The sequence below is a fragment of the Ranitomeya variabilis genome, chromosome 5, assembly GCF_051348905.1.
Source record: "Ranitomeya variabilis isolate aRanVar5 chromosome 5, aRanVar5.hap1, whole genome shotgun sequence".
Classification (NCBI taxonomy): Eukaryota; Metazoa; Chordata; class Amphibia; order Anura; family Dendrobatidae; genus Ranitomeya; species Ranitomeya variabilis.
Window position 1 is genome coordinate 175,578,416 of NC_135236.1, and position 288,358 is coordinate 175,866,773.

Genomic DNA, 288,358 nt, shown 5'->3' on the forward strand with positions numbered 1-288,358 from the left:
CTTTCACATTCTTCGAACCCGGCAGGTACGAGACCATGAAATCAAAACGAGAGAAAAACAACGACCAACGAGCCTGTCTGGGATTCAGCCGCTTGGCCGACTCGAGATAAATCAAATTCTTGTGGTCAGTCAAGACCACCACACGATGTTTAGCTCCCTCGAGCCAATGTCGCCACTCCTCAAATGCCCACTTCATAGCCAACAGCTCCCGATTACCGACATCATAATTCCGCTCGGCAGGCGAAAACTTTCTTGAAAAGAAAGCACATGGCTTCATCACAGAGCCATCGGGGCTTCTCTGCGACAAAACAGCCCCCGCTCCAATCTCGGAAGCATCAACCTCCACCTGGAAGGGAAGTGAGACATCTGGCTGACATAAGACCAGAGCCGAAGAAAACCGACGCTTCAGCTCCCGAAAGGCCTCCACAGCCGCAGAAGACCAATTAGTCACATCAGAACCCTTCTTGGTCAAATCCGTCAAAGGCTTAACAACGCCAGAAAAATTAGCTATGAAGCGACGGTAAAAATTAGCAAAACCCAAGAACTTCTGAAGACTCTTAACAGATGTAGGCTGCGTCCAGTCATGAATAGCCTGAACCTTGACTGGGTCCATCTCAATAGTAGAAGGAGAAAAAATGAAACCCAAAAAAGAAATCTTCTGGACTCCAAAAAGACATTTTGAGCCCTTCACAAATAAAGCATTGTCACGTAGGACCTGAAAGACCATCCTGACCTGCTTAACATGAGACTCCCAATCATCCGAAAAAACCAGAATATCATCCAGATACACAATCATAAACTGATCCAGATATTCACGGAAGATGTCATGCATAAAGGACTGAAAGACTGAAGGAGCATTAGAAAGTCCAAAAGGCATCACCAAGTACTCAAAATGGCCTTCAGGCGTATTAAATGCAGTTTTCCATTCATCACCCTGTTTTATACGCACAAGGTTATACGCACCACGAAGATCTATCTTGGTGAACCAGCTAGACCCCCTAATGCGAGCAAACAAATCAGTTAACAATGGCAAAGGATACTGAAATTTGACCGTGATTTTATTCAAAAGGCGATAATCAATACAGGGTCTCAGGGAACCATCCTTTTTAGCCACAAAAAAGAATCCTGCACCAAGAGGGGATGAGGACGGGCGAATATGTCCCTTCTCTAAAGACTCCTTTATATAACTCCGCATGGCAGCATGCTCCGGCACAGATAAATTGAAAAGTCGTCCCTTAGGAAACTTACTACCAGGAATCAAATTTATAGCACAATCACAGTCCCTATGAGGAGGTAGAGAATTGAGTTTGGGCTCCTCAAATACATCCTGGTAGTCTGACAAAAACGTAGGGACTTCAGAAGGAGTGGACGAAGCAATTGACACCACAGGAGCGTCACCATGAATTCCCTGACAACCCCAACTTGACACCGACATAGCTTTCCAATCCAGGACTGGATTATGAGTCTGCAACCATGGTAGACCCAACACGACGACATCATGCAAATTATGCAGTACAAGAAAGCGAATCACCTCCCGATGAACAGGAGTCATGCACATGGTCACTTGTGTCCAGTACTGAGGTCTATTCGTAGCCAATGGTGTAGAATCAATTCCCCTTAGTGGAATAGGGAATTTTAAAGGCTCCAAATCAAAACCACAGCGCCTGGCAAATGACCAATCCATCAGACTCAGGGCAGCACCTGAATCTACAAAGGCATTAACCGGGTAAGATGACAGGGAACAAATCAGGGTAACAGACAAAATGAACTTAGGCTGTAAAGTACCAATGGTGACAGATTTATCAACCTTTTTTTTGCGCTTAGAGCATGCTGAGATAACATGAGCTAAGTCACCACAGTAAAAGCACAACCCATTTTGCCGTCTATAACTTTGCCGTTCACTTCTGGTCAGAATTCTGTCACATTGCATAGATTCAGGTGTCTGTTCAGAAGACACCGCCAAATGATGCACAGGTTTGCGCTCCCGCAAACGCCGATCAATCTGAATGGCCAGAGTCATTGACTCATTCAGACCTGCAGGCGTAGGGAACCCCACCATGACATTCTTAATGGCTTCAGAAAGACCTTCTCTGAAATTTGCAGCCAGGGCACACTCATTCCACTGAGTAAGCACCGACCATTTCCGAAATTTCTGGCAGTACACCTCTGCTTCATCTTGCCCCTGCGAGAGGGCCAATAACGTTTTTTCAGCCTGGTTCTCAAGATTAGGTTCCTCATAGAGCAATCCAAGGGCTAGAAAAAACGCATCTACACTAAGCAATGCAGGATCCCCTGGCGCCAATGCGAAGGCCCAATCTTGGGGGTCACCACGCAAAAAGGAAATGATAATCTTAAGTTGCTGAACGGCATCACCAGAGGAACGAGGTTTCAAAGAAAGAAACAACTTAAATTTGTTCCTAAAATTCAGGAACCTAGATCTATCTCCAGAAAACAACTCCGGAATAGGTATTCTAGGCTCTGACATAGGACTGTGAACAACAAAATCCTGAATACTTTGAACCCTAGCAGCAAGATGATCCAGACTGGAAGCCAAGCTCTGGACATCCATGTCAGCAGCTGAACTCAGAGCCACACCAAGATTAAGAGGAGGAGAGAAGCTAGCCACAGCAACTAGACACACAGCAAAAAAAAAAAAAAAAAATTCTCAAGGCTTCTTTTCTCCTGCTTCTGCCATGCAATTAACACTTTATCGTCCGGCTGTACTGTTATGATCCCTAGTGGCGGAGGATCACAAATAGATCAGCAAGTGATTAAATTAAGGACAAGCTCTAGGGAGATGGTAACTGGACTGATCGCAAATCTGAACCTATCCAAAACAACTAGAGGTAGCCGGTGAACGTGCCTAAAAAATTCTTAGACGTCTCGAGCCAGCCTGAGGAACTAGCTACCCCTAAAGAGAAAGAAAGACCTCGCTTGCCTCCAGAGAAATAATCCCCAAAGATATAAAAGCCCCCAACAAATATTAGCGGTGAAGTAAGAAGAAGGCACATACATAGGGATGAAATCAGATTCAGCAAAAGAGGCCCACTAGTACTAGAAAGCAGAAAATAGAGCAGGGGTCTATGCGATCAATAAAAAACCCTTACAAAATATCCATCCTGAGATTTCAAGAACCCACACACCAACTAACGGTGTGTGGGGAGAAACTCAGCCCACTAGAGCAACCAGCAAGCGAGGGAATTACATTTTAGCAAGCTGGAACAGAAAACATGATAAACACTGCTGATCAAAAAATGAGCAAACAAAATTTAGCTTATCCTGGATGGACTGGGAGCAAGGTAGTCAGAAGGAATCTGAGTAGCACTGATTACATCGACAGCTGGCCACAAGTGGAAGTAAAACAGAGCTATATAGGAACCTCCCAGAGGATAACGAACCAGCTGATAGCCAGAGACCAGCAGGATAACAAACAAAGCCACCAGGGGGAGCCCAAAGCAAAAGTCACACAATACCACCAGTGACCACAAGAGGGAGCCCGAAAACAGAGTTCACAACACAGGATGTGCCCACACTTGTAATCATTCCTCATTGGCTGAATTCGTGCAGTTTGAATTCTGGGAACTTCCGATTCCGGTATCCGATATGCGGTAAATATCGGAACTCGGTATCGGAATTCCGATACCGCAAATATCGGCCGATACCCGATACTTGCGGTATCGGAATGCTCAACACTACTCCTGACCCCACACAAGGCAGCTACTTACCTCATCTAGCAGCACCATGGCAAGTTGGCAACCAGCACAGCCGAGTCCTGCAATCCACGAAGGTCCCGATCATGTGACCCCTGACTCCTCCCCCTGTGACCTCATCACAGGTCCTGTGTGTATGGAGCAGCCAATATGTGGTGTGCTGTGCTCAGGCTGCTCTGCAGGTGCAGGGATGAGGCTGACCACCTGATATTGCAGCACACCTCCCAGCCACTGCGGGACAACTAATGTCCCGCCCGGGATCGCGGGGCCGACTGTCAAAATAGGGACAGTCCCGCTGGATGTACATGTGTACATGTCTGAGTATTGTGTGTGTGTGCATGTCTGCATATTTTGTGTGTGCAGATCTGCCTATGTGAAGGATGAGGGGGAAGGCTAGGCCCTGTGTAGTATATCTATATTTCTCATCCGTATCTGTGTATCATGAATCGTGGTATGTGGGCCCACTGAGACTCTTTTGCCCGGGGCCCACAAAAACCTTGAGCCGGCTCTGCTCTAGAAGCCCGAAAGAGATTGAATGGAACTGCGGTCAGATATCCCACCTGCCGCTCCATTTTAAAATGGGGATAAGTGTCCTATTCAATGATAAAACTTCTTCATTCTTCTGCTCAGTGTAGTTTTTAATGGTCGGACCTAGGCGATCACGTATCCTGTGAAACCCATGGATCGGTGATAACATGTTTTAACAAAAGAACCCTGTTAATGTAAACTACTGTAATTATACATCCCAGTTAAGGGGGCGCACAGTAGATGTGAAGGAGCTGCCTGTGTTTTACAGCTGATGCTCCACTATAATGGGGATAACGACAGACAGATATTTGCATATAGCTGTAGGGTAAGCCCCTAGGGTCCATTCCTCTGGTGGCCCACAGACACCCCAGTCTGACCCTGAATGTAGGGGAAGGTGTTTCCCCAGCAACAGACACAGGGGGAGAGCTTAGTGCTAGGACAAGAGACCTGCTTCCTGAAGCTAGTGAGAGCAGTGTGAGAATCTGAACTGCGCAAGAGCTGCCATGTGGGTGAACTATAGCAAAGGAGACGACGGAATTATGAGGTAGCATGACTAGGAATTGACAGAAGAGGCAGAGTGGCCTTCTGCCTTAAAGGGTTCCTTGGATAGGATGACATGTCACGAGGAACCCTGAGCTTGGGAAACGCTGAAGGTACAGATCTAATGAGGACTGAGACGGTGGGGCTAATGAGGGTCCTGAGCAATAGCTCCAGGGAGTCCATAGCAATAGGACACAGAGCCGCCGAGCAGGTATAGAGGAACTCGCTGAACTGTACTGTGGTGACAAGCTAGGCTGTGACAAAGTAGAGCGAAACAGTGTGCTACACAGGCCCTGGAGTAGACTACAGTGGAAAGATGGTGTCAGTGAGAAGTTTTCTTAATGTGAATGAAAACTGTTTAAGACTGTGTACTCGCTATCCCCTGTATATAACCCTCAAGTTCAGTAAAGTTCCCATGTTTGAACAGAAGTCTCCTTTGCTAATCTGTGGAACTCCTGGTCCTGGCAAGCCAATACCATCGACTACCGACAGCCTGCATGGACACAAGGCCTTCACAACACTAACATCCAGCCAGAACCCACAATTGCCTGTAGGATGCCAAAGTGAGTGGGGATGGAATCTTACTCATGACTACCTCGCTTTGGCATCTTACAGTATCATGCTGAATCCTAACAGTGTGTAGTAAAGGCTCGTTTATCACGTAATTGCTCATATACGATTTGCATACTCGTGCTCACGTGCCAAATAAGCTATCTCCCTGCTTCTCTCAATCCTTTAAAATTATCATTCAGACAAGCAGGAAAATTACTGTATTTTTCAGACATTAAGATGCACTTTTTCCCCAAAAATTTTTTTGGGAAAAAGGGGGTGCCTCTTATAGTCAGAATGTACTTACAGTTAGCGTGGTGGCAGCAGGAGTTGGGTGATTCTTCCAGTGGTTTGACGCAGCAGGGCAATGGTCTCGCTCCCATCCCAGCCTGGTGCGGCTGGTTTGGCGGTGTGCGGTGGTGCGGGGGGCTCCAGCGACATTTTGTGAAAGCCTGGAGCCCCCGAACTTCTATTGCCTTGATGCTGTGGTCTCCGGGAAAATGGCAGCTGGAGGCGGCGCATGCACAGTTTGAGATCTCGGCTCCGAGATCTCCTTGCCGAGATCTCAATCTGTGCAGGCACCGCCTCCGGTGGCCATTTTCCCGGAGGACACAGCATTGAGGCAGTAGAAGTGTGGGGGCTTCAGGCTTTCACAAAATGTCGCCGTAGCCCCCGCAGCACCATGCACCGCCGAACCGGCACCACCAGACTGGGATGGGATTTCCGTGCGACCACCGCATCGCAGCAATGGATGTGCGGGGGCTCCAGGCATTCACAAAATGTCGCCGTAGCCCCCCGCCCCCCGCATCCCAAACCTGCGCACCAGCCTTGGTCATATAATCACCAGACCACCAAACACCCCCTCTGACTCCGCTCCACCAGCACTGCTGATCCCCCCCGGGTAAGCTGAATTCAAGACTGCAAGACGGACCCCCATTTGACGCATTAATCTTTTTTCCCCATTTTCCTTCTGAAAATTTGGGGTGCGTATTATGGTCCGGTGTGTCTTATAGTCCGAAAAATACGGTAGCTAGTCTGCATGTGGCCACAAATATGAACATCACATATGAGCGATCATATAATTACCTATCAAAGCGGCAATCAAAGTCACATCCTAATATTTTTTATTTTATCGCAATACCATAAGATACATTGCCTGATGAAAATTAGCCCTGATCCCCAAAAAATTGCTATGCATTGGTTTTGTATAGATAAAAATTGAGCCCTCAGAATCAAGTCCTCCGGTGGGTCCAATGTTTTCAGTTCAAAACTGCCCGTCAGAATGAATTACAACCCTAAAATGCTACTTCAACCTTATACTGCGAGGAATACGTTTAAGAAATATAACTTTGAGCACCCAAAACGCTGCATGTGACCCTTGGGATGCTGACTAGGCCAGGAGGGATGTCTGTAGGGACCTGGCCAGCGTCATCCCCATGTTTATACTGGTAATTGGATGAAGAAAGTTGTGTTTAAATGTCTTTTTCAGATAATGGAGCAACTAATAATAGAGACATGTTTCTAAAACTTATTTTTGAAAGTATGAAGCTGTGGTGGTGCTTTAAGGGTACAATTTATTATGAGAACATCCCTTTAACATCAGTCTGACTGGATTGCCCAGGCCACTCTCGATTACAGCAGTCTCAATGTGTAGTCTAGATCACTATCTATACTTGTCCTAATATACCATTAGTGTACCACTTCAAAATACATATAACGCCACAACCTGTGAATTGGACCACACAGGTAAGAACAGACATATGCTAAGACTATCCTAAAATATTTAATTTTATTCAGAAAATATATTAAAATATGTACCATAAAAAATGGAAAACCTGAATCATTAATATTTTAAATGTACAAAAAGGGTCACATAGACTTACAGTTAATCATAGGACCTGTCAAGGGCGGATGCGGTTTAGCTTACGCTCCCACGTCACCAGGCCGTGATGACGTGGGGCGTGCGTCCCAGTTGGTAATAGAATGTGGACCCACTGGACCATAGAGAGGGACTAGGGAAGGGCAGCGACCGGGGTCTGTGGCAGCTGAGCATGTCACCACATGCAGGACTAGATCACATCACGCAACTTAAAGTAAGAAGAAACAAAGCTTACTACATAAAGTCATCATACAGAACACAAGACATAACAATGCTAGACTCCTGATTCCGCACCTCAAGGAAAGGTGAACATCACAGGTCTGCAGATTTCAGACAATGGCAGGAGGTCACCATGATTTGATGCAGTCCAGGGTCATCTGGCACGGGCATATCAGGAGAACCTCTCTCTCAGGCCTAGCGCAGGCACAGCAGGAGAACATCGGACACCGACCTCGGACAGACGTCATCACAGGAGGACCCCAGGGCACATGCTGGACATCGGGACACAGGCAAAACACGGACAGCACGGATCCAGGAACACTGATATGGAAGCTCAAGACATCGGCTGGTCAGATCCAGGACACACAGGCAGAGCCGTCACCGAGAAAAAAGACTGGAGAATCCCCAGAATCACAGAGGAGCCCATAAAGGAACATGAGCGGGACTGACACTGAAACACGGGCAGGACCACGGACTTGATATTTGGACACAGGCTGGACATCTAGGACAAAGGCAGGACATCTGGACTCCGGACAAAAGACACAGCTCCAGGCAGTCACCAGCCTCCGGACATTGGACATGACCTAGAAAGGAACTCAAGCGGTATGGTGCAAGCACCGCAGGATCAGACCGGAGCTGGACAGAACTAGCATCGCATAATAAGCTGAGCACAGCGTGGTAGATACTCAGCAGGAACACCAGACTCCATCTTCAAAAGACGAACACAGGTTAATCTTCAAGATACAGGTCTCTAGAAACTCAGTCACTGGGTACATGGTACAAGACACAGAAAGACTTCAAGAATATCACACAGCAGGAATCCACATTCAAGGGCAAGGACTTTGGTACCAACACATAGACAGAACGGGTCGAGGGACAAAGACATCAGCTTTCCTAGAACTGATAGCAGGCAGAACAGGAGCTGAAGACCAGGCAGATCAGGAGCAACATGGAGGACCAAACACACATGGCTAGGTTCTGCAACCTAATGAGAAGCTCTGGCCATGCCCAACAGGGAAGAGGAACTTTAAATAGGAGCTGCCCCGCAGTAATAGGCTGGGGACAGCAACTCAAGCGCACACACAGGCCCTAATAAAAGCGGGAAAGGTATGGCTGCGCGCACGATAAGCACAGACAGAAACCTGTACAGCATAGCCAGCACAGGAACTGAGGCTTAAAGCACCTGGCAGTGGCTGCAAACCTGGACACATGTGGAAAGCCATGCACCAGCTGCAGAGGACCTCGCAACCCGCGGACATCTTCCACAGCAGCAGCCAGGGACTGAACACGTGGATGGTCGTGCAGAGGAGCAAAGACATTACAACACATGTATGGCTACACAGCAGAGCAGTGAACTGAGCAGCATCCATACAGGTAACAGACAACAATATCCCAGCTGATTAGGGGAAAAGGAGCAAAGGATAAGAGGACAGATATGCAGAGTAACGCCGGGGAAACGAGGCACAAACACACTGGCGTTACAGGACCGTATCCACATGTTGTGTGCAGCAACCCCGATGCCGCCGTTCCGCCAGTGCTTCTTCTAAAGGGCATACCTTGGAAGATGCACTAGCGAAACAGCATTGTCGGGGTTGCTAAAAACAACATGTGGATACGGTCCCATGATTAACTGTAAGTCTATGTTACCCTTTTGCTACATTTAAAATGTTAATGACTCAAATGTAAAATCTATGATTGCACTAGGCACTTTGTATTACTCTGGCCAGCACTTGCACCTTATTTAAACATCTCATAGATTTTACTTCTCATATTTGATTGCAGTACTGATGTTCAGATAGCGAGAATTATGTACTATACTGATATGCACTGCACTTAATCTGATATACTGGGTTGCCATCTGCATTTGATTCTCTGTATCTCATTGTAGCATTAGCTATTAGGAGAGCATTCTTTGTCATGCATATTGTTTCATATGGGATTTGTTCCATATTTGTGTGTGATAGGTTTTCCCTGTTTTTTTATGGTACATATTTTAATATATTTTCTAAATAAAATGAGATATTTTAATGTATTCTTAGCATACGTCTCTTCTTACCTATAAGGTCCGATTCGCAGGTTGCGGCGTCATACACAATCTATAACAGCATTTACAAGGAAACATTCATTTAATTTCCAGTCTTTTTGGAGCGTAGTATAGCTGGTATGTTCATACTTTAGAACAGAGGTCCTGAACCTTTCTGACCATGAGAGCCACATTCAGCTCTGGCAGATGGTCACGAGCCTCGTCCAGCTCCTGCCCCACTCACAGTAGTGACACCCAGAGCCCTCTTTACCGTTATTATGACTAGTGGGGATCTAATTTCTGTTCACCGAGACACCGATAGGCCCTGCTCATAAAGTATCTGCAACACCAAGCAAAGCTATACAGCCTTAGGGTTCTTGTCCAATTAATACACAAATGAACATTGCACCTGATAACTGTTTCGCGTGTAAGCTGATATGTAATAAAAGCATGCAGGCTTCCTGCCACAAGAGACACATGGCTGGCTTATGATTAATTAATGCATACTATCTGCAGGTCTCACACCATCACTCAGCATTGTCTCATCAACGGATGGCGGACAGAAGCTTGAATAGAATTATGAAGAAAGTAATTGAAGCTTACCTTTCCATCAAAAAGCATAAAAAGACCATAGATACATACTGCAAAATGCTGTAATAACACTTACAGCAACGATGCTGTTTATGGAGCATTTAATTATATCACTATGTACAGATGTGAAAAATAAAGTGTAACATGTTAGTTTGGAATATTTTTTATGCCAGTGTAGTGATGTAAGGAGATGGACATGCTTTTCACATTCCCCTTAAATAAATACGTTTATTGTTGTAAAATTTTATGTGATGCAATGTGACCTGTGATGTATTCTGTGACTTGTGATGGGCGTTAAAGGTATTAGTAATACTGATAGCATGTGTAGTTTGACAATAGAGATAGTGAGAGTTAATGTTTGGGACTAGCCCAGAGTGGGAGGGATAGAGTTGAAGGGAAAGTAAAAATTTCCTGTTAAGACAGTCATATGGGGATTGGACTGCATAGAAAGAGGACCTAAGGTGAAGGAAGATCTGGAGCAGAAGTGACTAAGAAATAGTAATCGATTGGAGACAGTTCCTGGGAGAAGACGCCTAGAAGAAAGGTCCAGAGTTTATAATTCTTGAAAGTAACAGGCCTAGACAGGACTGAGCACATGAGACGAGTAGAAAGACCCACTTGTGGGTTCCACAGCTTCAGAGAGCTTAAAGCCAAATTTGGCCATACTGGCATTCTAAGGGGAGAGAAGAGTAAAGCACTCTAGCTAAGCTTGCTAAGCTAAGCTTCAAAGTTGAGCTGGGTTGTGGCCAAGTAGTAAGAACCAGTGGACTGTTGTGAACTCTATTTCTGGGCTCCCTCTAGTGGTCACAAGCGGTACTGTGTAGTGTTGTCCTTCTGCAGGTTGGCTTCATCAGCTGGTTCGTTATCCTTGGTTGGTTTTCTATTTAGCCCACCTGGATACTCAGTTCCTTGCCTGCTATCAATGTATTCAGTGCTCTTCAGATTCCGTGTGTCTACCTTGCTCCCAGTCTCTCCAAGACAAGCTAAGTTTTTGTTTGATCATTTTTTGATTATCAGTGTTCATTATGTTTTTAGTCCAGCTCGCTAAAATGTGATTTCTTCGCTTGCTGGTTGCTCTAGGGGACTGAGTTTCTCCCCCCACACCGTTAGTTGGTGTGGGGGTTCTTGAAATCTCAGAGTGGATATTTTGTAAGGGTTTTTTACTGACCGCATAGATTCCCTTTTCTATTTTCTGCTATCTAGTATTAGTGGGCCTTATTTGCTGAATCTTTCACCCCTGTGTATGTGCCTTCCTCTTACCTCACCGTTATTATTTGTTGGGGGCTTCTATATCTTTGGGGATTATTTCTCTGGAGGCAAGAGAGGTCTTTCTTTCTCTCTAGGGGTAGTTAGTTCCTTAGGCTGGCTCGAGACGTCTAGGAATTCAGGCACGTTCACCGGCTACTTCTAGTGTGTTTGGTTAGGTTCAGATTTGCGGTCAGTCCAGCTTGCCACCTCCCTAGAGCTTGTCCTATGTTTGTTACTTAGCTGGAGTAATTTGTGATCCTCAACCACTAAGGATCATAACAGTATAGCAGGCCAAAAAGTGTTTAATGCATCGCAGAAGTGGGATAAAAAGAAGACCTGAATACATTTTTTTTTTTTCCTCCTCCCGCTTTTCCTTTGCTGCAGTCTGTTTAGCTTCTTTCATCCCCTTGAACTCTGGGTGGTTTTGAGCTCAGCTGCAGACATGGATGTTCAGACTCTGACTTCTAGTGTGGATCATCTTGCTGCACGGGTGCAAAGTATTCAGGATTTTGTTATTCATAGCCCTATGTCAGAACCAAAGATACCCATTCCTGAGTTGTTTTCTGGAGATAGATCTAGGTTTCAGAATTTTAAGAATAATTGTAAGTTATTTCTATCTCTGAGACCTCGTTCCTCTGGTGATCCCGCTCGGCAAGTAAAGATTGTTATCTCCTTGTTACGTGGCGACCCTCAGGATTGGGCCTTCTCTCTGGCGCCAGGAGATCCTGCATTGCTTAATGTGGATGCGTTTTTTCTGGCTCTTGGACTGCTTTATGAGGAGCCTAATCTTGAGAATCAGGCAGAAAAAGCGTTGCTGGCCCTTTCTCAAGGGCAGGATGAAGCAGAGGTGTATTGTCAAAAATTTCGGAAATGGTCAGTGCTTACTCAATGGAATGAGTGTGCCCTGGCTGCAAATTTCAGAGGTCTTTCTGAAGCCATTAAGGATGTTATGGTGGGGTTCCCCACCCCTACAAGTCTGAGTGATTCTATGGCTTTAGCCATTCAGGTTGATCGGCGTTTGCGGGAGCGCAGATCTGCTCATCCTTTGGCGGTATTTTCTGAACAGAGACCTGAGTCTATGCAATATGATCGAACTCTGACCAGAATTGAGCGACAAAGTCATAGACGTCAAAATGGGTTGTGCTTTTACTGTGGTGATTCTGCTCATGTTATCTCAGCATGCTCTAAACGCTTAAAAAAGGTCGCTAAACCTGTCACCATTGGTACTATACAGCCTAAGTTTATTTTGTCTGTTACTTTGATTTGTTCTTTGTCATCCTACTCGGTTATGGCCTTTGTGGATTCGGGTGCTGCCCTGAATCTGATGGATTTGTCATTTGCCAGGCGCTGTGGTTTTGTCCTGGAGCCTTTGGAATTTCCTATTCCTCTGAGGGGAATTGATGCTACGCCATTGGCTGAGAATAAACCTCAGTATTGGACGCAAATGACCATGTGCATGACTCCCGTTCATCAGGAGGTGATTCGCTTTCTTGTTCTGCATAATTTACATGATGTTGTCGTTTTGGGTCTGCCATGTTTGCAGGCTCATAATCCAGTTTTAGATTGGAAAGCTATGTCTGTGTCTAGTTGGGGTTGTCAGGGAATTCATGGCGATACTCCATTGGTGTCTATTGCTTCTTCCACTCCTTCTGAGGTCCCTGAGTTTTTGTCTGACTACCAGGATGTATTTGATGAGCCCAGGTCCTGTGCCCTGCCCCCTCATAGGGATTGTGACTGTGCTATAAATTTAATTCCTGGTAGTAAATTCCCTAAGGGACAACTTTTTAATTTGTCTATACCAGAGCATGCCGCGATGCGGAGTTATATAAAGGAGTCTTTGGAGAAGGGACATATTCCCCATCCTCTTCCCCTCTTGGTGCAGGATTCTTTTTTGTGGCCAAGAAGGACGGTTCTTTGAGACCGTGTATAGATTATCGCCTTCTGAATAAAATTACAGTCAAATTTCAGTATCCTTTGCCACTATTATCTGATTTGTTTGCTCGGATTAAGGGTGCCAGTTGGTTCACCAAGATAGATCTCCGTGGTGCGTATAATCTTGTGCGCATTAAGCAGGGAGATGAATGGAAAACAGCATTTAATACGCCCGAAGGCCATTTTGAGTACTTGGTGATGCCTTTTGGACTCTCTAATGCTCCTTCTGTGTTTCAGTCCTTCATGCATGACATTTTCCATGAATATCTGGATAAATTTATGATTGGTTATCTGGATGACATTTTGGTCTTTTCTGATGATTGGGAGTCCCATGTGAAGCAGGTCAGGATGGTGTTTCAGGTCCTGCGTGCCAATGCTTTATTTGTGAAGGGCTCAAAATGCCTCTTCGGAGTACAGAAGGTCTCCTTTTTGGGTTTTATTTTTTCTCCTTCTGCTGTGGAGATGGACCCAGTCAAGGTCCAGGCTATCCATGACTGGACTCAGCCCACGTCTGTTAAGAGTCTTCAGAAGTTCTTGGGTTTTGCTAATTTTTACCGTCGTTTCATCGCTAATTTTTCTAGCGTGGTTAAACCTTTGACGGATTTGACCAGGAAGGGCTCTGATGTGATTAATTGGTCTCCTGCGGCCGTGGAGGCCTTTCGGGAGCTTAAGCACCGGTTTTCTTCAGCTCCAGTCTTATGTTAGCCAGATGTCTCTCTCCCCTTTCAGGTCGAGGTTGATGCTTCCGAGATTGGAGCAGGGGCTGTTTTGTCACAGAGAAGTTCTGAGGGCTCTGTGATGAAGCCGTGTGCTTTCTTTTCAAGAAAGTTTTCGCCTGCCGAGCGAAATTATGATGTTGGTAATCGGGAGTTGTTGGCTATGAAGTGGGCATTTGAGGAGTGGCGTCATTGGCTCGAGGGAGCTAGACATCGTGTGGTGGTCCTGACTGATCACAAAAATCTGATTTACCTCGAGTCGGCCAAGCGCCTTAATCCTAGACAGGCTCGTTGGCCGGATAGATGGACCAGCAGAGTTATTTCCGAGGTTCATTCTTCGGTGTTGGCGGGTCATCCTGGGATTTTTGGTACCAGAGATTTGGTGGCTAGGTCCTTCTGGTGGCCTTCCTTGTCGCGGGATGTGCGTTCCTTTGTGCAGTCTTGTGGGATTTGTGCTCGGGCTAAGCCTTGCTGTTCTCGTGCCAGCGGGTTGCTTTTGCCTTTGCCTGTCCCGAAAAGGCCTTGGACGCACATCTCCATGGATTTTATTTCGGATCTGCCAGTATCTCAGAGAATGTCTGTCATCTGGGTGGTGTGTGATCGTTTTTCCAAGATGGTCCATTTGGTGCCCTTGCCTAAGCTGCCTTCCTCCTTTGATTTGGTTCATCTATTTTTTCAGAATGTGGTTCGCCTGCACGGCATTCCTGAAAATATTGTGTCTGATAGAGGATCCCAGTTTGTGTCCAGGTTTTGGCGAACTTTTTGTGCTAAGATGGGCATTGATTTGTCTTTTTCGTCGGCCTTCCATCCTCAGACTAATGGCCAAACCGAGCGAACTAATCAGATGTTGGAGACTTATTTGAGATGTTTTGTTTCTGCTGATCAGGATGATTGGGTGACTTTTTTTGCCATTGGCCGAGTTTGCCCTTAATAATCGGGCTAGTTCTGCTACCTTGGTTTCGCCTTTTTTCTGCAATTCTGGTTTCCATCCTCGTTTTTCCTCAGGTCAGGTTGAGTCTTCTGACTGTCCTGGGGTGGATTCTGTGGTGGATAGGTTGCAGCAGATTTGGAGCCATGTGGTGGACAATCTGAAATTGTCACAGGAGAGGGCCCAGCGCTTTGCCAACCGCCGCCGCGGTGTGGGTCCCCGACTTCGTGTTGCGGATTTGGTGTGGCTGTCTTCTCGGTATGTTCCTATGAAGGTCTCGTCTCCTAAGTTTAAGCCTCGCTTCATTGGTCCTTATAAGATCTTGGAAATCCTTAACCCGGTGTCTTTTCATTTGGATCTCCCGGCATCGTTTGCCATCCATAATGTGTTCCATAGGTCTTTGTTGCGGAGGTATGTGGTACCTGTGGTTCCTTCTGTTGAGCCTCCTGCTCCGGTGCTGGTTGAGGGCGAATTGGAGTATGTGGTGGAGAAGATTTTGGATTCTCGTATCTCTAGACGGAGACTTCAGTATCTGGTTAAGTGGAAGGGCTATGGACAGGAGGATAATTCCTGGGTTGTCGCCTCTGATGTTCATGCGCCTTCCACGCAGCTCGTCCTGATCGCCCTGGGGGTCTTGATGAGGGTTCGGTGACCCCTCCTCAAGGGGGGGGTACTGTTGTGAACTCTATTTCTGGGCTCCCTCTAGTGGTCACAAGCAGTACTGTGTAGTGTTGTCCTTCTGCAGGTTGGCTTCATCAGCTGGTTCGTTATCCTTGGTTGGTTTTCTATTTAGCCCACCTGGATACTCAGTTCCTTGCCTGCTATCAATGTATTCAGTGCTCTTCAGATTCCGTGTGTCTACCTTGCTCCCAGTCTCTCCAAGACAAGCTAAGTTTTTGTTTGATCATTTTTTGATTATCAGTGTTCATTATGTTTTTAGTCCAGCTCGCTAAAATGTGATTTCTTCGCTTGCTGGTTGCTCTAGGGGACTGAGTTTCTCCCCCCACACCGTTAGTTGGTGTGGGGGTTCTTGAAATCTCAGAGTGGATATTTTGTAAGGGTTTTTTACTGACCGCATAGATTCCCTTTTCTATTTTCTGCTATCTAGTATTAGTGGGCCTCATTTGCTGAATCTGCTTTCACCCCTGTGTATGTGCCTTCCTCTTACCTCACCGTTATTATTTGTTGGGGGCTTCTATATCTTTGGGGATTATTTCTCTGGAGGCAAGAGAGGTCTTTCTTTCTCTCTAGGGGTAGTTAGTTCCTTAGGCTGGCTCGAGACGTCTAGGAATTCAGGCATGTTCACCGGCTACTTCTAGTGTGTTTGGTTAGGTTCAGATTTGGGGTCAGTCCAGCTTGCCACCTGCCTAGAGCTTGTCCTATGTTTGTTACTTAGCTGGAGTAATTTGTGATCCTCAACCACTAAGGATCATAACAGTGGATACAGAGGACAAGTAAAGAAAGGAAAACAATAGAAGAGAGAGGAATGAATCTGTGTGTTGAAAAATGCTTTGAGTTGTAAAGGAAATCTTCATAACACTGTGTGCCCTCTATCTCTTGTATATATTCCTGTTATGATCCGGTGACTTTGGAGCCGCATGAACTTACTCTGGAGTAGGTGGAAACTGTACTGACCGCAAAACCTGAACTAACACCGCAACTAGAAGTAGCTCTGGGGTGTGCCTAACAAACCCTAGACACCTCAACACAGCCGGAGGACTAAATACCCCTATAGATAGAAATAGGAATACTACCTTGCCTCAGAGCAGAACCCCAAAGGATAGGCAGCCCCCCACGAATATTGACTGTGAGTAGGAGAGGAAAGACACACGCAGGCAGAAAACAGGATTCAGCAAAAGAGGCCTCTCTAGCTAAATAGGGAAAGATAGGACAGAATACTAAGCGGTCAGTATTAAAACCCTTCCAAAAATATCCACAGCAGATAATACAAAAAGTTCCACAATCTAACTAAAGACATGGAATGTATATCCAGAGAATCCAACAAGACTGAGAAAATACTGACACAATCTAAGCTGGACAAAAAACACTGAATAGCACAGAATTATTAAGCACACAGCATGTGTGCCACAGAAACAAAACCAGACACTTATCTTTGCTGATTTGGCAGAAGGCAGAAGGAACCAAACCAGGACCAAAACCGCCCAACAACCATGGACAACTGGCAAGGACTAATGAATCCTGCACGCCTAAATACCCCAGTCAGAACTGCAATCAGCAGATACACCTGACCAGGACTGCAACTCAGGGGCAACTGCATTACCACCTACAACCACCGGAGGGAGCCCAAAAGCAGAATTCACAACAGTACCCCCTCCTTGAGGAGGGGTCACCGAACCCTCACCAGAGCCCCCAGGCCGATCAGGACGAGCCAGATGAAAAGCATGAACCAAATCAGCAGCATGGACATCAGAGGCAAAAACCCAAGAATTATCCTCCTGGCCATAACCCTTCCATTTGACAAGATACTGAAGTCTCCGCCTCAAAACACGAGAATCCAAAATCTTCCCAACCACATACTCCAACTCCCCATCAACCAACACAGGGGCCGGAGGATCAACAGAGGGAACAACGGGTACCACATATTTCCGCAATAAAGATCTATGGAAGACATTATGGATAGCAAAAGAGGCCGGAAGCGCCAATCGAAAAGACACCGGATTAATAATCCCAGAAATCCTATAAGGACCAATAAACCGAGGCTTAAACTTAGGAGAAGAAACCTTCATAGGAACATGACGGGAAGACAACCAGACCAGATCCCCAACCTGAAGCCGGGAACCAACACACCGACGACGGTTAGCAAAACGTTGAGCCTCCTCCTGAGACAACACCAAATTGTCCACCACATGAGCCCAAATCTGCTGCAACCTGTCAACCACCGAATCCACACCAGGACAGTCAGAAGGCTCAACCTGCCCAGAAGAAAAACGAGGATGAAAACCAAAATTACAAAAAAAAGGCGAAACCAAAGTAGCCGAACTAGCCCGATTATTAAGGGCAAACTCGGCCAATGGCAAAAAGGCCACCCAATCATCCTGATCAGCAGACACAAAGCATCTCAAATAAGTCTCCAAGGTCTGATTAGTTCGCTCGGTTTGGCCATTTGTCTGAGGATGAAATGCAGAGGAAAAAGATAAATCAATGCCCAGCCTAGCACAAAAGGCCGGCCAAAACCTAGAAACAAACTGGGAACCTCTGTCAGACACAATATTCTCCGGAATACCATGCAAACGAACCACATGCTGAAAAAACAACGAAACTAAATCTGAAGAGGAAGGCAATTTAGGCAAAGGCACCAAATGAACCATCTTAGAAAACCGGTCACAAACAACCCAGATAACCGACATCCTCTGGGAAACCGGAAGATCAGAAATAAAATCCATAGAAATATGCGTCCAGGGCCTCTCAGGGACCGGCAATGGCAAAAGCAACCCACTAGCACGGGAACAACAAGGCTTGGCCCGTGCACAAGTCCCACAGGACTGCACAAAAGAACGCACATCACGTGATAAAGAAGGCCACCAAAAGGACCTACCAACCAAGTCTCTGGTACCAAAAATACCAGGATGACCAGCCAACACAGAACAGTGAACCTCGAAATCACTCTACTAGTCCATCTGTCAGGAACAAACAGTTTCCCCACTGGACAATGATCAGGTCTGTCAGTCTGAAATTCCTGAAGAACCCGTCATAAATCAGGGGAAATAGCAGAAAGAACCACCCCTTCTTTCAAAATGCCGACCGGTTCAAGGACCTCAGGAGAATCAGGCAAAAAACTCCTAGAAAGGGCATCAGCCTTAATATTCTTGGAACCCGGAAGATACGAGACCACAAAATCAAAACGGGAAAAAAAAAAAGGACCATCGAGCCTGTCTAGGATTCAGCCGCTTGGCAGACTCGAGGTAAATCAAATTCTTATGATCCGTCAAGACCACAATACGGTGCTTAGCTCCCTCAAGCCAATGTCGCCACTCCTCAAATGCCCACTTCATAGCCAACAACTCCCGATTGCCAACATCATAATTGCGTTCAGCAGGCGAAAATTTACGGGAAAAGAATGCACACGGTTTCGTCAAGGAACCAACATGATCCCTTTGGGACAAAAAGGCCCCTGCGCCAATCTCAGAAGCGTCAATCTCAACCTGAAACGGAAGGGAAACATCCGGTTGGCGCAATACCGGAGCAGAAGTAAATCGACGTTTAAGCTCCTGAAAGGCAGAAACAGCCGCAGAGGACCAATTCGCCACATCAGCGCCTTTTTTCGTCAAATCGGTCAAGGGTTTAACCACGCTGGAAAAGTTAGCAATGAAATGGCGATAAAAATTTGCAAAACCCCAAAATTTCTGAAGGCTCTTTACGGACGTGGGTTGAATCCAATCATGAATGGCCTGAACCTTAACCGGATCCATCTCAATAGATGAAGGAGAAAAAATAAAACCCAAAAAAGAAACCTTCTGCACCCCAAAGAGACACTTAGACCCCTTCACAAACAAAGCATTGTCACGAAGGATCTGAAATACCATCCTGACCTTTTCCACATGAGACTCCCAGTCATCAGAAAAAATCAAAATATCGTCCAAATATACAATCAAGAATTTATCAATATAAGTCCGGAAGATATCATGCATAAAAGATTGAAAAACAGATGGAGCATTAGTGAGCCCGAACGGCATCACAAGGTATTCAAAATGGCCTTCGGGCGTATTGAACGCAGTTTTCCATTCATCACCCTGCTTAATACGAACAAGATTATACGCCCCCCGAAGGTCAATCTTCGTAAACCAACTAGCCCCCTTAATCCTAGCAAACAAATCGGAAAGCAAAGGTAAAGGGTATTGAAACTTGACCGAATTCTTATTCAAGAGGCGATAATCAATACAGGGTCTCAAGGAGCCATCCTTCTTAGGAACAAAAAAAAATCCCACTCCCATCGGTGAAGAAGATGGCCGAATATGCCCTTTCTCCAAAGACTCCTTAACATAACTCCGCATAGCGGTATGTTCAGGCACAGACAGGTTGAAGAGTCGGCCCTTAGGAAACTTACAGCCTGGAATCAAATCAATAGCACAATCACAGTCCCTGTGCGGTGGAAGAGAACTGGACTTGGGCTCATCAAATACATCCTGAAAATCAGACAAAAACGCTGGAATTTCGGAAGAGGAAGAAGAGGAGATGGACATTAAAGGAACATCATTATGAACCCCCTGACAACCCCAACTAGTCACATAGACTTCCAATCCAACACAGGATTATGTACCTGCAACCACGGAAAACCCAACACGATAGCATCATGTAAATTATGCAATACCAGAAATCGACAATCTTCCTGATGGGCTGGCGCCATGCACATGGTCACCTGTGTCCAAAACTGGGGCTTATTTTTAGCCAAAGGTGTAGCATCAATGCCCCTTAAAGGAATAAGGTTCTGCAAGGGCTGCAAGGGGAAACCACAATGCCTGGCAAACTCAAGGTCCATTAAGTTCAAAGCGGCGCCTGAATCCACAAACGCCAAGACAGAAAATGATGACAATGAGCAGATCAAGGACACCGATAACAGAAATTTAGGTTGTACAGTACTGATGGTAAATGAACTAGTGATCCTCTTTGTCCGTTTAGGGCAGACTGAAATGACATGAGAAGCGTCGCCACAATAATAACACAACCTATTCTGACGTCTGAGTCCTTGTCGTTCTGTCCAAGACAGAATCCTATCACACTGCATTGGCTCAGGACTCTGCTCTGAGGACAACGCCACAGCGCGCACAGTTCTGCGCTCCCGCAAGCGCCGATCAATCTGAATGGCCAAAGACATAGAATCACTCAGACCGACAGGCGTGGGAAACCCCACCATAACATCTTTAACGGATTCAGAAAGACCCTTTCTGAAAATTGCAGCCAAAGCATCATCATTCCATTTAGTCAACACAGACCATTTTCTAAATTTCTGACAATACAATTCTGCCGCCTCTTGACCCTGAGATAGGGCCAACAAGGTCTTCTGCGCTTGATCCACAGAATTAGGTTCATCATATAATAGTCCTAAAGCCTGAAAAAAGGAATCTACATTAAGCAAAGCCGGATTCCCAGATTCCAGGGATAATGCCCAATCCTGTGGATCACCACGCAGCAGGGAAATGACGATTTTAACCTGCTGAATAGAATCCCCAGAGGATCGAGGTCTCAAAGCAAAAAACAGTTTACAGTTGTTTTTAAAACTCAAAAATTTGGACCTATCACCAAAAAACAAATCAGGAGTAGGAATCTTCGACTCTAAAACAGGAGTCTGAACAATATAATCAGAAATTCCCTGTACCCTAGCAGCAAGCTGGTCTACACGAGAAGCTAATTCCGGAACATCCATGCTAACACAAGACTCCTTAGCCACCCAGAGAAAAAGAGGGAAGAAAAGGCAAAGCAAACTGCAGAAAAAAAAATGACTCAACACCTTTCTTCCCTTCTTCTGAGATGCATTTAACTCATAGTTAGCCAGTTGCACTGTTATGATCCGGTGACTTTGGAGCCGCATGAACTTTCTCTGGAGTAGGTGGAAACTGTACTGACCGCAAAACCTGAACTAACACCGCAACTAGAAGTAGCCGTGGGGTGTGCCTAACAAACCCTAGACACCTCGACACAGCCGGAGGACTAAATACCCCTATAGATAGAAATAGGAATATTACCTTGCCTCAGAGCAGAACCCCAAAGGATAGGCAGCCCCCCACGAATATTGACTGTGAGTAGGAGAGGAAAGACACACGCAGGCAGAAAACAGGATTCAGCAAAATAGGCCACTCTAGCTAAATAGGGAAAGATAGGACAGAATACTAAGCGGTCAGTATTAAAACCCTTCCAAAAATATCCACAGCAGATAATACAAAAAGTTCCACAATCTAACTAAAGACATGGAATGTATATCTGCCACTCCAGAGAATCCAACAAGACTGAGAAAATACTGACACAATCTAAGCTGGACAAAAAACACTGAATAGCACAGAATTATTAAGCACACAGCATGTGTGCCACAGAAACAAAACCAGACACTTATCTTTGCTGATTTGGCAGAAGGCAGAAGGAACCAAACCAGGACCAAAACCTCCCAACAACCATGGACAACTGGCAAGGACTAATGAATCCTGCACGCCTAAATAGCCCAGTCAGAACTGCAATCAGCAGATACACCTGACCAGGACTGCAACTCAGGGGCAACTGCATTACCACCTACAACCACCGGAGGGAGCCCAAAAGCAGAATTCTCAACATATTCCCTACCAAGTTCCTGTTCAGTAAAAAAGTTTATTTTCAGATTGTGGTCTGCCCCATTGAACTGTCCAACATCTGGTCCTGGCAAACCAACAACATCGGCTACATGCGGCCTGCACAGGCGTAATGCCCTCACAGCTCACTGTATACTGAGTGGTAACTGAAGCCCCCGGCTACGCCTCTATGACTGAAAGCCGGAGACTGTCTAGAGGAATAAAGTTAATCAGGCAGCAGAGTTAAGGAGGGACTGGAGAAGTGTGAAAGTGTTAATTGGGATGCCATAAAAGGGGATATTACAGTGGTTAAGGTGGGAGGTGATGGAGGACAAGCACTAACATTTTAGTAGATTCAGAGTTGCGGAAGGGAAGAATTCTGGAATTATTTTTGAGTTGGAGGCAGCTGGATGCAGTAAGGCTGTGTTCACACGTTGCAGATTATTCGCGGTTTTTTCGCGTTTTTTCCCTATAAAAACGCTATAAAACCGCAAATAATCTGCATACATTATGCATCCTATCATTTTTAATGAATTCCGCATGTTTTGTGCACATGATGCGTTTTTTTCCGCAAAAAAAACGCATACCGCACAAAATCCGGACATGCTCTATCTTTTTGCGTTTTTTTTGCGGATTTCCCACTCCAAAATGCATTGGGAAGTGTCCGGAAAAAACCGCGACAAAAACGCGTCAAAACCGCGGCAAAAACGCGTCAAAACCGCGGCAAAACGCATGCGGTTTTCTTGCAGAAAATGTCCGGAATTCTCAGGAATTTTCTGCAAGAAATCCTGAACGTGTGCACATAGCGGGATTAGAATTGTGGTTTGAAGGGAAGCCACAGTCAAGGGTTGCTTTTGGGTAGCGGACTTGTGATTACAGGGTAATATAATTTACAGTGATAGATCAGGTGGGGGGGGGTTATGTGTGATGGAAGAAATATTGATCAGTTTAATTTTGTCCACATTGGGCTTTAGAAGACCTGATGAGAGGAAGAGGCATCTGAATGATAGACACTCTATGATCTCTAGGATTCTGGCCAGCAGAGAGGTAACAAATAGGCCAGAAGTTCATTCTTTTTGCGGATTGCGTTTTTTTTGCGGAAAAAAACGCAACATCTGCACAAAAAATGCGGAATGCATTCTAAATGATAGGATGCATAATGTAAGCGTTTTTTGTGCAGAATTATAGCGTTTTTATCAGGGAAATCCGCAAAAAAACCCGCTAAAATTCCTGAAGAAATCCTGACGTGTGCACATACCCTAAGCCTACATGCAGTGTAATGGCTCCCACACTGTATAAAGGCTCCCACTAGCTTTCCAAACAGTTTCATGGCCCCCCACACAGTATGATGGACTCCACACAATACTTCACACTGTATAATTGCTTGCATACACTATAATGATCCTCAAATAGCCATCCATAACGAATAAAGGCTCCCTCATGGCCCTGGAAATATAATAATGGGCCCCACATAGCCTTCCATATAGTATAATTGACCCCACATTGCCTTACATATAGTATAATACATCCACCATAGTCCTTCATATGGTATAATGGGCCCCACATAGTGCTCCATATAGTATAATGCACTCCCCATAGTCCTCCATATAGTATAATGCACAGCCATAGCCCACCATATAGTATAATGCACAACCCATATTCCTCCATATAGTATAATGCACTCCCATAGTCCTCCATATAGTATAAAGCATCCCCATGTAGAAAAACGCACCCCATAGTCCTTCATACAGTATAAAGCATCCCCCATTATACTTCATAAAATTAATGTGCTTAGCACAGAAATTGGCCAATTCATGTGTGCCCACAAGCCATGATAAGGCGCCCTTTCCTGGTAGAACCTAATCCTAATATTTATAAAATATGCCTTTCCTGGGCTAAATTCTACAAGTAAGCTAAAAACTACAAGGTTGGCATGTTGTTACTGGTGGGCACACATGACTTGGCCAAGTTGTTCAATAAACACCTTTATTTTGTAAGTACATTTTGCATAGCAGTAATGCAGTTTATATTTCATATGTGCAATGTTTCCATGCATCTTATAAAAAGTATGCTGCTGTATTCTTTAGTTTGTATATTATGCAGTCATAGCAGTTTGCACGTTTTCTGTTAGGTGGTGTAGTCATCTCATTTATCATTACAGGCAGAATTGCAATGATTGGTATCAGTTATATATAGATCATCTTGGTTCCACTTCTCACAATAGGTGATCAAGGCTCATTGTTTATTGGTCAAAGCTCACTCTTCCTCCAAATGCAAATGACCTCTATACTAAACATGAATAGAAGACTGTAAAAATCGCAATGATCATCTAGCTCCATGGTTCCCCATGTTGGTGCTGTACTTTCACTTTTTAATATTAAATTTTGGTTCCTATCTACTGTTTTTAAGGTTTTAAGGAGGGTCTATTGACCTTGTGATCTTTCCAGGTTAGATTTCATCCTAATGAACATGTTGTTATTCTTGATGTTACATACATGGATGTGCTCAGCACATACAGTACAGACCAAAAGTTTGGACACACCGTCTCATTTAAAGATTTTTCTGTATTTTCATGACTATGAAAATTGTACATTCACACTGAAGGCATCAAAACTATGAATTAACACATGTGGAATTATATACTTAACAAAAAAGTGTGAAACAACTGAAAATATGTCTTTTATTCTAAGTTCTTCAACGTAGCCAACTTTTGTTTGATGACTGCTTTGCACACCCTTGGCATTCTCTTGATGAGCTTCAAGAGGTAGTCACCGGAAATGGTCTTCCAACAATTTTGAAGGAGTTCCCAGAGATGCTTAGCACTTGTTGGCTCTTTTGCCTTCACTCTGCGGTCCAGCTCACCCCAAACCATCTAGATTGGGTTCAGGTCTAGTGACTGCGGAGGCCAGGTCATCTGGCGTAGCACCCCATCACTCACCTTCTTGGTCAAATAGCCCTTACACAGCCTGGAGGTGTGTTTGGGGTCATTGTCCTGTTGAAAAATAAATGATGGTCCAACTAAACGCAAACCGGATGGAATAGCATGCCACTGCAAGATGCTGTGGTAGCCATGCTGGTTCAGCATGCCTTCAATTTTGAATAAATCCCCAACAGTGTCACCAGCAAAGCACCCCCACACCATCACACCTCCTCCTCCATGCTTCACAGTGGGAACCAGGCATGTAGAGTCCACCCGTTCACCTTTTCTGCGTCACACAAAGACATGGTGGTTGGAGCCAAAGATCTCAAATTTGGACTCATAAGACCAAAGCACAGATTTGCACTGGTCTAATGCCCATTCCTTGTGTTCATTAGCCCAAACAAGTCTCTTCTGCTTGTTGCCTGTCCTTAGCAGTGGTTTCCTAGCAGCTATTTTACCATGAGGGCCTGCTGCACAATGTCTCCTCTTAACAGTTGTAGAGATGTGTCTGCTGCTAGAACTCTGTGTGGCATTGACCTGGTCTGTAATCTGAGCTGCTATTAACCTGCAAATTCTGAGGCTGGTGACTCGGATAAACTCAGAAGCAGAGATCTTCCTTTCCTGGGGCGGTCCTCATGTGAGCCAGTTTCTTTGTAGCGCTTGATGGTTTTTGCAACTGCACTTGGGGACACTTTCAAAGTTTTCCCAATTTTTCGGACTGACTGACCTTCATTTCTTAACCCCTTCCCGACATGTGACGGTATAGTACGTCACATGTCGGGACCCCCGCTTTGATGTGCGCTCCGGCGGTGAGCGCACATCAAAGTCGCGACATGTCAGCTGTTTTTTACAGCTGACATGTGCGCGCAATAGCGGCGGGTGAAATCGCGATCACCCGCCGCTATTAACTAGTTAAATGCCGCTGTCAAACGCAGACAGCGGCATTTAACTACCGCATCCGGCCGTGCGGCCGGATATGAGCGCATCGCCGACCCCCGTCACATGATCGGGGGTCGGCGATGCTTGTACATTGTAACCATAGAGGTCCTGGAGACCTCTATGGTTACTGATTGCCGGTAACACCTGCATTTTAGCTACATAACAGCGATCTGATGATCGCTGTTATGTAGCAGAGCCGATCGGGCTGTGCCTGCTTCTTGCCTCCCATGGAGGCTATAGAAGCATGGTAAAAGTTTAAAAAAAAAGTAAAAAAAAATGTGAAAAAAATAAAAAAAATATAAAAGTTTAAATCACCCCCCTTTCGCCCCAATCAAAATAAATCAATAAAAAAAACCCCAACCTACACATATTTGGTATCGCCGCGTTCAGAATCGCCCGATCTATCAATAAAAAAAAAGCATTAACCTGATCGCTAAACGGCGTAATGAGAAAAAAAATCGAAACGCCAGACTTACGTTTTTTTGGTCGCCACGACATTGCATTAAAATGCAATAACGGGCGATCAAAAGAACGTATCTGCACCAAAATGCTATCATTAAAAATGCCAGCTCGGCACGCAAAAAATAAGCCCTCACCTGACCCCAGATCACGAAAAATGAAGACGCTACGAGTATCGGAAAATGGCGCAATTTTGTTTTGTTTTGTTTTTTGCAAAGTTTGGAATTTTTTTTCACCACTTAGGTGAAAAATAACCTAGTCATGTTAGGTGTCTATGAACTCGTACTGACCTGGAGAATCATAATGGCAGGTCAGTTTTAGCATTTAGTGAACCTAGCAAAATAGGCAAGCAAAAAACAAGTGTGGGATTGCACTTTTTTTGCAATTTCACTGCACTTGGAATTTTTTTCCCGTTTTCTAGTACACGACATGGTAAAACCAATGATGTCGTTCAAAAGTACAACTCGTCCCGCAAAAAATAAGCCCTCACATGGCCAAATTGACGGAAAAATAAAAAAGTTATGGCTCTGGGAAGGAGGGGAGCGAAAAACGAAAACGGAAAAAGCTCCGGGGGTGAAGGGGTTAAAGTAATGATGGCCACTCGTTTTTCTTTACTTTGCTGCTTTTTTCTTGCCATAATACAAATTCTAACAGTCTATTCAGTAGGACTATCAGCTGTGTATCCACCAGACTTCTGCTCAACACAACTGATGGTCCCAACCCCATTTATAAGGCAAGAAATCCCACTTATTAAACCTGACAGGGCACACCTGTGAAGTGAAAACCATTCCCGGTGACTACCTCTTGAAGCTCATCAAGAGAATGCCAAGAGTGTGCAAAGCAGTCATCAAAGCAAAAGGTGGCTACTTTGAAGAACCTAGAATATAAGACATAATTTCAGTTGTTTCACATTTTTTTGTTAAGTATATAATTCCACATGTGTTAATTCATAGTTTTGATGCCTTCAGTGTGAATTTACAATTTTCATAGTCATGACAATACAGAAAAATCTTTAAATGAGAAGGTGTGTCCAAACTTTTGGTCTGTACTGTATGTATAGAATATTGTTCAGGAAGGATACTTGCTAGTACCGTGCATGCTAAGCAACTTGTGAAATGAAGTTCATGGCAAAACTAGAGACTTCAGACATGTCAAAAAATGGAAGTCCGAGCTTGCGATGCTGCCGCACTAATAAAATACTCTCTGTAGTGTAGTAATGTCACTTTTGCAAAAATGCCAGCCTATGTACAGTATTGTGCAAAATTTTTAGGCTGTTGTGCTGCAAATTAAGAGTGCGTTCACAAACTGAAGTGATATTGGTTTGTACCTATCAATTCACAAAATGTAAAGTCACTTAACAAAAGAGAAGTCTAAATCAGATCAATATTTGTTGGGAACAATATTTCCTTTCAAAAAAGCATCAATTCATCTAGTTATACTTGCACACAGTTTTTGAAGGAAATCAGCTTGGAGCTTGATCCAGAGATCGTAGAAAATTTCCCACATTTCTTTCAGCATTGAGGACACCATTAATCTTAACCAAATCCCCAATTCCATTGGCTAAAGTGCAGCCCCAAACCTGCAAGGACCCTCCAACATGCTTTACTGTTGCCTGCAGTCACTTATTATTATGCCACTCTCCAGCCCTTCGGTGAACAAGTTTACTTCTGTTACAGTCAAATATTTCACATTTTGACTCATGAGCCCAGAGCATTTCCTGACATTTTTTGAACCACGGTTCCTATGCTTTTGTGTATAATTGAGTTGCTTGGACTTTTTTCCATGTTAAAGTTTCCTATGAAGACAACTTCTGTCCAGACTTCTTCGAACAGTAGACTGGTATAGTTAGATCTTACAGGTTACTACAAGTTCTGAGCTGATGGCACTGCTGGACATCTTTCAATTTCAAAGGGAAGTAAGCAAGACGTGTCTTTCATCTACTGCACTGATTTCTTGGATGACGACTGCATCTACAGTTTTTAATTTTGACAATTTCTTGGTGCTTCTTAAAAGAAACTGAATAACATATTTTGAAACCTCAGTCTGCTTTGAAATATTTTACTAAGAGCGACTTTGCCGATGCAGTACAACTACCTGGTGTCTTGTTCCTGTGCGCAAGCTTACTAATGCATATTACCTGTGACCTCCTACACATCTGTTTCAGTTTCAGTCAATGTCTATGCTTCTCTCTAGACGTATAAACTTATGACAACCTTTGACACACTCAGTGCAGGGATGAATGTGTTGCATGGATTTAAGTCTTTCTATATATCAACTAAGGAATGTGCTCTTCAGACCTTGTGGAGCATCACAACCTGACCAGACCTCAATCACAGGACAATAAAACTTTTACACTCCTTATCTATGAACTGTTCCAATATTTACAGCTACAACTGTTTATCCCTGCTTCACGTCACCTATCTTATCTATTGCATTATGCATGTGCCCTGTTGTGTATAAATATGTGATTTTTCAGATGTTGTGCTAATCTATGCCTGATGAAGAGACCTGAGTAGTCTCGAAAGCATGCAATTTGTTACCATCTTTTCAGTTCACCATTAAAAGGTATCAACCACTGAGGATTCTCAAATCTTAATATTTTTCTATCTACTGGCTAACACAGTACAAAGATATATATCTTTCCTGTATTTAAAGATATGCCATTAATTTTTAAGGATGCTGTTGACATCTAGTGGTGCAAGGCCATAGAAATTCAGGGCCAAAAAGAATAATGAATATCATGTCATAATTAGCTCACTGTGCAGAATTGGAAATATTATATTCACCAGGCATATCTTTAAATAAGAACATTTCATCTCCAAAATGTCTCCATTCAGAAAATGCAACATAAAGCTGCCAACTTCGATGTAATTTTATTTTGAACCTTGCCATTAAAGAAACTCATTTTTTTCTCAAAGTATACTCAAAAACAAATATAAATAACACAAAAAGGTAAAACAATTTCTTTACATTAGTTATTTATTTATGGTATGTTGTTTAGCTACAGATTTGTAAAACCAAACTCCATTCCAGCAGTGTTTCTATATGCTACTTATCATGTCACCCTCACAAAAATCCAAGCCTCTGAGATACGTGGAGATGTTTGACAGGTTGTAGTCACTGGTTGAAAAAATAAATTTATCTAAAGAGCCAGTAATTAACTAGTTGCCTCTCTGTTATGAAGACCCAGCTAAAAAAGCCCCATATTGTATCTCAAATTCATGGACCAAAGACATGAATGAGTGGGCACTGAGGTTTATGAGAGTAACATTGCTTTATATAAGGATACAATGTATATTCAAAGAATGACAAAAGGAAAAATATCCATGCTACGTAATATATACTTCAGCGCACTGATGTTCGGCATTCCCATAAAAATGAATGGAGAAGCAGTGGTATGATCAACAACTGCTCCATTCACATGGGGCTCTTCAGAGTCTTGGTTCTCAGAAATTGTGTGTGTTCCAACAGCCTAACCCATCAGAAATCGATTCTGCATTATGGAGTTTTTACATCTTCTCTAAATTTCTAAACCTGAGTGAGCAGCTGTGAGTATTCAAAACAAAGACCCAGTAGATCTCCATAGATCTCTCTGGGAGAGGAAGCTTTAAGTATATGAAGATGTGGTGGGCACCTCTCCTCTTAGATTTTCTTTGCTTGCCCGAAGGGTTCCTTTAAAAGAATTTCCCTAAGCTAAAACCTCAGTGAAAATTGATTTACATCTTCTAAAATGAAATTTGTTTTTACGTACAGTATGTCAATGCTTACTATGGAAAAAACTATTCAGTTTGTGTATCAGGGACTGCTCCTAGTTTCAGATTATGTTCCTCCCAGTGACACATGCTAAATCTGAGGTCTGTGTCTCCAGGATGCCTCCACCAGCTCTCAAGTTTATCAGTACTGCTTTATTCCTCGACTGATTTTGATTACTACATTTTTGATAGATCACTCCTCACCTGATACTAAGGATTGTGTGATAATCCTCCCCTTCTGTCATGCAGAATATCTAAGGGTTCTGTCTTGGTTTCACGAACAGATGCACCCCTCTTTCCTAATGTCTTTTTCTTATGCAGATTCTCATAAACTACATACTGTGTGATCAGAAATCCCTGAAAACATGGTTGCATATCTCAAATTTCTACTCTGATCTGCCAAATGCATCCAATCCCACCATTTTGCTGCCATCACTAAACAAAAGTGAAGGGGACTAGCCAGAAAGGTAAAGGAGTTACAATATTTTGTGGATTGTAAGACCCATCCCAAATTTGTCCGGTGGAAAATAGGACATTTTTTTTTACATAAAATGGCGGTGAGTCTTTTAGTCCGTTTTAACATTAGCTTATCTGGGGGCCAGTAGAGTGGAGTGGAGTCACAGTCTCTGCTTCAGACAGTCATCGGCAGCAGGAGCGGGGCAATGCTGCGGTGCCTGGGCTCTGATAAGATGTCGTTAGCGGAGCCCAATCTTCCGTAGATTTCCCTGTGGTGGGCTTCGGGTGACTGCCCGCCTCCTGCGGCGCATGCTCAGGGTGAGCTCTTTTTTGATGCAATGCCGGAGGACATTTTCCCGAAGCTCATAACAGGGAAATCTACAAGAAAGGGGACTCCGCTTACTGGCGTCAACATCTTCTGAGAGCCCAGGCACAGCAGCATCGCCTCCCGTTGTCGGCTTCTTGAAGCAGCAACCCTGTCCACTGTGACCTTGCTCCACCACCGCCGCCCCTGGTAAGTTCACTTTGGATTAGAAGACGCACCCTATTTTCCTCTCCAATTTGGAGGAAAAAAGTGTGTGTCTTATAATCCAAATAATACAGTACATAAACTCTACAAAAACACAATTGTAGGACATCTTTAATGAAGATTATTTAGAGAGTTAGGCATCTAAAGGCAACTTATAATGTTCAGAAATACTATTTATCTGTGGATTTACAGGTAAGCTACATAAATAGCATTTAAATCATGTCTAGCCAGACTTAGGCTAGTTTCACACTAGCGTCGGGAACAACCCGTCGCTGTGCGTCGGGCCGACGTTCCCGACGCTAGGGTGGTCTCCGCCGCACAACGGGGGCAGCGGATGCATTTTTCCCACGCATCCGCTGCCCCATTGTGAGGTGCGGGGAAGTGCGGGGAGGTGGGGGCGGAGTTCCGGCCGCGCATGCGCGGTCGGAAAAAGTGGACCGTCGGGAGCAAAAAACTTTTTTTTCTCCCGACGGTCCGCTACCACACGCCCAAGCGTCGCAAAACGGACGCGACGTTTGGCAATGCGTCGCAAATGCGTCGCTAATGTTAGTCTATGACGAAAAAACGTATCCAGCAAGAACTTTTGCTGGATGCGTATTTTCGGCAAAACGACGCATTTGCGACGTATTGCAGTTAACGCTAGTGTGAAACTAGCCTTACTGGATCAGTGGCTACAGGGATAAAATTAAGATTTATTCTCTCTGCAGCCACAAGTTTTTAGTTATTGGGCTAATGCAGGGAGCTGTTACAGTCACTGCTCACCATACTGTGATCATTGCGGCAGTCTTTCCATAGCCCTGATTGACAGCCTGCTCTACACACATATGCTGCACACACATGCTGCAGAGCAGGCTGTCCATCAATGTGACAGGGAGTGACTATCACAGTATACTCAGGAGTGACTAGCCGCTTCATGCTACGCCCGATGACTGAAAACTAGCGGCTGCAGGGCAAATAGAAATGAAATTTCTCCCTGTAGCTACTGCTCCAGTAAGCTGGCTACATAACAGCCCTCTGCTATTGGTTGCAGGGAGAATAAAACTTTAATTTCTCCCCAGAGCTGCCGCTCTAGTAAACTACATGGGATTTAAACACTATTTACCTACAGATTACTCCTATATCTGCAGATAAATAGAATCTCTGGTCATAACGCTGCAGATCCGCAAAGTGATTTACAGTAAATGTAAATCAATAGGAAAAAAAAATGTTGTGCTAATGGTGTGGAAAATTCCGCATGGAAAACGCAGCGGATTGAAAGAAGGAGCATGTCACTTCTTTTGTGCGGATCTGCAGCGTTTCTGCACCCTTCCTTTATAGAAATCAGCAGGGATAAAAAACACATGAAGTCCGCACAAAATCCACAGCAAATCTGCAACAAAAACGCACAAAATCCGCATAAAAAATGCATCAAATCTGCAGCTGCGTTTTCTGCCAGGAGATGCAGATTTTGTGCAGAAAATTCTGCACCCAAATCTGCAACATGTGCACATAGCCTTGATGTTGGCGAGTCCAATGTTCTGTAGCCGCATGTGTTAAGAGTATATATTTTATCCCATAGGGAAAGGTTATTTTCTGTAAGGTTTTTATATGCTCATGCCTGATCATTAGACATCTGAATATCACTGTAGTGTTGACGTTCAACAAGTGAAACAACAATTCCATACTCTCTGGGATGGTATCAGATCTGTATTTATGACCACAGTTACCGAAACAAGATATTCCCATCATTTCACATGTCATTATACCATACTTGCCTCACTGCTTCTTTGCCATAATCATTTTTCTTCAATGCTACAGTATAAAAAAGACAGATAACAAATGGAAGAATACTGACAATGGTGGAGACTGACAACATTTCTATTCTAGGCTTAATATACCATCTAGTAGGTAATTCCCCTCAGGATTTTTGGAAACATATTCTTGTTGACCTGTCTGCAGCATTTAATGGCACAGGGGAAATTGCTTTAAGTTTTCTACTCCGTTGAGGACTGTCAGATTGTGGCAGGAATCGGTGAGGACATGTTCTTAAAAAGTCCAGAAATAAATAGTTTTTCTTCTTAAAAAGCAAGTTTATCATAAATAGCTTCTGTTCTGTTGGTAACGCATAATCTAGATGTTTAACTCCTTGAGTGCTAAAAGAGTCTGAAACACACTTTTCTCTTCGCAATAACTAAGCTTACAGGGTTATTTTGGTTTGTCCCAAATGCCGCAGCGGGCTTTTCCAGTGCTGGCTGTGCTCCAAGCTACAGAACTAAATGTGTTGCCCTTGAAAAAAGTACACACTGTTGATGAACCATCCAGCTCCAGTCCTTGGCTTGTGTGCAATGGGATCATTTGTCCCACATGGCTGATGTTAGCTGAATCGCAGACGATAAGTGGAAATTTCCATTGGGTCCATGCTGAGTGTGGGGTTGCTGCTGTTCGAATTGGGAGCTAGGGAATACATCAATGTCAAGGACATAGCTTGCATAAGTCCTACTTCTAGCCCCATGAACAGAGCTCCAAGAGACAGCTAGAAAAAAAGGCAGAATCATGGTTACATAGAGTGCAGAAAGTCAAATGTCAATCACATGCAAAATCCCAAAAATCTAAAGATTTGGTAGGTAGAAAAAGGCAATAAAAACACTTAATAATTATCACTATTTAGCTTTATGAACAAAAAAATATAGCCTGAAAAAAATGAAAAGAAAAGCAGGACACCAAATGCTCACAGAGTCAAAGATGATGGACCCTTTATTCACATGATGCGACATGTCAGCCTTGCTCTGTGAGGTTTTACCTCAGTATTTGTAAGCCAGAACCAGGAGTGGGTGATAAATACAGAAGTGGTGACTTGTTTCTATTATACTTTTGTTCCACTCCTGGTTTTGGCTTACAAATACTGAGGTAAAATACTGAACATGTGAATGTGACCAATGAGGCTGGCTTAGACACTGAAATAAACCAGAGGTAGAGCCCCCTTTAAACACAGCTTTGGTTTTAGGCGGATACAGGAAGATCTCTCCTTTGTTCAATCAAAGCTGGAAGTGGACCCAGGACCGATGCTTACATCTTGACATTGGGGAAACCATTGTATTGTAAGTATATTAGTAAGTTATATATACAGTCCTGGTCGAAAGTATTGGAACCTCTGAAATTGTTCCAGAAAATGAAGCATTTATCCCAGAAAATTATTGAAATTACACGTTTAGATACATACTGTACATGTTTATTTTCCTTGTCTGTATTGGAACAACACAAAAAAACTTAGAAAAAAAAAGGGAAATTGGATAAAATTTTAAAAAACAAAAACAAAAATGGGCAGGACAAAATTGTTGGCATCTTTCCAAAATTGTGGGTAAACAACTTTGTTTCAAGCATGTGATTCTCGTTCAAACTCACCTGTGGCAAGTAACAGGTGTGAGAAATATGAAAATCACACCTTAAATCAGTTAAATAGTGGAGAAGTTGACTCAATCTTTGCATTGTGTGTCTGTGTGTGTCAAACTAAGCATGGAGAACAGAAAGAGCAGAAGAGAACTGTATAAGTACTTGAGAACCATGGACATGGATGGCAGAGAAATTTTTGCTCTCTTGGGCACTGTGTGCCTTGACTGCGTGCAAGACATTAAGATTACCAAATCTGAAGATTACCATTGGGTCGCAATGTGTTAGAAAGATGGGTTGTGTCCTAGGTTATGTGTCTTCCAGCAGGACAATGATCCCAAACATACTTCAAGAATCACCCAGAAATGGATGGAAACAAAGCACTGGAGAGTTCAGAAAAGGCCAGCAATGAGTCTGGAAGTAAATTCCATTGAACAGCTGTGGAGACATCTTAAAATTGCTATTGCGAGAAGGCATCCTTCAAATATGAGAGACTTGGAGCAGTTTGTAAAGAAGAGTGGTCCAAAATTTCAGGTGTAAACTTGTTGATGGTTATAGGAAGCGATTGATTGAAGTTATTTATTCTTCGGGTGTGCAATCAAATATTAACCCCTTAGGCTAAGTTCACACTAGCGTTGTGCGCCGCTGCGTCGGCGACGCAACGCACAACGCACGCAAAAACGCGGCAAAACGCACGCAAAAACGCTGCGTTTTGCGACGCATGCGTCGGTTTTTGCCGAAAATCGGACGCAAGAAAAATGCAACTTGTTGCGTTTTCTTGGTCCGACGCTTGCGGCAAAAAAGACGCATGTGTGGCACAACGCAACAAAAAAAAACGCATGCGTCCCCCATGTTAAGTATAGGGGGCGCATGACGCATGCGTCGCCGCTGCGTCGCCGACGCAAACCCGACGCACATTAGCTTAACGCTAATGTGAACGTAGCCTTACTGACATCGGATGGGATAGTACGTCCGATGTCAGTATCCCCTACTTTGATGTGGGTTCTGTAGGTAAGCCCACCTCAAAGCTGGGACATGCAGCTATTTTGAACAGCTGACATGTGCTCGCAATAGCCGATGGTGGAATTGCGATCCGCCCGCAGCTATTAACTAGTTAAATGCCACTGTCAAACTCTGACAGCGCCATTTAACAAGCCCTTCCGGCCATCTGGCCGGAAATGCGCTCACCGGTAACCCGTGTCACATGATCGCGGGTCACCGGTGTGTCGGCATGACAACCAGAGGTCTCCTTGATACCTCTACTGTCATTGCTGCCGGATTGCTGTGAGCGCCACCCTGTGGTCGGCGCTCATAGCAAGTCTGCAATTCAGCTACATAAAGGCGATCTAAGCATAGCTTCTATGTAGCAGAACTGATCAAGTTGTGTCAGCTTCTGGCCTCCCATGGAGGCTATTGAAGCATGCCAAAAGTAAAAAAAAAATGTTTTTAAAAATATGAAAAAAAATAAAAAAAACATAAAAGTTCAAATCACCCCCCTTTTGCCCCATTCAAAATAAAACAATAAAAATAAAATCAAACATAGACTTATTTGGTATTGCCGCTTTCAGAATCGCCGAATCAATAAAAAAAAGGATTAACCTGATCACTAAACGGCGTAGCAAGAAAAAAATCAAAACGCCAGAATTATGTTTTTTTTGGTCGCCGCAATATTGCATTAAAATGCAATAACGGGTGATCAAAAGATCGTAACTGCACAAAATTGGTATAATTAAAAACATCAGCTCGGCACGCAAAAAGTAAGCCGTCACCCAATCCGAGATTACGAAAAGTGGAGACGCTACGGGTCTCGGAAAATGGCACAATTTTTTTTTTTTTTAGCAAACATTGGAATTTTTTTCACCATTTAGATAAAAAAGAACCTAGACATGTTTGGGGGTCTATGAACTCGTAATGACCTGGAGAATCATAATGGCAGGTCAGTTTTAGCATTTAGTGAACCTAGCAAAAAAGCCAAAACAAAAAACAAGTGTAGGATTGCACGGTTTTTGCAATTTCACCGCACTTTTTTTCCGTTTTCTGTTACACTACATGGTAAAACCAATGGTATTGTTCAAGAGAACAACTCTTCCGGCAAAAAATAAGCCATAACATGGCCATACTGATGGAAAAATAAAAAAGTTATGGCTCTAGAAATAAGGGGAACGAAAAACGAAAACACAAAACCAAAAAAGCTCCGATCATGAAGGAGTTAAGTGAAAGGTGCCAACAATTTTGTCCTGCCCATTTTATTTTTTTTATTGAAATTAGGTCCAATTTGACTTTTTTTCCTTTTTTGTGTTGTTCAAAACACACAAGCTCCTTCCCCACCTTCCTGTAGAATGGTAAACCTCCCCCGCAAAAAATAAAATAATAAAGGGGGGTCTCATGGCAAAATAGACCTGGAACAAAGCACTTTTTATTTAGATGTCTGTCAATTGTATTGGCCATCAGGCCGGGGTCAATTTAAGGCTAAACATTAGTGATGAGCGAGTGTACTCGTTGCTCGGGTTTTCCCGAGCACGCTCGGGTGACCTCTGAGTATTTGTTAGTGTTCGGAGATTTAGTTTTCATTGCATCAGCTGAATGATTTACAGCTATTAGCCAGGCTGAGTACATGCGGGGGTTGCCTGGTTGCTAGGGAATCCCCACATGTAATCAAGCAGGCTAGTAGCTGTAAATCATTCAGCTGTGGCGATGAAAACTTAATCTCTGAACACTAACAAATACTCGGAGACCACCCGAGCAACGAGTACACTAGCTCATCACTAGTCAACATGATAGATGTGGTTTTATTCAGAAGCAGTTCAAACTGGTTATGACCAGTTTCTTGGTGCCCATTTTAACGGTATCCTATTGGTGGAATTTAAAATTGGTGGGCAAAGATATTGTATATAAAGCCCACTTTGGGCATATTTTCTCTACACTGTATTTTGAAGAAAAGAAGATCCCTCCCTCTCACATTATTGCTAACTTTGTCGTTGTGATGTATTATTTGTGGGTAAGTCGCCCAGTCTATGAGTGGATTGGTTCTTCGTGGTTGAGTTATTGTTATTCTGTGAAGTAATTTCTTCATTATTTATTATTCAATATAAGTAACCCTGAATAAACATCACTGCCATTTCTTCCAAATGTTGTCTTTTTTTAATTAAAAATATGGATAGGTCTTGTTGTGTTGCCATCTAAAGGTACCGTCACACTAAGCGACGCTGCAGCGATACAGACAACGATGCCGATCGCTGCAGCGTCGCTGTTTGGTCGCTGGAGAGCTGTCACACAGACCACTCTCCAGCGACCAACGATGCCGAGGTCCCCGGGTAACCAGGGTAAACATCGGGTTGCTAAGCGAAGGGCCGCGCTTAGTAACCCGATGTTTACCCTGGTTACCAGCGTAAAATGTAAAAAAAAACAAACAGTACATACATACTTACATGCGTCCCCCGCAGTGCTTCCTGCACTGTGTGAGCGCCGGCAGTAGCAGGGCACAGCGGTGACGTCACCGCTGTGCTGTGCTTTCACTTTCTCTTTGCGGCGCTCAGTCAGTGTGGGAAGCGGACGGCGGGGGATGCGAATGTAAGTATGTACTGTTTGTTTTTTTTACATTTTACGCTGGTAACCAGGGTAAACATCGGGTTACTAAGCACGGCCCTGCGCTTAGTAACCCGATGTTTACCCTGGTTACCAGTGTAAAATATCGCTGGTATCGTTGCTTTTGCTGTCAAACACAACGATACACGGCGATCGGACGACCAAATAAAGTTCTGAACTTTATTCAGCGACCAGCGACATCACAGCAGGATCCTGATCGCTGCTGCCTGTCAAACTAAACGATATCGCTAGCCAGGACGCTGCAACGTCACGGATCGCTAGCGATATCGTTACAAAGTAGTTCCGTGTGAAGGTACCTTAAGGGTACTGTCACACAGTGGCACTTTGATCGCTCCGACGGCACGATCCGTGACGTTGCAGCGTCGCTTGATTATCGCTCCAGCGTCGTAGACTGCGGTCACACTTTGCAATGCACGACGCTGGAGCGATAATTTCATGACGTACTTGCGATGTAGAAGTCATACGGGACATTGGGAATATCGTGCACACCTTTGTTACACTCTGCGATCATGCCACCACAGCGGGACACTTGACGACGAAATAAAGTTCCAAACGATCTGCTACGACGTACGATTCTCAGCGGGGTCCCTGATCGCAGTAGCGTGTCAGACACAGCGATATCGTAACTATATCGCTGGAACGTCACGGATCGTGCCGTTGTAGCGACCAAAGTGCCACTGTGTGACAGTACCCTTACTTTAGTTTGGTTTCAACATTACTGCTCAAGTACAAGAAGAACATAAGTAAACACTTGAATGGTAAACACCCCTGTACCAGCAATCATGTCCACCAAACGTTTCCTGTAGTTGTGGAGCAATTTTGGACCATTCTTTCCTGCAAATGTGTTTCATTACATCAATATTTCTGGGAATCCTTGCAGGCACAACCTACTTCAGGTCATGCCACAGCACTTGATATGGTCAGAACTCTGACTTCCAAAGTACATCTTTTTCCAAATATTCTTCAATTGATTTACTTGGATACTTTGGGTCATTGGCTTATTTAATCACCTAATGTCTCTTCAGCTTAAGGTCATGGATTGCTGTCCTGGCATTCTGTTGTAAAATGTTATGATGCCCCTTTTTCATGTATTAACCCCTAAATGATCACAATACTAGAAGGTTCTGAGGCTGCAAAGTAGGCCCAAACTATGATGCTTCCTCCACCATGCTTCACAGTTAATACCCTACTGAGGGGAAGCAGACAGTAGGGGGCTGATGTTATTATTCTGGGAAGAGGCCAATATCCATGAAGCTTCCTATCTTATTAAAGGGAACCTGTCAGCAGGATTGTGCACAGTAACCTACCCACAGTGTTAGGTCGGCGCCGTTATACTGATTACAATGATACCTTGGTTGATGAAATCCTTTTCGTGCTTGTTGTTTAATCTTTATTTTCAGTTTTGAGTTAATGATATGCCCATGCGCCGGGGCGGCCTGTGGAGGTCTTCATGTGATGCTCTGATTAGGTATTCATCACTATGGCTTCTGACAGGTCACGGATCCCTCACTGGCCTGCTCCCCATTTAATATATATATTTTAATAGGTTCAATAACTTTTTTCTTCTGTGGCTCTTTACTCAATGTGCACATTAAAAGACGTGAAAAGTAAAAGTGTAGATCCCTTCATATATCTCAGGATCCACTTGCAAGGACATTGGCACAATACGACCGTCGTTCAGAAAACTTTTACTGATCTGCGGTCGTTTAGTAACCGATTTACACCAGCAGACAAAAGTAAACAAGCTTTTTCAATAGAGCTCATTGACAATTATCTTGCGGTGTAAATGCTACAGTGAAACAAAATGACTCATTTATAGGTTTTCCACTTACAACCAGTGGGTGAAAATCATTAAAACTCAGATTACCTTTCCTTGACTTGTGGAGCAATTAAATCCAAGATTCTTTGCTTCCAGTCCACAGTCAAATCCTTTTCGGTGTAAAATTAGTGCAGTGTCAAGAGAAGGTATTCCATCATCCTGCAAAACATCAGAGAATCTCACAGACTATGCTTTAAAGTATATTTACATGTCAATGAGTACTTGCAATAAACAGATTAAATAGTTTGACTTTGCAATTATTAATCCATGTAATAAAAGCCAATAAATAGGCAGAGAAAATATAGTCACCTCAGCTTGCAGTGTTCTCAGATTAAGGATGTGAATGTCACATGGTAGAGTGGCAGAAAGTGGCATGAAGGATTTTAGTGCTGGACCTCCGCTTTTTTCATTAGTCACGGGCATCACTAAGACTTCATTGTTTAGATGCATGGACGTCATGTGACTGAGGAGTGACGGAAAGCTAACTGGATGGTTTTCTGGACTCTGGAAAAAAATACAATAGTTGGCAGTAACAAATATGTTCTCTCATTTCTACACTATGCTTTATGTGAATGAATAATTATTTTTGAAAGGATTACCAGATACAGGTGACACTCAGGAAAGGGCACATGGGTTAAATACATAGGAAAACATTATATAACATGAAGTGCCTCAATAAGCAAATCGCTAATATACAGAAATATATATTATTAAAATAACTCAAGACCAATCTTGCCTTGCGCAGGCGTGTACTCCGGAGGACAGAGAATGAACTTCAATCCAATATTGCGGCCAGCATGCAGCCAGCGGGTAAGGAAAGGGTGAATCAAACACCCGAAAACCCCGCCCCTATGACCCAAAACTGGTCCCGCCAAATTCAGGTGACAGGTTCCCTTTAAAGTCTGACTTGCAAATTTGATCTAAGTAGTCTTAGGCACCCCTTCACACGTATGTGTTTCCGAAATGTGTGGCGTCCGTTTTCACACATACTGGAGACACATACAAACGCATACCCATTATAATCTATGGTGCTGCTTACATGTCCGTGTGAACCACACAGAGACATGTCTGTTATTTACTATCAACACGGATCACATAGACCCATACAAGTCTATGAAAATGTACTGCATATGGATGACATCCGTGTGCCGTCCGTGTGACATGCGCCGGAAATACAAAGCATTCAAGAAATTACAGATTTTTAAGCGATGTTCAAAGATGATAGATAGATAGATAGATAGATAGATAGATAGATAGATAGATAGATAGAGACCTCAGAATAATATCATGCCTAGGTACAGCCAGCTCATGTAACACATATACATCCAAAAAAGGAGAAAGAGCTATAGCTTTAAAAGTATGAATACTTTATTTGAATCAATAATAAAAACATGAATGAAAAAAGAAACAAAAGAACAACAAGAGATTGTTCTGTGTGTGTGGAGACACTGTGCACACTATAAACGGACCAGCCTATGGAGGATAAAGTGTTGGGGGTTCTAATAATAAAGATCAAATGCGTTGATAATTATTACAAAAAATGTGATAAGTAAGGAGCAAGTGCAACTTCAATAGAAATAAAGGGTTAAATAACCTAAGTATATAGAGTCCCCAAAGAAAATAATGGTAAAATTGCTCAGTGGCATGGGCACATTACCTCCGTAGGTGTGGACCGGTTCCCCGACGCGCGTTTCGCGTGTAGCTTTATCGAGGGGTGAGTATTATCAAAATTCAATAACGCTTCTTGACTAAGAGGAGTTTAAGAACTCCATGGTCAGTATGTTTTCAGTTGTGTCATGTTTGAAGGTTGCCTTTTCCAGACAGCATGTTTCAGCTCTTTTCAAATATGCTCATTAGGATTTAGGTCAGGGCTCATAGAAGGCCACATCAGAATAGTCCAATGCTTTTCACTTGTTGAGGAGAGCCATAAGATCAAATACTTAATTAACCTCAAGACATAAGAGATTGAGAGAAGTGACCCATAACGTGTATTGTTTAACCTTACATAAGTTTTCCCAGATCAAAGTGAGACACTAAAGATGGCTGCCATTTCCTGTATCAGCATGCCATGTGCTGGTATCCAAGATGACGCCCACCCTGATGACCTCATGGATCCACCCTGTCATGAATCCCCAATGGCTAGGGATAGCACAGGACAAGCAAAGTATAACAAATATCGGACGAGCTCTAGGGTGATGGAACCTGGGCTGACCGCTGCCCTACGCCTGACAAACGCAACTAGAGATAGCCAGGGAGCGTTCCTACGTTGGTTCTAGACGCCACGCACCAGCCTAAGAGCTAACTAGTACTGCAGAGAAAACAAGACCTCACTTGCCTCCAGAGGAATTAACCCCAAAGGTATAGTTGCCCCCCACATGTATTGACGGTGAAATGAGAGGAAGGCACACACATAGAGATGATGTATATAGCTTTAGCAAATAGAGGCCCGCTGAAAACTAGAAAGCAGAATGATACAAAAGGGGACTGAGCGGTCAGCAAAAAACCCTAATAAAAAAAAAACCATCCTGAGATTACAAGAACCCATGTGCCAACTCATGGCACATGGGGAGAACCTCAGTCCACTAGAGCAACCAGCTAGCATAGAGACATTCTAAGCAAGCTGGACAAAAAACCAAACAACTGAAAATCAGCACTTAGCTTATCCTGAAAGATCTGGGAGCAGGTAGGCAGGAACCAAACAGAGCACATCTGAACACATTGATAGCCGGCAAGGGAAATGACAGAAAGGCCAGGTAAAATAGGAAACACCCAGCCACTGATGGACAGGTGGAAACCAAAGGCCGCAACCCACCAAAGTCACCCAGTACCAGCAGTAACCACCAGAGGGAGCCCACCAACAGAATCCACAACAGTACCCCCCCCTTGAGGAGGGGTCACCGAACCCTCACGAGAACCCCCAGGGCGATCAGGGTGAGCTCTATGGAAGGCGCGGACCAAATCAGTCGCGTGAACATCGGAGGCGACCACCCAGGAATTATCCTCCTGACCATAACCCTTCCACTTAACCAAATACTGGAGTTTGCGTCTGGAAACACGAGAATCCAAGATCTTTTCAACAACATACTCCAATTCTCCCTCCACCAGCACCGGAGCAGGAGGCTCGACCGAAGGAACAACGGGCACCTCATACCTCCGCAACAACAACCGATGGAACACATTATGAATAGCAAACGATGCTGGGAGATCCAAACGAAAAGATACAGGGTTAAGAATCTCCGAGATCCTATAAGGACCGATGAACCGAGGCTTGAACTTAGGAGAAGAGACCTTCATAGGGACAAAACGAGAAGACAACCACACCAAGTCCCCAACAAGAAGTCGGGGACCCATGCGGCGACGGCGATTAGCAAACTGCTGAGTCTTCTCCTGAGATAACTTCAAATTGTCCACCACCTGATTCCAAATCTGATGTAGCCTGTCCACCACCACGTCCACTCCAGGACAATCCGAAGATTCCCCCTGACCAGAGGAAAAACGAGGATGAAACCCCGAATTACAAAAAAAAGGAGAGACGTGGCAGAACTAGCCCGATTATTAAGAGCAAATTCGGCCAGTGGCAAAAAAGCAACCCAGTCGTCCTGATCAGCAGAAACAAAACACCTCAAATAAGTTTCCAAGGTCTGATTAGTTCGCTCCGTCTGGCCATTCGTCTGAGGATGGAATGCAGACGAGAAAGACAAATCAATGCCCATCTTGGCACAAAACGTCCGCCAAAATCTAGACACAAACTGGGATCCCCTGTCAGAAACGATATTCTCTGGAATCCCATGCAAACGAACCACGTTCTGAAAAAACAAAGGAACCAACTCAGAGGAGGAGGGTAACTTAGGCAAGGGCACCAAATGAACCATCTTAGAAAAGCGGTCACACACAACCCAGATAACGGACATTTTCTGTGAAACCGGGAGATCAGAAATAAAATCCATGGAAATGTGCGTCCAAGGCCTCTTCGGGATGGGCAAAGATAACAACAACCCACTAGCCCGTGAACAGCAAGGCTTAGCTCGAGCACACACTTCACAAGACTGCACAAAGGTACGCACATCCCTAGACAAGGAAGGCCACCAAAAAGACCTGGCCACCAAGTCTCTAGTACCAAATATTCCAGGATGACCAGCCAACACAGAAGAATGGACCTCGGAGATGACTCTACTGGTCCAATCATCCGGAACAAACAGTCTTTCTGGTGGACATCGATCCGGTTTATCCACCTGAAACTCCTGCAATGCGCGTCGCAAGTCTGGGGATACGGCGGACAATATTACCCCATCCCTAAGGATACCAGCAGGCCCAGTGTCTCCAGGAGAATCAGGCACAAAACTCCTGGAAAGAGCATCTGCCTTCACATTCTTTGAACCTGGCAGGTATGAAACCACGAAATTGAAACGAGAAAAAAATAATGACCAACGAGCCTGTCTAGGATTCAAACGCCTGGCAGACTCAAGGTAAATGAGATTCTTGTGATCAGTCAAGACCACCACGCGATGTTTAGCACCCTCAAGCCAATGACGCCACTCCTCAAATGCCCACTTCATGGCCAAAAGCTCCCGATTACCCACATCATAATTGCGCTCGGCGGGCGAGAATTTTCTAGAGAAGAAAGAACATGGCTTCGTCACTGAGCCATTAGAACTTCTCTGTGACAAAACCGCCCCCGCTCCAATCTCGGAAGCATCAACCTCCACCTGAAAAGGAAGTGAAACATCTGGTTGACACAACACAGGAGCAGAAGAAAACCGGCGCTTAAGTTCCCGAAAAGCCTCCACGGCCGCAGGAGACCAATCAGCAACATCAGCACCCTTTTTAGTCAAATCAGTCAAAGGTTTAACAATACTGGAAAAATTAGCAATGAACCGACGATAAAAATTAGCAAACCCCAAGAACTTCTGAAGGCTCTTAACAGATGTAGGTTGTGTCCAGTCACAAATAGCCTGAACCTTAACGGGATCCATCTCAATAGTAGAAGGAGAAAAAATGTACCCCAAAAAAGAAATCTTCTGGACTCCGAAGAGACACTTTGAGCCCTTCACAAACAGAGAATTGGCCCGCAAAACCTGAAACACCTTCCTGACCTGTAGAACATGAGACTCCCAGTCATCAGAAAACACCAAAATATCATCCAAATACACAATCATAAACTTATCCAGATATTCACGGAAAATATTGTGCATAAAGGACTGAAAGACTGACGGAGCATTGGAGAGTCCAAAAGGCATTACCAAATACTCAAAATGGCCCTCAGGCGTATTAAATGCGGTTTTCCACTCATCACCCTGTTTTATCCGCACCAGATTATACGCACCACGAAGATCTATTTTAGTGAACCACCTAGCCCCCTTAATGCGAGCAAACAAATCAGTAAATAATGGCAATGGATACTGGTATTTGACTGTAATCTTATTCAGAAGGCGATAATCTATACAAGGCCTCAGGGAACCATCTTTTTTTGCCACGAAAAAAAAACCTGCTCCCAGAGGGGACGAAGATGGACGAATATGTCCCTTTTCCAAGGACTCCTTAATATAATTCCGCATAGCAGTATGCTCTGGCAGTGACAGATTAAATAAACGACCCTTAGGGAACTTACTGCCAGGAATCAATTCTATAGCACAGTCACACTCTCTATGAGGAGGGAGCGAATTGAGCTTAGGCTCCTCAAAAACATCCTTATAATCTGACAAAAACGCAGGGATCTCCGAAGGAGTCGATGAAGCGATAGAAATCGGAGGTGCATCATCATGAACCCCCTGACATCCCCAGCTTAGCACAGACATTGTTTTCCAGTCCAGGACAGGATTATGAGTTTGTAACCATGGCAGACCAAGCACTAGTACATCATGTAAATTATACAGTACAAGGAAGCGAATCACCTCCTGATGAACGGGAGTCATGCGCATGGTCACTTGTGTCCAATACTGCGGTTTATTCATAGCCAATGGTGTAGAATCAATTCCCTTCAGAGGAATAGGAACTTCCAGAGGCTCTAGACTAAAACCGCAGCGTTTAGCAAATGACCAATCCATAAGACTCAGGGCAGCGCCTGAATCCACATAGGCATCGACGGAAATGGAAGACAGTGAAAAAATCAGAGTCACAGACAAAATGAACTTAGACTGCAGAGTATCAATGGCAAAAGATTTATCAACCCTTTTTGTGCGTTTAGAGCATGCTGATATAACATGAGCTGAATCACCACAATAAAAACACAAACCATTTTTCCGCCTATAATTTTGCCGTTCACTTCTGGACCGAATTCTATCACATTGCATAGTCTCAGGTGCCTGTTCAGAAGACACCGCCAACTGGTGCACGGGTTTGCGCTCCCGTAAACGCCGATCAATCTGAATGGCCATAGCCATAGACTCATTCAGACCTGTAGGCGCAGGGAACCCCACCATAACATCCTTAATGGCCTCAGAAAGACCATTTCTGAAGTTTGCAGCCAGGGCGCACTCATTCCACTGAGTAAGCACCGACCATTTCCGAAATTTCTGACAATATATTTCCGCTTCATCATGCCCCTGAGAGAGGGCTAATAAAGCCTTTTCAGCCTGAATCTCTAGGTTAGGTTCCTCATAGAGCAATCCCAATGCCAGAAAAAACGCATCCACACTGAGCAACGCAGGATCCCCTGGTGCCAATGCAAATGCCCAATTCTGAGGGTCGCCCCGTAGGAACGATATAACAATCTTGACCTGTTGAGCAGGGTCTCCAGAGGAGCGAGATTTCAAAGAGAGAAACAATTTACAATTGTTCCTAAAATTCAGGAAGGTAGATCTATCTCCAGAAAAAAACTCTGGAATAGGAATTCTAGGTTCAGACATGGGAGTGTGAACAACGAAATCCTGTATGTTTTGAACCTTTGCCGCGAGATTACTCAGGCTGGAAGCCAAACTCTGGACATCCATGATAAACAGCTAAGATCAGAGCCATTCAAGGGTTAAGAGGAGGTAAGAAGCAGCTAGACAGCAATTAAGGGCTAGGCAGCAAAACTCTGAAGGAAAAAAAAAAAAAAAAAAAATTTCCTTGAACACTTCTTTTCCTCCTGCTTCAGCCCAAACAATTAACACTTTGTGGGCCGGCTATACTGTCATGAATCCCCAATGGCTAGGGATAGCACAGGACAAGCAAAGTATAACAAATATCGGACGAGCTCTAGGGTGATGGAACCTGGGCTGACCGCTGCCCTACGCCTGACAAACGCAACTAGAGATAGCCAGGGAGCGTTCCTACGTTGGTTCTAGACGCCACGCACCAGCCTAAGAGCTAACTAGTACTGCAGAGAAAACAAGACCTCACTTGCCTCCAGAGGAATTAACCCCAAAGGTATAGTTGCCCCCCACATGTATTGACGGTGAAATGAGAGGAAGGCACACACATAGAGATGATGTATATAGCTTTAGCAAATAGAGGCCCGCTGAAAACTAGAAAGCAGAATGATACAAAAGGGGACTGAGCGGTCAGCAAAAAACCCTAATCAAAAAAAAACCATCCTGAGATTACAAGAACCCATGTGCCAACTCATGGCACATGGGGAGAACCTCAGTCCACTAGAGCAACCAGCTAGCATAGAGACATTCTAAGCAAGCTGGACAAAAAACCAAACAACTGAAAATCAGCACTTAGCTTATCCTGAAAGATCTGGGAGCAGGTAGGCAGGAACCAAACAGAGCACATCTGAACACATTGATAGCCGGCAAGGGAAATGACAGAAAGGCCAGGTAAAATAGGAAACACCCAGCCACTGATGGACAGGTGGAAACCAAAGGCCGCAACCCACCAAAGTCACCCAGTACCAGCAGTAACCACCAGAGGGAGCCCACCAACAGAATCCACAACACCACCCACAGTGACGCCCACCCTGATGACCTCATGGACCAACCCACCCCGATGACCTCATGGATCCGCCCATGGACTTGCTCATTGCCCAACCCACTAACCAATGGAATACATCCGATCACTCCCATTTTAGAGCCCCCTTACAGGAAATATATAAACTTGTGTCTGACTAAATAAAAGCCCCCTTAGAGCTGAGCCATAGATTGATCAAGGAGAGTTTACATCTGACTGTGTGTTGTCATATGTTTATTTCTTTGGTGCGCACCTGATCAATATCTATTAGGCCAGGAGAAGGCAACTAGAGAGTGAACATTTTATTAATTGTTCAACCTAACACACTTAGCCATTCTTGAGTGTTTTTAGCTGTGTGTTTAGTGTCATTATCCTGTTGCAAGACCCATGGCCTGCGACTAAAACCAAGATTTCTAACACTTCCCTCTAGAATTCCTTGATAGTCTTGAGATTTCATTGTACCCTGCACAGATTCTAGACACTCTGTGCTAAATGCAGCAAAGAAGACCCAGAAAATAACAGAGCCTCCTCCATGTTTCACAGTAGGGACATTGTTCTTTTCTTGATACGCTTCATTTTTCCGTCTGTGAACATAGAGGTGATGTGCCTTGCCAAAAAGTTCCTTTTTATCTCATCTGTCCATAGGACATTCTCCTAAAAGCTTTGTGGCTTGTCAACATGTAGTTTGGCAAATTCCAGTCTGTCTTCTTTATAATTTTTTGTCAACAATTGTGACTTCCTTGGTTGTCTGCCATGAAGTCCACTTTGACTCGATGGATGGTGCGATCTGAAACTGATGTTCGTTTAGCATGAAGTTCACCTTTAATCTGTCTGGAAGTTTTTCTGGGCTCTTTTGTTACCATGCGTATTATCCATCTCTTTGATTTGTCATCAATTTTCCACCTACAGCCACGTCTACAGTCCCATGGATCTTAAATTTCTGAATAATATGTGCAACTGTAGTCACAGGATCATCAAGCTGCTTGGAGATGGTCTTATAACTTTTACCTTTAACATGTTTGTCTATAATTTTCTTTCTAATCTCCAGAGACAACTCTTTCCTTCGCTTCCTCTGGTCCATGTTGAGTGTGATACACACCATGTCACTAAACAACACAGTGAGTATCTGTAGCCCTATATACAGGCCCACTCACTGATTCCAAGATTGTAGACACCTGTGATGCTAATTAGTGGACACACCTTGATTTAACATGTCCCTTTTGTCACATTATTTTCAGGGGTACCATAATTTCTGTCCAGGCCTATTTCATGAGTTTTATTTAATTTTTTTAAATCTGTGAAAGCATGGTTGAAAACCAATGTCTGACTTTCATTTGTTCATTTTCATAGATCTTTTTTTATTATTGCTTTCGTCTGATTCAAGTTATTTCTGTGACAATTGTGGGTTTTTCATCATTAAACGAGGAGTACCAACACTTTTGAGCACGTGTGTAGATAGATAAATAAATAGATAGATAGATACTAGGTGATGTCAGTAATGTTACCGCTCTTCACAATCGCTGGGTCATGCAGAGGCCAGCGCGAGACCCGGAATGTCTGAAGAGCAGTAATGTTACTGACGTCACTGCTCTTCAGTCACTGGGTCTCGCTCTATGGGACCCGGAAGTGGCTGTAAGCAAAGGCTATGGAGTGTCAGAACGAGGATCTGTAGCCTTGGTCATTGCAATCGGTGGACTACGTTGGACCACAGTGTTTTGTTTTTTTCTTAACAATGTGGTGAAAGAGGGAAAGTATCGGGGGGTGGGTATTAATTCAAATGAAGTATTTTTCTTTTCATTATTTCTGGGTTAGTAATGGGGGTGTCTGATAGACAGGCATTGATGCCAGCTGTGTTTTTAGAACAGCTGACATCAACCCAGAGCACCATTACCACAAATGCCAACGCACCAGGGCATTTGGGAACAGCCAAAGCGAAGTGCCAGATTTGGAGCATTTAATGGATATGTCACTTCTGGGACGGCTGCGGGCTGGTATTTTTAGGCTGGTAAGGGCCCAATAACCATGGACCTTCCCAGCCTGATAATATCAGCACTTAGTTGTCTGATTTACCTTTGCTGGTTTAAAAAAGATAGGGTATACCCCACCTAATGTTTTACATTTAATTAATTATTAATTTATGTGGCTTAATAGAAAGCTCTACTATTATCTATCTAATTATCTATCTATTATATTTATACATCTTCAACACATAAAAATCAGTTATTTCTTGAATAAATTATACTTTGGTTCGTGTCACATGGAGAGCACACAAGTACACAGATGTTGAAAAAGAAGCACATGGATGGTCAAAATGGAACATCCCATACAGATGTGTTTTTATACTCATGTGTGACAGGGCCTTGTGGATCATATGTACATGCATATGGCACCAAATAACCTTAGGGTAGCATAAACCTGTATTCTATTCATAAACTATAAGCTCAAGTTTCATACTGCAACACACAGACTATTTATTCTGGAATTTTTGTTGAATCCACCAAAAACAAAATGTCATGGTCTGCTAAGTTTCTGGGATTAGGTGGTTTTAGGGTTAACCTGGATGGCCTCACTCTGGGAGGCTTCTTATAGCCTCATTGTGGGGCCATTCCCTGTCGCTTATACTCTGACCCATGGCCGAGTGTGTTTGACCCTGTTGTACTTTGTGCCTGTGCTACATTACGTCTGTCTGGTTCTGATTTGGCTGTGTCCCTGTTACGAGTTTTGACTGTCCCTTTTGTACTACGCTGACCTCTCTGTGTATGACCTCTTGGCTACATCCTGACTACCCTCTACCTGTTTCTCTTGTACTACGCTGCCCTCTCTGTGTATGACCCCTTGGCCACGTCCTGACTATCCGTTCTGTCTAATCCCTTGGTAACTCTGTCCCGTAGTTACCTTTCTAGGAGTTTTCCTTCAGCTCCTAGCTCTCTGGATCTTAGGCCATGCCCCCAGCAGTTACATGCTTCAGGTCCTGTTTGTCTGAAGCACACATCTTCACCGCTGCTGCCCCGCCCCACAGGTTTCTTTGGGCACTGTTTGTTTTACTCAGGACACGCGCACTCGCTCAGTGAGCAAGTGCAGCGCGGTGTTCCTGACACAAAACAGTTGCATGCCTCCCTGGATAACATATGTTAGAGAAGAGTATCCCGTTAAAACGGCTGTTCCAGGAGTTAAAAAAAAAAAATTCTTAGAGGAAGGGAATAATGTAAAATAAAGAAATAAGCATTACTTTGCCTGTGAATCCCCCACATTTCCAGCAATTATGATGTGCCATATATCAGCCACTTGACCACTGCAGCCAATAAGTGGTCTCAATGGTCTTGTGCTGAATACGTAACCATCGCGACTGAAGCCACTGATTCCCTGCAGCAGTCAGGTAACTGATGTACATGACGCCAGGAACCACCAGAGCAGGTTGACCCGTGAATTTTAACAGATGTCCTTGATACTTGATTCCGAGCTTTCATTCACCCCCCACATCCGATCACTGGCTCGCTCTTGTTATCTGCACCTCAAAAACATTTCAAAAATTCGACCCTTTCTTACTTTCGACTCTGCAAAAACTCTTACTGCTTCTCTTATTCATTCTCGTCTGGACTATTGTAACTCTCTACTAATTGATCTCTCTCTTACCAAACTCTCCCCTCTCCAATCTGTCCTGAATGCTGCAGCCAGGATCATATTCCTCACCAACCGTTACACTGATGCCTCTACCTTGTGCCAGTCATAACACTGGTTACCCATCCACTCCAGAATCCAGTACAAACTTATTACCCTCACCCAGAAAGTGCTCCACGGCTCAGTACCACCCTACATCTCCTCCCTGGTCTCAGTCTAACACCCTACCCGTGCCCTCCGTTTTGCTAATGACCTGAGGTTAATATCCTCAATAATCAGAACCTCCCACTCCCGTCTCCAAGACTTTTCACGTGCTGCGCCAATTCTTTGTAATGCACTACCCAGGTTAATACGATTAATCCCCAATCCACACAGTTTTAAGCGTGCCCTAAAATGCATTTGTTCAGACTGGCCTACCACCTCAACACATTAACCTAACTATCCCTGTGTGGCCCATTCAAAATTTTTACCAGAACCAGGTTCCTCGCATCATGTTCTCATACGCATTATGCAGTTGATAGCCCTCTGTATCTGTACTGTTACATACTTAGGCTTATACCCGGTTCATGCAGCTTTACATGAACACCCGATTCTTACACTATGGTCGGACCGAACAACGAAAGCAATTGTTACCATCCACCTCTCGTGTCTCCCCTTTTTCCTCATAGATTGTAAGCTTGCGAGCAGGGCCCTCACTCCTCTTGGTATCTGTTTTGATCTATGTGTTTATTGTTATGCTGTAATGTCTATTGTCTGTACAAATCCCCTCTAAAATGTAAAGTGCTGCGGAATATGTTGGCGCTATAGAAATAAAATTATTATTATTATGTCCTTAGCTGCTTTGCCTGAACACTTACAAAAAGATACCCCTACAAGATGAATGCTTACAATGAGGGGTTCTCACTTTTTACAGTTGCTAGCTCGGTAGACCATCAATTTGAGTTGTCCAGTCTAAAAAATGACTTTATGTAACATTCTGATGTTTGCTAAGGCGGTCTCAAATTGTTAGTGAAATAAAAAAAAATGATTTAATTGGTGATCAGTCTTTGCAGCAAGTGCCTCTCAGTCAGCTCCGAACCATCAAGAAGTAATAAAAGTAGAGTTGAAGACTAAATCCATCCTGAAAACAAATCAATATTGTCCATGAATAAAAGGGAATAAAATAAAAGATAAGGAGCTTACTAAAAAGTATAAAAAGCTGAATACACAAAGCTTTCATGAGAAAGAAATAGGCACAAAAGGAAGTTCAAAAGAAAAGGACCAGAACTGGGTCACAGTATTATCTACATAGTCACAGCATGAGCTGGAAAAATAACTACATAATGAAGAGAAGAACCTAGCATTTTTTGTCTAAGTTGGTCTTCCAAACTGTGCAGTGTGGTGAGGTAATGGCCATAATAAAATCACTAGTTCTCAGTGAACATGTGTTGACAGCTAACACAAAATCACCGACTCCTTGTGTGGATATTACAGGGACACAGAGGTGTTAGCCGGCGGCACACAAACTAGGCTACGGCGCGTCCACAAAGCAGCTAACTATATTACAAGAGCACATCACTACACAGCCATTCAGCAGTACTCCCTGGAGAGAATTACCTCAGAGCTGACGGTCTTCATGATGGAAAAGGCCAGTTTTCTAAACCAGGAAAGCAGTTTAGAAAGGAAGCTGGAAAGCTGGGCAGAGGGGTTATGGTAAACAGGGGAATAATGAAATGGAAGAGGTAATAAATGGATGGACATGGATGGGAAAATGTCATAAACAAAGTCAGCGATGCTTCACAGATCAATAAGAGGATGATATACTTTAGGGCATGGGAGGATGTATGGTAGAAACACTCGGATGGAGGAGAATTCTAGATCATAAGATCAAAACACGGTGGTAAGATTAGGAGGGGAGTCACAAAACAGTGCATAAAGATGGAAGTGAAAACATCTTACACATTACATCACAGAGGGAAACGGGGAGCTTTGGTAGAACATTTATTTTTTCATTAGTTCTGCTTTTGGCAATTTAATAGTACCTACCCTGGCATAGAGCATAACACAAGCCCATGCATGGTTGTTACCTCAAAGAAACTTCATGGCAGAAAACCACTTGCTAAGGCCAGAAGTCAGCGTGATGGATGCACCAAGGTTTTAATTTTCCCTATAAAAAGTATATTTCTGCCTATTTTCCCTTAAGACTTGGAATAAGGCACTAAAGGTCTGTATATTTGCTACCTAGCTTAATATCAGAGGGACTAATTGGACTGATGTTTCATTAAGTTTCACTGTTATTTCATGATGTTTTACTGGTAATAATGTGGCTTTGTTTCTGATATTTTGGTTGTGATGAAAAATCTTGTTTTTATACTGTATATCTCTAATCAGAGTATTGATAGGGTTAAGTTCACACCTGTGTTTTCATCCTTATAGATGTTAACCGATATATATATATATATATATATACATATATATATCCCACCCTGTCTTTATTTGCTTTTATGCCACGATTAAGGATGCTTGCTTTCGAAATGGTTTGCTTTATTCTACTATTTTTTTTAATTGGATTATGAAGTTTTAGGGCTAGTGCACATGACTGCATTTTCATTCCAAGTGCAATCTGACAAAAGATATGACAACACTCGGACCAATGTTATTCTATGGAGCCGTGAACATGTCCAATTTTATCCTCAGAGAATGTCTGAGGAAAAATTGCAGCATGCTTGAGTTGGATCTGATTATCAGATCACACTTGTTCATGCAAGTCAATGAGTCCGTGGGAACCATTGGACTGCACTCAGATGACGTCTGAGTGCAGTCCGATTTTCACGAACTTACAGGATGGAGAAGATGGAGACATTTTTTTCTCCTCATCTGAGAAAATTGAATCACACTATGATCACCAAATTACCTAAGTTGGATGCATTGTCGAGAAGCAGTCTGTACACCAAGGGTTTGTGCTACTACGGAGGAGGTGAGCTGGCTGCCTTTTTTTTTTTTATTGTTGCACTAATTGACGAGACAACATAAATAAACTCTGTTGAGTCTGCAGATAAAAACTAAAGGCAGCCAAAGTTGAAATTTTATTGGGTAAGGAAGACTTGAGGTTTTATAATTTTGAAGCTCCTGAAGTAGGAAATTGTGGATTGGCTTCTTAGGATTAAACAAGTTTTTCTTCTAAAAAAGGAAAACTTTTTTTGTAGAAGATTTAAAGTGTTTGTCTTATTACAACTGCCTTTTGAAAATGAAGATGGTGATCACTTGTTGTTTGGCCAAGAAAATTGCGGTCAGCCTTACTCAATGACATATAGATGGCACAAGTCCACCAGATCAAGAGCAAGTGATACTAATGTGCAGACCTTCTAGACTAATTTGAAGAAACTACTGCTGTAAAGTATCTACCTAACTGTAATGAGTGAATGGGAAGCGATAGTGGACTGCAGCTCTCCGCAAGCTTTGCCATCCACCCTTAGCCTGCACGAAGGTCGCACAGCTCTTTCCAGTATTTTACCTTAGTTCCGGGTGATCTTTTCTCCAACAGAAGGCGAAATCGATTGCATGTTCGTTTGTTGTCTTTCAAACCTTGACCAAGACCACGATTGTCATCTTGCATCAAGCGTCGGTCCAGAATGATCTCGAGTTCACCTGCAAGAGAGAGAAAGGACAATAATGGCCAATTTGTTTTATAAATTAATATTGTTAGCCATTTAAAGCCAAGTAATATCAATAGCGGCGTTAAATGTGATCAATGTTGTGGCGCTGACAGATGGTGCTCAGATTTAACTATTCTGATTTTCATAAACAGAGGAAACTCCAAGTGATTAATTAGCAGAGAACATAGCGCTTCTCCTCACCACTCTTCAGGCTGGATACCCCCAGGGCTTGGGCCGTGTGTAGCGTTAATCTGTTCTGCTCATCCTGGATGTATGCCATCACCGGCATTGGGTAGAAGTTGGCTTGCAGTGGAAGTTTTTTGAAAAACTTTCTAGTTTGGATCTGCATTAAAATAAGAACAAGAATATGTCTGATTTTACGGAAATCTACAGTAAGAATATTGACAGTTATACTGAGAATAATTTATGTACAACGGACCATACCACACTGGGGCTGTGTATCTCGTCCTTCTTAATGTCAAGGGTCTCTAACAGCGTAATGCAGTAGAAGCGGGATAAATTCAATAGAAAGAATCTGGAGTGATATTTGTCTATGGCTTTTAACAATTTGGATGCTGCTAACAATCTCTAAATTGCACAGTAGCCAGCACGCGTACACACCGGCTCCCATCGATACGGAGCAATCAATCAAGTTAACCCCTTCATGACCTTGCCGTTTTTTGCAATTCTGACCAGTGTCCCTTTATGAGGTAATAACTCAGGAACGCTTCAACGGATCCTAGCGATTCTGAGATTGTTTTTTCGTGACATATTGGGCTTCATGTTAGTGGTAAATTTAGGTCGATAATTTCTGAGTTTATTTGTGAAAAAAACGGAAATTTGGCAAAAATTTTGAAAATTTCGCAATTTTCACATTTTGAATTTTTATTCTGTTAAACCAGAGAGTTATGTGACACAAAATAGTTAATAAATAACATTTCCCACATGTCTACTTTACATCAGCACAATTTTGGAAACAAATTTTTTTTTTGCTAGGAAGTTATAAGGGTTAAATTTTGACCAGTGATTTCTCATTTTTACAACAAAATTTACAAAACCATTTTTTTTAGGGACCACCTCACATTTGAAGTCAGTTTGAGGGTTCTATATGGCTGAAAATACCCAAAAGTGACACCATTCTAAAAACTGCACCCCTCAAGGTGCTCAAAACCACATTCAAGAAGTTTATTAACCCTTCAGGTGTTTCACAGCAGCAGAAGCAACATGGAAGTAAAAAATGAACATTTAACTTTTTAGTCACAAAAATGATCTTTTAGCAACAATTTTTTATTTTCCCAAGGGTAAAAGGAGAAACTAGACCACGAACGTTGTTGTCCAATTTGTCCTGAGTACGCTGATACCTCATATGTGGGGGTAAACCACTGTTTGGGCGCACGGCAGGGCTCGGAAGGGAAGGAGCGCCATTTGACTTTTTGAATGAAAAATTGGCTCCAATCTTTAGCGGACACCATGTCGCATTTGGAGAGCCGCCGTGTGCCTAAACATTGGAGCTCCCCCACAAGTGACCACATTTTGGAAACTAGACCCCCAAAGGAACTTATCTAGAAGCATAGTGAGCACTTTAAACCCCCAGGTGCTTCACAAATTGATCCGTAAAAATGAAAAAGTACTTTTTTTTCACAAAAAAATTATTTTAGCCTCAATTTTTTCATTTTCACATGGGCAACAGGATAAAATGGATCCTAAATTTTGTTGGGCAATTTCTCCTGAGTACACCAATACCTCACATGTGGGGGTAAACCACTGTTTGGGCACATGGTAAGGCTCAGAAGGGAAGGAGCGCCATTTGACTTTTTGAATGAAAAATTATCTCCATCGTTAGCGGACACCATGTCGCGTTTGGAAAGCCCCTGTGTGCCTAAACATTGGAGCTCCTCCACAAGTGACCCCATTTTGGAAACTAGACCCCCCAAGGAACTCATCTAGAGGCATAGTGAGCACTTTAAACCCCCAGGTGCTTCACAAATTGATCCGCAAAAATGAAAAAGTACTTTTTTTTCACACAAAATTTCTTTTAGCCTCAATTCTTTCATTTTCACATGGGCAACAGGATAAAATGGATCCTAAAATTTGTTGGGCAATTTCTCCTGAGTATGCCGATACCTCATATGTGGGGGTAAACCACTGTTTGGGTGCACGGCAAGGCTCGGAAGGGGAGGCGTGCCATTTGTCTTTTTGAATGGAAAATTAGCTCCAATCGTTAGCGGACACCATGTCGCGTTTGGAAAGCCCCTGTGTGCCTAAACATTGGAGCTCCCCTACAAGTGACCCCATTTTGGAAACTAGACCCCCCAAGGAACTTATCTAGATGCATAGTGAGCACTTATAACCCCCAGGTGCTTCACAGAAGTTTATAACGCAGAGCCGTGAAAATAAAAAAATAATTTTTCTTTCCTCAAAAATGATTTTTAGCCCAGAATTTTTTATTTTCCAAAGGGTAATAGGAGAAATTGGACCCAAAATTTTGTTGTCCAGTTTGTCCTGAGTACGATGATACCCCATATGTGGGGGTAAACCACTGTTTGGGCGCACGGCAGGGCTCGGAAGGGAAGGCACGCCATTTGGCTTTTTGAATGGAAAATTAGCTCCAATCATTAGCGGACACCATGTCGCGTTTGGAGAGCCCCTGTGTGCCTAAACATTGGAGCTCCCACACAAGTGACCCCATTTTGGAAACTAGACCTCCCAAGGAACTAATCTAGATGTGTGGTGAGCACTTTGAACCCCCAAGTGCTTCACAGAAGTTTATAACGCAGAGCCATGAAAATAAAAAATAATTTTTCTTTTCTCAAAAATGATTTTTTAGCCCACAATTTTTTATTTTCCCAAGGGTAACAGGAGAAATTGGACCCCAAAAGTTGTTGTCCAGTTTCTCCTGAGTACGCTGATACCCCATATGTGGGGGTAAACCACTGTTTTGGCACACGTCGGGGTTCGGAAGGGAAGTAGTGACGTTTTGAAATGCAGACTTTGATGGAATGCTCTGCGGGCGTCAGGTTGCGTTTGCAGAGTCCCTGATGTGCCTAAACAGTAGGAACTCCCCACAAGTGACTCCATTTTGGAAACTAGACCCCCAAGGGAACTTATCTAGATGTGTGGTGAGCACTTTGAACCCCCAAGTGCTTCACAGAAGTTTATAACGCAGAGCCGTGAAAATAATAAATGTGTTTCCTTTCCTCAAAAATATTTTTTTAGCCCAGAATTTTTTTATTTTTGCAAGAGTAACAGGAGAAATTGGACCCCAAAAGTTGTTGTCCAGTTTCTCCTGAGTACGCTGATACCCCATATGTGGGGGTAAACCACTGTTTGGGCACATGCCGGGGCTCGGAAGGGAAGTAGTGACGTTTTGGAATGCAGACTTTGATGGAATGGTCTGCGGGCATCATGTTACGTTTGCAGAGCCCCTGATATGCCTAAACAGTAAAAACCCCCCACAAGTGACCCCATTTTGGAAACTAGACCCCCCAAGGAACTTATCTAGATGTGTGGTGAGCACGTTCAACCCCCAAGTGCTTCACAGAAGTTTACAACGCAGAGCCGTGAAAATAAAAAATCATTTTTCTTTCCTCAATAAAGATGTTTTAGCAAGCAATTTTTTATTTTCACAAGGGTAACAGGAGAATTTGGACCCCAATATTTGTTGCCCAGTTTGTTGTGAGTACGCTGATACCCCATATGTGGGGGTAAACCACTGTTTGGGCACACGTCAGGGCTCGGAAGGGAAGTAGTGACATTTGAAATGCAGACTTTGATGGAATGGTCTGCGGGCGTCACATTGCATTTGCAGAGCCCCTGATGTGCCTAAACAGTAGAAACACCCCACAAGTGACCCCATTTTGGAAACTAGACCCCCGAAGGAACTTATCTAGATGTGTGGTGAGCACTTTCAACCCCCAAGTGCTTCACAGACGTTTATAACGAAGAGCCGTGAAAATAAAAAATAATTGTTCTTTCCTCAAAAATTATGTTTTAGCAAGTAATTTTTTATTTTTGCAAGGGTAACAGGAGAAATTGGACCCCAACAGTTGTTGCCCAGTTTGTCCTGAGTACGCTGGTACCCCAAATGTGGGGGTAAACCACTGTTTGGGCGCACGTCGGGGCTTGGAAGGGCGGGAGCACCATTTGACTTTTTGAACGCAAGATTGGCTGGAATCAATGGTGGCGCCATGTTGCGTTTGGAGACCCCTGATGTGCCTAAACAGTGGAAACCCCTCAATTCTAACTTCAACACTAACCCCAACACACCCCTAATCCTAATCCCAACTGTAGCCATAACCCTAATCACAACCCTAACCCCAACACACCCCTAACCACAACCCTAACCGCAACACAACCGTAACCCTAATTCCAACCCTAATCCTAACCCTAATCCCAACCGTAACCCTAATCCCAACCCTAACCACAACTGTAACCCCAACACACCCCTAACCCTATCCGTAACCCTAACCACAAGCCTAATCTTAACCCTATTTCAAACCCTAGCCCTAATTCCAACCCTAACTCTAATTCCAACCCTAACCCTAAGGCTATGTGCCCACGTTGCGGATTCGTGTGAGATTTTTCCGCACGATTTTTGAAAAATCTGCAGGTAAAAGGCACTGCGTTTTGCCTGCGGATTTACAGCAGATTTCCAGTGTTTTTTTGTGCGGATTTCACCTGCGGATTCCTATTGAGGAACAGGTGTAAAACGCTGCGGAATCCGCACAAAGAATTGACATGCTGCGGAAAATACAATGCAGCGTTTCTGCACGGAATTTTCCGCACCATGGGCACAGCGGATTTAGTTTTCCTTAGGTGTACATGGTACTGTAAACCTGATGGAAAACTGCTTCGAATTCGCAGCGGCCAATCCGCTGCGGATCCGCGGCCAATCCGCTGCCAATCCGCTGCGGTTCCGCGGCCAATCCGCTGCCAATCCGCTGCAGATCCGCGGCCAATCCGCTGCGGATACGCTGCCGATCCGCAGCGGATCCGCGGCCGATCCGCTGCGGATCCGCGGCCGATCCGCTGCGGATCCGCGGCCGATCCGCTGCCGATCCGCGGCCGATCCGCTGCGGATCCGCGGCCGATCCGCTGCGGATCCGCGGCCGATCCGCTGCCGATCCGCGGCGGATCCGCGGCCGATCCGCTGCCGATCCGCTGCGGATCCGCTGCGGATCCGCGGCCGATCCGCTGCGGATCCGCGGCCGATCCGCTGCGGATCCGCGGCCGATCCGCTCTGTGTGCACATGCCATAACCCTACCCCTAACCCTAACCCTACCCGTAACCCTAACCCTACCCCTAACCCTACCCCTAGTTCTAACCCTAGTTCTAACCCTAACCCTAGTGGAAAAAGAAAAAAAAATATTTTCTTTATTTTATTATTGTCCCTACCTATGGGGGTGATAAAGGGGGGGGTTTATTTATTATTTTTTTATTTTGATCGCTGTGGTAGGTTCTAATCAAAATGTACTTGTAACGAATCTGCCAGCCGGCAGATTCTTTGGGCGCACTGAGCATGCGCCCGCCATCTTGGAAGATGGCGGCGCCCAGGGAGAAGACGGACCGACTTCGGGAGGATCGGTAAGTATGAGGGGATGGTGGGGGGGTGGATCGGAGCACAGGGGGGGGGATCGGAGGACGGGGGGAGCGGACAGGAGCACGGGGGAGCGGACAGGAGCACGGGGGAGCGAACAGGGGGACGGAGGGGGGTACCGGACAGAACGGAGGACTGGGGAGGAGATCGGGGGCGGTGGGGGGGGCCAGAACATGATTTCCAGCCATGGCAGATGCTATTGCAGCATCGGCCATGGCTGGATTGCAATATTTCACCATTTTCATAGGTGAAATATTGCAAATTGCTCTGATTGGCTGTTGCACTTTCAACAGCCAATCAGAGCGATCGTAGCCACGTGGGGGCAAAGCCACCCCCCCCTAGGCTGAAGTACAACTCCCCCTCTCCCTGCAGATCGGGTAAAATAGGAATTAACCCTTTCACCCGATCTGCAGGGATGCGATCATTCCATGACGCCACATAGGCGTCATGGGTCGGGAAGGGGTTAAAGAGGCTGGTGCTAGGCGGGGAAACAACATTGGGAAGCAGAGGCTCATGAAGTGCTCCGTCAGGTCCAGAGCACATAATGTATCATTAGCATTTGAATGAAAACCCCGATTTCTTGGGAACTCAGCAATACACATTTACATTTCGAAGACCTGCATGAACATATACAGTTTATCACAAAAGTGAATACACCCCTCACATTTTTGTAAATATTTTATGATATCTTTTCATGGGACAACACTGAAGATATGACACTCTGATACATCTAAATAGCTCAACACACAGCCATTAAAGGGAACCTGTCACCCCCAAAATCGACGATGAGATAAGCCCACCGGCATCAGGGGCTTATCTATAGCATTCTGGAATGCTGTAGATAAGCCCCCGATGTTACCTGAAAGATGAGAAAAAGGGGTTATATTATACTCACCCGGAGGCGGTCCTGCTGCAGTCCGGTCCGATGGGCGTCGCGGTCCAGGGCCTCCCATCTTCTTACGATGACGTCCTCTTCTTGCATTCACGCTGCAGGCGTACTTTGTCTGCCCTGTTGAGGGCAGAGCAAAGTATTGCAGTGCCCAGATGCCGGGCCTCTCTGACCTTTCCAGGCGCCTGAATACTGCAGTACTTTGCTATGCCCTCAACAGGGCAGACAAAGTACACCTGCGCCAGAGCCGCAGCGTGAAGACAAGAAGAGGACGTCATCGTAAGAAGATGGGAGGCCCCGGACCGGACTGCGACACCCATCGGACCGGACCGCGACACCCATCGGACCGGACCGCAGCGGGAACGCCCCTGGGTGAGTATAATCTAACCTCTTTTTCTCATCTTTCAGGATACATCGGGGGCTTATCAACAGCATTACAGAATGCTGTAGATAAGCCCCTGATGCTGGTGGGCTTAGCTCATTGTCGATTTTGGGGGTGACAGGTTCCCTTTCATATCTAAACCGATGGCAATAAAAGTGAGTACACCCCAAATGGCCAAATTGTGCCCAAAAAGGCATTTTCCCTCCCGATGTCATGTGATTCATTAGTGTTACAAGGTCTCAGGTGTGAATGGGGAGCAGGTGTGTTACATTTCTCATACTGGTGACTGGAAGTTCACCATGGCTCTTCATGGCAATGAACTCTCTGAGGATCTGAAAAAAGGAATAGTTGCTCTACATAAAGATGGCCTAGGATATAAGAAGATTCCAACACCCTTTGAGCACAACTGTAACACTTGTATTCTGTTCTTTTACTTGGAGGCAGAGATATTAATAGGGAGGCAAAAAAGAACCTGAAAGCCGTTGAGGTCAGTGAAGAAGGTGTCCTCGCTCTGGATGTCAGTGCTGATTCTCATGGCAATCTCTTTATTGACATGATCACGGATGTCAATGAGGGAACTCATATCTACAGAAAGGCCATCAGTTCCTGTAAGGGAACACAGTGCTGATAGTAAGTACAAACATCACAGAGAAAAAGTGATGCTAAATCATATTATGCACAATGTGTCACCACTATATTGCATACATAATGTGGATCAAGAATGAGACCTTCAGTTTTACAAAACAAAAGCAAAGCTTAAAAGCAAACACTTTAAACTCCTATGGTTTAATGTAAACCCCATATGAGGCCCCCCACCTAGTCCTGTGGATGTGTTGACATATTGAGTTTTGACAGTGGATTTTTCTGAAGTAAAAATGTAGTACCTTGTCAGGAAAATCGCAGAATGCATGATGCTTGTTTCTCATTCATTACTGATGTACATTTAGTTGTGATTGTATGCATTCATTTAAATGGGTGAAAAATGCTGCAAAAACACTAAGGGTACCATCACATTAAGCGACGCTGCAGCAATATACACAACGATGCCGATCGCTGCAGCGTCGCTGTTTCGTCGTTGTGTGGTCGCTGGAGAGCTGTCACACAGACAGCTCTCCAGCGACCAACGATGCCGAAGTCCCCGAGTAACCAGGGTAAACATCGGGTTACTAAGCGCAGGGCCGCGCTTAGTAACCCGATGTTTACCCTGGTTACCAGTGTAAGTGTAAAAAAAAACAAACAGTACATACTCACATTCCAGTGTCTGTCGCGTCCCCCGGCGTCCGCTTCCCTGCACTGTGTCAGCACCGGCCCTAAAGCAGAGCGGTGACGTCACCGCTGTGCTCTGCTTTACGGCCGGCTGGCGCTGACACAGTGCAGGGAAGCGGACGCCGGGGGACGCGACAGACACCGGAATGTAAGTATGTAGTGTTTTTTTTTTTTTTTACATTTACAATGGTAACCAGGGTAAATATCGGGTTACTAAGAACGGCCCTGCGCTTAGTAACCCGATGTTTACCCTGGTTACCAGTGAAGACATCGCTGGATCGGTGTCACACACCAATCCAGCGATGTCAGCGGGTGATCCAGCGCCGAAATAAGGTGCTGGCCTTCTAGCTCCGACCAACAATGTCACAGCAGGATCCTGATCGCTGCTGCGTGTCAAACACAACGATATCGCTATCTAGGACGCTGCAACTCACGGATCGTCGTCGTTCTCGTTGTTAAGTTGTTCAGTGTGAAGGTACCTTAAGAGTCGTCATGCTATATGTTTGAAAAAACACATTTATGTTTAAAAACCTATGAAAAAAATAAGCAGCATGTGGATGAGATTTTGAGAATTGCATTAATTTTGCTGGTACTGTAAAACGCTGTGTGTTTACACATGAAAAAAAACATAAGGGAAAAACGCTGCACATACTCAATGTGTGAACAAGTCCAACAGCTCCACTACTGCTTTAAAGTCAGGATACAATGACCCTGACAAATTGGTTCTCTAAATTATATTACATTTTTTTTGTCTTAAAAGAAAACCATTGGTCTCTCACTTACTGGCACTGCACAGCTATAAGGTAAATGCTGTCCGGAGATTATAATTGTAAGAATTTGACTACTTTGATAAAATGCTTACCTTGAATAATAAACTGATTATTATTTAAGTAAGGAATCAATAATATTATTTGCTTTGTTAGAGGCCGGGTATCATCAGAAAATGATTTATAGTTTAAATCAGATTTTGATGAATATTGTTACGTCTGTACTGTAGTTGTCCAGAGTTGTTATGACTCTCTCAATTTTCAGAGAATATCTTCCACATTGCATTAATAAAAAGCCAGTATATATTAAGTATATATTAAGCGTAACAAACACTGACCTGGTAAATTATAGACCCTCATAGTTTGTTGAACATGTTGAAAATGGCAAGTCACTTCTGAAATGAAAGGACCCTCAATAACGCGTACCACAGGGGGGTCTTTTGGCATGTACAGCTGTAAGATAAGGTACGGTAAATATATTTACCTATAGCCGGCAGTCCTGTACTTATGGACAGTTCAGAGATAAGACACCCTACTGAAGGTAGAACAGAGACTGGTTATTTGTAAGTGATGGATATTTATATATTAAGATCCTCCGCTGCTGTGAGAGTGACAGGCAGACACTCAGGAAGGAGAAGTCTGCAGGGGACACTCAGGAAGGGAGAAGTCTGCAGAGGACACTCAGGAAGGGAAAAGTCTGCAGAGGACACTCAGGAAGGGAAAAGTCTGCAGAGGACACTCAGGAAGGGAGAAGTATGCAGGGGACACTCAGGAAGGGAGAAGTCTGCAGAGGACACTCAGGAAGGGAGAAGTCTGCAGAGGACACTCAGGAAGGGAGAAGTCTGCAGAGGACACTCAGGAAGGGAGAAGTCTGCAGAGGACACTCAGGAAGGGAGAAGTCTGCAGAGGACACTCAGGAAGGGAGAAGTATGCAGGGGACACTCAGGAAGGGAGAAGTCTGCAGGGGACACTAAGGAAGGGAGAAGTCTGCAGAGGACACTCAGGAAGGGAGAAGTCTGCTGAGGACACTCAGGAAGGGAGAAGTCTGCAGAGGGCACTCAGGAAGGGAGAAGTCTGCAGAGGACACTCAGGAAGGGAGAAGTCTGCAGGGGACACTCAGGAAGGGAGAAGTCTGCAGGGGACACTCAGGAAGGGAGAAGTCTGCAGAGGACACTCAGGAAGGGAGAAGTCTGCAGAGGACACTCAGGAAGGGAGAAGTATGCAGGGGACACTCAGGAAGGGAGAAGTCTGCAGGGGACACTAAGGAAGGGAGAAGTCTGCAGAGGACACTCAGGAAGGGAGAAGTCTGCAGAGGACACTCAGGAAGGGAGAAGTCTGCAGAGGGCACTCAGGAAGGGAGAAGTCTGCAGAGGACACTCAGGAAGGGAGAAGTCTGCAGGGGACACTCAGGAAGGGAGAAGTCTGCAGAGGGCACTCAGGAAGGGAGAAGTCTGCAGAGGACACTCAGGAAGGGAGAAGTCTGCAGAGGGCACTCAGGAAGGGAGAAGTCTGCAGAGGACACTCAGGAAGGGAGAAGTCTGCAGGGGACACTCAGGAAGGGAGAAGTCTGCAGAGGACACTCAGGAAGGGAGAAGTCTGCAGAGACACTCAGGAAGGGAGAAGTCTGCAGAGGACACTCAGGAAGGGAGAAGTATGCAGGGGACACTCAGGAAGGGAGAAGTCTGCAGGGGACACTAAGGAAGGGAGAAGTCTGCAGAGGACACTCAGGAAGGGAGAAGTCTGCAGAGGACACTCAGGAAGGGAGAAGTCTGCAGAGGGCACTCAGGAAGGGAGAAGTCTGCAGAAGACACTAGAAGTCATAGAAAGTGCACCTCAATGTTTTGCCTGATTACTACAAATTCTTAACCTGTGCAATGTGCACCCCATGAATACTGGAACTAAGGGGCACTTGCACTAGCCTAATAATGTACTTTTAGTACGTAGTGCAGCAGATGATCCAAGCCTTTGGGGGACTCTGATATAATTTATTTGAATCAAGAGTCACTTTGTTTACAAACATTGGAAAAGTGACGAATAACAGAGAATTGGCAAAATACTAATATTCTAAGAAATCATGCTGCAGAATTGTTATTTCATGGGTAATACAAGTATTTAGCACTAATATTGTCCTCTAATATAATCTCCAGCATGCAGAATAAGTGAGTATATTTATTATAAACTCTATACCTTGGCATCTCCATCAGGTAGGAAGAGGTAAGCTCCACTTTTGTCCTTGGATGTGCGAGTTCCATAGATGAGAAATTCCATGCTAACTTTCTGTTCCTGCTCCTCTCCAGCTCGTTTAATGCCCTGCAACAATCAATAAATAATGATATGAATCCCGGCTGCAGAAAGTTCTGACCTATGCATCGCAAGCATGCAGAAATGAAATTTCAACACAGTATTATTCACCAATATCACTATATCAAGTGCTCTATACTTGTAAAAAGTTATATATACGCTGTAGATAACACGAGCAGCTATAAATATACAATGCCTTGAAAAAGAATTCATACCCCGTGAACTTTTCCACATTTTTTCACGTTACGCCCCCAAACTTAGATGTATTTGATTGCGATTTTATGTGATATATCAACACTAAGTAGCAAGTATTTGCAAAGTATAAAGGAATTGATAAATGGTTTTCTAAATATTATAAATCTGAAAATTGTGAAGTGCATTTGGATTTAGTCATCTAGAGACTGCAATTTTTGCCCATGCTTCTTTGCACACCAGATCTAGCTCAGTGAGATTGGCTGGAGAGCATCTGTGAACAGCAAATTTCAAGTCTTGCCACAGATTCCCAATGGGATTTAGGTCTGGACTGTGACTGAGCCAAGGATATGCTTTGATATAAACCTTTCCATTGTCGTGCTCGCAGTATGTTTAGGGTCGTTGTCTTGCTGGAAGGTGAACCTCCACCCCTGTCTCAAGTGTTTTGCAGACTCCAACAGGTTTTCCTTCAGGTTTGCCCTGTATTTAGCTCCATCTATCTTCCTATCAACTCTGACTAGCTTCCCAGTCCCAAAATTTCGAGAAATGCCGACAGCACATCAGATATGGTGATGCACGTCCTAATTCCACTGGACCCCATGGAGAGTGTACATACTTGAAAAAGACCTATTTGGTCGAAACGTCGCATTTTACTTGGCATAATAAAGTAACTTCTTTTTGGATATTTCACCCGGATTTGATGCTGTCCTTCATTGCAGTTTTGGTAGCTTCCCAGTCCCTGCTGAAGAAAAGTATCCCCACAGCATGATGCTGCCACTGCCATGTTTAACTGTTGTGATGGTGTTTTCATGGTGATAGGCAGTGTTAGTTTTTCATGACACATATCGTTTTGCATTTAGCCCCAAAAGTTCTAGTTTGGTCTCATCAGACAAGAGCACCTTTTTTCCCACATACCAGCTTTGGTCAGATGAGAACTTTTTGGGCTAAATTCAAAATGCTGTGTGTTGTGGAAAACCTATACTACACATCACCCTGAAAACACCATCCCCATTGCATTGTCAAACATGGTGGTGGCAGCATCATCCTGTGGGAATGCTTTTCTTCAGGAGGGGCGGGGAAGCTGGTCAGAGTTGATGGGAAGATGAATGGAGATATATATGTGACAATCCTCAGGAAAACCTGTTAGTAGCTGCAAAATACTTGAGACTGAGGCATAGATTCACCTTCCAGAAGGACAACAACATACTGCCAGAGCTACAATGAAATAGATTAGATCAAAGCATATTCATGTGTTTGAATGGCACTTTCACAGCCCAGACCTAAATCCCATTGAGAATCTATGGCAAGACTTGAAAACTGCTGTTCACAGACGCTCTCCAGCCAATCTCCCTGAGCTAGAGTGCAAAGAAGAATGGGCACAAATTTCAGCCTCTAGAACAGTGATGGGCAACCTTTTGAGCTTGGTGTGTCAAAAGTCGCCAAAAAACCGAACATAACTTGGGTGGTGTGTCACCTTGATAAAAAAACCATAATTTTGCGACATGTATAGTTTAAATAACAAATATGTATAATTATAATTAACTTACCTGCTTAGTGACTTCTTTGTTCATCTGTCAGTTGGTTTCTTTTGTTGGTCTTGCTATTATTTAACTTGTGTGGGGTGCCGTGAACTAAGATAAGTGAGGGGGAGGGGGAATTCTTCCAGTGATGGCGAACCTGTGGCACTCCAGCTGTTGCAAAACTACAATTCCCATCATGTCTTCACAGCCAAAGCTTTTGCTTTGAATGGCCAGGCATGATGGGAATTGTAGTTTTGCAACAGCTGGACTGCCACAGGTTCGCCATCACTGATATAATTTAGTGACTTTTTTGTTGCTGAATTTCATTAGCTAAATGTTCAATTGAAGGTTGGTATTTTGTACACTTCAAGCCCAAGCAAGCACTACTAAGTTCATCTGTCAATCTGTTTCTTTTGTTGGTTTTGATATTATTTAATGCTGAGAATAAGGTCTCACAAAAGTAGGTAGAGGGAAAAATAGTGAGTAAAGCCATTGCTATATTTTTCAGGGTGCTAAAAGTGTCTGGTAACCTATTCCAGGCATTCCAAATTTCCTGTTCATAGTGGCACTCCTCTTGATTCTCCAAGCGGCACCTTTCTAGATTCTCAAGCTTTGACCTCAAGTCAACAAACACCTGAGCCCAGATGCTGTCCTGAAATTCTGCAAGTTGCATCTCCAAATCATCAATTTGTATCCACTGGAATCCATTTAATTCCAAACTACTGTAGACTACTACATCAGGATACTTAATTATTTTCATGGTCTGTTCTAGGCTTCTAAATTGATGAAATCTATCACTGAACTGGTTAAGTAACGAGTCTAAAACATGCTGATACTTTATATGCAAGGGTTCCATTTCATTTTGTACAGCTGCACTGGCCTTCTCAAAATACTTTGTTACTCGAGGAAAATACTTATAAGTTTTAGTTTCTACATCTCGCTTGAAAATTTTAAGTTTACTTTCAAAAGCTTTTATGTATCCAAACATAACGTCAATACTTTTGCCAAAACCTTGTAGCTTTAAGTTCAGTTCATTAATATGAACAGAGAGATCTGTAAAAAACATCAGGTTGTTGACCCACTTAGAATCATAGAGCTGAGGAAAGTTTCCCAGATCCTTATCCTCAAGAAATACCTTAATTTCTTCAAAGCACTCCACAAAGCGCTCAAGAACGTTGCCTCGGCTCAGCCATCTTACATTATTGTACATCAGCAGTCCACTGTAGGTGGAATCAACCTCCAGTAAAAGTGCAGAAAATTCTCGCTTGCGAAGGGGGCGAGCAGTTATTAAATTAACTATTTTTGTAACAACTGACATTAAGTCATTTAAAGGGAACCTGTCACCACGTTTTTGGAAGATGGGATAAAAATAGCGTTAAATAGGGGCAGAGGTGGGCGTTACATTAGTGTGTGTGTTATGCGTTTATTACCCACCTAAGTTGCCGAAATAACTTTGCAAAGTCTCCGTTTTCGCCTGTCAATCAGGCTGGTCAGGTCACATGGGCGTGGTGTCTTCACCCAGATTTGGCGTAGTTTTCCGTTGGTGGCGTAGTGGTGTGCGCATGCCCAAAGTCCGGAATCCTCTTCCAGGGGATTTAAAATAGCGCGGTGTTCGTTATTGCATTGGTGATCGGTGGGCGCGGCCATCTTCCTTTGGCCGCGCGTGCGCAGAAGCGGCGCTCTGCTGGCCGCGGCTTCAGGAAAATGGCCGCGGGATGCCGCGCGTGCGCAGATGGATATCGCGGCGGCCATTTTCCTGAAGCCGCGGCCAGCAGAGCGCCGCTTCTGCGCACGCGCGGCCAAAGGAAGATGGCCGCGCCCACCGATCACCAATGCAATAACGAACACCGCGCTATTTTAAATCCCCTGGAAGAGGATTCCGGACTTTGGGCATGCGCACACCACTACGCCACCAACGGAAAACTACGCCAAATCTGGGGGAAGACAACGCCCATGCGACCTGACCAGCCTGATTGACAGGCGAAAACGGAGACTTTGCAAAGTTATTTCGGCAACTTAGGTGGGTAATAAACGCATAACACACACACTAATGTAACGCCCACCTCTGCCCCTATTTAACGCTATTTTTATCCCATCTTCCAAAAACGTGGTGACAGGTTCCCTTTAAGTCAGTGAATTCTGCTTTGGCACATAAAGCCTCCTGATGGATAATGCAATGAAAAGGCACAATCGGATGTCCAATACCTTCCGTAAACAATTTAACAAATCCGACTTTTTTTCCCCACCATGTTTGGTGCCCAATCTGTCGTCACTGACACAACTTTAGAGATATCAATGCTTAGGTCACAGAATGTTTGCATAACAACCTTACATATTTCACTTCCTGATGTACTTGTTGGCACTGATACTAACTTTATCAACTCTTCTCTCATTGTGAGACCATCAGAATATCGACCAATAATGGCCAACTGAGCATGTGATGTGACATCAGTAGTTTCATCAAGAGAGATCGAAAAATATTTACAATTACTTATGTCTCTCTTTAATTGATGTTGTACGTTTGTGTTCAGTCTCATTGTTGAGGAGAGCCATAAGATCAAATACTTAATTAACCTCAACACATAAGGTAATTGTGGGAAGCAACCTATAACATGTATTGTTTAACCTTACATAAGTTTTCCTCAGACAAAGTAAGACACTTAAGATGGCTGCCATCTCCTGTATCAGAGCCATGTGCTCTGGTATATGAACAATGAAGACACTGAAGATGACTGCCATTTCCTGTTTCACCAGACCATGCGGTCTGGTATCCAAGATGACGCCCACCTCGATGACCTCATGGATCCACCCACAGCGACGCCCACTCTGATGACCTCACGGACCAACCCACCTAGATGACCTCATGGATCCGCCCATAGACTTGCTCATGCCCAACCCACTAACCAATGGAATACATCCGATCACTCCCATTTTAGAGCTAACCGAGCCCCCTTACAGGAGATATATAACATTGTGTTTGACTAATAAATCTCTTCTTGGAGCTGTGCCACACATTGATCAAGGAGAGTTACAGCTGACTGTGTCTGGTGTATTTCTTTAGTGCACATGATCAATATATACATTAGGCCAGGAGTAGGCAACTAGAGAATTGAACATTTATATTAATTGTTCAACCCTAATATTTGGCCGCCCAACGGGGGGCCAGCAGAGGAAGAGCCCTGAACCCTGGAAACCGGCAGGTGGAACGGCTGGATGCACTGAGTACCCCGAACAATGGAGACTGATCAACTCCTTAACAGAACACGGTAAGTCTGCTGATTTTTATAATCTGTAGTCTTTACCTGTGTCTTTCGGAGTATCCTGTGCAGATTGCCTGACCGTGTCCGGTTTTCTTGGTATCTGTAAGACGGCAGAAAGGGTATCTCCGCTGCTGGTCATTTAATTGCAAGAACCGTCACGTTTTAGTTGCCTACGGCCTGTTACATGTTGTGAAGAGGGGAGATGATTGGTAGTAAAGAAAAGAAATATTGTGTAAGGACAGTCAAAGCAGGTTAGTGTTTACAGAGGGCTACAGGCAAGTGATAAAACAGGAAAAACAGGGTATGTACTGGTAGTTAAAGAAAAGCATTGTGTTTGGAACAAAGAAGGTTTCTAGGAAAGACAAAGCAAGTGTTTACAGAAAGAGAACCATTGTGTTTGGAACAGGGCAGGTTTGTTTTTAAAGAAGGAAAGCAAGCAAGTGTAGAATAATAATAATTTTTGTCTGTGGTATACGGTTGTCGCCTGTGATAAGATTTTCAGTTCTGTACAAGAAGGACTAGGACCTGGAGTAATTGACTCGGCCTAGGGGCCCGGTAAATCTTGGAGCAATTGGCTCAGTTCGGGCATAATAAATTGTGTAGCGGCTCATTGAAACTTGGAGCAATTGGCTCAGTTTGGGCCAATTAAATTTATAGTTTTTCTTTTTTTGCCCCGTGACATCGAGTAATTGACTCTGCACGGGGACCGGTAAGTTAGGGAGCAATTTGACAAAGTAGGGAAGAATTGGTTTGTAAAGTACGGAGCACGGAAGTCAGACAGGGACCACGTGACAAGAAGCAATAGGAACTGGGTACTGCAGACCCAGTTCCCTTTTAGAATCTCAGGTTTGAGTCATCTCCCCCGTCTTATTGTTTGTTTGGTGTTTGTTATCTTGATAGATAGATATATATATACTGTGTATCTATAGAAAGATGGAGAAAGTAATGCAGTTCTGCCGTATGGGCACTAAGCCAAATTCAGATGGCAAGTTAGACTCATGCACATTAGTGGAAATTGTGTGGAATGCCAGAAGGGGGATGGTTACAGCCCCTGGAGTGGAAGCTTGTCTTGAGATAAAAGAAAAGGTATCCTAGAAGATAATGGATTGTTGTCTATTGCTAGGGCAGGAGAAAGAGTCTCTGAAAGTCTGTATATAAAAAAAAAAAAAAAAGGAAAAATTGGAAATTGGGTAGAAGAGAAAAGGAATAGAAAGAATAGAGTTTTGACTTATGTGTATTACAAAAATATATCCTGTGAGCGGCTACCACCGTATAATGGTGGCCCAGAGCCATTTTGTTAATGGTGAATGTGTTAAATGTGATAGCAGCCAAAATGGTGGCTCAGAGCCATGTGGTAAATGTAATGGTCGCCATTTTGTTAATGGCCAATGTGTTAAATGTGATAGCAGCCAAAATGGTGGCTCAGAGCCATGTGGTAAATGTAATGGTCGCCATTTTGTTAATGGCCAATGTGTTAAATGTAATAGCAGCCAAAATGGTGGCTCAGAGCCATGTGGTAAATGTAATGGTCGCCATTTTGTTAATGGCCAATGTGTTAAATGTAATAGCAGCCAAAATGGTGGCTCAGAGCCATGTGGTAAATGTAATGGTCGCCATTTTGTTAATGGCCAATGTGTTAAATGTAATAGCAGCCAAAATGGTGGCTCAGAGCCATGTGGTAAATATAATTCTGATAGCGGCCATCTTGGTGATGGTAAATATAATTCTGACGGCAGCCATCTTGGTGGTGGTAAATATAATTCTAACGGCAGCCATCTTGGTGGTGGTAAATATAATTCTGACGGCAGCCATCTTGGTGGTGGTAAATATAATTCTAATGGCAGCCATCTTGGTGGTGGTAAATATAATTCTAACGGCAGCCATCTTGGTGGTGGTAAATATAATTCTAATGGCAGCCATCTTGGTGGTGGTAAATATAATTCTAACGGCAGCCATCTTGGTGGTGGTAAATATAATTCTAATGGCAGCCATCTTGGTGGTGGTAAATATAATTCTGACGGCAGCCATCCTGGTGGTGGTAAATATAATTCTAATGGCAGCCATCTTGGTGGTGGTAAATATAATTCTAATGGCAGCCATGTTGTGGATGGCGAATGTGCTGCTCCTGGTGGTGAACATCTCAGACTAAGGCTACACACCACTTCGCTAAATCCTTGTTACCCAGTAATGACCACTGATGGCCAATACTATATTCCTTCAGGAAATAAAAGGCTTTACCCATGTTTCCTATCTCAGTGTTTCCAATGGGGCACCAACCCTCTCCCCTATCACTCCTGTTGTGAATCCAGCAGTCCTCCCACCTGGATCGTCCCCAGCACCTACCCTTTCTACTGTCACTTCCACTGCCAATTTAGCCGCACACCCACATGAGATGCTCCAAGCAGCGGCCTCTCCTCCCAATGCTTCCACAACAGCACTCTCACGCAGCCTACATAACCCTATGCCCAGTACCTCACAGGCTGTCTCGCAGCCAAGCGCACACCTGTATGGGACGGTGGCGACTGCATCAAGGGGGGGCTCAATGTGGGAGGGGGATACCAATAGCACAGAAAGCACAAAGGGGAGGGAATGTTGGCAACCTATTTTTGAAAAAGAACTTCCTGAGGGACCCTTGTTAGTGGTGGGAAAAGGTGACATAACAACAATGGAGACAGACGCTATTGTTAATGCTGCCAATTCTCGGTTAGAGCACAATGGAGGTGTAGCTAGAGCTATAGTGGAAGCAGGAGGGGCGACTATTCAAGCTGACAGTCAAATCATTGTTGAGTCACGTGGTCAGATAGCTGTTGGGGACATAGCGGTGACTAAAGCTGGCAATCTCCTGTGTAGAATGATCATACACACTGTGACCCCTACTTATGACCCTATTCATCCAGACGTTAGTGCTCAGCAACTTCATGCAGCAATAACTCGCATTAATGAGGACAGGACTGTTAAAGCTTTTAAGACTGCCTGCGTCACCTGGAGCCCATACCATGATACTGGAGCTGCCCAAATAGAGCCCTTCATTCCAGGACTGTTACCTCCTCCGGCTCCTCATACACAAGGGACTACATCTGCACTCACGGTGCCATCTCTACTCCCGCTTCAGGTGCCACCGCCAACAGTGCCAATGCTCATGTCTGAGGAGCCCACCATCTATGTCAAGTTTACACCCCAGCAAGCTGCTACTCTGTTGAACCAAGTTCTAGATCCAGAAAAACAGCCAATGCCTTTCTACAGGAGCATGACGAGGCATGGTGTTGAGTTCTGCCAAGAACCTAAGACAAGGGCCTCGGATGAGTTGGCTGACCTATCAATTATTATTGTTGCCAAAGGTTTCCAGATGCCTCAAAGCTGATGCAGCCATTGTACGATGACCTCAAGACGTCAGCGTTTCCACTATGTACTAAATCCGTGGAAGCTTTCTACGCTCTTAAACAGGCCATACAGTCTGCACCAGCTCTTGGAATCCCAAATTATCAACTACCTTTTTACTTGTTTGTCAGTAAAGTAGCAGGACATGCTTCCGGAGTCCTAGCACAAAAACATGGGGGAAGAACAAGACCAATCGGCTACTACTCTGCCCGCCTGGACTCTGTGTCTCAAGCTTCCCCGACTTGCCTCAGAGCTGTTCATGCTGCACATATGCTTCTGGACAAAACTTCTGATATCATCTGAGGACATCCAGTTCTCTTAATGGCTCCACACGACATAATTGCTTTGTTGGAACCTAAACATCTGTTGGTGCAGCATCATATGAGACTCCAATGTTCGCTCTTGGTTCCGGATAATGTCACTCTTGTCCGCTGCAGCATCTTCAAACTGTCCACGCTGCTTCCTCTTTCCAGGGGGGATGTGGATGATACTGATGCTCTCGGAGAAGATGCCTCTACACACTCAGAGGATCATGACTGTCTCGAACAAATGCATGAAGAAGTAGCCTCCCAGAAAAGCGTGTCTGAAGACCCACTCCCACATGCTGACTTGACGTTCTTCACTGATGGTTCCAGATTTGCAGATGAAACAGGAAGATTCCATACGGGATATGCCATGGTTACACATGACCAGATCATCTCAGCTGGATCGCTACCACCGCACATGTCTGCACAAGAAGCGGAACTTAAAGCTTTGACACTGGCTTGTCAGGAAGCGACGGAGAAGGTGGTCAACATCTATACGGATTCAAGATACGCTTTTGGAGTGGCTCATGACTTCGGCAGTATCTGGGCAGCCAGAGGATGCCTAACGTCCAGTGGAACTCCTGTAAAACATGCTGCTACCATGCAAGAACTTGTAGTCACTCTGAATCTACCTTCAAAGGTTGCAGTGATCGAGATCAAAGCTCACGGGAGACTGGATTCTCCAGAAGCAAGGGGGAACTTCTTTGCTGACAAAACAGAAAAAACCTATGCTGTGGATCCATTTGGGAAAGAAAAAGCAGCGGTGTACGTGTCACAAGACACTGAAGAAGGGACTAAAGGCTCTCTTATGAGGATTATCCATCTACATCAAGACAAGACATCAGATGATGAAAAGAAGTCATGGCAAGAAGGAGGAACTAAAAAAAGATGAAGATGCAGTCTGGAGGGTGAACACAAAGGTCTACCCCGTAATCTGTACCCTTCAGTGACAGAATGGGCACACGGTATCACCCACAGAGGCAAGAATCGGATGAATGACCTGATTTGGAAGACCTACATGGCACCTGGGATTTCTACTGTCACCCAAAAATATTGCAAGTCCTGCCTTGTGTGTGCAACATGCAATCCAGCACCGCCTCAGAAAGTTACTCAGAAACATTTGGCTAAACCACTATCCCTTTCAGAGAGTTCAGATCGATCGTATTCAAATGCCAAAAGTAGGGAAGTGCGAGTACGTACTGGTAGTGACTGACATGTTCTCAGGATGGCCCGAAGCCTATCCAGTAACCAACATGACTGCCAGAGTGACTGTTAAGAGACTGATGACTGAAGTAGTCTGCAGATATGGGGTCCCAGAGGTAATTGAGAGTGACCAAGTACCTGCGTTCACTGCTGCTCTGACTAAGGAACTATGAACATTAGTGGGAGCGGATTTGGGTTTACATACTCCATATCACCTACACAGCAGTGGGAAAGTAGAAACACTGAATGGCACCTTGAAAAATAAAATACTGAAAGCCAGTTAGGAGGTCAGACTTGGACGGACATTTTGCACGTTGCCTTATACTCAGTCAGAAACACTACAAGGGGTCCCACTAAACTTACACCATACGAGATTCTTTTTGGGGGGGGCCTCCAAGGTTGGGTCAATATTTTCCACAACAGCTAGCCTTGGGAAGTGATACTCTTGTAAATTCTGTAATTGTTGTTAATTGTTGTTACTAAAGAACTGTCAATAACACATGTACAAGTTTTATCATCCATTCCAGGTCCAGATTCCAGTGACGGTACCCATACTTTCTAACCTGGTGACTACATGCTAGTAAAGAAGTCCATCCGAAAAGACATTCCTGGAGTCGAGATTTGAGGGTCCCTACCAAGTGCTCCTGACTACTCCTACTTCAGTCAGGATTGCTGAGCGCCTCCTGGATCCATCTCTCACATTATAAACTTGTTAGACAGTTAGGGACAGAGTAGGATCTGACCTGCTTGTCAAAGTCCAGCTACAAAGGGAGGTTTTCCACAAGGGAAAACTTGTCTCAAACTGGTGAAAACTCCAACTCCCCCTCCCGGGCAAGACGGTCAGATCTAGGATGTGTACATCAGGGTTAGTCACATGTGTATTTTACTCTAAGTAACCATGGAGATGGGAGATTGGAGAGTAATAGATCCAGCAGGTTGGGAAGTCCCGAGGACATGGGTAACACGCTCCGATATACCTCCGCAGTATACCCATAATTAGTCACACATTCTCTGGTGTCTATAGCATCCATATTGTCATGAAGCTTCTGATGTCATAATAACACTTAACATCGATGGGTTAGGGAACCACGGTGGGATCAAGATAAAAGAAAAGGTTAATAAAGTATTTAGGGGGGACTGTTGAGGAGAGCCATAAGATCAAATACTTAATTAACCTCAACACATAAGGTAATTGTGGGAAGCAACCTATAACATGTATTGTTTAACCTTACATAAGTTTTCCTCAGACAAAGTAAGACACTTAAGATGGCTGCCATCTCCTGTATCAGAGCCATGTGCTCTGGTATATGAACAATGAAGACACTGAAGATGACTGCCATTTCCTGTTTCACCAGACCATGCGGTCTGGTATCCAAGATGACGCCCACCTCGATGACCTCATGGATCCACCCACAGCGACGCCCACTCTGATGACCTCACGGACCAACCCACCTAGATGACCTCATGGATCCGCCCATAGACTTGCTCATGCCCAACCCACTAACCAATGGAATACATCCGATCACTCCCATTTTAGAGCTAACCGAGCCCCCTTACAGGAGATATATAACATTGTGTTTGACTAATAAATCTCTTCTTGGAGCTGTGCCACACATTGATCAAGGAGAGTTACAGCTGACTGTGTCTGGTGTATTTCTTTAGTGCACATGATCAATATATACATTAGGCCAGGAGTAGGCAACTAGAGAATTGAACATTTATATTAATTGTTCAACCCTAATATCATTATTCGGTCTTTTATGATATTTCTACTCAGTGGTAACTCAGATATTCTCTTAATAATTGCATCTTTATTCTGCATATCATGAAATAGAACTGGTGAACATCTTAAGAGAGTTTCTTTAATAAATTCTCCCTCACTGAGTGCTTTTCCATGCTGAGCTATGGAGTGAGCAATGCTCAGACTTGCAGATGTTAAATTTGTAGAGCTTTTTACAAATTTAAGGATGGAATTAAATTGGCTCTTATGAAGGTGTAGCTGCCTGGAAATGTATTCCTTCCTTTCATCCTCACTTTTTTTCAAGAGCTGGGAATGATTAGTTTCAAAATGTCTATTTACATTCCACGTTCTGCTTACTACCGTTTCACTACATAGAACGCAAAATGATCTGCCATTTTTTTCTATAATGCCATACATCTCAGTCCATGTCTCTTGAAAGGGTCGGCTACTGCTACTACCACTCCCTTTACTTAACTTTGGTTTTTTATTTTGTGGCTTCTCCATGAGAGGGGCAGTGAGAGAAGATTTATAGTTAGCCCTGCAGGCAATTAGGGGTTAACTAACCTAACTGACAATATGATGGCACATGTAATGGTGGTGAAATGGAGTCTGTACTATGCTGCAAGATGGCGTTTCTAATGGCGGGAAACGGCACCCATAGCACAGGCCTCTTCCAGCCTCCCCCTCACTTATCTCAGTAATGGCAAATGACACCCCACAGTTCACTGGATGATGGTTGCTGTAGTAGTCACAGGGCCTGCAGACAGCAATCACAGGGCCTCCAGACAGCGATCTCCTCAGGCCTCAGAAGTGCGTCCCAAGCGGCATTGCGCCGAGTGTCTAGGCCTGGGACTTCCGGTAGGCCCAAACTTCCGGCCGGCGCAGCAGGGAGCAGCGCAATGCCGCCCAAACAACAGAGCTCCGGCGCAGAGCGTCTAGGCCTGGGACTTCCGGGAGCTGCGCCGGGTCTACCGGAAGTCCCAGGCCTAGACGCTCTGCGCCGGAGCTCTGTTGTTTGGACCTACAGGCCTCCTGCATGGCATCCGATCCGATAAAAAATCGGAACGGCTTGCCATGCAATTTAAGGATGCAATTTCTATGGGGCCGCGGCCGGCGGCCGTGTGTCACTGAAAATGACTACGCGTGTCAGCACTGACACGCGTGTCATAGGTTCGCCATCACTGCTCTAGAAGTGCAAATCTGGTAGAGAGATACCTCAAAAGATTTGCAGCAGTAATTGCAGCAAAAGGGGGGCCTACAAAGTATTAGACTACAGGGAGCTGAATACAAATGCACATGCTAATACTTGATACTTCGTGCTGGTAAATCATAAAATCCCAATAAAATACATTTAAATTTGTGGGTGTAATGTAAAAATATGTGGAAAAATTCACAGGATTGTATACAGGCTGTAGAGACCATAGACAGCTATGGATATATACAGAGTGTCAATAACATGGAGTGGATATAAAAAGTCTACACTCCCCTGTTAATATGCCTGTTTTTTGTCATGCAAAAATTCATAACAAAGTTATTTCAGAACTTTTTCCACCTTTAATGTCTCCCATAATCTATATAAAGCCATTGAGAAGCAAACCAAAATAATTTTGAGGGGTAAAATATAAATAACAAAACTAAAATTATGTGGTTACATAAATGTGAACACCCTCTCATAATTGGGGATGTGATTGTGTCCCGAATTAGTCAAGCACATGTAAATTCATGTTAAATAGTAGTCAGTACACAGCTGTCATTATTGTCAGTGATTCTGATTAACCCCAGTTTAGCTGTTCTAGTAGGATTTATCAGACATTTTCTTAGTTGCATTTTACAGACAGCCGATGGTTCATGCACAGTAGTGATAAGCGAGCATACTCGCTCATCGCTAATACACAGCATACAACACAGCAAAGGGATCTCATTGTTGAACGTTATCAGTCAGGAGAAGGATACAAACATTTTCTCAAGGCATTAAATACACTATGGAACACTGTGAAGATGGTCATCAAGAAGTTGCTTAACCCCTTAAGGACCAGGGGTATTTCCGTTTTTGCGTCTCCTATTTTTGCTCCCCTTCTTCCCAGAGCCATAACATTTTCATTTTTCTGTCAATATGGCCATGTGAGGGCTTGTTTTTTGTGGGACAAGTTGCACATTTGAATGACATGATTGTTCTTACCAAATAGAGTACTGGAAAACAGGAAAAAAATTCAAAGTGCAGTGAAACTGCAAAAAAAGTGCAATTCTACAATTATTTTTTAGTTTTTTTTTACAATGTTCACTAAATGCAGAAATAGGGCTTGGGTAGCCATTTCAGGTTATGCAATTTTATATTTCTCTACGTGGCCCCCTTGCCTTGCTGTAAGCGCATGACAAATTTATTGTCTCACGCCGAGAAGTCAAGCATATCCCATACAGTGACCCCTAATTACATGAACCTGTACAATCCTCAAAATCTGAAATCCCCCCCAAAAAATGAGCTATTGGATAAACTATCGAACCAGAGTTGAGAAACAAGGGCCAATGTAGCTTAGATTTTGGCTCAGTAATACAGAGGTATTGTAGCCCTGGATCAATGCTTCTGTAGAGGAATATATGTGTAATATGGCGTATATGGCAGGAAATGCTCTCCATATGTAGCAGCGATAACATATAGAGGTGTTATGGCCATTTACTCACCTTCATTAGACCTGTGACACCAGAAAACCACACCTGAATGTACTGATTCTCCACATAGAAATCGTCTGTGCTCGTCTCCAACAGCTTCACGGAAAATGTGTCCTGTTTCTTCATGTTTAGGTCTCTTCCATGTAAATAGACTCGGACGTTGGATTTGAGGGTAGTGTGTGTGTCAAATGACATGTAAAGCTGAAAGACGCTCAGTCCGAGAGCTGGTAACCGGACAGTGAAGGACACCTATCGGAAAGGAACAGACTTTATGATCAAACATTTACATGAAAAATCAGAATGAGATCTTTCTGATCTAGATCTAATTAAATACTGACTTTAATCCAACTTACATAATAAATATATGCACTGCTATAGGAAGGGGTTGATCAAGAAAATTGCACTCCATCAGAATAACAATACTAAAGTATTTGAAAAACATATAATCAGGTTTTCTATGACAGGCCATCCAGAGAGATTTAGTAATATATAACGTTTCGATCCCAGAAGACAGACCTTCATCAGATATGTACTTGTAAGTCACAACCAGGAGTGGGTGATAAATGCAGAAGTGGTGCATATGTTTCTGTTATACTTTTCATCTGACTGTTCCAATTCTGGTTTTGGCTTACAAACACTGAGGTAAAATACTGACCAAATACTGAATGTGTGCATACAGTGCCTTGCGAAAGTATTCGGCTCCCTGGAACTTTTCTACCTTTTCCCACATTTCATGCTTCAAACATAAACATACCAAATGTTAATTTTTGGTGAAGAATCAAGAACACGTGGAACATAAATGTGAAGTTGAATGAAATTTATTGGTTATTTTAAATTTTTGTGGAAATTCAAGTGGGGCGTGCAAAATTATTCGGCCCCTTTACTTTCAGTGCAGCAAACTCACTCCAGAAGGTCATTGTGGATCTATGAATGATCCAATGTTGTCCTAAATGCCTAATGATGGTAAATATAATCCACCTGTGTGTAATCAAGTCTCCGTATAAATGCATGTACTGTTGAAATGTTGTGTACCTTGGGCATGGAATACATTTTTTCACCTTTTTTCTAAGCTATGGAGTGTGGCCTATATATCTTGCATCTATTTATCTATCGATCCATCCATGTTCTCCGCCTTAGGAGGGGTGGTGATAAGGAAAAATTATTGAAAAAGAAGGAATTTGAATGGATCTATAGATTAAATTCCCTAAAACCTAACGGTCTCAATATGGATTTTAAATTACCGGTACATACTGTATTATGAATTCATGGTTTTCTTTCCCATATGATATTTCTTCTTTGAACTTGTAGTATAGTAAGAGCTAATTCTATGTTATTTAATTATTAATATTATGTACATATACACTGCTCAAAAAAATAAAGGGAACACTTAAACAACAGAATATAGCTCCAAGTAAATCAAACGTCTGTGAAATCAAACTGTCCACTTAGGAAGCAACAATGTTGGACAATCAATTTCACATGCTGCTGTGTAAATGGAATAGACAACAGATGGAAATTATTGGCAATTATCAAGATAAAGGAGTGATTCTGCAGGTGGGGACCACAGACCACATCTCAGTACCAATGCTTTCTGGCTGATGTTTTGGTCACTTTTGAATGTTGGTTGTGCTTTCACACTTGTGGTAGCATGAGACGGACTCTACAACCCACACAAGTGGCTCAGGTAGTGCAGCTCATCCACTATGGCACATCAATGCAAGCTGTGCAAGATGGTTTGCTGTGTGTCAGCGTAGTGTCCAGAGGCTGGAGGCGCTACCAGGAGACAGGCCAGTACACCAGGAGACATGAAGCGGGCCATAGGAGGGCAACAACCCAGCAGCAGGACCGCTACCTCAGCCTTTGTGCAAGGAGGAACAGGAGGAGCACTGCCAGAGCCCTGCAAAATGACCTCCAGCAGGCCACAAATGTGCATGTGTCTGCACAAACCGTTAGAAACCGACCCCATTAGGATGGTCTGAGTGCCCGACGTCTACAGATGGGGTTGTGCTCACAGCCCAACACCGTGCAGGATGCTTGGCAATTGCCACAGAACACCAGAATTGGCAAATTCGCCACTGGTGCCCTGTGCTCTTCACAGATGAAAGCAGGTTCACACTGAGCACATGTGACAGACGTGACAGAGTCTGAAGACGCCGTGGAGAGCGATCTGCTGCCTGCAACATCCTTCAGCATGACCGGTTTGGCAGCGGATCAGTGTGGGGTGGCATTTCTTTGGAGGGCCGCACAGCCCTCCATGTGCTCGCCAGTGGTAGCCTGACTGCCATTAGGTACTGAGATCCTCAGACCCTTTGCGAGACCATATGCTGGTGCGGTTGGTCCTGAATTCCTCCTAATGCAGAACAAGGCCAGACCTCATATGGCTGGAGTGTCAGCAGTTCCTGCAAGATGAAGGCATTGAAGCTATGGACTGGCCCGCCAGTTCCCCAGACCTGAATCTGATTGAACACATCTGGGATATCATGTCTCACACCATCCACCAACGTCATGTTGCACCACAGTCTGTCCAGGAGTTGGCGGATGCTTTAGTCCAGGTCTGGGAGGAGATCCCTCAGGAGACCATCCACAGCCTCATCAGGTGCATGCCCAGGCAATGTATGGAGGTCATACAGGCACGTGGAGGCCACACACACTACTGAGCATCATTTCCCTGTTTTGAGGCATTTCCACTGAAGTTGGACGAGCCTGTAATTTGATTTTCCACTTTGATTTTGAGTATCGTTCCAAATCCAGGCCTCCACTGGTTAATAAATTTGATTTCCATTGATGATTTTTGTGTGATTTTGTTGTCGGCACATTCAACATTGTACAGAATAAAGTATTCAATGAGAATATTTCATTAATTCAGATCTAGGATGTGTTATTTGAGTTTTCCTTTTATTTTTTTGAACAGTGTATACGTATTTTTTTTTTTTCACGGATTCTATGATGAGGAGGATTATGTCTCATTCCACCATTCAATATGACCTGCAGTGTTGAGTTAACATTGTCTTTAATAAATATTTTGCACATATATGAATGATTTATGTATTACTTACTATATTTTGTTTGTCGCATATTACAAAAGTTACTATAAGTCCTCATTAGATTCATTTACATGGCTGTCAGTTCTGATTTAATTGTGGGTTGAAGAAGATGCCATTAATTAGGCATGCACTTCCCCTTTATCTAGGAGTTCCAGAGAGTCTGCCCCAGTAATTGGGGGACTTCTCTTTATAATGTCCAGATCAGGCCTTTTGTGTTATGCTATTGACTTTTAATAGTAGCTTTATTTCCATGAAGGTTCTTTGAAGTTCTAACATCATGGAAACATAAACATACAGTCTCTTTATATTACAATGCGAGGTACTATAGTAAGATAGCGTTTAGTAACTTCAATATCTGATTGAGACATGCGTACCTGGTACATCCACAATAACATGGCGCACTTAGGCATCAGTATGTTTGGGCGCATGCGCAATTGTAGGGAACCTGCTTCTTTGTTACTCTATGTTCAGCAGAACTTTGTCACCCACATTATAACGCCTGAGACACTGATCTTGGTACAAGTCCTCATGGATTATGATTGTTGGTGGGGTGGGTTATTATTTAACATAATTACGGTATATACAAATGTGACACTCACGAGGAATCAAAGTCCACTGTACATTTATGTACTTTAGAAACACTATTTCACATTGATTTCAATTGAATGCGGATATTTATTAGATATGTGTATATCTACTGAATTTACGCTTTTAGATATGAAAATTATATGATATACTATAATGTTTGTTAATTATTGTTACAATTGATGCACTTAGATATACTTGTACACTTGTACACCACTTTCACTGCTTGAGAAAGTTCCTCACTTGGAACAAAACGTCGCCAATATCACCATGTATCAATAACTAATTTGTATATTTTTGGATCTTGGAGTGCTACCTCTATCGTTTTGGATATAATTGAGGTTTGGTTTTTGCCTGGGAGGCTTTGCACCCGCTACTCCTTTCAGCTTTTGCTGGTGCTGCACCTATATTTTTTTTCCATCTATATATCCCTGTGATACATTTTGATCTTCTCCAGGATTCGAATAGGAATCTTTTTTGTGGCTACATCGCTACATGATGTTCTTCTCTATAGGCACGTTGCTATCGGTACGCAGAGATACAGCTCTACATACCAGTTAATCATTATATCATTATAAGAGATAGATACATTGTGGTAAATCGGCTCACTCGGCTGCTCATAGAGGTACAGGTGCATCTCACAAAATTAGAATATCATCAAAAAGTTAATTTATTTCAGTTCTTCAATACAAAAAGTGAAACTCATATTTTAGATAGAGTCATTACATAGTGATCTATTTCATGTGTTTATTTCTGTTAATGATTATGGTTTACAGAAAATGAGAAACAAAAAGTCATTATCTCAGTAAATAAGAATACTTTAAAACACCAGCTTGAAAAAATGATTTTAACATCCGAAATGTTGGCCTGCTGAAATGTATGTTCAGTAAATGCTCTCAGTACTTGGTCGGTGGCTCCTTTTCCATCATTTACTGCATCAATGCACCGTGGCATGGCGGCGATCAGCCTGTGGCACTGCTGAGGTGTTATGGAAGCCCAGGTTGCTTTGATAGCAGCCTTCTAAACCAGGTATTGGTATTTTTGGCAGTATGGACAGGTGCCAAGTCCTGCTGGAGAATGAAATTTCCATCTCCAAAAAGCTTTTCGGCAGAGGGAAACATGACGTGCTCTAAAATTTCCTGGTAGACGGCTGTGCTGACTTTGATCTTGATAAAAGTTGACCTACACCAGCAGATGACATGGCTCCCGAAACCATCATTGACTGTGGATACTTCACACTAGACCTTGGAAATCAAGGTCCCAGAGTCTGGAGGAAGAGTGGAGAGACAGACAATCCAAGCTGCTTCAGGTCTAGTGTGAAGTATCCACAATCAGTGATGGTTTGAGGAGCCATGTCATCTGCTGGTGTAGGTCCACTGTGTTTTATCAAGACCAAAGTCAACACAGCCATCTACCTCTGCCAACAAGCTTTGGAGATGGAAATTTCATTCTCCAGCAGGACTTGGCACCTCTCTGCATTGCCAAATGTACCAATACCTGGTGTAAAAACAACAGTATCACTGTTCTTGATTGGCCAGAAAACTCGTCTGACCTTAACCCCATAGAGAATCTATGGCGTATTGTCAAGAGGAAGATGAGACACCAGACCCAACAATGCAGATGAGCTGATCAAAGCAACCTGGGCTTCCATAAAAACTCAGCAGTGCCACAGCCTGATTGCATCCATGCCACACCGCATTGATGCAGTGATTGATGCAAAAGGAGCCCCGACCAAGTATTGAGTGCATTTACTGAACATACATTTCAGTAGGCCAACATTTCAGACGTTAAAATAATTTTTTCAAGCTGTTGTTATAAAGCATTCTAATTTACTGAGATAATGACTTTTGGGCTTTCATTGGTTGTAAGCCGTAATCATCAACATTAGCAGAAATAAACACTTGAAATAGATCACTCTGTTTGCGATTACTCTATTTAATATATGAGTTTCAATTTTTGTTTTTGAAGAACTGAAATAGATTAACTTTTTGATGATATTTAGATGATATCTAATTTTGTGAGATGCACCTGTAGACATAGGAACGCTGTCTCTTTAAATTTTCCACTGGTTTATTAAAGTACAGCATAAACCAGCACAGGGTTGGCATTTCTGGCCTAATGGGAAAACAAAACAAAAACATATGGCACAGTCCGTGTTGATGTGAAGATCAGCCCGCCCAGGAAACAATCATAAAAAAGGATCAACTTTCCTTTTCCTCAAACATAGCTCTGAATGAGCCACACTGGGGCAGAAATGCTGGACACACTGGGGCAGAAATGCTGGACACACTGGGGCAGAAATGCTGGACACAATGGGGCAGAAATGCTGGAGACACTGGGGGCAGAAATGCTGGACACAATGGGGCAGAAATGCTGGACACAATGGGGCAGAAATGCTGGAGACACTGGGGGCAGAAATGCTGGACACAATGGGGCAGAAATGCTGGAGACACTGGGGGCAGAAATGCTGGAGACACTGGGGGCAGAAATGCTGGAGACACTGGGGGCAGAATGGAGATACGGGCATGATTGGAGACACGGGGCAGAATGAAAGACATGGGGGCATGATTGGAGACACTGGAGGCAGGATTGGAGACAGATCGTGCAGGATCACGGGGCAGGATGGATACGAAGGAGTCAGATGGGGCAGGATGGGGAAATCATATGGGGCAGGATGAGGAGATCATATGGGGCGATCATATGGGGCAGGATGGGGAGATCATATGGGGCAAAATGGATAGTCATGAGGGCAGGACACGAGAACATATGGCTGAAGCCAGGAATGAGACACACGGGGGCCAGGATGGGGGATATTATAACCATAGGGGCTAATCAAGGGATATTATTACTGCAGTTACGTATTTATTTTATTTTTTAAGTATACTGTTTTAAATGGGGGGCGGTCCTGTTACTGTGTAGAGTGATACTATGTCGCCTTTTTTTCTTCATGTGGTGTAATGTAGAAGTTGGGAAAAATTAAGTAATGTGTTCTGCAAGCGGAGCTCGAGATAACTGTGTTATTTCCTGCAGAGACAAGTCCTGGCTGGAAGAAGTGACAGCGGTCTGTGCTGGATGAAAGATGAAGGACTACACCTAGAGACGTCACTGGTGAGTCAGTGTGTTACCTATACACTGACACTATACATTGTATACTATATACAGAGCTCCTGTGTATAATGTCACCAGTGATCACTGTATTACCTATACATTATATACAGAGCTCCTGTGTATAATATCACCAGTGATCACTGTATTAGCTGTACACAGACACTGCATACTAAGTACAGATCTCCTGTGTATAATGGCACTTATGGTGATGGTATTGTGTTTTTTTTATTACTGATCAGTATTGTAGTATTCGGTCACTTTGTGGTGGTAATATGTGGTCTGGTCATGGTGCGGTGGTATTTGTTCCTTGTATGTGATATTATTCGGTCACTGGTGGTAATATGTGGTCTGGTCATGGTGCGGTGGTATTTGTCCCTTCTATGTGCTATTTGGTCACTATGTGGTAATAATATGGTGTCTGGTCATGGTGTTGTGGTATTTGTTCCTTGTATGTGATGTTATTCGATCACTGTGGCGGTAATATGTGGTCTTGACATGGTGTAGCGGTATTTGTTCATTGTATGTGATTATTGGTCATTTTAAAAATTGAAAAATAAATAAAAATATACCTAAATTGTATTGCATATTTTAACAAATATTTAATAGGTTACAGCATAGTAGGACCTGGCCAAAAGTGTCTACCGTGTTATGGTGGCGGCTTAAAAAATCTTTTGGCCAAAACAAAAGCTGCCGGCTATATGTGTGATCTGGTGATGGGAACTGTTAATGTGTGATAGGTGAGAAGTGGAGTTTTTCCAAGAGAGAGCGGTGGGACTGTGGACAGTTTGAGGGGTGGAGCGTGGAGGCGGGGCTGATGGGGAGCCTGGGAGGAGTCTCAAGGGGGCCCCGAAAAATGTGCCAGTAAGGGGCCCCGAAATTTCTAGTGGCAGCCCTGTCTGTACATATGCACAAGTGTCTGTGACAGAGGAGCAGGAGACATCACTGAGCTGCATAGACTGTCCTCACTTCTGCTAAAGCTGAGATATAACCTGACATTGTAGGACAGAGGGACATCTCCCCCAATCCAGGACTGTCTAGTTGGATCCGGGATGGTTGGGAGGTATGCCAGTTTCCTATTGACACATGGGTACTATAAAGCATTCCTGTAAACAAGGCCGAGTGTCTGCATAGGCAAGATGGCTGCCCCAATAACCATGTGCAGAAAATAAAAACAATGAGCAATTAGAAAATTAAAAAACTGATAAAGAAAAAATATATATAAATCAGTACCTGGCTATAATTTGAAGAACAAAATCCAGGTGACACATTCCGCACATGGTATCTTGGGAAGCCATCACAGCTGGTTGTCTCTAGTCTGGGACTGACACTGAATTTATAGGTCAACAAATACATTTACTCTGAGGTGCACCACGTGGTCGCTTTATAGGTATTTAGTTTATCAGAGAATTATCAGTTTGCGCTTAGATGAAAATTTAGATTTTCTCATTTGTGTATCCAATGGCTACCATGTAGTTCATCAATCTCTGCTGCAGTCATGTGTAGCGATGATTAGAAGTCTGGTTTGATTGCATTGACTACAGGAAGACTGAGGAGGTCTGCAACCTATCTGCTAGGGCCGCTGCTCTGCTTCATCAGATGGGCTGCTATGTAAGAGCACAACCCAGCAGACAAGTCTGTAACCTAAGGGCCCCTTTCCACTTGCGAGGAAAACGGACGAGTGCAATCCGATAAAAAATCGGATTGCACTCGGACCAATGTTATTTAATAGGTGTCTTTTCATTTGCGATTTTTTTCTCAGCCGAAATCGGACTGAGAAAAATCTGGGTCGGCTGAGAAAAAAATTGCAGCATGCTGCGTCTTGCTGCGATTCTCGGACGAGACTTGCCAATGCAAGTCAATGGGTGCGAGAAAAAAATCGCACAGCACTCGCACCATGCGAGTTCTGTCCGATTTTTACGCACCGGTGTCCTTTGAAAAGCCGGCAATTCAGCGCGGTGTACAGTAAAATCACACTGACAGGTTAGAATAGAGTAGATATATACACATAGAATGTGTATATATACATATATATATATGTCAGTGAGACACCTATATATGTATATTTATATTTAATGCTGCGCAAGATAGCATAAAAGCCGCTAATTCAATTGCCGGCTTTTGCTCTCTCCTTCACAAACCCGACAGGATATGAGACATGGTTTACATACAGTAAACCATCTCATATCCCTTCTTTTATTACATATTCCTCTTCACTAATGTAAGAAGTGTCTGTGCGTCAAATTTGGGGGCTCTAGCTATTAAATTAAAGGGTTAAATGGCGGAAAAAATTGGCGTGGGCTCCCGCGCAATTTTCTCCGCCAGAGTGGTAAAGCCAGTGACTGAGGGCAGATATTAATAGCCTAGAGAGGGTCCATGGTTATTGGCCCCCCCCGGCTACAAACATCTGCCCCCAGCCACCCCAGAAAAGGCACATCTGGAAGATGCGCCTATTCTGGCACTTGGCCACTCTCTTCCCATTCCCGTGTAGCAGTGGGATATGGGGTAATGAAGGGTTAATGTCACCTTGCTATTGTAAGGTGACATTAAGCCAGCTTAATAATGGAGAGGCGTCAATTATGACACCTATCCATTATTAATCCAATAGTATGAAATGGTTAATAAAACACACACACATTATTACAAAGTATGTTAATGAAATAAATACACATGGTGTTGTAATATTTTATTATTTATAAATAGCCAAGAGAGTCCTTTATAAAGGACTCTCTTGGCTATTTATATATATTGACTACCGGAGCTTGCATGAAGTGTGTGTACCTTACACATCTCTTTCGCTAGTAAATATTTTATTATTCTCTTAATCCAGCTGAAGACCATCGTCCTGAAACAAAGTTAAAAAAACAAACAACAATATTCCATACCTTCCGTCGTTATGTCCCACGATGTAAATCCATCTGAAGGGGTTAAATCATTTTACACCCAGGAGCATTGCTAATGCAATTGTGCTCCTGTGTGTAAAACCCCGGCGAATGAATGAAATGCAGGGTGACCTGTAGTTACCTTGAGTTGCGGTGAGGCGCCCTCTGCTGGATGTCCTCATGAAATGCAGCCTGGTAAAAGTTCCCACGCTCGAGTTCATATGAGGACATCTGTTGTGAACTTTGTTTTCGGGCTCCCTCTTGTGGTCACAGGTGGTATTGTGTGAGTTTTGTTTTTGGGCTCCCCCTGGTGGCTTTGTTTGTTATCCTGCGGATCTGTGGCTAATCATCTGCCTTGTTATGCACTAGGGAGTTTCCTATTTAGCTCTGCTTCACCTCCACTTGTTGCCGGCTGTCGATGTATTCAGTGCTATTCTGATCTCCCCTGATTATCTTCGTTTTCAGTCTCTTCTGGAGAAGCTAAGTTTCTGTTTGATTATTTTTTGCTCATCAGTCTGCAATATGATTTCAGTGTATGATTAGTTTAGTCCAGCTTGCTAATATGTGAGTTCTTTCTGCTGGTAAGCTCTGGGGTACAGAGTTGCTTCCCCCGCACCGTTAGTTGGTGTGGGGGCTCGAGCAATCTCTGCGTGGATATTTTGCTTAGGGTTTTCTATTGACCGCACAGCTCCCTTCCTATTTTCTGCTATCTAGTGTTAGCGGGCCTCATTTGCTAAATCTATTTCATCTCTGCGTTTGTGCTTTCCCCTTAACTCACCGTTAATATTTGTGGGGGGCTTTTCTATATCTTTGGGGTCATTTCTCTGAGGCAAGTAAGGACTTTACTTTCCCTCTAGGAATAGGTAGTTTCTCAGGCCGTGAAGAGACGTCTAGGATTTTCAGGTAACGTTCCACGGCTGCCTATAGTTGTTTGCGGATAGGATCAGGTTGCGGTCAATCCAGATACCACTTCCCCAGAGCTGGTCGTCGGTTTAGTTACTTAGCTAGTCTTACTTGCGATCCTTGCCACTAGGATCATAACAGACATCCAGCAGAGGGCGCCTAACCACAACTCAAGGTAACTACAGGTCACCCTGCATTTCATTCATTCGCCGGGGTTTTACACACAGGAGCACATTTGCATTAGCAAAGCTCCTGGGTGTAAAATGATTTAACCCCTTCAGATGGATTTACATCGTGGGACGTGACTGATCATCGGAAGGTATGAGATATTGTTTATTTTTTATTTTTCCTTTGTTACAGAACGAGGGTCTTCAGCTGGATTAAGAGAATAATAAAATATTGCAACACCCGGTGTCTTTATTTCATTAAAGGACTTTTTAATAATGTGTGTGTGTTTTATTAACCATTTCGTACTATTGGATTAATAATGGATAGGTGTCATAATTGACGCCTCTCCATTATTAATCTGGCTTAATGTCACCTTACAATAGCAAGGTGACATTAACCCTTCATTACCCCATATCCCACAGCTACACAGGAGTGGGAAGAGAGTGGCCAAGTGCCAGAATAGGCGCATCTTCCAGATGTGCCTTTTCTGGGGTGGCTGGGGGCAGATGTTTGTAGCCGGGGGGGGGGGGGGGGGGGCAATAACCATGGACCCTCTCTAGGCTATTAATATCTGACCTCAGTCACTGGCTTTACCACTCTGGCACAGAAAATTGCGCGGGAGCCCACGCCAAGTTTTTCCGCGATTTAACCCTTTAATTTCATAGCTAGAGCCCCCAAATTTGACACACAGACACTTCTTACATTAGTGAAGAGGAATATGTAATAAAAGAAGGGATATGAGATGGTTTACTGTATGTAAACCATGTCTCATATCCTGTCGGGTTTGTGAAAGAGAGCAAAAGCCGGCATTTGAATTAGCGGCTTTTCTGCTATCTAGCGCTGCATTAAATATAAATATACATATATAGGTGTCTCAATGACATATATATATATGTATATATACACATTCTATGTGTATATATCTATTCTATTCTAACCTGTCAGTGTGATTTTACTGTACACCGCACTGAATTACCGGCTTTTCAAAGGACACCGGTGCGTAAAAATCGGACAGCAATACGGATGTCATACGGATGTTGCGATAAAAAAATCGCATGACACTCTCATGACACTCGCATGATAATCGCATGATTTTCCTCCGTTTTTTCGGTCCATTAATCGGACCGTTTTTTCTCTCACAAGTGGAAAGGGGCCCTAACACTAATACACACTTGCTTCTGCTTCACCTATTTTAACCCCTTAGAGGCCACGAATACATCTTTTTACTGACCTGAGATGTAAGAGAATAGCATTCCCCGACAGGTGACAATCCAGCAGCTGTCAGCTGTACACTACAGCTGACAACAAACTGCATCAGTCACCATCAGTGTTGGCACCGACTATGGAAGTTTAACCCTTTACATGCTGTCAATGGTGACTACAGAATTTAGATGATTAACGGAGTGTGGGAGCTCACTATTTAACCTCATCAGTGCCCTGAGATCATGATTGTGTGGTCCTGATATTTGCCATGGCAAATCATGGCCAAATAGCGGCCTTAGAGTCTGCCGGCTACAGTGATCTGTTCAGAAGTTAGCGACATTTTGGTGGTAAAAACAAATAATTTCATTCCTGCAAGTCCACTTTGCATAAGCACCTGAAGGGTTAATAAACTACCCGACAGCAATTTTGAATATATTGAGGGGTGCTGTTTTTCATATGGAATCACTTTTACAGGTTTTACAATGTATAAGACCCCCAAATTTACATCAAATCTGGATAGGTCAATAAAAAAAGAAGTTTTGAAAATTTCTTTGAAAAAACGAAAAATCGCTGCTACATTTTGTAACTTTCTAAAATTCTTACAAAATAAAATAACATTTTAGAAATGGTGCTGATACAAAGACAACATGAGGGAAATGCTATTTATTAATGTCTTTGTGTTGTATGACTATCTGTTTTAAAGGGATAATCATTCAGTTTTAAAATTGCAATTTTGTTGAAATTTTTGATATTTTTATACATAAACACAAAACATATTGACCTAAATTAACCATTATCATAAAGTATAATGTGTCACGAGAAAAAATTCTCAAAATCACTGGGATTTGTTGAAGTGTTCCAGAGTTATTACCACATAAAGTGACACTAGTCAGATTTTAAATATTTGGCCTTGTTAAGGTTACGTTCCCAGAATGAGTACTTGGGGCTTTTTTGATGTTGTAAATTTTCTGCAACATTTCTACACCAATTAGCAAAATTAGATTACTTGGATACTTTAATGGGTATTTTTTACATGCTTTTTTATTGAGTTTTTTTTCTCTTGCAGTTTTTGCCTTTTTTTGGTATGTCATGTTTTAAATAAATTTGTTTTAGATACTTGTTGTTACTTAGTGTTCATAAATAAAAGCACAGTGGGCATAATATTTATATAAATCCACTTTGCTGGAACTATAAGACGCTGCGAAAATACACAGCAGAAAAACACTCACCCCAAACTCATGGTTAGAACGTAGCCTAACCCTTTCTATTTTCAAATTATATAGTAAAGCAACAACAGTCCGAAGCAGACCATTAAATGATGAGAGAAAGACAACCAAGTATAATGGAAACATACAGCTCAAACTCCATTACCAAAAGTCTTCCTGACCTGGAAAACATCAGGGTTCATGTCCGTCAACGTCTGCCATACTGGACTAAGCTGAACGGCCATTGGCTGGCCTTCTTCTGTGAGTACGCGTACATGAGGTGTGTTCACCAAAACAGAGACCACGCACAAGCGATTCTGCTCTACTGGGTTAAAGACGACTATATATCTAAACCAAAAAAAAAAAAAAGAGAGAAAAAGATAGCTGAATACAAGAGCGAACAGTGGCCCCAGTATGTCGGCAGTATCGCATGCCAGGAAAGATTAGACCTGTCTTATGAGTCATAAACATCTGAATTATCTCTCCTGGCTAATTTATTATTTAATGGTCCTTAAATATCTGCCCACAACTGCTACAAATTATCCTAATACACAGAAAGCACATCCTGCCAGAGAACGGATACTGAAGCTGCTGTAAACACTGTATATAATGGAATAGTCTATGCCGACTACCTGTCTGCAACACCGTACCTTGGAGATGTACCTAATTTAATAACGGTTTTCTCTGGCAATGTTTCCTGGGTCAATCGGCTGTCATCCTGAAAGTGAAAATTCATAGATTAATATGGAAATACTACTTAAAAATACCTAAAAAAGTGTTTAATACAGCATCAAGAATTTGTATGGGACATTCCCGATCCACCATCTTTTGTCCGCAACTTCTTAGTGACCGCAAGTCAGAGGTAACGGTCACAAGCTCTTAATGCAGATCTATGAGAGCCAGAACGAGGTTCTCGTAGGCTTACATTGGGAAGTGATCTCCGGCTCACTCAGCAAACACTGAAGCGATCCGGCAGGTCACAAACTACAGAAGATGACCGGAGCGACGTCAATAAATGACGGCGGCTGATAAGCATGAGACCAAAAATACTTGTGTTTCTTGTCTGTGACTTGTAGTTGCTCAAAAATTTTACAGATGCAATTGTAACAAAAAATCCATCAAATTGAATAGAAAAATCCAATACTTTTGCGATTCCGTGTTGCAGCAGGTTGCAGCCCATAGGAAATCATTAGGTGTGATATCCCAATGGGATACTGCGATTTCAGTGTCACGCACACATGTGGCTGTGTAGCTCTAGGCTAAAAGGTTCTTCCCAAATGTAAAATCTCCCATTTAGTTTGTGGTGATGACCATCTCAGGACTGCTATCGAATAAACATATTCTTCATCCATATTTTATTCAATCTACATTGTGGAATCAATGTTATCTGTGGAGCTTTTCACACAGCCACAGATAATAGACTCATATGTTAATTACACAGCATGTGTTATTTTTATCCATTCTGAAGGTACAAAATTGGAGTCTAGTGCACTCCATATTGTAAAGGGGCTATCCTATGTGTTTCCTGCTCACTCCCAGAAGCCAACCAAGGTACATTACGGACTGCTGTCATCTACAGAAGAAAAGATGACACAAGGAATATGGTTGACAACAAATGCATTCATGTCTGAAAGCTCTTTATAGACTAAAATAGACATTTTACATCTATTGCAGTCTAACAAGTCTAAGAGAAGCACACGCTGCATTTTATAAAAAGCAAGGCTTGTATGTTTTGGTTGTGTGAAAGGTCCCATGGGTTGAAGGGTTGTCCAGGCTTTTGAAATTGATGACTGGTTCTTAGAATAGCTCATCAATATAGAGTCGGTGGAGGTCCGACATCTGACACCCTCACTGATCACCTGCTTTCAGTTCAGGTGGTGGCTGGCTGTAACAGTGAAGTGCGCTGGAATAGCACAGATCCCTTCACTGCTTAGAGGCCATTGCCAAGAACATCTTAGATCAAACTGAAGTGAATAGGAGCTGAGCTGCAGTTCTGTAGAAAGGCCACTGTAGCTGAAAACAGATAATCAGCGAGAGTATCGGGGTTTGAACCTCTACCAAATCTATATTGATGAGCTATTTTAAGGGCTCATGCAGTCAATGTGTAGTTTCAGTCCGAGTAAGATCTGTCAAAACATCGGATCATACTCAATTTAATATCTATCTAATAATAATGTAGAGAAAGTGATTTTAAAAATCTTTAAAATACAACTTACAAAAGAAATCCGAAAGAAGCCTTTCAAAAATCTTCTAGAAGATGTCCCCATATGCAGTTTCTGAAGGAAATCAATATTCAGCACAACACACACTGAAAACAGCATTCTAATGGTGAGTGTAACACAATGTGCCCGCTCCTGGCTGAATACCTCAGTCTTCAGCTCATGGTGAGCTCTGTCAGTTCTTGGGTTATCCACGCACAGCTCCTTCTGCCTGTCAGTTGGTTCCTGTGAGCGCAGGGACATCGGCACTTCTCATTGTTATTATGTCAGTTGATGGCTCCTGTACGGCTGTGAGTGATGGAAATTTCAACAAATGTCCATCAGGACAATCAATAACACTGAGAAGTGCTAATGTCACTGAATTCCCAGAAACCAGCTGACAGGCAGAAGGAGCAGTGTGGTAACACTGAGGAGAAGTGCTAATGTCACTGAATTCCCAGAAACCAGCTGACAGGCAGAGGAGCAGTGTGGTAACACTGAGGGGAAGTGCTAATGTCACTGAACTCACAGGAACCAGCTGACAGGCAGAGGAGCAGTGTGGTAACACTGAGGGGAAGTGCTAATGTCACTGAACTCACAGGAACCAGCTGACAGGCAGAGGAGCAGTGCGGTAACACTGAGGGGAAGTGCTAATGTCACTGAACTCACAGGAACCAGCTGACAGGCAGAGGAGCAGTGCGGTAACACTGAGGGGAAGCGCCGATGTCACTAAACTCACAGGAACCAGCTGACAGGCAGAGGAGCAGTGTGGTAACACTGAGGGGAAGTGCTAATGTCACTGAACTCACAGGAACCAGCTGACAGGCAGAGGAGCAGTGTGGTAACACTGAGGGGAAGTGCTAATGTCACTGAATTCCCAGGAACCAGCTGACAGGCAGAGGAGCAGTGCGGTAACACTGAGGGGAAGCGCCGATGTCACTAAACTCACAGGAACCAGCTGACAGGCAGAGGAGCAGTGTGGTAACACTGAGGGGAAGCGCCGATGTCACTAAACTCACAGGAACCAGCTGACAGGCAGAGGAGCAGTGTGGTAACACTGAGGAGAAGTGCTAATGTCACTGAATTCCCAGGAACCAGCTGACAGGCAGAGGAGCAGTGTGGTAACACTGAGGGGAAGTGCTAATGTCACTGAACTCACAGGAACCAGCTGACAGGCAGAGAAGCAGTGTGGTAACACTGAGGGGAAGTGCTAATGTCACTGAACTCACAGGAACCAGCTGACAGGCAGAGGAGCAGTGTGGTAACACTGAGGGGAAGTGCCAATGTCACTGAACTCACAGGAACCAGCTGACAGGCAGAGGAGCAGTGTGGTAACACTGAGAAGAAGTGCCAATGTCACTGAACTCACAGGAAACAGCTGACAGGCAGAGGAGCAGTGTGGTAACACTGAGGAGAAGTGCTAATGTCACTGAATTCCCAGGAACCAGCTGACAGGCAGAGGAGCAGTGTGGTAACACTGAGGAGAAGTGCTAATGTCACTGAATTCCCAGGAACCAGCTGACAGGCAGAGGAGCAGTGTGGTAACACTGAGGGGAAGTGCTAATGTCACTAAACTCACAGGAACCAGCTGACAGGCAGAGGAGCAGTGTGGTAACACTGAGGGGAAGTGCTAATGTCACTAAACTCACAGGAACCAGCTGACAGGCAGAGGAGCAATGTGGTAACACTGAGGAGAAGTGCTAATGTCACTGAATTCCCAGGAACCAGCTGACAGGCAGAAGGAGCAGTGTGGTAACACTGAGGAGAAGTGCTAATGTCACTAAACTCACAGGAACCAGCTGACAGGCAGAGGAGCAATGTGGTAACACTGAGGAGAAGTGCTAATGTCACTGAATTCCCAGGAACCAGCTGACAGGCAGAAGGAGCAGTGTGGTAACACTGAGGGGAAGTGCCAATGTCACTGAACTCACAGGAAGCAGCTGACAGGCAGAGGAGCAGTGTGGTAACACTGAGGGGAAGTGCCGATGTCACTAAACTCACAGGAACCAGCTGACAGGCAGAGGAGCAGTGTGGTAACACTGAGGGGAAGTGCTAATGTCACTGAACACACAGGAACCAGCTGACAGGCAGAGGAGCAGTGTGGTAACACTGAGGAGAAGTGCTAATGTCACTGAACACACAGGAACCAGCTGACAGGCAGAGGAGCAGTGTGGTAACACTGAGGAGAAGTGCTAATGTCACTAAACTCACAGGAACCAGCTGACAGGCAGAGGAGCAATGTGGTAACACTGAGGGGAAGTGCCGATGTCACTGAACACACAGGAACCAGCTGACAGGCAGAGGAGCAGTGTGGTAACACTGAGGAGAAGTGCTAATGTCACTAAACTCACAGGAACCAGCTGACAGGCAGAGGAGCAGTGTGGTAACACTGAGGAGAAGTGCTAATGTCACTGAACACACAGGAACCAGCTGACAGGCAGAGAAGCAGTGTGGTAACACTGAGGGGAAGTGCTAATGTCACTGAACTCACAGGAACCAGCTGACAGGCAGAGGAGCAGTGTGGTAACACTGAGGGGAAGTGCCAATGTCACTGAACTCACAGGAACCAGCTGACAGGCAGAGGAGCAGTGTGGTAACACTGAGAAGAAGTGCCAATGTCACTGAACTCACAGGAAACAGCTGACAGGCAGAGGAGCAGTGTGGTAACACTGAGGAGAAGTGCTAATGTCACTGAATTCCCAGGAACCAGCTGACAGGCAGAGGAGCAGTGTGGTAACACTGAGGAGAAGTGCTAATGTCACTGAATTCCCAGGAACCAGCTGACAGGCAGAGGAGCAGTGTGGTAACACTGAGGGGAAGTGCTAATGTCACTAAACTCACAGGAACCAGCTGACAGGCAGAGGAGCAGTGTGGTAACACTGAGGGGAAGTGCTAATGTCACTAAACTCACAGGAACCAGCTGACAGGCAGAGGAGCAATGTGGTAACACTGAGGAGAAGTGCTAATGTCACTGAATTCCCAGGAACCAGCTGACAGGCAGAAGGAGCAGTGTGGTAACACTGAGGAGAAGTGGTAATGTCACTAAACTCACAGGAACCAGCTGACAGGCAGAGGAGCAATGTGGTAACACTGAGGAGAAGTGCTAATGTCACTGAATTCCCAGGAACCAGCTGACAGGCAGAAGGAGCAGTGTGGTAACACTGAGGGGAAGTGCCAATGTCACTGAACTCACAGGAAGCAGCTGACAGGCAGAGGAGCAGTGTGGTAACACTGAGGGGAAGTGCCGATGTCACTAAACTCACAGGAACCAGCTGACAGGCAGAGGAGCAGTGTGGTAACACTGAGGGGAAGTGCTAATGTCACTGAACACACAGGAACCAGCTGACAGGCAGAGGAGCAGTGTGGTAACACTGAGGAGAAGTGCTAATGTCACTGAACACACAGGAACCAGCTGACAGGCAGAGGAGCAGTGTGGTAACACTGAGGAGAAGTGCTAATGTCACTAAACTCACAGGAACCAGCTGACAGGCAGAGGAGCAATGTGGTAACACTGAGGGGAAGTGCCGATGTCACTGAACACACAGGAACCAGCTGACAGGCAGAGGAGCAGTGTGGTAACACTGAGGAGAAGTGCTAATGTCACTAAACTCACAGGAACCAGCTGACAGGCAGAGGAGCAGTGTGGTAACACTGAGGAGAAGTGCTAATGTCACTGAACACACAGGAACCAGCTGACAGGCAGAGGAGCAATGTGGTAACACTGAGGAGAAGTGCTAATGTCACTAAACTCACAGGAACCAGCTGACAGGCAGAGGAGCAATGTGGTAACACTGAGGGGAAGTGCTAATGTCACTGAACACACAGGAACCAGCTGACAGGCAGAGGAGCAGTGCGGTAACACTGAGAAGTGCTAATGTCACTAAACTCACAGGAACCAACTGACAGGCAGAGGAGCAGTGTGGTAACACTGAGGGGAAGTGCCGATGTCACTAAACTCACAGGAACCAGCTGACAGGCAGAGGAGCAGTGTGGTAACACTGAGGGGAAGTGCCGATGTCACTGAGCTCCTTCTGGCCTGTATTTCAGTGCTATACACTGAGGAAAACTACTGATATCACTGAGCACACAGGAACCAGCTGACATAGGAGCTGTGTGACGACAACCAAGAACTGACAGAGCTCAGCACCGTGCACTGTGTGACTGAGGTAACCTGCTGATGCACTGACATACCGTGCACGGGATCCAGCCAGGAGCTCGCTCGCTGTGTAGGCTTTGCCCCACTCTTAGAAAGAGATATTCAGTGTGTGGTGCTGAATACGGATTTGCTTGTGCAGCAGCATAGGGGACAAATTCTAGAACATTTTTGAAAGGTTGTATTTCAGATTTAATTTATAAAGTACATTTGAAAGATTATAAAAATGACTTGTTCTACATTATTATTTAATAAAAATTAAAAAACAGTTATGTTTGAAGTTATCATCCAGGCATAGATTATGGAACGGTTATTAATGCAAATTCCTACAGGCATACTTCACCAAGAGTGGACCAATGATTTCTCACAAAGACCATCAGAGCATAACATACATCAAAGCTATATACAATTTTTGTGTTGTGACTTTTATCTACTACGATTTTTTAAAGCAAGCAGGTCCCACATAAAAACAAGACTTATACAGCATGGTATAGCTGTTTACACCGTGGTCAGTCATGCAACTGTACAGGTATTTGCATTAAAATGTAATGTCAAACGCAACATATCCTGTGTCTTACAGAACAGAGAGCACAGTCCACTTTATCTGCACATTTACTTCTAGACATTCACTATGCTGCTCCGTTCCTATGTACACCATAGCAGGGTAGAAATTGGAGCCTGCACAGAACATTACATCTAATTATCATAAAATATATGTGTGTATAGTGCTCAGTCCTAACACGAGGGCTTGAGAAACATTTTACTATTTTCTATCTTCTTTGAAGCCTCAATGGGACTTATTAAATCTCCTTGACATTAAAAAGAAACACACCCTAGACCCATCTGGTTATGTCCGTAATACAATTACCGTGCTGAAGAACGGCACAGAGTGATCATAGTGATACTTCTCCTTGTCTGCCACAACGAGGTAGTGAGCCGCATTAATTAAGATACGTTTCAAGTTCATCAATGAATGGAGTAACCTGGGAGAGAAGTAGGAACATGCTCAGCTCTGACATGCGGAAAGTCTCAGCCAAATACAGATAAGGTTTAGCACAAAACAACTCCTGGATATGTCACCATTTAGAATGAAGTTCAAGAAAGTTAAATAAATTTTTAAAGCGGGATTAAATGACTCGTACACTACTAGGACAACCTCTTCTCGTTCCTCATGGGAATGAGGTCACGTGTCATACAACTGCACGAGAGCCAAGGGACCGCGAGTGTTGACACCACAGGAACGATGCGGGCACAGGAGGTGAGTATAAGCTTTTTTATTTTATCAGGGCCAATCGTGGGGAATGAGAAAGGGTTGTCCTAGTAGTGGACAACCCCTTTAAGTAAGACTAGAAGTTACCAGGTCGTTTACGATGTTCCTTGGACTCACTAAAACAGATGATTCGGAGAGTTAACGTTCCACCTAAACAAACCACGTCCAAGTCCAATTAGATTGTAAGCTTTCTTGTCATTATTGCACACACAGGACACATACTTAATAGGATCTACTTGGTTCTTTATGACTTCAACTTTATGCAATATTATTATTGTATTCACATTTACATAATTTGACATAAGGTAAGGTTTTAATACTACAGGTTAGGACTAACCCAAATAGGTGGTGGGATGGTTTTTGGTTAAAAATCCAAATTATGTTAACTAAGCACCCTATGTTATTTTCATGCACTATTGCTATTTATTTACTGCACAGTATTTGCTAATTTTGTTTTTGTCTTTCTAGTGGACAGTGTCAACATGCGCCTACATGTTGCATGCATACCAACTTATATTCCAGTTCATCCCTTCAGAGTTTTGTTTCAGGTTTCTGCACTCTGTGCAAATAATGGGGTGGCCTCCCTTTTCTTTGAGCTGGACATTACATTTACAGTAGGGGAAATAAGTATTTGATCCCTTGCTGATTTTGTAAGTTTGCCCACTGACAAAGACATGAACAGTCTATAATTTTATGGGTAGGTTACGGTAATTTTAACATTGAGATGTAGAATATCAAAAGTAAAATCCAGAAAATCACATTGTATAAATTATATACATTTATTTGCATTTTGCAGTGAGAAAAAAGTATTTGATCCCCTACCAACCATTAAGAGTTCTGGCTCCTACAGACGAGTTTGATGCTTCTAATCAACTTGTTACCTGCATTAAAGACGGCTGTCTTACATAGTCACATTTATAAAAGACTCCTGTCCACAGACTCAATTAATCAGTCAGATTCTAACCTCTACAACAAGACCAAAGAACTTTATAAGGATGTCAGGGACAAGATCATAGACCTGCACAAAGCTGGAATGGGCTACAAAACCATAAGTAAGACACTGGGTGAGAAGGAGACTGTTGGTGCAATAGTAAGAAAATGGAAGAAATACAAAATGACTGTCAATCGACATCGATCTGGGGCACTATGCAAAATCTCACCATGTGGGGTATCCTTGATCATGAGGAAGGTGAGAGATCAGCCTAAAACTACATGGGGGGAACTTGTTAATGATCTCAAGGCAGCTGGGACCACAGTCACCAAGAAAACCATTGGTAACACATTTTGCGGTAAAGGTTTAAAATCCAGCAGCCCGCAAGGTCCCCCTGCTAAAGAAGGCACATGTGCAGACTCGTCTGAAGTTTGCCAATGAACACCTGGGTGATTCTGTGATTGACTGGGAGAAGGTGCTGTGGTCAGCTGAGACAGAAATTGAGGTCTTTGGCATTAACTCAACTCGCCGTGTTTGGAGAGAGAGAAATGCTGCCTATGACCCAAAGAACACTGTCCCCTCTGTCAAGCATGGAGGTTGAAAATATTATGCTTTGGGGGTGTTTCTCTGCAAAGGGCACAGGACTACTTCACCGCATCAATGGGAGAATGGATGGAGAAATGTGCTGTAAAATGCTGAGTGACAACCTCCTTCCCTCCACCATTACCTTAAAAATGGGTCGTGGCTGGGTCTTCCAGCAAGACAATGACCCAAAACATACAGCCAAGGCAACAAAGGAGTGGCTCAAAAAGAAGCACATTAAGGTTATGGAGTGGCCTAACCAGTCTTCACACCTTAATCCCATAGAAAACGTATGGAGGGAGTTGAAGCTCTGAGTTGTCAAGCGACAATCAGTCTTAATGATTTAGAGATGATCTGCAATGAGGAGTGGACCAAAATTCCTCCTGACATGTGCGCAAACCTCATCATCAACTACAAAAAAAAGTCTGACTGCTGTGCATGCCAGCAAGGGTTTTGCCACCAAGTATTAAGTCTTGTTTGCCAGAGGGATCAAATACTTATTTCTCACTGCAAAATGCAAATAAATGTATATCTTTATATACAATGTGATTTTCTGGATTTTATTTTTGATATTCTATCTCTCAATGTCAAAATTAACCTATCCTTAAAATGATAGACTGTTCATGTCTTTGTCAGTGTGCAAACTTACAAAATCAGCAAGGGATTAAATACTTATTTTCCCCACTGTATATAGCTCCCCATGGCTGGATGTCCATTAGTCGAGGTCTTTGTCCTGCTCAGCCCTTCCTTACATTTACGTCATTTGACATATGGTAAGGTTTTAATACTAGAGGTTAGAACCATCGCAAATAGGGCCACCTTGAGGTGGTGGGATGGCGTTTACAATTTTTAATCACAATTATGTTAGTACCATTTATTTACTGCAGGGCATTTTCTCACTTTGTTTTTATCTTAAGTTTTGCTTATTACAATAGCAGCATTATTGATGAGCTGTTATGAAATAACACCCCCATTTTGCAGAGAAAATTCTGGAAACTGACTAGTACTGAAGATTTGGAACCCAAAAAATGTCAATGTATGCAGAGATTTTCACTGCTTATTTCACAGATAATAAAATTTGGTAAATCTGTAGCATTTTAGAAACAAAATCTGCAGAGATTCTACTTTGACTAACTCTTCTCTTCAAACTAGACCTTCGTAACGAGTGATGGTTTCCAAAGTCAGTTTTAAGCTGGATTGTCTTCAGTTCAACTTATGGGGGCTCCAGTATTAGGGATCTGATACTTTGCCAGGGTCTAGGTCAGGGTCTAGGCCCTCCTACACTGGCCCAGCAGCAATTTCATCACTGCTTCTAATTTTCAATCTTAACATGTGTGCACACAACGTCTTCTTTCTGGCCACTGAGCTGCTGAGTTTTTCTAGGCAAAGCCACTTTTTCCTGCAGTGGCTTTGATGGCGGCTTTGCTTGCGGTTGTATATTTTTTCTATACTTTCCACTATAGTGGAGCCCAAAGAATTCCCATATTTTGCAGATTATAAGATGCACAGAATTATAAGACGTACACCAAATTTGGGGAGGAAAATTGGAAAAAAATGTATGAAATAAAATGGTGGTGCGTCTTATAGTCCACTTTTAAGGTAGCTTACCGGAGGTGGCGACTGCGGTGGAACAGGGTCCCAGGAGCAGGTCGCTGCTGCAGGAAGATGGTGGCAGGAGTGAGGCGATGCTGCGGGCCCCAGGCTAGGAGGAGGGGGTGTTTTAAGGTGTGACACTGACATTTTATGAAAGCCTGGGGCCCCTGAACTTCCATGATTTTCAATGCGATGAAAAGTGGTCGCCGGAGGTGGCACAAGCGCAGACTGAGATCTCGGCTACCGAAATCTGAAACTGCGCATGCACTGACTCCGATGCCTACTTTCCCAAAGTTCACTGCATTGAAAACCATAAAATTGCGGGGGCCTTGGGCTTTCACGAAATGTCGGTGGAGCCCCTGGACCGCCAAACTCCCTCTCCTACCAGTCTGTGACCTGCAGCATTGTCCCACTCCTGCTGCCGCCACCATCTTCCTGCAGAATCGACCCTGGAACCCCGCTCCACCGTAGCCGGTAAGCTACATTTGAATAAGTCGCTCCCCTATTTTCAACTCAAATTTTGGGGGAAAGTGTGTATTATAATCAGGAAAATATGGTACTTCTTTTAACTGCTTCACTACCAACAGAAAATTATAATTTTTTAGATTTTGATATTATTTGTATAACCTAATATTGAACAGAATAAAGTATGCTGACATCCCCCTATATACCGTATAAGCTCGCAGACAGCACCCCTATATATCATATAAGCCCACACACAGCATTAACCCTGAAACAGTTAAGAAAGTGACATGTTCACAGTAATGTCATTTTTATACTGCTGTGCATTATGTTCATTTTTTGCATCAGCTTTGTGGTGAATTTGCCCAAGACATGTGGGAGACTCCCCAAATGTATGGAGGAAGGTGCTGTGGTCAGATGAGACCAAAACTGAACTTTTTGGCCACCAAAAAACACTATGTCTGTACTCATATTGTATATAGAGAGGCTATGTGGGGGCTCATATTGTATATAGGATGGTATGAGGGGGCTCATACTGTATATAGGGGCTCTCACGATATATAGGATGCTGTGTGTGGGCTTATATGATATATAGGGGTGCTGTTTGCGAGCTTATACGGTATATAGGGGGATGTCAGCATACTTTATTCTGTTCAATATTAGGTTATACAAATAATATCAAAATCTAAAAAATTATAATTTTCTGTTGGTAGCTTCCTTTAAAGAGGATTATCCGGGACTATTTAATTATTTTACTATGGGCGTAAGAACTGACTCTGAGGTAGTTGCTAACTACCTGTCTGCTGTGTTCAGCGCCGATCTCTACCGACTCAGAGGGGTCACAGACCGAAGTGCGAGTAGCCGGCTGTCAGTCAGAATGACGTCGGCAGTCACGCCCCATCGACAAAGCAGCCCAGAATAGAAAAAGCTGCTCTGTTGACGCGAGTAGCTGACTTGCTGGCAGGAGTGGACGCTGAGTAAAACAGGGAGGTAGTTTTAGGCCCATAGTGAAGAAACATAAAATAGTCCTGGACAACCCCTTTGACGACATTACACTTGATCACTTGCAAAGGTCAACTCCTTTCCCTTTTCTTCACACTAGTTTTACCATGTTTCTTTCATTGCTTTTAGTAAAACAAGAATGTAGTTCAGATACACTGACACAGGATCTACTTTTAAGCATTACCTAGGCTGACTCAATCTTTGGTGTCTCCTTACCGTACACCGTAGTCAACAACGACCGCTTCCTTTGCTGTGCCAGTGATGGCATCATGGTGTTGGAACAAGCCAAGGTTGCGCCTGGCATCGGTTAGCAAAGCATAATCAGAGAGAGGATATTTACTTTCCAGGCCTGCGCGTCTTGCGTGATTTATGGCCAGAGTGTACAAGATTTCTGCCCCTCTGAAAATGTACACAAAACATATGATACATTTAGTCTGCCATCTTCAGATACCAAATAAAGCGAGTGCCACAGTAACAGCAATGTGTTATATTCCTCCTATTTTGATCTTTAGTTAGATGTATTTTTAACAAATAACCCTGGGGCTAAAGGTAATCATCTCATATTGGAAAAAATGGCGAAGACAATTTATGTACATATACATTTACACAGGCTTAGGCTACTTTCACACTAGCGTCGGGAACAACCCGTCGCTGTGCGTCGGGCCGACGTTCCCGACGCTAGCGTGGTCTCCGCCGCACAACGGGGGCAGCGGATGCATTTTTCCCACGCATCCGCTGCCCCATTGTGAGGTGCGGGGAAGTGCGGGGAGGTGGGGGTGGAGTTCCGGCCGCGCATGCGCGGTCGGAAAAAGCGGACCGTCGGGAGCAAAAAACGTTACATGTAACGTTTTTTTCTCCCGACGGTCCGCTACCACACGCCCAAGCGTCGCAAAACGGACGCAACGTTTGGCAATGCGTCGCAAATGCGTCGCTAATGTTAGTCTATGACGAAAAAACGTATCCAGCAAGAACTTTTGCTGGATGCGTATTTTCGGCAAAACGACGCATTTGCGACGTATTGCAGTTAACGCTAGTGTGAAAGTAGCCTAAAGCAATATAACGTTTCTTTTGAAAGGGTTTTAAGGATTAGAAAAAAGTCGGCTTTTTTTTTTTTTTTTTTTTTCCAAAGAATGGCACCACTGTTATCTGTGTTCTGCATTAAGTATTGAAACATTGCCCAGCTCACTAGCTTATAATTATTTTTGGCACTTTACATCTTTTTTGTCCCTACCGTATATGTGACTCCAGCACCCTGTCCATGCTCTTGTAGAAAGGTCTTGATGTATAGTAGCCAGTCCAATAGTGATCCTCTCGGTCAGCATAAGAGAAGAAGTCTCCAGTGAGGACAGGGAAGTCAGGAGGCCTCATCCCAGGGGTTACTCCCATCTTCTTATAGAGAGCATCAAAATAATCTGACAAAGTTCCAAACTGAGCCTGTAGAGGGAGCCACAGGTATTAGTAAAGAAATTATAAGGCCAACACACATTTCTCAGATTAGAGATGAAAACACGTGAATATTTGAATTTATAGAGGGGGATTAATTAAGACTTGAGTTTTATATACTGAAAAAAATCCCGCTGTAGCAAAATGCCCTGGACGTCTTAAACGGTGCATGTGTCTTAATGAATTTGGCGAATCTTGGGCTGACAACAACATCAAAGACAGGAACGAGCTGGTGTACATTTCTACTATCAAGAGGTATTCCCATCTCCAAGATCCTATCCCAATATGTAGTAGGCGTAATAATAACATTAGCAAATACCACCAGCTAGAAATGTAGTCTAGCTCTTCTGATAAGCTATGTCACTTACCCCATGTGCAGGGCATTACATTAGCTTAGATATCCATGGTTACGACCACTAATAACTAAGAGTCGCTAAATGGGTGGTCGTAACCATGGATATCTAAGCTACTGTAATGCCCTGCACATCAAATAGTGAATCAGAAGAACTATACTACATTTTTAATTGGCGGTGTTTGTTTATATTATTATTAATAATAATACATCTACTACATACGGAGATAGGATCTTGGAGATGGGAATACCCTTTTAAGTCATTCTGTTAGACGCTTTTCCCTATTTTACGCGTTATCTGGCACACATGCACTGATAAATCCCCCACAAAGACTGCATAGAGGAATGTCTCCCAGCAATGGACTAGGCGAGTAATCCATTCAGTATACCTCTGCTTGCTCTGTAATCGGGCCCGGGCAACAGCGGAGGGGTGAGCATGCAGAACAAAAGGTTTCAGTCTTTTCTATTCACTTCGCTGCTACTAATAAAGCCCTTTTTAACAACTGCCATGGACGCATATCACAGCTGATACATCTTTGCACTCTTACTTTAACATGGAGATCTGAGTGGGAGTTCATATAGTCAAAGAGCTTCTGGTAGTTTAAGAACTGAGCGTCCCACTCCTGCATTTTATCGTATCGGAAGTCATCGCCTAAGGGCACCAGGACCACCTTACTGCGGTACAGCTTGGATTTCTTCCTATACTGATCCAGAAGGAGGTTTGCCCTGTAACAATAAGGAGGATTTCTAATAGAATGACTATAATAACATGATCCCAAGCTAATGGAAACAAGGCTACAATAGAGTGTTATTTCTATACTGAAAAGTCCTCAGAAGTTATCACCTTGTAACAGAAAAGATAATCAAGCTAACATGGTACAAAGATATTTTCCCTGTAAGTTTTATCATTAAAAGTCTAATTAAAGGCAGTTTTTCAGTACAAAATGACTGTTCAAACCAGGCACAGGCGCTCAAAGTACCCTTGGCATAGTCAAACAGTACAGTGCACCTTGCTACCTACTTATTCTTCCTTCGCTGGCTGACAGCTCTGGGTTTCCTTACAGGAGCCAGAAAGTGATGAGCGAGTATGCTCGTTGCTCGGGTCTCTCCGAGCACGCTCAGGTGGTCTCCGAGTATTTGTGACTGCTCGGAGATTTAGTTTTTGCCGATGCAGCTGCATGATTTATGGCTGCTAGAGAGGCTGAATACATGTGGGGATTCCCTAACAAACAGGCAACCCCACATGTATTCAGGCTGGCTAGCAGTCTCAAATCATGCAGCTGGGGAAACGAAAACTAAATCTCCGAGCACCCACAAATACTCGGAGACCACCTGAGCGTGCTCGGAAAAACCCGAGCAATGAGTATACTCGCTCATCACTAGAGCCAGAGATATATGGAAAACAATCAGGTGGGAATGAGCAATGAATTACTTGTCTCAGTAAGGGTGCACTGAGCGCCTATGCTTGGTTTGAACAGTCATTTTTGTGCATACTCCTTAATCTGAGAAGACAGAAGACAATGTCGGCATTACTACAATCTTCTAACAGCTTGTCCCAGCAGTATAAACCCATGATCAAAGGTAAACTTTAGTATAGGATCTGACATTTGCTTCAGTAATTATGGGTAAAAATGAAAACTTGTGGGCAGGAATCCAAGGGGTAACATTTCGCCTTGTGGAGAGTGACAAGCCAAGCCTGGCATGTCAGAGTGAGGGGGTTTATAAGTCATGCATGCTCCTCTGGGAAATTAAATGTGAAAATTGTCTCTCTCTGCATACGGCCCCTGAGGCTGCATTCAGCTTCCTGCGGGGCTCCTGAGCTCCCGACATGATCGTGACCTGGTCCATGGAAGAAGTGGGGCCACTGATGACAGTATTTTTTACAGCTAAATGTACGTCCTCAAAACGCAGATTTAATTGTAAAGTGATGTGGAATATGTTCCAGGTGCCATTATTATAAGACGGAGCCAGAATGGAGTATTTTATAATTTATAATTATTACAGTAAAAGGGCCAGGATGGGGGACATTGTTACATGATTGCAGCCAGGATAAGAGACACTATAACAGAATGGTGGCCAGAATAACTGTATGGAGCCAAAAGTAAGACTATATTATATGGGGCCTGTTGGTGGACCATAAAAATGTAAAGATAGAAAAAACTCAAAACATGAAGCACGAGAACATAAATATTTTGCTACTAAAAATGCTGTTTTATGTAAAAACTAAATTACACTAAAAAAGTACACATGTGGTATTGCGGTATGCGGAAGGACACAAGCTATAAAAATAAACCATAACTCATATAAACACTATTCAAAAAATAAAGAAAAACACAACACAAATGTAGCTTTTTCATTATACTGACACAAAAAATGGAATAAATAGTGATCAAAAAGGCAAATAGAAAAAAAAATTGTATCATAAATTGTCTCGTAAAGAATGTGGCCCTCCAAATTATTTTTTTTTCTATGTGCAGCTCAATTACACGGCCAAGTTGGTGCCCCATGTTCTAGAATATAGAAATACATTCGGCTTCCCGCACCCTCCCTAGTGACAAATGACGTACCGTTCAGCCACATTGGACTCCGTGATGGCTTTTGGTGGTGTCTTCCAAGGGCAATTAATCCTTCCTCCTGGCAAGCGCCTGAAATCAAACTGGCAGCATATTTTGGGATCTGGGCCACATGTATGAGGCACGTCGTAGCTGTAAAAGGGCATCATGTGGCAAAAGATATCAGTCTCGGAATCTGGGTCTGTGAATGGGGGAGAAATAACATGTTAAAACAATCGTTATGATAAACTAATGCTAGTATTATGTTTACAACCCCTTCCCATAACAGTCATTTTTCATTTTCTTGGGTTCCATTTTTTTATCCTTAGTTTTTAGAAGTCCAAACTTTTTCTTTTACCGTCAACATAGACCTATGGATGCTTGTTTTTTTTTAGGAACTTTGTCATGTCACCATCTTGTATTGAACATTGGAAAAAGAAAAGTGTATGAAATGGAAATTTAAAAAAACAGCAAAAAATCAGCCATGACTTTTGTCATGGTGTTCAGTGTGTCGTAAAAATAACTATTAACTTTATTTTGCAGGTCAGCACAACAAAGGCAATACCAAATGTATATGTTTTTTACCTATACCAAATATTTATGGCTTTTCCACTAATCAATTTTACAAAATAAAAACTTGGAAAAAATATATTTTTGTTTGTGTCTCCATATTCTGAGAACCGTAACCATTTATTTTTCCAGTGATGGAGCTTTGCGAAGGCTTGTAGTTTTGTTAAATGCACTGTTGTATTTATTGCTACCATTTTAGCATACATATAACTTTTTTGATTACTTTTTATTCCAATTTTATAAAGGCATTTCTGGAACTATTTTATATTCCGCTTAATATAAGGGATAAATAATGTGATCTTTGAATAGTTCGGACTTTTATGGATGCAGCAATACCAATATGGCTGATTACATTTTATTGTTTTCCTACGTGATCTAAGCAAACACTGGTCCAACAGTCACATCAGTAGCCCATGGCCATCAGACCAGAATCCTGCAAACTTCATCCGCACTTCTGATTAGTGGGGCAAGGCACTATGTCATTGATATTGATTGATGCATGCATGACGTCAGAAGATACCGGCAGGTAGGAGGAGGGTTTGTTTTTTTTTCAACTGTTTTGGTCCCACTAGTGTTCATTGTTTTAACACACTGGATTCCTTCTGTATTATGCCCATCAGCAGTAAATTAAGAAAGCTAAACACATTTACACAACACAACACAAGTCTCCACTCATTCTCTGCATGGACATGTAGGCCGCCTCACCAGCCATATAAAGGAACCCAATTCTCCACATAGGTGCAAATCACAGAGGTCTATAAGACATTTATGACATTTTTTTATAATATGTCATAGATGTCTAAATTGACATTACCCTTTAATGGAACTAAGATTTTTATCCTGTTCTATGTTCTCAGCAGTTAAGCATTCTAATCAAAGTTTTTATCCTCTTAATATATTGCAGTCATATTACACTTACAATTGCTTATTTTGCCTTTCTACCCAGATAATTCTTCTCTTTTCTCTGCTCTATGTAGAAACAGGAAGCCTCTACTCCCTGCAGGAATCATTCCCCTCTTGTTTGTACATAGAGCTTAGAAGGATTTAGCTAGTCAGTTTTTAATCACGTGTTATCATAGACCTAATGGAAAAGAGAAAAATTTACAGGGTAGAAAGGTAAAATGAGCAATTGTAAGTTCACAGTGCTATATTATATGACTGCAATATATTAAGAGGATAACAATTTTGATGGGAGTGCTTCTTTAAAAGTGTAAGAAAAGTAATTATTCAACGGATTTAGCAAGAATATTTATCAGTCTTTTGCAAAATATGAAAAAGAAATCAGTTAAGTGGAAAATCAATCCTTTCATTTTTCTAAAGGTGGCCGCTATTGTGCACTTATACAGTCAGACAATCTGGAAACACATCTGCTGAGTACATAACAATTCTCCAGACCCACATTCTTAGGACTAGTGCCAAGGAAACGACTGGTGCTTTCTTACCCCATGTCTGTCTCCACATAAACTCCAAGCTTCGAGTGGCTGCAAAATGTTTCTTAATAGAGTAATGCACCCGCTGGATCAGCATGCTGGTTATATTAGAGAGTTTTAAAAGGTACGGCATGGTAGAACTGTGTCCAAAAGGATCCACTGCCCACCCTGACCTTGGAATGACACCTACAATAAAGAGATTTTTTTTTTTAAATCAACAAAAAAAACACAACAAATTAGTAAAATAAAAATATATAAAATGTCTAATTAACTAAATAAATGTCACTGCTTATATAATAAACATGCAAATCCCATTATTTAGTAATCAGTTCATAACCAACGGTATGAGTTTCTATTTCAAAGAAGCTTTTTGATATTCTCTTAAATTAATGAGCATAGTTTCTTTGTTAGGTCCTCTGACAATGAGCTGAATGAGATATTGGGCACTACACAGCACCCAATTAATACAATGGGTCATTGTGTACTGCACAAATGAGACAGGTCCTTTATAGGGTCTGCTGCTCCTAAAGAAATTTTGAGGCATAGGTAATTATATTATACTAGATGGTGGCCCGATTCTAAAGCATTGGGGATTCTAGAATATGTATGTATGTATGTACGTCGCGCTGTGAGTGGGGTTTAAATTTCGTGCCAATATCGCTGATTGGTCGCGGCCGGCCGGGTGCGACCAATCAGCGAAGCGTGGTATAAATCCCGCGTCAATTTGCGGCTGGACTGCATCTGTTGCTGATTGGTCGCAGGATGTCGGGGGTTCAGGGCGCTGGATGTTGGGGGTTCGGGGTGTAGGATATACACTGTGTGCAGAATTATTAGGCAAGTTGTATTTAAGAGGATTATTTTTGTTATTGATCAACAACTATGTTCTCAATCAACCCAAAAGACTCATAAATATCAAAGCTTAATATTTTTGGAAGTTAGAGTGTTTTTTTTTTTTTAGATTTGGCTATCTTACGGGGATATCTGTTTGTGCAGGTAACTATTACTGTGCAGAAGTATTAGGCAACTTAATAAAAACCAAATATATTCCCATCTCACTTGTTTATTTTCACCAGGTAAACCAATATAACTGCACAAAATTTAGAAATAAACATTTCTGACATGCTAAAACAAAACCCCCAAAAATGAGTGACCAATATAGCCACCTTTCTTTATGATGACACTAACAGCCTTCCATCCATAGATTCTGTCAGTTGCTTGATCTGCTTACGACCAACATTGCGTGCAGCAGCCACCACAGCCTCCCAGACACTGTTCTGAGAGGTGAACTGTTTTCCCTCCCTGTAGATCTCACATTTTATGAGGGACCATAGGTTCTCTATGTGGTTCAGATCAGGTGACTAAGGGGGCCATGTCATTATTTTTTCTTCTGAGACCTTTACTGGCCAGCCACGCTGTGGAGTAGTTGGAGGCATGTGATGGAGCATTGTCCTGCATGAAAATCATGTTTTTCTTGAACGATACCGACTTCTTCCTGTACCACTGCTTGAAGAAGTTGTCTTCCAGAAAGTGCAGTAGGTCTGGGAGTTGAACTTTACTCCATCCTCAACCTGAAAAGGTCCCACAAGTTCATCTTTGATGATACCAGCCCATACCAGTACCCCACCTCCACCTTGCTGGCGTCTGAGTCGGAGTGGAGCTCTCTGCCCTTTACTGGTCCAGCCTCTCGCCCATCCATCTGGCCCATCAAGGGTCACTCTCATTTCATCAGTCCATAAAACCTTTGAAAAGTCAGTCTTAAGATATTTCTTGGCCCAGTCTTGATGTTTTATCTTATGTTTCTTGTTCAAAGGTGGTCGTTTTTCCGCCTTCCTTACCTTGGCCATGTCCCTGAGTATCGCACACCTTGTACGTTTTGTTACTCTAGTAACGTTGCAGCTCTGAAATATGGCAAAACTGGTGGCAAATGGCATCTTGGCATCTTCACGCATGATTTTCCTCAATTCACAGGCAGTTATTTTGTGCCTTTTTTGCCCAACACGCTTCTTGCGACCCTGTTGGCTATTTGCCATGAAACGCTTGATTGTTCGGTGATCACGCTTCAAAAGTTTGGCAATTTCAAGACTGCTGCATCCCTCTGCAAGACATCTCACAATTTTGGACTTTTCAGAGCCCGTCAAATCTCTCTTCTGACCCAAAGGAAAGGAAGTTGCCTAATAATTAAGCACACCTTATATAGGGTTTTGATGTCATTAGACAACACCCCTCCTCATTACAGAGATGCACATCACCTGATTTACTTAATTGGTAGTTGGCTCTCAAGCCTGTACAGCTTGGAGTAGGATAACATGTATAAAAACTATCACGTGATCAAAATACAACTTGCCGAATAATTCTGCACACAGTGTAGCACAGCCACACAGTATATAGCAGCCACATAGTATATACCACAGCCACGTAGTATATAGCACAGCCACATAGTATAAAGCAGCCACGTAGTATATAGCACAGCCAAGTAGTATATAGTACAGCCCGTAGTATAGCACAGCCACGTAGTATATAGCACAGCCACGAAGTATATAGCACAGCCACGTAGTATATTGCACAGCCACGTAGTATATTGCACAGCCACGTAGTATATAACACAGCCCACATACTATATAACACAGGTAGCCATGTAGTATATAGCAGAGCCACGTAGTATACAGCAGCCACAAAGTATATAGCACAGCCCACGTAAAAGACAGCCACATAGTATATAGTATAGCCACGTAGTATATAGCACAGCCACGTAGTATATAGCAGCCACGTAGTATATAGCAGCCACGTAGTATATAACACAGCCCACGCTGTAAATAACACAGCCCACGCAGTATATAACACTGCCCATGTAGTATATATCAGTCACGCAGTATATAACACATCCCACGTAGTATATAAGACAGCCCACGTAGTATACAGCAGTGTGGGCACCATATCCCCGTTAAAAAAAAAGAATTAAAATAAAAAAGTTCTACACTCACCCTCCGGCGTCCACCGATGCGCGAGAGCGGCGAGGCTGCCGCCAGCTTCCGTTCCCAGAGATGCATTGCGAAATTACCCAGATGACTTAGCGGTCTTGGGAGACCGCTAAGTCATCTGGGTAATTTCGCAATGCATCTCTGGGAATGGAAGCTGGCGGCAGCCTCGCCGCTCGCGCGCATCTGTGGACGCCGGAGGGTGAGAATAGCACCATTTTTTTTTTTATTATTATTTTTAACATTATATCTTTTTACTATTGATGCTGCATAGGCAGCATCAATAGTAAAAAGTTTGTCACACAGGGTTAATAGCAGCATTAACAGACTGCGTTACACCGCGTTATACCTGGTGTAACACAGTCGGTTTAACGGACTGCTAAAGCGCTATGTGGGCGGCGGGCGCTGACTGTGAGGGAGTATGGAGGGGGCACTGACTGCAGGGGAGTAGGGAGCGGTCATTTCGCGGCCGGACTGTGCCCGTCGCTGATTGGTCGTGGCCGTTTGGCAGCGAACAATCAGCGACTTGGGAAGTGCCCCTTAGACGATTATATAGATAGATTACTATTCCCTAAGAGCAAGAGAAATTTCTTTAACTATAAAAATATTAAAGGGAATCTGTTATTATGTTTTTGCTCCCCCATCTGAGAGCAGCATGATGTAGGGCTTCTTGCTGTAATTTTGATAACTTCACCGCTTTCTCTGTTGCAGATCTACCAGTTCTCTGAATGCTGAGCTCTGTATAATCCCGCCCACACCACTGACTGACAGCTTTCTGTGTACACTGTGCATAGGCAGAAAGCTGCTAGTCTGTGGTGCGGTCAGGGTTATACAGAGCTCTTGAATATGGAGGCCTAGCTGGCAATAGGTTTACTAGTTCACTAGTAATAATCTCTTACTGATAAAACAGTGACTGTATCAAACTACAGCAATCACTCCAGAAAAAGACAATTTGCTGGAATTAGAGTCTCTGTTTCTACATTATGCTGCTCTCACAAACCTGGTGTCACATTCCCTTTAAATGAGTTTTCACAACAATGACATTTATTACCCATCTGTGGGATAAGTATCAAATGTCTGATCTCTGGTTTCGCCACCAATCACTAAATTGGAAGTCCTGAACCTTCTCCAATAAGGAGCGGCATGGTGGTGAACATGCGCGGTCGTTCCATATAGCGTCTATTGGGTTGTCAGACTGCAGACTGCTGTACTCGGCTGTTTTCTCAGTTTTATAGACAATGAATGGAGTCGCAGCGCTTGAGCGAGACCACACCACTGTACTCAATCTCAGACAACGGAGGGGAAGGCCCGGGGCTGAGGACACAGTCCTAGTGATCGGCAGGGCTACCAGGTGGGGAGATGATTATTGTCATTCACCGATTAAAAATCTTTATGCCTTATTTACAAAGACTGAAAAATCACTTTAGTAGATTCAAAGATTTTGAAATGAAATTGTGATGACTGAGATCATTGTGGGTAATTATACATTTGGTCTAATGTCTTTCTACCAAGAATCTACAGCAACAGCCATTCTTTCTTCATAGAACTCGTAGTAATTGCCCCTTTATCAGCCTACTACTAGCATCAGTGTTTAACATTTCCTTCTACATAGATAGGGTTACTGTGTCAGCTATGAAGCTTTATTCATTTGTAATTCTTGTTTGCGAAGCAATTAACTAGCCTCAAAATGTGAATGTATTTAGTCCTATGTGAATTCATACAGAAAAGGGCAGAATACGGGTGAAACCATTGTATTATTTTTAATATGTATAGCCTCCTTTGTTAGCTGCTATAAAGACATGAAAATACACGTATATTGTTTGCTGTAAACCTCGTTAGCTCTTCCTATGGAAGCTTTTCTCTCTTTATACCGACATCTGCTCCTCACAATATCCTCTCCACTTAACAAAAGGATAGAAATCCTGAATCTTTCCTCCATACATTTTTCTGTATGCGTCATATAAATGAAAGGTATAAATCTGTCAAATAAAATAAATTGGTCATCTAGAGATAAAAGAACCAGAAAATAACAGTTGTAGAGCTGCTCAGATGACCATATATATTGTAGTCACTACGCAATATCTCATTTAGGTCAGCACCTGCGACCACCAGTAGACTGAACTCAATGAGTATTCCAAACCAAGTCTGTCATAGAAAATATTAAGACCCCTGAAGACACTAGTGAGGGGGCATTCACCCCCCCACCTCCTCTATCTCTTTTGCAGTAGGAAAAAAAGCTTGCAATCTAAGCTGCCTTGAAACAGAATTGCCTAGTTGACATAGAGGAAATTACATACAGTTGGGAAGTGACCAATCTAATCAAAATTCCTTTTGAAGCCCAGATTCCCTTGTCCAGAGAGGTAATTAAGACAGGAAAGGTCTTTTCAGAGGGTTGGATGACAAAATGGACATGTGCACAGATAGAGAAGTGAGAGTCTTTTGTCCCCAGTAAATACATCCTATGTTGAAATTAAACTTTTGCTCCCGTCAAGGGAAATGCTATGTTCACACCAAACTTTATGTCTCTGAAGGAAATTTATGAATATTGGAAAAATAATTTTCTCATAAATGTGTCACCTGCATACAAGCCTCAAATCAATATTGGCCAGACCGCTGACACCAGCCACGTCATGTTTACCATCTATTTAAAAGGTAAAATCGCTATAAACAATATGGCGGCGACCTCGAACTTCTGTGATCCTTAGGAGGGAAAATATTGTTAATGTTGGGAATTTCATAAAATCCTGACGGGCTGATTACATTCCAAAACCCGGCCCAAGTGAGGTCATCATGGCTGAGTATGTCGGTGTAACTCAGGTGCTGATAAAAGGTCCAGACCAATTATAATCTGGCTTCCTGTAGAGAGATACATATTGGTGTATGCATGAATACCGTTCACTGAACGTCTCCAATCAAAGTGCTTTTCTTCACTACACTGAATCATTTCTGTGATCGGCGTAGTAAGTTCTTTTGTTAATCCTGTTTTTTTTATGTAACTGTATATGCTGTATTATTTTGTCCCTTTTGTAAAATCTTTTGTATATTTTTTAATAAACACTATCGTTCTGGATTAAATATAAAATGTAACAGTTCTGTTACTTTTGCTCTGTAAACCGCACCCGAAGCAATAAGCTACCAGAACGTCTAGTCAGCCTGTATAAAAAAAAATGACTTGTGGTGGCAACCAGCAGTTCTTGGATTATCGTGGAGCTAGCCGTGACTGTACCAGAGTTATATACATATAGCCCATGAGTTTGAATCGGAGGTGTAAATACTATACGCTCACTGTTAGTTTCCGAATAACTGGCCTATGTGGAAACAGCCGCAGCCTCCTCCATTAATTGTCAGTCAATCGCATAATTCTTCGTATGATAGGGGGCAGCAGAGGGCTGTTCGGGGCACAAAGATAACAGCGTGGGTGGTTCAGTTGCGACCCCCCCTGGTGTCGAACCTTCTCAATTTGTGGCAGCGGTGGGGATCTGTGTGACCCCTCTGGTGTCAAACCTTGACAATTGGTGGCTGCGGTGGGGATCTGCATGTCGCTCCTTCACAAAGTGCTAATTAGCTGCTATGGGTATCCTTTAAAATTAGGGATTTTTAGTACATTATTTTAATGAGTATGATTACTTTGGTAACAAACTGAAATAATGTTTTACAGAAAGAGAAATCCAGTTACAATATTACTTTTATTATTACACTTTAAATTCAGGGTACATAGTACTGTGCAAAAGTTTTAGGCAAGTGTGGAAAAAATGCTGCAAAGTATGCTTAACGCCTTCACCACCAAGCGATTTTCTGTTTTTCATTTCTTCCTCCCCTTCTTTCAAGAGCCATAACTTTTTATTTTTCTAGCTATGTAGCCGTATGATGGCTTTTTTTGTGTGGGATGAGCTGTATTTTTTAATGACACCATTCGTTCTGCCACAAAGTACACTGAAAAACGAGGAAAAAATTAAAAGTGCTGTGAAATTGCAAAAAAAGTGCCATTCTGAAATATGTTTTTTTTTTTAGTTTTTTTATTTACCATGTTCAAGTTGTAGTAAAACTGAACTGGCAATATGATTCCCCAGCTCAGTGCTTGTATGCAGATACCAAACAGGTGTAGGTTTTTTTATTTAAGTGGTGAAAAAAAAAATCTAAATTTTGCTTTTGTCGCCATTTGCCGAAGCCTTATTGTTCTCATTTTTCTGAATCTGGAACTGGATGAGGGTCTGATATCATTTGGGGGTAGATATGATGTTTTGATCAACTTTTATTGCATTTTAATGCAATGCTATGCCAACAAAAAACAGTTAAACTAACCTACGGCAACTTAAACTTAACCTAAAAAAAATATTTTCTCATTACACCATTTACCGATCAGATTAATTTATTTTATATTTTGATAGATCGGGCATTTCTGAATGCTGCGAGACTCCACCATGTTTCACTGTTGCTTGCAGACACTCATTATTGTACTCTCTCTAGCCCTTGTGGGATTGCTATTCACTTGAGTGCGTTGTGAGGCAACACAGGAAGCGTTTCCATTTAAATGTCCATGCTGGTTTATTGGTCCTTCATAAACCAGTCACAAGCAAAAAAAAATAAAATAAATAAACAGCCTTTCAGTGCAGGCAAAACAAGGTAAGCAATTCTTGACTGTCTATTTAGAGCCAGTCCAAATCACACAGACTGGATAGCATCCAGTGCATTGGCTCAGTCTGGATATAACACTCAAGAGGCATTTTCCCTCCACACACACAACGACCATGTGTAAAACAACAGACTCCATTTTAACATGTGAACTACACCGAGGTGGGGTATGTAGGCAGCCAGACCTGCCCATTTTTCAGGCTTGCCGTTAAAACCTCGCCCTGATGCACGAAACAAACATCTAAGTGCTATGTGTACTAATGCAATACTCCAGGTTTACATCATGGATTACAACCACCTCTGTGATACATACCTCCCATTAACTATGTGTCTGGTATCCACCTTACAACCTACTTGAACAAACAGCCTTGTGGTGCAGCCAAATATTTTACATTTAACTTATTAGTCCAGAGCACCTGCTGTCATTTTTTCTGCACTCTGGTTAATATGCTTTCGAGCATAATTGAGTCTTGTGGCCTTATTTCCAAGTCAAAGGTATGATTTTTGGCTGTAATTCTTCTATACAGACCCTTTCTGGCCAGACATTTACAAACGGTAGAAGGGTAGATTTGGGTTCTGAGCTGAGCTTTCAGTTTTGAAGAGAAGTAAGCATGGTGTATCTTTCATCTGCTGCACTAAGTTTCCTTGGTTGACCAATTTGTCTACAAACCTCAACATTGCCCATTTCTTGGTGTCCTCAATGCTAACAAATGCAGGCAGATCCATCATGCAATACCGTCAGGGAGGCATCTGATTGGCTCCAAATTTATTCTGCAGCAGTACAATGACCCAAAACACAGCCGATTTAATTAATATCTATATTCAGTGTAAAAAAAGAACAATGACACCTGGAAGTGATGATATGGCCCCATAAAGGCCTTGATCTAAAAAATCATAAAGTCAGTCAGTCTGGGATTAAATGGAGAGCTAGAAGGATTTGTGCAAGCCTACATCCACAGAAAGTCTGTGGTTTGTTCTTCATGATGTTTGAAACTACATCCCTGCCAAATTGTGTCAAAAACTGTGTGAGTGTACCTAGATGAATTGATTCTTTGATGTGGTTTTAAAAGCAAAGGGCGGTCACGCCAAAAATTGATTTGATTTAGATTTCTCTTTTGTTGACCCACTTTGCATTTTGTTAATCGATAAAAATAAAGTAAAGAAAAACACTTTTATTTTTGAAAGGCTTTCAGACTTTGAGTCATATTTCCACACCAGCCTAAAACTTTTGTTCAGTTGCATATATGTCAAATGGCTTTTGCCTCACGGTGCGGACACCACTATGTGTTGCTCCTATCTATTGTTCTCCAAAAGAATGATTTCACCAAATCCAAGAACCCTCTGCTCACAGATATGATAGATAATAAGCACTATTTGACATAAAACTGCTACCACTTTAAAAAAAATGCACTATTATTACACTCACAAGAGTTTAGAACAAACAAGCTTGCTAACCTCAAAATTACAAGGTGAGACAAGTTCCAACCCAACCTTGGGTTTTGGCCTTTTATCTTTTTCCAAAACATACTTGATGTTGCCATTTCAACATTTTCTCACTATGACTAAAATTTCTCATTTTGGAAAAAATTTGCAAAGCCAAAACTTTTTATATATAATCAGAATTCAATAAATTTTTATTATACTTTGTATAAGCTTTTATTTTTTCCAAGTATTAATCTATATCAGGGTTAATTTAGATAAACACAACAAACATTCATATTGATCAGGTTTTTTGGTTTCTAACTCTTGCGAGTATAAAATCATAGCAGTTACATTTTTAGATGTCCATTTGTGCTGCCCATTGTGTGTGAAAATATGTTTTTTTGATTTGTCTTTTTTGAAAATATCAACACAAGTCAACATTACAAATTAACAACCATTTGGTGTCTATCTAGTGGAGTTTAACACAACATTCTCTGAAGAAGAAGTTTAGTTTGCTGGAACTGCATACAGACATCGTTTTGACTGGTGAGGAGAACATTTTAGTTTTACATGCAGGATTTTCTGGACTCCATTCATGGACCACACCATCCAATGATCTGATGGAGACACATGCATTAAATTGTTCTATTTATTTATTTGTTTTTAACATTCTTACCAATATTTTTATTGAGCCACTGATGACCTTCTATCATCTGGTCAATCATAGCAAAATAGTGAGTATTGGCTTCATCAGGCATCACCCAGCCACCAGTTGTCATTTCCAGTTGCCCATTGGTAACTAACCTAATGAAAACAGATGCATTGGTCAACAGAGCTGAAGATCGAAGTAATGAGGATTAGGAATATAAATAAATATTAGGTATAAATGTGTGTGAACTACTTTAGAGTAAGTTATAAAATTAGGGAAAATGTGGTCCTGTTCCAAATGTATTAATAATTGTGATTTTTATTCAACGCATTTCAGAGTTTCACAGAACGCCTTTTTCAGGAAATATCACAAGAATCCTTGTAAAAATGTAATGTAAAAATCTATCTGAATAGATCCTAAATAGAGATTTTACCTATAAATTGACAGTGAAAGATCTATAAAGGAGGGAAAAAAAGATTACTCTCATAAGATATATTACAAAATTGCTTATTTTCATGGCTACTATTCATTTCTGAAATAATAATAATAATCTTTATTTTTATATAGCGCTAACATATTCCGCAGCGCTTTACAGTTTTTGCACAAATTATCATCACTGTCCCCGATAGGGAATTTAGATTGTGAGCCCCATCAGTCTGTCTTTGGAATGTGGGAGGAAACCGGAGTACCAGGAGGAAACCCACGCAAACACGGGGAGAACATACAAACTCTTTGCAGATGTTGTCCAAGGTGGGATTAGAACCCAGGACTCCAGCGCTGCAAGGCTGCAGTGTTATCCACTGAGCCACCGTGCTGGCCCAAACAAAGTTATTCTTTAGAGAAGCGCTTCAAAAATTTTTTTTATCACCTAAACCTGTCTAAATGAATATGTAGTGCAGTGTAAATGAGGTAATATACGCCCTGATAGCAATCTTGCCCGATTTCCAGCGCAGCTCCGGTCCTCTTCTCACTCACATGACTTATATTCCGACTTTCCGGATCACACTGGGGTCTATAGGTGAGCCGAAAGTCACTTTTAAAATGTAAGACTACGGAGCATCAGGCACCAATGACGTATGCTGCAAAAGCGACTTACTACTCACACATAGACTCCATTGTGTTCAAGCATGTCGGAATAGAAATCACATGACCAAGAATAGGATTGGATCTCCACTGGAAATCAGGGAAGTTGGCGATCGGTAAATATATTACCGCACTTGCACTACATATACATTTCAACATTTTCAAGCACTGAAATTTTTCATGAGGAGTGCTTCTTTAATAAGCATTCTGACAATAGTTACTTAAAAGGGTGGTCAAAATAGTTACTTAAAAGGGTGGTCAAAAACAAACATTGACTTTAATCCTAACTCTCTGTCAATTTAATGTAATAATCTAATAGCTTTTCCACTATACTGGTACCGTACTTTAATTAAAAAGTCTCTATCATTCCATATCTAATTTTTCTTAACTGCTTTCTTTTTTTTTCCTTCTTCCAGTTTTATCCCATTTCATTTGGGAATCCCAAGGGTATACTAGGATACTGAAATGAGACGTCATCAGGGAACAGAGGTTGTGATTACCTTCGCAGCCTTTGCTCTGACACTGAAATTAAGTGTGACCACTGACATCCGTTTCAGTGGCTGGGCTCGTCCCAATTCTACTGAGCATGTGTCAGTTATTAATTCCAACACATGCTCACTACGAGCTCCCTTGTCATTGTGCGAGATTACTTTATATGCATAAAGACAGTGCACTTCCTTACTGGATCTAACGAGAAGTGACAAGCCAGCAAAAAGCGCACTGTCAGTGCACATTGTACAAAGTGAACTCGACGAGCAAGAAAAGCAGATGTCAGCCCTGCTTCCAATAGTGACCCCGCTTTTTGGGCAGGGCTGGCTTCTTCTCGCCGCATTCTCTGCTTACAATATGCAGACTCTGCCCCTGATGATGTCTCATTTGAGTATCCCAGCATGCATTGGGGATTCTCAAACAAAATGCCATCAAACAGGAAGTAGGTAGAAAAAAATTAAGCAGTTAAGATGGGGACTTTTTAATTAAAGTATATTACAAAACCTATTGGATTGTTACATTAAATGGACATTTAGGATTAAAATAAATGTTGGTTTCAGATCACCCCTTTAATTCAGAGGATTTGCCATTATTGTCTATAAGGTAAAAGTCCCATTGCAGTGTCCCATGTCCCTGACAAGATTTCAAGTCCAGCAGAGCCTGGCTGACATGAGAAGGAAAGTGACAGCACAATCTATGACTACACTTTCCTTATAATCTATAATCTGTGTGGAGTTAAAGAAACAGCTGTGCAATCTGTCACTTACATCAATCTCTATCTAGAATATTCCTATCCTCATTACCTCCACATCTATTAAGGACAGAGTTTCTAAAAATAAAAAAAAAAGAACACAGATGTTTCTAATTACTTCATTGTCAATTCTCAAGTTCCTGGAACAGTAGGTAGAAATCTGACAGAAATCCTTCACTTTCTTGTTCTGGCAGTGGTTGTCTGGAGCATTTAAGATTGTTTAGCTAACAGAAACCTACAGATGAAACCAGAAGTTTACATACACTATATAAACAGACACATATGCATGCATTTTCTCAATATCTGACATGAAATCGGAATAAACCTTTCCCTTTTTAGGTAAATTAGGATTACCATAATTATTAATATTTGCCAAATGCCAAAATAATGAGAGAGAAAGAATGTTTTAAGGCATTTTTATTACCGTATATACTCGAGTATAAGCCGACCCGAGTATAAGCCGACCCCCCTAATTTTGCCACAAAAAACTGGGAAAACTTATTGACTCGAGTATAAGCCTAGGGTGGAAAATACAGCAGCTACCGGTGAATTTCAAAAATAAAAATAGATGCTCCATACCGTTCATTATTGCCCCAAAGGAGGTTCCATATAAAGCTGTGCCATATATAATGCTCCATACCGTTGATTATTGCCCCATAGATGCTCCATATATAGCTGTGCCATATAGAATGCTCTGCACCGTTCATTATGGCCCCATAGATGCTCCTTATAAAGCTGTGCCATATATAATGCTCTGCACCGTTCATTATGGCCCCATAGATGCTCCATATAAAGCAGTGCCATATATGCTCTGCACTGTTCATTATGGCCCCATAGATGCTCCTTATAAAGCTGTGCCATATATGCTCTGCACCGTTCATTATGGCCCCATAGATGCTCCTTATAAAGCTGTGCCATATATAATGCTCTGCACCATTCATTATGGCCCCATAGATGCCCCATATACAATGCTCTGCACCGTTCATTATGGCCCCATAGATGCTCCATATAAAGCAGTGCCATATATGCTCTGCACTGTTCATTATGGCCCCATAGATGCTCCTTATAAAGCTGTGCCATATATGCTCTGCACTGTTCATTGTTGCCCCATAGATGTGCCATATAAATCTGTGCCATATATAGTGCTCTGCACCGTTGCCCCATAGATGTGCCATATAAATCTGTGCCATATATAATGCTCCATACCGTTGATTATTGCCCCATAGATGCTCCATATATAGCTGTGCCATATATGCTCTGCACTGTTCATTATGGCCCCATAGATGCTCCTTATAAAGCTGTGCCATATATAATGCTCTGCACCATTCATTATGGCCCCATAGATGCCCCATATACAATGCTCTGCACCGTTCATTATGGCCCCATAGATGCTCCATATAAAGCAGTGCCATATATGCTCTGCACTGTTCATTATGGCCCCATAGATGCTCCTTATAAAGCTGTGCCATATATGCTCTGCACTGTTCATTATGGCCCCATAGATGCTCCTTATTAAGCTGTGCCATATATGCTCTGCACTGTTCATTGTTGCCCCATAGATGTGCCATATAAATCTGTGCCATATATAGTGCTCTGCACCGTTGCCCCATACATGTGCCATAAAAATCTGTGCCATATATAATGCTCTGCACCGTTGCCCCATAGATGTGCCATATAAATCTGTGCCATGTATAGTGCTCTGCACCGTTGCCCCATAGATACTCCACATAAATCTGGGCCCATATATAACGCTGCTGCTGCAATTTAAAAAAAAAAACACATACTCACCTCTCTTGCTTGCAGCTCCTCAGCGTCCCGTCCCGGCGTCTCTCTGCACTGACTGATCAGGCAGAGGGCGGCGCGCACACTATATGCGTCATCGCGCCCTCTGACCTGAACAGTCAGAACAAGAGGACGCGAAGACAGAGCGGCGCCCGGCGTGTGGAACGTGGACAGGTGAATATAAAATACTCACCTAGTCCCGGCGCTCCTGGCGCTCCCCCTGCCTGTCACACTGTCTTCGGGTGCCGCAGCTCTTCCTCTGTCAGTGGTCACCGGCACCGCTGATTAGAGAAATGAATTTGCGGCTCCACCCCTATGGGAGTGGAGTCCATAATCATTTCTCTAATGAGTGGTCCCACGTGACCGCTGAACAGGGGAAGAGCTGCGGCACCCGGAGACCGTGTGACAGGCAGGGGGAGCGTCAGGATCGCCGGGACTAGGTGAGTATGCCTCAGCGCCCTCTCCCCCTCACCCGCCGACCGTGACTCGAGTATAAGCCGAGAGGGGCACTTTCAGCCCAAAAATTTAGGCTGAAAATCTCGGCTTATACTCGAGTATATACGGTACTTACTGCAAAGTCAAAAGTTTACATACATATCATTAGTATTTGGTGCCATTGCCCTTAAACTGAATGACTTGAGTCAAACTTTTGGGATATCCTTCCACAAGCTTCTCACAATAGTTGGTCGGCATTTGGGCCCATTGCCCCTGACAAAACTAGTGTAACTGATCCAGGTTTGTAGGTCACCTTCCCCAACCTGCCTTTTCAGCTTTGCCCATAAATTTTCAATAGGATTGTTGATCAGGGTTTTGTGATGGCCTCTCCGAAACATTGACTTTGTTATCCTGAAGCAACTTTATTACCATTTTGGCATGACCGTGTATGGCCAATATGGCTCCCCCTATTGTAACACCCCCCACCCACCAATTGTGACAAACTCAATCACAACAAATAAAAACGTGAAAATTAACCACCACCAGCTCCCAGGGTAAACACCCCGTCCAGAGCCTGTAACCAAAATGCCAGAACACCAAACCCGTTTTACTGTCAGGAATTTCCTTCAAATTCCTTCGCCGCTGAATCCGCATAAACTTCAAGAACCCCAACCCCCCGCCTCAGCCACTGTGACAAAGACAATAATAATAATAATAATAATAACAATAACCCTAACATATGAACAACCTACTACCACAAAACCCAAAAAAGGGGGAGGGCGGGCGGGTAACTTTCAGACTTCCTAACTGCCAGTGTGCCCCGTTTTCCCGCACTTTCTGCTTATATAGCCCCCCCACTCACAACCCCTCCCACAACACCTAACATCCAATCATTTTTTCCCAATTTTATTTAAAAAGAGAGCCCATGCCCAAGCACAGTCATGGGGGGCCTCCATATATCTCCGCCTATTCCTGCCCCCTCCTTGACCGTGTATGGCCAATATGGCTCCCCCTATTGTAACACCCCCCACCCATCAATTGTGACAAACTCAATCACAACAAATAAAAACGTGACACCAGAATTCTTTTGGATAATTATGGCCACAGCGGCCAGTTTATTAACAAACAAACAAAAACATTGTATTCAACATTAGCATAAAGTATGCAAATTAGAGGGGAGGGTTCTTGGAGCCCACCGGGAAAAATTCTGGCTTAAATTATTTTGGCAAAACCAAAAACATAAAACACCTCAATTTTACCCCCAGCCGTACCACCAGCTCGAGGGCACCATAATTCCCGTTTTAGGGAAAAATTAACCACCACCAGCTCCCAGGGTAAACACCCCGTCCAGAACCAAAATGCCAGAACACCAAACCCGTTTTACTGTCAGGAATTTCCTTCAAATTCCTTCGCCGCTGAATCCGCATAAACTCCAAGAACCCCAACCCCCCGCCACAAACTCGCAGCCCTGAACACCTCAGGCCTGCGAGTGCCCCAAAGCCACCAACGCTTTTTCAATTCCTTCTTGAATGGACAAGGCCCATAAGTCAATGCCAATCTCGTTCAGGTGCACCCCGTCTTCCTTCCAAAATTCACCAACTCCAGACTCTAAATCAAAATGTCGCACACATATACCTCCATTTCTGGATACAAACTTGCCAATAGCTCTATTTAACTTCACACGAGCCCTGTTAATCCCCTTTACGGACCGCGCACCCCTCCATTTTTTACGGGGGACAATATCTGACCAAACCGTTAATACCCCAGGGAAGGACACCCACAACCGGAGAAAATCAGAACGAATATCCCGTATTAAATCCTTCACCGGTTTGGCGCCTAAATCATTCCCACCCAAATGAAACACCACAATATCCAGTGCTCTATCCAAACGGGCAGCCCGAGAAAAATAATGCATAGCCCTGTTCCACACCATACCCCGAAAACCGAGCCACCGAACTAAAGCATCCGTACGGCTGAATCCCAACTGCCTACCGTCAGGCCTGGCGTCCGCCCGGAGCACCCCCCAATAAACAAAAGAATGTCCGAAAATCCAGACAAGATAAGGATCCGGACCTGTAAAAGACAATAACAATAGCTGTTACAGTAAGGCCAGTTACAAGAAACAACAAAAAACTTTTAATGCCGAATATAAGACAAATAACGGCTTGAACTCCAGCGTCCAATACGCTTTATAACCTCAGGCCCCAAGCCTAGGCTATCTGCCTCCGACGCTGCCCCAATCCTGAAGGAATGCGATCCAAATTCGTCCCGCGAAAAACCCAAGGCCCTCAAGCACCTATGCATAACTGCAATGAATTGAAAACGGGACAAGAACACCCCATCCTGATGGCACAACAGTGGGCCCACACGACCAGCCCATAAACTCCAATACTCCCGTAAACATTGATCAGGGCACATAACTGACCCCGTAACCTTACCTAAAACAACCCTTTTCCCGACCCCCAATTGATCCGTCTTGGAACGCCGGATCCAAAACACGATGCCCCCCGCCCAAAAATCCACATCCTGAGCCAATAAACCACCCGCAGAAACCCTGCTGCGTGAGACCAACTCCCCCACACGTAATGCACCAAAAAAGGCAAGGGAAAAGGCCAAACGAAACAACACCGCTTCAAAATGAGAGCAACACACATCAACCAAAACAACACCCAAACGTTCAAGAACCTGAAACGATATAGGCCTGTGCCCATCAACACTTCTAAAATCCCTACGATACCCTCTCAATGCCTGCCGCACTAAAAAATTCTTCGTCACGTCTACCGAGCCCTCCAACTTAAAACCGAAGGCTAACCCAGTCACAAACTTATTTACTTTGGAAACCGACCAACCTGCCTCCGCTGCCCTACCGACCAAAAACAAAACAGCTAACAACTTGCCCTCATCAGACTCCAAATCCCACCTGTCCAAGACCGAACTACGCCAAACCTGCCAGGAAGCTTCATATGCCGCCCAAGTCTGATCCGTAACCGAAGCCCGAATCAACCGTCCCGCTCCTCCATAGGAATCCGCCACAAGTGCAAAGGGCATACCACTCCTGCTGCGTCCGCTTCTGGTGCCAGCTCCCGGAAACGCTCCCACTGTAAACGAGATAATGCATCTGCTAACGAATTTTGAACGCCCGGAACATGCACCGTCGAAATCCAGGTATTGATCCTCAAACATCTTAAGACCAGCTCTCTTACCAACTTTATCACTGGCGGAGACGATGCCGATAGCGAATTGATCACCGCCACTACACTCATGTTGTCACAATGAAATCTAATCCTGCGATTTGCAAATGCGTCTCCCCAAATGAACACCGCCACCACAATGGGAAACAATTCCAACAAAGCAAGATTCTTCGTGAACCCGCTCGCGTGCCAGGAATCCGGCCACGCTCCAACGACCAGCGTAATAGGCCCCGTAACCGACACTACCTGCTGCATCAGTGTAAATTTCGTTGTCAAAATTGTTAACCACCTGCTGCTGCATCAAAGAGCGACCGTTATAATGCACCAAAAAATTATGCCATACCAACAAGTCGTCCTTATGCTCCTGACCAAGTCGAATGAAGTGATGCGAGCACGCACCCCCGCCGTTGCCCTGGACAACCTCTGACAGAATATACGTCCCATGGGCAGGATCCTGCACGCAAAGTTCAGTCGACCAAGCAAAGACTGCAACTCTTTCAATATAACCTTCTTGAGCCGAACCACGCGACCCACTTCCAGCTTCAGAGCCAACAATTTATCATCAGGCAACCGGCATTCCATGTTTTCTGAGTCTATCAAGATCCCAAGAAAACACAAAACCGTACAAGGGCCCTCAGTTTTCTCCTTAGCAAGGGGAACGCCAAAATGATCCGCCACCCACTCCATAGCAGCCAGTGAATTCCTACACACATTCGAATCCGGGGGACCTATGAACAAAAAGTCATCCAAATAATGAATGACAGATGAGACACCAGCCACCTCTCTAACAACCCATTCCAGAAAGGTGCTAAACGTCTCGAACAAGGAACACGAAATAGCACAACCCATCGGGAGGCACCTGTCCGCATAATAACTGTCATTCCAAAACATACCCAACAACGGTATACTATCCGGATGAATAGGAAGCAAACGAAAGGCAGATTCCACATCTGTCTTTGCCAACAAAGCTCCCGGCCCATAGAAACGCACCCAGTGAACTGCCATATCAAATGACGTATAAACAACCGAACACAAATCCTGAGAAATGCCATCATTCACAGACAACCCCTTCGGGTATGACAAGTGATGAATTAGGCGAAATTTATTCGGCTCTTTTTTGGGAACCACCCCCAACGGAGAAATGACCATCCCGTCAATCGGTAAACAAGGAAACAGCCCAGCAATTCGCCCTAACTCCACCTCCTTATTCAATTTGTCACTAACCACACCTGAATGAACCACAGTCGACCTCAAATTTTTAAGCGAAAATGGAACAACATGCTCAGGGGGAGGAATACGAAAACCGTCCGCAAAACCCCGTGTAATAACAGTAGCCTTCTCCCGATCCATATACCTACTAAGAAAGGGGGCCATCTTTTCCAACCTCACCGGAGTCACCCCCTTGACCAGTACCCATTGCCGGCTTGCCTCTTGCTTTCTTGAAGCATTTGGAAGCCCCATGCGAACTTCCGTTGCAATGGGAACACACGTGTTTAAACTTGCAGGTGTTACCGAATTTACACTGGCCCTCATTAAATTGCCAGCAAGTTCCCGTTTTTTCTTTAGCTCCCTGTCCTCCCTGACCACTGCTGCTGTGTCCCGCCTGTTGGCCGGCATTGCTTCCGCCCCCATGAAAGGACTGCCCGTACCTACTCGGAGCCATCACTTTTAACCAGAGCCCTATGTCCTTCTGATCCCAACGTATCTCAGGCCGAACCGCCTTCCTCTGCCTGAACTGTTCATCATAGCGCAACCACGCCTGTCCACCATATGTACGTTGCGCCTCACCAATCGCATCCAGATAACAAAATAAACCGGAACAATTCTCCGGAGCCTTCTCACCTATGACACTCGCTAGTATAGCGAACGCTTGTAACCAGTTAACAAACGTCTGCGGTATAAGTCGCCACCTCCTCTTCTCCTCTTCCTCTTTTTTACTATCATCCTTCTTTCCTTTGTCAAGATTAAACTTTTCTAGCGGAAGTAAAGAAAATATCTCCACATAATCATCACGCCAGATCTTTTCCTTAACCTCTTTCTTCAAATGAGCCCCCAACGGCCCTTCAAAACAGACGTAAACCTCGCCTTTAGCTCTATCATCCAACTTCACCGCGTCTCCTTTATTCTTTTCTGTTTGCACGGACACTGACACACCAGACACTGATGGCGACTGCTCGCCCGTGAACAAACACCCCGTATCACTAACGGACGATTCCACCACCCCAGATCCGGGGGTCCATGCCCTGGCTGGTGATACCCTCGCTTCTCTACCCGCCCCGCTCTGCAAGCTGCTCAAAAGTTGCGAGACACTCGCCAATACCTCCCGTACCGCGGGCTCTGACATCCCACTGCTCCCCTCAATAGCAGGCGCCCGCCTCCCCGACGCGTGATCAACTCTAGCCTCCCCATCAAAATCCCCTCTGGGCGACAAACTAGACATGGAGTGAAACTCACCAAGCTGCACAGATGCTGTGTCTCTGCCAGCCGTTCGTCCTGGATCCTGCCGCTCATCCCCAAAGTCCTGATCGCCGTCCGACAGAGATTCTTCAGCACCGTCGTGCTGCTCCCGGCCCGCGCCCCTGGCCTCCACGTCATCAGGGGGGACCGGAGCGTTAGCTGCTCCACGCTCGACCGACCTCCTCCCAGACCTGTACCGAACTTGTCCTGAAGGCCTCAGCTCCCTTTCTGGCACCCGACCACTCCTCCTGCCAGGCAGGGGTCCGTCACTGCCCGCCGCTCTTCCTGTCACGTGCCCAACCGTCGCCGTACTCAGCGCAGTCACCGCCTGCGACACCGCTTCACCCGCCGGCCGACGTCCTGCGCGCCCTCTGGAACTTCCTGCTCCTGCCGTCCCCTGTTGTGAACTCTATTTTTGGGCTCCCTCTAGTGGTCACAAGCGATACTGTGTAGTGTTGTCTTTCTGCAGGTTGGCTTCATCACCTGGTTCGTTATCCTTGGTTGGTTTCCTATTTAACTCACCTGGATACTCAGTTCCTTGCCTGCTATCAATGTACTCAGTGCTCTTCAGATTCCTGGTGACTACCTTGCTCCCAGTCTCTCCAAGACAAGCTAAGTTTTTGTTTGTTCAGTTTCTGATTATCAGCGTTCATCATGTTTTTTGTCCAGCTTGTTAAAATGTGATTTCTTACTTGCTGGTTGCTCTAGGGGACTGAGTTTCTCCCCTCACACCGTTAGTTGGTGTGGGGGTTCTTGAAATCTCAGTGTGGATATTTTGTAAGGGTTTTTTACTGACCGCATAGACCCCTTTTCTATTTTCTGCTATCTAGAATTAGTGGGACTCTTTTGCTGAATCTGCTTTCACCCCTGTGTATGTGCCTTCCTCTTACCTCACCGTTATTATCTGTTGGGGGCTTCTATATCTTTTGGGGATTATTTCTCTGGAGGCAAGAGAGGTCTTTCTTTCTCTCTAGGGGTAGTTAGTTCCTCAGGCTGGCTCGAGACGTCTAGGATTTTAGACACGTTCACCGGCTGCCTCTAGTGTGGATGGATAGGTTCAGTTTTGCGGTCAGTCCAGTTTTCCACCTCCCTAGAGCTTGTCCTATGTTTAGTCACCTTGCTGGAGTAATTTGTGATCCTCAACCACTAGGGATCATAACAGTCCCCCGACCAATGCTGCTGGAACGATCCTCCATGCCGCTGGCACCTGCTGCCATGAAAATGCCGCCACTTGCTCTGGCCTCCGTGTTGTTCCCCCGGGGATCCGGTCCTGCCACTGTTGATCTTCTGGTCCTCTGTGCCGGGGACCGCACCGCTGCAGCGGTAACATCCGGCGCCGCTCCTCCTCTCTGCGCTCCATTCCTGCTGCAAGCGCCAGCCGGCCGGCGTGGAGGATTCCTGCCGGAGGGGGCGCAGCGGGGGGACGCCACACCGCTACACCCAGCCTCCGCAGGGTCCCCGGAGGGGCTCCTAGGTCTGCGCCGACCGCGCGCGCTCACCTCTGGTGAGAGTCATTGCGGGGGCCTCGTGCGCTGGCCTCTCCTGCTGCTTGCTTCCTGAGCTCCCGCCGTGCCGAGCAGCGTCGTCAGCTGCTCCTCCAGCCAACCGCCTCTCCTGGACCTGGCAGCCTCCCTGAGCCGACCGACCAGAGCATCCACCGATTCCATATTCCTGGGGTAAGGTACACCGGAGGGGTGCGCTGCACTGTAACTTTCAGACTTCCTAACTGCCAGTGTGCCCCGTTTTCCCGCACTTTCTGCTTATATAGCCCCCCCACTACCCCCCACTCACAACCCCTCCCACAACACCTAACATCCAATCATTTTTTCCCAATTTTATTTAAAAGGAGAGCCCATGCCCAAGCACAGTCATGGGGGGCCTCCATATATCTCCGCCTATTCCTGCCCCCTCCTGTATGCTTCGGGTCATTGTCCATTTGGAAGACCCATTTTCACCCAAGCTTTAACTTCCTGGCTAATGTCTTGAGATGTTGCTTCAGTATTGCCACATAATCTTCTTTTCTCATAATGCCATCTATTTTGTGAAGTGCACCAGTCCCTCCTGCAGAATAACAACCCCACAACATGATGCTGCCACCTCCTTGCTTCACAGTTGGGATGGTGTTCTTAGGCTTCCAAGTTTCTGACTTCCTCCAAACGTAATGATGGTCATTATGCCCAAAAAGTTCAATTTTAGTTTCATCAGACCACAGGACATGTCTCCAAAAATTAAGGTCTTTGTTCCAGTGTGCATTTGCAAATATTAATCTGGCTTTTTATGTTTCTTTTAGAGTAATGGCTTTTTCCTGGCAGAGTGGCCTGTCAGCCCAAGTTGATACAGTGGATATTGACACAATGTTACCAGCTTCCGCCATAATCTTCAGAAGGTCTTTTGCTTTTGTCCTTGGGTTGATATGCACATGTCAGGCCAAAACACATTCTTCTCTTGGACACAGAACCTGTCTCCTTCCTGAGCATTATGATGGCTGGACATTCCCATCTTGTTGGTACTTGTGTAAAATTGTTTGTACAGATGAACAAGGCACCTTCAGGTACCTTGAAATTGTACCCAAGGATGAGCCAGACTCGTACAAGTCAACAATTCTCTTTCTGATGTCTTGGCTGATTTCTTTCTGAGACTTTCCCATGATGGTGCACAAAGAAGCAGTGTGTTTCAGGTGTGCATTAAAATAAATCCACAGGTGTGTCTATAATTAACTCAAGATGTTGACAAAAAATCAGAAGCTTCGAAACACATGACAGCATCATATGGGCAGTACAGAATTGTTTAAAAGCATAGTAATCTTAGTGTATGTAAACTTTTGACTTTCCAGTAAGTAATAACAATGCCTCTCACTATTTTGGCATTTGGCAAATATTAATAATTATGGTAATCCTAATAGACCTAAAACTGGAAAGATTTAATCTGATTTCATGTCAGATATTGAGAAAACATGCAGATGTGTCTTTTTATATTGTGTATGTAAACTTCTGGTTTCAACTGTATCTAGTATTCATAGCAGAATTATAAACGGCAGATGAGGGAGGTTTCTACTGCAGCAATCTCCCTCCCAGTGAAAGGCAAATCAACTTAAAGAGAATCTGTCACCAGGTTTATGCTATGTAATCTGAGGAAAGCATGCGGTAGGGGTTAAAACACAGATTTCAGTGATGTGCCACTTATTAGTCTGTGTGCTGTTGTTTACGTACAATTAAGGTTTCATCGCCAGGATATTATCCCTGCTAGACTAGGTCTCATGGGACTGCTTGCCCAACTTCGTACATACAGAGCCTGGTGTGTGCAGGGTCAGCTTTCTCAGCTATGCTGCAGTCTCAGAACAATGAAAAAAACAACCCAAATGAAATTCACTGGGATATAAGATGGTATGCATGCAGCATGTAAGTGCATGTTCTCACTGGCCACTAAACAGACAAAACCCAAGATAGAAACATAATAAGCAAATACCCTGAAGTAAATGAATAAACAGCAATAGTTTATCAAGATAATATAGGGTACTTAATTAATATAATTTTAATTAAAAAAATGTAAAAGCCATCCCACCACGTCATGGTGACCCTAATCGGGACGGTGCTAATCTCTAATATTAAAACCTTACCATTTATCAAGTGACATGCATCTGTATAAGGGCAGAGAGGGACTGAACCAGGCTTAGCACAGCCGAGGGGAACCACATAAATATAATGTACAGCTCAAAGTAAAGGCAGACCACACCTTTGTATGTACAAAATGCAAACAAACTAGAAAAAAACTAAAGAAATGTTGCTGTTTATTCAGTTTGCTTGCACCATGTACATATTAGATGTGGCCTGTTTTCTTTGAGCTGGGCATTATAACTCCCTGATGAAGCGGTAGGGACGCAGCACTGGAGAGGTGCGAGGGGTTATGATATGTCCTAAGCTTTAATATACATTGCTTTCAGCATTTTACATCATGGCCTGTACCTGTATTACACTTTCAGTGCCCTAATAGTCTGCTGTGGTTCTGATTTGTCATTTATGACTGACACTAATGTTATTTCATTATCCTGCGGTCTATGTGGTTTCATTTCCAATAACAAAATGATTCACTTCCAATCTTATATTTCTTTGTATTATTCTATGTATTAGGATTCTAGTCACTGTACTCTTGGCCTCTTTATACTACCCCACCCTATTTTGGGTCACTATGTATTGTCTATGACATCATATTAACACAGGAAGATTCTGAAAAATCATCTTGATTTTTTCTCTTTGGACATACCCATCCCCCGCTTATTCCTTTTTATTTTATTTTAAATATCCTTGCGTTTATGTTCTTTTTTAATTACGGTAGGTTGATTTTTTAATAAAATTGTTATTTTATACACATTGCTCTATATAATACTTTTTTAGGGTTTTTGAATATTAACCCCTTCAGGACCTCGGCCGTACTATTACTGCAGAGGTCGGATTCCCTGCTTTGATGTGGGTTCCGACGCTGAGCCCACCTCAAAGCCAGGACATGTCAGCTGTTTTGAACAGCTGACATGTGCGCGCAATAGCGGCTGGTGAAATCGCGATCCACCCGCCGCTAATAACCAGTTAAATGCCGCTGTCAAACACTGACAGCAGCACTTAACTGGCACTTCCGGCTGCGCGGCCAGAAGTGATCGTATAGCCGACCTCCATCACATGATCGGGGGTCGGCGATGCGTCAGTATGGTAACCCTAGAGGTCCTTGAGACCTCTATGGTTACTGATGCCGGCCTGCTGTGAGCGCCACCCTGTGGTCGGCGCTCATAGCACACCTGCAATTCAGCTACATAGCAGCGATCTGATGATCGCTGCTATGTAGCTGAGCCGATTGAGTGGTGCCAGCTTCTAGCCTCCCATGGAGGCTATTGAAGCATGGCAAAAGTTAAAAAAAAATGTTTTAAAAAATATGAAAAAAATAAAAATAATATAAAAGTTTAAATCACCCCCCTTTCGCCCCATTCAAAATAAAACAATTTAAAAAAAATCAAACCTACACATATTTGGTATCGCCACGTTCAGAATTGCCTGATCTATCAATAAAAAAAAGGATTATCCTGATCGCTAAACGGCGTAGCGAGAAAAAAATTAGAAACGCCCAAATTACGTTTTTTTGGTCACCGCAACATTGCATTAAAATGCAATAACGGGCGATCAAAAGAAAGTATCTGCACCGAAATGGTATCATTAAAAACGCCAGCTCGGCACGCAAAAAATACGCCCTTACCTGACCCCAGATCATGAAAAATGGAGACGCAACGGGTATCGGAATATGGCGCAATTTTTTTTTTTTTTTTAACAAAGTTTGGATTTTTTTTTACCACTTAGATAAAATGTATCCTAGACATGTTTGGTGTCTATGAACTTGTAATGACCTGGAGAATCATAATGGCAGGTCAGTTTTAGCATTTAGTGAACCTAGCAAAAAAGCCAAACAAAAAACAAGTGTGGGATTGCACTTTTTTTGCAGTTTCACAGCACTTGGAATTTTTTCCCGTTTTCTCGTACTCGTACACAACACGCTAAAACCAATGATGTTGTTGAAAAGTGCAACTTGTCCCGCAAAAAACAAGCCCTCACATGGCCATATTGACGGAAAAATAAAAAAGTTATGGCTCTGGGAAGGAGGGGAGCGAAAAACGAGAACGCAAAAACGGACGAAAAAAGGGCTGCGGCGTGAAGGGGTTAAGGTGTGGTCTGTCCTTCCTTTGAGTCGTGCATTATATTCATGCGTTTCCCCATGGCTGTGTGTCTACTAGCTAGACTCAGTTTTTCTCAGCCCTTATCCACATGTACGTTAATTGACAAATGCTAAGGTTTTAATGTTACAGGTTAGGACTCTCCTGATTAGGGTCACCATGAAGTGGTGGGATGGCATTTACATTTTTTTGATAAAAATTATGTTAATTAAGTACCCTATATTATTTTCATGCAATAATGCTGTTTATTAGTTTACTGCAGGGAATTTGCTTATTATATTTCTATCTTGGGTTTTATCTCAGAACTCTGCTTGAGTCACAACCACTGTACCCAGTAAACTAAGTGACATCACTGGAATCAGGGTTTCTTTTCCTATATTAAGTTGCTGTTAGGCCAGTCTCACACGTCCAGATATTTCCGGTACCGGAAGAAACGGTCCCGAAGCTATCTGTGTCCATGTGTGCACGTAGGCCATCCGTGTGTCATCCGTGTGCTATCCGTGTGTCCGTGTGCTGTCCGTGTCAGTGTATTGAAACAATTTGTTTCAATTTTAACCCTATGACTTAAAAAAAAAAGCACACGGACGGCACACGGACGGCATCCGTGTGCGGTGCGTGTTTACACACACCCATTGACATTAATGGGTCCGTGTGATCCGTGTGCTCCCACGAACACTGACATGTCTCCATGTTTTGCACACAGACACACGGTCCGCGAAAACACGCTGACATCTGCAGAGACACATTGATTTTAATGTGTCTACGTGAGTCAGTGTCTCCGGTACGTGAGGAAACTGTCACCACACGTACCGGAGCCACTGACGTGTGAAACCGGCCTCAGATAAAGTAGCAAAACCTGCTGACAGATTCCCTTTCAGAAGATTTATATCTTCAGCTGTCAAATATCTTTTCTGAGAAGTCTGAAAATTATAACAAAAACACTGATGTTCCCAATTTGTCAGCCTGTAAGTTCTTGAAACAAAATCAGGTAGAAATCTCACAGAAATCTTTCACTTTCTGGTTCTGTGATTGTCTGGAGCAGGTGAAATTCATCTAAAGGAACAGAAGCCTACCTATAACTCATAGAACCGCAAACAGCAGTGAGGGAAGTTTATAGTGCCGCTATCGTCCTCCCTTTATTTTGTGTATTTTCTTCTTAAATGCACAGTGAATCAAATTTCTAAATAGTCTTCATTTAGTCTTCAAACATAGTCTGTATGACTTTTATTTAGCTGAGTGCTTTTGCAAACTTGTAACAAAATTATCAGAAATGCTGCTCCTGGTTCTGATGCCTCTCCCTCCCCCTTCTCTTCTCACAACATTTATAGAAAATGATATTGATCCATGGAAAGCTACAAAAAATGAGAAAAGCACATGAGGAATAAGTGCAGGATAGAAGTTATGCTGATACATATGCTAATGAAGACTGGATTCACACAGACATCCAGCCTATATTACAGGGAGAGACACTCCCACAAAATACAAATCTGAAACTTACATCAGGCTACATATTGAGAAAGGCTGCACCGCCGAAACGCGCGTCGGGAAGGACGCCCACAGTCAGACCTCCGGCCCCACTGGTAATTATAATAGTCCTTGTGGACATGGCTTTATTCAGTATATGAAGGGTGCCGCGATTTTTCTTTTCTATGGCCATATGGGGTTAATGTGCAATAACTGCAAGGTTATCTTATTATATTTTATACCTATATAGCCTTTTGTGATACATATTTGGTTTTTGTGGGCTGTCTTACTCTGACATGTGTGAGAGGGTACATCTTCCTCTCTCCTTCTCCCTCTCCCTTTTCCTCTGTACCTGGTCACCTTAATAAAATAATTTATTATCATTGATTATATTGGAATTTTTTGTCGTTGTTTTTCCTTTGTTGCTCATCAGGCTACATATTGCATATTAGTCTGGAAATTAATGAAAAATTGAAGATTGCAGACTTAAATTTAGAGCAATTTTATTAACTAAAGGTAACCACTAACATAAGCGAAAAACATTATTTTCCATGTTTATGGTGTCCATAGCCTTTAAGGCTTGTATACCACTTTAACCTCTACATATTTTCCTCAATTTATGTACATGGCTATAGCTGTAGTAAATGTAATCTGGAAAAACTGAATATGTTTTTCTTTTTTTTTCATAAAATAGTAGACCAGTCGGCAGAAATCCTCTGATGCTACGATTAAGACAAGTCTGATTGAGATAACATAATAGTCTAGGGTTCCTGAAAACATAAAAAAGCATTTTAATACATATGTTTTTCTGTATATACGTCCCAAGCCTTTTGAGGGTATTTTTGGTGGAGTTTTAATTTAATGTCATTTTGCATACGTATTTTTCATGTTTTTCAAGTGCTTATTTAGAAGTTTGATAAAGAAACTTATGAGAAAATGAATCTAAAGTTCTCAAAGTAAAATCTCAAAATACAAAAGATGTAAAACAAAACACTATTAACAATGGTTTTCACAAAAACGTGGTGCGTGAATCCAGTCTAAGCCTACAGAATAAAAATCCCAGACGTGATAGCGCGTTACCTGCGGACTGCTGCCCTCTTCTGCGAATTAATGTTGTCCCACCACTTAGAAAAGAAGGAAATCTCCGACCAGATGAACCTACGACGAGGGTCTTCTTGTAGCTTCACTACCATGTTGTTCAGAATGTGCTGAGTCTGGTCATAGTAATATTTATCAAATGTTTTTATCCAACCTATAATGTAAGAATGTAAGCCAGCGATTAGACTGATTCACACAATACACAATTGTCACTGAGAAAACAGTAAAGAAGCACATATTAAAAAGGGACAGCCAACACAATCTACGCTTCATGTTCCATGCAATTAAATGACATTTATAACTCCATTTTCCAGTTCTGTTGAACTTCCAGAAACATTTACATACCTACAACACATGCCTATATCAGCTTTCTCCTAGTATCAGGGCTCCTTTAACATTTCCTTTTCTATAATAAGGATTACAGTCAGCTATGAGGCTTAGATTGCCGCATGCTTTAACTACCCTCAAAATGTGAAATTAATTTGTCCTATGTGAATTCATACAGAAAAGGTCAGAATACGGGTGCAACCATTACATCATTATTAGTAAGTAGAGCCTTCTTTGTTAGCTGCCATAAAGAGACACAACAATACTTGGATGTAAACCTCGTTATCTCCTCCTACAGAAACTCTTCTCCTTTTATACTAACGTCTGCTCCTCTCCTCTGTGCAGAGTAAAAGGATAGCCATGCTGAATCTTTTCTTCTTGTATTGTTCTGTATGTGTCATATAAATAAAAGGTATGAATGTGGCAAATAGAAGAAAGTGGTCGTCTAAGGACAGGTTAGTACAACAAAAGCATAAAAAATATATAAAAAAAATGTTTTCAGAATTGTTCAACTGACCATGTAGATTGTAAGTAGCGCCCAACATCACCTTCAGGTCAGCAATGCGCACAGACGTAGACTGCACTCAATGAATGTGACAACAGAAGCCTTAATAAGAAACTATAAGAATCGTATGTGGGTAAGGGGCTTGGGAAACAATAGATGTATGGGGTTTTCTGGGACTTTGATATTATTATCACAGCCTGACATAAGCATAGATAATAAGTATCAGTAGAGGTCGGACCTCTGGAAACCCCACCGATGAGCTGAATATAGAGCCACTCACTGGAGAAAAGCCTTGATCAGACATCTTTTCTTTACATAAGATTGGATCATCTTTAAACAAGGTGCTGGTTCTAATTTTCAGCCACTTGGTCCATGTGTCCATTGTGGCATTTTTTAAAGAGCACGTGGGTGACACATTGATGGCATCCGACTGCTGATTTTGGGGCGGCGGGAGACACTCCAGTAACGAGGTCCACTTGTAAGTACTTCTCCTGCCTGTTGGCCATTTACTGTATGTTCAAACCTTTAGGATATTTTATTCATTATGCACTACTAGTACAGGCCCTTTTTTGCAGGTTCAATCATATATTTTTCATGTTGCATGGTGGATTTTTTACCCTAATGTGTGCTCTCTCTTGCCCCGTGGAGCTTTTTTCGTTTTTGCATTTTCGTTTTTCGCTTTCCTCCTTCCCAGAGCCATAACTTTTTTATATTTATCGGTCAATATGGCCATGCGAGGGCTTATTTTTTGCGGGCCGAGTTGTACTTTTGAACAACACCATTGGTTTTACCATGTCGTGTACTAGAAAACGGGAAAAAAATTACAAGTGTGGTGAAATTGCAAAAAAAGTGCAATCCCACACTTGTTTTTTGTTTGGCTTTTTTGTTAGGTTCACTAAATGCTAAAACTGACCTGATATTATGATTCTCCAGCTCATTACGAGTTCAAATACACCTAACATGTCTAGGTTCTTTTTTATCTAAGTGGTAAAAAAAAATTCCAAACTTTGCTAAAAAAAAAAAAAAGTGCCATTTTCCGATACCCGTAGCATCTCCACTTTTCGTGATCTGGGGTCGGGTGAGGGCTTATTTTTTGCATGCCGAGTTGTCGTTTTTAATTATACCATTTTGGTGCAGATACATTCTTTTGATCGCTCGTTATTGCATTTTAACTCAATGTCGGGCGACCAAAAAAATGTAATTCTGTGGTTTTGAATTTTTTTCTCGCTACACTGTTTAGCGATCAGGTTAACCCTTTTTTTTATTGATAGATCGGGCAACACGCGGTGATATCAAATATGGGTAGGTTTGATTTTTTTTATTGTTTTATTTTGAATGGGGCGAAAGGGGGGTGATTTGAACTGTTTTTTTTATTTTTTTTCATATTTTTAAAAACATTTTTTTAACTTTTGCCATGCTTCAATAGCCTCCATGAAAGGCTAGAAGCTTCCACAACTCGGTCAGCTCTGCTACATAAAGGCGATGCTCAGATCGCCCCTATGTAGCTGAATGTCAGCAATGCTATGAGAGCCGACCACTGGGTGGCGCTCACAGCAATCTGGAATCAACAACCATAGAGGTCTGCAGGAGACCTCTGGTTGTTATGCCGACGCACCGCTGACCAACGATCACGTGACCGGAGTCAGCAGTGTGCGCATTTCCGACTGGATGGACGGAAGCGCTTATTAAATGCCGCTGTTAGAGTTTGACAGCGACATTTAACTAGCTGTTTAATACAGCTGACAAGTCCTGGCTTTAATGCGGGCTCACCGCCGGAGCCCACATCAAAGCGGGGGATACTGCCATTGGACGTACTATTCCATCCGATGGCAGAAAAGGGTTAAGCACATATTTCTTCACTTTAAGTACTTTTTCTTACACTTTGGTCATCTGTTGTTCTGACTGCTTGGATTTTAACCCAGTTACTATACTCAGACAGACCTCCATTATGTAATCGATCAAGTTGGTTATGATGCTGCACGTGCACTTTATTTCATGATTGTGCTTTCCCTGCATGTAAGCTTAGCAGCCTCTGTGTTGTATTGTTGTTTCTAATTTTAATTCACCTTTAATAAACAATAATTTTAGGATTATAATATGTGGATGTCAGGGCCAATTTGTTCTCTTGTTATATCCAGTTTATGAATTTTCTTCCTTGATATTCATGTCGTATGGGTATTTGTGTTAAATACTTCACTTGGTCCATATGTCCATTGTGGCATTTTTTAAAGAGCACATGGGTGACACAGTGAAGGCATCCGAGTGCCGATTTCTTGACTAATCCATTCACTTTAACGGGCAATTCTGATCTATAAATCAGGTAAAAAACCGACATGGCAGACTGCAAAAAAAAAAAAAGACACGTGAACATGTCCTTAGATTATAATGTTTGGGTTCTTTTTGTGAAAAACACTCAAAGGGAACCTGTCACCCCCAAAATCGAAGGTGTGCTAAGCCCACCGGCCTCAGGGGTTTATCTACAGCATTCTGATGTATGCTGAAAGATGAGAAAAAGAGGTTAGATTATACTCACCCAGGGGCGGTCCCGCTTCTGTTCTGGTCCGATGGGCGTCGCGGTCCGGGGCCTCCCATCTTCTTACGATGACGTCCTCTTCTTGTCTTCACGCTGCGGCTCTGGCGCAGGCGTACTTTGTCTGCCTTGTTGAGGGCAGAGCAAAGTACTGCAGTGCGCAGGCACCGGGCCTCTCTGACCTTTCCTTGCGCCTGCGCACTGCAGTACTTTGCTCTGCCCTCAACAAGGAAGATAAAGTACGCCTGCGCCAGAGCCGCAGCATGAAGACAAGAAAAGGACGTCATCGTAAGAAGATGGGAGGCCCCGGACCGCGATGCCCATCGGACCGGACGCCCCTGGGTGAGTATAATATAACTTCTTTTTCTCATCTTTCAGGATACATCGGGGGCTTATCTACAGCATTACACAATGCTGGAGATAAGCCCCTGATGACGGTGGGCTTAGCTCACCTTCGATTTTGGGGGTGACAGGTTCCCTTTAAAGAGCATGTATGTTAAAACAGATGTGAGTGCAGAATTGTAGATTTTGTAGCGGCCGTGTAGCTCACTGTTCAGTCCTATCTAAGTGAATAAAGACAACGGTGCATGTTCTCTAGATCTCTATTCATTCATTCATTCATTCAACGCATTTCAAAGTCGGGTTGACTCCTTCGTCAGGTACATTACCTGATGGAGTCAACCCCACTTCGATACTCGTTGTATGAGTGAATAAGGATCCAGAGAACACACTCCCTTGGAAATTTCATCGTCTGGCATTGTGCCAGGTTACAACCAAGGCAGGTGAGCATATACAATCCTTTGCTGGCTGTATTCTATATTGACAAAAAATGTGTGACCCGGCGATGAAGAATCCACATGGTCCATGACTAAGGCCTTGTTATAGGCCAAAACATGTTGTTCTAGATGTCCACTGGTTTGATCTGACTGCTGGTAACTGTGCTTTTTTTTTTTTTTTACATTTTTTTACTATTTCTCAATAAAATGGTTCGGTTCCAGAAAAAGGGGCTCCTCAGATTCTGCTTAAGTGCTGTGCAAACTGTGATCCTGAGACAATGGAAATCCTCCCTATCTCCGAATATGTCTGAATGTGTCAAGGAGACGAGCAGCCTCCAAAAGTATGGAGGAATTGTCCGCTGAAGTTAATGGTTCAACGGAGAAATATCTGCAGGTTTGGAGTCCTTGGATTATGGACTCTCAGGATTTTCAATCCCTCTTTTCAAAGCCATAAGGAAGATAGATTTAACAATACGGGTTAGACAGATGTCATTATAGGGGTGCAAGTTGCCCCCTTTGATATCAGACTTCATGGTTCCCCCCCCCCCTTTTTTTTCCCTCTCTTTCCTCTCTCCCCTTATTCTTCATCTCATTCTTTCCTTTCGTGTTTATACCATTATTAGTTGGAGTGACCTAGCTTCTATTGTTTGGGTCGCTCTCTTTCAGCGGAAGTCGGCAGCTGACAACGTGCTCACTACTAAAGAGCGAGCAATTAATACTCACTGCCCTCCATGCATATAGTCCCGGCACACAGACCAGCGAGTATTCTGGCAGCTGTCCTTCTGCTTGTAAGCAGCGCATGACATCCCTGCCATGCGCTGCTTAAAAGTATAAAGCAGCTGCTGGCACTGGAACAAGATGCTGCGAGGGAGAGCAGGAAGGTAAGTGTAATGGTTTGGTTTTTTAATGTTTTTCTGATGGGGCCATGCATACCAGAATGCGGATGGGGGCCAATCATACCAGGATAAAGATGAGGCCATGTATACCAGGACAGAGAGATGGGGTCGTGCATATTAGGATGGGGATGGGAGCTAATCATACCAGGCTAAGGATGGGGCCATGCATACTGGGACGGAAATGGGGGCCATGCATACAAGGATAGAGATGAGGAGGACCATTCCTACCAGGCTAGAGATAAGGGGGACATGCATACCAGGTTGGGGATGAGGGGGCCATGCACACCAGCATAGGGATAAGGGGCTGTACACACCGGGATAGGGATGAGGGAGCCATGCATGCCCAGGATAGGGATGAGTGAGCCATGCACATCAGGATGGGTAAGAGGGCCATGCATACCAGGGTAGGGATGAGGGGGCCATGCATACCAGGATAGGGATGAGGGTGCCATTCATACCAGGGTAGGGATGAAGGGGCCATGAATTCCAGGATAGGGATGAGGGGCCCATGCATACCAGGATGGGGATGAGGGGACCATATATACCAGGATAGCGAACATTAAGTTCAGAACTGACCACATTTTTTGCTTCAATTTTTTTTCTAATTTCCTCCTCTAAAACCTAGGTGCGTCTTATGGTCTGATGCGTCTTATAGTCTGAAAATACAGTAGCTAGTTCACAGCAGCGAGTGGATCGCGATTCCATCCTTAGATGTTGCGGGCACATGTCAGCTGTATATATCAGCTGGCATGTACCCGGGAAGGTGCGGGCTCATCGCTGGAGCCCTCACCAAACATGGGGAGTCCGACATCGGCATACTATTACGCCCGATGTCGGAAAGCGGTTAATACGTCAAAAGCCTTTGTTGGTGATGACAGATTCAAGATGCCATCTGCATGGAGAAACTGCAGAAGGTTTGATTTTGGCCCATTCTTCCACACAAACAGTCTTCAAATACTGAAGGTTGTGTTGGCTCCTTCCATGAACGCTGAGCTTTAGTTCCTTCCATAAATTTTCTATTGGATTCAGGTCAGGTTATTGGCTGGGCCATTCTAGCAGCTTTATTTTTTGTCTCTGAAACCAATTGAAATGTTCCTCTACTGTGTGTTTGGGATCATTGCCTTGTTGAAATGTCCACCTTTGTTGCATCTTCATAATCTTGGTAGACGGCAGCAGATTTTTATCAAGAATGTCTTGGTAGAGTTGTCCATTCTTCCTTCCTTCAATTATATGAAGTTTGCCAGTGCCATAGGCTGAAAAACAGCCCCACACCATGATGTTCCCAGCGCCAAACTTCACTGTTGGTATGGTGTTTTTGGGGTGATATGCATTACCTTTTGGCCTCTAAACATTGTATTTATTATGGCATCCAAAGAGTTCAATTTTGATCCCATCTGACCAGGCTATATTTTTTCAGTATTTCACAGGCTTGTCTAAATGTTAATGAGAAACCTTTAAATGTGTTTGAACATGCTTTTTGTTCAGCAATGGAGTGTTGCTTGAACAGAGTGCATACAGGCCATGACGGTTGAGTGTATTATTATAGTTTTTTTCAACAATTGTACCTGCTGATTACAGTTCTTTCTGTAGCTCTTCACAGGTTACAATTATTTTCAATACTCTGCCTGAAATCTGGCAGGAGCACCTGGTCATGGCTGGTAAATGGTGAAATGATTTTCTCTTCACTTCCGGATTATGGCCCCAACAGTGCTCACTGGAACCTTCAGTGGTTTAGAAATTCTTCTGTAACCAATGGCATCAGTAAATTTTGCAACAATAAGGTTGCAAAGGTCTTGAGACAGCTCACTGGTTTTATCCATTATGAGATGTTTCTTGTGGACACCTTGGTAATGAGACACCTTATTCTAGGCCATCAGTTGAACCAGCTGATATTGTTCACTATGTGGCAGGATCAATTTCTAATTACTGATAGATTTCAGATGATGTCATGATTTTCCATGGCTTTTTGCACCTCTCTTTCTTCATGTGTTCAATACATTTTCCCTGTGTCATTTCTCATTATTGCACATAACTTTATTTATGGACATCTGTTATGATCCGGTGACCCTGGAGCCGCATGAGACTATCTCTGGAGTAGGTGGTACCTGTACTGACCGCAATCCTAATACTGACACCGCAACTAGAAGTAGCCGTGGGATGTACCTAACCAGGCCTAGACACCTCGACACAGCCGGAGGACTAAATACCCCTAAAGATGGAAATGGGAAATCCTATCTTGCCTCAGAGCAGAGCCCCAAAGGATAGGCAGCCCCCCACAAATATTGACTGTGAGTTTAAGAGGAAATACGTACACAGGCAGAAAAGACAGAGTTTAGCAAAAGAGGCACTTCTAGCTAAATAGAAAAGGATAAGACAGAGTTCTAAGCGGTCAGTATTAAAACACTAGAAAAACCCACAGCAGAATATACAATATACTACATCTAACTAAAGACATAGGATGTATATCTGCATCTCCAGAGAAACCAGCATGACAGAAAAATCCAAACAAAGTCTAAGCTGGACAAAAACACAATAGATTGCACTGCACATAAAAGCACACTGCATGCGTGCTACAGAGAACCAAAACAAGACACTTATCTTAGCTGAAATGACAGCAGGGCAAGTGGAGCCAGACAGAGATGCAATCCCTCCAAGATACAATGGACAACTGGCAGGGATTGAAGGATCCTACAAACCTAAATACCTAATAGAGCTGCAATAAGCAGAAACACCTGCCCGGCCTATAATCCAGAGACCACTGCACTACCACTATGGTATCTGTGGTTTGATTCCTTTCCCTGTGTGGATTGGATGGGTTGTTACTGACATTTGGTGAGAATTTCATGTCAATTGCACCTTTAGAAATATATTTACTTAGAAAATCAGTGATGTGTTCAATACTTATTTCACCCGCTGTATACAATATGTACAGTATATATCTGTCATTTACTGTTACAAGGACAGGGGTTTAATTGTAGTTGAAATCTTTATTAGCAGGATATCGTATCGTATACTGGCCATACATAGAAAGATATCCAAGATTTTATACTTATGGTTGATAGATAAGGAATCTCCAGGGTAAATCCAGGCATAATTACTCTTCACCTACAACAATTGGACCATACAAAACTTTTTTAGTGGTTTGTAATAAATTTTGCTATGGGAATTCTGTAGTAGGAGAAATCATTCCAATGTTGAAGCAAATCATTTTTCTTCCAGAACGGCAAAAAAATAAATCTTTTGTAAATCAATTTCTAAGTCTCAGGATATCAACCACAGCGAGAAGACTTGAGAAGACAGCTTGAAAAATGTATTCCAAGGGTGAGCAACAGCTCATTCATAGTCACAGAACATCCTAGAAGAAGTTTCACTGAACTAAAGAATTATGCAGCCTCTAAAGTATTCATTACTACACAATGGAAAGAAGACTGACCAGAAATGAGAATCAGGGAAGAATAACAAAGAAAAGAATGGCATCTAAGAATAACACCCCTGTTCTTTATTCCCTTGCAAAAAAGTCCTCATGATGATCCGCAAACTTTTGAGATAATGCTCTTAGGAGAAATAAGAAACAGAAGGAATTTATTAGACAAAAATAGTTTTTAATTATTGCAAACTATCAAGGAAATGTGGACAACTCTTAGGGCAGGTGTAGATGACCAAAGATTCTTTAATTTAAAGAAGCAGATTATGCAAATTACACTCCAATCAAACTCTGACCAGAGTTTGAGCAGAGTGTCAGCATAGTGTGATCCAATTCTCTCGGATGAGAGAATCGGGGCACTCTGAGGAGAAGATGGAGAACCAAATTTCTCCATCTTGTCCATTGTGTGAGTGGGCAGAAATCAGACTGCAATCAGATGTCATCTGAGTGTAATTCGATGATTTTCACAAACTCATTGACTTGTATGGCTGAGTGTGATTCCAATAGAAGACCAAACTCTGACGTGCAGTGAAAAAGTCAGATGTGCACAGCCCCATTAAATAACATTGGTCAGGGTGCAATCTGATATTTTGGCAAATTGCACTTGGACCAATAATACGGATGTCTGCATTGGCCCTTACAGTGTAGAAAAATCGCGTGGGAATTATTACTTCTGAAAGATCAGGACAAAATTTGTTAAAAGAAATCTGATTTAAAGTCAAATTTAGGAGTCCGTGTATTATGGTACAAGTACAGGTCTCCCAAACTCCATAGCCTCATATATGCCTTAGAGGCATTTGTGTTCAGGGCAGGAGACCCACAGCCAGTCTAAGCATTGTGGTTCGTACATGAATCATGATACAAGGACATCTGAATTTGGCTTTAAAGAAAAATTCTTCTGTAGAAAGTCTTGATATCTGCCCTAAAGCTCAAACTAATGGATAAGCGGTCTAATGTGAAAGCATTAAAATATAAAAGCAACTGTTATAAGGAAACCATAACTGAAGCTTTGGATTAGCTTTGTCAAAGTCCTAATTTAAACACAATAGAGTTGCTGTCACTAATCGTTAACATTTTTTTGTAAAAAAAAACCTGCTAATTTAAAGTGAAAAAAAACCCCAAAAAATCTAAAGTAGTTCTGTAAACGCTAAAATGTAGTTCTGTGAAGCTAAAATGACTCAAAAGTAATTTGAAAGGCGGATGACTGAAGTCCATAATGGAGATTATTGCTGCCTAATGTGGTCTAATAAGTCAGGGGCCTCCATCTCAGACTGTCAAAAACGTAAGACAAAATAGTACAGCATGCTGCGTTATTTCTTCCAATAAATTAAAGATACTATGTTGCAAACCTGATGGACCAATTATAGTCAATACGATATGTCAGGAGCTGTTCATGTCTGTCAAGTAAAGGGTCTCTACTACCTTTATATTCAGCTTTCTGTTCCTAAGACAGAACAGAAATATGAGAGCATTTTTCCGCTGATGGAGCTGATCACGTTTTATTCCACTTTTTTCCAGCGGTATGATGAAAAAGCATAGTATACCACTTTTTTTACGACATTCACTGAAAGGGTTAACTATTGTGACACATTTATAGAGGGGTCGTTCCAGAAGCGGCAATACCAAATATGTGTACTTTTTTGTTTGTTTGTTTTTGTTTTTTTAAATATATATATATATATATATATATATATATATATATATATATATATATATATATATATATATATATATATATATATAAAAGTGTATTTCTTGGTGTAATATTTTGTAAAATGTTTTTACAATTTTTTTTTCCGTTTTTACTTAGTCTCTCTATGGGACTTTAATTTTTTTCACATTGATAGCAGGTAGCACCAGCACTGCAGTGCATTATACCTGTACAAAAGCTTCTTAGGCCATGTTTTCAGCATGGTCTAATAAGCTTTCTGTGGTTTGGTGACCTGTGGGTCATCATGACGACCCTGGGTCACCATGGCAATGATCGGGCCCACGTGATGCCGATCTGAAGGCCGAGGGAGCCGCTCCCTCCTAAATGTTATGATCGCTCTCAATGCTGGCACCGTCCCTGACTGTCACAGCAGGAGCTCGGCCACTAGCAGCGCCGAGCTACTACTGTGATTGGGAGGGAGGTGCTGATATTTCAGCACCTCCTGCGCGATCATGCTGTGATTGGTCAGTCAGATTAACTGAGAGATCTCAGCCTCTGAGTGCGGAAACAGATGATATGGGTCCCCACACCTCATCCTGTTTTTACACGCCGTGAGCTTTTAAAATCATGACAGGCATAAGATGTCATGATGCGGGAACTGATAACCGCTCATTACGTGCTACGTCTGTCATTAGTCGTAAAGGGGTGTAACAATGCTACTCACTTGGTAGCAAACTGAGGTATCACAGGATCTGTTTCTATTTAAAGTCTGGCTGGTTTATTTCAGTCAGCCCTTGTCAGGCATAAAATAAAAACAAAACGCAACAAGTCCATACAATAGTGCTGGTTAGTCTGCCTGGCTTAGAACCCTGCTTCTTAGTCCTTTAGCAAAGGCACTCAGTCCAGGAGATCTACACACCTCCATATACAGTCATGTGTGAGACAAACAGCTCTCAATTTACAAAGTGAACCACACCCAGGGGTGGAGATATGATGAGCAGCCCCCTCGCCCAACTCATCAGCTGCTCACAATCAATCTGTCATGGCCGATTAACCCCTTTTAGTCCTACATGTACTAAAGCATTACTCCAAGTTTATCTCCCAACCAATAGGTGTCCGACAGCCACCTTACAGGCGTTAATTATTTCTTGTACGGTGACAGACTCCATTTTATCAATAACACTGTATTCTGGCCTTAGACATTTATGACATATCCACAGCATTACTATATTATAGATGCGCGTCCTACCTTGGAGACTCACAACTATCTTCAGGACAGGATTTCCCTGACCGTACAAGGCAGACCATACGATCCGGGCTGAGAATGAATGTGGAGGCATGTGTATGTGTGCATGTATATGTGCATGTGTGTGTAAGGAGCGCCTGCATAAAACATAAGCTTGATCCCAACCCAACATAAAGAATCTCAATGGATGGGACACACTTCATAGAAAAAGAACAAGCTATGTTTTGTGAATAATATTCACGTTTATAAATCCACTCAGAGTAAATCTTCACAAGTAAATGTGGGCAGATTCACCGATCTCTTTGAGAGTGTTTAGCCTCAGGGTCTTTACCAAAGGTGCACGTGGGATTACTGTGTTACTTTTAATTTTATGGTTATATATATATTTTTTATTTGACAGCTTGACTTAGTATTCTGCCAAGATATGAAGGTTTAATGTGCATGGAAGAGCAAATGACAGCACTAGACAATTCATCATTGCCTCATAGAGGTGAGGTGAGGCAATCTCTTCTGATTATACGTTCCTCAACATTGAAATTGCAACACCAAGATGGAAAAGACAAGTAATTCTGGAAATCACAGGATGGACAAACATGTTAATGACATGCAAATGATTATTCAGTATCAAGTATGAGCGCCATGTGCAGAAATTATACTGTGCCTAATAATTTGGAACAGTGCATTTTGAGTTTTTATTCATTTTGGAGATTATACTGTTATCATTGGGAGGTTTCTTCAATAAAATTCGATGTATACTCTAATGGGTGATGACTTTTATTAGACTGACTGTCATTTGCACCGACCATTTAGGAAAATACGAGAAAAATGGTGAAGATGAAGGGGAAGATGGTGGCCACACCATGAGTTTATCTCCTTTTATGCCCATAGCAGTCAATGACTCAGAGGTATTCTTTGCAGCATGAGATGGTGCATTGTCATGCATGAAGATGATTTTGCTCCTGAAGGCACATTTCTGCTTTTTATTCTGCTTGAATTTAACCACTCTCCATCCCATTATCTGAGGTGTTTGGTAACAATTAGGTATACTACATCTCTGGCTACCCATATTGGTGTTATCATAATGTGCTGAATCATGCTAAAATGGTATATAAGACAGCGCTGCAAAAAATGTGTCTGTCTTATAGTTTTAGTTGCCTTGCTCAAGAAGGAATGCTTGATATGGATTTCCAGACATCCACCAATGTATGAGCGGCACTAACTGAGACCGATCCACACGGTTTGACACTCACCATAGTGTGGTATACGATCCGCAATCTAGGTATGGGACATAAGAAGCTATAGATCCGGAGAGGCACACTTGTTCCGCCCATGGAAACGCTTGCGTTCCATTGTAGCGGTGAGTTGCATTTCATGAAGCCGGAAGTGCACTCCCTGAATACCGGAAGTACGTTTCACAGCCGGCAGGCGCGTCACACGCCGGGGGCAGAGCCTCTCCTGACGCGCTGCTCGGCTCAATCTTTAAATACCACAGAATAGGGAAGACCTGTAAAGCGGCAGATGCAGGTACCATACTCCCCGGATGATTCCGTTAGGATGAAACGCGTCAGGAGACGCCATCCAGAGGCTTTGATTTCATCTTACCCTGTCTGAGAGATCCCATACCAAGCAGAGTCTCTCCAACTTGTGGTGAGATCTGTCCACACTAGTGGACCCATTAATATCATGTTGCGCTATATGTGTCTGCGCTTGAAGAAATGACCCATTGTATAACGGACATAGTGATCGCACAATAAATAACCATAGGGGATGCTCACAATTATTTATGAGGTAGCATGGTCCCATTTTTCTAATGGATTTATATTGGCGGTTTCAGCTATGATTTATGAGCCTCTTTTGATATGCTGCTAGATTGTTTGACAGTAACTAAATATATTGGCATTTAATTAGGAAGCAATTTGGGATAACTAAACTACATGGGCCTTGAGGCAAATATACTAAACATGGGTGCCGATTGACAGAATCCCTCAGCCTAACTTTAAAGGTAAAACAGCACATAGACTAACAACATATGTGCCTAGTAGGGAATTGTCTAGACATACATGCAACATTATATACCTATTGATTGTGTTCATAAAATAAAATAGGCCAGGTATACCATAGTATTATATCCTGTGTACAACTATGATCAAGAAGTTGGCACAATCTTTGCTCAGCCTCCTAACAAGTTGAGTTCTATCCAGGCTCACTTGACCTCAAGGTCACATACTTAGTGACTGTTTAGTATTGTCATTTTATTAATTGTTTGTGTCATTGTTCTTGTCCTCCCCATTCTGCGTTGGTATTAGGGAACTTTATTGCACAGGGGTTTCTTTCCCCCCCTCCCCTTTATATATAATATTTTTGTCAGTCAGTTTTATCAGACCTAATAAAGGTTAAGTTTTACTTATCCAATTGCTATTTACACATGGCATAATGTATGGTAGCCAGACCCCTCCAGTCTTCATTCCAGGTACATTACTATCTTGATGTTACATTGATTTGGTGAAGGAAGTAGTGGTACGGCCATTTCCCAGGAAATGTTTTTCAACACGACAACACCAGGCTGCACGTTGCGAATGCTACTGTGAGCAGAATGTGTGGCCTCAATGCCTCGGTGACGCACACGGTTGGTAAGCACAGCCCTACTCACTGCGTGCACCGCTCTGCTCCCCCCATTGTCAGACCATTTTGATGAGCTGCTTTGTGCAAACACTTCCAGAACAGCAACATCTTACTATTGCTAGAGAGTCTCCATCCAGCTATAGTCAGGCACAGCCAGACTCTGCAGGAACTTAAAACTACTGTGTCCTGCAAAGTTTTGCTTTCTTTGCCTATTCCTTGCCAGCAGTGGGTATATGAGGCAGCTTCTCCCTCCACACCTTGCCAGAGCTTAGGTTCTAATTGCAGTCCAACACTAGTTCCCTGTCAAGGTGCTTTATAGTTTTGGGTCTCCTGTTGCTGACCCAGTTTGTTTACACCCCTTTTGACTGATTTCTCTGCTCCTGACCTCGGATTCGTGTTATGAAATTCTGAGGCTCGCCCTGACCTAACACTTTCTAACCATGTCTCTGTCTTGACCCTTTGTGGTTCGTTTTGTGCATATGACCCACAGGTCAGCTGTTGCAGGTCTGGGGACTGGCCTAGAGTAGCACCTGGTGACTACCTTAATGGCCCAAGTCTATTCTCATTATCGGAGGCTATAATGAAGATCAGGTAGTCCCTTAATTTCACCCCCCCAGGGTAAGCACGGCCAGTTGCTCAGTGGGTTCACACCTACCATTGTCACACTTTTCTAGCTTATAGACCCATGCAAGGGAGTGATTGAGCCCCCTCTATAAATGTATATGACAGATACCCTCACAAGAGCTCTACATGACATAGTCCCTTTAATACAGCATCAATAGATAGAAGTCATCAAAAGTGATGCTCTATAAGCTAAGATGTCACCTAATACATTTTACATGATTGTCTCATGAACCAACTGGCAACATAGCAATCTGGTGGTGAAGTCACTAGAGGATCAAAATCATTGAATGTAAAATTTTGTGTGACGAATAACTCATTTTACTGTTTTTCCTGTCAAATAATATTTTTGAATGATTTTAATTCAGATATATATTTATTTTTTATGCTCTGATGCTTCTGCCTGACTTAACATTTCATTTGACAGCAAATTAAATGTCAAGATATAAGAATTTGAAAAAAGAGGAAAAGAGCTTCAAGCTTTTTATACCACATGACAGCACTGCCCTATTTTCCATTTCACAGGACTCAGGTTAGTTTCTCGGGAATTTCGAGTCCCTGAACATAAGTGATAAGTAGGTGTCATTTGTGTAACGATTATATTAAACTTAAATCAACTGCTGTAAGTAATACCAATTAAAGGGGTAGCCCAGTCAAAACATTACAAAAAATTGGTGAATGGGCTCACAACGTTTGCAAATCTTGTGCTAAAAATCTCATGTGTTTTTTCATATAGTTCATAAGCCAGTATGCTATTCACATTTCACATATTTCACATTTCCTTAGTTTTTAGCACAGACAAATGTGGCCATTGATCTATTTTTGTATTTGACTTTTTTTGGCTGCAAATTATATTTATATATATATATTGTTCGGTCAGTTGATCTATTTTATTATATACTATTTTCTGACTTGAACGTCCCGCCCTTCTCCAGGTTTTAATTACATCTCAACACAGTTGGTTCTGAGCCTCCTATAAAAGTAGGCTTTATCCTGTTATTAGCCATAAGTAAGTGTTTACATTAGGCATTCAGCTCAGATACCATAGGTAAGTGTTCACACCAGGCAGTCAGTGTAGTTACCCATTCGATCTGAGATTACCTTGACGTTTTGGTGAATGGGCTCACAACGTTTGCAAATCTTGTGCTAAAAATCTCATGTGTTTTTTTCATATAGTTCATAAGCCAGTATGCTATTCACATTTCACATATTTCACATTTCCTTAGTTTTTAGCACAGACAAATGTGGCCATTGATCTATTTTTGTATTTGACTTTTTTTGGCTGCAAATTATATTTATATATACCGTATATACTCGAGTATAAGCCGAGATTTTCAGCCCAAATTTTTGGGCTGAAAGTGCCCCTCTCGGCTTATACTCGAGTCATGATCGGTGGTGGGGTCGGCGGGTGAGGACTGTCATATACTTACCTAGTCCCGGCGATCCTGGCGCTCCCCCTGCCTGTCACACTGTCTTCGGTGCCGCAGCCTCTTCCCCTGAGCGGTCACGTGGGACCGCTCATTAGAGAAATGAATAGGCGGCTCCACCTCCCATAGGGGCGGAGCCGCCTATTCATTTCTGTAATGAAGCGGTGCCGGTGACCGCTGATAGATAAAGAGGCTGCGGCACCGAAGACAGGCAGGGGGAAGGAGCGGGACGCCGGGAGCAGGTAAGTATCGCATATTCACCTGTCCTCGTTCCACACGCCGGGCGCTGTCTCCATCTTCCCGGCGTCTCTCTCTCTCCGCTCTGACTGTTCAGGCAGAGGGCGCGATGACGCATATAGTGTGCGCGCCGCCCTCTGCCTGATCAGTCAGTGCAGAGAGACGCCGGGAAGATGGCGCCGAGGAGCTGCAAGCAAGACAGGTGAGTATGTTTTTTTTTTTTTTTTTAATTGCAGCAGCAGCAACAGCTATGGGGCAATAATGGACGGTGCAGAGCACTATATGGCACAGCTATGGGGCAATAATGGTGCAGAGCACTATATGGCACAGCTATGGGGCAATAATGTTGCAAAGCACTATATGGCACAGCTATGGGGCAATAATGGTGCAGAGCACTATATGGCACAGCTATGGGGCAATGGTGCAGAGCACTATATGGCACAGCTATGGGGCAATAATGGTGCAGAGCACTATATGGCACAGCTATGGGGCAATAATGGTGCAGAGCACTATATGGCACAGCTATGGGGCAATGGTGCAGAGCACTATATGGCACAGCTATGGGGCAATAATGGTGCAGAGCACTATATGGCACAGCTATGGGGCAATAATGGTGCAGAGCACTATATGGCACAGCTATGGGGCAATAATGGTGCAGAGCACTATATGGCACAGCTATGGGGCAACGGTGCAGAGCACTATATGGCACAGCTATGGAGCAACGGTGCAGAGCACTATATGGCACAGCTATGGGGCAATGGTGCAGAGCACTATATGGCACAGCTATGGGGCAATAATGGTGCAGAGCACTATATGGCACAGCTATGGGGCAATAATGGTGCAGAGCACTATATGGCACAGCTATGGGGCAATGGTGCAGAGCACTATATGGCACAGCTATGGGGCAATAATGGTGCAGAGCACTATATGGCACAGCTATGGGGCAATAATGGTGCAGAGCACTATATGGCACAGCTATGGGGCAACGGTGCAGAGCACTATATGTCACAGCTATGGGGCAACGGTGCAGAGCACTATATGGCACAGCTATGGGGCAATGGTGCAGAGCACTATATGGCACAGCTATGGGGCAACGGTGCAGAGCACTATATGGCACAGCTATGGGGCAATGGTGCAGAGTACTATATGGCACAGCTATGGGGCAATGGTGCAGAGCATTATATATATGGCACAGCTATGGGGCAAAGGTGCAGAGCACTATATGGCACAGCTATGGGGCAATAATGGACAGTGCAGAGCACTATATGGCACAGCTATGGGGCAATGGTGCAGAGCACTATATGGCACAGCTATGGGGCAATGGTGCAGAGCACTGTATGGCACAGCTATGGGGCAATGGTGCAGAGCACTATATGGCACAGCTATGGGGCAATAATGGTGCAGAGCACTATATGGCACAGCTATGGGGCAATGGTGCAGAGCACTATATGGCACAGCTACGGGGCAATGGTGCAGAGCACTATATGGCACAGCTATGGGGCAACGGTGCAGAGCACTATATGGCACAGCTATGGGGCAATGGTGCAGAGCACTATATGGCACAGCTATGGGGCAACGGTGCAGAGCACTATATGGCACAGCTATGGGGCAATGGTGCAGAGTACTATATGGCACAGCTATGGGGCAATGGTGCAGAGCATTATATATATGGCACAGCTATGGGGCAAAGGTGCAGAGCACTATATGGCACAGCTATGGGGCAATAATGGACAGTGCAGAGCACTATATGGCACAGCTATGGGGCAATGGTGCAGAGCACTATATGGCACAGCTATGGGGCAATGGTGCAGAGCACTGTATGGCACAGCTATGGGGCAATAATGGTGCAGAGCACTATATGGCACAGCTATGGGGCAATGGTGCAGAGCACTATATGGCACAGCTATGGGGCAATAATGGTGCAGAGCACTATATGGCACAGCTATGGGGCAATGGTGCAGAGCACTATATGGCACAGCTACGGGGCAATGGTGCAGAGCACTATATGGCACAGCTATGGGGCAATGGTGCAGAGCACTATATGGCACAGCTATGGGGCAATGGTGCAGAGCACTATATGGCACAGCTATGGGGCAATGGTGCAGAGCACTATATGGCACAGCTATGGGGCAATGGTGCAGAGCATTATATATATGGCGCAGCTATGGGGCAATAACGGTGCAGAGCACTATATGGCACAGCTATGGGGCAATGGTGCAGAGCACTATATGGCACAGCTATGGGGCAATAATGGACGGTGCAGAGCACTATATGGCACAGCTATGGGGCAATGGTGCAGAGCACTATATGGCACAGCTATGGGGCAATGGTGCAGAGCACTATATGGCACAGCTATGGGGCAACGGTGCAGAGCATTATATATATGGCACAGCTATGGGGCAATGGTGCAGAGCATTATATATATGGCACAGCTATGGGGCAACGGTGCAGAGCATTGTATATATGGCACAGCTTTATGTGGAGCATCTATGGGGCCATAATGAACGGTGCAGAGCATTATATGTGGCACAGCTTTATGTGGAGCATCTATGGGGCCATAATGAACGGTATGGAGCATCTATTTTTAATTTTGAAATTCACCGGTACCTGCTGCATTTTCCACCCTAGGCTTATACTCGAGTCAATAAGTTTTCCCAGTTTTTTGTGGCAAAATTAGGGGGGTCGGCTTATACTCGGGTCGGCTTATACTCGAGTATATACGCTTATACTCGGGTCGGCTTATACTCGAGTATATACGGTATATATTGTTCGGTCAGTTGATCTATTTTATTACAAAAAATAAGCATCAGCTTGGCATAAAAATGAGAAGTGACTTCCTGTTAGAAGAGAGATGTGAAGAGCTGTGGGAATAGGAGCCATTGTGATAGTTTTGTTGTTTGATTTTTTTTAAAGAATGTATTAGATTGGAAAACCACTTTATTTAGGCTGTTTCATCGAGACAACCCATAACAAGGCATATGGGTAGCAACTGTAAGAGCTTCAACTCTGGCAGGCTTGAGCCATCCATATAATATATGGATGACAAAGTATTTGACTAATCAACATGTAATATATCTTTCCCCTACTTTACATGTTTGGGGGGTAATGTACTAATGATGGGGGGGAAGGGAGGGAAGAGTCATTTTTAGAATTTTAGCTATTTACCAAAATATATTCAAGCAGTTATATAATCAATATGGGCTTAACGTTCGGCTCTCAGCTTTAATTTGAGGGTATCCACATCCTAATTGGAGTAAGGGTTTTAAAGGGACCAAATGTAATTGGACAATTATCTCAAAAGCTCTTTAATGGTATGCATGGACTATTCCCTCGTTAATCCATCATCAATTAAGAAGCTAAAATTTTCTGGCTCCGATTCCAGGTAAGACATTATCATTTGAATGCTGCTGCTGTGAACCCACAACATGTGGTCAAAGGAGCTCTGAATGGAAGAGAACCAGACCATCCTTATGAGTGACCAAATCAACAGTTTGGTACATTCTGTAATAAAAAAAAAGCGCACTGGTGAGCTTGGGAGACAACAGTGATGATAACAGAAATCTTTCCGCAGTGAAGAAAAACCCCTTTACAACATTCATCGAAGTGAAGAATACTCTCGAGGAAGTAGGTGTTTCAGTGTCTAAGTTTACCATAAAGAGAAGACTTCATTGGGGCAAATATAGAGGGTTCCCAAGGTTCAACCTTAAAAATAGAAAGGCCAAAATAGACATTGACAAAAAACATCTAAAGAAGCCGATGCAGTTCTGAAAAGGCATTCTTTGAACAGATGTACCTAAGATCAACCTGTACCATAGGGAAGAAGAAAGTATGGAGAAGACTTGTGACCGCTAATGATCCAAAGCACACTATATCCTCTGTAAATCAAGATGGAGGCAGTGTGATGATATGTCCATGCATGGCTTCCAATGGCACTGGGTCACTAGTGTATATTAATGAAGTGACTGAAGACACCAGCATCCGTATGAATTTCAAAGGATACAGGGCTATATTTTTTGCTCAGATTCAATCAAATACAACAATGTTGATTGGACGGTGCTTCACAGTACAGATGGACAATGACTCAAAACATATTGTAAAAGCAAGCCAGGAGTTTCATAAGGCAAAGAAGTGGAATATTCTGAAATATCTGAGTCAATCACCAGATCTCAACCCCATCCAGCAGCATGTCACATAGTTAAGACAAAACTTAAGGTAGAAAGACCAAGCAAGCAACAACTGATGGCAGCTGCAGTGAAGGCTTGGTAAAGCATCACAAAGGAGAAAACCCAGAGTTAGGTAACGTCCATGGTTTACAGACTTCAGGCAGTCATTACCTACAAATGATTCTCTACAAAGTCTTATGTGTGAAAGTTAATTTGTCCAATTACTCTTGAGCCCCCGAAATGAGGAGGCTTTGTATAAAAATGGTTGCAATTCCTAAACATTTCACAGGATATTTTTGTTGAAACCCTTTAAATAAACCTGAAAGTCTACACTTCAATTGCATCTCAGTTGTTTCATTTTAAATCCAACACAGTGGCCTGCAGAGCCCAAATCACAAAGATTCAGTCACTGTCTATATATTTCAGGATAACTGTATGATGAAGTTGGATTCATAGCTAGAGTGTGGAAAAATAGGAAGATTCAGAGAGGGAGTCAAAAGTTTGCTTTACCGACTCCACTGCCCTATTTATATCACTCTATTAAATCATTAATTAAACCACTCTTACCAATTAATAGAATCTCTAAATGGACATTAAAAATAATCTGGTCTGGTCATTTAGCAATAATGCCAGATCGGTTAAAATGAGAAATGTCTCAAAGCCACTTCAGACATTAATTTTTCTCACACACAAGAAAAGCAGACCAATTATTTTGGTCAGAGTTTGATCAGAGTGCGGTCCATGTGTCATCAGTTTTTCTCGTACGTGGATAAAAAAGAAAACAAGTTTCTCCATCTCTCCTTGAGAGGTGGTGAGTTCTCCTTCAGGAGAGATGCTGAGTTCTCCTTCAATGGAAGTCTTCAAATAGAGGCTGGACAGACATCTGTCTGAGATGGTTTAGAGAATTCTGCGCTGCATTGGACACAATGACCCTTGCGGTCCCTTCCAACTCTAACATTCTATTATTCTATGATCCTACGTAACAGTCAGTGATTTTTTTCACACAACCACAGACTTGCATTGCCAATTTTAATCCAACGCTTGGATCAAAATCTGTCAAGTCTCCATGGACCACTCGGTCTGTGAAAAATCACGGATACGTGAATGTACCCATAGATTATCAGAGATACAAGTGCTATCCGTGAAAACCATGAAGCGGATGTCGCAACGATCGGGACCCCGTGTCATGCCGCGGGGTCTTCGATCCAAAGGCAAAGGGGCTGTCAGACCTCTGCCGGCTCTCAGAATGCTGTAATCACGTTCGATCGCAGCATCTCGGGAGTTAAAGTGCCAGGAGCAGTGTGTGACCGCTCCTGGCACTTAGTGCCGGGTGTCAGCTGTCAGAATCAGCTTACACCTGGCGGCGATCGCCCGCACACTACCTGTGTGCACGGGTGGTCAAAATGATGTAATAATCCATCCTGGCCAAACAGACCCAGGGCACATGGACTGGTTATTACATCTGATGTTAGAAAGGGTTTAATAGTAATAAGCATGGGAAATCTTCGATTAACAGCTAAGGTTGTTAACGTGAACTTCAAGTTCCCTGTTGTTGTTCGACCCTTAGTCCATGCATAGTTGGGCCTGCCCAGCTCCAGTTTAAGCCATTATTGATATCCTTCATTACAGGTATTATTCCTTTTATACTATGGAGAATGCTAGATGGCTTTTAAAGAAATCACATCTAACGGTCATTTTTCTCATTACTTCACTTCTTTGCAATTTCCAGTGCATATCCTACACTGGTTGGCTCAAGTCTACCAGTTATCGCTTATATATTGGATAAGGTATAACTTCATGATCACTTAGAGTCCAACTACTGCGACCTCCACTGATTCCAAGAACCACGTAGATTATGTGTTAATGTAGTAGTGGTCAATCAAGTGCACACCCGCTCCATTAATTCTTAATGGGATCGCCAGAGAAAGCAGAGTGCTGTACTCGGCTGGTTTTCGACACTCCCGTTACAATGAATGGAGAGGATATGTGCGTAATCAACCACCGATCTATTCACATGAGCTATTCAGAGCCCTGGTCCCCAGATCGGTGAGGGGCCAAGTGGTCAGACCCATAGAGATCGGGAAGTTATCCTTAGGAGTTAACTTACTAAATTGAGACAACCTCTTTAAAGGTGCACAAACACATTAAACTAACATTGGCCAACCCACCGACATCGACGGGTTCAGTAGACAGTGTAATGTATAAGGGGGTTCCTGACAAATGATTGTCAGGGGAGATTATGATCTGGCATGTCCGATTTTGGACTACCAATCCATTTGTTCTCTAAGGCTACTTTCACACATCAGGTTTTTGCCGTCAGGAACAATCTGGCGAGTTTTGAAAAAAACGGATCCGTTTTTTTTTTTGCCAGATCCGTTTTTTTCCTCATAGAGTTGTATTAGCACCGGACTGCGCCTGATGGTCACAAGTTTCATCTGTTTTTTGCCAGATCCATCTAAAATTAGTTAGCAGCCAGAGAAAACGTTCACAGGACGGTTCCAGCGATAAACGGATGAAACTGACATTTGAAATGATGAATTCGGCCTCCGAATCCGGTTTTCCATGCATTTTCCATACAATCACAATTTCTGGAAGAGAGAGAGAGAGAGATAGAGAGACTTTTTCCCGGACTTGAAAATCCTTCCGGGCATGCTCAGAGGGGAAAAGTGGATCTGTTGCTGGATTCCTGTGTGTGACGGTCAGCGACGGATCGATTTTCCAACGTGCACAAAAAACGTTCCTATGAATGTTTTCTCTGCACGACGGACCGCTATTTTACGACGGATCCAGTGCACGACGGATGAAACGGATGGCCATCCATCACAATCCATCGCTAATGCAAGTCTATGGGAAAATGCAGGATCCTGCATTCACAAAAAACGACGGATTGTGACGGATTAAAAAAAAACGCAAGTGTGAAAGTAGCCTTAGAGGATCTGGCAGCAGCTCTCTAATAGAGGAAACTGGAGCGCTCGGCCAGCTGAGCGCTCCAGTGCACAGAAGAGTCAGGCGACATAGCTTCAGGCGGAATGATCGTCCGACAGCTATCTACAGGGGGCTTTAGGCATCCTCTGACAAAAGGAAATAATTTTCTAGTCAATAATATAAGGTACCATATTTCCTTTAGGAGGCGACCTGCTCTTCGTCTCCATACATCTTTATGGAAGAACTGACATAATAATAAAACTGCCTTATCAAAAACTTTGACCCAAAGAGGGAATCATTAGTTAGTGTGCACAAAGATGTAAAACAATTCACCCCTGAATAGAAGCGGAGGATCACCTGGCAGACATCATGGCACCTTTCTTTAACAGAGGATGTTATGTGATCTCTCTTGGCCAACTAGCTGAGAGGTTCGCTCTGTTTAACAAGTAGTGCCCACTAATTTACGGCTTCGTACATGAAAGTATTTGCATCCAACTAACTTACTGCTCACCAATAAAACACCAAAAGTCAATAATGTTGTTTCCAAGTTCAAGATGCGAAGGAAAAATAATAAGCAATTTAGTGACAGAAAGACAAAAACGAGGATTTACATCTCCTAAAAATAAAAGTCCCTGAAGTCTCTTTAGCGTCATTTTTAGATATGCTTTGCAATTTGTGTGTTATCTTGGTTTAATAAATGACAACCTGCAATAGCAGCCATCGCAATGCCCAGGGGAGTTGTCAGTCAGCTAGTAACAGAGAGCGGCGTGCATGGTCGTTCTGCATTGTAATCTAGTGACAGTCCTTCTCTTTTACCTTTCTACCTGTGTATCTATACGGCTGACAGTTCTGTACCTGTGGAAAGTACACCGACTTATGGAAGGATGCATCAGTATTCCCTATATGCACTAACACCAATTAGAATATTTGCCACATATATGCATAAAACAAAATGCCACATCAATTCAGTCAGTGCTCTCAACAGTGCGCTGGAACAACTGAATAGAAATCCACGCTTCAGCGGTGTCAGAAATCTGATCGCTCCTGACATACTCCAGGTCGCTCAGCAACAAATCAAAAATGGCCCTTTGTTAAGGTTGCTGGAGAATTACGGGTTAATCTATATTCCCGTTGACGATGTCTCAAAGCTTAACCAGTATCACACAACATTCTGACATATGGCATCAAAACACCTGAAGAAAAAAAAAACTATTTACCCAAACCCACCAGTACAAAGAGACCAATCGGCAGAATAATGCAGCCCACACGTAGGTAGAAATCTAATCTCTTCTCTTACCGGGATCATTGTGTGAATGAGGCACGACAAAGACCTGTAGAGGCTCTGATTCCCATTCTGCTGGGTCATAAGTAATGTCAAACCCTTGTTTCCACACTCCTCCGTCAACATTATCAAAAGGCAACTGTGTGTAGATATCCAGCATCTGAAACACAAGCATTGTGATAAGTGATAAGTGAAAAGTCCATTAGCAAGAACCTCAGAAAAAATACAACAGCTTCCATATAGCAAAAAAGTCCATAGCATGTCATATGTCACATGTCAGATAGACAGTTCCTTTAATTAAATGTTTATCCACCATAATTTGAACCTAAGCTGACGAGTGAAGTGGTACGTTTGTGTTTTCTCTTCACTATTCTGAGAAAAGCTTGCCCTTGGAAAATAGGTTTTATATTGAAGAGGATCTGACACTTGCTCAAAAATAAAGAGTTAAATGCCTTCTAAAAATTCCTGAGCTCTCCTGATTTTACTGATCTTTTCCTTTATCTCTGCATTACTCCATTGCAGAAGTAGTCACTTTTGATTCTTCTTGAAAAAATTATGAGAAATCTCTGCTTTGCAGTCCAACTGGGCATTTCTTCAGTTTTCTTTGGAGGCATACGCTTTCATCCCTCACGAACAAACTCTGCCAATCACAGCTCAGAAAGGTTGTCTACCAGCCCATGAGCTGGCAGATTTTAGAAAGCAGGGGTGAAGGCTCACACCCTTAGAGAAGGCCGAAAAGACTCCTGGTTGGACTGCAAGAAGGGTTTTCACAAAGAGCGCTCCAGAAGAAAAAATGTGAATATTTCTGTAATGGAACGACACAGAAAAAAACGAAGAGGATCAGAAAAATCAGGTGAACTCAAGGATTTTTACAAGGTATTTAACTCAAGTTTTGTTGAGCAAATGACAAGTCCTCTTTAATACAGTAGCCCAGTCTGTTCCGGAGTTTGTTCTCCTTTAACATATGTTTGCTCTTTTTCTACGTACTCCATTTTCCACCTGACTCTCAAAAATTATAGGTCAAAAAGCTACATATGAAATTGGTCTAAGCAAATAATGTAAATGTGAGCATACCTAGTTTTCCACCTCCCTTACACTACAGCAGATGTGAAGAAATATACTTAGTATATAGAGGTGTCAGAGTGTATAGAGGTGTAATATATTAATAAACATATATATGTTACAAAATCAGTTTTAATAAATCAATCTTTCTCAAAATGTGCCATCAAGCCTTTTTTTTTACTGTATAGGAAAGTATAGTTTGCTACCCTTACCGATAGAGAGCAACACAGTAAAAAAATTATGCCTCATAGTATACTTTTTTTTGGTAATTGAAATTATTTGCCAAAATGTGTTAATGTGTGCCTGTACACTGGTGTACATTACAGCACTCATGATATATACCTCTGCTGAAAGGAAACACAATAGGTGTGAACAAAACCTAAAACATAAAGTTCTAGCTTTACCTGTAAATCGGTCTTCTGCCCTTTTTGACCCACAGCAAATTGGCAGTCTTGGGGGGAAATAGAGTAGAAGCTGGGTCGGGGGTCTGGCGGAATTACCCAGGTTCCATTAGACGTGTGATACGGCAGCAGGAGGGGCTGCCCATCAGCATTCGCTGTCAACTCCAACACAGAATCTTTAATGTGACTGATGATCTCATGGTTCTCCTCCAGAAGTTGCTCAAGCTGCTCAATTCGATTCTGTAGGACGGAAATCTGACTCTGTGGTGAAAAAAAGTGATTGTTTTTATGTAAATACTGAATCGGTGGAAAATGTGTTTTTTTTATGTATTACATTAAAAAAAATGTCCCTATCTCCTGCCAGTCTATAAGTAATACCTTATTGAAGCTTATTTATCGCAATATTTGAAAAGCAAAGAGTACTGAAAACAGGGATGGCTCATCAATGTGCGATTGGTGACAATCCAACATTCGGCACCCCTACCAGACAGCAAAAGGAGTCGGCCAAAGCAGTTTCAGGAGCACAGCATTTCCTTCACTGCAGCACTGATCAGAGAGACATTCACCTCTACCAGTCACACAGGATGACTATACTAGGTGAGGCCATTGTGATGCAGTGACCCCTGTGGCAGCTAGGGGGCGCTGTGTCTGCTCCTTGGGATATGCATGGAGGCGTATCTGTAGTTATAATGGTGGTGAAACAGTGACTGGCAGAATTGTAAGTGGCCGATATGTGTCGCAGAGGGAGTCTGCGCGGTAAGTCTGAAGTAATGTTGTTGTTCTGGGACCTTTAGTCCTACAAGTAAATTGTGTTGTTTGTATAGTTTTGAAGGGAGACTTACTGGGCTAGTTATGAGAGAGGGGTTGGTCGAACTAGCCACACACACACTCCCACCTGTGGGAGTGGTTACAGCTTCATAATGTGACCAGGGTGTGGGTCACATGGTCTCTGAGTGTGGACCTGAATGGTCTATGCTCTAAGGTCCTAGAGAGCCTTATGTGTTGGGAGTGTCGTCTCCCTGTAGAGCACGTGGTGGGGCTTTGGACCTGGTGGCCTGGGGTGTTGGACATATGTCCTGAATAGCACCTGGACGGGTCACATGCCTGTGTTTTGGACGGTCCCCGGTAGGGACCGACATCCTGAATAGCGCACTGAGTAACCTGTTTTGGAAGTCCTGGGAGTAGGCTTCCTGAAGAGCACAACCTGTGTTGGATGTCCTGGGAGTAGGAGTCCTGAAGAGCACATGCCACTGTGTTGGAAGGTCCCAGGTGGGATGGACGTCCTGAATAGCGCACAGTGAGACTGTGGTCCTGGACGGTCTGTGCTGGAAGCTCCTGTGAGTGGAGTCTTCCTGGAGCACCTGAGAGACCGTGGACCTGGATGGTCTGTATTGGGGAAGCTACCGACCTTCGGTGGCTCTGGACTAACTGATGTGTGTCTGCCAGGCAAGTTGGTGAACCCCGTAAGGCAGCTTCCCTGAGAGAGAGGACTGACAGGAGGTCAGCGTGTGGAGCAGGAGCTCCAGAAAGGTAACACCCGGGAAGGGGGGCTATCATAACGGCAGAGACGTATCTACCAGTGGAACAGATTATTGGTGCTTGTTGTGTTCCATGGATAGTGATGAACTGTGCCGTCTCCCACGGTAACTGGATGAAGTGAGGTCCAGCGTGTTTAGAGATGGCGAACCAATGTCGTGTGCGCTATATGACATGGACATTGACACAGCGTACGGACACCCCCGGGAACTAGTCAAGGAGGGCTGGCGGGTGTAGTGTCTGAACTGTGAGTTAAAGCCGTATATGAAATATCTGAGTCAAAGCTGTAACTTAATGTCACCGGTTGGTGCCTGTTGTGTTCTATGGAGTTTACAAGGAACTGAGCATGACCCAGTTTATGTTGCTATAATAAACCACATGGACTGTATTTGTGTTAAAAAAAACGTGCCTGTGTGACTGAATCCCGTTGCTAAGCGAGTGTCCCCCCTACACATGCAGTAAGCACAATCTAACACCATCCTATCAACCATATATCCCAGAAAGCCACTTTAAATTGTCTGTAAGTTAAATTTCTGTATGAACAAGCAGAAATCCAGTGTAAACCACGGGAGAGGAACAGAGCAGCAGCCTGAGGCGCTGATGAGACTGCAGCTTGGCCCACCTTAGGCACCACTAGACAATACAGGTCAGCTGAAGGCACTAATATCCTAACTATGCTACGTTTTTATCCAGTAGTCTGTTCTTGTCAATTAGACTGACTGAGACACCGAGATGCCAGGTCAATGTGACCCTAAGCATTCATATTTCTGGCCTGATTCTCCGTTCTTATGTGGATGTGGTAGTTTTTAGTATATAGAGCTGGTCACATTCTAGGAGCCTGGTAGCCAATGTGGCTATATATGCTACCACTATAGAACGTTCACAGCCGTTTCCTATAAGGCATCATCTACTAAAGGGCCACACAATCAGCATCATGGGGACCCCCTTATCATTGCTTGCATGAGGACTTAGACCAATGGTCAAGATAAAATTTTGGCCATATTAGGGGTATAAAAACCTGCCTTTACTACACTGCAGAAAAAGCAAAAGCAGCCAAAGGTCAAATTACGGTACCTGCTGGAGTGATCTACATCGAAGGCTGTCATCTGCTTCTGGTCTATCACTGAATATTCATATTATAATAATATCTACAGTAATCCAGATTATTTTCTCATGTAGCTTACAGTGCCTACAAGTAGTATTCAACCCCCTGCAGATTTAGCAGGTTTACACATTTGGAATTAACTTGGCATTGTGACATTTGGACTGTAGATCAGCCTGGAAGTGTGAAATGCACTGCAGCAAAAAAGAATGCTATTTCTTTGTTTATTTTTTTTTTAAATTGGGAAAAGTTTTTTCAGAGGGTCATTTATTATTCAACCCCTCAACCCACCAGAATTCTGTTTGGTTCCCCTAAAGTATTAAGAAGTAGTTCAGGCACAAAGAACAATGAGCTTCACATGTTTGGATTAATTATCTCTTTTTCCAGCCTTTTCTGACTATTTAAGACCCTCCCCAAACTTGTGAACAGCACTCAAACATGGTCAACATGGGAAAGACAAAGGAGCATTCCAAGGCCATCAGAGACAAGATCGTGGAGGGTCACAAGGCTGGCAAGGGGTACAAAACCCTTTCCAATGAGTTGGGCCTACCTGTCTCCACTGTTGGGAGCATCATCCGGAAGTGGAAGGCTTATGGAACTACTGTTAGCCTTCCACGGCCTGGACAGCCTTTGAAAGTTTCCTCCCGTGCCGAGGCCAGGCTTGTCCGAAGAGTCAAGGCTAACCCAAGGACAACAAGGAAGGAGCTCCGGGAAGATCTCATGGCAGTGGGGACATTGGTTTCAGTCAATACCATAAGTAACGTACTCCACCGCAATGGTCTCCGTTCCAGACGAGCCCGTAAGGTACCTTTACTTTCAAAGCGTCATGTCAAGGCTCGTCTACAGTTTGCTCATGATCACTTGGAGGACTCTGAGACTGACTGGTTCAAGGTTCTCTGGTCTGATGAGACCAAGATCGAGATCTTTGGTGCCAACCACACACGTGACGTTTGGAGACTGGATGGCACTGCATACGACCCCAAGAATACCATCCCTACAGTCAAGCATGGTGGTGGCAGCATCATGCTGTGGGGCTGTTTCTCAGCCAAGGGGCCTGGCCATCTGGTCTGCATCCATGGGAAGATGGATAGCACGGCCTACCTGGAGATTTTGGCCAACAACCTCCGCTTCTCCATCAAGGATCTTAAGATGGGTCGTCATTTCATCTTCCAACAAGACAACGACCCAAAGCACACAGCCAAGAAAACCAAGGCCTGGTTCAAGAGGCAAAAAATCAAGGTGTTGCAGTGGCCTAGTCAGTCTCCTGACCTTAACCCAATTGAAAACTTGTGGAAGGAGCTCAAGATTAAAGTCCACATGAGACACCCAAAGAACCTAGATAACTTGGAGAAGATCTGCATGGAGGAGTGGGCCAAGATAACTGCAGAGACCTGTGCCGGCCTGATCAGGTCTTATAAAAGACGATTATTAGCTGTAATTGCAAACAAAGGTTATTCCACAAAATATTAAACCTAGGGGTTGAATAATAATTGACCCACACTTTTATGTTTAAAATGTATAAAAATTTAACTGAGCAACAAAACTTTTTGGTTTGTAAGGCCATGTTCACACGCTGCGGTTTTTGCTGCGGATCCGCAGCGGAATTGCAGCTGCGGATCCGCATCCTTTTTCCATGCAGGTTACAGTACAATGTAACCCAATGGAAAACAAAACCCGCTGTGCCGACGATCCTTTTTTCCCCGGGAAAATCCGCGCGGATTTTCTGCGGAAAAAAAGAAGTACCATGTCAATTCTTGCTGCGGATTCCGCTCCTGTTTTCAACATGCACCAATAGGAAAGTGCTGTTGAAAACCCGCAGAGGAATCCGCAGAAGAAACAGTCGGAAAATCAGCAGGGCAGTTTTGCACTGCGGATTTTCCAAAACAGGACCTGAAAAAAAAAAGGATCAAAAAAAGGATCGTGTGAACATAGCCTAAAGGTACCTTCACACGAAACGACATCGCTAGCGATCCGTGACATTGCAGCGTCCTCGCTAGCGATATCGTTTCATTTGACACGCAGCAGCGATCAGGATCCTGCTGTGATGTCGCTGGTCGCTGAATAAAGTCCAGAACTTTATTTGGTCGTCCGATCGCTGTGTATCGTTGTGTTTGAAAGCAAAAGCAACGATACCAGCGATGTTTTACACTGGTAACCAGGGTAAACATCGGGTTACCAAGCGCAGGGCCGCGCTTAGTAACCCGATGTTTACCCTGGTTACCAGCGTAAAAGTAAAAAAAACAAACAGTACATACTCACCTGCACGTCCCCCAGCGTCTGCTTCCTGACACTTACTGAGCGCCGGCCCTAAAGTGAAAGTGAAAGCACAGCGGTGACGTCACCGCTGTGCTGTTAGGGCCGGAGCTCAGTCAGTGTCAGGAAGCGGACGCTGGGGGACGCGCAGGTGAGCATGTACTGTTTGTTTTTTTTACTTTTACGCTGGTAACCAGGGTAAACATCGGGTTACTAAGCGCAGCCCTGCGCTTAGCAACCCGATGTTTACCCTGGTTACCCGGGGACCTCGGCATCGTTGGTCGCTGGAGAGCGGTCTGTGTGACAGCTCTCCAGCGACCAAACAGCGACGCTGCAGCGATCGGCATCGTTGTCGCTATCGCTGCAGCGTCGCTTCGTGTGAAGGTACCTTTAGATTTATGCATCTGTTAATAAATCCTGCTCTTGTTTGAAGTTTGAAGGCTCTAACTTATTTGCATCTTATTAAACCTGCTAAATCTGCAGGGGGTTGAATACTACTTTTAGGCACTGTATGTATGATTATCGCTAAAGAATTAGATTAGGGCTAGGCCTCAATATAATGCTACAACATAGCTCTGCTAATTAACAACTAATAAATGTGGTTACACTGCGACCCGTAGGGCAGCATACCTGCGAAATAATAGCTGGAAAAACAAACTATCGAGCTACAAAGCCATCTCATTCATTATCATTAGTCGTGATTTAAGGAGCGCGGTTTTGTAATCGTAAAGATAGATAGATATAGATCGATAATTAGATAGATAGATAGATAGATAGATGTAGATAGATCTATAGATATATAGCAGATAGATAGATGTAGATAGATCTATAGATAGATAATAGATAGATAGATAGATAGATAGATAGTTAGATAGATAGATAATAGATAGATAGATAGATAGATAGATAGATAGATAGATAGATAGATAGATAGATAGATAACATTAATTCATCTAAGATCTGTGAAATCAGGTGGTTTATGATATGATATGTTCTTCCTCCTCCAGCAAAGATCAAGTAAAAAGAGGTCGTGCAAAGGTGTATGGGAAAAAAGGCATTATGTAAGCACATTGCATACATCACAGCAGAATATGTGTCACTGCTCCATAAAAGTGAAATATGGAGATTAGACAGTAAGTAAAAACTGAAGGTCATAAATGTATCATGGTAAAGCCTGTCTGGAGAGTTACAGAGTTACTTAGTGCAGAAGAGACTTGTAATGAACTCAGGATTCAATGCCACATTGTAAATGTTTTCTAGGTATATACCACAGTGTATATACATGGGAGATATAGAATATACCACAGTGTATATACATGGGAGATATAGAATATACCATAGTGTATATACATGGGAGATATAGAATATACCATAGTGTATATACATGGGAGATATAGAATATACCATAGTGTATATACATGGGAGATATAGAATATACCATAGTGTATATACATGGGAGATATAGAATATACCATAGTGTATATACATGGGAGATATAGAATATACCATAGTGTATATACATGGGAGATATAGTACCATAGTGTATATACATGGGAGATATAGTACCATAGTGTATATACATGGGAGATATAGTACCATAGTGTATATACATGGGAGATATAGTACCATAGTGTATATACATGGGAGATATAGTACCATAGTGTATATACATGGGAGATATAGAATATACCATAGTGTATATACATGGGAGATATAGTACCATAGTGTATATACATGGGAGATATAGTACCATAGTGTATATACATGGGAGATATAGTACCATAGTGTATATACATGGGAGATATAGAATATACCATAGTGTATATACATGGGAGATATAGAATATACCATAGTGTATATACATGGGAGATATAGAATATACCATAGTGTATATACATGGGAGATATAGAATATACCATAGTGTATATACATGGGAGATATAGTATATACCATAGTGTATATACATGGGAGATATAGAATATACCATAGTGTATATACATGGGAGATATAGTACCACAGTGTATATACATGGGAGATATAGAATATACCACAGTGTATATACATGGGAGATATAGAATATACCATAGTGTATATACATGGGAGATATAGAATATACCATAGTGTATATACATGGGAGATATAGAATATACCATAGTGTATATACATGGGAGATATAGAATATACCATAGTGTATATACATGGGAGATATAGAATATACCATAGTGTATATACATGGGAGATATAGAATATACCATAGTGTATATACATGGGAGATATAGTACCATAGTGTATATACATGGGAGATATAGTACCATAGTGTATATACATGGGAGATATAGTACCATAGTGTATATACATGGGAGATATAGTACCATAGTGTATATACATGGGAGATATAGTACCATAGTGTATATACATGGGAGATATAGAATATACCATAGTGTATATACATGGGAGATATAGTACCATAGTGTATATACATGGGAGATATAGTACCATAGTGTATATACATGGGAGATATAGTACCATAGTGTATATACATGGGAGATATAGAATATACCATAGTGTATATACATGGGAGATATAGAATATACCATAGTGTATATACATGGGAGATATAGAATATACCATAGTGTATATACATGGGAGATATAGAATATACCATAGTGTATATACATGGGAGATATAGTATATACCATAGTGTATATACATGGGAGATATAGAATATACCATAGTGTATATACATGGGAGATATAGTACCACAGTGTATATACATGGGAGATATAGAATATACCACAGTGTATATACATGGGAGATATAGAATATACCATAGTGTATATACATGGGAGATATAGAATATACCATAGTGTATATACATGGGAGATATAGAATATACCATAGTGTATATACATGGGAGATATAGAATATACCATAGTGTATATACATGGGAGATATAGAATATACCATAGTGTATATACATGGGAGATATAGAATATACCATAGTGTATATACATGGGAGATATAGTACCATAGTGTATATACATGGGAGATATAGTACCATAGTGTATATACATGGGAGATATAGTACCATAGTGTATATACATGGGAGATATAGTACCATAGTGTATATACATGGGAGATATAGTACCATAGTGTATATACATGGGAGATATAGAATATACCATAGTGTATATACATGGGAGATATAGTACCATAGTGTATATACATGGGAGATATAGTACCATAGTGTATATACATGGGAGATATAGTACCATAGTGTATATACATGGGAGATATAGAATATACCATAGTGTATATACATGGGAGATATAGAATATACCATAGTGTATATACATGGGAGATATAGAATATACCATAGTGTATATACATGGGAGATATAGAATATACCATAGTGTATATACATGGGAGATATAGTATATACCATAGTGTATATACATGGGAGATATAGAATATACCATAGTGTATATACATGGGAGATATAGTACCACAGTGTATATACATGGGAGATATAGAATATACCACAGTGTATATACATGGGAGATATAGAATATACCATAGTGTATATACATGGGAGATATAGTACCACAGTGTATATACATGGGAGATATAGAATATACCACAGTGTATATACATGGGAGATATAGAATATACCATAGTGTATATACATGGGAGATATAGAATATACCATAGTGTATATACATGGGAGATATAGAATATACCATAGTGTATATACATGGGAGATATAGAATATACCATAGTGTATATACATGGGAGATATAGAATATACCATAGTGTATATACATGGGAGATATAGAATATACCATAGTGTATATACATGGGAGATATAGTACCATAGTGTATATACATGGGAGATATAGTACCATAGTGTATATACATGGGAGATATAGTACCATAGTGTATATACATGGGAGATATAGTACCATAGTGTATATACATGGGAGATATAGTACCATAGTGTATATACATGGGAGATATAGAATATACCATAGTGTATATACATGGGAGATATAGTACCATAGTGTATATACATGGGAGATATAGTACCATAGTGTATATACATGGGAGATATAGTACCATAGTGTATATACATGGGAGATATAGAATATACCATAGTGTATATACATGGGAGATATAGAATATACCATAGTGTATATACATGGGAGATATAGAATATACCATAGTGTATATACATGGGAGATATAGAATATACCATAGTGTATATACATGGGAGATATAGTATATACCATAGTGTATATACATGGGAGATATAGAATATACCATAGTGTATATACATGGGAGATATAGTACCACAGTGTATATACATGGGAGATATAGAATATACCACAGTGTATATACATGGGAGATATAGAATATACCATAGTGTATATACATGGGAGATATAGAATATACCATAGTGTATATACATGGGAGATATAGAATATACCATAGTGTATATACATGGGAGATATAGAATATACCATAGTGTATATACATGGGAGATATAGAATATACCATAGTGTATATACATGGGAGATATAGAATATACCATAGTGTATATACATGGGAGATATAGTACCATAGTGTATATACATGGGAGATATAGTACCATAGTGTATATACATGGGAGATATAGTACCATAGTGTATATACATGGGAGATATAGAATATACCATAGTGTATATACATGGGAGATATAGTACCATAGTGTATATACATGGGAGATATAGTACCATAGTGTATATACATGGGAGATATAGTACCATAGTGTATATACATGGGAGATATAGAATATACCATAGTGTATATACATGGGAGATATAGAATATACCATAGTGTATATACATGGGAGATATAGAATATACCATAGTGTATATACATGGGAGATATAGAATATACCATAGTGTATATACATGGGAGATATAGTATATACCATAGTGTATATACATGGGAGATATAGAATATACCATAGTGTATATACATGGGAGATATAGTACCACAGTGTATATACATGGGAGATATAGAATATACCACAGTGTATATACATGGGAGATATAGAATATACCATAGTGTATATACATGGGAGATATAGAATATACCATAGTGTATATACATGGGAGATATAGAATATACCATAGTGTATATACATGGGAGATATAGAATATACCATAGTGTATATACATGGGAGATATAGAATATACCATAGTGTATATACATGGGAGATATAGAATATACCATAGTGTATATACATGGGAGATATAGTACCATAGTGTATATACATGGGAGATATAGTACCATAGTGTATATACATGGGAGATATAGTACCATAGTGTATATACATGGGAGATATAGTACCATAGTGTATATACATGGGAGATATAGTACCATAGTGTATATACATGGGAGATATAGAATATACCATAGTGTATATACATGGGAGATATAGTACCATAGTGTATATACATGGGAGATATAGTACCATAGTGTATATACATGGGAGATATAGTACCATAGTGTATATACATGGGAGATATAGAATATACCATAGTGTATATACATGGGAGATATAGAATATACCATAGTGTATATACATGGGAGATATAGAATATACCATAGTGTATATACATGGGAGATATAGAATATACCATAGTGTATATACATGGGAGATATAGTATATACCATAGTGTATATACATGGGAGATATAGAATATACCATAGTGTATATACATGGGAGATATAGTACCACAGTGTATATACATGGGAGATATAGAATATACCACAGTGTATATACATGGGAGATATAGAATATACCATAGTGTATATACATGGGAGATATAGAATATACCATAGTGTATATACATGGGAGATATAGAATATACCATAGTGTATATACATGGGAGATATAGAATATACCATAGTGTATATACATGGGAGATATAGAATATACCATAGTGTATATACATGGGAGATATAGAATATACCATAGTGTATATACATGGGAGATATAGAATATACCATAGTGTATATACATGGGAGATATAGAATATACCATAGTGTATATACATGGGAGATATAGTACCATAGTGTATATACATGGGAGATATAGTACCATAGTGTATATACATGGGAGATATAGTACCATAGTGTATATACATGGGAGATATAGAATATACCATACTGTATATACATGGGAGATATAGTACCATAGTGTATATACATGGGAGATATAGTACCATAGTGTATATACATGGGAGATATAGTACCATAGTGTATATACATGGGAGATATAGAATATACCATAGTGTATATACATGGGAGATATAGAATATACCATAGTGTATATACATGGGAGATATAGAATATACCATAGTGTATATACATGGGAGATATAGAATATACCATAGTGTATATACATGGGAGATATAGTATATACCATAGTGTATATACATGGGAGATATAGAATATACCATAGTGTATATACATGGGAGATATAGTACCACAGTGTATATACATGGGAGATATAGAATATACCACAGTGTATATACATGGGAGATATAGAATATACCATAGTGTATATACATGGGAGATACAGAATATACCATAGTGTATATACATGGGAGATATAGAATATACCATAGTGTATATACATGGGAGATATAGAATATACCATAGTGTATATACATGGGAGATATAGAATATACCATAGTGTATATACATGGGAGATATAGAATATACCATAGTGTATATACATGGGAGATATAGTACCATAGTGTATATACATGGGAGATATAGTACCATAGTGTATATACATGGGAGATATAGTACCATAGTGTATATACATGGGAGATATAGTACCATAGTGTATATACATGGGAGATATAGTACCATAGTGTATATACATGGGAGATATAGAATATACCATAGTGTATATACATGGGAGATATAGTACCATAGTGTATATACATGGGAGATATAGTACCATAGTGTATATACATGGGAGATATAGTACCATAGTGTATATACATGGGAGATATAGAATATACCATAGTGTATATACATGGGAGATATAGAATATACCATAGTGTATATACATGGGAGATATAGAATATACCATAGTGTATATACATGGGAGATATAGAATATACCATAGTGTATATACATGGGAGATATAGTATATACCATAGTGTATATACATGGGAGATATAGAATATACCATAGTGTATATACATGGGAGATATAGTACCATAGTGTATATACATGGGAGATATAGAATATACCACAGTGTATATACATGGGAGATATAGAATATACCATAGTGTATATACATGGGAGATATAGAATATACCATAGTGTATATACATGGGAGATATAGTACCATAGTGTATATACATGGGAGATATAGTACCATAGTGTATATACATGGGAGATATAGAATATACCATAGTGTATATACATGGGAGATATAGAATATACCATAGTGTATATACATGGGAGATATAGAATATACTATAGTGTATATACATGGGAGATATAGTATATACCATAGTGTATATACATGGGAGATATAGAATATACCATAGTGTATATACATGGGAGATATAGTACCATAGTGTATATACATGGGAGATATAGAATATACCACAGTGTATATACATGGGAGATATAGAATATACCATAGTGTATATACATGGGAGATATAGAATATACCATAGTGTATATACATGGGAGATATAGTACCATAGTGTATATACATGGGAGATATAGTACCATAGTGTATATACATGGGAGATATAGAATATACCATAGTGTATATACATGGGAGATATAGAATATACCATAGTGTATATACATGGGAGATATAGAATATACCATAGTGTATATACATGGGAGATATAGTATATACCATAGTGTATATACATGGGAGATATAGAATATACCATAGTGTATATACATGGGAGATATAGAATATACCATAGTGTATATACATGGGAGATATAGAATATACCACAGTGTATATACATGGGAGATATAGAATATACCATAGTGTATATACATGGGAGATATAGAATACTAGATTGTGGCCCGATTCTAATGCATCGGGTATTCTAGAATATGCATGTCCCCGTAGTATATGGACAATGATGATTCCAGAATTTGCGGCAGACTGTGCTCGTCACTGATTGGTCGAGGCAACCTTTATGACATCATCGTTGCCATGGCAACCATTATGACATCTACGTCGATACTGTGCCCGTCGCTGATTGGCTGAGGCAACCTTTATGACATCATCATCGCCATGCTGTGCCCGTCGCTGATTGGTCGAGGCCTGGCGGCCTCGACCAATCAGAGACGCGGGATTTCCAGGACAGACAGACAGACAGAAAGACAGACAGACAGACAGACGGAAAAACCCTTAGACTATTATATATATAGATACCATAGTGTATATACATGGGAGATATAGTACCATAGTGTATATACATGGGAGATATAGTACCATAGTGTATATACATGGGAGATATAGTACCATAGTGTATATACATGGGAGATATAGAATATACCATAGTGTATATACATGGGAGATATAGAATATACCATAGTGTATATACATGGGAGATATAGAATATACCATAGTGTATATACATGGGAGATATAGAATATACCATAGTGTATATACATGGGAGATATAGTACCATAGTGTATATACATGGGAGATATAGTACCATAGTGTATATACATGGGAGATATAGTACCACAGTGTATATACATGGGAGATATAGTACCATATGTATATACATGGGAGATATAGAATATACCACAGTGTATATACATGGGAGATATAGTACCATAGTGTATATACATGGGAAATATAGTACCACAGTGTATATACATGGGAGCTATAGTACCACAGTGTATATACATGGGAGATGTAGAATATACCACAGTGTATATACATGGGAGATATAGAATATACCATAGTGTATATACATGGGAGATATAGTACCATAGTGTATATACATGGGAGATATCGTACCATAGTGTATATACATGGGAGATATAGAATATAGTACCATATGTATATACATGGGAGATATAGTACCATAGTGTATATACATGGGAGCTATAGTACCACAGTGTATATACACGGGAGATATAGCAGTGTTTTCTGTGGATGCTGAAATAAAATTCCTTGGAAGGTTCAATAAGCAAATGACCTTCAGTTCTTTGTTCGCAGTCCTCCATGTCTCTATGTGGTAACGCTTAATGGTTAAACATTGATTGGGATTTTCTCATACCCTGGGAAAGTTGCCTCCGTTCTGTCTCCTGGGAGGGTCGTGTTGCACTTTGTCCAGCATAAGATATAAAGAGAAGACGGCCACACAAAAGATGGCCGCTCCACACACAGTCACCTGCTTCTTCAGTTTCATCCCTGGGAGCTGTAAGAACAGACCTGAAAGAAGATCACACAAACCACATCCTTACAGATCTGATTTATATAATAGTTTGCAGAAGATTTGCATATATACATTTTTTTCATTCAGCATTCCAAAAAGACAACCAATATAGGATTATATACAGTCATTACATTCTACACCCCAAGCCATTTATCAACTTGCTTAGATTTTAATGAGCACACAGCAAGTTGATCCCTTTATGACCCCAGAGTGATGCTCCAGCAGCAAGAACTCGCGTAGTAAAGTTCTGTATATATGTGTGTGTCGGTGCATTGGGACGTGACGATGCCCGTAAAGCTCTCCAGCCTCACGCTGTATTCCCTGCCATGTACTGGAGTCGATGACCTGTCAGTCAACCAGAGGACGTGCGCTAGGCTGTGCATACAGCACGAGGCTGACAAGCTGTAAGTGCATCGTCATGCCTCTATGCACTTCCTGAAAAAAATAAACAGAACTTCAAAATGTGATTTATTTCTTCATGGTAGAGCTTTGGGGTCATAAAGTGATCAACTTACTTATCATTAAAGGGTTATAAAGTCATATAAATGGTTTGGGGGCATAGACGTTTCTGACAGGTTCCCTTTAACATTCTATCGGATATAAACATATCAATATAAATTTGACTTAAGAAAGCCTCTGCATTACAGCTGTATCATGGGCTCCTGACAACTGCTATGTGAGACTAAGCCTTGGACCTTGAAACTTCTGGTAGCCAGAAAAGTATACCATTATTTACCTTTCAGTATACGCACCCACAATCCGGAATAGCAGCGTTTTGGAGACAGCTCTCCTGCGTTGCGTCCAAAACGCTGCGTTCTAGGTTACAAGCACAGTAGATGGGACTAATAGAAATCCCATTCCCACCGCGCTTCTATTTGACGCTGCATAAAATCACCCGCTGTGTGGGTTTACGAGTTGCAGCATGCCAATTATTTGCAGTGGAGAAGACAGTCTTCTCTGCGTAGTCTCACCCATAACCATTCAATAGATGCGGTCAATCCGCATGGCTCAATGAACACATGCGGATTTACCTGCGTGATTGGAATGCAGTATTTTGTATGCAGCATAGGTATGTTGCACCCAAAACGCTGCTATCACCGGATAGTGGGCACATAGCCTAAAGCTGTGTGAAGAGAAGCAATGCGTTTGGAGCTTTGTGTTCGAAAATAAAGAGTCACGGAACTCAAGTAAAGCACCAATCCATCATTGAAGTGGTATCGATAATGTAAGCTCCCTGCCCCTAGTAATACACTTGACAGTCGCCATCTTCTGCTCCTCCCTAGGCAGCTCCGCACCCAATCCGACAACTTCTGACTGTCCGGAAGTCAGATGTAATAGTCACATGCTCTCAATATACGTCTATGAGAGCCTGGTTCTGGCCCTGTTCCGGCTAGTATGGACTTACACTGAGTTGTGAATTCTGGATTGCCCACCAAATATTGGAGTGGTCCGGCAGGTCACAAACTTCAGAAAACAATCGACGCGGTGCCCATAACAGATGAAGACAGAAGGCAAGTATAATGCTGGGGGCAGGGAACTTAGATTAGTGCCACCACTCTGGGGGTGAAATTAAAAATAATGCTGGAATAGTGCTTTAAGAAGCATTAATAAATATTAAAATAAATAATATTGGAGTTACCATTCAGATATATTTAGCTCTTTTTCACAAAAATGTATGAGGTTAGAGAATTTATTTTAAATCATGTACATTATGCTGTCAAAAATGTATGTAAGGTGCTATTTTCAGCGCACCCAAAGCAATCTGAGCCGTCTTTGAAAATAGGATTTTCTGTAAGACATAATTGCTTGTAATACAGAACCCACATGTGCCAGATCAATTTACTCATTTGTCCAGAGCTTCCACTTTGTCATTAACCCCTTCATGACCCAGCCTATATTGACCTTAATGACCTGGCCATTTTTTACAATTCTGACCAGTGTCCCTTTATGAGGTAATAACTCAAGAACGCTCAACGGATCCTAAAGATTCTGAGACTGTTTTTTCGTGACACATTGAGCTTCATTTTAGTGGTAAATTTAGGTCGATAAGTTTTGCTCTTATTTGTGAAAAAAACGTAAATTTTGAAAATGTCAGAATAAAGATTAAAAATTTGAAAATTCCGTTAAACCAGAGAGTTATGTGACACAAAATAGTTAATAAATAACATTACCCACATGTCTACTTTACATCAGCACAATTTTGGAAACAATTTTTTTTTTGCTAGGAAGTTATAAGGGTTAAAATTTGACAAGCGATTTCTCATTTTTACAACAAAATTTACAAAACCATTTTTTTAGGGACCACCTCACATTTGAAGTTCGAGGGGTCTATATGGCTGAAAATACCCAAAAGTGGCACCATTCTAAAAACTGCACCCCTCAAGGTACTCAAAACCACATTTAAGAAGTTTATTAACCCTTCAGGTGTTTCACAGCAGCAGAAGCAACATGGAATAAAAAAATGAACATTTAACTTTTTAGTCACAAAAATTAACTTTTAGCAACAATTTTTTTATTTTCCCAAGGGTAATAGGAGAAACTGGACACCGAAAGTTGTGGAACAATTTGTCCTGAGTACGCCGATACCCCATTTGTGGGGGGAATCACTGTTTGGGCACACGACAGGGCTCGGAAGGGAAGGAGTACCATTTGACTTTTTGAATAAAAAATTGGCTCCAATGTTTAGCGGACACCATGTCGCGTTTGGAGAGCTCCTGTGTGCTTAAAGATTGGAGCTCCCCCACATGTGACCCCATTTTGTAAACTAGACCCCCCAAGGAACGTATCTAGATGCATAGTGAGCACTTTCAACCCTCATGTGCTTCACAAATTGATCCGTAAAAATGAAAAAGTACATTATTTTTAGCCTCAATTTTTTCGTTTTCACATGGGCAACAGGATAAAATGGATCCTAAAATTTGTTGGGCAATTTCTCCTGAGTACACCGATACCTCACATGTGGGGGTATACCGCTGTTTGGGCACATGGCAAGGCTCGGAAGGGAAGGAGCGCCATTTGAGCATCAAGGAATTTATCTAGATGTGTGGTGAGCACTTTAAACCCCCAAGTGCTTCACAGAAGTTTATAACGCAGAGCCGTGAAAATAAAAAAATCTTTTTTCTTTCCTCAAAAATTATTTTTTAGCCCGCAATTTTTTATTTTCACAAGGGTAACAGGAGAAATTGGACCCCAAAAGTTGTTGTCCAGTTTGTCCTGAGTATGCTGATACCTTATATGTGGGGGTAAACCACTGTTTGGGCGCATGGCAGAGCTCGGAAGGGAGTAGTGATGTTTTGGAATGCAGACATGTTACATTTGCAGAGCCCTGATGTGCCTAAACAGTAGAAACCCCCCACAAGTGACCCCATTTTGGAAACTAGACCCCCCATGGAACTTATCTAGATGCTTGCTGAACACTTTGAACCCCTAAGTGCGTCACGGAATTTTATAAGGCAGAGCCGTGAAAATAAAAAATCATTTTTCCCACAAAAATAATTTTTTAGTCCCCATTTCTTTATTTTCGCAAGGGTAACAGGAGAAATTAGACCCCCAAAGTTGTTGTGCAATTTTTCCTGAGTACGCTTATGCCCCATATGTTTGGGTAAACAACTGTTTGGGTGCACATCAGGGCTCGGAAGGGAGGGAGCACCATTTGACTTTTTAAAGGCAAGATCGGCTGGAATCAATGGTGGCGCCATGTCACGTTTGGAGACCCCCTGATGTGCCTAAACAGTTGAAACCCCTCAATTCTAACTCCAACACTAACCCCAACACACCCCTAATCCTAATCCAAACTCTAACCATAACCGTAATCACAACCCTAACCCCACACACCCCTAACCACAACCCTAACCACAACACACCCCTAACCCTAATCCCAACCCTAACCCTAACCACAAGCCTAACCCTAACCCCAACACACCCCTATCCCTAATCTTAACCCTAACCCTAATTCCAACCCTAACTCTAGTTCCAACCCTAACCCTAAGGCTATGTGCCCACGTTGCGGATTCGTGTACGGATTTTTTCTCACCGTTTTTGAAAAATCCGCAGGTAAAACGCACTGCATTTTACTTGTGGATTTACAACGGATTTCCAGTGTTTTTTGTGCGGATTTCACCTGCGGATTCCTATTGAGGAACAGGTGTAAAACTCGGCGGAATCCGCACAAAGAATTGACATGCTGCAGAAAATACAACGCAGCGTTTCCGCACTGTATTTTCCGCACCATGGGCACAGCAGATTTCGTTTTCCATAGGTTTACATGGTACTGTAAACGTGATGGAAAACTGCCACAAATCTGCAGCGGGCAAACCGCACCGTGTGCACAGAGCCTAATTCTAACCCTAACCCTAATTCTAACCCTAACCCTAATTCTAACCCTAATTGCAACCCTAACCCTAATTCTAACCCTAATTGCAACCCTAACCCTAATTCTAACCCTAACCCTAATTGCAACCCTAACCCTAGTGGAAAAATAAAACTAAATATATTTTCTTTATTTCATTATTTTCCCTACCTATGTGGGTGATAAAGGGGGGCTTTATTTACTATTTTTTTTATTTTGATCACTGTGATAGGTTCTATCACAATGATCAAAATGTACCTGGAATGAATCTGCCGGCCAGCAGATTCGGCGGGTGCACTTCGCATGCGCCCACTATTTTGGAAGATGGCGGCGCCCATCGCTGAAGACGGACAGACACTGGGACTCGGGAAGTATGGGGGGGTGGGATCGGACAGGGGGGACGGAGGGGAGGATGGGGGGCAGAGCAGAGGGCAGTGGAGGACAGGATGGAGGGGAAGAAATACTGATGGCGGCGGCAGATCGCGGTCTCCAGCCATGGCCAATGATATTGCAGCATCGGCCATGGCTGGATTGTAATATTTCACCAAGTTTCATAGGTGAAATATTACAAATTGCTTTGATTGGCTGTTTTACTTTCAACAGCCAATCAGAGCGATCATAGCCACGTTGGGGCAAAGCCACCCCCCCTGGGCTAAAGTACCACTCCCCCTGTCCCTGCAGGTCGGGTGAAATTTTAGTTAACCCTTTCACCCGATCTGCAGGAACGCGATCCTGCCATGACGCCACATAGGCATCACAGGTCGGATTGGCACCGACTTTCATGATGCCTACGTGGCATCACAGGTCGGGAAGGGGTTAAAAGAACCTTAGTCCTCGGCATGTGCATGTTCATTAATACTGAACATTCTGCTTCCTTACCCTATATATGCAGGGCCGTATTTAGAGTTTCTGGTGCCCTAGGCACTTTTAGCGCTGCCTCCCCCTTTGGTGAGTATGACACTATCGGCAGTGACTTTGGCAAGAATCGCTGATGTGAAAGTCGCCTTTTGCAGCAGATCGGGCAGTTTTTCTGCATCTGCCGCGTAACGGATCACTTACGGAAATACTGCGTTCAGCCTCATTCATTCCCTATGGGATTTGCGGCACTTGCCATGATCTGGCAAATGCGGTACCGTACCCCCCAACTTTTGAAGAAGGGAAGGAGGTATAACGTTGGCGGCGCGCGTAGTGCGCCGCGGCAATTTTTACACGCCTCTGACCACACCCATTTCACAACTAGTCACACCCATATCCACGTCCCAACCACACCCATTTAGCACTGCTGATCACACTGTTTTATATACAATAATTATAAACAAAAAAAAAATATGGCCACAGTGCTCCATACTGTATAATGGCCACACATGATGCTCCATACTTTATAACGGCCACACATGATGCTCCATACTGTATAACGGCCACACATGATGCTCAATACTGTATAATGGCCACACATGATGCTCCATACTGTATAATGGCCACACACAGTTCTCCATACTGTATAATGGCCACACATGATGCTCAATACTGTATAATTGCCACACATGATGTTCCATAGTGTATAATGGCCACACATGATGCTCCATAATGTATAATGGCCACACAGTGCTCCATACTGTATAATGGCTACTCATAGTGCTCCATACTGTATAATGGCCACACATAGTGCTCCATACTGTATAAGGGCCACACACAGTTCTCCATACTGTATAATGATCCCACATGATGCTCAATACAGTATAATGGCCACACATGATGCTCCATACTGTATAATGACCCCACATGATGCTCAATACTGTATAATGGCCATTGGCCACACATGATGCTCCATACTGTGTAACGGCCACACATGATGCTCCATACTGTATAATGGTCATTGGCCACACATGATGCGCCATATTGTATAACGGCCACACATGATGCTCAATACTGTATAATGGCCACACAGTTCTCCATACTGTATAATGATCCCACATGATCCTTAATACTGTATAATGACCCCCCCTCCTGTATGCATGGCTCATATTCCCCCCCTGTATGCATGGCTCATATTCCCCCTCCTGTATGCATGGCTCATATTCCCCCCCCCCGTATGCATGGCTCATATTCCCCCCCCCCCTGTATGCATGGCTCATATTCCCCCCCCCCGTATGCATGGCTCATATTCCCCCCCCCCTGTATGCATGGCTCATATTCCCCCTCCTGTATGCATGGCTCATATTTTACCCCCCCTGTATGCATGGTTCATATTCCCCCCCGTATGCATGGCTCATATCCCCCCCCCTGTATGCATGGCTCATATTTCCCCCTGTATGCATGGCTCATATTCCCCCCCCGTATGCATGGCTCATATTCCCCCCCCCCCGTATGCATGGCTCATATTCCCCCCCCCCTGTATGCATGGCTCATATTCCCCCTCCTGTATGCATGGCTCATATTTTACCCCCCCCCCTGTATGCATGGTTCATATTCCCCCCGTATGCATGGCTCATATTCCCCCCCCTGTATGCATGGCTCATATTTCCCCATCCTGTATGCATGGCTCATATTCCCCCCCCCCTGTATGCATGGCTCATATTCCCCCTCCTGTATGCATGGCTAATATTCCCCCCCTGTATGCATGGCTCATCTCCCCCCCCGTATGCATGGCTCATATTTCCCCATCCTGTATGCATGGCTCATATTCCCCCCCTGTATGCATGGCTCATATTCCCCCCCCCCCTTGTATGCATGGCTCGTATTTCCCGCCCTGTATGCATGGCTCATATTTCCCCCCCGTATGCATGGCTCATATTTCCCCCTCCTGTATGCATGGCTCATATTTGCCCCCTGTATGCATGGCTCATATTTCCCCCCTCCTGTATGCATGGCTCATATTCCCCCCTGTATGCATGGCTCATATTCCCCCCCCCCCCTGTATGCATGGCTAATATTTCCCCCCCCCTGTATGCATGGCTCATATTCTCCCCCCTGTATGCATGGCTCATATTCTCCCCCCTGTATGCATGGCTCATATCCCCCCCCCCTGTATGCATGGCTCATATTCCCCCCCCCTGTATGCATGGCTCATATTCCCCCCCCTGTATGAATGGCTCATATTTCCCCCCCCCTGTATGCATGGCTCATATTTCCCCCTCCTGTATGCATGACTCATATATCCCCCCCTGTATGCATGGCTCATCTCTCCACCCCACCCCCCGCTCCCATCTTGAATGGCGCAGCTTACCGTCCTTCATCCCCCCTCCCCTGTCCCCCCGTCCCTCATACTTACCTGTTCCTCACCGCGCGGCCGCGCCGACATCCCTCTATCTCTGTCCCGACTCCCGGCGCAGCACCTTCTTCCTGCTTGAGCGGTCATGTGATACCACTCATTAAGGTCATGAATATGCGCAGACCAGGCATCGCTGGAGCAGGGTGAGTATCGTCTTCAAGGAGGGTGGGTGGGAGGCAGGCGGGCAGGCGGCCGGGCGGGGCAAGGGGAGGGGCGGGGTCGGTCGGGAGGTGACCCAGCTTTTATAAAAAAAAACAAAAAAAAAAACAACAAACCTTGCTCAGGTGCTGCCCCCTGCATTGCCCCCGCCCTAGGCACGTGCCCTCACGTGCCTAGTGGCAAATAAGGCCCTGTATATATGTAACATTACGATAAGCATCCCCCATAATAATATACAGCCAGCTTGAAAAATGGGTATGTTTGATATTACATAAATGAAGATAATAAAATCTGGGACAAATTTCTGAACAAATACCGTGGCATGTAAAAGTGTGGACACCCCTGGTAAAAATTTCTGTCATTGTGTGAACAGTTAAGCAAGCTGAAGATGAAATAACTATTGCACTTAAACACACGGGCTGATGACCGGATCATGCAGCTTTATTTGAAAATCCCTATTTATTATAATTGCCAGACCTGAAATAACAAGCACTTTTCACCTATTGTGTCCCCCCCATTACCTTGTAGATTGTAAGCTTGCGAGCAGGGACCTCACCCCTAATGTCACTGTTTAAATTGTCTTAACTTGTACTGAATTTATTGTCTGTACATGTCCTCGCTTAATTGTAAAGTGCTGCGGAATAAAAATTATTATTATTATTATTATTATTATTATTATTATTATTATTATTATTATTAAGAAATGACAGTTAACAGTAACAGTGGAGGTCAAGATAAGGTCTGGAAGACAAAGCTAATTTTCAGTGAGAGCTGCTCGTAGGACAGCTAGAGAGGCAAATCAGAACCCCCAATTGACTGTAAAAGACTAGAACGATTTAGCAGACTCTGGAGTTGTGGACACTGTTATACTGTTCAGAGACACCTGCACAAATACGGCCTTCATGGAAGAGTCATCAGAAGAAAACCTCTCCTGTTGTCAGGACTCTGAACATTTCTTACCTTTTGTGCATTACTGCCCTTTTCCAACATGGCGTCTTTGGTCTCATGTGCACTTGTCTTCCTGCTATAAAACTCCACCCCAGCCTTCAGTCTGTGCTAGATTATTCTGCTTTGCATCCAGCTCCTGATTACTCCCTGGCCTTGCACCTGCACCTGCTCCTGTGAACCTGTGTTGGACATCCTGCCACTCTGCTCTGAGTTCCTGCTGCATACACCAGTGTTCAGTAATCCTCCTTCATCTGCTGCTCGTGTCACTTCCATCTGCATTTGCTGGACATGTAAGCTGTTTTTGCTCTGCAAAACCTGAGACTGTTGGCCAGGCCTCCCTGGTTGAGCTAAGATATGATTTGAACTGCCTTATAAGCATATCTACCTGTGTCTGGACTAGGTCAAGGATCTATTCGTGTCAGGTTTCCTCAAGTATAGCTGTGCTTCATAGACTTTCTGTTTGTTTGCATCTACCTCTGAAGTTTCCTATTGCCTGCTAAGCTGCGTTTATTATTTGCACCAAGTGTTGTGGACTTGAGTTTCTCTCTGAATCTGCTTGAATCACCGTGTGATAATATAAACTTTACCACTTATAAAACTGTGTCCTGTTGTCTTGTTCCACGCAAAGAGTCTCCTGAATTATCCCCTATAATTATTACACCAGTGTCAGCTTAAAATTCAGCATCAGAAGGAAAAGAACACCCACGGTAAAATTTATAGTAGCCTACCTCAAAAGGCAGAAGCTGAAGGCTTTACAATGGCCCTCACAGTCCCCTGATCTGAACATCATTGAAAATCTGTGGCTAGACCTCAAAAGAGCAATGCATGCAAGACCACCCAGGAAACAATTTTACAAGGAAGAATGAATGAAAATCTCTCAAAGCAAGAATTTAAAGACTCTTGGCTGGCTACAAAAGGCGCTTACAAGCTGTGATATTTTCAAAAGGGGGTGCTAACCAAGTTGGGTGTCCAAACTATTGCATAGGTCCATTTTCCTTTTTGTAATTTTTAAAATGTAAAAGATAAAAATAAATAAACTGGGTAAAATAAGTATTTGATACACTGACGATTTTGCACGTTTCCCCACCTACAAAGAATTTAGAGGTCTGTAATTTTTATCGTAGGTAAACTTCAACAGTGAGAAATACAATCTTTTAAAAATCCAGAAAATCACATTGTATGATTTTTAAAAAATGAAATTGCATTTTATTGCATTAAGCATTTGATCACCTACCAACCAGAAATAATTCTGGCTCTCACAGACCTGTTAGTTTTCTTATTACCATAGTCCTAGATGTTAGGGCTTTGAACACTTCAAAAATCATAAATAAACATTATCTATTAAGGGTGAGACAAGACAAGAAGTAATTTCTAGCTGAGTTTAAAAATATCTTTATTAAATAACATTAATTTATGAAAAAAAACACTAAAAAGACAGGACAAATTGGCCTCCAATGGGAAAGGGAAAGAAGCAGCTGTTTGGGTTAAATGGGTATAAAATGAGGAAAAATGGAGGGAATATGCTTAAAATATTACACAGACACTGCTGGAAATATGAAACAGTATTAGGAGCACCAGTGGATAAAAATATTCCAAATTAGGGTAAAAGTATACCTAAATAATGATGTAAAGCAGTGTGGTTGATGCCAGCAATTTTTGCCCGGGGGACAATGGGGGTTGGATCATAAAAGCTGGAAATAATACAATTCCCTTTGAAAAGTTTCCTCCAATATTACCCAAAAATCACATTTGCATACACACTCCATATGGCGGCAAAGTTGCACAAGTATTTAGCATAGATATAAAGTAATTGTTTGTACCTGAAGGGCAATGGTGCAGAGTTCAGAGGGAATGTGGGGCTGCTGTCTTCCCTGCCGTTTCACATAGTGCTTTTTCCAGGGGCGTATTTTCATGGTACTCACCCATAATAGATTATGTTTATTTCTGTTAGTTTTTCTTTAAGAAGCCCTCCTACTCTGCACTGATTACCTGTATTAATTGCACCTGTTTGCATTTGTTACCTGTATAAAAGACATCTGTTCACACACTCAATCACACTCTAACCTTTACTCCATGTCCAAGACCAAAGATCTGTCTAAGGACACCAGGGACAAAATTGTAGACCTGCACAAGGCTGGGACATGCTACAGGAAAATAGGCAAGCAGCTTGGTGAGAAGGCAACAACTGTTGGCACAATTATTAGAAAATGGAAGAAACACAAGCCGATTGTCAGTCTTCCTCTGTCTGGGGCTCCATATAAGATCTCGCTTCGTGGGGTAAGGATGATTCTGAGAAAAGTCAGGAATCAGTCCAGAACTACACAGAAGGACCTGGCCAATGACCTGAAGAGAGCTGGGACCATAGTCTCAAACAGTATCATTAATAACACACTACACCGTCATGCATTAAAATCCTGATGGGCACGCAAGGTCCCCCTGCTAACCCCAGGACATGTCCAGGCCAATTTGAAGTTCACCAATGACCAATTGGATGATACAGAGGAGACATGGGAGAAGGTCATGTGGTCAGATGATAACAAAAAAGAACCTTTTGGCATCAACTTCATTTTCCGTGCTTGGATAAAGAAGGATGAGTATAACCCCAAGTGCATCGTTTCAACCGTGAAGCATGGTGGAGGAAACCTCATACTTTGGGGGTGCTTTTCTACAAAGGGGACAGGATGACTGCACTCTATTGAAGGGAGGATGAATGGGGTCATGTATTGCAAGATTGTGGCCAACAACCTCCTTCCCTCAGTAAGAGCATTCAAGATGGGTCGTGGCCGAGTCTTCCAACATGACAATGACCTGAAACACACAGCCAGGGTAACTAAGGAGTAGCTCCATAAGAAGCATGTCAAGTCAAGGCCCTGGAGTGGCCTAACCAGTCTCCAGAGCTGAGCCCAATAGAAAATCTTTGGCGGATGCTGAAACTCAATGTTGCCCAGCGACACCCCTGAAACCCGAAAATCCCTGCTGCAGTGTGCAAACTTGGTCAAGAACTACAGGAAATGTCTTACCTCTAATTACAAACAAAGGTTTCTGTACAAAATACTAAGCTTTGTTTTCTATTGCATCAAATATTTATTTCATGCAATAAAATGCTAATTACTTATGTAAAAATCATAAAATGTGATTTTCTGGATTTTTTTAAGATTCTGTCTCTCACAGTTGAAGTGAACCTATGATAAAAATTGCAGACCTCTCCATTCTTTGTAGGTGGGAAAACTTGCAAAATCGGCAGTGTATCAAATACTTATTTTCCCCACTATATTTTTTTTTGCAGAAAGAACAAAAGGAAATGTGTCTTTTTTAACTTTAGGCCTTTTAGAGATCAATTCGTCTTCAACTTGATTAACTGTTCACAATAAAAAAACAGTAATTTTGACCAGGGGTGCCAAAACTTTTACATGTCACTGTAGGCATCATGCCCTAAAATCTTCACTGACTGTTCTGCTGTTTCTGAATGGGGTTTCTGTTAAATCACATATACTTGAATAGATTTGCTATAGATGTACAACATATATATCACACCACTCAGGGCCGGCTCCAGGTTTTTTAGGGCCCCGGGCAAAAGAGTCTCAGTGGGCCCCCTCCTTTAACACATACCACGATTCATGATCGCATATAACAAAGCCATTTAGTATATAACACAGCCCACGTAGTATATAACACAGCCACGTAGCATATGACACAGCCATGTAGTGTATAACAGCCCACGTAGTATATAACACAGCCCACGTAGTATATAACACAGCCACGTAGCATATAACACAGCCATGTAGTATATAACAGCCCACGTAGCATATAACACAGCCACGTAGTATATAACACAGCCACATAGCATATAACACAGCCATGTAGTATATAACACAGCCACGTAGCATATAACACAGCCATGTAGTATATAACAGCCCATGTAGCATATAACACAGCCACATAGTATATAGCACAGCCCATGCAGCATATAACAGCCCATATAGTATATAGCACAGCCACATATTATATAACACAGCCCACGTAGTATATAGAACAGCCATGTAGTATATAACAGCCCAAGTAGCATATGACATGGCCCACGTAGTATATAGAACAGCCCATTATAGTTACAAATAAAAAAAAAAACACTCCTCACCTCAACGTGCCCGCGCCGCGCTGCTCCCTGCTCCGGTCTTGGCGGCTGCCGCTGCACTGCCTGACTCACAGCGAGTGCGTGACATCATCGCGCACCCGCAGTGTCAGAGGCAGAGTGGGGAATGATGGGAGAGGGAGCGTCAGGTGACGCTCTCTCCTCCATCATTTGCTTTGAACTTTACTGGCAGAAGCCGGTATAGTTCAATGCAGCGGGGGAGTCGGCGATGGCGGCAGGCGGGCCCCCCTGCCTCACAGGGGCCCCATAGCGGCTGCGTGATGTGCCGCTAGCTGAGGGCCCCTGGGGGAGCGGGGGCCCTAGGCACTGGCAGCTGCCTGCACCTAACGCCGGCCCTGAATGGGCCCCCCTGTCTCGCCAGGGCCCTGGCACTTGCCCAGGTACGCCGGGTGCTGACGCCGGCCCTGACACCACTGGACACCCATCCTGTATGGCCTCATGCTGACTGGATTAATTCTTCTGAACTAGTTGATATCAGAGGGACAGGATGACTATCTATCTAGTATGGGGGCCTCTTTACTCTCCCCAGCTGATGAAGTTGGGGAAGAGGAGGATCCGGCCTGTTAATTGTCACTAAGTATCACTTTATATCTGTACTTGTTCAGATTCTGGCTGAGCACCGGTTCATGCAGCATTACTTGGAATGTCCCATTTATTATAATGATGGCTGACTACAAGAACTTTTTTCCCTTTCCTCATAGATTGTAGCTTGTGAGCAGGACCCTCACTCCTCTTGGTAATGAATTACGGTATGTGATACTGTGCAATGTCTGATATTGTCTGTACAAGTCCCCTCCGAGTTGTAAAGCGCTGTGGAATATGTGGGCGCTATAGAAATAAAACCTATTATTATTATTACCGGTTGATCCTTTTGTTTGGTGGAGATAAGCCGCTGCCAGAAGCTTTCCTCTGTATAGTTAAGAGAGGTAGCTGTCAGCCATACAATCGTTTGGCTTAAAGCGATCTAAAGAGTATAATCAGCTTAAAGAGGTTATCTCAAGTTCTTAAAGGGAGTTTGGCACCCTCAATAGCAGTATTAAACAATCTACACAGTGGTGTAGAAGACTTAGCGCTATAAAATCATACTAGTACTGCACCTGCAAACGAGGGGCTTTCCGTGCACAATTGGCATGGCTGAGGCCTGGACGTTGCATCCCCTCATTTAGCATGTTGGGGCATCCCACGCTTTAGATAGACAGTACTCGCCTTTCAGACAGCGTGATGTGTGCGCATATGCACCGACACTGCTTGAGCCCACAGTGTCAGTGTACGTTCTCCCTAGCTTCTCTTTACGAATGCCACTCGCTATACTTCTGGGTTCTTCGTACATTTTAGCGAAGTCCGCAGAGAGAAGCTTGCCTACAGTATGTGCAGACTCACACGGACACGGTGTGCGCGGTCAAGCTCAGGCGGAGTCAGTGCGCATACATCTAGGCTGAGTTCAAACAGTGCGCGCTCTTGGAAGCAGAGGCGGGGCAAGTTCCCACCGTGCAAAATGATAGGGCGCAATGGTGTACGGAGACTTTGGCCACGCACTAAAGACCCCTTACTTGCATGTGAAATAAAATTATTTTTCTCTTTTTCTCAGGCACTGTAACGCTAACAGGTGCCAGTTTGGTCTTTAGAGTGGCATAGTCCCCTATACGGCTGTATAAATCGTTAAATATTGAAATCAGGGGTGACAAACTTTCATTAAATTGGTAAAATTGCTTGTGAAAACAAAGAACTTTGCAACTTACATCTTATTGCATTCCCAAGAACAGAGGGATTTTCCAATTTATAGTGTACCGTATTTCTCTTTGCCTACGTTACCAGCCATCCTATGGTCTCAGAGTGGTCGGTTGCCATGGTGACAGCCACATTCCACTCAGAGAGAGGATCATAGGCCACATCCAGAGTCCAGAGCTGCTCTTCGGTTTGCTAAATGTAGTGGTAATGTACCAAATTAGCAGACATCTACAAGCCACGCATCATGATTCTGCAAGCCCCATGTGTCTCCCGAGCCACAGATTGGGGATCCCTGCTTTACAGCCTGCTCGTACCACTCTGAAGTAAGCCGAATACGACCAGCCTCACTCTCCATGATTTCTTCCATGTTGCAGATGCAACGCGGCCTATGCTAGCAGCCAGAGACAACTGTCTGAACTGTCAATTTTCGGGAGTGCACCGCCACCAGCAACCAGGAACTTGTGAGGCAGAGTGGTGCGCTCTTGAAGATAACACCTCCTGTAAGGCTACGTTCCCAAGATGAGCTTTTAGTATCTTTTTTATTTATTTCTTTATTAATTAAATTGCATAAGATAAAACAAAAACCTAAGGCACTGCTTTTGGGGCATCTTTGCCATTAAGTATCTTTTACAGTTTACAGTTTTACAGTTCCAACAGAGTGGATGGGATTTATAATTTATAGAATCTCCTGCCCTCTGCGGTTCTTTTTAATACAGCGTAAACTGACCTGCGGTGCGAGTTTTATTCCTGCAGCATGTCAATTTCTCTTGTTGGTACACAAGTTTTCTGAGTGGAATTTCCTCATAGACTTGCATTAGGTGGGCAAATTCCACATGTAAAAACCCACATACTGGGAAGTATTAAAAAAAAGCATTTTTATTTAAAAGGGGTTATCCACTACTTTAGCACTGATAACATATCCTTAGGACAGGTCACCAATGTCTGATCAGTCGAGGTCAGACACCCGGTAACCCTGCTGATCACCTGTTCCCCATGGCCACTATCAGAACACGGCCAGCTCCATGAATGAGCATCACCGGACAGCTGCCGCCGACACCGAGAACCGCTGATAGGTGGAGGTGTGCCGGGTGTCGGACCGGTCACACACTAATAAACTATCCTAAGGATAGGTCATCATTGCTGAAGTAGTGGACAACTTCTTTAAAAGCATGACACACCAAGAAAAGACAAAAACCATAGAGTCAAAAATGCAAACGCACACAAAATCGCAACAAAAATCTCAAGTAACCTACGGTTCTTTTTTTCACAACCATTTCTCTGGTTTGTGTCTCCAATATCCATTTGCATACTGGCCATAACAGATGAACGATTTGTATACAAAGACATGTATGGAAGCATGATATCAACTATGGCAGCAGTATCTCTTGGCATTTCTGTTGGAAAATCAAACTATGTGAAGGAGGACTAAGAATAAAAATATGCTGCAAAAACAAGCAATACAACTGTAGATTAACGCTATATTGTTATTTATTACACTAAAAAAAAGATATGGTAACAAAAAGATACATTAGCACGCTTTTAACTGAGCAGTTATAGTCAATGTACTTAAAGCGTTCCCTGTCATGATCTCAATGGCAAGAGAACATAGCATAAGCATATATAGGAACTAGCTCTTGGAAGATGGGAACTGAGCTGACCATGAACTAAACCTAACGCACAACTAGCAGTGGCCGGGTAGCATGCCTACGTTGATTCTAGATGCCCAGCACCAGCCGGAGGACTAAATAATGCTAGCAGAGGAAAATATCAGTCCTAGCTCACCTCTAGAGAAATACCCCGAAAGGAGACAGAGGCCCCCCACATGTATTGGCGGTGAATTAAGATGAAATAACAAACGTAGTATGAAAATAGGTTTAGCAAATTTGAGGTCCACTTACTACATAGCAGAAGACAGAAAGGACACTTTCATGGTCAGCTGAAAACCCTATCAAAACACCATCCAGAAATTACTTTAAAACTCTGGCATTAACTCATAACACCAGAGTGGCAATTCCTGTTCACAAGAGCTTTCCAGACACAGTAACGAAACTACAGCTGTGAACTGGAACAAAAATGCAAAAACAAACATGGACAAGAGTCCAACTTATCTAGTAGTTGTCTAGGAGCAGGAACAAGCACAGAGAGGCTTCTGATAACATTGTTGACCGGCAAGCAACTAACAGAGCAGCAAGGTTATATAGCGACTCCCACATCTTGATGGGAACAGGTGAACAGAGAAGATGAAGACACAAGTTCAATTCCACCAGTAGCCACCGGGGGAGCCCAGAATCCAAATTCACAACAGTACCCCCCCCTCAAGGAGGGGGCACCGAACCCTCACCAGAACCACCAGGGCGATCAGGATGGGCCCTATGAAAGGCACGAACCAGATCAGAGGCATGAACATCAGATGCATTCACCCAAGAATTATCCTCCTGGCCGTATCCCTTCCACTTGACCAGATACTGGAGTCTCCGTCTGGAAACACGAGAGTCCAAGATTTTCTCCACAACGTACTCCAACTCACCCTCAACCAACACCGGAGCAGGAGGCTCAACGGAAGGCACAACCGGTACCTCATACCTGCGCAATAATGACCGATGAAAAACGTTATGAATAGAAAAGGATGCAGGGAGGTCCAAACGGAAGGAAACAGGGTTAAGAATCTCCAATATCTTATACGGGCCGATGAACCGAGGCTTAAACTTAGGAGAAGAGACCCTCATAGGGACAAAACGAGAAGACAACCACACCAAATCCCCAACACAAAGCCGAGGACCAACACGACGGTGGCGGTTGGCAAAAAGCTGAGTCTTCTCCTGGGACAACCTCAAATTGTCCACCACCTGCCCCCAGATCTGATGCAATCTCTCCACCACAGCATCCACTCCAGGACAATCCGAAGATTCCACCTGACCAGAGGAAAATCGAGGATGAAACCCCGAATTACAGAAAAACGGGGACACCAAAGTGGCAGAGCTGGCCCGATTATTGAGAGCGAACTCCGCCAATGGCAAAAAAGCAACCCAATCATCCTGGTCAGCAGACACAAAACACCTCAGATATGTCTCCAGGGTCTGATTAATCCGCTCGGTCTGGCCATTCGTCTGAGGATGGAAAGCGGACGAAAAAGATAAATCTATGCCCATCCTAGCACAGAATGCCCGCCAAAATCTAGACACGAATTGGGTCCCTCTGTCAGAAACGATATTCTCAGGAATACCATGCAAACGAACAACATTTTGAAAAAACAGAGGAACCAACTCGGAAGAAGAAGGCAACTTGGGCAGAGGAACCAAATGGACCATCTTAGAGAAACGGTCACACACCACCCAGATGACAGACATCTTCTGAGAAACAGGCAGATCTGAAATAAAATCCATCGAGATGTGCGTCCAAGGCCTCTTAGGAATAGGCAAGGGCAACAATAATCCACTAGCCCGAGAACAACAAGGCTTGGCCCGAGCACAAACGTCACAAGACTGCACAAAGCCTCGCACATCTCGTGACAGGGAAGGCCACCAGAAGGACCTTGCCACCAAATCCCTGGTACCAAAAATGCCAGGATGACCTGCCAACGCAGAAGAATGAACCTCAGAGATGACTCTACTGGTCCAATCATCAGGAACAAACAGTTTATCAGGTGGGCAACGATCAGGTCTATCCGCCTGAAACTCCTGCAAGGCCCGCCGCAGGTCTGGAGAAACGGCTGACAATACCACTCCATCCTTAAGGATACCTGTGGGCTCAGAGTTACCAGGCGAGTCAGGCTCAAAACTCCTAGAAAGGGCATCCGCCTTAACATTCTTAGAACCCGGTAGGTATGACACCACAAAATTAAACCGAGAGAAAAATAATGACCAGCGCGCCTGTCTAGGATTCAGGCGCCTGGCGGTCTCAAGATAAATCAAATTTTTGTGGTCAGTCAATACCACCACCTGATGTCTGGCCCCCTCAAGCCAATGGCGCCACTCCTCAAAAGCCCACTTCATGGCCAAAAGCTCCCGATTCCCAACATCATAATTCCGCTCAGCGGGCGAAAATTTACGGGAAAAGAAGGCACAAGGCCTCATCACGGAGCAGTCAGAACTTTTCTGCGACAACACTGCCCCAGCTCCGATCTCAGAAGCGTCGACCTCAACCTGAAAAGGTAGAGCAACATCAGGCTGACGCAACACAGGGGCAGAGGAAAAACGGCGCTTAAGCTCCCGAAAGGCCTCCACAGCATCAGGGGACCAATCAGCAACATCAGCACCCTTCTTAGTCAAATCGGTCAAAGGCTTAGCAATATCCGAAAAACCAGCAATAAATCGACGATAAAAGTTAGCAAAGCCCAAAAATTTCTGAAGACTCTTAAGAGAAGAGGGCTGCGTCCAATCACAAATAGCTTGAACCTTGACAGGATCCATTTCAATGGAAGAGGGGGAAAAAATATATCCCAAAAAGGAAATCCTCTGTACCCCAAAAACACACTTAGAACCCTTCACACACAAAGAATTAGACCGCAAAACCTGAAAAACCCTCCTGACTTGCTGGACATGAGAGTCCCAGTCATCCGAAAAAATCAGAATATCATCCAGATACACAATCATAAATTTATCCAAATAATCGCGAAAAATATCATGCATAAAGGACTGGAAAACTGACGGAGCATTTGAAAGACCAAAAGGCATCACTAAATACTCAAAGTGGCCCTCGGGCGTATTAAATGCGGTTTTCCACTCATCCCCCTGCCTGATTCGCACCAAATTATACGCCCCACGAAGGTCAATCTTAGAGAACCACTTGGCCCCCTTTATGCGAGCAAACAAATCAGTCAGCAACGGCAATGGGTATTGATATTTAACAGTGATTTTATTCAAAAGCCGATAATCAATACATGGTCTCAAAGAGCCGTCTTTTTTTGACACAAAGAAAAAACCGGCTCCTAAGGGAGATGACGACGGACGAATATGTCCCTTCTCCAAGGACTCCTTTATATATTCTCGCATAGCAGCATGTTCAGGCACAGACAGATTAAATAAACGACCCTTTGGGTATTTACTACCCGGGATTAAATCTATGGCACAATCGCACTCTCGGTGCGGAGGTAACGAACCAAGCTTGGATTCTTCAAAGACGTCACGATAGTCAGACAGGAACTCAGGAATTTCAGAGGGAATAGATGATGAAATGGAAACCACAGGTACATCCCCATGAGCCCCCTTACATCCCCAGCTCAACACAGACATAGCTCTCCAGTCGAGGACTGGGTTGTGAGATTGCAGCCAAGGCAATCCTAGCACCAAATCATCATGTAGATTATACAGCACCAGAAAGCGAATAATCTCCTGGTGATCCGGATTAATACGCATAGTTACTTGTGTCCAGTATTGTGGTTTATTATTAGCCAATGGGGTGGAGTCAATCCCCTTCAGAGGAATAGGAGTCTCCAAAGGCTCTAAATCATACCCACAGCGTTTGGCAAAGGACCAATCCATAAGACTCAAAGCGGCGCCAGAGTCGACATAGGCGTCCGTGGTAATAGATGACAAAGAGCAAATCAGGGTCACAGATAGAATAAACTTAGACGGTAAGGTGCAAATGGAAACAGATTTACCAAGCTTTTTAGTGCGCTTAGAGCATGCTGATATAACATGAGTAGAATCACCACAATAGAAACACAACCCATTTTTCCGTCTAAAATTCTGCCGCTCGCTTCGGGACAGAATTCTATCACACTGCATACTCTCTGGCGACTTCTCAGTGGACACCGCCAGATGGTGCACTGGTTTGCGCTCCCGCAAACGCCTATCGATCTGAATAGCCATTGTCATGGACTCATTCAGACCCGCAGGCACAGGGAACCCCACCATAACATCCTTAATGGCATCAGAGAGACCCTCTCTGAAAGTCGCCGCCAGGGCGCACTCATTCCACTGAGTAAGCACAGACCATTTACGGAATCTTTGGCAGTAAATTTCCGCTTCATCTTGCCCCTGAGATAGGGACATCAAAGTTTTTTCTGCCTGAAGCTCCAAATGAGGTTCGTCATAAAGCAACCCCAAGGCCAGAAAAAACGCATCCACATTGAGCAACGCAGGATCCCCTGGTGTCAATGAAAAAGCCCAGTCTTGAGGGTCGCCCCGGAGCAAGGAAATCACAATCCTGACCTGCTGTGCAGGGTCTCCGGCAGAGCGAGATTTCAGGGACAAAAATAATTTGCAATTATTTCGAAAATTCTGAAACCCAGATCTATTCCCCGAGAAAAATTCCGGCAAAGGAACTCTCGGCTCAGATACAGGTGCATGACAAACAAAATCTTGCAAATTTTGTACCTTCGTGGCGAGATTATTCAAACCTGCAGTTACACTCTGAAGATCCATTACAAACAGGTGGACACAGAGCCATTCAAAGATTAGAAGGAGAGAAAAAAAAAAAAAATTTCAGCAGACTACTTATTTCTCTCCTTTCTCAGCCAAGGATTTTAACCCTTTAGTGGGCCGGTCAAACTGTCATGATCTCAATGGCAAGAGAACATAGCATAAGCATATATAGGAACTAGCTCTTGGAAGATGGGAACTGAGCTGACCATGAACTAAACCTAACGCACAACTAGCAGTGGCCGGGTAGCATGCCTACGTTGATTCTAGATGCCCAGCACCAGCCGGAGGACTAAATAATGCTAGCAGAGGAAAATATCAGTCCTAGCTCACCTCTAGAGAAATACCCCGAAAGGAGACAGAGGCCCCCCACATGTATTGGCGGTGAATTAAGATGAAATAACAAACGTAGTATGAAAATAGGTTTAGCAAATTTGAGGTCCACTTACTACATAGCAGAAGACAGAAAGGACACTTTCATGGTCAGCTGAAAACCCTATCAAAACACCATCCAGAAATTACTTTAAAACTCTGGCATTAACTCATAACACCAGAGTGGCAATTCCTGTTCACAAGAGCTTTCCAGACACAGTAACGAAACTACAGCTGTGAACTGGAACAAAAATGCAAAAACAAACATGGACAAGAGTCCAACTTATCTAGTAGTTGTCTAGGAGCAGGAACAAGCACAGAGAGGCTTCTGATAACATTGTTGACCGGCAAGCAACTAACAGAGCAGCAAGGTTATATAGCGACTCCCACATCTTGATGGGAACAGGTGAACAGAGAAGATGAAGACACAAGTTCAATTCCACCAGTAGCCACCGGGGGAGCCCAGAATCCAAATTCACAACAGTTCCCGTTTATGACATACAACATTTTGGGCATGTGCACACAGGGCTGAGTAAGATCGAAAAAAATCCATATCCACTGTCCTGCTAATATACACAGCAAACGTTTTTGCCTGGAAAATCCAAGGCACATAAACAACAGGGGTAAAATTTGTGATTTTTGTCCTCGCTCACTAATTGTGCGGTCTGCAAATAAAATGACGTTTCAAACAAATATATCACCTACAACTGGTGGAAATTACACACATTTTCACACTGTCAGGGAAATAAAAATGTGAGAAAGCATGCACAATCTACCTCCTTTACTTTGATAAAATAAAGCCAAATATTTAAGGCCCAACATATATCTTTAGCTAGGTGCTAGATTTAGTGACGCTATTCTCATAATCATTTATAGCAGTGGCAAAATATGCCCTAAACTCCCCTGAATCTCCAGTACTTAGTGCTGCATGTCTCTGCGCAACAGTAACAGTGACAGGGTTGGGTTATATTCATATCATCCTCACAACTTCTGTTCTGGATGAAAGCCACATCCACCATATGACAGATCACACGGGCACTTATATCCATGTCCATTAGGGCTCTGCAGCTTTGTCAGAAGGAATAGTGATGTATGTATGTCCTACTATTTTTGCAATCAAATCTGATGGAATCCACAAAAGGAACCCCAACAGAATTACATTTTTTTCCATGAGTGTCACAGCTTCTGGCCAGGGGTTGAAACAAAAGAGAGTATACAGATAGGACAGCAGGGAGTTGCAGCTACCGCTTTCTGTGAGGTGAAACATGTTCAAACACAAGCAGGAAGAATCAGCTGTGATCCCATCCTGTCCTGTCTGTATACTCTATTGCTTCCTACCTTACCCAGGAGATGTGGTATGGTCAGACCATGTTCCTGTACGGCAGTGTTCCCCAACTCCGGTCCTCAAGAGCCACCAACAGGTCATGTTTTCAGGATTTCCTTAGTACTGCCCAGGTGATAATTGCATCACCTGTGAAATATTAAGGAAATCCTGAAAACGTGACCTGTTGGTGGCTCTTGAGGACCGGAGTTGGGGAACACTGCGTATGGTCAGACACAGCCATTACACAGTACACAGCAAGGGCACATTTATAAGATTATCTCGGCACAGGTACATTTTCTTTTAACACATCCAATTATGCAACTTAATTTCATTTCAAGATCTATTTATTAAAATGTACTTTGTTCATGGGAAGTGTCCCTTAAAGTGGACCTATCATCAGGCCAAAAGTGGCCAGTTTTTACTCTCGTTTTATTCTCATTGCTCCTCGAGTATTCAGTTTTGTTTTTTTTTTAAATCCACCATACGGTTCCAAAAATATGGGCCTCTGTAGTGCTAATTTTTATAGTCTTTACCAAGGGGGCTATTCCCTGGGACGTGTCTTTAGGCTGTTCTGTGTTATTACACTGGGACCCACGTCGCCTTGTCAAAAACGAGGTGTTAGCTATGGTTACACTATTTAGTGCCATCCACAAATGGCAACTTACAGTCATAGCTGTATACTTCCACAGTGCCAGACAGAATGCTAGCCACAGTGCCTTATACAGAGTAAGTATTAGTGACTTGGCAAACTAGTACCTTGTTTTATTTAACCCCTTCAAGACCTTGCCCTTCTCCATTTTTGCGTTCTCGTTTTTCACTCCCCTCCTTCCCAGAGCCATAACTTTTTTATTTTTCCGTCAATATGGCCATGTGAGGGCTTATTTTTTGCGGGACAAGTTGCACTTTTGAACGACATAATTGGCTTTAGCATGTCATATACTAGAAAACGGGAAAAAAATTCCAAGTGCGGTGAAATTGCAAAAAAAGTGCAATCCCACACTTGTTTTTTGTTTAGCTTTTTTGCTGAGTCCAATAAATGCTAAAACTGACTGGCCATTTTGATTCTCCAGGTCATTATGAATTAATAGACACCAAACATGTATAGGTTACGTTTTATCTAAGTGGTAAAAAAAAATTCCAAACTTTGTTAAAAAAATATAAAAATGTGCAATTTTCCGATACCCGTAGCGTCTCCATTTTTCGTGATCTGGGGTCAGGTGAGGGCTTATTTTTTGCGTGCTGAGCTGATGTTTTTAATGATAACATTTTGGCACAGATACGATCTTTTGATCGCCCGTTACTGCATTTTGATTCAATGTCGCGGCAACCAAAAAAACGTAATTCTGGCATTTCTAATTTTTTTCTCACTACGCTGTTTAGCGATCAGGTTAATGCTTTTTTTTATTGATAGATCGGGCGATTCTGAAAGCGGTGATACCAAATATGTGTAGGTTTGATTTTTTTATTGTTTTATTTTAAAGGGGGCGAAAGGGGGGTGATTCAAACTTTTATATATATTTTTTTCATATTTTTTGAAACTTTTTTTTTTTTTTTTTTTTTTTACTTTTGCCATGCTTCAATAGTCTCCATGGGAGGCTAGAAGCTGGCACAACTCGATCGGCTCTGCCACATTGGAGCGATGAATAAATCGCTCCTATGTAGCTGAATTACAGGCTTTCTATGAGCGCCGACCAGAGGGTGGCGCTCACAGCAAGCCGACATCAACAACCATAGAGGTCTCAAGGAGACCTCTGGTTGTTATGCCGAGGCATTGCTGACCCCCGATCATGTGACGGCGATGCGCTCATTTCTGGACGATGGCCAGAAGCGGTAGTTAAATGCTGCTGTCAGCGCTTGAAAGCGGCATTTAACTAGTTAATAGCGTCGGGTGAATGTCCCGGCTTTGATACGGGCTCACCGCCGCAGCCCGCATCAAAGCGGGGGTACCGACCTCTGCATTAATAGTACGTAAGAGGTCAGTAAGGGGTTAAGAATTAGACGGCTATATAAAAAAAAATGATAAATTGCAGGCAACTGAATTAAAAAACCTTGCACTATTACAAATATTTTCAGCATTGTGTAATATGTAATATTCTAAAATAAATGCAATGGATACCCTAGAGTTTTACAGGTAAAAAACATATTTTTTTTTCATATTTTCTTTAAAGTAGAGATAGGAAATGTAATAAGATATTCTTATAATAAACCTGTCCTTTAAAAACACATAGAAGTAGCCAATGCTTTAATAATGTATAAGGATCCCAGTGACATATATTTACCCTGGCTTGGGCCAGACAAATTTATTCTTTTAATTTACATCAGTGTTTTAATGACTATCTTGGGATTTTCTTTTATCGCTAATTCAGTAATTATTGCTCATAGAAAGCAAAAACTAATTTACTCGGTTAATTGTATTTCTTTTAAAGTCTGACCCTATAAAATAAATAAATGACCTTCCTAAAAATTGGGCATGTATCCTAGCAGAGTTCGAGGTGGAGCATGAAGAAAAGACTGCACGCGGCCTTTTTGCCAGTTCAAGCATCGCTTGTGCCCTACTTAGTATAATCCCATGTTAATGATAGGCAGAGGGTAGGGGATATATTTAGCTGCAGTCTTGGGTCTGTGACAAGCACATGCTACAAGGTAGGGGGGTGCAAAGCTCGTACCAGCATGTTAACAGGTTCTTATCTGTTTTATCATTGGGCCAGGATTCAGTAATATTAGGCTATGTGCACACGTTGCGGATTTTGATGCGGATCCGCAGCATTATTTGGACGCGCGGAATTGCATCAAATCCGCAGTGTAGTGCAGACCAATGTTAATCAATGGGAAATCTAGAATTGGTGTGCACATGCTGCAGAAAAATCAGCGCGGATTTGCAGCGTTTTATTTTCCGCAGCATGTCAATTTTTTCTGCAGATCTGCAGCGTTTCTGCACCCATTGACTACTATTGAGTAAGTCAAATCCGCAGCAAAACTGCAGGTGTAAAAAAGTTTGCGGATTTGCTGCGGATGTGCGTGCAAAAAAAGACACAGAAAGGCAGGAGGGAGAGTGTGTGGGTGGAGACTATGTGTGTGGGCGGAGACTATGTGTGTGCAGAGAAGATGTGCGTGTCTGTCTGCGGGTGTCTGTGTGTGGGGGTCTGCAGGGGTGTGTGCGGCTGTGTGTGTGTGCAGCGCCCCAGAGACCTGGTCGTTGCAGTAACGTCGCTCTGCCGCTAAGGGGAGTGATGGTACGTCTGATTGCACTAAAAGAGTTCACCTGACCAGGTATCACAGTCACACATTACACTTCACACTCTGGCCGCCAGGGGGAGCAAAAGGGTTCTATGTATTAGGCCACTCCTCACACTCTGGTAAAACTGGGGGTTGGATAGGAAGTTAGAGAGAAGCTGACTGGGTTTTGCCCAGGTAACATCTAGTGAGAGGAGAGCGTTACTTGGGAAGATTCAGGGGGGTCCCTGTCAGGGGTGGGATCCTGACAGAGGCCTAGCAAAGGACAGATCGTTACGGAGCCGTGCCTGCACCTCATTGCGGCGGCATCTTAAGAAAGGACACGAAGCGAAGTATATTGTGGAGAAGTGAGAAACGGGATCACAGCACAAAGGCGATAGAACCAGAAGGAGTCGTGCCCCGAGATCGGCAACATCCTACTGAGGCGCGTAGCCGGTGGCCGGAACGCCGAGGAAGTAATAGTCTCTACGCATTACTTTGAACCAACGGCAGGGCAGTTAACTTTAGGTTGGCTGTCTCACCTTTTACACCTAATGGAGACAACGGAGGCAATTGTGGGAGAGGGGCGTCTCTAGGGTCCCTATAAAATAACTCCAGGCCTACCCCGTCATACGGGTGCGTCCTATCCATATCATCTGGGGGACGGAGAGAGAAAGAACAGAAACATACACGACAGTTGTGAGGACTATCCCGTGGTGCTCAGCAGGGAGGTACTACAACACCCAGGCACTAGTAGGAAGGCTACTGATTTCCACCTGCAAGGGGAGCTCTGGATGTGCCTTCGGACCGGCCGGTCTCAGCCAGCCCTGTTAGCAGTGCTCTGGATTGTGGATGCCGAAGCCTTTAGTAAAGAGGTAAAGAGACTGCAACCCTGTGTCCTCGTCATTTACTGCGACCTACACCGTCACCTACATCTTTAATTGGGCGCCCCTTAGCAGGGCCACGGACCGGGTCAGGCCACCGTGACATCCCCAGAAACGAGAGAGACCCGGTACCGAGTACCCCGCTGCCCTGCGTTTGGGGGCCACTCCATGTGTGTGGATGTCTGTGTGTAGGCAGGCATCGTTCGATGGGACTACTAGTCCCATCCGGCTATGTCTGCTGTCACATAGAACAGTAACAGCGCTAGCCAATGATGGGATGGTAGTAGTCCCATCAGACGATGCCGGTGTTCAGTTGTAAAAAAACAACAACACATATACAGTACATATTCACCACACAGCTAATCCCTGACGCCCTCGATCTCCTGCAAAAAAATAAAATAATAAACCAAGAGTATACTCCCTGTTCCAATGTAATCCATTTAATAATGAGTATCCCACATCGGGAGATGTGACCGCTCTACAGGGGCTCCGGCGATGTACTGACAGGAGGTAATCCTCCGCAGTGTATCCCACCACCTCCGGGAGAGAGGTCACCTGAGCTCATACTATCACTTGCGGCACCGCTGCGTGAGAAAATTCTCACGCAGCTGTAGTGCCATAAAGTGAGCATGAACTCCGATGATACACTGACTGGAGATAATACTCCCACAGTGTATCATCGGAGGCCCCTGTAGAACGGTCACATCTCCTGATGTGACAAGTCTACATGGGAGATCGTCGTGGGACACTCGTTATTCAATGGACTACATTGGAACAGGGAGTATTTGTGTTGGTTTATTATTTTATTTTTATTGCAGGAGATCGAGGACGTCACATGGTGTCGTACGATAAAGATGGAAAACTGTGTGGAGTTTGATTTCATTAAAATACTTTATTCTGGCTGTGTCTTTATTTAACCCCTTAACAACTATAGGATTAGTAATGGATAGGTGTCTTATTGACACCCCTCCATTACTAAGCCGGGCTTGATGTCACCTTACAATACAAAGGTGACATCAACCCCGCAACTATTACCCCACTTACCACAGCTACAGGGCAAGTGGGAAGAGAGAGGCTAAGTGCCAGAATTGACGCATCTTAGAGATGCGCCATTTCTGGCGCGGCTGAGAGCTGGTGTTTGTAGCCAGGGGGGCCAATATCCATGGCCCCTTCCTAGGCTAATAATATCAGCCCGCAACTGTCTGCATAGCCTTTTCTGGTTATTATAGGGGGACCCCACGTCATTTTTGAGGGGGCTTCCCTATTTTATTAGCAAGTAAAGGCTAAATATACAGCTGTGAGCTGATATTAATAGCCTGGGAAGCTCCATGGGTATTACCCCCTTCCCAGGCTATAAACATCGACCCCCAGTCGCTGGCTTTCCCCTTTCTGGTTTGGAAAATTGTGCAGGAGCCCACACCATTTTTTGTTTTCATTTTTTGAAAAAACAGATTGCATTTAAGGCCGGGGTCACACTTGCGAGTAACTCGCACCTCAATACCTGGAACTGACGCCGGCACTTGGGACCAGAGTGTGCGGGTGCATGTATTTCTATGTAGCTGAATGCTCCGGTCCGAGTGCTAGCGGCAGTGCCGGGTACTGAGGTCCAAGACTCATGCGAGTTTCTCGCAAGCGTGACCCCGGCCTAACTTGGATTTTGTTTGTGTGTGCATGTTTTTATTTAACTCTTCATGTACCATTTTATTATGTTTATTACTAAACATCGGGCTTAGTATTATCTATCTATTGATATATCTATCTATAGATCTATCTATCGATACATCTATTGAAATAAATCTATCCATATCTATATCTATCTATCATCTACCTATCTATAGATATATCTATCATCTATCTATAGATCTATCTACAGATATATAGAAAAGACAGATAGCAGCACAAACTTGAGTAGATTTTGGGTGCAATACCTCCTGAAAAATGCGGTTGTCCAACGCAAAATATAAATGGAAAAAATGAGGCAGCACTCCAGTTCACCTTGGTGCTTGACAAAGACCGTGCTGTGAGGTCGAAATGTTGCACCATTTGGTGCTGGATTAAAGCCTACAATTTTTCCTTGAGCTGCAGTGCTGCCTGATTTTTTTACATTTATCTATAGATATAGATATATATATATATATATATATATATATATATATATATATATATATATATATATCTGTAGATATATCTATCTATTATCTATCTGTGTGTGTAAACATTATTCTTCAATGGAGTATGTAAAAGAAGAGGTTGGACTAGGAAATGACATCACAATTCTTTTTTTTTGCTGTTAAATAATATATCTTTAGCATACAAATCCGCATGAAAAAAAACGCATGAAAATCCGCATGAAAAATGCATCAAATCTGTGCTCATTTTTACCAAATATTTTGTTCAGGAACAGGTTGTCTTAGTAGTAGACCACCTCTTTAAGCTATAAGTCTGTAATCACTCTATGTGACTGCAGACTTGTGAATCTTCACATTGTGTGCACTGCGAGCTGTATGGGTTCTCAGATGCAAATGCAGGGAGCGGGCATGTGGGTGACTGCAAGTATGCGATATGCATACTACCGACCACATTCCAACAACATGGGTGCAGCCTCGCTCAATGCAAGTGTACTGAGGAAGGCCGGAAACAGTGCAGTCGGAATGAGGCCGGGAGCAACTATATCACATACTTGTGGTCACATGACAACCCACTCCATCTGCTGGCACTGGAGAATCCTCACAGTGTGCAGTGCGCACAATGTGAGGATGCACAAGTCTGCAGTCCCATACAGAGAGTGCAGACTTGTAACTTAGGACTTGTAGCTTAAGACCAGAAGTCAGTGAAGATCACCAACAGAACACACAAAAATGGGTGTGTGACTGAAGCCTAACCTTATATGTACCAGAGGATGAAAAGGAAAGACTTTTGCAATATGATCGTAACTCCCCTACATGTCTCTGAAGTATACCAGAGAGGACCATTCCGGAGACAGCTAAGCACTTTGAGATCTTAGGTGATACCTGTGCTTCTGCATATTACTCAACGCTTAATGTAGTAAAGCAAGAAATGTTCTTGGAATTGATGACATGCCAAAGTTAATGATTTATGCATGGGATATTAAGTTGTAACTGTTGTTGTGAATGTTAAGCATCAGACAGTAGAGTGATACAACACTGTCAAATGAGGACAACTTCAATTATGAATGAGTTAGGCCATGACTGCGCAGCGACTTCTGACCCACAGATACCAGCTCTGGACTGGACATTCAAGAATCTAGACCTTTTCTGTAGGCTCCATGCAAGAAATCATCAGCTAATGTAGCTGATCAGCTGTCAATTAACGGCCAAGGTTGGCCAGTGTAAATGCAGTGTAAACCCCCATACACAGATTAATGTCGGCTGAATTTGACAATATCAACGGGTTTAGAAGACACTCTAATACAGGGGTGGGGAACCTCAGGCCCCAGGGCCATTTACGGCCCTCGATGACCTTTTATCAGGCCCCAGAGCAGATTCTCAAAGACCGCATTCTTGGGCAGGGAGGTATATTTTGATTACAACCAGCTCATTAATTTCTTCTCGCTCTGTTAGCACACACAGTGTTCACTACTGAACACTGAAGGGCATGCAATGAAACATTACATCCTGAAACCAGTGCCAGAGTCAGGGTGTACTTTGTGGGCAGAGTTTGTACGGCCCCCGAAGGATGGTATAAATATCCAAATGGCCCTTGGCAGAAAAAAAGATTCCCCACCCCTGCTCTAATATGTATGAGGGCCCCGTACATATGATTGTTGGGGGAGTTATGGACTACAGATCCTTTTCTGTGCTGCAGCGACATCGTTCCAGAGATGCTGGAACCAACGTTCTGGGTGAGTAACGTGTCTTGCTGCGTCACATATCGGCCACGGCTCGTTGGCTCAAGCTCATCAATATTCCATCAGACTGCGCTGAGGAAATCGTAAAGGACCGTAGCTGAAGAGCGGACGCTCATTGGCTGCAGCTTGATGGGGCACAACAAGTCACGTCACTCACAGAGAACAGTGGTGCTGCCATTGCTGGAATGGCACCGCTTCCAGAGTCGAGTATAGATTGTTTTTAGTTTAATTAGGGTCCTGAATTGATTCAGATGGGGTTGTCCGTTGGTGGACAACCACTATAAAAAGAATAAGTGTGGAATGCAAGAGAACCTGAAAGTAGTATGGATTTTAAATCTACAGCATGAATATTTATTTTTTGGATTTTCATAGTAGATTTTACCCAATGCATAGGGTGAAATCTGCTTCCTATTCAAATAAAAATCTCCATGTAAAATATGCATATTTTGCTGCAAATGCCACAGAGAATCTGCAAAGGATTTTTTCCTCTGTAATTTACGTCCTTTGAGAACATTCTGTAATAAAATGTAATAATAATGATGATGATAAAACATAGGTTATGACACTGCCAATACATCAACTATAATTTATAATCAGTGCCTTGAAATAAAGTATTGATTTACCAACTAAAAGGACATTTCTGTATGATTCCAAACTGTGGCTCACTAGTTTATGTATTTACTCATCAGAGGGGGTGCATGATGTATGGTTTCAGCAATTGTAGATAAAATAAAGTTCTGCGCAGGTGGGATATGTAAAATAGGAGGCAGGTCACTGATGGATCAGTAACCTGTCATTCAAGCAGGAGGCAGATGGAGGGGCCAGAACAACAAGAAGAGACTTCCCCTAGTCCTTCCCCATAGTCCACCCCGATGCACAAATACATCATTACAACAAAACACTAATTACACAAGAACCACAAGAAGGATTTCTCCACCGCAGATATCATTATATTCAGTATTACAGCACTAATATGGTGCGGTCTGTAGTTTACATACTGTGGCAAAATCCTGCTGATAGGTTCTCTAACATTTTACTTAACATTTATCAAAAACACATAAACGTATGAAGAATAACTAAATATGAGGAAGGTAAGCACGAACCTGCATCTAAAATATTATTATTGCACTGACTAGACTATAGTCTTGCACTGGATTTATCACTTAGGGTGGAAAGGTGATATTCCTGAAGAGATGGTGGTGTTAGGTTTTGACTCATCATGAGGTCAAGGGAAAATCATGTGATACCAAGAAAATATCAAAGTATCCATCTCGGATATTCATTCTAGACATGAGAACCATCCGTTCCAGATTTTGGTATGCTTGTCTAGTTTGTCCACCATGATTGCTATTTTTTTAATCTTTCAATTCTACATATTACGTTAAGCCATTCCTTAACACACGGTGTTATATTGTCTTTTCAGTATCTTGGAATTAAGATTTTGGCAGCATTGAGAATATGGAAAGTAAGGGTGGAATTTATAGCTGCTGTTTGTATATCGAATAGGTTTTGGATAATTTGTGTTCCTGTTACATAGACGTTTGTAGAGTATAGAATTTGCTCAATCTTGAGCCCAAAATTGTTTGCTATGGATACAATATAGTCAAATACGGTATGTAAATAATCTCCAGCACAGTGGAGAACATTTGGGAACAATTCTATGTACAAGTTCAGGTGTTTTGAACCACCTGGTGACTAGTTTATAATAGTTCCACAGTGATCACTACTAACTGATGGGAGAGGAGGATCAAGCAACTAGACCTCTGCAAACACCAGATTTTGCTGAAACCATACACCAGCTCAGAGATTTTTACAGGGTATTTAGTTTACAAGTGTCAGGTCCTCTTTAAGAAACGGCGAGCCGCTTCAAGCAAGAAATTAATGGAGCATAAGTAATATCTAGCCTATGGTGCAAGAAAAAGGCCTAGATGAACAAGCCATCATAGAGCAGTATGTTGGCCAATTTCAAGTGACTTATTTTTAGTACAAGGCTGTAGACGCACAAGAACTAGTAATATGCAAGCTGTTCATTCCTCTGGAACCGAGCCCACTGACGCCTGAACAACTCTTAATGTAGTGATTGTTGGAGACGCACTGACAGGTCGCACTAAGTTAAATTACTAACCTATATTTGGATGGAAATGTGCAGTTTACAATCGGTAATCACACAAAGCCATAACCTCATGTGATCCGGACTGTGGGCACCATGAACACTGGCACCACCGGTAACTATGGGGAAGCTTTGCAATTTCCCGCAGCGGTAGTAATAACCATAACATGCAGTGCCACTTGGAATTTGAGGTCCGCAGTATATGGAAATGCAAGATACTAGTAATAAGACCTCAAACAGATCAGTCTGTCTTTTACCACCAGCCTGTGAGACATTCTGCTGACCTTGTATTCCCTGCAGGTCTGTGTCTAGAAGTGGATTCCCAAGTCAGGAGCCTGTAGCAGCAGACAGTTTGGTGCCTTAGGCTGCTTTCATACTAGCGTCGGTACGGGGCCGTCGCACTGCGTCGGCCAGACGCATACGGCTACTTTCACACTAGTGTCAGGCACTGCCTGTCGCAATGCTTCGTTGTGGAGAAAAAACGCATCCTGCAAAGTTGCCCGCAGGATGTGGTTTTTTTCCATAGACTTTTATTAGCGACGCATTGCGGCGGTCCGCCAAAACACGACGCAACCGTCGCACGATGGTCGCGACGTGTGGCACTGCGTCACTAATAAAACTCTATGGAGAAAAAACGCATCCTGCGGGCAACTTTGCAGGATGTGTTTTTTCTCCACAATGACGCATTGCGACGCGCAGTGCCCGACGCTAGTGTGAAAGTAGCCTAAGACTTTGTTCATCAAGTAGGTCGCCAAACACATGTATGGATGTAAAATGCTTGTCTGGGACCTACATCGATCTCTAGAGCAGAGTCCCCCAACCCTTATCATGGCAGTCGCTGGCTAATGCATCCTGAAGGAGAATGAATGGACTGTCCCTCCGACAACCAAGCATGCTCGCTGGGCCAAATCCTATTTATGTAACATTCATGGTCATGTCTCCATTCATTCTCCAAGAGGTAGGACCTGAATCTATCAGACATCTGAGACATATGAGTGGATCCCAATACCTCAATACATATAAATACACATATAGAGCTGCCTTCTGTGCCCAAAGGTATTTGTAATATGTCATTTAGGTGCAACAAAATCCCACCAGAAGCCCATGCCTCACCCTTGTCCTATATTGGGCACCTATTATATTCAGATCATAATTTGAGCTCTGAAGCTGCTCTCTTTAGTGAACCAGTTTACTAAAAGTTTTGATAAATTCACATTTGTATCTAAGGAAATTAACAACAACCAAATCGCCTAAAAAAAAAGAAAGAAAAATGGAGTTAATGACCTATTAAGCAGAGGTTACACCACTTGTAGCTTCATGTCTTGTGCTGCTTCCAGAGCTTCTGTCTGCAGGCTATGTGGGGAACAGTTCAGACTTGCACTAGTGATGTACGTTCCCAACCTTCTACACCGGTAACGCAGGACTCCATATATTCACCATGTTTAGTCTCCCCCTTTGAGCACTAATAATAATTGCATTTTAATCATTAGTTTGCACTGCAGATGTTCGTGATTCATATAGCTCTCCAGCTCCAATGTGGTCATTATCCAAGTCCCACAATGGTCACATACGCACTAAATAAACAGCTAAAGAGCAGGTTATGCTTCTCAGCATCTAATTTGCAGGATTTTAAAGCAGAGAGGACTCAGCATGTACACGTAATTACCATCACAGAAACCATGACATAGAAGGCAATTGATCCAGGATTATAGTGTTTATTGGAATTATTGTATCTTTCTGCACTTCAGCCATGGCTGGACCGAATGGGTAGATTGCAGACTAGACCAGGTGTATGGCCAAAATGATTGTGCCCCAATTTTTGTGCACAGATTTACTAATAAAGACTATGCCGTAGACAAATGTGCAGATTTCTCAGCAGTAATGAGAAGACATTCCTCGTCTGGCTCTTCTATTAATGAGTTTATAATAACAAGAGATTCTATTTTGCAAGCAATCATTATATAAATTAGATATATCTGGGTTACACTTGATATGGATGGATCTACTGAGGGCTGATTACAAGACCACACACAACGGTTGATGTGCAGCCGTAACCAAACGCAGTTTTATATATAAAAAAAAATGCAGTTAGGCTGGTTTCACATTTGCGTCTGTGCGCCCTGCGTTTCATCTGCATTGATCCGCATGCGTCCCTATCTTTAACATGATGTGCGCCTGGACATGCGTTTGCGTGCGTTCGCTTGCGGATGTGTACTCATGCGTCGTTGAGGTGTGCGGCGGGGTCTGGCGAACGCAACATGTTGCATTTTTGGAGGTGTCAAAAATTCGTCAAATAAGCACAGGTATGTGCATGCGGATGAGTGCCTTAAAAACCGCATTACTGTCTATGGGAAAGCATGCGTTCGATGCGCTTGCATACTTCGGATTGCGCATGTCCAGAAACTGATTGAGACACGCCCAATGAGACACACCCTCCTGGAAATATCGAACGCATGCGCATAAACAACGCAAACGCAGGAAAAAACGCATACAAATGCATGTACACGCAGTGTTTTTATGGCGTCATGCGTAAGCTGATGCAGATAAAAATGCTGCGGAAACGTGAATTTGCATGTGTTTTCGCATGCGTTTGCATATGCAGATGATACGCTGCGCACATATACGCAAATGTGAACTGCGGAGGGCTGCGTAGTTCCTCCGTTAAGCAGTCCACTGATGCACCTCTTCCATTTAGCTCCGCCTACGTCGGCATATGTCCTGCGTACCCATCTTTAACATTAGGTATTCAGGCCATGTGAATGTATGCGGATGCCTCCACATGATTCGTTTTGACGCTGCGCCGAACTGCGCAGAACACATGTTGCATTTTGTTGCGGTCGGCGCAGCGTCAAAACGACACATGCGGAGGCATCCGCATACATTCACATGGCCTGCACACCCAATGTTAAAGATAGGTACGCAAGACGTATGCCGACGTAGGCGGAGCCAAATGGAAAAGGTGCGGCAGTGGGTGGGGCTTAACGGAGGAAGTACGAGGAAGTAGGCAGCCCTCCGCAGCTCTGCCCAACGCAAATGTGAAAACAGCCTCAGACCGTATGTTTGTGCTTTATTCCTGCTCAGTATATGTAGAGATGAATTCTATTTCAATAAAAAGTATGAGGAAAAAAAAGAAAAAAAAGCAGGTCATCAATATAAAATCATTGGGGTCCGAAACCTGGCACCCCGCTAATCAGCTGTGATCATCTCCTGCGGTGGTCAGTTGTAAACACTGTACAAAACCGAGCAGCACAGCTCCGTACACTGTTTGGTAGCTGCTGCCAGAAACTGCAAGTCAACTTATATTTTCTTCGATCTGACAGGAGGATTTCACCCCCAAACTCACTCTCTCTCCATTCACACTGAAGGCATCAAAACTATGAATTAACACATGTGGAATTATATACTTAAAGGGCCACTGTCACCCCCCCCCCAGCCGTTATAAACTAAAAGAGCCACCTTGTGCAGCAGTAATGCTGCAGTCTAACAAGGTGGCTCTTTTAGTTTTTGATTCATTTATTACCTCAAAAAAGCGTTTTAAAAATTGGCCACACATACCAGATATTGTACCTGGAGGCGGTCCGAAGCATCCTGTATGAATCCCCCAACTGCCGTCACTCATCTCTTCAGGGGCGATGGTACCCGCCCCCTGAGCGCTGTTATCTTCTGAAATCCGGCGCCTGCGCTGTGCGTGCCTGCCTGGGGCCTGCGCAGTGTTCATTGTCAGTGCGGCCACACTGTTGCTGAATCCCCCGCCCCGCACTGTTATTCATTATGCACAGTGCGGGGCTGGGGTTCCTGGGCATGCGCACTGCGCTGTTTAGACGCTCCCCAGCTCCGACGCTCCCCAGCTCCCCCGCCTTGAAGCTTATCAAGAGAATGCCAAGAGTGTGCAAAGCAGTCATCAAAGCATAAGGTGGCTACTTTGAAGAACCTAGAATATAAGACATAATTCCAGTTGTTTCACACTTTTTTGTTAAGTATATAATTCCACATGTGTTAATTCATAGTTTTGATGCCTTCAGTGTGAATGTACAATTTTCATAGTCATGAAAATACAGAAAAATCTTTAAATGAGAAGGTGTGACCAAACTTTTGGTCTGTACTGTATATATGTGTGTATATATATATATATATATATATATATATATATATATATATATATATATATATATATGTAATATATGTAGCTCTTTCAAAAGCAAGTCCAACAATACCTTTACATGGTCAGTCTGTTCCTCTGTTACTGAGAAATCAAATGAGCAAATGTCACTTCGGGTCTATTCCCCATCCAGCATAGTCTCCTCCTGCTTGTGATTTCAAGCAAAGAAGCTGACAGTTAAACAGAAGGTAGCACTGGGCTAGGAATAGAGCTGGAGTGACCGAGGCTTGGAAGATCTTCCAAGTCCTGAAAGCACTTCAGCCTCATTTGCATATCAATTCAAATGCTGATTTCTCAGTGATAGAGCAACGGACTGGCCATGTAAAGATATTGCTGGACTGGTCTAAGAAAGATCTACGTACGCCTATAGTTTGGGGTATGAAATCCTGATGACAGATTCTCTTCTAGTTCTATCCATGGCAACTTTTTTTTGCTTAGAAAAAAAATTATACTGTCGTCTGTGACCAATTCATAGCAGAAAAATACTCATCAAATGTCACAGAATTTTTCCTATCATAGAATAGAACATTTTGGTGACAATCACTTGCTCATCGCCTTGGAAGCACTGGTTCTGCCGTGTGATAAGGACAGCTGAATGGCCTTTGTATTTCCAAAATGCAGCATTCTTTCAAGGTACCTGCTGCTCCATGGGCAAAGACATGTTGGGCTTTCTGAAGCTTAATATAGTTTGTAACAAGTGCATTGGTTCACTTATATTTACCTTGAGATTATATGCCATAAAAGGCAATGACCAGCCGACGAGGACAGGTGATATTCATCTAGGACAATTTCATTCAAAGAGGTCTTGCTCTATCTAGCTCTATCTAGTGTCAAATATTTACAGAATTGAACCATTCTAGAATGCGCAACTCTTTTCACTATGTACCCAAATGCAGATTTGGATTTAGCACTACTAGACATACAATGCAAGACACAAGACAAAACTAAAGGTGTATACTACTCCTGATTGTAAATGTCGTTCACTGTATTAAACTATCTTTACGTTATAGGAAAAATGTAAGGGTAATGACGCTGCCTGGTTTAGTAGAGAGGCAGCTTAAGGGGGCGCTAGCGAGATTGCAGGTAGAGGGAGGAATGAGGCACGCAGTGCATACAGGACCTGAGCTAGGCAGGTCACGTGATCACTGTAGGGATAATGGGGACAGAGCTACCGTGTAAGAATGGAGGGTCTACAAAAAAAGCCGGACTCAGAGTACTAAGACAGAGACATAGTCAAAGGACAAGCCGAGGGTCGGGAGCCAGACGGGAGCAAGGTACCAAGGGGCAAAACAGCAGATTAGTCGGAAACAAGCCAAGGGGTCAGAAAGCCAGGACAGACAGCGAAGTACAAAGCAGAGGCAGTGGCCAGGGGGCAAACCAGGTCATAAACAGCAAGGCACACACCCAGAGAGGAACAACGATTATAGACAAATAACCTGGGTCAGCTATCTCAAACTGGGTAGGCGGAAGTATAACTGTCTCAGAACCCAGGAAATACCAGCATTAAATCACCGCCCCAGAACCAAAGAGAGGCGGACTAATTTAACCCAGACCAGACCAGAAAGCAGGGCTGTGGAGTCGGAGTCGTGGAATCGGAGTCGGAGCCCATTTTGGTGGAGTCGGAGTCGGTATAAAACGGACCGAATCTGACTCCTAAAATATATAACAAATAGGGTACAGTAGTTCAAAGCAATTTGTGGGGAATATTTTTTTCATAAGAATTTGTGAAAGTTATGAAATGTCCTATAAATGTCTGTCCTATTCCTGATCTAAGGTCTAGACTTTTAGCTGAGGTGAATCTGTGCTGCAGTTTATGTTCATGCAAAGTAGTAAAGCTCCTCCTTTTTTCCTCTTAGCTCATGTTTGGAGACATTAGCTGCTTTGATGACTTATATACACTATACGTAGAATATAAGGGGAAAAAATGTTTTCTAACATCTCAAATTTGGAAATACAGTAACAGGATCGATGAGGACATATACATTTGCGTGTGTGTGTTCTGGAATATGATTCAGCACAAACATGTTCCCTCCCTTCCGCCTCCCCTCTTTATAGACTGTGAAGAAATATGATGTGAAGCATTTAGTGAGCTGTACCCTGAGACAAGCCTTGACATTGAAAGTTCATAGTAAAGCAATTTAACAACACATTTTACAAACTTTATAGTTATCATCTGTCCTATTGATTTATGTAAAGATTGCTTTATTTATATCCCAAATTATACAGTGCATGATTCCTTACTCTTGCAAGAATTACAATATACTTTAATTTTTTACAGGACAAAATTATTTTGAGAGTGAATTTACATGATTACAAAATGTCTAAGAAGCATCTTTTGAAGTCAGCTGTATTTGAGCATTTCACAGTCACTCAAGATAATAAACATTTTGTGTATCAGTGTATAAGTGACCCAGATGAAAACAAATGCTGTGATGCCAAAATCAGTGCATACTCAGGCAGTAGTAAAAATGCTCCTTCAAGAGCTTCCAATCTAAAAAGACATTTACAACGCAGGCATCCAGACGTTTACAAAGCTGTGACTGAAAAAGATCACAGCAGCACCAAGAAACCAGCACTTCCCGCCAGACAAAGGAGGAAAAAGCATCTCAAATGTCAGTTACAAGATATTTTGTAAGTGACAAAGTTACTGTAACAATGACAGCAGATATATTTAAAGCACAGCTCATTGAACTTGTTGTGAAGGACTGTGTAACATTATCATAATTTGAACTAACAGCTTTAACAGCTCTTAATGGAGAAATGGATCGCAAACTTGGTGTTTCTCTGGAACTAGAAAGTATTAGAAAATTAGTGATTGAATAAGCCCTTAACCAAAAGGAAGATCTTAAAAAGACTCTCAAGAGACACTTTGTGTTTCTTAAAATGGATGCCTGCTCACGTCACACAGAGTGAACTATTTTGCTATCAACGGTCGATATGTTTGTGACAACAAATAAATTGTTAGTAAGACACTGGCAGTAAAAGATACTAAAGCTCACCACAGCAGCCAGTTTCTCCACACCTTAGTGGAAAACGTTCTGCAAGATAATGAACTCAAAAAAGAACAGGTTCTTGCTAATGTAACTGATAAATGTTCAAACATGGTAAGTACAATTAAACTGATGAATGAGAATGAAGGTGAACAGCAGCTAGAAGAACACTTCACATTCAGTATGTCGGAGATGGAAGGCCACAGTCCTGTTCCCATTACAGAGGAACAAACAAATATTTACTACAGAAGAACAGCAAAAAGATTCTTTACAATTAGATCGTCTTGTTGAAGCTGCTTCACACCTCTTTCCTATTCATCACATGCGCTGTGTTGTGCACACGCTGCAGCTGGCAATAAGAGATAGTCTGCAAGAGGGACATGTTGGAACTCTGATTATCAAAGTGAGGAAATAGGCTATTACAGCCAGAACCCTTAAAATTGATTCCATCTTGAAGAGACATGTTGGAAAAGGGGCAATTGCAATTGTGGATCAAGCCACTCGGTGGGGCAGCACCTATTTAATGATTGAGGGATTGCTTGAGCTGAAACCCTTCCTTGTAGATATGGCCAACCCTCAGGTAACACTGCATGAAGGTCAATGGACACAGGTGGCTGAATTGAAGGAATTGCTTCATCAACCATTTACAGTGACTAAAAGGTTACAAGCTGAGATTTAACTCCTGGTATTTTTATAAAGGAGTGGAAGAACTTGTTGTTTTGCCTGTCCCAAAGAGGAGGTTTAATCGCAGATGGCATTGCTGCTTCAATGAAACGGAGACACTGCTATTAGAAAATAAAATTCTGGCAGCTGTTTAAGTGGACCCGAGTCATCGTATATTGCTGGATGATCAACAGCTTACTAAAGGAAAAGAAGCTTTGATTGAGGTAGCAGTTAGGATGAGTGAGCTACAGAATGGCCAAGAGCTAGAGGACTTGGATCCTGCCAGTGCTGCTGCTGCCGTTCCTTCATTCTCATCAGATGAGGAGTTTGATTTTGGCAAGTATTTGGATGACATGGAGCAGGCAAAGCGTTACCGCAGGGAAAAAGATTCCACTCCCATAGAAAACAGATTGACCATATTTCAGCAACATTTTTCATTTGCTCTCGAAGTATAAGAGTTCAATCGTTCATCAAACGGACTGTGCACGAGGCAATTCCTTTATACCCTGAAATTGTTAGAGATGTTTCCCATGTGGTTACTGCTTTGCCACCATCCCAAGTTAGTGTAGAGAGGTTGTTCTCTAGCCTTAAAATAATTTGGTCAGATTTGAGGTAATCTATGAAGGAGCATCTGATGGAGGCGATACTGTTTCTCAGAACAAATTGATAAACTGCAAAAATGCTATTCAGTATGTTTTTGTTGAGAACTGTTTTTTCCACTTACTGCAGAGTAAATAATACATTGTAAATATGCAAAGTTTTTTTTTGTTCTAAAGTTGTATTCCAATAAATATATTTTATGTTCTATCTAAATGGCTTGATTATTGTATCATAATAAAGATTAAAAGCCTGAAGTTACTATTTTACTACAGTAAATTTATCACTTAAACATGAGCCATGTATGAGGGAGTCGGAGTCGGTGTCCTGGGAATTGAGGAGTCGGAGTTGGAAGTTTGGCTTACCGACTCCACAGCCCTGGTGTGCATAATGCAGAGGGGTAGAATTGTAAAGTTAGTCTATTCACTTTATTGCTCCTGGACCATAATTTTGAATTAGTGATCCATTGAAAGAGTTTCCTACTTTTAGAAAAGTGGACTCCAAACGCACTTATATAGCTAAAATAACAAACTGAGGAGATACTCATCCTCATTGATCCAGCGTTGGCTCCCCACTGCTGCTCAGGTCTCTGTCATTCTCAGGATGACAGTGCATCAACGCTGAAGCCAATCACTGAGTTCAGTGGTTCAGCCAAGATAGACAGAACAAGCAGTAATCTTCTATCTGTTGCCTATGTAGTTGTAAAAGGCACTAGTACACATGGTTCAAAATAAATTAGAAAGTTGCACCTGGTTTCTACTCCAATATCTAAGACCTTACTTAGTTATAGGATCAGTATACTGTGTAAGGCCCCATTCACACGTCCTGGTCCGGTACTGGAATAAACAGTGCTGGTGTGATCCGTGGTTTGTGTCCATGTGTCATCCATATGTACATGTCTGCTATCCGTGTGACATGCCCGTGTCCATGTGCTGTCCATATCCGTGTGATGTCAGTAAGCTGTCCGTGGGACACGTATGGAATGAAATGCAGAAAGGAATTAAAGAGTGTTATGTATTAAAGATGTTTAAATATAAAGATAGATAGTGATGAGGAACATAGATGATATATAAATGATAAAGTCAGAGAGAGAGATCCCCGTCAAGATATTTAATAAGCTCTGTGGAGCTTATTTGGCAGCTTTCCAGGAGTAAATGTAAAAAATGGCAGAGTTCCCCCTATTTTAATAACCAGCTAAGAGAAAGCATGCAGCTGGGAGCTATTCTTATTTGTCTGGGAAGGGACCAATAACCATGGACCTTCCCAGTCTATTAATATCAGCCCCCAGCTGTCTGCTTTGCCTTTGCTGGTTTTTAAAAATGTGGGGGACCCTATAAAAATGAAGTGGCATTGCCTTTATTTTAATTAACAGCTAAGAGAAAGCAGACAGCTGTGGGCTGATATTAATAGACTGGGAAGGTCTATGGATTTCGGCCCCTTTCCAGACTAATAACACTAGCCCTCAGCCGCCCCAGAAATGGTGCATCCATTACATGCACCAATACTGTCACTTAGACTCGGCTCTTCCAGAGTACCCTGATGCATTGGCAATCAGAGAAATGGTTTTGAGGTTGATGTCAGCTGTGTAATGTCCGCTGACATCAAGCCCAGGGGTTAGTAATGGAGAGGTGTCTACCAGACACCCCATTACTAACCCCGTAGTCAAAATAAGTAAACACACAGACATATAGAAGTCCTTTATTTTTAAAATGCACTCCCTGACAGTTGCACTCTTTTACCCATTTATTACCAAAAAAGTAATCCATAGGGTCCGCCATAATCCAAATGGAGGTTCCATGAAGATCCCTAATTCTGCTACATCAGGAGGCTGTGATGAGCGGTGACATCAGTAACACTACGGCTCACCACAGCCACTGCAACACAGAGAGTGGCGTGAGAACCAGAGGCAATGACAAGCGTTGACGTAATTAAGGTTACTGCAGGACACATCCGCGATTCTCATGGTACCCTCTGTGTGATCCGCCAGCTGTGAACTGCCATGAACTCTGTAAGATTAACGCAGTTCACAGATGCTCACACGCAGAAAACAATCTCTTTTATTGAAAGGCCTTTTTCCTATGCACTCACATGGGGCGAGACATGTCATTTGGGGCTGGGGTGGAGAATCTTCTGCTAAGGGCCATTTGGATATTTATACCCTCATGGGGGGCCATACTAAATTATCAACTTGAAAATTACCCTGCTATAATTGGTCAAACATTTAATTAACTCACCCCTAATGTGGTGGCTGAAACTGCTTCTCTTTTGCGCGGCTGTGATGTTAGATTGCACAGATAATGTTGCTACTTGAAACTGCTTTTCCAGATTTGCATCCTAGTGGAGCATAGGCGGCGGTCTGGAGACTACTTGCAATGATAAGTTTTGTAAAGAATTTACAGCAGTAAGTCGTACCGAACACAGATGTAAATTACGCTGCAGGTCTTTTCACAGTGGGAAATTCATCACTGCTCACATTACATTTCATTTGTAGAACTCAAGCAGTGGAAGAAATACAGTTTACATCACATAGAGGTTACCAAGACTGCTATATATACATCACATAGGAGACATCAGGGCTGGAGTATATACATCACATTGGCTGCACTGGGGCTGGAGTATATACATCACATAGGCTGCACTGGGGCTGGAGTATATACATCACAGGAGACATGGGGGGACATGTAAGAAGACATGGGGCTGCAGTAAAGACATCACAGGAGACACGGCTGCGCCATATACATCACAGTAGACATTGGGGTTACAGCATATACATCACAGGAGATGCTGGGGCTGCGGCATATACAGTACATCACAGAAGACATAGAGAAAGACAAAATTAAAGGTCCGTCAGCAGTCAAACCGCAGCTGCCGGCCTGAGCACTGTGGCTCACAGGAATCTTCCCAAATTGTGTGAAAAAGTGTTATCGCCAAACGTAAATGACCCCCGAGCCTGAGGTTCTCCGTCCATGGTCTAGGGCAGGGGTGGACAGTTAATTTTCCTGAGGGACTACATGAGAAACTGTGACTGTTGTGGAGGGCCGAACCAATAGGCTGAGATTAGTCCTGCGAAATATTAATTAACATATTAATTATTATTATTTTATATTAATTGTATTACTTAATATTGAGCAGAATTAAGTATTCTGACATCCCCCTATATATCGTTTTTTGCCACAGCACAACCTCCCAATGTCCAGCATGAGACCCTATAGCCTCCCTGTGACCATCATATGCCCCCCCATAGTCTCCCCATGTCCAGCATGAGTCCCCCGTAGCCTTCCCATATCATGAAGAGAACCCATAGCCTCCCCATGTCTAGCAGGAGCTCCCCGTAGCCTCCCCATATCCATGAAGAGACCCCATAGCCTCCCCATTTCCAGCATGAGCCCCCCGTAGCCTCCCCATATCCATGAAGACACCCCATAGCCTCCCCATGTCCAGTTGGAACCCCCCATAGCATTCCCATGTCCAGCCAAACAGCCCATACATATGAAAAAAAAGAAAACCATGTACTCGCTTTGCTCCCATTCCCTCTGCTCCTGTCTCCAATGCACTGACTCTTCACAGTGCACAGCTGACGCAATGAAATGACCGAATTGTGTCAGCTGTTGCACACGCTGATTGGTGGAAGAACGGCCCTTCCTCCACCAATTAATCATGGATGCAGACAGCAGAGACTGCCGGACTGGAACAGCCAGAGGGCCAGATGTGGCCTGCGGGCCGCACTTTGTCGGGTGTGGTCTATGGGGTCTGGACAGGGAGAATCTGCACCTCCTTGCTGAAATGGTTCAGGTTGCATGAGTCAGATGTCAGGTTCTCTTTAATGTGTGGAGGTTTTCACACCATTTAGTAACTGATACCCGACCGATGTCTTACAAGTCTGCAGGGGAGCCATTTGTCTTTGGCTACCAATGAAAGAAAACCTATAGGATGCTTTTTCTTTTGTACTCGGCATAAAGCCTGTTGTCTGTCGAACAAGAGAACACAAATCCAAGGACACATTTAGACCACTGTCTCCACAATAACCATTACACTAAACCATATAACTTCTAAGTTCTATTCTTTTTTAATAGAGCCTCATCTAGAAAATCAAAATAGAACATTCAATGAGTTTGTCGTAGACAGACAGATCTGTAAAAAAACGGATGTGTTCCATTAAACTCTATTGGTCTGTGTGCTGCATGTTTTCACACCGGAAAGGATGCAGATGAGATATGCTGTCATGTGAACATGCCCCTAGGGCCACGCTGTCTGACTGTACTATGTGAAGGGGCTGCATTTGACAGTCTGCATGTCTTCTAAACTTAAAATCCTTTTAGTCCTCAATTTAATGACCTCTATCCATATAAAGAGAGTATCAAGACCGTCTATTGTGGCGCCATCACATGCCACCTTACGTTGCCTTTGGCAGTAGCCATAGGGCTCATTCAGACGTCCCTTTTTTTACGTATGAGTTCTATCTTTGTTTTTTCACAGATAGGGACAAGTTCTATCATAGTCTGTGGAGTGTTCACATGCCTGTTATTTTTTCAGACAGAGTGATCCGTACAAAATCGCAGAGACATATCTGAATTCGACCTAAATTACAACTTAAACTATGGGTAAGTGAAAAAAAAAAAAATCGGACAGCACTCACATGCCATCTATATGATGTCCATTTTTCAAGGACTGTTCTATAGGAGAAGATTGAGAAACCTTCATCTTTTTTTTTTGCACAAGAAAAACTGATGACGCGCATGGTAAAAACTGACACTCGGACCAAAGTCTGATGAAAACTGGATCCAAAACACTGACCCTCAAACAGTTTTTTGAGTATGAGAAAAATCATTGACGTCTGAATGAGCCCTTAATCATAGCAAATATGCAATGTGATTCACTGTCAGTGCTTCATTAAATGTGTAACACATATATCTTCCGCATTTCTGCACTTTGTGAATGTGTGTGATGTAGCATCTCCTATATGTGTAGCTGTGAAGAACAGAAATGTGATGTAACAGATCTATTCAGAGAAACCTTGTGATTATGAGCAATGTGCATTGTGTGTAGGAGCAGGTCCTGTGTCACATCTTTATGTATCTGCAGATAGAACAGCTGTGAGGGGTTTGTGATCAACGTCTTCTTCGGTTACTGTCGTAGCTTCTTTTAAGTTTAGGTAGCGGCAAACTCCATTGTAAGAGCACAGTACATTATCAGCGAGTGTTCCTTCATTCCCACAGAGACCTTGAAAACATATGTTATCTGGAATAAAATGTGTAAATCATAAGACACCACTAATATATAAAAAGATAATTTCCCCCCAAAGTTCTGGTTAGTACTAATTTCTTGGGGTAGAGCATTCCAGAGGTTTGGTGCAACTCGGGAGAAGTCTTGGAGCAGGGAGTGGGAGGTACGGATTAGTGCAAAGGTTAGTCGAAGGTCACTTGTGGAGCGTAACGAGCGGGTAGGCTGATAAACAGAAATGAGGGAGGAGATGTAGGGGGTGCCGCACTATGGAGAGCTTTGTGGGTGAGAATAAGCAGTTTAAATTGGATCCTATAATGAATGGGCAGCTAATTCAATGACTGGTGAAGAGCGGACATGTCCGAGTACCAGTTAGCCAGATAGATGACCCTAGCTGCTGTATTAAGGATAGACTGGAGAGGGTAAAGTTGAGTGAGGGGGAGGCCAATTAATAGAGCATTACAGTAGTCCATGCGGAAGTGGATCAGGGCAACAGTGTGGGTTTTTGTTACCTCCATGGTGTGAAAGGGGCGGATTCTAGAGATGTTCTTTAGGTGTAATAGGCAAGAGTGGGCAAGAGATTGTATATAGGAGATGAAGGAAAGATTGGTGTCAAACATAACACCCAGACAGTGCGCCTGCTGCATAGGCGTTATTGTGGTGCCACACAGGGAAACAGAGATGTCAGCTTTAGGGAGGTGAGTAGACGGCTGGAGCAAAATAAATTAAATTTCGGAAAGGTTGAGTTTCAGATAGAGAGCGGACACGATGTTAGAGACTTCGGACAGCCACTGGTGTTCTGTAGCATAGCGGAGTTAAGGTCAAGATAATGTGTATAGTTGTGTGTCTTCAGCATAAAAGTGGTACTGAAAGCCAAATTTGCTGATGGGACCGTGTAGAGAGAGAAGAGGGCCCAGGACTGAACCCTGAGAGGCCCCAACAGTGAAAGGAAGAGGAGACAAAGGAGCCAGCGAACGAAACACTGAAGAAGCGGTCAGAAAAATAGAAAGAGAACCAGGAGAGAGCAGTGTCCTTTATGGCTATTGATTGGAGCATAGAGAGTCGGAGATGGTGGCCAACAGTGTTGAAAGATGCAGAGAGGTCAAGAAGAATGAGCATAGAGTGGTCACCATTAGGTTTTGCTGTCAAAAGTTCATTGGTCACTTTGAGTGCAGTTTCTGTAGAATGTAGTGGGTGGAAGCCGGACTGTGATGGATCTAGGAGACAGTGAGTGGAGAGGTAACGGGTAAGGCGGGAGTAGACCAGGCGCGCCAAGAGTTTAGAGATGAAAGGGAGATTGGACAATGGTCTGTAGTTATTTGTACAGGATGGGTCGAGAGAGGGTTTTTTCAATAATGGAGCAATGATAGAGTGTTTGAAGGAGGAGGGGAAAATACCAGAAGAGAGGGATAGATTGAAGATTTTAGTTAGGTGAGTAGTGACGACTGGAGATAGAGACTGGAGTAGGTGTGAGGGAATGAGGTCAGTAGTGCACGTAGTAGGACAAGAAGAAGAGAGGAGCCGGGAAACTTCTTCTGTGACCGGGTGAAATGTGGAGAGTAAGCCAGAGGAGATGTGGGAAGGAATTGGAGTTGTGGCACTTGTTGGCTGGGAGCTGATATAGGTTAGCAACTGCTCCTTCTCCAATGGTACCACCACTAATGTCCGTATGTACTGTGCTGATGGGAGTTGTCCAAAGACAACAGGGGTTATATAAATCTGAATCTTACTGTCATGACTCTGGATAGGCTGGTTCTGGCTCCTTCTTGGCAGGGCTGTGGAGTCGGTAGGCTAAATCTCCGACTCCAACTCCGACTCCTCAATTTCCATGACACCAACTTTAACTTCAACTCCGACTCCCTCATACATGGCTCAAGTGTTTAAGTGACAAATTTACTGTGGTAAAATGGTAACATCAGGCTTTTAATTATTATTATGATACAATAATCAAGTCATTTAGATAGAACATACAATATATGTATTGGAATACAACTTTAGAACAAAAACCTTTTTCATATTTACAATTTATTAAACACTATGAAGTGTAAAAAAAAAAAGTTTTCAACAAAAACGTACTGAACAACATTTGTGCAGTTTATGAATTTGTTCTGAGAAATAGTATCGCCTCCATCAGATCTTCCTAGACTACCTCAAATCTGACCTAATTAATTTAAGGCTAGAGAACAACCTCTCTACACTAACTTGGGTTGGTGGCAAAGCAGTAACCACATGGGCAACATCTCTAACAATTTCAGGGTATAAAGGAATTGCCTCGTGCACTGTTTTGATGAACGATAGAACTCTTCTACTTCTTTGAGAGGAGGTAAAAAACGTTGCTGAAATATGGTCAATCTGTTTTCTATGGGAGTGGAATCTTTTTTCCCTGTGGCGACGCTTTGCCTGCTCCATGTCATCCAAATACTTTTCGAAATCAAACTCCTCATCTGATGAGGATGAAGGAACGGCAGCAGCACTGGCAGGACCCGAGTCCTCTTGCTCTTGGCCGTCCTGTAGCCCACTCATCCTACCTGCTACCTCAATCAGAGCTTATTTTCCTTTAGTAAGCTGTTGATCATCCTGCAATATACGACGATGAAGAAGAAGAAGTACTTGCCTTAATCCTGCTTTCCTGAGGAGCTGCCTTACTTACCATGAACATAAACTGCAGCACAGATTCATCTCAGCTAAAAGTCAAGACCTTAGATCAGGAATAGGACAGACATTTATAGGACATTTCATAACTTACCCAAATTCTTATGATAAAAATATTCCCCACAAACTGCTTTGAACTACTGTACCCAATTTATTATATATTTTAGGAGTCGGTCAATTTTATACCGACTCCACCAAAATGGGCTCAAACTCTGCCTCCAAAACTCCGACTCCACAGCACTGCTAGTGACTACACATCATGTAACATCACGCCAACACAGGATCCTTGTAAAGGCCACAGAATGACGGCATTCAGGAAAGTTCTTAGGCCCTGGTCAGGCTGCAATGGAGTACCGGCGTGGATGACGGATCCAGGCCCTGCGAAAAATTGTTATCTTCCACTGAACTTTATATTCATCTACTAGAAACATATCCTAATGTCTACGGGGACCAGTTAATACCCAGAGGTGTGAGAAATATGCTCTTGTTTTTACACGTTCACCACAGCTTGAGTACATAGTGCCGACCTTCTGGACTAAAAACACCCAGAAGTGAAATGTAGATTGGCCATAATAGTGTTTTTACCAATGCTTTTGTTTCTGTTAGCAGAAATCAAGATACCTGGTGATCACTCAACTCCCTCGCATTTTCAGATGAGGTAAATATCCATGCAAAATTTGTCAATTACTTACAGAGGCATAAACTCACAATAGACCGGGCAGCCAAGATCTGGCGCGTTGTCTTGTAGGGTGCATGCAAGGACAACTTCATATGTCCCTAGAAGGAACAGGGTGATCCAGCTTTAGGTTACGTTCCCACAATGAGCTTTTGGTGACACTGCAGAATTTCGACACTATTTCTGCATTTATCATTTAAATTACGGTAGGTTACTTGTGGTTTTTCATTGTGTTTTTAAGCCGCGTTTTTGTCTCTTTTTGGTGTCTTGCTTAAAATAAAGCATGTGCGCTTTTTACCTGCGGCTTTTCCACATCTAATGCAAGTCTATGGGGGAAATGCACACATAAAACTCTGCGCACCCACCAGAGACATTTATATGCTGCGGATATAAAACACGCACCGCAGGTCAGTTTACACTGAGTAAAATAAAAGTCCAAGAGGGCAGAAGATTTCCAAACATCGCATCCACTTTGCTGGGACTGTAAGATGCTGCGTTTTTGAAAATATGCACCAAAATCTCATTGTGGGAATGTAGCCTAAGTGACCAAGACCTAAACTGTCCAGGTCTCCATTCACACACCTGCACGGCATGGAACAAGAGGAACTGGATGCCAGTCACATCTGCGACCACTCTCCTTATAGGGCAACATAGCGATTGGAGAGAAGAAGAATCAGTACTGGTCTCCTGCCGTCCATACATAATAATAACAATAATAATAATAATTTTTATTTGTATAGCGCCAACATATTCCGCAGTGCTTTACAAATTATAGAGGGGACTTGTACAGACAATAGACATTACAGCATAACAGAAATCACAGTTCAAAATAGATACCAGGAGGAATGAGGGCCCTGCTCGCAAGCTTACAAACTATGAGGAAAAGGGGAGACACGAGAGGTGGATGGTAGCAATTGCTTTAGTTATTTGGACCAGCCATAGTGTAAGGCTCGGGTGTTCATGTAAAGCTGCATGAACCAGTTAACTGCCTAAGTATGTAGCAGTACAGACACAGAGGGCTATTAACTGCATAAAGTGTATGAGAACATGATGCGAGGAACCTGATTATGGTTTTTTTTTTGTTTTTGTTTTGTTGTTTTTTTTTATATATATAGGCCACACAGGGATAGTTAGGTTAATGCGTTGAGGCGGTAGGCCAATCTGAACAAATGCGTTTTTAGGGCACGCTTAAAACTGGGGGGATTGGGGATTAATCGTATTAACCTGGGTAGTGCATTCCAAAGAATCGTCGCAGCACGCGTAAAGTCTTGGAGACGGGAGTGGGAGGTTCTGATTATTGAGGATGCTAACATCACATAGACAGACATTCACCTCTCTATCCACCATGTTATATAACATTTCCCCTGCAGGGTCTGCTTGGCCGCATGATCCGCTGACAACATTTATTTCATCCATGAGTGGAAGAAGCCAGATCTGTTGTGATCAGCTGATTGCTGCTGCTATTCCAAACTAAAAGGATTTTTTTTTCTTATGAGACAACTTCTTTAAAGGGGTTGTTGAACCACACGATTTAAGAAAAAATCTTACAATGGTCTAAAATAAATATATGAATAAAATTCCCTTTACAAATTACCTGGAGCCTGGTGAACAAAACCATAGGTGGATCAGGGGCATGTTGGCAATGATGCTGGAGGGGTTTGCTAAGATCTTTATTACTCCTTTTGCATTTTTACACCATTGTGAGCTGTTTATAAAAATGATTGTGGGATTGGACAACCCCTTTAATGATTGCCGTTCTTTGCGTGTTGCTAAAACATCAATGCACATTGGTGCTTCTGTTCTATCAGATCAGGGATCTGCATTAAAGTATAACGCAAATAAACAATATTTATAACAATCCGAACTATTTTACTACAGAGAAGTGTTGAATTATTAAACATTGGAAAATCTAATACATGTTTTATTAAACAAGTCATGAAAATCTTCTATAAAAGCTTCAGATAATCAGATCCCGCCATGCACCAAACAGTACTTTCTACCGTAATGACCCAAAATCAGAGATTTTCATCACTGTCACGTTAGACAAACACAATAACAGTCATGCCACAAATGGCACATTTAAGCCTGGTCTTTGGAAGCTTCTGCTGGATGAATGCACATAGGATTGCTACTCTCCTTAAATAAGGATTCTTCAAGCCTATCAGCAACAAAAAGATGTAATGGTGTTCTGGAGAATCCGACACAGATGTTAGTATTCCCAGCAACCCGCGTGGAGATTTACTGCAGTCCCATACCTCTGTTCAGCAAATCCTTAGGAGCCTACTAATCTAACAGCTGGCATTTCATCCAGCTCCAAGAGCCGCCTATGTATACAGAGCACACATCTCCAGCATGGTCCTGCATGGCATCCTAGGTGCCCGAAACAGAAGGCGACGAGGCTCCGAAGTGGGATCCGGTAATGTCAGTCACACGTACTGATACCAGCACTTCTGGGGCTTCTCAGAGCTGGAGGTATGCGAGATAAAGTAATGATCAGACATATTTCTGGGCAGTAACCCCACTGGATCGGCATGGTCACACTCTCCCCAGCCTGAAATGGCAGCTTCCAGGGAACAATACAGTGCGATCAATGCACAAGTCACCATTACTAACAAACCGAACAGGGAAATCATTGGTTGTTCCAACAATGAGAAAAACATTGTAACTGTATGCAATGACATAGCGATCACTATTACTGATCACTGTATGGAATCACATAGGGATCACTATTACTGATCACTGTATGCAATGACATAGGGATCACTATTACTGATCACTGTATGCAATGACATAGGGATCACTATTACTGATCACTGTATGCAATGACATAGGGATCACTATTACTGATCACTGTATGCAATGACATAGGGATCACTATTACTGATCACTGTATGGAATCACATAGGGATCACTATTACTGATCACTGTATGCAATGACATAGGGATCACTATTACTGTATGGAATCACATAGGGATCACTATTACTGATCACTGTATGCAATGACAAAGGGATCACTATTACTGATCACTGTATGGAATGACAAAGGGATCACTATTACTGATCACTGTATGGAATGACAAAGGGATTACTATTACTGATCACTGTATGGAATCACATAGGAATCACTATTACCGATTCCTGTATGCAATGACATAGGGATCACTATTACTGACCACTGTAGTCAATGACATAGGCATCAAGATTACTGATCACTGTATGCAGTAACATAGGGATCACTATTACTGATCACTGTATGCAGTAACATAGGGATCACTATTACTGATCACTGTATGCAGTAACATAGGGATCACTATTACTGATCACTGCATGCAGTAACATAGGGGTCACTATTACTGATCACTGTATGCAGTAACATAGGGATCACTATTACTGATCACTGTATGCAGTAACATAGGGATCACTATTACTGATCACTGTATGCAGTAACATAGGGATCACTATTACTGATCACTGTATGCAGTAACATAGGGATCACTATTACTGATCACTGCATGCAGTAACATAGGGATCACTATTACTGATCACTGTATGCAGTAACATAGGGATCACTATTACTGATCACTGTATGCAGTAACATAGGGATCACTATTACTGATCACTGTATGCAGTAACATAGGGATCATTATTACTGATCACTGTATGCAGTAACATAGGGATCACTATTACTGATCACTGTATGGAATCACATAGGGATCACTATTACTGATCACTGCATGCAGTAACATAGGGATCACTATTACTGATCACTGTATGCAGTAACATAGGGATCACTATTACTGATCACTGTATGCAGTAACATAGGCATCACTATTACTGATCACTGTATGCAGTAACATAGGGATCACTATTACCGATTCCTGTATGCAGTAACATAGGGATCACTATTACTGATCACTGTATGCAGTAACATAGGGATCACTATTACTGATCACTGTATGCAGTAACATAGGGATCACTATTACTGATCACTGTATGCAGTAACATAGGGATCACTATTACTGATCACTGTATGCAGTAACATAGGGATCACTATTACTGATCACTGTATGGAATCACATAGGGATCATTATTACTGATCACTGTATGCAGTAACATAGGGATCACTATTACTGATCACTGTATGGAATCACATAGGGATCATTATTACTGATCACTGTATGCAGTAACATAGGGATCACTATTACTGATCACTGCATGCAGTAACATAGGGATCACTATTACTGATCACTGTATGCAGTAACATAGGGATCACTATTACTGATCACTGTATGCAGTAACATAGGCATCACTATTACTGATCACTGTATGCAGTAACATAGGGATCACTATTACTGATCACTGTATGCAGTAACATAGGGATCACTATTACTGATCACTGTATGCAGTAACATAGGGATCACTATTACTGATCACTGTATGGAATCACATAGGGATCATTATTACTGATCACTGTATGCAGTAACATAGGGATCACTATTACTGATCACTGTATGGAATCACATAGGGATCATTATTACTGATCACTGTATGCAGTAACATAGGGATCACTATTACTGATCACTGCATGCAGTAACATAGGGATCACTATTACTGATCACTGTATGCAGTAACATAGGGATCACTATTACTGATCACTGTATGCAGTAACATAGGGATCACTATTACTGATCACTGTATGCAGTAACATAGGGATCACTATTACTGATCACTGTATGCAGTAACATAGGGATCACTATTACTGATCACTGTATGGAATCACATAGGGATCACTATTACTGATCACTGTATGCAGTAACATAGGGATCACTATTACTGATCACTGTATGCAGTAACATAGGGATCACTATTACTGATCACTGTATGGAATCACATAGGGATCACTATTACTGATCACTGTATGGAATCACATAGGGATCACTATTACTGATCACTGTATGCAATGAATCGGAGACAGCAGCCACGATGTCCCCCAGCAGTTATGGGGTTAAGCTTAGAGAATTGCTGGGACTGGCACATGGAGTGATGGGTCACACACACATTGGGTCCTGCCACCCAGCAGAAAGTAAACAGATTAGTTACCCCGGTAATGCGCCCTCCTGGTCCTGGAGTGGGCGCTTCTCCTGGGATTCTCCACGTTGTTTTATTCCAGCGTGTGCCAGGCCTCAGTCAGACGGGTGTCCGGTGCCGGTCCGTGCCCACATGCCCGTGTGCTCGGCTCTGTCAGTGCGGGAGGCTTCACATGCAGGCAGAGCACTAGGAGGAGCCCATTCCCTGCCGTGTCAATCCCGCTCTGCCCTCAGCTCCTGTTACACCTGCAGCTGATGTGCTCCCGTCACCCGGAGAGCCGCTGCCATAGGGCTCGGTGCCCCGCTATGCCAGGCTGACAAACTTGCTCCTATCAGATGTACATGGACGCTGAGTGCCGGCTCCCGGTCTGTGCACATCCCCGGCACCGAGGAGGGCGGATCACAGGTGCAGCGCTGCTATGGCGGCAGGATGCCCGGTGCCCCCATGCCAGCAGCCGCTCACTTCCCTGACACCCGCTCGCTGCTGGATTGCCAAGGTCCTTGATGCCTTTGTTTAAAGTGACAGCGACACAAGAGAAGCCTGAGAGCCTCCAGCGCCTGCGACAGGGCCAGGAGTGAGGAGCATCTAGCGGACAGGAGGAATGCCTGCACCCACCGAGTGTGCCGGGGACGGGGCCGCTCAGAGCCTGCTGCCCCCCGAGGCTAGAGACCCCCAGCCACACGATAAAGGACAAAGAGAAAAGCCAAAATAATCCTCTCACCAACAAATGGCCTCATCAATATTAACATTTTACACAAATTCACATTTCTGTATAAAATGTCTAATAATATTACTACATCAGCATTTGCCTTATTTCCCGTCGGTGATATAGCAGCAGAACAGTATGCACCGCAGAACAATACTTATATGGCGGCAACATATTCTGCAACACTGTACAAACAATGTAACAATTCAGGAGCATGAGGACAATGGGTGTCACAATCTTCACCTCAGAGGTCACTTACCTACCAGGACATGGCCGCAGCAAAGACGCATCCACATTAGGGCCCACCTAGACGAGCGTGTAATCGGTCCCCCGCGGTGGTCACGCGGACCCATTGTAGCCAGTGCGCCAGTACTTATGGCCAGCTGTCCACATGGCTGATAGCATGGAAAAAAATCACAGTGTGCACCACTATGGTGAGATGTCCACTACGGACGAGCACATGGAGACAGTCACGTCAGCAATTTGTGCTCACCACTGGCCCGGTTTTCAATACTGTCGTTTGAATCCGGCCTAAGGGCCCATTCTTATGGGGTCATGGGGACTCTGCCTCGCAGCATGGGTGCTGTGGGGCCCCAGGTCGCCCACCCTGCTGGTGCACTGTCGCTGTGATGGTGGGTTGTGCACGATGCCGCACCTTTCAGGCTAGGGACCCACTGAGAGGTTCGCCGTGACGTGGCAGTGGGCTTCACAGTCTGATCAGAACGCTAATCTAAGAACCTCACGTTCAGTTTGTAAATTTTTGCCTAGCGGCATTAGATCAACGTGAGACATGTGTGGTCCATGTCTGCTTCTACAGTTATATCTTAGAGGGGTTGTTCCACAAATCATTTAAGAAATGGGATGTATGGTTGGTGCCCCCACGCGACGATAGCTGACCCTTCTCACCCTATTACACCTTGTTAATGTGAGGAGAGAAGTCATATAAAAAATGTTATACAGTGTCAGTGACTATATTCTAGCTGCCTATAGGTGTATCAGTGTCCAAAAACTGGGAAGGGGAGACGTTAGAGTCAAAGCATATGATACCCGAAGTTGATGTAAAGGTACTATTGCTATCCTAATGATGGCAGGCCAACAGCCTTTACCAAGATAGAAGTGTCATATCTAGGGAAATCCATTATAGTTGTACAAATAAAGTGCCAATGCAATTTGATTAGGAAAAGCAAAAAAAAGCATGACTCAATTAAGTACCGCAAAGAGGACACAATCTGCCCCGTTTAACTCATTAGTCTTTCTCCTACCTTGCAGTGGAGGTTGGTACCCTAGAGTTGTGCAAATGGCGCCCCCACTTGACGGCCGCTGACCCTTCTCACTCTATCATACCCTGTTAGTGTAAGGAGAGGAGTTATATCAAACAATTGTTATATACACTAATTTCTTAAGGGTGTGTTAGTGGCAAAAAACAGGGAAGGGGAAATATTGGTATCAAAGTGTATAACACCAAAAATTGCTATACAAAGTGCTAGTGCTATCCTCAAATCCTAAACAAGTCAATGGCCATAACCAAGATAGGGATGTGGGGAAGTCCCTTATGGTCGACCAGATAATGTACAAATAAGGTGCCAAACCAATTTGATAAGGCAAAGACAAAAATCTTGTTCTTGCATAGTAGTTGCACCATAATGATGTCTGAATTACATTGTTAGAGAGAAAAATATGATCTAATATAGCAAAGTGAAATGGACCCATAATCACTCAAGCCCATAACTTGAAACCTCAATATCAACGGGCTCAATGTTATATAAATAATTTAAGTTCATTAATATATACAAATGATACTCCATTAAGAAACTTCGGGCTCAGTTTTACATATTAACCTAAAAGCTCATTATCAAACAAAACTCAACTCGTTCCCCTTTACGCAAGGCTCACCAGGAGCGATACTTTCAGGTAATGTATGTGAGACATAAAATTGAATACTTAGTTTATTAGTTCAGCATTATATCTGAATATGTAGGTGCCATTTGATAAGGCCCTTCAATTGCGCACGCCAGGATATATAAAGGAACATAGACACAACCCGTGGCAAGCAGACTACCATAGTGACACTTCCTCTCTGCAGTTGAATGGGCCGCATCAAGGTGGATCATTCTTGGATTATTTATCCCTTGAATTTATTCCTATTTTTCAATTTATGTCATTGTGGACACAAGTTACTCTGCACTGTTGGTGAAGAAACGTATTAGCCACTGGGCTAAATCACACTAACTGGTGTAGCGTGGCTAAAGGTTGTATAGTCGACGGGAGGTATGTATCACAGAGAAGGCTTGTCGCTGTGATGTAACCCGGAGTGTTTTCTGTAATGCACATAAAGCAATAAGAAATTGTTTAGGAAATTTGGGTCCGGGTTACGGGTAGCTATGAGAGATGGGAGGGTCTGTCTACCCATATACCTCACCCCTGGGTAAGGGGCATAACCATGCCTATCTATGTTTGTTTCAGGACCTGTGGTGATGTCAGAACCACATGTCTAATCATGTGACAGGTACCTTGGTGTGGTTTCAGGCTACATAATGGAGGTGTGTTTGGTGTTATGATCCCTAGTGGCTGAGGATCACAAATAGATCAGCAAGTGATTAAACTAAGGACGAGCTCTAGGGAGATGGTAACTGGACTGATCGCAAATCTGAACCTATCCAAAACAACTAGAGGTAGCCGGTGAACGTGCCTAAAAAATTCCTAGACGTCTCCAGCCAGCCTGAGGAACTAGCTACCCCTAAAGAGAAAGAAAGACCTCGCTTGCCTCCAGAGAAATAATCCCCAAAGATATAGAAGCCCCCAACAAATATTAACGGTGAAGTAAGAAGAAGGCACATACATAGGGATGAAATCAGATTCAGCAAAAGAGGCCCACTAGTACTAGAAAGCAGAAAATAGAGCAGGGGTCTATGCGATCAATAAAAAACCCTTACAAAATATCCATCCTGAGATTTCAAGAACCCACACACCAACTAATGGTGTGTGGGAAGAAACTCAGCCCACTAGAGCAACCAGCAAGCGAGGGAATTACATTTTAGCAAGCTGGAACAGAAAACATAATAAACACTGCTGATCAAAAAATGAGCAAACAAAACTTAGCTTATCCTGGATGGACTGGGAGCAAGGTAGTCAGAAGGAATCTGAGTAGCACTGATTACATCGACAGCCGGCAACAAGTGGAAGTAAAACAGAGCTATATAGGAACCTCCCAGAGGATAATGAACCAGCTGATAGCCAGAAACCAGCAGGATAACAGGCAAAGCACCAGGGGGAGCCCAAAGCAAAAGTCACACCATACCACCAGTGACCACAAGAGGGAGCCTGAACACAGAGTTCACAACAGTTTGGCACATGGCTGTGAGTGTTTTGGGAGTCTGTGAGTGTGGACATAGATCCCTGTGTCCAGGCGGGACACTACAGACAGGAGTCTGTGTGTGTGGAGGAGAAAGCCTCCACAGTGTGTTAAGGCTCCAGGACTGGGCCTGCGTGCTGGACATAGCACAGTCTGTGTGCCTACAGACCTGAGATAGCGAAGCTCTGTTATGGACATTGAGGTCTCATCCGTCTGATGTAAGACTGTTTACCCGTTGTTCATGTTGCTATGTGGTTTATGGAGCAATAAACCCGGTGAACTTTTAATGAAACGTGCCTCCAGAGTGTCATCTGCCGCACCTGAGCGAGTACAACCCCTACACTGGTATTGCTATATTCTGCTCTCAATACACCTGTGTCCTATTGTAGTTCACCAACTTAGATACATAGTTGTTCTATATAAATATGTGACCTAACATCCAACAACGTTGATTCCCCACGTCTAATCTGTACCAAGTATATATGCTAGCATGGCAGTATATACTGATATCTCCTATAGAATCATAAAATAATAGAATGGTAGAGTTGGGAGGGACCTCCAGGGTCATCGTGTCCAACCCCCTGCTCAATGCAGGATTCATGAAACCATCTCAGACAGATGTCTGTCCAGCGTCTGTTTGAAGTCTTGCATTGAAGGAGGACTCACCACCTCTCCTGGCAGCCTGTTCCACTCATTCATCACCCTCACTGTCAAAAAGTGTTTACTAATATCTAATCTGTATCTGTACCTTTTGGTTTCATTCCATTACTTCTCGTGTTTCCATGTGCAAATGAGAATAAGGATGATTCTACTACACGGTAACATCCCTTCAGATATTTGTAGACAGCTATTAAGTCTCCTCTTAGCCTTCTTTTTTGCAAGCTAAACATTCTCAGATACTTTAACTGTTCCTCGTAGGACATACTTTTCACACCACTCACCATCCTGGTAGCTCTTCTCTGAACTTGCTCCAGTTTTTCAATGGCTTTTTAAAATGTGGTGCCCAGAACTGGACTCAGTATTCCAGATGAGGCCTGACCAAGGAGGAGTAGAGGGGAATAATTATTTCATGTGATCTAGACTTCTCTTAATACATCCTAAAATTGTGTTTGCCTTTTTTGCTGCTGCATCACACTGTTGACTCATGTGCAGTCTGTAATCTATTAGAATATCCAAGTCTTGCTTAGTTCTATTCCTCCCATTCTGTATATGTAATTTCTTCTTTCTTGCCCAGATGTAAAATCTTGTATTTCTCCCAGTTAAATAGCATTCTATTAGTCACTGCCCATTGTTCAAGCTTATCTAGATCCTTCTGAATCCTTTCTCTGTCTTCTCTAGTGTCAGCTATCCCTCCTAGCTTTGCATCGTACGCAATTTTGATTAGTTTAGATTCAGTACCCTTATCTAGATAATATATAAAAATGTTGAACAACACGGGCTTTGTGGTACCCCACTTGAAACAATCTTCCAATTGGATGTGCAACCATGTATTACCACTCATTGAGTATGATCACTGAGCCAGTTATGAGTCCACCTAACCGTTGCCTTGTCAATCCCATACTTAGTCATTGGATAGTATGAGATACTTTATCAAATGTTTTGCTGAATTCGAGTTATACTATATCAACCACATTTCCCTGATCCACCCAGTCAGTGATTCCATCATAGAAGGAATATACCCGTTTGCTGACAGGCTAGCACACAGAGCCCATCTTACTACCAGCAGCTTCACTATATTAGCACTCAGGTGAGCGCCAGTGTGTGTCCCCCCACCCATATTTTTTAAAAAATAACTAACTATTGCTATAAAAAAATACATCTAATAATAATAATAAATCAGCTTGAGTTCTGCTGTTCAGTCAAGGTGCTAATAATTCCTTTCACCCTTGGGAATCCTTTGCGTAAAATATTAGGAAACTAAGCAGGGCTGTGGCTGGAATCTAAATCAACCACATATTTTGTTCACTTCCATAAAGCCTCCAACATGCTGTTTTGCTGAACAATCAGGACTAACCTTCCTCCACCCAACACAAATCAGCTGTAGGTTAATTTTGTCATTAAAGGGAACCTGTCACCCCCCGCCTGGCGTTTTTAACTAAAAGAGCCACCTTGTGCAGCACTAATGTTGCATTTTGTCAAGGTGGCTCTTTATTTGGGGTCCCTTCTAATGCTGCAATATTCTTTTTTTAATTAGCCAGCCATACCTGTAGTCTGTCCGGGGGGCATGTCTTTTCCCCCGGACACAAACGCCTCCCAGCCATCCCTCAGCCCCTCCGTGCGCCGGGCGCCGCCTCCTGCGCCTTCATTGAAGTCCCCGGAGCCTGCGCTGTAAGTTCCCATCATGTGATGTGAGTCGAAGGGCAGCGCAAACTGCGCATGCCAGAAAAAGGAACTTACAGCGCAGGCGCTGGGTACGTTAATGAATGCACAGGGGGAGGCGCACGGAGGGGCTGAGGGATGGCTGGGAGGCGTTTGTGTCCGGGGGGAAAAGACATGCCCCCCTGGACAGACTAAAGGTATGGCGGGCTAATTAAACAAACGAATATTGCAGCATTAAAAGGGACCCCAAATAAAAGGGCCACCTTGACAGAATGCAGCATTGGTGCTGCACAAGGTGGCTCTATTAGTTAAAAATGCCAGGGGGGTGACAGGTTCTCTTTAAAGAAAACTGTGACTCCCATTAGACCATCTTGAAAGAAAATCTGTCAGAATTTCATAACCCAAGTTACTTATATATGCATGTAACTCTTTCAAAGACAAGTCCAGCAACAGCTTCAGGTCACGTTCACATGTTCAGTATTTGGTCAGTATTTTACCTCAGTATTGTAACTAAAATTAGGAAAGAAACAATCAGAGGAAAAGTATGATAGAAACAAGTCACCACTTCTGTATTTATCACCCACTCCTGGGTTCGGCCTTTAAATACTGATGGAAAATACTGACCAAATACTGAACGCGTGAATGTGGCCTTTGAGCTGGGTGACAGAGGCTTCAGATCTACAAATGGCTCTTCAGCCTCATTTGTGTATCAATTCAAGCGTTGATTTCCCAGCAATGAAGGAACTGACTGGCCATGTGAAGGTAGTAATGGACTTGTTTTTGAAATATTTACATGAACATGTAAATAGTTTGGGATGTGAAATCCTTCTGATGGATTTATCAGCCTCTGAGACCTGGAGATGATCTATCATAGCTAGGGTCACAAAGTGCTGATAACTGAATTCTAAGACTCAAAAATAGCTCACTTGACTAGATATTCCTCTGTGTTTTGCCTGGTTCCATTTTGTTCGTCTGACACTGCCGTGCTCCTTAGTGCTTAAACAGTTCCTTGTGCTGAAGGTGTTTTAGCAGTAAATATAACAAAGTGTGACACGAGTCTACAGTAACTCATCTCCGTGTACGCTGAGAAAAACCGGCCTCTAATGAAAGATCACGGGGAATAGGCTGCATAGGAAGCCTCCACGGGAAGCAGACAGCAGGAGCTACTCTATAATGAGTCAAACTAGGTGACCCCCTCAGGCGGCAGCTATACGAGGCCGCACATTTCACAGAACAATACAAAAATGTTGCTATTATTATTTGGATTAACACATCGTCTCTTGGCAATAGATTGTATAATGAACAATGACAATATTTGTGCATCATTGTAAATAACTGGACTAGAAAAGATAAAAACAAATTTATGTCATTTTCAGAGGATGTAATCAATTCTGAAAACAGACGGAGGAGAGCCTACAGGGAATGGAGCTAATTGGCAAATGAAAAATTATGTAGCTGATAGATCCATTTTACTTTGACTCTGTCAATCCTGACACTGCAAACAGGCAAGAGGGATCAGAGCTTAGAAAAAAATACAATAAAATGTTCTACACGTGTTCTATGCAGTAATACCCTAATATATTATTATAATCCGATTGCCCCCCAATGGCGTAGCCACAGTGGGTGCAGGGATTGCAGTAGCAACGGAGCACTGGAGCCTTGGGGGGTCCAAAAGGTTCCTTTGATATGTATGAGAGGGGCAATACTATTAAAAACCTGTGATAGTTGGAGGCCCTCTTAGAAATTTTGCATTGGAGTCTACAAACTTGAAGTTATGCCACTGTTGCCCACTCTAGCAATCTGAATAAATGTAGAAAGTAAAGGACACCATGAGGAGAAGAAAGTTTGCTGCTGTTGGCTGGAGCTCTCTTTAGCAGACTGAAGGCTGATCTTTACAGCAGTCTATAGTTTCCAAATGGATGTAGACTACAAATTGTTGTAAAGATTGTATGCATGACCTCACCTCCCTGACAGGTGACTGACAGCGCTGGCATGCCCAAGCTTTCTCTATGAACGTGCTCACTGTAGGCCGCCCTGCAAAGTCAATCTATGACGGAGGTGAGGACATGCTAATGGTGAACTGAGCTTCTTGGCCACACCAAGGCTGCACCCAGCATCCTAATTAGAATATCTGATTAAACTTCAGTTTCTGCAGAATGTAGACAGCAATTAGAACACTAAGGTCTCGATTAAAGAAGACTAGTCTTAGTGAGCTCCCCAAAACTGGCATGGAAATGCCAATAGGCATAATGTTTATTGCCCAACTATGTTTTTTACGCCAGTGTTCTGGTGTAAGAACTTGAATCAGCACCTAGAGGAGACATTTTTCTAGAAATTATATCTTGTGTTTAGTATACACTGTCAGTTTTGGCTGACATGCACCCCTTAATAGGTGCAGACATATCGGTGCAAACTGTGCAGCCGCACGGGGGCCAAACGGGTATGGGGCTCATTTCTACCTCCAAAGCAGGCGGAATGGTGCATTAAGATGAGCTGTTGGACTGAAAAGGGACCATATATTGTTTTTGCACTGGGACCCCTTCTGTCTGTATCTGCAAGTGCCGTTTAAGCCTCTCAATTACAGCGTTATTAGAAGTTATTAGATGCAATTAGAAAGTCATGGTTAGAAATTGCTCACTGTCAGGTTAACGATTTTCATGCTCATTGCTTTTGGTCATTTGCATACAAATACATCATCTTCCATTGTTAAATAAGTTTATAAAATAATTTTTATAGAAACATACAATTAAAGGGAACCTGTCACCAGAAAAAAATGCTATTATCCTGCAGATATTGAGTTAGTCTGCAGATTAATAACTTTATTAACCTGTCAGGCTATTAACTTTATTCTCCATGGCAGCGTTCCAGTTTCCGTCACGGAGGGGAGTGGGGGGCGGTGCAGCGCAGGATCAGTCACCACACTGAGTATAGTGAGTGGCAGCTGTAACCGTGCCCACGGCCCTCACTGCCAGCCGACCGTAATGCTGATCCTGCTGTCAGTGAGGGCAGGGGCGCAGTTACAGCCGCCACTCACTATACCCAGAGCGGTGACTGAACCAGTGCCCCCCCACACCCCCATGACTGAAACTGAAACGCTACTGGGAGGAATAAAGTTAATTTTCTCCTGACAGCGTTCAGCTTAGTGCGGGCTAATAATGCTATTAACCTGTGGATTAACCCCAGATCTGCAGGTTAATAGAGTTTTCTGGTGACAAGTTCCCTTTAAGGCCATATTTACTCTTAGGCACTGTAGGCAGCACTAGGCAAATAAATCTGGCAGAATGGAAAAGCAAACCATAATTTCCTGCTTTACTTTAAAATATTATTAATAATTTATTCCTTCTTAATTATATGCATACAATTGAGGCTAAACATAATTTTTGCACTTGGGTTTCATTAACAATTTTGCCCCATTTGTCTCCTATAAAACCTTTATTACACTGTCTATTGCTAGCTGCAGAATGAGGTAGTGGGGTTGGCACATTATTTTATCAGATGTGTTGAGGACATGACTTTGTGGCACTGACTATTATACAGGTATGACAGGTTCTTCTCCAGTTCTTGTTAGTCCAACTTTCATCACAGACCGCACAGTTCTCCAGTCCATACAATGCCGCTTATGGAGGGGCATGTGACCTGTTCATCTACTTCGTCCAATTGAAAATATCACATGGGAAAACTGATTTTCCTTTGGAGAAGACGTATTGACAGGTCTGGTCACGTTATTATTATTATTTGTTTATATAGCACCATTAATTCCATGGTGCTATACATGAGAAGGGGTTACATCAAAATAAAAATATCACTCACAGTTATCAAACTGACAATTACAGACTGGTACAGAGGGAAGAGGACCCTGCCCTTGCGAGTTTATATTCTACAGGATTATGGGGAAGGAGACAGTAGGTCGGGGGTTGCAGTATCTCCGATGGTGTTGAGGTGGCCGTGTGGTCATTACAGGTTGTAAGCTTTCTTGAAGAGGTGGGTTTTCAGGTTTCCTTTGAAGGATCCAAATGTGGTGGATAACCGGACGTGTTGGGGCACAGAATTCCAGAGGATGGGGGATATTCGGGAGAAGTCTTGGAGGCGACTGGGTGAGGAGCGAATAAGTGTGAAGGAGAGAAGGAGGTCTTCGGAGGACCAGAGATTACGTGAGGGAAGATATTGAGAGATCAGTTTGGAAATATGCAGCGCCCCAGAGTCCTGGTCGTTGCAGTACTGATGCTCCGCCGCTAAGGGGGGCTATGGTTCGTCTGATGGCACTGAAGGAGTTCATCTGACCAGGTATCACAGACACCAATACACTTCACAGTCTGGCCTCCAGGGGGAGCTAAGGGTACTATGTATTAGGCCACTCCTCACAGTCTGGTAAAACTGGGGGTTAGGCAGGAAGTTAGATCAGAAAGCTGACTGGGTTGGAACCAGGCAACACCTTCTGGCAGAGGGTGTTGTAGGGGAAGATTCAGAGGGGTCCCTGTCAGTGGTGGGATCCTGACAGAGGCCTAGCAAACAGAGAGAACGTTACGGGACCACGCCTGCACGATATAGCGCTGGTACCCCAAGAAAGGACAAGAAGCGAGGTTTATTGTGCTGAGTGAGAAACGAGATCAACGCAACAAGGAGAATACCAGTAGGAGTCGTGCTGTAAGACGAGGCAACATCCTATTGAGGCGCATAACCGGTGGCCGGAACGCCGAGGAAGTATAGAGCTCCAGGCCAAACTTCAAACCTACGACAGGACAGTCAGTTATAGGCGGGCTGTCTCACCCAATTGACCTAGGAAGACACAAGGGGGGTAACAACAGGAGTGGGGCGACGCTAGAGTCCCGGAAGAGCTCCGAGCCTCCCCGTCATACGGGTGCGTCCTAACCATAAGATCTGGGGGACGTGGAAGAACATCAGAATCGAGTTGTGAGGGAACACGAGAAACAGACACAACAGTTGTGAGGACTATCCCGTGGTGCTTAGCAGGGAAGGACTACAACACACAAGCGCTAGAAGGTAGGCACAGATTTCCACCTGCAAAGGGAACTCTGGAGGTGCCATCAGACCGGCCGGACTTGCGCAGCCCGGTTAACCGTATTCCGGATTGAGGATCCTGAAGCCTTCAGTAAAGAGGTAAAGAGACTGCAACCTGGTGTCCTCGTTATTTATTGCAACCTGCACCGCACCACTACAACATCACCACCATCCCGCACACCTATCATTGTACGCCCCTCAGCAGGGTCACGGACCAGGTCTAGCCACCGTGACAACCCCAGAACAGAGACTCAGAGGCCCGGTACCGGGTACCCCTCGGCCCTGCGGCAGTGGGGGCGCTACAACTTGGCGTCACGAACAGGATCTACTTAAGCCTGAAGAATCAGGTCATGTGTGCCTTGGAACTGTGATTTATTGTGCTTGGACTGTGACTTATTGCAAAGGCTGTGCATTGCCATTTGCCGCCAAAACCGCCGCCATTACAGCGCTGAGGAGAGCGCAGAAGAAGAAGAGGGGTGTGGAGTGGGCGTGGACCAGCTGAAGAGCGCGAAAGACAATGGCCGCCCAGTCTAAATATTTCTGCACCGCGAGGACGTGTCCGTCAGCAGCCGAGATCCGCCTCCTGATTCTCAATGGTGGGCGGAGACAGAGAAAACGAAACCGCCCACGAAGGAGAGAGCGGGAAAAAGACCAGGAAGCGACCCACGAGGAGGACGCCATGGCCAGCAGCTCGGGACCCGAATGTGGGGTTGAAGCAGAAGTCTCCCCCAACTACCCGGATGAGCACCGCAGCCAATTCTCCACGGACAGCGCTGACCTCTTGCAGGCTGAGATGGTGGACTTGATCCACCAGCTCCTCCAGCTGAACGTGAAGGCCCAGGCTCCGCACCAGGTAGTGCCGGAAGGAAGTCCTCGGGCATCGGATCCTGTACCGCTACCGGAGTTGCTGCTGAGGCCCTCGCCGACACAGCCAGCGTAACCCGCCACGGAGGAGGAGCCTGCACCGACTGGTGAGTCCGCCGACCCCGTCCCGCTGGCAGAGGGCTTGCTAGTAGGCCCCGTCGCGGCACCCCCTCTCCCTGGGACCCATAGACTCCAGCGCCTGTTGCCGTGGGAGGAGGCAACGGGTATGGAACGCTTCCTGAAAGCCCCGATCCCGCCAACTACCCTGCTGTGTGAGGCCCATGTGGAGCGCATGGTATGCCGCTGGGTGAACCCAGGATCCGACCTCATGGGGTTCCCCGGGGTGAAGACACGGGAAGGGGAGATGGTGCAGGCCCTGAGCTGGGAGGAATACCAGACCCAGCTGGAACAGCAGTGGGAGGAGAAGGAAAAGGCGTACCAGGCCGGGCTGGAGACCCACCATCAAAAAGACCTGGCGGTCAAGGACAGGGCCCGCAAGGACCCCACCGCTCACCAGGCCCCGCGCAGGCAGGGCACTATTGTCGCCTTCAAGCTCCGCAGGGGCTGGGGCTTTATCAAAGAGCCGGGCCTATACGCCGAAGTCTTCGTCAACCGGCGGGATGTGGAGTCGCACCTCAGAGAGGGCCACCCAGACCGGGATCTCTACCCGGGGGACGAAGTTACTTATACCAGGCACCTTGGGGAAAAGGGGTGGTTCGCCCTGAATGTCCATAAGAAACAGAACCCCGTGACATCCCCGACTAAGGTGCCAGTGAAGCTGTCCCCCATAGCGAAGGTGCCCCCTTGTAGTCAGCCCTCGATTATCACCAAGACCACCGTGGTCACTCCAACGTGCACCATTATCAAAACCACGACCTGCAGCATCGTCACCTCAACCACCGTTGTGGCCAAGGAAGCGCCTCCGCAGGTGGTCAGTGCCCCTGCTGCCCCGGAACTGAAGACGGTGGGTACGCAGACCCCCAGATGGGACAACACTCCCCCTTATGCAGTACCAGGCGGCGGGCAATATCCACAGGGGTTGCCTCTGCCGGTGCTGCCTCCTGAGTGGTTCAAGTAAATGTCCTAATCTGCTGAACATGTAAATAGTTAACTGTTTCTACTGTTTTGCTGCTAAAACCCGTTTAGGGTTATTCTTAAAGGGATCCCTTTGTTGACCCGGGATCCCTATTGCTTTTTGTTTGTTACCCACTTTTGCTCCAGTTATTAAGAGACTGCCGAATCATGGACGGTGAATGATTCACAAACTGATGCTGTAAATAGTTTGCGCCTTCTTAAGGGTGCTCTCTACTGGTTTTACATAAAGAAAGGACTCTTTGCGAAGACACTGGTCGCAGAACCAGCACCGGAGTCCTTACTGCGAACAGACTTGCAGCTTGAGAAGTTGCACTACCTCATAGAGACTTGGTCCCTTCTTAAAGGGGATGTTCACATATTGCACTTATGAACAGTGTTGCCTTAAGATGGTTAAATGGCAATAATGTCTTGAAAGAAAAAGTTAAATGTAGCTAACTAGTTGATTGTAAGAAATGTTTAATGATGTTGATAGAAGAATGAGGACAGAAAGTGAACCCGTACGGGGTTAGTAAGTGAGTCCTCCTAGGAGCCATGCAGAGATGGCTCAGTAATCCGAACTGAAAGATGGATGATAAGTTCTATACCATGTATAGTAGTAGAAAGGCAGTAGGCCCGGGCGGAAAGGGGCGGTCCTGTAACAGAAAGGAGAGGCAGTAGGCCTGGAGCAGTTAGGACAGGCGGTCCTGCAGATGTAAAGAAGGAGAATGCAGAAAAGTTGATTAGCCTTATAATGTTTTATAAGAAGGTCTTTAGTGGATTCAGCGAGTACGTCCTTAAAGGCAATGTTAAATTATTGTCTAAAAATTTTGCACTTAGTAGAATACCCGGTTGGGTAAGAAAAGTATTTATAGTATGTTATTTAAAATATTTAACCATGTTTGTAACGTTCAAGTGTCCTCACCTCCCATAAAGGGAAGCTCTGTTAAAAAGTTTACTTGTACTTGCATTTTCAAAATTGTATGTCTTTTTGCTGACATGTATTGTTGTTTTCTTCCCAGTCCAGGAGTACTGGATTTAACCGGGGGGAGTGCAGCGCCCCAGAGTCCTGGTCGTTGCAGTACTGATGCTCCGCCGCTAAGGGGGGCTATGGTACGTCTGATGGCACTGAAGGAGTTCATCTGACCAGGTATCACAGACACCAATACACTTCACAGTCTGGCCTCCAGGGGGAGCTAAGGGTACTATGTATTAGGCCACTCCTCACAGTCTGGTAAAACTGGGGGTTAGGCAGGAAGTTAGATCAGAAAGCTGACTGGGTTGGAACCAGGCAACACCTTGTGGCAGAGGGTGTTGTAGGGGAAGATTCAGAGGGGTCCCTGTCAGGGGTGGGATCCTGACAGAGGCCTAGCAAACAGAGAGAACGTTACGGGACCGCGCCTGCACGATATAGCGCCGGTACCCCAAGAAAGGACAAGAAGCGAGGTTTATTGTGCTGAGTGAGAAACGAGATCAACGCAACAAGGAGAATACCAGTAGGAGTCGTGCTGTAAGACGAGGCAACATCCTATTGAGGCGCATAACCGGTGGCCGGAACGCCGAGGAAGTATAGAGCTCCAGGCCAAACTTCAAACCTATGGCAGGACAGTCAGTTATAGGCGGGCTGTCTCACCCAATTGACCTAGGAAGACACAAGGGGGGTAACAACAGGAGTGGGGCGACGCTAGAGTCCCGGAAGAGCTCCGAGCCTCCCCGTCATACGGGTGCGTCCTAACCATAAGATCTGGGGGACGTGGAAGAACATCAGAATCGAGTTGTGAGGGAACACGAGAAACAGACACAACAGTTGTGAGGACTATCCCGTGGTGCTTAGCAGGGAAGGACTACAACACACAAGCGCTAGAAGGTAGGCACAGATTTCCACCTGCAAAGGGAACTCTGGAGGTGCCATCGGACCGGCCGGACTTGCGCAGCCCGGTTAACCGTATTCCGGATTGAGGATCCTGAAGCCTTCAGTAAAGAGGTAAAGAGACTGCAACCTGGTGTCCTCGTTATTTATTGCAACCTGCACCGCACCACTACAACATCACCACCATCCCACACACCTATCATTGTACGCTCCTCAGCAGGGTCACGGACCGGGTCTAGCCACCGTGACAACCCCAGAACAGAGACTCAGAGGCCCGGTACCAGGTACCCCTCGGCCCTGCGGCAGTGGGGGCGCTACAAATATATGGAGGAGAAAGGTTATGGATGGCTTTGTAGGTCAGTGTTAGTAGTTTAAACTGGATATGCTGGGAAATTGGGAGCCAGCGAAGGGATTTGCAAAGAGGGGAAGCTGGAGTGTAGTGAGGAGAGAGATTAATTAGTCAGGCAGCAGAGTTAAGAACGGACTGGAGAGGTGCAAGAGCGTTAGAAGGTAGGCCACAAAGGAGAATGTTGCAGTAGTCGAAGCGGGAGATGATTAGGGCATGCACAAGCATTTTGGAAGAATGAGGGTTGAGGAAAGGACGGATTCTGGAAATATTTTTGAGCTGGAGGCGACAGGAGGTGGCAAAAACTTGGATGTGCGGTTTGAAGGACAGGGCAGAGTCAAGGGTTACTCCGAGGCAGTGGATTTTGGGGACAGGGGAAAGTGTGATTTCATTTATTTTGAGGGTAGGGAAGATATGCGAGATAGAGGAAAGATAATTAGTTCAGATTTGTCCACATTGAGCTGGGGAAGCGAGAGGAGAAGAAGGATATGGCTTATAGACACTCTGGGATTCTGGAGAGCAGAGAGGTGATATCTGGGCCAGAGAGGTAGATCTGAGTGTCATCAGCATATAGATGGTACTGGAAGTCATAGGATCTTATGAGTTGTCCCAGGCCAAGTGTAAAGATTGAGAAGAGTAAGGGTCCTAGGACAGAGCCTTGAGGGACACCAACAGAGAGGGGGTGAGATGAAGAGGTAGTATGGAAGTAGGAAACGCTAAATGTGCGGTTGGTAACGTATGAGGAGATCCAAGATAGGGCAAGGTTTTTGACACCAAAGGAAGAGAGGATCTGTGCATCTGTTCCTCCACCAGCAGCCATTATATGGACTTGAGAGCAGTCTTGACGAAAGCTGTACTAAGAAGAGCAGAAGAACCTGTCATACCTGCATATTAATAAGTGCCACAAAATAATGTCCTCAATACATCTGACAAAATAATGATAATATGGCTAACTCCTTTACCTCATTCTGCAGCCAGCAATAGACAGTGTAATACAGAGGCCATAGGAGACAAACGATGCAAAATTATTAATGAAACCCAAGTGCAAATGTAAGGATATGGACATGCTGCCCACGTTTACTTCTGAAGAAGCAAGTTTACTGTTTAATGTGGTGTAATGTGAAATGTCATGTTTAATGTAATATATAATGTTATGTGAATTGTAATGTGTGTTAGTAATATGTGTAATAAGCAATGCATAACAAATAAATAAATAAATACATGTATAGATTGATCATAGGGATAGTTAGAGGTAATGTTTGAGACTAGCCCAGAGCAGGAAGGGATGCGTTAAGGGGAAAGTGAAAATTTCCTGTCAGAGATTCAGACAGGGCTTTGAATGCTTAGTGAGTGGACCAAAAGGTAGAAAGTGAACAATGCTGCATTCTAGGGTGACGCTAAGTCTACGTTCACATTAGCGTTCGGCGCCGCAGCGTCGGGCGCCGCAGCGTCGCCGCATGCGTCATGCGCCCCTATATTTAACATGGGGGCGCATGGACATGCGTTGTGCTGCGTTGTGCGACGCATGCGTTTTTTTGTCCGCAAGCGTTGGGCGCAGAGAACGCAGCAAGTTGCATTTTTTTTGCGTCCAACTTTCAGCGAAAAAGGACGCATGCGTCGCAAAACGCAGTGTTTTAGCGTGCGTTTTGTTGCGTTTTTGTTTGCGTTGTGCGTTGCGTCGCCGACGCAGCGGCGCACAACGCAAATGTGAACGTAGCCTTAGTGAGCGGAGACTGAAGGCAAGGGATTGCAAGATCAGGATCATAAGTGACTAAGAGACAGAGTGACCTTCCAGAAACAGATCCTAGGAGAGGCCACAAGACCCCAAGCTTATAACGCTGGAAAGTAACTGAACTAAAACAAGACTGAGGGAAGAGCAAAGTGTCCCAGGCTGGAATTGCAGAGCATCAGCATTACCAGCCACACTGGCACCTTAAAGGGAAAAAGAGGACATGGAACTGTAGAACAAGTAAATGACACTTGCTAATCAGGACTGAAGTGTTAAAGCTGGGTTGTGGTCAAGTAGTGAGAAACAATAGCTACACTATAGACTATGATGGAAGGAAAGTCTGTGGAAAATGCTTTGAGTTGTAAAGGAAACGCTCATAATACTGTATACCCGCTATATCTTGTATATAACTCTTTTCAAGTTACCGTTCAGTAAAGAGTTTATTTTTAAATGGTGGTTTCCCTCATTGAACTGTGAAACATCGGGTTCTGGCAAACCTGCAACAACGGTTACATGCGGCCTGCCCAGGCATAATGCCCTCACAGCACAAGTTCACAATCCCAGCCAGGACCCCCACTTTCATGTAACATGCTGAGGCACAGGAGACGAGCACCTCACCCATGGCAACCGCCCATGCCACTTTACACTTGGTGTAGTTGGCACCCTCTAGCCTGAAGCTGTTTTAAAGTCCAGGAGGACCAAACTCAGTGGACCTATGGTCCATATGGATGGTCAAAGTGTGTTTCCCTTCCCCTTTGTTGTGCTTGCTGCACATTGCCTGCTGGTTTAAAGAGACACTACACTCACTGGACTGTCCTACAGCCTCAGTCAAGGACTGAATCCTATTTGGTAAGGAAAACAAGACTGTAACCAGGGGTGTAACTATGACAGGTGCAGGGGTTACAATCGCACCCGGGCCCTGGAGCCTAGGGGGCCCTAAAAGTCCCTTTGGCCTATAGAAAAATACTATTGCTATTAAAGATTTAAAATATTTGGGGGCCCCGTTGGAGCTTTCTCATCGGGGCCCATGAGTTTCAAGTTAAGTCACTGACTGTAACTAAAAGGATCGTGCCTCCATTTGATGGATTTTGCTTTAAGGACTCGGTCCCATCCTACAGACTGATGTGGGACCAATGAACTGTGCCTAGGACAAAGAGGGCTACCCTACTGGGATGGACTGTGTTGTTGGCCTAAAAGCCATTGTTCAGTAAAGTTAAACTAACCCAATGGACTTTTTTGGGTTAGGAAAACAGTGACATGGACTTGGATAGTCAAAAATTCTAGGGTCTTAACTGAGAGGACTGGTGTTAGGGCTGGCGGAACGCACCAAGTAAATATAGATGTTATTACTGGTGCGTTCGCAGCCCGGGGTCCACCTTGCAGGAGCATAACCTGCTGCTAGCAAATGGCACTATATGGCGGTATAAGCAACCTCTGTTACTTCACAGAGTCGCCGTGATAGAAAAGCACTGTGTCCTGTTAAGGTCACAGGAGTACACAGCTAACTGCTGAGCAGATAGCAGTCAGTGGTCATGCAGTCAGAGAAACACACAAACAATTCCTCACCGGAGGTGCCGGTATTTTAGTGGCTTATTTCAGCCAGGCCCTGAATACATGCAAACAAACTCCTCACCGGAGGTGCCGGTATTCTAGTGGCTTATTTCAGCCGGGCCCTGACCACAAGCATACATGACCACACTGGCACAAACCTCATGACAAAGATTAATACTAGCGCATGGCCGTGCGGACATGCGAACCTTTTATAGTTGCAGCAACTTCAGGACCTTCCTAGAGGACCAATGGGAGTTGCTTCAGGACCTGAGCGTGTGACGCCTGACCTCCAATGAGAGGTCTTCAGGAGCAGTAGCCAGACGCAGAGTATCTGCCTGAGTCAGACGCTGGGACTGACATCTCCGCTGAGGAGTCTCCACTGCGGCTGGAAAAGAATGGGAGACCGCAGCCGAGATGGCTCGAGATTCCGACTGTGCAGAGGCGGGAACTCGACCCCTAACATTACCCCCCCTCATTGGACCTTGCTACGCTCGAAGGCCGCATTGAGCTGCGGCGCTCGAATGTGCTCAGCAGGTTCCCAAGGCCTGTCCTCTGGACCATTACGCTTCCGGTCCACCAAATAAAATTTCTTGCCACGTACCACCTTGCACCCCAAAATAGCGTTCACCTCGTAATCGTCCGTATACGAACCCGATGTCCCGGCAGATGATGCGGAAAACCGGGACATGTATACGGGCTTCAAGAGTGACACATGAAAAGTTTTGGTGATACCTAGGCGTGGAGGAAGGGCCAGACGGTAGAATACAGGGTTAACCTGTTCGAGGACCTTGAAGGGACCCAAGTAGGGAGGTGCAAACTTAGTGGACTCAACACGCAGCCTGATGTTACGGGAGGAGAGCCACACTAAGTCGCCAGGAGCAAAGGTCGGAGCGGGGCGCCGATGAGCATCGGCGGAGGACCTCATTCTCTCCTTGGAGGCCCGAATGGCATCCTGAGTGCGGTCCCAAATGTCCCGTGCCTCCACAGCCCAATCTGCCACCCTGGAGTTGGTGGAAGACACAGGCATGGGCACAGGGACACGCGGATGCTGGCTGTAATTAAGGAGGAATGGAGTCTGACCTGAGGAGTCGGCTACGGCGTTGTTTAGCGCAAACTCCGCCCACGGTAGCAAGGATGCCCAGTCATCCTGCCTGGCAGAAACAAAATGACGTAGATATGTGACCAGAGTCTGGTTGGCCCTCTCTACCAACCCATTCGTCTCGGGATGATATGCCAAAGAGAGATTCAACTCAATGCTGAGCAGACGACAATGTTCTCTCGAGAATCGAGACGCAAACTGGGGACATGCATACATGACCACACTGGCGCAAACCTCATGACAAAGATTGATACTAGCGTGCGGCAGGACCTTCCTAAAGGACCAATGGAAGTTGCTTCAGGACCTGAGCGTGTGACCCCTGACCTCCAATGAGAGGTCTTCCTTTGGGCATGCTCAGAAGGGAGAAAGCAGGACTTAGTCCCAGAAGCGAGGCCTCGCCACTGACCAATACTAGCTATAATGGCAGAGCCTGGAAGAACAGCAGTAGCCAGATGCAGAGTATCTGCCTGAGCCAGACGCTGGGACCAATGTCTCCGCTGAGCAGGCTCCACTGCGGCTGGAGAAGAATGGGAGACCGCAGCGGAGATGGCTCGAGATTCCCCCTGTGCAGAGGTGGGAACTCGACCCCTAACAACGGGTTGACACGAAACAGAAAGAGACATTCGTTAACTTAAGTAATCTGCCGGAGAGTGTTCTTCGCGAACTTTAGTAACAGAAGGACTGTCATGTTATGACTGTGGGAAAGTCGGAGAGGAGAGGTCGTATACTGTACCTTAATCTAGGGAGGCCCTAGTCTATTCCTAACCCCGGGTTTACCCCTGAAGATGGAGACGCCTGGGTCACAGAACTCTCTATGCTCCTACGAAATCCTATGCAACTCATACGACTAGAGCGACTCTCCAGAACATCATCTCCAATAAAGCCAGGAACAGAATGAAGATTCTATTGTTTGCATAGAGGGAAGCCAGATACAGGTTTATATATTGGTGTGCTTCTAATAAGCAGCACAGCCAACAGACAATGAGGAACACTAAACCCTTTCCATGCCACAAGAAACCTGTTAACTCATGAATGGCTATGTAGAAAGAGAACCTGTGCTCAGCTAGACACCGTGATCTTCTAATCACAGAGGTACCAGCAGAATGAGGCACATTCATGACAGTACCTCCCTTCTATGATGGGGCCTTGGGACCAGGTTTATCTGGATGCGCTATATGGAAAGCTCAAATTAATCTACCAGCATTAGCTTTGGATGTGGGTACTCATGTTCTCTCCTCCAGACCATAACTTTTCCAGTGCACTAGGTACTAGAGAGAGCAACGGACAAGATGAGAGTCGACAATTCTTGCAACCTGAAATACTAAAGTGACATTTACAATGATTGGTGGTGGAGGTAAAGATACCGGTTGAGATGACACCATATACAGTGGGGCAAAAAAGTATTTAGTCAGTCAGCAATAGTGCAAGTTCCACCACTTAAAAAGATGAGAGGCATCTGTAATTTACATCATAGGTAGACCTCAACTATGGGAGACAAACTGAGAAAAAAAAATCCAGAAAATCACATTGTCTGTTTTTTTATCATTTTATTTGCATATTATGGTGGAAAATAAGTATTTGGTCAGAAACAAACAATCAAGATTTCTGGCTCTCACAGACCTGTAACTTCTTCTTTAAGAGTCTCCTCTTTCCTCCACTCATTACCTGTAGTAATGGCACCTGTTTAAACTTGTTATCAGTATAAAAAGACACCTGTGCACACCCTCAAACAGTCTGACTCCAAACTCCACTATGGTGAAGACCAAAGAGCTGTCAAAGGACACCAGAAACAAAATTGTAGCCCTGCACCAGGCTGGGAAGACTGAATCTGCAATAGCCAACCAGCTTGGAGTGAAGAAATCAACAGTGGGAGCAATAATTAGAAAATGGAAGACATTCAAGACCACTGATAATCTCCCTCGATCTGGGGCTCCATGCAAAATCCCACCCCGTGGGGTCAGAATGATCACAAGAACGGTGAGCAAAAATCCCAGAACCACGTGGGGGGACCTAGTGAATGAACTGCAGAGAGCTGGGACCAATGTAACAAGGCCTACCATAAGTAACACACTACGCCACCATGGACTCAGATCCTGCAGTGCCAGACGTGTCCCACTGCTTAAGCCAGTACATGTCCGGGCCCATCTGAAGTTTGCTAGAGAGCATTTGGATGATCCAGAGGAGTTTTGGGAGAATGTCCTATGGTCTGATGAAACCAAACTGGAACTGTTTGGTAGAAACACAACTTGTCGTGTTTGGAGGAAAAAGAATACTGAGTTGCATCCATCAAACACCATACCTACTGTAAAGCATGGTGGTGGAAACATCATGCTTTGGGGCTGTTTCTCTGCAAAGGGGCCAGGACGACTGATCCGGGTACATGAAATAATGAATGGGGCCATGTATCGTGAGATTTTGAGTGCAAACCTCCTTCCATCAGCAAGGGCATTGAAGATGAAACGTGGCTGGGTCTTTCAACATGACAATGATCCAAAGCACACCGCCAGGGCAACGAAGGAGTGGCTTCGTAAGAAGCATTTCAAGGTCCTGGAGTGGCCTAGCTAGTCTCCAGATCTCAACCCTATAGAAAACCTTTGGAGGGAGTTGAAAGTCCGTGTTGCCAAGCGAAAAGCCAAAAACATCACTGCTCTAGAGGAGATCTGCATGGAGGAATGGGCCAACATACCAACAACAGTGTGTGGCAACCTTGTGAAGACTTACAGAAAACGTTTGACCTCTGTCATTGCCAACAAAGGATTTATTACAAAGTATTGAGATGAAATTTTGTTTCTGACCAAATACTTATTTTCCACCATAATATGCAAATAAAATGATAAAAAAACAGACAATGTGATTTTCTGGATTTTTTTGTCTCAGTTTGTCTCCAATAGTTGAGGTCTACCTATGATGTAAATTACAGACGCCTCTCATCTTTTTAAGTGGTGGAACTTGCACTATTGCTGACTGACTAAATACTTTTTTGCCCCACTGTATTTCAGCAATGACCTTTGAAAAATATTGTGGATTTTAAGTGCCAGTGGCAACTCAAGACGAAAAGCCATCGGATTAATGATGGCAGTTACCTTACACAGACCAATGTGAAGTAGGGCTCAGGGTCATGCTGTGGGCCAATTCTGGCTACTCTTCACCCTGAAATCTCACTTTTAAACGGCTATTTTTCCCATATGCGCTGTGCTCTTGTGCTCGCTGGAAGCCTTTGCTACATCTTTTTCCTTGGGACCGGAATTAATAACACACACTAGGAGACATTGGGGCTGGTTCAACAGATTTGGTTTTACTGTAGAGATCAGATACATTCGGCTGCTGTATACAGTATGGGGCACGGCCCCCTTCATTTGATGCTGCCGTAAAACAGTACACTTCAAGGTCCTGCCTCTGGCCTCCCCCAACTGGCACCACCTCAGCAGCTTTTGTTGGCACTAGAGACTCCCTGTCCAGCAAAACAGCTTTTTTGAGGCCCGCCACTGTTTATTCTTGCTCTTCCACAACTGGCCTCTTCCTCTTAGGAGAGAATGAGACATGAACTCCAATGCTTACTCAGGGCCATAGGCCCCGGACCGTTCAGGGATCTGTGCTAGGCTCCCGGAGCGCCCTCCTGCTGTTTGGGAGCAGCTAGGGCCCAACACAGCTTGTACGTGAACTTGAACGTTAAACTAACACTGTTTGAAACTGTTATTCAGGAAGTACTTCCCCTTTTTGTCAGTTATAACCCCTCTCAGTATGTGGGCTAGTTAACAATTTAACTGTATCTTACCCAGTGTGTACTAACTATAGGCCTAAAGCCTTCCAATAGTTTTCCTGTTGGACAGTCCTCCCCAATCCCTGAGGACAGCCTTGAGGTTAAACCTGCAGGGAACCAAACAATAATCAGCCAGAATATATGCAAAGAACACTTTCATCAAATTTAACCCACTTGCCATGATGTCTTCCTAAACTACTGCTCACTCTCTCACAAATGAATCTGGGACCAAGTTTCCAAGGAAGTAATCTTCAACTTAATTTACCTGGTGGAACACACAGTCATTCACACAAAGGTCAGACCTGGCATACTTTTTATGAGACATGCTGTTTGTATCTATCTCATATCACCTTCAATTTGTTCTGTACATCTTGCCACACGGGCAAGAGTGACAAAGAAAAACGTTCCTCCCAGGAATCCCCAAAGCCCCCTCCCTACTGAAGATACAGAACTGCCGGTGAAACGTGTTTTCACAAAGGAATGGTGACTTACCAGTGGACTCATGGCAACGATTATGACTAAGAAACAGAGTGACCTTCTGGAAATGGGTCCTAGGAGAGAATGCCTAGCCACGAGAACCCGAGCTTATAATGCTGGTAGATAACTAGTCTAAAACAGGACTGAATACATGGGACAAGCAAAGTGTCCTGGGCGAGAATTCCAAAGCATCAGCATTACAGGAAAAAGGACACGGAACCATAGAGAAAATTACACTTGTTAATCAGGTCTGTACTGTTAAAGCTGGGTTGTGGTGAAGTAGTTAGAAACAGTGGCTATAGAGGACACTATAGACTATGATGGAAGGAAAGTGTGTGGAAAATGCTTCAAGTTGTAAAATAAACATTCATAATACTGTGTACCCACTATCCCTTGTATATAACACTTATCAAGTTACCCTTCAGTAAAGTTGAATGGTGGTCTTCCTCATTGAACTGTGAAACATCTGGTCCTGGCAAACCTGCAACAACAGTTACATGCGTCCTGCACGGACTTAATACCCTCACAGCACAAGTCCACACACCCAGCCAGGACCTCTACTTTCATGCAATGTGCTGGGCTGCAGGAGATGAACACCTCACCCACGGCTACCGCCCTGTGCCACGTTACACAAAAAATATTTTTAGCCCCAATTGCATGCATATAAGAAAGAAAAAATCAAAGATGGACAACCCCTTTAATAATGCAGTAAAATCAGCATGTTAATAGCTGGAGGATCTGAGGAGATTTATTTTTTGCTTTAAACCTCTGCACTTTCAAAGCTTAGGAGTCCAGTGGCTCGCTCTACTCATTGAATATCAGCTACAGTATTTTTGTATGCTCTCCCTTTAAAGAAAAAATATCAATCACTGAATAGAACTTCCCACTGGACTCCTAAGGGCAGAGAAAAGAATTGCAAGTTGTACTGAATCTTTATCAGCAGCAAAGGTGTCCATCAGTTTGCTTAGCTCATCCTGTTCCTAAGGCCAGCGTCACACTACCGTAGAATACGGGCGACTGCTATGCATAATAATCGCATAGCACTCGGCCCAGTGTTAATCTATGGGGCAGCTCACATCACCATTTATTTTCTGGGGCGTATCCAGCGTGCGTGTAAAATCGTAGCATGCTGTGATTGTCAGAGAGACTCAGCCAAGACTCGCCAATGCAAGCCTATGGGTGCGAGAAAAAAAATCGCACAGCAGTCGGACCATGTGAGTGCTGTCCAATTTTTATGCACATTTGAAAAGCCGGTTATTCATGTGCCACGTACAGTAAAATCACACTGACAGGTTAGAATAGAATACATAGAATAGATATATACACATAGAATACATACAGGTGCATCTGACAAAATAAGAATATCATCAAAGAGTTAATTTATTTCAGTTCTTCAATACAAAGAGTCATTACAAACAGAGTGATGTATTTCAAGTGTTTATTTCTGTTAATGTTGATGATTATGGCCTACAGCCAATGAAAACGCAAAAGTCATTATCGCAGTAAATTAGAATACTTTATAACACCAGCTTGGAAAAATAATTTTAACTTTCGAAATGTTGGCCTACTATATGTTTAGTAAATGCACTCAATACTTGGTCGAGGTTCCTTTTGCATCAATTACTGCATCAATTACATGCGTTGTGGCATGGAGGCGATCAGTCTGTGGCACTGCTGAGGTGATATGGAAGCCTAGGTTGCTTTGATAACATCACATCATCTGCATTGTTGAGTCTGGTGTCTCTCATCTTCCTCTTGGCAATACCCCCCCAAAAAAATGGCGTGGGCTCCTGCACAATTTTTGTAACCAGCAGAGGGAAAGCTGATAGCTGGAGGCCGAAGTTTATAGCCTGGGAAGGGGGTAATACCCATGGAGCTTCCCAGGCTATTAATATAAGCTGTGAGGCAGTGACTTGTGTCACAGGTAGGCGTCACTGTGTGTTCTCCCCAGGTTGTGCATGGAGACGGATGAAGTCCATAGGTGTGCATGGCAGTCACGGATTTCCAGTCCAGGTTTTTCATGTGGCTGAAAGGATTGTTTGTTAAAAACCCTGCAGTAAGGGGTGTGTCAGGTGTCAGGTGCAATGTCAGTGTCAGTCAGTTATGTGCTGGTGTGCAGAGCAGAGGCCTGCAGAGCGCTGGCTGTGTGTGTGAAGCAGCACAGGCCAGCGGAGCCAGCAGCTATGGCAGCTGAATAGCCTGGCACCCGCAACATATACAGAGATGCAAGTCATCCATGGTAACTGGTCCCAGATGTGGACAGTCCTGTGCCCGGAGGTGAACCAGAGGTGGATGTCCTGTGCCTGAAAGAGTCGGATGTGGACAGTCCTATGCCCGGAGGTGGAAGTCCTGTGCCCGAAAGAGAACTGGCATGTGTAACGATTGCAAACAGGTGGATATGGTGCCCGGCTGCTATCCGGAGGATATCCTGGGCTGCGTGAGTAAAGAGACTGTGATACGGCAGTGCAGGACACCCACGGGAACTAGTCAGAGGAGGACTGGCTTGTGTAGTGTCTGCAACATAAAAAGCCGTGTACTATGTAGTGCTATGAACTGGTGTGAACTGAGCACTAATGATATGCACTTGTGTCTGAATTGGAATTTAATTCTGTGAGGAAACACATTAAAGAGTCTTTTGTGTTGGAACTTTGTGGGTCACTGCCTCTTTACTGCGTACGGTGCTACTGCAGCATTTCAAAGCTCACAACTGTATATTTAGCCTTTACTGGCTATTAAAATACGATATGATACAATACACTTTATTAATCCCGGGGGGGAAATTACAGTATTACAGCAGCAATACAAACAGCAGTACATAAAATATTTGGACACAAATCTTGCACAAGTATACCAACATTACATAACAAATAAATGTGGGTGGCTCAGGTATATAAAATCACTGTTATTTGACATTAGTACACCAGCAATCAGTCATTATTGTCTACCACCCTTAGGAAATTATTATACATCCCCATACAAACGATTTCCTGAATTTCTCCTTCTTGCACCTTAGTGGGATTAGACTGCTGCTGAATGTGCTCTTCTGCTTCAAGAACAGCTCGTATAGTGGGTGTGTATTATTGATCATTATAGCCCTACACTTCTTCTGAATTCTATCCTCCAATACCTCCTCAGAAGAGTCCAGATGGAGGCTAACAGCCGCGCTTGCCTTCTTGATAAGTTTGTTGAGCTTATTAGCGTCAGCTACTCGCACACTACTGCCCCAGCATATGACAGCAAAAAAGATGGTGCTTGCCACAAAGGACTGGTAGAACATATCCAGCATTTTACTGCACACATTGAACGACCTGAGCTTCTGAAGAAAGTACAGTCTGCTCATTCCCTTCTTGCAAACCTTTTCTGTATGACACCTCCAATCGAGTTTACTGTCAAGGTGAACCCCCAAATATTTGTAGCTCTCAACAATCTCAACCTCCTGGCCAGCAATATTGATCGGTAAGTAATCCTCCTTTTTCTTTTCATAACTCACCACCAACTCCTTGGTTTTCTTTACATTTAGTTCTAGACAGTTAGTCCGGCAACAATCCACAAAGTCAGAAACCACCCTTCTATATTCCTCCTCCCCCTGGCCCCCCACAATGCCCCCTACAATCACTGAGTCATCTGAGAATATTTGGAGGTGACAAAAATCTGATTTATACTGAAAGTCAGCTCTGTACAATGTGAAGAGGAAGGGCAACAGCACTGTACCCTGAGGGGCTCCAACACTGCTCCATACACTGCCAGATACCACCTCCCCCATCCTTACAAACTGCGGCCTGTCCGTCAGGTAGTCGTTTATCCAGTTCACCATCCCCTCATCTACCGCCATATCAGTCAGCTTATTACATAGTAAGGGCGGCTGTAAGGTATTGAAAGCACTTGAGAAGTCTAAAAAAAGAGCTAGGGTCCCCCTACAATTAATAACCAGCAAAGGCTATGCAGACAGTTGTGGGCTGATATAAATAGCCAAGGAAGGGGCCACGGATACTGGCACATATACAGATAAAGATATATGATAGAAACACATATATCAGTGAGATATATAATCAGTGGTTTGATTGTGTAGTTTTCTATACTTGTATTTAGCTAATAAATAAAACAAAAAAATGGAGTGGGGTTTCCCTTATTTTTATTAACCAGCTGAGAGTTGGTGTAAGGATTCCGGACTTCCCTTGTTCCTGTTTGCCCTGATCCAAGATGGAGTCTTGGATCTCACCCTGTCATGGAACTTCCTGTCTGTTCTCATTATTTAAGTTCGAGTCATGTGGTGTTCTGTGCTTGAGTATTTTGTGCTGCTGGCTCCTGAGCTTCTGCCTGTGGTCTGGGGAACTCCCTGTTTCAGCTGCTCACTACTCGGCAGTCTGCCTCGCCCCTTTGAGCTGCATCTCACCTCTGGAACTGCTGCGACTGGCAGCACACCTGTGGAAGGATTTCCCTTGTTTGCTAAGCTTTTCCCAGTGTTGTGCCTCTTTGCACAACCACACCAGGTGAGCAAGATTCCTGTGTTGCTTTTCTCACCAAGAGAGTTTTGTACTTATCTACTACGCTTAGATAGCGCTCTTCCTCTTTTTCCCTTCATTCTCTTTCACCAGGACTTCATGCTCAATGCACCACCTGCATATTATTGAACTTCCACAAACTGCTGTGCGCACGTGGGATCATGTTTTGCTGGACTTCCTCGTTTAAGTACTGTGTGCATTTCTACTTCACTTCTGCTGGATTCCCAAGTTTAAGTACCGTGTGCATTTCCACTGATAACCTACTGGACTTCCTTGTCAAGTGTCTTGTTTGCCCCCTCGTCATATCCTTGCTGGACTGGTTCATATTAGCGGTCGCGTCCCGCAATCCACTGTGCTGTGATTTACTATATTGTGCTGAGCATCTCGTTACAATTGCAGGAATATCTGTGTTAGTGCTGTTTGCTTTCTTGTTTACCATATTGTGCTGAGCACCTCGTTACAATTGCAGTAATATCTGTGTTAGTTCTGTTTTGCATTTCTGTTTTGTTTAAATATATCTTTTACTGCAGCTTTGCTCTCAGACTGGTTTTATCCCACGCTATCAGATTCCTTAGTACCTATATATTGTTACAGTTGGTCTTAATAGTCAGGGAAGGGGACACTATCCATGGATCTTACAAAATTATTAGTGACCGCTCACAGCTGTCTGCTTTGCCTTTACTGGTTATTAAAGAGGGGATCCCCAAAAAATGATGTGGGATCCCCCCTATTTTTAATAACCATCAAAGGCTAAACAGGGAGTTGCGTACTGATATTAATAGGCTGGATAGGTGTAATGGATATTGTCCCCCTCCCAGACTAATAACACCAGCCATCAGCTGCCCCAGAGATGGCGCATCCATTAGATGCGCCAATTCTGGCACCTAGCCTAGGCTCTTCCCGCTTGTTCTTGTGCATTGGCAAGTGGGGTAATGGTTTGGGGATTTATCTCAGCTTTGTAATGTCTGCTGAGATCAAGCTCAGGGGGTTTATAATGACTATAATAGACTATGGTCTATAAGACATTCCATTATTGACCCTGTAAGTTTAACGCAAAAATCACACAGAGAAGAGTCCTTTATTTGTACAAAGCACTCCCCAACCCTCTTTTACCCATTTATTGTCTTTAACAAATCAAAGGGGTCCGCCGTAAATCCATCCCATGCTGCGAGCAGTGACGTCAGTAAGGTTACTGCAGTTCATAGCCGATAAAGTCTGGTCACTTTGCTGAGGTCAGTGTGTCAGTGTGTTCCGGCTGGTGTGCTGAGTGTTCGCTCATGTCACCCCTCAACACACCATCCTGATTTAGCAGAGTTTGAGATTGTTGTGGGATGACTTTACGGCAGACCCCTTTGGAATATTTGATTTGTTAAAGGTAATAAATGGGTAAAACAGGGCTGGGTGGTGTTTCTACAAATAAAGGACTTTTCTGTGTGTTTTCTTGCTTTAAACTTAAGGGTTTAGTAATGGCGGTGTCTTATAGACGCCTCTCCATTAGTACCCCCTGGACTTGATATTACCTGACATTACAAAGCTGACATCAACCTCAAAACCATTACCTCACTTGCCAACGCACCCAGGGCAAGCAGAAACAGCCGAGGCTAGACTCCAAAATTGGTGCATCTAATGGATGTACCATTTTGGGCAGCTGAGAGCTGGTGGAATTATTCTGGCAGGGGGCAATATCCATGGCCCCTTCCCAGCCTATAATTATCAGCAAGCAGCTTTCTGTTTAGTCTTTGCTGGTTTTTAAAAATAGGGAGAACCCAACATTTTGGGGGGAGTTCCCCCTTTTTAATAACCATTAAAGGCTATCCAGATAACTGAGGGCTGATATTAATAAGCTGGAAATATCCACGCATAGTGGCCCCTTCTCAAAATAATAACAGCATCCCCCAGCTGTCTGTTTTGCCCTAGTTAGATAATAAAAAAAATATCCCACGTCTTTGCAAAAATTTGTAAGGATGTAAAACAACGCCAAAAGATTGTAGACTACACTACACATGAAAAGACAATAAGAGTTCCCATGTTCCTGTGCCAAATCATCACTGCTTTAGCCCTAAATAGGTATTTTAAGTCCCTCTTTCTCTAAATCTATACAAATATTTAACCCCTTCACCCCGAAGCCTGTTTTTAACTTCCTGACCAGGCCATTTTTTTCAATTCTGACCACTGTCACTTTATGAGGTCATAACTCTGAAACGCTTCAACGGATCCTGGTGATTCTGAGTCTGTTTTCTCATGACATATTGTATTTTATGATAGTGGTAAAATTTTTGTCGATTTGATTTGCGTTTATTTGTGAAAAAAAATGGAAATTTGGCAAAAATTTTGAAAATCTTGCAATTTTTAAACTTTTAGTTTTTATGCCCTTAAATTAGAGAGTCATATCATACAAAATGGTATTTATTAACTATTACCCACATATCTGCTTTACATTAGCACAATTTTGGAAACATTTTTTTTTTGTTAGGAAGTTATAAGGGTTAAAAGTTGACCAGTGAATTCTCATTTTTACAACAAAATTTGCAAAACCATTTTTTTTAGGGACCACCTCACACTTGAAGTCACTTTGAGGGGTCTATATGACAGAAAATGCCCAAAAGTGACACCATTCTAAAAACTGCACCCCTCAAGGTACTCAAAACCACATTCAAAACGTTTATTAACCCTTCAGGCACTTCACAGGAATTTTTGGAATGTTTAAAAAAAAATAGAACATTTAACTTTTTTCACAAATTTTTTAATTCAGATCCAATTTGTTTTATTTTACCAAGGGTAACAGGAGAAATTGGACCACAAAAGTCGTTGTACAATTTGTCCTGAGTATGCCGATACCCCATATTTATGGTAACCACTGTTTGGGCACATGGCAGAGCTCGGAAGGGAAGGCGCACCGTTTGACTTTTCAATGCAAAATTGTCTGGAATTGAGATCGGACACCATGTCGCGTTTGGAGAGCCCCTGATGTGCCTAAACAGTGGAAACCCCCACAAGTGACACCATTTTGGAAAGTAGACCCCCTAAGGAACTAATCTAGATGTGTGGTGAGCACTTTGAACCCCCAAGTGCTTCACAGAGGTTTATAATGTAGAGCGATAAAAAAAATCATATTTTTTCCACAAAAAATGAAATTTTCGACCCCAATTTTTTATTTTCCAAAAGGTAGCAGGACAAATTGGACCCCAAAAGTTGTTGTGCAATTTGTCCTGAGTACGCTAATATCCCGTGTGTGGGGGTAAACCACTGTTTGTAAGCATGGCAGAGCTCGGAAGGGAAGGAGCGCCATTTGACTTTTCAATGCAAAATTGGATGGAATTGAGATCGGACACCATGTCGTGTTTGGAGAGCCCCTGATGTGCCTAAACAGTGGAAACCCCCCACAAGTGACACTATTTTGGAAAGTAGACCCCCTAAGGAACTAATCTAGATGTGTGGTGAGCACTTTGAACCCCCAAGTACTTCACAGAAGTTTATAATGTAGAGCCGTAAAAAAAAATCATATTTTTTTCACAAAAATGATCTTTTTGCCCCAAATTTTTTATTTTCCCAAGGGTAACAGGACAAATTGGACCACAAAAGTTGTTGTGCAATTTGTCCTGAGTACGCTGATACCCCATATATAGGGGTAAACCACTGTTTGGGCGCATGGCAGAGCTCAGAAGGGAAGGAGCGCCATTTGACTTTTCAATGCAAAATTGGCTGGAATTGAGATCGGAACCCATGTCGCATTTGGAGAGCCCCTGATGTGCCTAAACAGTGGAAACCCCTCACAAGTGACCCCATTTTGTTAAGACCCCCTAAGGAACTTATCTAGATGTGTGTTGAGCACTTTGAACCCCCAATTGTTTCACTAAAGTTTAAAATGTAGAACCGTGAAAATTAAAAAATATATTTTTTTCCACAAAATGATCATTCAGCCCGCAATTTTTTATTTTCCCAAGGGTAACAGGACCAATTGGACAACAACTTTTGGGGTCCAATTTCTCCTGAGTACGCTGATATGCCATATGTGGGGGGGAACCACCGTTTGGGCGCATGGCAGAGCTCAGAAGGGAAGGAGCGCTATTTTGGAATGCAGACTTTGATTGAATGGTCTGCGGGCGTCAAGTTGTGTTTGCAGAGCCCCTGATGTACCTAAACAGTAGAAACTCCCACAAGTGACCCCATATAGGAAACTAGACCCCCCAAGGAACTTATCTAGATGTGTTGTGAGAACTTTGAACCCCCAAGTGTTTCGCTAAAGTTTATAACGCAGAGCCGTGAAAATAAAAAAATATATTTTCTTCCACAAAAATGATATTTTAGCCCCCAAATTTTTTATTTTCCCAAGGGTAAAAGGAGAAATTGGACCCCAAAAGTTGTTGTTTAATTTGTCCTGAGTACACTGATACCCCATATGTGGGGGAAAACCACTGTTTGGGCGCACAGCAGAGCTCGGAAGGGAAGGAGCGCCATTTGGAATGCAGACTTAGATGGATTGGTCTGCAGGCATCACGTTGCATTTGCAGAGCCCATGATGTACCTAAACAGTAGAGGTAAACCCCTGTTTGGGAACACGGGAGAGCTCGGAAGGGAAGGAGCACTGTTTTACTTTTTCAACGCAGAATTGGCTGGAATTGAGATCGGACGCCATGTCGCGTTTGGAGAGCCCCTGATGTGCCTAAACAGTGGAACCCCCCCAATTCTAACTGAAACCCTAACCCAAACACACCCCTATCCCTAATCCCAACCATAACCCTAACCACACCCCTAACCCTAATCCCAACCATAAATGTAATTCAAACCCTAACTTTAGCCCCAACCCTAACTTTAGCCCCAACCCTAACCCTAACTTTAGCCCCAACCTTAACCCTAACTTTAGCCCCAACCCTAACCTTAGCCCCAACCTTAACCCTAACTTTAGCCCCAACCCTAACCTTAGCCCCAACCTTAACCCTAACTTTAGCCCCAACCCTAAACTTAGCCCCAACCTTAACCCTAACTTTAGCCCCAACCCTAACCTTAGCTCCAACCCTAACCCTAACTTTAGCCCCAACCCTAACTTTAGCCCCAGCCCTAACCCTAACTTTAGCCCCAACCCTAACCTTAGCCCCAACCTTAACCCTAACTTTAGCCCCAACCCTAACCCTAACTTTAGCCCCAACGATTACCCCGACCCTAACTCCAAATCTAACCACAACTTAACTTTAGCCCCAACCCCAACCCTAACTTTACCCACAACCCTAACCCTGACTTTGGCTCCAACCCTAATCCTAACTTTAGTCCTAACCCTAATGGGAAAATGGAAATAAATAAATTTTTTAAAATTTTATTATTTTACCCTAATTAAAGGGGTGATGAAGGGGGTTTCATTTACTTTGATAGCGTTTTTTTGGCGGATTTTTATGATTGGCATCCATCACACACTAAAAGATGCTTTTTATTGCAAAAAATAGTTTTTGCATCACCACATTTTGAGAGCTATAATTTATCCATATTTTGGCCCACAGAGTCATATGAGGTCTTGTTTTTTGCAGGACGAGTTGACGTTTTTATTGGTACCATTTTCGGGCACATGACATTTTTTGATCGCTTTTTATTCCAATTTTTGGGAGGCAGAATGAACAAAAACCAGCAATTCCTGAATTTCTTTTAGGGGGGGCGTTTATACCGTTCCGCGTGTGGTAAAATTGATAAAGCAGCTTTATTCTTCGGGTTAGTACAATTACAGCGATACCTCATTTATATAATTTTTTTATGTTTTGGCGCTTTTACACAATAAAACTATTTTATATAAAAATTAATTGTTTTTGCATCGCTTTATTCTGAGAGCTGTAACTTTTTTATGTTTCTGCTGATGATGCTGTATGGCAGGTTTTTTTCTGCGGGACAAGATGACGTTTTCAGCGGTACCATGTTTATTTATATGCGTCTTTTTGATCATATTTTATTGCACATTTTGTTCGGGGGTATGATAATAAAGCGTTGTGTTTTGCCTCGTTTTTTATTTATTTTTTGTGGTATTCACTGAAAGGATTAACTAGTGGGACAGTTTTATAGAGCGGGTCATTACAGATGCGGCGATACCAAATATGTGTACTTTTATTGTTTTTTTTTTTTTTTATTTACATAAATGGATTTATTGGAAAATATTTATTTATTTTTTTCTCTATTTGGAGATTTTTTTATTTTTTTTTATGCATTCTATTTTATTTTTATTTTTTTACACTTTATAACATTGTCCCAGGGGGGACATCACTATTATTCATCAGATCGCTGATCTGACACTTTGCATAGCACTGTGTCAGATCAACGATCTGACAGGCAGTGCAGGAGGTTTCCGGCACCTGCTCTGAGCAGGCGCCAGCAAACCACCTCTGTGAAGGACCCGGAAGGAGCCCCACGGCCATCTTGGATCCAGGGACTCCTTCCAGAACACCGGAACAACGTGATCGCATTGCGTTGTTCTGGTGAGAGCGCAGGGAGCCCCTGTCCCTGCGCGATGCCCCTCTGTCGCTGTCACTACTGACAGCAGCATCTGAGGGGTTAAATGCCCACTTTTGGTGCTAGCGCCTATCGTGGGCATTGCTGCGGAGTGTCAGCTGTCGCATACAGCTGACACTCGCACGCGATCGCTGCGATGCTCACTGTGAGATTGCGCGATCGTGCCGCCGTACTAGTACTGCGGTTTGCGGGAACTCAGTTCCCGCAGAGCAGTACTAGTACGGCGCATGTCGGGAAGGGGTTAAATATCAAAAACATTATTGTGAAATTCAGCTATGCTTGAACATTACATTTAATTGCCTTTTTGGTTTAACGTGTAAAAGAAAACAAGAATCAGTGTCACGGGCTTACTGCGACAGAGAGGGAGCATGAGAATGCAGTGTCTGATTTCACGTAATCCTGCACTGATTAGAATAACTTCACCATCATATTAAACAGTGTAGGTTTCTGCTAGCAGTGCAGAGGTTAATCTGTTCAGTTAAGTGCTCCAGGAGCTTTCTTGATTTGATGATCTCAGCTGTTTAGTGTTGGCCACTCCCACTCCCCTCTGCTATATATACCTGTTTTTTTGCAATCAGGGATCGCCAGTGTTAGCTTCATACTGCCTAGTTCTTGAGTTTGAGGTGATGGTTGTTTGAAGAGGCATTTGGAATGTTGTTCAGAAGACTGTTGCTTGGTTATTTGTCTGTGTGCATATCCTCATCCTCTCCTATTTGTTTTCTCTTTCCTTTATTTCCCAGTGTTCAACTCTGTTGTTTGTGAGTGCATATCTGTATGATTTGTATTTTCATTTATCCCTGTACGTTTCCATTGTTAGTATGGTGTGAATATTCTGTTGCACAATTCCCCACTTTCATGGGAAGGGGAGGGGAAGGGGAGGGGAAGGATAAGGGCAGATTTAGGAGCTTAGCAAGAAACTTGGTCATGATATCTTCACCATCAAAAGTAATCCAGGGAGCAGGGATGGCTAGGGCTCCCCTAGCTTTAGGAATAGGGAAGGATCCCCTACTCCCAGGATATCCTGCAACAGTGCATTGACAATCAGATTGAGCAAAACAAACTTTTACCATATTTTCCGGCGTATAAGACGACTGGGCGTATAAGACGACCCCCTAACTTTACCAGTTAAAATATAAAATCTTCTTAAAAGTCGGGGGTCTTCTTATACACCCTATGTCGTCTTATAGGGCCGGTGAATATGTGCCTTTTGGGGGGGGGGGGGGGGAGTGATCCTGATGACGAGGGGGCGTCTCACAGGAAAGTGAGTATCCCCCATTACCTTATCGTAGCGGTGCAGCGTGGGGGTCTCAGTGCTGGGAGTGGCGGCGGCGGCGGCTGCTGTGCTCTGGTGCGGCGGCTGCTGTGCTCTGGTGCGGCGGCTCCTCTTCTGTGTGGGGCCTCTGTGCTGTGCGGTGGCGGTGGCGGCGGCATATCTTTATCCAGTTGGGGCTCCTCCGGCATCTCCTTAGCCCTGGAGGCCCCGCCGCAACTCCATGAGTGCAATGCAGCGGCCATTTTCCCGGAGGCAGCTCAATAGGTGCGATGCGGTGGCCTCCGGGAAAATGGCCGCTGCTCAGATTCAGATCTCGTCCCGAAATCTCGGGACACGAGATCTGAATCTGAGCAGCGGCCATTTTCCCGGAGGCCACCGCATTGCACCGATGGAGTTGCGGCGGGGCCTCCAGGGCTAAGGAGATGCCGGAGGAGCCCCAACTGGATAAAGATACGCCGCTGCCGCCGCCACCTCACAGCACAGAGGCCCCACACAGAAGAGGAGCCGCCGCACCAGAACACAGCAGCTGCCGCCGCTCCCAGCACTGACACCCCCACGCTGCACCGCTAGGATAAGGTAATGGGGATTACTCACTTTCCTGTGAGACGCCCCCTCGTCATCAGGATCACTCCCCCTCCCCACCCACCATATACACCGGCGTACAAGTCGATTCCCGGCGTATAAGACGACCCCCGACTTTTAAGAAGATTTTCGGGGGTTAAAAAGTCGTCTTATACGCCGGAAAATACGGTAATTTACACTGTGTGCAGAATTATTAGGCAAGTTGTATTTTGATCACGTGATGCTTTTTATACATGTTGTCCTACTCCAAGCTGTTCAGGCTTGAGAGTCAACTACCAATTAAGTAAATCAGGTGATGTCAGGGGCTGACTGGCCCAGGTGGCAAAGAGGCAAATGCCCCCCGGGCCGCTCCCCCAGCAGCTGTTCAGGGCCGGCTGCCTGGTGGTGGCTACAGCCACACAGCAAATTGTGCGCAGCCATGTCCGCTGTACTGTGACGCGGCCGGCAGCAGACACAGCCGCATAACAGCGCACACGTCTGCGCTGGGTCTGGGAGCTATGCTTGGCTGTCACCTTGACGGCTGCGCAGCTACTGCTCCCTTCATGTTCTCTATACTTCCAGGTTAGGTGTTGGGCATGCGCGATGGCGTCCTCACGCACACGCCGGCATGACCCGGATGCTAGAAGCAGAGAGGCACTGCAGGGGAGCGACTGGTGAGGTAAGTATGAAGAACTTTTTTGTTTTCTTTATAAAATAAATTTAATGGTGGGTAACTGCAAGTTATGAAGTGGGGGGTGTAAGGAGGCTGCACATGATGGAATTTGGGGGTTAAAGGAGACTGCACATGATGGAGTGAGGGGGTAAGTGGGGCTGCACATGATGAAGGGGGAGTGGGGCTGCACATGATAGTTTAGTGGATAAAGGAGACTTCACATGATGAAATGGGGAGAGTGGGGCTGTACATGATGGAATGGGGCAGCACATGATGATGCGGGGGTAAGGGGGATTGCGCATGATGAAGGGGGAGTGGGGCTGCACATGAAGTGGGGGTAAGGGGGACTGCACATGATGAAGTGGGGGGTAAGGGGGACTGCACATGATGAATTGGGGGTTAAAGGGGACTGCACATGATGAAGTGGGGGTAAGGTGATCTGCACATGAAGTGGGGGGTAATGGGGACTGCACATGATAAAGTGGAGTGTAAGATGGACTGCACATGAAGTGGGGGGTAAAGGTGACTGCACATGATGAAGTAGGGGGTAAGGGTGACTGCACATGATGAAGTGGGGGGTATGGGGACTGCACATGATGAAGTGGAGGGGTAAGGGGACTGCACATGATGAAGTGGGAGAAGGGGACTGCAGGACTGCTCATGATGAAGTGTGTCTGATGTGGGACTGCTCATGATGAAATGGAAGGGGGATAGGGGGCTGCAAATGATGAAGGGGCACTGCAGATGAAGTGAGGGGGTGATAGGGGACTGCAATGAATGAAGTAAGGGGACTTCAAATTAAAGTGGGGGGACTGCAAAATTATAAATTCAGTGTGAGGGACAGGGGACAGCAATTTAATTGAAGGTGGGGAGAGCAAATGATCAATTGAAGAGGGGGTGGGCAGAGCAAATGATGATCTAGGGGAAGAACAAATAATGAATTTTAAGGGTGGGGGAGTAAATGATGTATTGAATGTGCGGTAGAGCAGTTGATAATGAATAGAGGGTGAGAGAGAAAGACATGACAATGAATTGGGGCGGGAGGGGCATGTAACTATAATGAATCGGGGTTAGGGTTAGAGTGGTAGGTACATAGTGGGGAGCGTTGAGGATGAAGTGACTGGTAATGAATTGGGGGAAAGAGTACAGGTGCTAATTAATTTATATATTAAATGGGGAAAGTGGCTATTTATAGTTAGTGGGTGCACAGTGGTGGATTATAATTTATATTTGGAATGGTCGGTTAATAATAATAATTATAATAATTTTATTTCTATAGTGCCAACACTTTACATTTTAGAGGGGACTTGTACAGACAATGGACATTAAGCATAACAATAAACACATAGATCAACAGATACCAAAAGGAATGAGGGCCCTGCTCGCAAGCTTACAATCTATGAGGTTGCATAATAACCAATTATATATTGTTTGTGGGTGCACCTCTGTATTCAGATGTCTAGTGTACACCATGTTCCAAATTATTATGCAAATTGGATTTAAGTGTCATAAAGATGTAATTGTTTTGTTTTTCAAATAAACTCGTGGATGGTATTGTGTCTCAGGGCTCAATGGATCACTGAAATCAATCTTAAACACATGTGATCATTAGTTTTCCAGGTGATTCTAATTAAAGAAAAACTACTTAAAAATGATGTTCCACATTATAAAGCAGACCACAGGTTTCAAGCAATATGGGAAATAAAAAGGATCTCTCTGCTGCTGAAAAGCATTAAATAGTGCAATGCCTTGGTCAAAGTATGAAAACATTAGATATTTCACGAAAACTTAAGAGTGATCATCATACTGTGAAGAGATTTGTGACTGAAATAGAGCACAGACAGAGTTCATGCAAATAAAGGCATAATGAGGAAGGTTTTTTGCCAGACAAATTCATTGGATAAAGAGAGCAGCTGCCAAAATACCATTACAAAGCAGCAAACAGTTATTTGAAGCTGCTGGTGCCTCTGGAGTCCCTCGAACCTCAAGGTGTAGGATTCTTCAAAGGCTTGCTGTGGTGCATAAACCTACTATTCGGCCACCCCTAAACAGTGTTCACAAGCAGAAACGGTTGCAGTGGGCCCAGACACACATGAAGACTGATTTCCAAACAGTCTTGTTTACTGATGAGTGTCGAGCAACCCTGGGTGGTCCAGATGGATGGAGTAGTGGATGGTTGGTGGATGGCCACCATGTCCCAACAAGGCTGCAACGTCAGCAAGGAGATGGATGTGTGATGTTTTGGGCTGGAATCATGGGGAAACAGCTGGAAGGGCCCTTTAAGGTTCCTGAAGGTGTGAAAATGATCTCTGCAAAGTATATAGAATTTCTGACTGACAACTTTCTTCCATAGTATAAAAAGCAGAAACGTGCCTTCAGGAGCAGAAGCATCTTCATGCATGACAATGCACCATTTCGTGCTGCAAAGAAAACCACTGGGTCATTGGCTGCTATGGGCATAAAAGGAGATAAACTCATGGTGTGGCCACCATCTTCCCCTGACCTCAACCCTATAGAGAACCTTTGGAGGATCATCAAGCAAAAGATCTATGAGGGTGGGAGGCCGTTCACATCAAAATAGCAGCTCTGGGAGGCGATTCTGACTTCATGCAAAGAAATACAAGCAGAAACTCTCCAAAAATTCACAAGTTCAATGGAGGCGAGAATTGTGAAGGTGATAACAAAGAAGGGTTCCTATGGTAACATGTGACTTGGCCTGTTAGGATGTTTTGGAGTTAAATATCTTTTTTGTTCAGTGAATGTGACCTCCTAATGCTGTAAATTCCACAAATGAGCATTTTCAGTTCTTTAAAACAGATCAAATATTTAGAAATTCTACTGTGCCTAATAATTTGGAACAGTGTATTTTGAGTTTTTATTAATTTTGGAGATTATACTGTTATCATTGGGAGGTTTCTCCAATAAAATTTGATGTATACTCTATCGGGTGATGACTTTTATTAGACTGACTGTCATTTGCACCGACCATTTAGGAAAATCCGAGAAAAATATAATTTGCATAATAATTTGGAACATGGTGTAGAAGAAAGGGAAAAAGTGGGGAATGTGGTCTGGAAGCCGTGCTCTAGGTAACTGTGTTATTTTATGCAGAGATGAGTCCTGGCTGGAAGAAATGATGGCAGTCTGTGCTGGATGAAAATGAAAAGCAAAGATGAAGGACTTCAGCTAGAGACATCACTAGTGAGTCAGTGTATTACCTGTACACTGACACTATACACTGTATACAATATACAAAGCTCCTGTGTATAATGTCACTGGCAGTGGTGATCACTGTATTACCTGTACACTGACACCTTATACAGATCTCCTGTGTATAATGTCACCAGTGATCACTGTAGTATCTTTACACTGACCGTAAATACAGAGTTTCTGTATACAATGGCACTTAGTGTTGTGCTTTTTTAAAATTAATGATCAGTATTGTAGTATATTAGTAGTAAAAGTTGTACGCTCCCTGACAGAAGTAATGTCGCTTATCCATGTTATGTAAATAAAAGCTTATAACCTGATGTTAAATTCCTCCATTGGTTGTATAAATTATTCTTTTGAAAGCTGAAACCTTCCAAAATGTGGTTTAGGTTAAGAAAATAAATTGACATCAATGCAGAAATATTGATCAGTTAATGGACACAGAATGGTCAGATTTTAGCAAGACAAAAGTTTTGTCGCCTGGTCATATAATGCACCCAATCCTAGTTTACATCCTTACCTGTGCTCAGTAAATGATCGGTTATTTAGTGTGTGTGTGTATAAAAAGAAACCCAGCACCCCAGACCTTCACTTGAACTGCAACTTGAGCTCTTGACAACATGCCAAAAATCCACCCTGCGATCAAAGCCTGGATTATCAAGAGGCTGAAGACCAGATCCACTGCAGAGGTGGCGGGCACCTTTAATGTCTGAAAAAGAGGTAACTGGCCGACAGCACAGCAGATGAGCGGATGCACGTCCTAGTTCCACTGGACCCCCATGGAAAATGTACATACCACATAAGAAATGAAGGACAGCATCCAATCCAGATGAAAGTGTTCAAAAACGATTTCCTTGATTTGCCAAAATGCAACGTTTCAACCCACATGGGTCTTTATCAAGCTTGATAAAGACCCATGTGGGTTGAAACGTTGCATTTTGGCAAATAAAGGAAATCGTTTTTGAACACTTTCACCTGGATTGGATGCTGTCCTTAATTTCTTATGGGGCACCTTTAATGTGTCTCAGCATCAAGTACAAAGAATTAAAAAAAAGATTTGAAGAGACTGGAGATGTGTTGACTAGCCCTGGTCCGGCAGACCCCGCAAGACAACTGCTCAGGAGGAATGTTTGTTGGTTAGAAAATCCAAAGCAAGACCCTCTTCCACAGCAGCAGAGCTCCAACAGGTCTGGTCGCCTCAAGTCCCTGTGTCAACTAGTAAAAGTTAAATTCACCGCACGTGACACGCCGATCGTTAGCAAGGCGCGGGAGCGCCGCTTGTCATAACAGACACTGCAGGTCCACACTACTGGACAGGATCTTCCATAGGCGGACATTTAGATTACAATAGAGCTTATATTGCACCGCTGGGACTTTCCGCCTTCTCTGTATATCACTATTTTAGCTGGAACAAGCGATTACGTGACAAAGGCTCTGGTTGAGCCGAAACGTTGTATATAAAAAATCACAGATGCTGTAATATTCTGTTACGCTCCCAGTTTATGTATAATAAATTTATACCAGACTTTGCATAAGAAACCTAGAGAGAGTGCAGTGAATTTAACTTTTACTGTTATTCTGGGCCATTGGTCCGTTACACCAGCACCTCGCCATATTAAGGCTGAGTGCACACCTAAACCTTTACCTGTGTCAACTAGAACAGTTTGTAGGATTCTGTCTCAAAATGGCCTCCATGGTCGAATCAGTGCCAAGAAGCCAGCACTAAACAAAAGGCAAATAAAAAACCGTGTGGCATTTGCAAACTCCCACAGCCTGCTAAATAGATGGACACTGGAAAAGTGGCAGAAGATGGATTTCTCTTCAGTAGAATTACACCACAGCTGCCACAAACACTGCAGGAGACTTACTGGAGCCAGTATGGATCCAAAATACACCCAGAAGACAGTTACATTTGGTGGTGGAAAGATCATGGTCTGGGGTTACATTCAGTATGGGGGTGTGCGAAACATTTGCAAGGTGGAAGGCAATATCAATAGCCTAAAATATCAAGAAGTATTAGCTACCGCTTATATTCCAAATCATAAAAGAGGTCAAATTCTGCAGCAGGATGGTGCTCCATCTCATACATCCATCTCTACAACAAAGTTCCTCCAGGCAAAAAAGATCAAGGTGCTCAAGGACTGGCCAGCCCAGTCACCAGACATGAACATCATTGAGCATGTTTGGGGAAGGATGAAAGAGGAAGCTTGGAAGACAAAGCCAAAGAATCTAGATGAGCACCACAACTTCATTCACCAATGTCATGCAACATATATTTGTATTTTAAGTTAATTATTTGTCTGTGGGCAACAAAAATTTTGTCTTGCCAAAATCTGACCATTCTGTGTCCACTAACTGATCAATATTTCTGCTTTGATAGCAATTTATTTTCTTAACCTAAATCACATTTTGGAGGGTTCCAGCTTTCAAAAGAATAACTTATACAACCAATGGATGAATGTAACATCAGGTTATAAGCTTTTATTTACATAACATGGAAAAGAGACATAACTTCTGTCAGGGAGTGTATGGTGGCATCATTGGTCTTTGTATAGAATGTAGTTTCATGTAAAGGTAATGGTGATATTATAATATTATGTATTCTCTGTGTAGTGGTGAGCACTAGGCACTGTGTAGCTGTATTGTTGTATGTTTGTAAGTAAGCTCCGTTATGGCACCATATCTAAGCAGTAAGCTTGGTTCTGGTACTCTATCAATGTAGTAATCCAGATTATGGTACTGTATGTATGTCGTAATCTCAGTTCTGCTCCAGTTTCTATGTAGCAGACTTGGTTCCATGTAGTAGACTTATTAAGCTCGGTTCTGCTCCCTTATCTCTGTAGTAAGCTCGGTTCTGCTCCCATATCTCTGTAGTAAGCTCGGTTCTGCTCCCTTATCTCTGTAGTATGCTAGGTTCTGCTCCCATATCTCTGTAGTAAGTTTGGTTCTGCTCCCATATCTCTGTAGTAAGGTCGATTCTGTTCCCATATCTCTGCAATAAGCTCGGCTCTGCTCCCATATCTCTGTAGTAAGCTCGGTTCTGTTCCCATATCTCTGTAGTAAGCTCGTTTCTACTTCCTTATCTCTGTAGTAAGCTCGTTTCTGCTCCCATATCTCTGTAGTAAGCTCGGTTCTGTTCCCCTATCTCTGTAGCAAGCTTGGTTCTGCTCCCTTATCTCTGTAGTAAGCTCGTTTCTGCTGCCATATCTCTGTAGTAAGCCCCGTTCTGCTCCCATATCTCTGCAGTAAGCTTGGTTCTGCTCCCATATCCTTGCTGTTAGCTCGGTTCTGCTCCCATATCTCTGTAGTAAGCTCGGTTCTGCTCCCATATCTTTGCAGTAAGCTCGGTTTGGCTCCCATATCTCTGAATCTAGTAAGTTCGGTTCTGCTCCCATATCTCTATAATAGGCTCTGTTCTGCTCCCATATCTCTGTAGTAAGCTCCGTTCTGTTCCCATATCTGTGTACCAGCCTGTTTTTAAAGCCTGTTCTCTCTGCTACTTTAATGCAGTGGCCAGATATAAGCAGGGAAAAGGAGGGCCACCGCAACTCGAGGGCCACTGCCTTGTGATTGCCCCCCAGGCTGAAAATTGCCAGCCAGCCCCTGGGTGATGTGCATCTCTGTAATGAGGAGGGGTGTTGTCTAATGACATCAAAACCCTATATAAGGTGTGCTTAACTATTAGGCAACTTCCTTTCCTTTGGCAAAATGGGTCAGAAGAGAGATTTGACAGGCTCTGAAAAGTCCAAAATTGTGAGATGTCTTGCAGAGGGATGCAGCAGTCTTGAAATTGCCAAACTTTTGAAGCGTGATCACCGAACAATCAAGCGTTTCATGGCAAATAGCAAAGGTGTTGGGCAAAAAATGCACAAAATAACTGCCCATGGATTGAGGAAAATCAAGCATGAAGCTGCCAAGATGCCATTTGCCACCAGTTTTGCCATATTTCAGAGCTGCAACGTTACTGAAGTGACAAAAAGCACAAGGTGTGCGATACTCAGGGACATGGCCAAGGTAAGGAAGGCTGAAAAACAACCACCTTTGAACAAGAAACATAAGATAAAATGTCATGACTGGGCCAAGAAATATCTTAAGACTGACTTTTCAAAGGTTTTATGGACTGATGAAATGAGAGTGACTCTTGATGGGCCAGATGGATGGACCAAAGGCTGGATCAGTAAAGGGCAGAGAGCTCCGCTCCGACTCAGACGTCAGCAAGGTGGAGGTGGGGTACTGGTATGGGCTGGTATCATCAAAGATGAACCTGTGGGACCTTTTCGGGTTGAGGATGGAGTGAAGCTCAACTCCCAGACCTACTGCCAGTTTCTGGAAGACAAATTCTTCTACACTGGCTACCCATCCACTCCAGAATCCAGTACAAAACTACTACCCTCATTCACAAAGCACTCCATGGCTCAGCACCACCCTACATCTCCTCTCTGGTCTCAGTCTACCACCCTACCCGTGCCCTCCGCTCCACTAATGACCTCAGGTTAGCATCCTCAATCAGAACCTCCCACTCCCGTCTCCAAGACTTTACACGTGCTGCGCCGATTCTTTGGAATGCACTACCTAGGTTAATACGATTAATTCCCAATCCCCACAGTTTTAAGCGTGCCCTAAAAACTTATTTGTTCAGACTGGCCTACCGCCTCAACGCATTAACCTAACTATCCCTGTGTGGCCTATTAAAAAAAAACAAAAAACATACCGTATATACTCGAGTATAAGCCGAGATTTTCAGCCCAAATTTTTGGGCTGAAAGTGCCCCTCTCGGCTTATACTCGAGTCACGGTCGGCGGCAGGGTCGGCGGGTGAGGGGGAGAGGGCGCTGAGGCATACTTACCTGCTTCCGGGGCTTCTGGCGCTGTCCCTGCAGTCCCACGGTCTCCGGGTGCTGCAGCTCTTCCCCTGTTCAGCGGTCACGTGGGACCGCTCATTAGAGAAATGAATATGGACTCCACTCCCATAGGGGTGGAGCCGCATATTCATTCCTCTAATGACGGTAACGGTGACCGCTGATAGAGGAAGAGGCTGCGGCACCGAAGACCAGCTGTCCGGGGGAAGGAGCGGGACGCCGGGAGCAGGTATTACATATTCACCTGTCCGCGTTCCACACGCCGGGCGCAGCTCCGTCTTCCCGGCGTCTCTCCGCACTGACTGTGCAGGTCAGAGGGCGTGATGACGCACTAATCTGCGCGCCGCCCTCTGCCTGATCAGTCAGTGCAGAGAGACGCCGGGACGGGACGCTGAGGAGCTGCAAGCAAGAGAGGTATGTCTTTTTTTTTTTATTGCAGCAGCAGCAGCAGCAGCAGCAATGGTACGGCTTTCTATGGTACATCTATGGGGCAATAATGAACGGTGCAGAGCACTATATGGCACAGCTATGGGGCAATAATGAACGGTGCAGAGCACTATATGGCACAGCTATGGGGCAATAATGAACGGTGCAGAGCACTATATGGCACAGCTTTCTATGGCACAGCTATGGGGCAATAATGAACGGTGCAGAGCACTATATGGCACAGCTATGGGGCAATAATGAACGGTGCAGAGCACTATATGGCACAGCTTTCTATGGCACAGCTATGGGGCAATAATGAACGGTGCAGAGCACTATATGGCACAGCTATGGGGCAATAATGAACGGTGCAGAGCACTATATGGCACAGCTATGGGGCCATAATGAACGGTATGGAGCATCTATTTTTATTTTTGAAATTCACCGGTAGCTGCTGCATTTTCCACCCTAGCAGAAACCCAATCACCAAAACAAAGGATGCACCAAGAAGACCAGGCTGGATCATATATATATACAGTATATACCTTTATTAATTCATCCAGTAGCAATACAAAGATTAAAAATATATTTACTGTTAAAATCAATTTATTTAAGCAAAAAGTGTGCTGCACAGGACGGCGTATAAAGATAAATGAGCGGAAACCCAAACGCACATATGTGAAAATCACTAATATATTTGTGCAAGGTAAATATTCCCCAATATCTGGGTATATTGATTCCCCAGGAACTAAAGTGCAAAAAAAGTGATGAAAAAAGCCTAAAAATCATAAAAGAATCACAAAGTATTGTGCAATATATGTAAAAAAAGTGCTAGTGTGCAATTAAACATTAAAAACTCAAATTTTATGCACAAAAGAGGGATCTTTCCCATGAAACTCACATATAGTGCCAGCAATTTTAAAGTGCAAAGTGCTGAAAGATCCGGGGAAGAAATTAGTAAACATTACCTAAGGGTACCTCGCCGTCCTGAACACGCACACGCCCGACGCGCGTTTCGGAACAGAGTTCCTTCCCTCAGGGGGTGGTGTTTCAGGCTTAACAAAACGCATTTATATAGTACGCATAATAGGAAAACAAAATTTGGTGACCGAAATATTTCCGGGTCAGAGTTCGCACATGCGCAAATGAATACGATCCTCAGTATACCGCTGATGATGTCAGCCCAGGACACTGTCGGCGCGTGCGCGGCCGGGTGAGTCCAGAACCTCCTCGCCCCCACATCATGAGACCGGACGTACGGGATAGTAACCCGACGTTACCAAGGTAATCGCAATGCGAGAGGCAGGAGATCCCGAACGCAGGCTACGCATGCGCACTGACCCAGACAAACACCATGAGCGGTACCATCTGAGAAGGAACCATTCCAACATCAAATCGATAGGGGCAATATATATACGATATCCCATTACACAGCACTTCTAAGATATTTGTGAAAAAATCCAGATATTGTCCGCAATAATTAGATAGAGGATGATAAAACATCTCTAAAATGGAAAATTACATAATATATCATCCAACAAGGAAACATAATGTGTATCTATATGTATCAAACAATTTGAGATGCATACAAAATAATTACCATATTATATAATGCGTCATATAAACAATCTTAATCAAAATTATGAAAAAAAAAAAAATAAAAATTCATATGCATCAGGCCGCTCTGGCTGTGTAAAATTTTTTTTGGGAAAAACACATAAAGTATACAATTTGAGTGAAATATTATATCAAAGTCTTTCTCTCTTCACTTTTAGGTGTAAAGCAGGAGGTGAATCCATCCAACTTGTAAAGATATTGCCATAATGAATCCTGAAACAGTCCTTTGTTCAACACAGATGTCATCCGATAATCCCAGACGACATGTTCACGAACTGAAATTGAGGTATGTATAAAAAGAATAAAATTAATAAAAACACATTAGAAATAATAAAAGCCTAAAAAAATACCAGTTAATAAAAGTGGGAACTATAAAAAAGGGGCAAAGCTAATATTCTCATTAAGGCCATAGGGGGAAATGGTTTCTAATAGCCAGATCCATTTGGTTTCCATCTGGGCTAAGGGTGTACTAATTTTGCCCTCCCTTTCGCCAATCTCAATCTGATCTATACCAATCACTTTCAAGAGAGTAGCGTCACAATCATGGTGGTTTTTGAAGTGTTTGGGAATCGTTTTAAGCAGAGAAACATCTTTCACTTCTTTAGCTGCTTGTATTCCCAAGACATGCTCACGTACGCGTATTTTCAGCTGGCGAGTTGTCAACCCCACATACATAAGCGAGCATGGGCACTTGGTGTAATAAATTACTGCCTTAGAATTACAAGTTATTGCGTGTTTTATCTTGTATGTGACAGTTTTTTTAGAGTTTGAAAAAGTTTGTGCTCTCAGTATATTGGGGACATGCCACGCATTTGCCACAAGGTTTACATCCCATTTGAGGTCTAAATTTAGACAGAAATGAGGATGTTGTATACGTATAGTGACTCTTTACCAGTTGATCTCTCAGATTCCTGGATCTCCTATAAGTGATGTTTGGTTTCTCCCCTATATATCTTGATATTATCGCATCGGCCTGTAAAATGGACCATGATTTTGCCATATAATATCTCATAAGGTCAGTTTGACCATGATGTGTTGTGATAAACCGAACAGTTTGTTTTGAGGTAGAAGGTCTGGTGGAATATAAGGCCTGATGCCTTGTTGTATTTTTGGCGCGATTATACGCTTTCTTAATTGACCGTTTACTATAGCCACGGTCTTCAAATCTTTCACAGAGATCCTTGGCCTGTTCTTCAAAGTCATGATCCTCAGAACATATCCTCCGTAGTCTTAAGAATTGACCCGTAGGAATAGAATTTATCATAGCTGGAGGATGTGCAGATGTTGCATGCAGCACAGAATTGACCGCAGTCTCCTTGCGATATAATTTAGTTTGAAGGCAATTTTTGTTTCTTTGTACATAAACATCAAGGAATTCTATTTGATCTTTATCATATTTATACGTTAACTGTATATTATTGGTATTGTCATTTAGTTTTGACATGAAATCCTGTAGTGCATCAGTGGACCCTTGCCAAATGAAGAAAATGTCATCAATATAGCGAATCCACATAGGGATGCGCTCGATTGATGACATCTGGCCAGACAAAAAGAGGTCCCTCTCCCATAGCCCCAAGAATAAATTTGCATAATTTGGCACAAAAGAAGCACCCATTGCAGTGCCTTGGAGCTGCAGGTAGAGGGACCCCTTAAAAAAGAAAAAATTATGGGATAGCGAAAATTGTAATAGTTGAACCAAAAATTGACTCATTGATGTAGTCATAGAGGAGTAGTCAACAAAGTATTTTACCGCTTGAATACCATCACTATGGCGTATATTGGTATATAAAGACTCCACGTCGCAAGTTACCAAGATCGCATCCTCATCAATATATAACCCATCCACCTTTTTAAGGAACTCATTCGTATCTTTGATATATGACGGAAGTGTTTCAACAAGAGGTTGTAATTTAGCATTTATAAACTTGTTCACATTTTCCAGATAGTTGCCACACCCGGAAATTATAGGTCTCCCGGGGGGATTCTCACTATTCTTGTGTATCTTCGGTAATAGATACAACGTGGATATCATTGGTTCCTGTATCTGAAGTGCCGTGAACAAGTCTTTAGTTATAACCTCTGTTTCCATAGCATCTTTTAGGATGGCAAGGAGTTCCAACCCAAATTTCTTAAGGGGATTAAAAGTCAATTTACGGTAACATACCCTGTCCCTCAATTGTCTAAAGGCTTCAGTCTCATATAGTGATTTTGGCCAGATCACCACATTGCCACCCTTGTCAGCCGGTTTAAATATCACATCGTTAAGTTCTTGTAGTCTTTTAAGTCCAGATTTTTCTTTTTTACTCAAATTGTCAATTTTGGGATATCGAGGGATATTCTCAAAATCCCTGCTAACCGTTCTGACAAACACATCTATCGTAGGACAGGCTGACAAGGGTGGAAATCTGTGGGATCGTGGCCGGATACATCTAGGGACCTTACCTCCCTGAGATTCATCATGCTCTTGTGCCAGTTCGTTCAGGGTTGCTAGTGCCTCCTGTTCCGCCTCTGTTGGAAACATTTGGAGCAAATTTTCATTATGAAAATGTCGTTTGAACATAAGTTTCCTAGCAAAAAGATTCAAGTCTTTAATAGCCGTAAATCTGTCAAATTGCGCTGACGGGCAAAACATTAAACCCCGGCACAAAATATCAATTTCAACATCCGAAAACGCATGTGAACTCAAATTAATTACCTTTAGGGTATTTCTAGTCCTATGATTTTCAGGTGAATAATTATAAGTGCGCTTAGTTGGTGCATAGCGTAGTTCTCTCTTGTGTTTCGGTGTTGAATTTGTTGAAATAATGGATAAGGCAGAAGAGGAGGCACCAGACACATCACATACAAGTTGATTTGATGGCGTTGATGAACTACGATCACCAATATTCTCATTCACTTCGTGCTTACGCCATCTGTAGATTTTCCCACTGGAAAAATCCTTCTGGTCCCTCATAAGTTTGCTTGTTTGTCTCGTCCGAATGTCTTTGACCCATTGGTCAATAAATTTTTCCAACTGAGGGTCAATCGACTGGAATTTTTCAGCAGAGAGATTTGACTTAGCCTTGGCAAAAGCATCCTCTTAAAGGAGATCAATTTTGGATACAATTCCCACATTATACTTAATTAATAATTCCATTAATCTCTTCGAGGTCTCGTTACATATCCCTTCCCAATTCTTTATGAAATCTTCATCATCAATCAAAAAAGAAGGTGTAACATGAATTCTCAGATCCCTCGGTATGAGTTGTTTTTGTACGTAATTTTCTAAGATTCAAGCTCTATTCCACCAAGAACGAGTTCTTTTATAAGTGATATTTTTAATAGTATTAAAAAGCCCTTCAAAATGTAACCCACTATCGGTATTTACAACAGTACTGCCACTACTGAATACCGCATCAATCTGTCCTTGCCAAGAGGCCTCCCTGGTTTTAAAATCCATGTTCCAGTGTATGGAAAAACCTGTGCAAAACACAGTAATTTATATTAGAGAGATAACAAAAGAACAACCCTGATAGAAATAATAGCTGTATATAACAAAATATCACAGTCACCTATATAACACTTAACTCACCAGGGTGTCTTTTGAACTACAAAAAAAGTGGAAACCACTTAAATCTGGAGCAGAAACCCAATCACCAAAACAAAGGATGCACCAAGAAGACCAGGCCGTTATTATATATATATATATATATATATATATATATATATATATATATATATATATATATATACCTTTATTAATTCATCCAGTAGCAATACAAAGATTAAAAATATATTTACTGTTAAAATCAATTTATTTAAGCAAAAAGTGTGCTGCACAGGACGGCGTATAAAGATAAATGAGCGGAAACCCACACGCACATATGTGAAAATCACTAATATATTTGTGCAAGGTAAATATTCCCCAATATCTGGGTATATTGATTCCCCAGGAACTAAAGTGCAAAAAAAGTGATGAAAAAAGCCTAAAAATCATAAAAGAATCACAAAGTATTGTGCAATATATGTAAAAAAAAGTGCTAGTGTGCAATTAAACATTAAAAACTCAAATTTTATGCACAAAAGAGGGATCTTTCCCATGAAACTCACATATAGTGCCAGCAATTTTAAAGTGCAAAGTGCTGAAAGATCCGGGGAAGAAATTAGTAAACATTACCTAAGGGTACCTCGCCGTCCTGAACACGCACACGCCCGACGCGCGCTTCGGAACCGAGTTCCTTCGTCAGGGGGTGGTGTTTCAGGCTTAGCAAAACGCATTTATATAGTACGCATAATAGTAAAACAAAATTTGGTGACCGAAATATTTCCGGGTCAGAGGTCGCACATGCGCAAATGAATACGATCCTCAGTATACCGCTGATGATGTCAGCCCAGGACTTATACTCGAGTCAACAAGTTTTCCCAGTTTTTTGTGGCAAAATTAGGGGGGTCGGCTTTTACTCGGGTCGGCTTATACTTGAGTATATACGGTAATCAGGTTCCTCGCATCATGTTCTCATACACTTTATGCAGTTAATAGCCCTCTGTGTCTGTACTGCTACACACTTAGGCAGTTAACTGGTTCATGCAGCTTTACATGAACACCTGAGCCTTACACTATGGCTGGTCCAAATAACTAAAGCAATTGTTTTCATCCACCTCTCGTGTCTCCCCTTTTCCTCATAGGTTGTAAGCTTGCGAGCAGGGCCCTCATTCCTACTGGTATCTGTTTTGAACTGTGATTTCTGTTATGCTGTAATGTCTATTGTTTGTACAAGTCCCCTCTATAAGTTGTAAAGCGCTGCGGAATATGTTGGCGCTATATAAATAAAAATTATTATTATTATTATTATTATTCAAGCAGTGATACAGGAAGAAGTCTGTATCGTTCAAGAAAAACATGATTTTCATGCAGGACAATGCTCCATCACATGCCTCCAACTACTCCACAGTGTGGCTGGCCAGTAAAGGTCTCAAAGAAGAAAAAATAATGACATGGCCCC

At 43.3% G+C, this 288,358-nt stretch overlaps 1 protein-coding gene across 1 annotated transcript; it reads right to left on the reverse strand.

Moving 5' to 3' along the window:
- Positions 1–29,416: 29,416 nt before the first annotated feature.
- On the reverse strand, positions 29,417–236,115 carry MAN2A2 (mannosidase alpha class 2A member 2). Its single transcript, XM_077263559.1, has 24 exons — positions 235,623–236,115; positions 180,669–180,823; positions 166,446–166,703; positions 164,995–165,139; positions 140,330–140,501; positions 121,915–122,042; positions 112,222–112,395; positions 110,225–110,411; positions 108,206–108,383; positions 107,094–107,296; positions 106,079–106,261; positions 100,891–101,005; positions 94,322–94,389; positions 93,854–94,019; positions 80,589–80,825; positions 66,197–66,319; positions 64,348–64,462; positions 62,449–62,582; positions 55,310–55,451; positions 54,967–55,100; positions 40,293–40,487; positions 40,032–40,142; positions 31,853–33,704; positions 29,417–31,430 (listed from the first exon to the last, which is right to left on the reverse strand). The coding sequence occupies exons 2-23, from the start codon at positions 180,798–180,800 to the stop codon at positions 33,546–33,548; spliced, it is 3,459 nt and encodes a 1,152-aa protein (XP_077119674.1). The 5' UTR covers positions 180,801–180,823; positions 235,623–236,115; the 3' UTR covers positions 29,417–31,430; positions 31,853–33,545.
- Positions 236,116–288,358: the final 52,243 nt, after the last annotated feature.

Coding starts and splice junctions, on each gene's coding strand:
- MAN2A2 (XM_077263559.1), bottom strand. CDS start 180,800: ATGAAACTGAAGAAGCAGGTGACTGTGTGTGGAGCGGCCATCTTTTGT. Junction 166,704..180,668: donor ACGGAGGCAACTTTCCCAGG/GTATGAGAAAAT, acceptor TTTTCACCACAG/AGTCAGATTTCCGTCCTACA. Junction 110,412..112,221: donor TATGTGGAGACAGACATGGG/GTAAGAAAGCAC, acceptor CCCCATTCACAG/ACCCAGATTCCGAGACTGAT.